Source organism: Lepidochelys olivacea, assembly GCF_965140295.1.
Source record: "Lepidochelys olivacea isolate rLepOli2 genome assembly, chromosome: 8".
In the NCBI taxonomy this organism is placed as follows: domain Eukaryota; kingdom Metazoa; phylum Chordata; order Testudines; family Cheloniidae; genus Lepidochelys; species Lepidochelys olivacea.
The window spans coordinates 64,679,615-64,947,264 of NC_140418.1; the positions used below are offsets into that span (position 1 = coordinate 64,679,615).

Consider the following 267,650-nt stretch of genomic DNA (forward strand, 5'->3'; position numbering starts at 1 on the left):
GGAGCTAGGCTGTTCTCATTGGTGGCAGATGACAGAACAAGAAGCAATGGTCTCAAGTTGCAGTGGGGGAGGTCTAGGTTGGATATTAGGAAAACCTATTTCACTGGGAAGGTGGTAAAGCTCTGGAATGGGTTACCTGGGGAGGTGGTGGAACCTCCTTTCTTAGAGGTTTTTAAGGCCCAGCTTGACAAAGCCTTGGCTGATGATGTTGGTCCTGCTTTCAGCAGGGGATTGGAGTAGATGACCTCCTGAGGTCTCTTCCTACCCTAATCTTCTATGATTCTAGTTACAACACTCTCTCCCTAGGGCTGCCTACAGCTTGCAGAGCAAGCCAAAATGACTGACCGTAGCAGTGTGTTCTATGGCCCCTCCTACCCCAAACACACACCCTCCCACCCCTAGCAGGCCTCCCTATACCTTTGAATAGCGGGTCAGAATCCCATCCCTAGTGTGTAACTCAGAACTCTTCCATACCTTTGACTTGGTCTGTGGTCTCTTTGAGATAACACTGTGTATATTAGGTGAAAGGTCTTCCTACAATAAATTGAATAAATGCAATCTAATGACTTCACTCTGGATTTAATTGTCAGTACACTACCACTGTTCTTCCAAAAATAGCATATGTTGTCTAGTAAATCTCCATTAAAAGAATGAATGAATCAGACAATTTTAAATGGGCTTAACTATTAGATGTGAAGGATGGAAGTTCAGTATCTTAGGGCTAACACTCAGTTCAGAGGACTTGCCTTCATGTTTTATTAACATAATGTTTTGATTTATGGCATATCATAGTTGGGTAGATTAAACTATGAGATCAACATAACACAGCTTAGCTTCCCCCTGCCGCCATCAGCAGTACACTTAAACACTTACAGTACCTAGTTTTAGGATATAATATGAATATAGATATAGCGTGTATGTTGGAAACATTTATCCACAATAAAGAATATTACAGCACCTCTATGAAATAGCTTTCTAAATATACTTATACCAGTAGGCAATAGACACATTCATTTGTACCTTCTACTTTATAATGCCCCAGGAGTTAACTATGAGATAAGTACATTATCTGTCACACCATACTGCTTAATTGTTGTGTTTATTGGATATGAAGTAGACATATAAATTAATAACACAAGCCTATAAAGTGCTCCCAAATCTTGTGTAAATGACAAGTAATGTCACCTGAAATTTTAAGAAAATAGGTATGTAGTAAAATAAATATTTGATACTGATAAAGATAAAAGTATTGTTTGGAGCAACAGATACATTGAGACTTTATTGATCTACAGCAGTGGTTCTCAAACTGTGGGTCGAGACCCCAAAATGGGTTGCGACCCCATTGTAATGGGTTCACTAGGGCTGGTTTAGACTTGCTGGGGCCCGGGGGCCAAAGCCTGAGGGCTTCAGGACTGGGTGAAAGGGCTAAGGGTTCAGGCCCCCTGCCTGCGGCTGAAGCCCTGGAGCTTTAGCCCCCGCAGCCTGGGGCAGTGGAGTTTTGGCTATGGTCCCCCCCATGCCCAGGGGGGTGGGGCTTGGGCAGGCTTGGGTGGGCTTAGGCTTCGGTCCCCGCCTCCTGGGGTCCTGTAGTAATTTTTCTTGTCAGAAGGGTGCAATGAAGTTTTGAGAACCCCTGATCTATAGGCAATTAAGGCCCTGATCTTGATCTGATCAGTCATGCAAAGCTCCATGGACTTCACTGGGGCTCCAGATGGGCAGAATTCTGCCCATGCAGATCATGTTTCAGGACTGAGGCCTAAAACTTTGACTGGATTTTATGTGGTTCATGTACAGTATGGGTAGGTCTTCACTGGAAAGTTAACTTGGGCTCTTATGTCACCTCTAACTTCTCTTCCAACCACACACACAATTTTCTCATCTGAGTTTGGTGCTGTAAACCTGGGCTAGCTGGCTCAACTAGGATCATAGGTTGGAGTTTGCATGCTGCTTTTACCCAGGCTGTTCTCCTCCCTGCAAAATGGGCAGATTGGAGGCTAAATCACGGAAGTATTGATAGTCCTCTAATGCCTTCCCACACTTTCCCCTATGTGCCCAGAAAGACAGACAAGTTATTTTACAATTCACTGGGCAAGACTCGTAGACTGGCTTAGCGTACAGCAGCATAAGAACCATAGGATGTGCCCCCGGAAGTCCTAGCAACACACACAAGTTAGTGAGGACACAGTAACTTGGGTAAGACTTGCAGTGTGGTTGCTCACTCCCAGGCTAGACTAAGCTGCTTGCCAATCACGCAAGTCAACATTGTGGGAAAGAGGGACACTAAAGGTTTTGTAGTGCTGAATGTATAGCTGGAGTGTAGAATTCCTTTGTTGCTTTGGAGGACTTAATTCTGACTTTTTTAATTCTATCTTCATGCAGGTTCTTCTGGAGATGTATTTTAATAAATTGTGTCAGGGTGTACTTTATTTATTTCTTATATTTTATGTATGCACGGCTTGTTGTCCTGAGGGCTCGTTGGAAAAATACAAAATTTTGATTTAACAAATCTGTCTTCCTGAGCAAAATGGTGAATCTTAAAAAGGATTTGTGACCTAAAGCAAACACCATTGTATTATGGCAAAACTAGCATTTACAGATACCATGCTTGCTGATCCAATGTAATCATGAAAAGAAAATTGAATGTTTTATTAGGTCTTTCAAAAAAGTTTCTTGTTTTTGAAAAAGCAAATTAAGTTTGGTAGAAAATATAAGGCTCAAATCCTGATAAAACTTGTCAACACTTTCAATTTTACATCTGTTGCTTATTACGCTGCAGGACTTGATAATATGTTTATGATCGCATCACCACAATGGAAAAGGCAATGTTAAATTGTCATGTTTGGTCAAGTAGGGGGCCTAGTCTTTCATGTATATTTGATGACAGACAATCCCACTGAAACATAGCTGGATTTTTTTTCTGTAGTATCCCTTAAAGAAGGACTTGCATTCAGTTTTGTTGTTTTCTGCCTCAGACATAATTATCTATGTTCTCTCAAGTTACTTTAAGGAAGAAAGTGGAAGAATAATTACTCAGACCATTCAGAAAACAGCAGCTTCATGTGAAATGCTAGTTTGATTTTTTTCATTATTAAAAAAAGTTTGTCATCTTTCATCTGGTTAGCCACTGAACAAGAAGAACAGACTTGTCAATAAGAAATTCTAGATACAGGATAATCATCCTTCAATATTAAAATTGAGGATTTTGTGCATTAATATCATTCAGTAATTAGATTTAGTTATCAACATCTGACCTAAAACGTTTTCAACACAGGTGCAGTTGTGTTTTCATCTTAATGCCCTAGTTCTCTAAATTACAGTTGTCAAAAAATGCACAATTGTAAACTTCCTCCATAATTTGAGTTCCACGTCAGACGTATGTGGAGGTTACTATGCGGTGACACCACAACCCTGAGAAAAAGCTGCCTCGGATCCCAGTGTGTCCCATGAGAGGTCGCAAGACAAAGGTAACTTACAGTTTTTAAAAACATTATTTCTTTCAAAATGTTTCACAGTCTGCAAAAAAAGAAAATCCAACCTGTTGTCAAGATGCCACTGGTGTGGTGCTCTGCTCTGTTCAATGTTGATAACAGTCGGCTGCGTGCGTGTGTTCCCTCTGTGTGCTGCCCCGGCTCTGCATATCGCTGGCACAGCAGACCCCGAGAGAAACCCCAATGACCACAGACTCCGATAAGGTACAGAGGCACCCAGTGAGGTTTATTGTCAAACGAAGCACAGTAATAGTTCCCTGCAGACGCTAGAGGACATATTACGAATACGTGCCCCCTGACAATGGACCAGCTCAGTCAGTGGCGGGACTCTCCACTGCCCCCTAGGCCAGACAAAGACACTGCCCCAGGTATGCATTCTTATACACAGGTACAAACAAGTTACCCATCACTCCTGATGTATTGAGGTGCAACCCCTCTACGTAACAAGGTGCAGCCCCTCTACGTAGCAAGGAGCCACCTCTCACCTTGTACATGTTGGTTCGAACAAAACAACTCTATCCATCATATTACCCTTTTGCCCCTGTCTTTAGGATGGGTCAGCTTGTTCCTTGTTATGTGTGTGGAATGTGCAAATATTGGAGTGTTCTGACATCTAGTGTCCAGTACCTTTTTAGGTATATATCTTTTTGCAGCATCAGCCCTTTTCTTGCCAGTTTCTGTGAGCAGGGCCTGCCTCTGGCTCACAGCTTAACTTTGCTTTATGTTAGCAAAGTCTTGACCATTACTTTAGTTCAGGCATTAGTCCTCATACCGGGCCTCTGATATAAGGGTTTATGTTTCAGGGCTCATCTTACTACACAACCCACACACATACATTTTGGTAGCTAAGAATGGGCCATTGTTTGTTACCCCATCCTGAACAGGGCAGGAATATGCTGCATCTGCTCGGGATTCTTACCAGGGCTACTCAGAGCGGCTGGCCTGATTTCACCCCACTGGGGATGTCCCTTCCAAGGGCAGATGTAGTTTCTGAGAACTCGCTAGCTTTTTTTTTTTTATTTTTAATAAAGTGTGGCTGTTTTTTTAATGTATGGCTGTGAATTGGGGATTTCAAACCTTCTGGATGATGAGGGAGTAATTCAGTGGTGTTTTCTGGTGGCAATTTTTTAAAATTATTTCAGTGGTAAACAGAGCTTTTCGAAAAACCATTTAATTAAGGGGATTTTTTTATTCCTTTAAAAACAGGACCTGATTAGGGCAATTAGTATTTTTACTCAATAGATCAATCAATATAGCCTGGGGATTAATATGGCAAGTGTCATGAGGTGGTGAGCTACACATAGTTTTCCACAAGACAAGGTGGGTGAGGTAATACTTCTTATTAGACAAACTTCTGCTGGTGAGAGAGACAAGCTTATGAACTATACAGCTCTTTTTTCAGGTCTGAGAAAGGTAGTGTCACAACTAAATACAGGGTAGAACAGATTGTTTAACATAAGTAATTAACACATTGTCGGAGACCACTCAGCATGATGCGGCCCATTAACACCTCTGGAGTCAGAGGACAAAAAGGTGGGGTTAGTGGGTTGTAAATTGTTGCAATAAATTATAAATCCAGAACCTTAAATCCATGATTGTATCTAGCTAAGTTATCAATTTAAGGTCCTGGGCTTGTCTTTTGAAGGTGCTGTGCAGGTTTCCGTTGAGGATGAGGTCTGATATGGAGTGATTTAGTTTTATGAAAAGTGTTTTGCCCATATTTGATATGGTGTTTTTGTTGTATCATTTTATTGTGTGAATATATTCGAGATCGTAGTGATGGTCTGTCTGGTTTAACCCACATAGTTATTGGGGCATTTAGTGCCATGGGTGAGGTGCAGAACATGTTGTGATAGGCATCTGTAGGACCCCTGAATCTTGAAAAATGTGTTGGGTAAGGTGGGGTGTTGACCATCCCAGCAGTGAAGATGCATCTGTCCTGGCAGGGTCTGGTGCAGTCTGAGTTGGTGTCTCCTGGTCTGTGGGGACTTTGTTTCTGATGAGCTTGGGGAAATTGGAAGGTTGTTTGAAGGCCAGAAAAGGAGACGTGGGAAAATATTTCTCACTATGTGATTCCCAGGGAGTATGGGTTATAACTGTTTAATGATACTCCATGTGGGTTCCAGGGTGGGGTGGTCAGAGAGGTTTTATTTCTGTACTGAAGCAGGTTCTCTGGGTGTCTTTGGGTGACCTATTCCATGATGTGATCTACTTTTGTGGTGGAATGTCCTTGTTTGGTGAAAGCAGTTTTAGGTGTGTTAAGGTGTATATCCTGGAATTTTTTTTCTTCAGAGCATATTCTGGGGTGTGAGTGCTTGGCTGTAGAGAACAGATTTCTTGGTGTGTTTTTGAGATGGTTACTGAATTTGTGGAGGCAAGTGTGGTGATCTGTGGGTTTCGTGTATATAGATGTCTGTAGAAGTCCATTGCTGAAGTTGATTGTGGTGTCAAGGAAGCAGATCTCATTTAGGATAGTTCTAGAGAGAAATTTGATGGATGGGTGGTGATGGTTGAGGCTATCGTGGAAATCTATGCATCAGTTTAGTTCATCTGTTCAGAGGATGAAAATATCATCAATGTATCTCATGCGTATCACTGATTTCAAGGAGGATTTGTCCAGAAACTCTTCCTCAAGGTGGCCCATGAAGAGGCTGACACATTGAGGAGCCATCCTTGTACCCATGGCTGTTCCCATGGTTTGGACAAGGTGTTTGTTGTTAAATATAAAATTATTGAATGAGGATGAAAGGATGAGTATGGCAAGTGTCGGGGGTGTGGGGTATCTGAGAGTTGTCTGTTTTCTTGTAGATATTTGAGGCAGGCAGTAATGCTGTCAATGAGGGATATTGGTATATAGGGAGGCATGGTGGCAAGGAGGGTGTTTTGAGGGATGCTGTTAATATTGCAGTTTCTGGAGGAAGCTGGCTCTTTGTGTGGTAAGTGGTTTGAGAATGGTTTCTGTTAGTCCCAATATTCCCTCAGTAAGGCTTCTGTGGCCAGATATGATGGGTCTGCCTGGGTGCCCTTGCTTGTGTATCTTGAGAAGCATATAGAAGACCCCTGAGGTGGGTTTTGTGGGGGATGAGATTGCAGAGTTTATTTTAGATTTGTTTGGGGACTGATTTGATGAAATCCTTAAATTGTGGGGTAGTTTGAGGGATTTTTAGAGTACATAGAATCATAGAAGATTATGGTTGGAAGAGATCTCAGGAGGTCATCTAGTCCACCCCCTGGCTCAAAGCAGGACCAACACCAACTAAATCATCCCAGCCAGTGCTTTGTCAAGCTGGGCCTTAAAAACCTCTAAGGATGGAGATTCCACCATCCATTCCAGTGCTTCACCACCCTCCTAGTGAAATAGTTTTTCCTAATATCCAACCTAGACCTCCCCCACTGCAACTTGAGACCATTAGTCCTTGTTCTGTCATCTGCTATCACTGAGAACAGTCTAGATCCATCCTCTTTGGAACCCTCTTTTAAAGAGTTGAAAGTAGCTATCAAATCCCCCCTCATTCTTCTCTTCTGCAGACTAAACACGTCCAATTCCCTCAGCTTCTCATGGTAGCAGTTGTCTGTTGGCCTCATTAACTTAATCACCACAGTTGAGAACTATGATGGCATCCTCTTTGTTTGCTGGTTAGATAACTATCTGGTGGTTGGATTTCAGGTATTGTATAGCTGCATGCTTAGTGGTGGATGTGATGGATATCAGGATTCATAGAATCTATCCTCAAACCACTCACCACACAGAAGGCCAGCTTCCTCCAGGACACAACTGACTTCCTCCAGAAACCCCACAATATTAACAACCTCCCTCAGAATACCATTCTTGCCACCATGATGTCACCTCCCTATATACCAATATCCTCTTACTGCTCTGCCTATTTCATTAGAAGAAGATTTTTAAGTATAGAATTTGTAAACATATTTTTAAAAATAGAAAAAGCTTTTACCTATCAATATGAGGGAAGAAGGATTAAAGGATAGAGTGGTGAACTTTTTTCTTTTTGAATGTAATAATCACAGTTTTTTAAAAATTTTTAAAACAATTTTTCAGAGTCACCAAGTTTTAATATTTCCCAGCATGATCAAGGAAACACATAGAGACAGAGATAAAGATTTCTTAAGGAATAATGTGAAAAAGTTGGGGGGGAAAGCAGTTATTTTTTTCTCAGCCACATTTTGGGTGACATTGGAGGATAAATTACCTATTTTCACTTATAATGAAACTACAGACTTTTTAGATGCATAATAAGTTTTATTGACATCTGTGGAACAAACTAATGAATTAAATAAGGAGTTACTAAAATCTTTGATCTCCCATGTTTGAATAAGCAGGTTTGTGTATGGATTTTGTAAAATCTAGAACTGGAAATCTGTTGCCAAGACTTAATATTGAATTGTTTATATAATACAGTGTCAAAACCTGTTCTTGTAGTCGGATTATGTGTTCTTCTCTTTGATGCTTTGCACCTAACTTTTTATTATAAAAATCTAACCATATCAACACTTACAAATTTCATAAGCTCTCTTAATAGTAAATAGCAATACTAAATAACAAGTTTGATTTTTCTGATTTTAATAATAGAAAATCTGCTAATGTATTAGCAAAAAAAATGGGAAGGTTGTGCTTAAAAATAACTGGAAAACAAGATGGCCCAGTAGTTAAAGCACTGAGCTGGCACTTGGGAAGTCTGAGATCAATTCCTGGCTTAGCTACAATCTTCCTGTGTGGCTGTGGCCAAGTCACTTAAGCTTTCTGTGTACCATTTACCCATCTGTAAAATGGAGAAGTAATACTTCCTTTGTGTGTCTTGTCTATTTAGAATATAAGCTTTTGGGGGTGGGGGAGGAAATGCCTTTTATTATATAAAATTGTACAATACCCAAGACAATAAGACTGATCTTGCCTCGAGTTGCTATTATAACAAAATCTCTTCCTGTCATTTCACTAGGAAAACCTAAGATTTAATGGAGATATAGTCACCTTTCACTTTGAATCCTGTATAACAATAATTCATGGCATTCTATGTTGGTATTCAAATAAGTACACCAGTCCTCCCACTTTACTTCCAGAAACTCCATATCTAACACTATTTTAACAAGTACCTTTCTGCAGTAAATCAAGAGTTTAGGCATGCCAGCACCTATAAACATCTGTTTAAACCTGTTAGGGGTTATTAGCACTACTGTATCTCAGCCTTTTAGGGTTAAGATGCAAGCTAGATTGTAGTCCAAAACAAGCATAGAAATGTGAGGTAAGAAAGGATGGGAGGGGAATCTTTTGGTAGCAGAGCAAAGATTAATTGGACATTAAAAGATTTGCATGCACATACTGTATATGTATCAGAGGGTAGCCGTGTTAGTCTGTATCCACAAAAACAACAAGGAGTCCGGTGGCATTTTAAAGACTAACAGATTTATTTGGGCATAAGCTTTCGTGGGTAAAAAAACCTACTTCTTCAGATGCACACTATACATGTTCATTCAGATCTAATCAGATATAAAAACAAAGGTGTTTAAACCAACAAAGGATTATGGGTCTAGACCTGCACTTCAGCACATTATAATATCAGAAATTAAAACCTGCACTGGTCCAAGTTTCAGGTCAAATTCTGCTCTCAGGTGTGCACACAACTCCCACTGAAGATGATGGGAGGAACAGGTATGTGTCTGTACAGAACTAAACCTTAACGCTCATTATAAACACAGTGCAGAATGCCACAATTAAGTAATACTAGGGGCATATTCACAGATGGTTGCTGTGTTCAGAACTGGTCATCCCAACTCCAACATGATACTGCAGATTAGAGGGAATTCAGAGACAAACAGCTAGAATGATTGGGGCATAGAAAAGCTCTCATGGAGAGAGTGAAAAGATTGTGATTGATTACCTCAGAGATGAGTGAATAAGAGGATACATGCTAAAAGTATAGAAAATAATGGATGGCCTAGTACAGAGAAAGTGGATTGGGAACTTCTATTCTCTTTCTTGTTATACACAAGGGAACGTTCAATTTCATTGAGAAAGGGAAATACTTTTTCATACAATGCATTAGGAATGAAAATGGGTTCCAAAGTCTTATGATAAATTCAAAGAGCTCAATCTATTTAAGTTTAACAAAGAAAAGGTTAAGAGGTGATTTGATTAATCTGTAAGTACCTACAGGGAGAACAAATATTTGATAATGGGCTCTTCACTCTAGCAGAGAAAGGTGTAACACGATCCAGTGGCTCAAAACTGAAGCTAGACAAATTCAGCCTGGAAATAAGGTGTAAATTTTTTAACAGTGAAAGTAATTAATCCTTGGAACAATTTACCAATGGTCCTGATGGATTCACCATCACTTGCAATTTCAACTCAATTGTTTTTTTGTGTTTTTTTTTAAAGATCTACTCTAGGAGTTATTTTTGGGAAGTTCTATGGCCCATGTTATGTAGGAGGTCAGACTAGATCAGTGGTCACCAACCTGTTGATCGCTATCTACTGGTCGATCCTGGAGCCTCTACCAGTCGATCACGATCTCCGGGCTGCTAAAAGTCCAGTGGCACAGTGGTGCTCAGGCAGGCTGCCTGCCTGCCATGGCCCCACAATGCCAGAGCCGTCCCTACCCAAAGTACGCAGCTGAGTAGGGTAACAGGAAATTTAGGGCACCAAATTTCCTGGTGCCCTGCGGACCTATGTGCTGCTCCAGCCCCTGCCCTGTGTCTTCCCCATGGCCCCAGCACCACCTCTTCCCACCCCCGCTCCACCTCAGTCCCACCCCCACTCCGCCCCAGCCCCACCCTCACCCCCACTCTCCTGAGGACTGCAGCTGCGCTGGGCCTGCACTCACCAGCAGCAGGAAGTGCAGCAACCCGGCCCCAGCTGCGCCGCCAGTGAGTGCTGGGGGGCGGTTCCCCCTTGTCCCCCAAGCCAGGTGCAGGCCCTTCCCCCCCGCAGTTGCCTGGGGCTCAACCCCCCCCATGGAGGGGGCTGCATAGGGCCCCAGAATAGCTAGCGATGGCCCTGCATGCCGCTCAAGGAAGTGGCTGGCTGCTGGCATCTCTGTGGCCCTTGGGGGGGGGGGTGAGGCAGCTCCGCATGCTGCCCCTGTCCCCAGCACTGTCCCTGCAGCTCCCATTGGCCTGGAGCTTCAGGGGTGGTGAAAGGAGACCCGCTGCCGCCTCCTCCCCTCCAAGGGCCACAGAGACTGCCAGCAGCCAGTCTCTTCTAGGAGTGTTGTGGGGCCACGGCAGACAGGAAGCCTGCCTGAGTCCCGCTGCACCGCTGGCCGGGAGCTGCCTGTTGTAAGCGCCTCCTGGCCAGAGCCTGCACCTTGCATGCCCTCCTGCACCCCAATCCCCTGCACCAGTCTGGAGCCCACTCCTGCACCCAAACTCCCTCCCAGAGCTTGCACCCCTCACTCCTGCCCCCCAACCCCCTGCCCCAGGCTCAGCCCAGAGTCCCCTCCCATAGTCCGAACCCCTCGGCCCGAGCCCAGAGCCTGCACTCCCTCCACACCCCAAGCCCCTGCCGCAGCATGGTGAAAGTGAGTGAGGGTGGGGGAGAGTGAACATTGGAAGGAGATGGGAATGGAATGAGTGGGGAGGGGCCTCAGGGAAGGGGCAGGGTAGATTCTGGGTTGATCTTAAATTCAAAAAGTGATCTTGTGCACAAAAAGATTGGAGACCACTGGACTAGATGATCACAATGGTCCCTTCTGGTTTTGGAATCTATGAATTTTCCCAATGAGTCTTTGAAGCCAAGAACGTAGCAAGTCTCAAAGTAGGATTTGACATTAATATAACTAGAATTATAATTGTAAATACTAATAAAAAATGCTTTTAGCAAGGATAAAGCCTCATGCTTCAAGGCGTAACCTTATCTCTAATAGGAGAATGGAGGAAACTCTCTTTGGGGGGCAGCTTATCTGACATCTGCCTCCAGTGGGGTTTCTTGCACGCCTTTTAAAGCATATAGCTGTGAGTACTGTTAAAGCCAGGATACTCAACTAGATAAATGCACCGTGGGTCTGATCCAGTATGGCAGATCCTATGTAAATCAGTGTATATCAACTGCATACTTCAGCAGTATCCAGAGGAGGAAAGACTCAAGTTCCAATAGAGTCAATGGAATTTAAGTCATAGGGTTTTTTTTAGGCCAGAAGGGACGATTCCAAACATCTAGTCTGTGCACCTATGTAACACAATAACAGTTTATACCACTTGAGGATCTGTCCCTTATTTTAGAATGTAATAGCTTATCCATTCTTAAAGCTCTTTTAAAAAATTACAGAATTTACAGTTTGAACTTGCCAATTTCCAGTACTCTGTGGGAAAGCAGAGGCTGACTCTTATTGAGTATAATCAATTTGACCTCTTCTTATTAGGAAATTTCCTTTCTTACTTTCTGTCTGAATGCTAAGGATTTGTTGCATGTAAAGTTATTTTACTTTTTAATTAGATGTACGGTATTGATTTGAAGTTGGAGTTTTTTCTTCCTGTCTTATATTCACTGTAGAGAAGTTAGCCAGGGCTCATCTCACTCTGGGGTGGCGGGGAACCACACTGCCTCACGAAATTGGGGAATAGGTCTTGCAGGGAATTAGTCCAGCTGCAGGAGTTGTCCTCTGCGGCCTTTGTGAAGGTAGAAATAACACAGTAAGCCCAGGCCCTAGGTCAGGGCGGGGCACGGGTGAGTCAGGCGCTCAGGCAGTATATAAACAGTCAGCCCAAGCCCTAGGTTCCAAAGGGCCTGGGAGAGGGGGAGACTGCCACCTGCGAGTTGGGAGGCAGGGGGGACACAGAGGCCCTCCCACTCCACTGCGTCCCAGCCCAGGGCCCTAACAGCGGCAGAAGACCCGCTGCTGAGTCAGTGGGGATCCTGGCTGCAACACACTGACATGGGTTCTGGCAGTGCTGCAGCCAGACTAGGGTTGGCTGCCCCTGGGCTGCTTCCAGACTCCCCCTCTTGAGGTACCTGAGTCAGGGTGGTGTCCTCCGGCGGGTCCAGCACCAGGGGTTCCTCAGGATAGCTGGCGTGGGGCAGGCTCGGCAACTCCTCTGGGTAGCTGGCGCAGGGCAGGCTCGGCTAGTCCTCGGGTTACCGCAGGCCGCTGGGGTTTCCCAATCATGAGCTAGGCCAGAGGCGCCTGGCCTCCCCGGCGGCTGCTCTCCAAGTGAGCCCTGAGGTCAGGCCTTTATACTTCTGGGGCAACGCCTGACCCTGTGGGGGCAGGCTCAGAGCTCCCTGGCTCTGTGCACTCTGGTGTCCGGAGGGACTCATCTCTCTCTGGGGCGGTGGGGAACCACACCGCCTCACTACACAACCAAGATCAAAATCCTTGTATAGATGAAAGTGGCATTTTGGGTGGCTAAATGGGGAAATTTGGCACTCTGTGTGGCAAAGTAGGAGCAGGGAAAAAAGGGGTGAGACAGGGGCATGGCTAAGGGCTATGCCACTCGTGTTGATTTTTCAGAAACCCTAGCAAGGTTTCCACATGCCCAGGAAAGTGGTGCTGCTCTAGTCAAGAGATATGCACAATTCATAAGGCAAACTCTTGATTTGATTACAGATTTTGCACTCTCACAGACCCATTATATAGCGATTACAAGACACCAAGCTCACTGGAGAATTGTAATTGAACAAGGAAACAAGGATCCATGGAGAAGCACACTATCCAGGTGTGTATTATGGAGCTCCCAGGAAAGAATTAGGTAGGAGGAAACAGTGAAGATGGACCAGGCCCACCCTGGGTTGTGAGGGTGCATGGTGGGGGATGGGGTCTGAGACAAGGCATTTATTCAAGGGCACAGCAGCACAGCTGGACATCAGCAAGACACCCAACCATAATGACACTGATTTTTAAATACAGAAGAGTGGGGGGTGGGAACTGGGAAAGGGAAGGGACAACAGACATCTGTGGTAGGCAGTGCTGACCCTTGGGTCGTCGGTCACTGGTCCCAACTGCAGAGCCCCAGTGGCTGCTGTGGAACACAATGGGAGGAAAGGTGGAAGAAGGCCTATTTGGCGATAATAGGTACAGAGAGTTGATAAGGCTTACTTCAGTTGTTCCAGCGTCTTCCCTTATACATGCAAACAACAGCCAACTTTGGAACTCAATAAGTAGCAAAGGTACTATGGAAAGCACTGCCATCCTGCCTGTCACTCAGGCCCACTACCTGGGCATCATCTTTGACATGGACGTCTCTCTAGAGCCTCACTTCCGGCTAGATCTCAATCTTGCAGATACTTTCTTCATAACATATCTCAGAGCCTTTTCTATCCATCCACACAGCTAAATTCTAATCCAGGCTATCCTGTCGCATCTTGTTTACTGCCACAGCCTTTTCTCTGGCCATGATAGATGCAGTCTTGCTCTGCTCATATCCATTCAGAATGCTGCTCCAAAGAGCGTTCTCCTAGCCTGTCACTTTGACCACGTCATCCCTCTCTTTGCATCCCTCCACGGGCTCCCTTTTCTACCACACCAAACATAGGCTGTTGTCTTTCAAGGCCCTTCATGGCTTATCCCCACCCTATCAGTCATCTCTCATTCACAACTGAAGTGTCAACTCCCACCTCTAATAGGACCATGATGCCCGCCTCCATTGCACACTTGTTAAATTTTCAAAAAGCACCTTTGTGCTCTCTCCCCATCTGCTTCACATGCTTGGGAAGAACCCACCTTACACCTCTGCAGAATCACCTTATCCTCCCTCAAACCCCTCCTTAAAACTCTCCTCTGCCATGATGCCTACAATAAACTTGTACTAAGACCACCACCTATCATACTGGCCAATCATTAGTTCCTTGTGCCCCTCTGTGTGTGAGTCCTGTATCCATCTGCTGTCTCATGTCTTGTATTTAAATTTAAAGCTTTGAGGAACAGATGATCTGGCACAATGGGGTCCTGATCCAGGTCTAAGGCTCCTAGGTGTTATGGTAATAGTAATAACAAATACTGTAAGCTAAAAATATCGACAAGAGAAATGGTATGCTCTCATTCTCTCTTACAGCATATTGTTCCACTTAAGGCAGTGACAGTGAATTCATCCTTAGGTTCCAAGTTGGATGGCATGTGACTGATGCCTGGGAAGGAGGGACAGTGAAGTGGGTTTGTTGGCATGGAGGGTCGTGCTCAGAGGTGATGTGTGAGGTTAAGTGGTATGTTTCAACAGGCATAGTCCTCATAGTGTCTGGGGAGGGAGGGAGGGAGGAGAGAATTGTGTGGCTTGCTATGTGTTGGTGGCACCCGTCATAAGAGGAACCAAAGCCAAAGTGAGGGTCTTGAAAGAATGAGGAATGATAAATCCCCTTCTGTCAACAAGTGTGTATTCATTCTTTTGCTTTTGTTTTGGAAGGGTGACCCCAAATCTCAGTAGACTGTTTAGATGACATTTTCTCTGGCCCACTTAAGGATGTCAAACTGGAGGGTTGCAACTGAGTCTGAAGTACACTGGTGCGCTTTCATAACTTCTGCCTTCTGCATTGCTAAATTGGCTCCAGAGAATATTTTCATAGGCTACAGACATATATTTCCATATGTTATGGCACTGGGAGGGAGATAGTTCATAGAGAAGTGTTTGAAAATGATTGTAATGAGAGGGAGACAAATTATTATGTGTATTTAAATTGGAATTCTAAGAACAAAGAAAACTGTAAAACAAAACAGAGAAAGCATGTCTGATAATAGTCAGCAATATGTCACCTTAAAGGACATATTTTAGTTGAAATATTAAAAGCGTTGCCAGAAATGCTAACAGCAGATTAAGCCCAACAGCTCAGTTATTCAACAGAATTCTGAACTGTCCATGAAATTTTGCATCTCTCTCTTCCATGGTTCCCCCTCCACCCAAACTCCTCACCTCCTCTGGGTTCCAATATACATGGTGGTGTTCTTCCAATTCGAAGAGCAGCCTAGCCAGGGAAAGCAAAAAACATTTTTATAGCCACCTCTAAATGATTTCTTCTATAATTAGAAGATGACTCCCTGCCCCCTCTATTGAAGGACTTGAGGGTATGGATTGATACCATTTGGATAAACTGATGAATCCTTCTGACTATGACAAGGATGAAATTATTTTGGATTTCTATAGTATCTCTCATAAGTGTTTCTAAAAGCACTTTGCAGATATTATTGTGCTATAGGAGTCCAACGGAGGGCAACAAAAATGATTAGGGGGCTGGAGCACATGACTTATGAGGAGAGGCTGAGGGAACTGGGATTGTTTAGTCTGCAGGAGAGAAGAATGAGGGGGGATTTGATAGCTGCTTTCAACTACCTGAAAGGGGGTTCCAAAGAGGATGGATCTAGACTGTTCTTACTGGTAGCAGATGACAGAACAAGGAGTAATGGTCTCAAGTTGCAGTGCGGGAGGTTTAGGTTGGATGTTAGGAAAAACTTTTTCACTAGGAGAATGGTGAAGCACTGGAATGCGTTACCTAGGGAGGTGGTGGAATCTCCTTCCTTAAAAGTTTTTAAGGTCAGGCTTGACAAAGCCCTGGCTGGGATGATTTAGTTGGGGATTGGTCCTGTTTTGAGCAGGGGGTTGGACTAGATGACCTCCTGAGGTCACTTCCAATCCTGATATTCTATGAGGCCTCCCCAATGCCAAATAGAGGGGAATGATCACGTCCCTCAATCTGCTGGCAATGCTCCTACTTATACAGCCCAAAATGCTGTTAGAGTTCTTGGCAACAAGGGCACACTGTTGACTCATATCCAGCTTCTCATCCACTGTAACCCCTAGGTCCTTTTCTGCAGAACTGCTGCCTAGCCACTAGGTCCCTAGTCTGTAGCAGTGCATGTGATTCTTCCTTCCTAAGTGCAGGACTCTGCACTTGTCCTTGTTGAACCTCATCAGATTTCTTTTGGCCCAATCCTCTAATTTGTCTAGGGCCCTCTGTATCCTATCCCTACCCTCCAGGATATCTACCACTCCTCCCAGTTTAGTGTCATCTGCAGACTTGCTGAGGGTGCAATCCACACCATCCTCCAGATCATTAATGAAGATTTGAACAAAACCGGCCCCAGGACCAACCCTTGGGGCACTCTGCTTGATGCTGGCTGCCAACTAGACATCTAATGCTGGGCCCCTAAGGCTCTCTGTCAGATATCTTAGCTTTTCTGCATCTGGTATGGCCCACTCCTGCAGCATTTCAGTGGTATGCTCTAACCAGGGTTCAGATTCCTCTTCCCCAGGTATTGGGATGGGATCCCCCAGTAAATAACCTTAACTTATGACAGGAGTTTGACATAGCATGGGACAGCACAATGTTTTCCAGTGTTTGCCCCAGTGCTTTTGCCCAATCATCAGCCGAGGCTGCAGCCCCTGAGCTGGAGGTTGCTGAGCCGGGGCCCAACAAACCCGACATATTAGCCATTATACAAACAGTAATTTCCTCTGAAATCACTGAGAGCTGTGTTAAGTGTGTGTGGGTGGGGGCTGAAGATATATTGGTGAGCAGCTGGCGGAGAGGCGCAGCTGGCTGTGGGGACTGGAGCAGAACCCCACAGAGAGGCATGGCAATCAGCTGTTGAGGGCCCAAGCCGCGGAGCGTGTAAGGTGTCTCCATACCTTCCCCCCCAGGCTGGGAGGTGAACACTGAATTCTGGGGCTGCACTGACCAAGGACAACAACTGTGAGTGGTGTGACTTAACTGTGAGTGGGTTGCTGGACTTAAGAACCCAAAGGGAAAGGACATGGCCCAATCTACATGGGGGTGGGTCTTCTGGTTCATGGTTTGTGTTTATGAATCCTATTTGTGGTGTTTCCCCAACATAACGCCACATTGTTTCCCTCCTTTATTAAAAGGCTTTTGCTACACCCAGACTCTGTGCTTGTGAGAGGAGAAGTATTGCCTCTTAGAGGCACCCAGGGGGTGGTGTGTAATTGTCCCAGGTCACTGGGTGGGGGCTCAAGCCGGTTTGGCATTGTGTTATTGAAAAGGGACCCCTAGTTACTGAACCCGGCTCTTGTTGCTGCCAACTCTTACAGACAGAAACAGTGGGAATGAAGCCAAAGATGAAGAGGCCCACAGTCACAAAGCAGATCAGCAGCAGATGGGTAGTGTGTGATTCCTGCATTTGGGGAGGCTGTGTGTGCCTGGACTGTGGCCATACCCCGAGACCATGGCCCTGCCCTAAGGCCCCCCCCCCCAGCCTCCTCCCCCCAAAGCACTGCCTGTGCTCCACCCCGGCCCCAATCCACCCACTCCCTGAGTCCCCCCCCCGCCACCTGCACCTCTTTGCCCCCTTCCCCAGTCCTCCCAATGGCTGGCCAATCAAGTCACCAGCCACTCACCAGTTGCACGCATCTCTTCACCTGCTCCAGCAAGGCCCACATGCAGGCAGAGTGGGGACGGGAAGAGGCGGAGCCTTGGGGGAAGAGGATGTGCTGGAGTGGGGACTTGCGGCGGAGTGCGGGTGGGTCCACGGCCAGGCTTTCAGCAGCGGTGCACTCCAAGGGCAGCAGGCCGGCTGTTTGGGGAGACTTAGCCTCCCCTGGCCTCTTAGATCTGCCGCCTGTGAGAGCAGAGAATAAAAACCATGGGCTTCTGACACCAAGTCCGGTGCCCTGGGCACTAGATCATGTTGTCTTTGCAACATTATTAATTAGTGAATCCTCTTCACCCCAGGCGGGAGGGATGTAAGTAGCATCTATGTTATACAGAAGGAGAAACTGAGTTACAGAGAAGTTAGGTGACTTGCCCAAAGTCACACAACAAATCTGCGGTAGAGCTGTTGACCCCCAGACCGTTTGGTTTTAACTGAGCCCATGCTTCCTACCCCTAAGGGAATAGCCCCTCTTGAGACTTGTCTCTCTTAAAATCTGATTCTTTCAGGAAATCAATCAAATTTGTATTAACCATGAAAACATTTTTAATATTCAATATTTTATTGAATTCTTTAAAATCCAGATTAATCTGAGATTAAGGTAAAACAGTGCCACAGGTAAGCATATTAATATAGCATCATATAAAAAAGCTATTTTATATGAAGAAATGATTTTTTAAAAAAGTTTGGTCTCTTTTATCTAAATAGAAAAGCAGAACAGGAAATAGAAGAAGGAAGCATAGTGTAGAGTTATCACTTCTGTGGTGCTCAACTTTTGCAATGATGAGTGCCATAGAAATTCCTATATATAAATTCTGTAGCACCTTCCATTCAAGAATCTCAACACACAAAGTAGGAGAAAAAAGCAATGAAAGGAAATAGTACAGCACGTAATCTAAAAATAGATTCTAAGTACTGCCAAGCTGTCTTCACTGTTCTGAAATCTATACAAGTTCCCATCTCATAAGAAGCTGCTTCTGGAATTGATATCCATTTCCTTTTCATTAGAGTTCTCAGATTTTTATCATCTTAGACTTATTGCCTTGGCAACCAATAAACATATATTATATGAGATTTTTTCCCTTGAAGTTTTTTACATTTGAAGTGTAATAAAGAGACAAAATTTAAGAGGGAAGTAGTGGCCCAGATTCATTCCTGGTTTACTGTACTAACTTCTATCAGTGCTGAATTAGATTTTTAGACTCTCTAACTGCTTTGGGTGTATCTATAGGCTGTAGAAGATAATTCTATAAAAAGAAAGAAATCTGAGTTATATAAACTTTCAAATGTCTTCTCTTCCTCAGAATAGGTCCAAGAATGACACTTCTGGGGAAGACAGAGCAGGACCATAAATATTTTTCAAATTTTGTTCCTGTTGTAGGAATTTACCAAAATGTTAGGTTTCAGAGTAGCAGCTGTGTTAGTCTGTATCCACAAAAAGAAAAGGAGTACTTGTGGCACCTTAGAGACGAACAAATTTTATTTGAGCATAAGCTTTCGTGAGCTGCAGCTCACTTCTTCGGATGCATGCAGTGGAAAATACAGTGGGGAGATTTTATATACACAGAGAACATGAAACAATGGGTGTTACCATACAGACTGTAACAAGAGTGATCAGGTAAGGTGAGCTATTACCAGCAGGAGAGCGGGGGCGGTGGGGAACCTTTTGTAGTGATAATCAAGGTGGGCCATTTCCAGCAGTTGACAAGAACGTGTGAGGAACAGTGGTGGTGGGGGGAATAAATTTACTTTGTGTGATGACACATCCACTCCCAGTCTTTATTCAAGCCTAAGTTAATTGTATCCAGTTTGCAAATTAATTCCAATTCAGCAGTCTCTCGTTGGAGTCTGTTTTTGAAGTTTTTGTTGTTGAAGAATTGCCACTTTTAGGTCTGTAATCGAGTGACCAAAGAAACTGAAGTGTTCTCTGACTGGTTTTTGAATGTTATAATTCTTGACATCTGATTTGTGTCCATTTATTCTTTTACGTAGAGACTGTCCAGTTTGACCAATGTACATGGCAGAGGGGCATTGCTGACACATGATGGCATATATCACATTGGTAGATGCGCAGATGAACAAGCCTCTTTTAGTGTGGCTGATGTGATTAGGCTCTATGATGGTGTCCCTTGAATAGATATCTGGACACAGTTGGCAATGGACTTTGTTGCAAGGATAGGTTCCTGGGTTAGTGGTTTTGTTGTGTGGTTGCTGGTGAGTATTTGCTTCAGGCTGGGGAGCTGTCTGTAAGCAAGGACTGGCCTATCCCCCAAGATCTACGAGAGTGATGTGTCGTCCTTCAGGATAGGTTGTAGATCCTGGATGATGCATTGGAGAGGTTTTAGTTGGGGGCTGAAGGTGATGGCTAGTGGCATTCATAAAGACTGGGAGTGGATGTGTCATTACACAAAGTAAAACTATTTCCCCATGTTTATTTCCCCCCCTACTGTTCCTCACACATTCTTGTCAACTGCTGGAAATGGCCCACCTTGATTATCACTTCAAAAGGTGACCTCCCTCTCCCCGCTCTCCTGCTGATAATAGCTCACCTTACCTGATCACTCTTGTTACAGTGTGTATGGTAACACCCATTGTTTCATGTTCTCTGTGTATATAAAATCTTCCCACTGTATTTTCCACTGCATGCATCCGATGAAGTGAGCTGTAGCTCATGAAGCTTATGCTCAAATAAATTTGTTAGTCTCTAAGGTGCCACAAGTACTCCCTTTTTCTTTACTAAAATGTTGTTTCTCTGAAAGTTTTTAAAATTCAGGGTCTGTTAAGGAAGTAAATTTACCATCTGCAAAATTAGCAAACTTTTGAAATACTCTTTTATTATAATGCAATGGCAGCTGTGTTGAGGTTGCATTGCAAAATTCAATTTTAACAGGAACTTTAAACTTCCCTCCCATTAAAATCTCATTGAAATAGCAAAAACCAAAACAGATCATAAACTTTGGGTGCTATTTAAATTTTTCATGGTGATTTGATGAAACTTGAACTGAGACAAAGAGAATAATTAATTTAAAAATCAACTTTTAGCAATTTCCCCCCCTCACTGAGTTGTCTCACTTTCTGCAAGAAATTCAAAACACTCTGGGACTGTGTCAGATATATTGGTAGTTTTTGTCTCTAGAGTATTTGATAACTATAATTTAACAACAAATCTGCCATGGTGTAAATGCTGCCCCTCATTTATGGAAGGAAGTTGGGGGGTGTCTGACCAAATACCCCTGCAGGCTTGGGGAAAGTTCATTGAAGTAGGAAAGAGGATATCAGGAGTCATAATTTCACCTTTCTTGAGTGCTGTTTAAATCCCCTTGGAATTCATTACCCTTTGTTATTGACTACAGCCACGAACCCCAACCTAGAAGACAGATAAGGAAGAGCTACTAAACATTTCTCACCATCATTGCATATTTTAAAAATAAGTCAGCAGAGACATGTGCAAGGTTGCTGCAGGCCCAAAACCAAGCTCCCTAATATAACATGCCCCCATCCTAGCCATTGCACCATGCTACCTTTCAGAGCCACTTAACCCAGTTTTGGTTAACCCATCTTTAACTAGTATAAAGAACACTGCTCTCTGAGACCTAGGGATAGAATCTAGGATTCCTGATCACCAGTATTCTATCAATGATGAGTAAATAGTTGTGTAATCCACTATTGCAGTGTGTCAAGTCCTTCTGCAGTGGCTGGCCTATAAAGGGGCTAGAATTTACTCCTGTATCTCAAACATTGTAAGGGGTCTAACCTAGGGATATGAAATCCTTAGTGGGCAAGTGGTTCAAACCCTATTGCTGATGTATGGAGGAATGGTGGTGGTATAGTTGCACCGAAAAACACTGCTTTAAAACAGAATTTGTACTTCAATTCTGCTAGTCTATACATTATTGTGTGAATCATCAAAATTCACACTTCAATCATTTGTCTCACATTTTGCTTTTGTAACCCAGTCAGTGTGTGAGTTGTGTCCCCCTCAGTCTCCAATTCAGAGGATGCAAGTCTGTGTCAACTCCGCTTGAGAGCCTGGCTCATTAGCACAAACTTTTAGTTCTGGAGATGATTGGTTTTATCCCTGGTGTTGGCCAAGATAGCAGCTGTCACACACATGGGTGTGCTACAGAAGCAGGTTTGGCTGAGAGGTAAGCTTTTTACTGGCAGAGGAGAGGGAGAGCAATGGGCAGATCTGCTGGTGTAAGACAGGCACACTGTACCCAATATAATTAACATTTAAAGAATCCAGCTGCCACGCGCACCCTGCTGCTCAGCTACTCTTGGCTGTAAGCCATTTGTGGAAGTCCATGAGAGGTGACAATATTTTTGGAAGTGAGTAATAAGACACTCTTTCAAGGAAAATCCTTCCAGCTAATGGCTTATGTCATCACTGCTAAACATGGAGTACAGTGAGACCCAGGGCCCTCTTGGTGCCAACTAGTATAAGGCACAGAGGTACATAAAAGGTTACAAGGATCCCTTGGGTCTAGCACCTACCTACCAGTTTACCCAAGAGTGCCATGTAAGGTTTGTTTTGAAAGCCTGTGTCACACTGGTCCTCATTAAGTGTGAAATGTAAGTATGGATAATATGTAAGGAGTTATGAATATATGCTGAAAAATGTTCTTAAGGTCTGCAACTTGGGGCTGGTCACCAGAAAAGATGAGAAGCAGATTTTTCAGGCAAGAGATGTTTGTCTGAATGTAAATTGAGTATTGTCTGGTTCACAATAATCAAGTGATTGCAAATTCTCCAGGAGAGACCCTACACAGGAAAACACAAGCAACGGGGATTATCCAGTTTGCAAGTGCAGACAATGGATTTTTGTACCTCAACAGTAGAGCGAGACAAACTCTGGATCTTTCCACTGAGGCAGTAAGAGGACAGCATGCTTGTTTCATGAACGAAAGATCACAGCCAAATCTGGATGGAATACGCTGGAAGGATTTTGGGTGAGCTTTTGTTCTTATGACATGACAATGTCTTATTAATTCTATGTAGGCTTTTGTATGCATGCTATGATTTTATTTTAGATGTAAACAATTATTTCCAATATTTCTGATTGCTATCATTTGAATCTCTGTTAAATAATCTTACACTTGCTTGCTCTATAAACATATCTAAGCACTGTGTGTTAAACATGTGATGGGTTCAGTCACAGAGATCCCCTCAGGACTGTCTCCTAATGTGCTGAAATTACCTCTGAGCCCATTTTCCCTGCCAGCTTGGGACTTCAGAACCCTGCCTTGTTGAGCTGGACATGCTAGTCTGCTGCAACACAGACCCAGGTCTGGTCCATGCCCCCAAAGCTTCAGAATTTAACCAAGAACTGCTCGGCAGGTCTCCTATCTCCAGCACCCAGACACCCAGGTTCCAATGGGATCCAAACCCCAAATAAATCCATTTTACTCTCTATAAAGTTTATAGAGGGTAAATTCGTAAATTGTTCGCCCTCTAAATCACTGATAGAGAGATGTTTGCTCCCCCAGGTATTAATCACTTACTCTGGGTTTATTAATAAACAAAAGTGGTTTTATTAAGTATAAAAAGTAGGATTTAAGTGGCTTCAAGTAATAACAGCCAGAACAAAGTGAGTCACAAAGCAAAATAATACAAAACACACAAGTCTAAGCCTAATACATTAAGAAACTGATTACAGGTAATATTTCACCCTCAAAGATGTTCCAATAAGCTTCTTTCACAGATTAGACTCCTTCCTAGTCTGAACTCAATCCTCTCCCCGGTACAGCCTTTGTTAGATCCAGCAGACATCTCAGTAGGCAGGGGTTTTCTCATGACTGTCCGCCTCTTTTGTCCTGTTCCGCCCCCTCTTATAGCTTTGGCACAAGGCGGGAATCTTTTGTCTGTGCTTGTCCCCATCCCTGCCTCATCAATGGAAAAGTACAAGGATTAAGATGGCTTCCAGTGTCATGTGACATGGTCACATGTCACTGTAAGACCCCTAGTCTCCATTCTTCCTGGGTTGGCCCACATGTACACAGGAAGGCATGCAGGGAAATAAACCATTTACAACCAATTGTCAATGGGAGCCATCAAGTTTCTAAACCACCATTAATGGCCCACACTTCGCAAAATTACAGTAGGACCTCAGAGTTATACTTCATATTTCTAGCTTCAGATACAAGAATGATACATGCATACAAATAGGAGGAATATATTCAGTAGGTTATGCCCTTTGTTATGATAACTTACAAGAGATCTTTTGCGTAAAACATATTCCAGTTACTTCATATTCACACTCATAAGCATATTTCCAAAAAACACATGGAGTGCGATGTCTGTTGTGTAACTGGTAAGATGGGGATGTACTGTTCCTTTGGGAACAGGTCCTGAGAAACTTGGAGGACTGGGAGGGTTGGTGTGTGCCTGTTGCTAACCTGTAAAGAGAGAGAGCAAGGCCTGCAGAGGCCTGGAAGGTGGTGCTTGTGCAGCCAGAGGCTGGAGGTGTTGGGGAACTGACCCTAAGCAGGCACAGAGAAGGCTTCCTCAGGCTAAAGGCTGGTTGTGTTGAGGTGCTTCACAGCCCTCTGTACTCCTGGGAAGCACAACAGGCATCTCTTGCTGTACCTCCTTTTAAATGAGGATAAAGTGCTGTAGACACAAAATATTTACTGAAGCAACTCTCAGCCTCTCAACCTCTTCAGAAGGGTCGATGTAGTTGAGAGCAGCTTCAGAAGCACAGTTTCTCCATCTGGTTCCCAGGCAGTGCAGCTTATAGATTCATAGACGTTAAGGTCAGAAGGGACCATTGTGATCATCTAGTCTGACCTGTACATTGCAGGCCACAGAACCTCACCCAGCTGCCCTTAACCTTATCTCTGGGAAGATATCCGCTATATAAAAACCCTAGGAAATGATGTAAATAGGCAATATGTACCCGCACTTTGTCAAACTTGCTCTTTAATACAAAACCTTAACAGTGACCTCAGGAGTCACTGGATGGAGGTGGAAGTAAAAGCCTTAAGAGGGAACTGAGTGTTACTGACCGTGTTGCAATGTGAAGGTGAAAAGGAATGCATAAGACTAGACTTTCTCTTTACCTTTTAAAAGCATGGAAGTAAGTTTTTTGGGTGGATGCAGTATGTCCTGATGCAATTCCGCCTGTCAATAAACATAGCTTTTGTTTGACAATACACCTATATCTCAATATCAGAAATTCTTTAACTTGAGAATTTCCCCAAATATATTAGAGTGAGATCTAACTTTTTTCTGCTATTGTAAAAGCTGCACAGTACACTTTTAAATACATACTGACGTTTTTAAAATAAGTTTAGTTTTTGAACTATTTAGTTACGAACACAATTTCTTTAAGAGCATAAAAAGAAACCCCAACAACACCCACTCCCCGGAAAAAAAAAAAAAAAAAAAAAAGGACTTAAGAGGTAGAGGGGACAAAATCAGACCGTGAGGTCTATATTCACTTAGTATACACTGTCATATCTCTGCTGGCTTCTGGAAAAACACAGAAAACACATGGAGTCCTTCCGTCAGGGGGAGTTGACAGCAACAAGAGCCAGGTCTTTCTCTAAATGACAATACAAAACTGACCCAGCTCAAGCCCCCACCCAGTAATCTGGGAAAACTAGAAACCACCCCTGGGTTCCCGTAAGAGGTAATACTCCCACACTCACAACACATGCTCGTTACTGGGATCCCATGTGCTCAGGCCTCTGATGATCAGCATGTGTATTTGAACCTCATAACCCTTAGATCTCAAGGCACCAGCCAGAGGGGCATATTTCTCCACTTTTTGAGCTTGGGCATCACGGAAGGCCAGGGTCCTGTTCTCAAAAGGACTGTGACATCCGCTATGAGGATCCTCTTCTGTTCCTTGTTGGTAATGAGGATGTCTGGTCGCAGTCGACTGTCTGTTCCAGGGATAGCAGAGTTCACAGCTACCTTCCTCACAGGTGGCAGAATGGCTTTGACTAGGTGACCTTGGATGGCATTGTGGAACAGTGGCCAGGCTCTGGAATGGGGCTTGCAGCTACACAAGATGTGGGGTAGTGTCTCATTGGCATAGCCGCACTTTCTGCATCGCTTGTCCCGATTCCCGTGGTGGACAGCTCCATTCAGCAGGATGCAATTGAGCCGGGCCCTGTGGATGAATCTTCAGTCAGCAAATCAGGTGAAACTGCCCACAGGGAGGAAATGGTTGCTGATGTCCCACTTGCACATCACCTTGAAGGCCTTGACCTGGTCCCACTTCTCTCTCAGGTTTTCCATGTACTGTCAATGGATGGTATCCTTCAGGGTCCTTTCTAGCATGGTTCTAGCTCTCAGAGTGATGACTGCATGCTCTGTATTCTTGACCTGTGGCAGAACGACTCCCAGTTTCTGACATTCCTCACATCATGTCTATATACGATAGAGTCGTAGAATTGGTTTAAAAACCCCTCAGCTGTCTGATTAAGCTGGCTCCACAGCCCTTGGAACTGCAAACATGCCATGGCAGATCATAGAATCTGACCCAGTAATCTTATTTATCTAGTACTCTCATCCCACCAAAGCACCCAGGGCTCTGTACAACACAGCAAAAATGAACAGAATAATCTAAAATGGCAATTACAGCCATATGCACACTCTGCTTAAGGAAGATGGACGAAAAGCCCTGTGCTACCAGTGAGCACTTTGGGTGAATTAACTCTTGTCACTAAACAAACTAAACTTCTATAGAATGGCTTGATGTTCTACAGTAACTGACTATTGATGAAGACTAGAGTCAGAATTCAATCATACCTGCAGAAATGTATGGATTTGACTGTACTAGGTTCCAGTAGGCCTGAATCATGGAAAACTTCAGATTCTTAAGTACTGCTGCCACCTACAGAAATATTAACTTTTTTCATAACTAGAGTACTATATTACTATCTATTTTACTATAGTACTGACATCATATTGTCAATATAAATAATAGCCAAGATCAATGTGATGGAATACTTAATAGTAAACTCAGTGGCATTCTAAATTACTGGTTGAGGGGCATTTTAAGTAGCCATTAGTCAAACGTCCTCGATGTCAAAGGGTGAAACTAACAGTATGTTGTGCGCATTTTGTATGAAAAGATGGATAGTAAATTGCATAACATGTTGAAGATATTCCTAACTGAATGTATATTAGTGTTTGAAAAAACACAAGGGACAACTTCAATTAGGATATGTGTAAGGAAGCTACATAATAAAGAGCTGAGGAAGAAGACAGAAACCTGCTAAACCTAAGGCCTGATTCTAGAGTTCCTATTCATGTTGAATAGGACAATACACATATGGGTTGTTGAAACTGGTCCTAGTTACTAAAAAAATCTGGTGCAAAGGATAGGCAGTAACTACTTGTACAGTCTCAGGCTCAAGTATTTAATGGCACCAAAAATGGGACAATTACAATAATCTTCAGACATAAAATCTTTGCTTTTTAGTATTCTACTACTTATAAAACCAATAAAGGAACTTGTATAAATAAAACAATTCAATTGCCTACAAACAGTATTGGATCAAATCTTGCTCTCTTATACAGCAGTATGAGCCCCATTAAACATAATGGGTTGTAGCAGTGTAAACGAGCAGGATTTGACTCAATGAATTCTGGAAAGCAGTGTTTATAAAATTACATACTGCATAATTATAAAAAGCCACCATTGGCTGCACAGCTTAAACAATAGCACTGAGAGCTTCTCCAAGAAACAGCACTTTAAAAAAAATTCCCATGTTTGATAGGACATAAGGGAATAATTAAAAAATTAATGGTAAATGTGATGGAACACCAAGCCAATCTGAAGTCCAGTGTCCACTCACTCATCTGCTCTTCCCATAAATATGGAAATCTGACTGAAAAAGACTCAGCAATCCCTTATCTATTGTTGAAATGTTAATTCTCCATAATGTGAAATGATTCTGCATTTACAAGAGACAAGGTGGTTGAGAGATCTTTTATTGGACCAACTTCTGTTGGTGAGAGAGACAAGCTTTTGAGCTCTGTGTGGCTCAAAAGCTTGTCTCTCTCACCAACAGAAGTTAGTCCAATAAAAGATATCTCAACCACCTTATCCCTCTAGTAGCCTGGGACTGGCACAGCTACAACTACTCTGCATTTGCAAAGCAAATGCCATAAAAGGTATTTTTAATACCTCTACCTCCAGGGTTCTAGGAAGCATGTTAGTATCTAGCTCGTGGCATTTTACAACATGGTCTGCTGTTTAAATATGAACAAGTTAGAAGGTGGGGTCAAATTATAATATGTGAAGTTATGAGTCTACAGATAATTGTACCCACAGTGAACTTCATGTTCAACATTACTAGTCAGACATCTAATTATCTGATATGCAGACATAAAAATATAAGTTTAGCCACTAATATTTGCACCCAGAATATGCTGTGCACACACAACCATGAGTATGGTATTGCATACACAGAATCTGTGGCTACCTCAGAAAAGTGTGTGGTGGAACCACTCCTTTCACTTCAGAGATTTTAAGAATAAACCCCTGTATCTACAAGTAAGTAATGGTTCTCCCCAAGTACCTGCTGATCTTCAGTTCAAGCATCGTTGTGCTAGCTAAACACCACAGCATTTTTAGTAGGTCATGCAAATTTAATTTCTTTACCATCTTTGCTCTTTATCAGTGTTCTGTTCAAAAATGCTGCAATTTGTAGAAGTGTAATATTTTTGCAGTTGTAGAGCATCTTTCACCTGAAGAGCTCAGAGCACTTTACAAAGATGGTTATTACTATTGCTTCCTCAACAGATGGCAGCAGGAATGGCCACAGGCCACTACTCCCATGATATGCATCTGCATGGATCACTAGATCCATGCAGCTAAATAGGTCTATTGTTTGTGCCTATGACCTGCCTTCATTATGCTCTTGTGCAAAGGCGTTCTGTAGCACTCAGTGGGCTCTGGAGTCTGCCTGTGTGGCCCTTCTTGAATTACATCCCCACTTGTATGCTAGGACTGTGGAAAGTCATCTACATGACGGACCTTCTCTGACCCACAGGACTTCACACTTATTGGGTAAGCTATACAAATACATACTTAGAATATATGGCTTTTTATGACTGTGGAACTCTCCTGGTTTTCAAGTCTCCAGGGATTTGCTCAGCCCTATGTCTGACCTAATATCCATTTATTCCTCCAGCCATTCCTTTCACCTTTCTAGCTGTAACCTCTCTTTCTAGTGTAGGAAGGAGGATCTAGTCAATAGGGCATGGGAGTCAAGAGAGCTGGGTCCAATTACTGGCTTAGACTACCTTAGTAACAGTGGGCAAGTCATTTAATCAACTATGCCTCAGTTTCCCAAGCTGTAAATGGGGATAATCCTACTTTCCTACCTTATAAGGATACTATGAGGATAAAATACTTGAATGACTGTGAAGCACTGAGATACTATAAGGGCTGTATAAGTATCTAGATTTCTGTTTCTTCACCCTGAGGTTCACTGACATCTTTGCTGTCCCATTTCTCAAAGTCTCTCTCTTAGTAGCAGCCACTTTATTTTTTCCATTCTTTCCTCAAAGGCTTCATGTTGGCACTAACAGTTTAGTCCTTTGGGTGTCAAACAGTATATGTAGCAAGGACTTAGAGTGAAATTCAGTCCTGCACAGAAGGTTGACAGAGGCATGTGATCCTGTGCACCACTTACGTCCCACTTAAGCCTTCATAAATGGTTTAAGTAGAATTTAAATTGTGCTTGGGTCTTGTATGAGCTTTCTGTGCAGGACTGAATTTTACACATTGTGCATGTCCATATGGGACCCACTGTGCTATACATTCATAGGATACCAGTTGTCTAGACCTTAAACAATAATTTAAACAAATTTCTTATTTGTTTTAAAGAAAGCTTTATTGGTAGGATTATATCTTGCTTCATGTTTCTTAACTCTTCTGCATGCCTGAATAAAAATAAGCCACTCTTGAGCTTTGATTTAACAATGACACATTAGAAATTGAAACATGTGAAACATGCCTGTGTTTTGCAAAAATAATTCTGCTGAAATTTGCTCTATGCTTACGCTGTCTTCAGTGCTATAAAATTATTTCTTCTTTGTCTATGTAAATTCTGCAGTGATTTATTTTCTTCTGTGCATTTTGCACTCATTTTCATATGTCTGTCATCAGAGCATTAAAATCATAAAAAAAACCCCTTTGTGCTATAAAAGTCCTGACAGCACAGTTTCAGCTTCCTTTATTTTTTCCTTTCTCATTCAATTCACAGTCAAAGTTTGGAAACATCAAAGTCTGTCGACTATGGTTCTTTTTTTCCCCCTAGATCTTTTATTTAGCATGCGTTTCTAATAACTACTTGATAGCCAAAAACTAAACACACAAAAGGTATCAAGTTCCTTTTTTGAGTTTGCAAAGAACAATAAGATGTTGAATTGTTGTCTTCAAGGTTTCTCATAATGAGAAGTTTGCAAATGACTTACATCATTCTTAGACTTGATCAGTCATAAAACTGCTAGTTAAAATTATATTGTACACACAGAGTAGGTAAGGAATAATACAATGTTGTGTTTTAATTGATTGGTTAGCCAGTTTTGCTGACATCATTCCCATGATTACATTCAGTAGCTCCAGAATGGTCTTGAATTCCCTTTTTCAAAGGTACAATGATTAGGGTACAGTTTCATGAGCCAAGTTAGGAGCGGGTAGTCAGGGTTCCCCAAATAAGTTTGCATAGATGCACTATACAGAAGAATATAGTTTATGGGGAACTAAGTCCCTTCTTTCCCCTTCAAGTGCAATCCTGATCTCCTCAGCACCTTGACGTCATGAACCTTTCCAGTGTTTCCCATGTTTGTATTCATGAATCTCCCTTCTGTGGTCCACCTAGCCTTGTAGAACAAGTGAAAGTAAACTTTTCAGTTCACACATTCACATGCCTCTTTTGGTGGGCAAAGTATTGGAAAATGGGTGCCATCCATAGCGGCTGCACAGTTGAGAAACCTATCCTTTCAAATCCATTATTTCGGGAACTTACAGCAACCACCTGTGGTTACATCAGTGTTAATTGCCCCATAAACCTGCCACCACAACCCTGACTAGACTTTTCCCAAATGAAAGCGGCTTTCAACTGACCTATAGCTGTCTAATGTTGCCAGCTTCCACAGGGCAATAGCAACCCACTTCTGAATGGCTTTGGCTTCTCTGGATCGAGTGTTCTGGTGCTGGAAGTTTGGTGCAAGCTCCTTGTACAGCTCCACGAAGGTGTTTCCTCGCTTTGAAGCCACTGCTAATCATCCAAGGCTTCCAAAATGATGTGATCTCACCACATTGTGCTGGTTTTTCTGCACCAGAAGTGATGGTCTGCCCACAGGTATACCACAGCAACACCAGCATTTACCATGTCTGCACCATGTGATCTGAATTAATTGTCATTGATCTTCAGGATCAGACATGTTTGTTTGTCAGAAAATTCTGTCCAAGTTCCATCGAGCATCTTGCTGATTGCTTACTCCATTGGATAACTATCTGCTTCCACAAACAGGAGCAGGAGCAAAACTAGATAATCATCGCATTGCTCCATGTCTTCAGCCAAGTTTGTGGGGAGCAATGTGATCAGGAACTGCCATCAGCAAACATGTGACAGTGGTGGACAGCACCAATAACACACAGCAAAGAGGCTCTAGAATGTGTCCTTGTCTGCACAGAACACTGAGATGCATCCTGGAACTGGTAGTACTAACATCACGTAATAGCACCAGTGTAAACATGGGTATATGCGTGTACACAACATTATATCCATGTCCAGCACAGCATAATATGGACACTCTGTGCAAGTACGTGGAGAATGCATATGGTCCAGTATTTGAGTATATTTATCAGTGAAGACAGTCTTTTATAGAATATTCTCTTATCAAGGACATAGAATATTAGTTAAACCCTGTTCGCTGGGAAGCGAGTTGTGCTCCTCTGCCCTGTTACAGTACTCTATATTTATAATGGGGCACAGAAAAATACTACATCTGCACACCTCAGAGCTTTGGGGTGTTTGACATCTAGTTCTGAACTTCGTGACTTGAGCCAACCAGGTTTATGACCAAAAAAAAAATAAATGGTACCATGTGTTAGTAAAGTGGCCCTTTTTAGACTCATAATAGATGAGAAATGCATTTACAAAACAAGAGTCCCCCACAACTTCCATTTGTCTTAAGTTTTATTGCTAGACATTACATTCCAGTTATAAGACATTTTGTCATCTGAAATTTATTATGGGCTAGATTTTGGGTTGGACTACATACCCATACAAGAGCATAATCACTAAAGAATTCTCATAGTTCCGCACAGCCTTCTCCTGCCTTGGGTCAGGCAAATGGGGCAGCACCCCCAACCCACCAAGCAGGTGGGTGAGGAGAACATGAAGCCATTGCTTTCCCCCCAAAAATGTGGGGACCAGCAGAGCTATTTTTTTGCCGCTGATGTGAACCAAGAACAATTTACTATCCCTGTTGAGCAAGTGCGGCAGGGAAGGAATTGTGCCCCTCTGCACCTGGTACTAGCACATGTAGAATTTCATGGTGATGCTCACTAACTGTTCACAGTGACACCTAAAAGACAATGGTGACTCCCATGACTTAAAAAAACCCCATTGGTCTTCGAACTCTTCCCCAGGTTCATTATTAGGATCAGGGTAGCATCCTCTGGAGGATACTACTCCACAGACCTATACGTCTTCCTAATTTAATGTTGTTTGCTGTGAATTGTGTGTTAGTAAAGTTAATTATGCAGTATGTTTTGAAGAATGTTTTCATTAACAATCATTATTTCCTGTCGGTAAACAGGAGAAACTTTGAATGAATCCTAATTTTTTCCTCAGATTTGTGCAGATGCATACAAATCTTTCATAAATGTTTTGTTTATTTATATCTGAATCATTAGAATGATCTTTCTTTTCCCTTTCCAAGTTTTCTTATCCTTGATCCAATCCACAAGAGAGAGACTGAAGCTCTAATCTAAGGCCCTGAGTGGGTCAACTGGACTCTCTGCTTTCTACAAGATTGAAGCATGATGAACTCCAGTTTATCTGCTAATTAATCTATATCCCGGAAAAGGAATCTAAGCAGCCTCAAAATGCATGTTAGTCCTCAATTTCACCAGAAATCTGATCCTAAGCTACCTTCTAATTCAAGGATGTGACATTGGACTGAAGACTTGGAAGAAGTCTGAATGCAATTCCTTACTGAAATTTTAGTACTTCATTAAAGGAATGAAACTATGCATATTTTGAATCACCACTGATGTTTCTGATGGAGTTCTGCGAGGATGTGTACTATGCCTGATGCTATTCAATATTTTCATAAACAATCAAATGTACATAAAATAACTGCTGATTTAAAAAAAAATGTGGATGACACAGACTGGTGGACTGAAAAGTAATGGTGAGGGTAGGGCAGTCATACTGACCGATCCTGATTGCTTGGTAAGCTAGGCCCACTCAAACAAATGAGTTTTCACACACAACTTCGCATTTAGCCATATCTAGGATTAAAGAATACAGGCCATACTTACAGAATGATGGACTGTATCCTTCAACATAGGGACTTTGCAAAGCATATAGTGATCATAGTGGACAAGCAACACAATATGAGCTCCTCGCCTGGTACAGTGGCAAAAGGGGCTAATGTGATCCTTGGATTTATAAAAAGGAAATAGTGATAGGAGTAGAGAGGTGATTTTTACCTCTATATATTGCACTGGTTAAACTGATGTTTGATACTTCATTCAGGGGTCCATATTTTAAGAAAGTTGTTGAAAAATTGGAGAAGGTGCAGAGAAGAGCCACAACAATATTTCACAGTAAGACAAGGAGCTCAAGTCTGTTTTGGTTTGTTACACAGATCAGACAACATAATCTAACAGTCCCTTCTGGCCTTAAAACCTATGAATATTTTTGCCTTAAGTATCTTGCTAAGGGCAGTAAACTTCCTGTGAACTGTCACACATAGGACTTTGAAGTTTGCCATATATTGTGCTGACAGTCTGTTCCTATCAGATAGGCAGTGTTATTAATGAATAGGTGACTGGCCTAGGTTCAAGTAGCCTGGAGTCTATTCAAAGCTCTGCCATTGACCTGTTGTATAATGTTGGGCAAGTCACTTCCTATCTCCATGCCTTTTTTTTTTAAGTGCAAAATGGGGATATTTACCTCCTTTGTAGCCATAAATTTCAAATTATGCTGAAAAATGCTAATGTATATAATCAGTGGTGTAAACTAATACAGTCTGCTTTGCAAGACTCAGTCTTTAAGGCAGTATCGGAAGGCAACTCCTAAACAGAAAAATTGGTCATGTCACCCCCTCACAAGCCCATGAGCCCTTACAGCCACCCCATGTTCTTCCCAGGAGCCTTTTCCCTCTGGGAATCCCACTGCTGCTTCTTACTCCTCCCTGCTGGCAATTCTCTTCTATCTCACTCCCTGGAACCTTTGAGGGAGCCCTGGCTCCCCCGCCCTGCTCCTTACTTTACCCTCCCTGCTGGTAAGCCTTGCCCTCTGGTGATGGCTACATCTTGCTTCTTGGCCAGTCCCTGGCACTGACAGAAGCTACTGTGGTTTCTGGAGCCTGCAGGTGAGGCTCAGTATGCTGCACACAGACAGAGCAGGACCCCAGTGCTGGCCAGGCCATGGCATGCTCCCAGCCATAACATGGGTGACCAGTGGTTAAGATTGCTTTGTGTCGCCACACGCACACAGGAAAACCCTCTGATACAATACATCTTTTGACCTTCAAACTGCTGGACTGGTCAAAAACCAGCTGGGTGGCAAGTGTGTGACTTCTTTCACAAACTGTATCCCAAAAATCTTTACACTGTTAAATGATACACTTACAGTTCTCCAGTCATTCTGGTGAAGATAAATTGACATGACCTGTGTTTACAACTGCCAATAGGATGAGTGTTAACAAAATTAAACTAAGAAGTGTTGGCCAGCGAGACAGCTATATCTAGTAATGTCTTTAAAACCTAAACATTCCCAATTAATGCCTGATGGTTATTTTTTAAATCTAAGCCCTTCTAAAATACTAAGGACTTGTAAAACTGTAACAGAAAATTTAAAATGTGTGTTCCTGTGAAAGATTAGCAAGAAATGTGAGTGTAAAGGTGAGGAACACTTGGGGGAGCCAAACGAACTTTCTTTTTCTGTATCCTGATCAAATTTGCAATTCTATAAAAGGCTGGGATTTAATGAGAGCCTCTTGTTGAGGGTCCTTAGCAGCAATAGTCAGAACCTTGCCAAGCCACTAAGATCCCTAATAGAGAAAAATGGTCTTACCTGTTCATTTCTCTCCTGGGTGGTAATCCTCAAAGATGGGTGGTCTGCAAACTGAAAATGAGGCTGATCCTTCTACTCTGTTAATGATGCTTTTGAGTCACCTGTCCAGATTAACTCTGCCAAAGTTTAGTAATGAAAAATGGGGGAATCTTCACTATAACAGCTAAATTAAACATCAAAGAGCATAACTCCTCTTATGAGCAGGAATAAAGACCAACACAATATTGTGTGTGAGCTACTAGAATTCAGTTTGGACATAAATAGAAAGAGATGGGGGGGGTTACATTTTAAAATATTCCCACAAGCAATATTATACACCCCTATGGGTAGGATGAGCCAGCCAGCCAGCAAGCCATGCTTTCATCAGAGAAAAGAAATAAACAACGGAGAGTAATTCTTTTTTTCCTGAATGCATGGCTGGGAGCCCGAAGTGATGGTACAGGTCAGATCCTCAGCTGATGTAAATGATCATAGCTCCACAGACTATTGGAGCTACACCATTCATGTCAGCTGAGGATCCAGCCGCATGTGTTTAGAACCATATAGTTGATATTTTAATGGCATGAGGGAAAATTTGAGAACTTTTAAAAACATTATTTAACTGTGTCAGGCCTCTGTGAAATCAGTTGGAATGATGGGTTAAAGGATAGCAACACACTTGAACAGTGATGTCCTTCGTAAACAGCAGGGGATATTCCATGTACATGGATATATTCATTCTGCATATTGCATGTAATTGAAATAACTTTTTAATCAGACAAAAGGCAAATGTATGGCAAAACACGAATATGAAAGAATCAATATATGCTTGCTTTGATTTGGTTATTTTGGTGCAAGATTCCCATTAATGTAAAAATGTGTTTTCTTAAGGATACCAGTGCAGGAAATCATTAAGTTCACAATCACAACATAGTTTAGTTTCACTGTTTTATGTGAAAAGTTGCTAGTGACAATGCAATAGTTTGTGGGGTAAAACTCACAAAGGGAAATTCAGCATAAGGAATCTTGTGTTTCCATAATCTGAAGGGGAGTCAGAAGGAGATTTTCTCACACTAAAACCTGAAAAAATGAGGATGCTTGGATGAAAGGTAAGTAAAAGTATTTGGGATGATTTTTGAACTTGTTAATTCCTTTCTAATGATGTCAACATAATGTAAGTTAAATTGGAATTTAAATTACACTAATACTGATATTTAGTATCAAAATGTATCGGTTACACATATTTTTGTGCATATGTCTATAAAAATAATAGATCCAAGCACTTAATTTTGACCAGAACTACAATTTAGAAGGCAGTTAGCAACATTACAAATATAGCAGCATTATGCTGCATTCATTCTGTCATTAGAATAGTTTAAAGGCCGGGAAAGGTTATTCTTACACCATCAATTTACCATTTGATGATTTACCACATAAATTATACTATATTATTATTCTCTCTTCTTACTGTTTGCTTGCTTCACAAAGGTAAGTTAAAAGCATATCCACTCTTCCATTATTAAAATATTCTTGAGTTGTTATTCTCTACCTGGCTATAATTATTATTGATATTCTATCCACATCTTAATTTTTTTTTACCATGCTGTTGAATAGAACAATTTAAACTCTGTAAATCAAAGCAAGTTATAAACCAGCCGATTAAAGGTAGAGATCATGCCCCAGATCTTCAAGGATTTTAGGTGCATAACTCCCTTTGAAATCAATGGGAGTGAGGTGCCTGAATACCTTTTGAAGATCTGGACCTATGTGCATACCAGTATACTTAAGATAGCATCTGGGTTCAGTGTTATCTTAGCTTCCCAGTTAACAGTGTGTTCCAAAGTTGTGTATGAACTTTTCCTGATAGGAAAAATAGCTAGCACTTATGTATTGTCACAGGTATTTCATAAAGCATATAGTAACATTCTTTGGAATACCTGAAGTTTTCGATTTACATTTTTTTTATTGGCTTTCTGCATCAGAGTTGATAACAGTATCAGGCACTGGGAGCCCAATTTTCTAAACAAGGTATCCTATTATTCCCAGATCTTGCAATCATATTGGCACTTTGGTGCCGAAAGTAAATAATTAGGTTCCTTGAGTAGCCAAGTTTGAAAATTGAGCCCACAGTATGTAACTATATATCAGAGATGTAATATGTATCAAGCACCATAACATCAAGTAATAAAAACCTATACTCTCACAGTGCATAATGATGATACTAATGTTTACAGATTCTGAGAATTAAATAGTTCTCTCATAAGAAGCCTTCAAATAAAAATTTAAAAAAAAAAAAAGGACTTTCAGGAAACTAGGGTAAGATGTATTCAAAAGAGTTTCTAACGGAGACTCCTCACCTGTGTAAAGCTACTCTTGTATATTAGTGTTTGCAGAATTGGGGCCTGCAGTTCTTGGCAGATCAAGAGATATAATCATTACAGTATCTCAAATGCGAACTGAAAGACGAAGATCTAGAATAACAAGTTGTTTTTAATCAATAAAATACTGCTGTATGTAGATGCTAACATATTTTTCAGTAGTTCAAAATCTCAATAAAATTGTATAAACTTCAAATTTGAAAAATGACTGACTGATGATAGATGTCTGCTAAATGTCAAGTCAACAGAGCGTATGCTGTCTGCCATTAAACAATATCACAGGTAACCACAGGAGAATGAATAATTTGAATAGTTGATGGCACGGTGTTGAAGAAAATTAAACCTTTGGGGTGAAATCCGGCCCTATACAAGTCAGGGGCAACATTTCCCCATTAACTTCAGCTGTTCCAAGGTTGGTGTTGGGGGTTATTTTAGATTAATCCTTGACATAATGTGATCACAGGGATTATATTATGGGACATAAAAATTGAGTAGGGTATCTGTTTGACAAATACCATGTGTGGCCTTTAATATTTGGATAGCTAAGTGATTATGGTTGTATAGTCCCATACTACTCGCATGCTTAAAATTTGGCCCCAGTTCAGGAAGGTACTTGTACCTACATCCTTTTGAAGACAGAACTAGATACGTGTACTGAAATCTGTTCTTATTAAAGTAACTCCAGATTTATAATGAGAGCAGATGTTTGTCCCCCACGATTACTTTCAACTTGCATAGTCTACGATTTTAAGGACTTCATTGTATTTATAAAGGTGCACCATTTTTCACTTTATCTGCTCATTGGAGAGTGTAAGTAAATGCACAAGGTCAAGAAAATTTCACTTGCAGAGCTGAGAGCCTGTCACTGCTTTTTAGTAATTTATCAAAAAGTTCTGCACAACAAAACTTTACAGCTTGTCTCTTGATGTTTTCCCAGATTAAAAAGTGTTGTGAACATATCTTGAAAGAAACCATAAACACTGTCCTTACTTTGGCCTCTACCAGTAATAGGAAGGCTGCTCTGTTTTACAAAGATATAAGTTGGTTCTTGCAGTAGGTTGATTGCCAACTACTATAAGTTATTTTGACAGGCGTACCCCAAAAGGTTGCTGCTGAATGAAACATAGACAAGTCTTTTAAAGTTTGCATCTGGGGAACTTTTTATACACAGAGAAGAAGAAAAAATGCGGGTGGATGAAGAAAACCAAGCAAAATGCAGTGCAGGGATTGAAAATTTAAGGACGAGCTTCACAACTAGAAGAAGTCCATCTCCTATTCTTCTTGATGCACATGCAATGTCTCTGACCAAGATTGTTCTGTATACAAGGTAGATTGTGTCTTTAATGCCACAGCCCTGATTGTGTTTTAGATGTATTGCTGCAGCAGGAACACCCAGAAACATTGTACTTTTGAGAGGCAAAATTTCTGCTGGGGCTTCTTTCTGATCATGGGGGGAGGTACTACACCAGCCAAAGTGTAGGGATTGTTATTGTCAGCACCGACTCAAATGAGAGGGGATGCTTCCTGTTTGCTCTTCCACTCCTGGGCAGTTGTGCAGGGCCTACCACATGCTGGGCCATAATGTGTAAAATATTAAAGACAATCAACCAAGCTGCCACAACCAAAGTGCAAAAGTGTGGGATTTTTTTTGTTTGTTTTTTTATTTTTTACTGAGGAAAAACAGAATTTTAAGGTTCAGTTCCCAGGATATTTTAAGAGCTTAAAGACTCCAAGAGAGGTAAACCTAACATTACAGGGTTGGTAGCATTATGTAAATATGCAAAAAGTTACCTAAGTTAGTGGTCATAGAGGCTGGAAAGCTAATATCAGATTAATTGCAAATCAATAATTTTAAATAAATCTTTGTATTTTCAGTAAACAAATAATGAGGTTCTGTAGGTATTCCTCTCCCAGAGCTATTCTCAAGAGATACCAAAGTTTTGGTAAATTTGACTTCAGAAATATTGCTGCAGGCAATGAAATCTACAAAAGCTAACAAAGCCCGGGAGGTAGGTTGCCTTCTGGTGGACTATTAGAAAACCATTTTTTCCCCAGCAACCTAATCTATTCTTGAAAATAGTCATTATTTTAATTGGAGCTGTTTGTGTTTTTAAAAAAGTCTCAAGCAAACACTTCCACACCAGAGTAACTTCGCTTGTGTGAGTAGTCCCACTGAATTTGAGTAGGACTGCATGTGAGCAAAGCTACTCAGAGATCAGTATTAGTAGAAATGGGCCCTTTACCAGCTTGATTATTCATGAACCTGAGCTTTGCTCAAAGTTGTAAGGAGGAGCTGTCAGGGAGTTGGTCACAGTTACCTTGCTCTTTGCTGCACAGACTCTGTATAAATGTAAGCTGCAAGGAAGTGGTTCTATCTTATGCCATCAATAAAATCCTTTGGGTACCCTCTGGCAGTAGAGAACAGGGTGTAGCAAAACCTCCAGCAGGCCCCCTCCCCTGCTGCACCAACAGAATATGCTTAACACACCCCACCCCTTCCCTCTGAAGCCAAGAGTTCCAGTACAGGAAACAGCATAGCTGATTCAGGAAGTAGTGGAGCTGTCCTTGCCAACTTTGTGCTGTCAAAGATTCTCTCTACAGAGGGGATGCTCCAGTGGCAATCTGGATGATTTAGGATCACTTTGCACACCAGAGAATGCAGGTGCTGGAGGCTGATCCAGCAGAGAACATTTGCAGACAAGGAGTACACTATGTTCAAAAGTGGCTTAGCACTTAAGAGCCTAAGTTCCATTGACATTCAACAAGGCTTAGGATCCTAAGTCATACAGGCACTTTTGAAAAACATATCCAATAGCTGGGAGGCTGCAGATGCCCACTCTATAGCAGGCCAGTTTACTGGATGACCCTGCCATTTAAGTTATTGCCCTGGGGTTCAGGAGATGGTGGTCTATCAAATCCTGGGGTAGATAACAGCCTATTACTGAGGGTGAGAAAGAAGAAACATGGATATAAGTGTGTTGCTTCATCCCAATCCTCTCTCATAGTTTTAACATCTTAACATGAAAGGAAGAGGGAACGTAAACGAATCTCATCAGAAGAGATGAAAAAAATATGGATCAGTGACAACATCTTGAGAAATGAACACTAAATGTACTACCAGGAAAGACCTAGTTGGTGAGTAGGACACTCTATTATCAGCACAGGGCATCTGGGAGAGGAACATGGCATTAGAAAGTGGCTAGCATTAGTATGGTAACTGGGCATTACATTCTGACTGGCTAGCTGCAAGCCTTATGGGAATCTCTACAGATACTTGTAGGTTAAAGGAGGAGTTCCTAGACCTAGAGTCCTGAGTTGTCAGAGCTGTGGGAATAGAATCTTGACTATAGTGGAAGCCCTGCTTGAAAAGTTACTAAAAAGTTTAGAATAATGACTTCAAGTTGAATAGTTCTGTGTGATTTGTACATTTTTTGTTTGTCTTTACTGTATCAGTAAATGATCTTAGTTTGTGAACTGAACATCTGATCTTTAGGACTCTCTATTCTCGTCCACCCTTTCTCCCCAGACCCACACAAGAACTATGAGCCTGCCACTACACAACTGCCTATTTCCAACCTTCAAGAGACAGAACACAGTGAAGAATATGCATTTGACAAGTAGCATAGAAGATCTACAGGCAAAATTAGGATTTGCTCATGTAAATTAAGAAATAGAATATGGCATGGAGTTTAACAGTACTTATTTACAACCATACTAAGAAATTAGTTGGCATACTGTTAACTTCAGCCATTAAAATAATTATCTGAAAAGATAGAAATGTGTAACAATTATATTGAACATTGTGTTCATCATAATCTTTTCACTTATAAATTTCAGACAGTCTGTCTTAATAATAAGATAAAGTTTTGTAACATGGAGTACAGCAGATGACTGCCTAACTTCTATTAAATCGGATATTTTTGTTACCTTTAGAGGATTGATCATTGCAAGTATTTGTTGTATCAGTTGTGAATTTAAAGTATTTTGAAGAAGCTTTTATGCTCTGGTCCTGCATTTCTTGGGTACCTAATCTATTCCATAGAGAATCCAAAAACTTCAGAAGTGGGCTGTGGGTAGGTACCCCTTTTATATGTCTACTTTGTAATAGCTTGTATATACAAAAATCAGTAATTCTTTTAAATAGAATGTCCCGTAAACCCTACTTTCGAGGAAGTTTTGTATTATACAGCCAAAAGACTGCACAGTATTTGAAACTATGGGGAGGTTGGAACCAAATCCTGTAGATTAGATATCTCTATGAAGTAATAATAAAAGAATGTGCTGCAATTATAAATAACATCTCAGTCATGAGACAAGCACTGCATATTTATTTTAGCTGCTGGACAAAGATTACAAATGAACTTTAGCTGATAAATTCTTTTCTAAGCCAAGAAGTTTTCTGCATAGATGAAGTTTTGCTAGTATCTCTCAATTCAGTTTGCATTCATACTTTTTTGCTTTTATGGATTTTTTTTTTTTTTAGGATATATTCTACCAAAAATAAATAATTAAACCACAGATGAACTGTCAAAAGGGAACATTCACATTTTAACGCAACATTAACATTTTGGTAATTAACATGGCAGTTAGTGCTTTTAGCAGATGTAACAACATTAGACTTGTAAATTTTAATTAAAGTTAATGGTTCACGATAGCTGTAGGGATCGGGCATCCTCTCTGGATATGGAATACATGTCTAATGTGATTAGAAATACTAATTGAAGGAAAAAGGTTTGCAATAGTAATGACTATTTCTTTATAATCTTGCTAAATTATTACAAACCTTCACCAATCTGTTCTAAATGTATTTTGTAGGAGGAAAACTGAAGAGTCAAACAGAGGAAATTAAAAGGGGGTCAACAGAACACTCAAGAGGCTTTCGATGAATTGAAAGAAGGAGAAAACATGAATTTGTATAATCCTTTCAATCATTATCAAAATCCCAAGAAATTCTATGGAGCTATTTGGTTACATTTCACATCGCTTTGGGATTTAATTGGGAAGTAATGTGTTAGCTTTAATTCCCTCAGAGGCTCTGAATTCAAATGGCAGGTATGGAAAGAGGACTGGCACTGAGAACTAGGACTCAAGTGGACATTTCTAGGCTTTCATGTAAGTTAAGAGATCAGTGTTGAGTTGTTTGGGAGGTTGCTGGCATGTGAAACATTTTTTAACAAGCATAGGGAAAGGATTGTTTTGACTAAGGGTGACTGCATACTGTTAGCCAGCGATAAAATACACTTCAATTATATTATGAAATGCAAACAGTATTTTTTCACATATTGGTACTGTACAACAACTTCTGTAAGGGTAGGATCCAGAGCCCGTTGAAGTCAATGGAAAGATTGACTTCTTATTCAGGCAATACTGCCACTGAAATTCATGTACTTTCCACTGATTTCAGGCTTGAAAACTTATTTTAGGTTTAGGGGGGCTAACAGTTATTTTTGTAGATGAACATAATTGTATCTTTGTCTCCATTTGTCATCCCCTTCCTAAGATCATCATGACTTATTAATTATTTGTATTACAGGAGAGGCTGGGCCTTCATTCTGGTAGGTACAGTACAAACACACAGAAAGAGACAGGTCTGTCCTGAAGTGTTCATAATCTAACTATACTAAGACAAAGAGTAGGAGAAAGGCAGTTGTAGTATCCCCATTTTATGGGGGGAGGGGACTTGAGGCACAGAGAGATTTGCTGAAGGTAGCACAAGAAGATTGCATAAAATTATAGGTCGAACAATTTCAATTCACAAATTTCCAGAAATCATGATGCATTAAGACACATTCACAAAGGGGGAAATTCACCCTTGTCCAGCAAGTCAACATAAGGTTGATGGAGTCAAAGTAGTATAGAACTGGAAGGGAACTTGAGAGATCATCTAGTCCAGTCTCCTGCACTCATTAACCATTTTAGTCTCATATAAGCCATCAAAATAGGTAAGGATTTAAATAAAACTTAAGTGATGCATGGCCCTTAGGCTGGCCATCTGCAAAGAGGTGAATTTTGCCCACACAGAATAAAAAACTAAATCTGGCAAACTGTTCACTGTGAATAGTTTGCCCAGCTCTAATGCCTAGAACAACATAATGGGTCACACCAGGGATGAATTTATCCTGATATTTTCATAACCTGTCCTTATTACTTATCCCTCTTTCTACTGAAAGAAGGGTTATGGTGGCAGCATATATTGAAATCTTCCCCCAAATATTAAATATATTTAATGAAATATAAAAAGAAGCCATTCTCTGTAAGGGGCTGTTCCAAAGCCCACTGAAGTTAGTGTGTCTTTCCATTGACTTCAGTGACTGTTGGATTGGGCCCTAACTATCATCCAGGATAGGGGGTGTATTAAGGGGAGAAATCCTGACTCCACTGAAGTCAATGGAAAAACTCTCAAAATCTGTTTTTTTGCCTCCGGCCTCAAAACCCACTTGAGGTGTGCAACACTAGCCTAATAATTCAATTATCTTATATACCATTTTCCATTAGACAATGTCAACACATTTTATAGACACTGAACTAAATTCACCTCTGCTAGTGCAGGGGGGTTACAAATAGTTTTCCTGGATTCCCAAGTGGATTCACCCCTGAGGTGTGGCAGTGTGTTTATGTGCCAATGTAATGAAGCAGGCTCTTGGGGGGACACAACTGGGAGTATCAATTCAGGACAAATTGCATGGGGGGAGGGATAGCTCAGTGGTTTGAGCATTGGCCTACTAACCGCAAGGTTGTGAGCTCAATTCTTGAGGGGCCATTTAGGGATCTGGGGAAAAAATTGGGGATTGGTCCTGCTTTGAGCGGGGGGTTGGACTAGATGACCTCCTGAGGTCCCTTCCAACTCTGATATTCTGTGATTCCTTAGAGCAGGGCAGTCACAGCCCAAGGCTGCACGTCCTTTATTATTAAGGCACACCAAACCAGCCAAACAGAAAGGACTTCGGTTTTACCCCACTGGCTAACCCGAAGTCATACAAGCAATTCCCTTGGACACTCCAGTTTCCAGTATCACCACCAGCACCACTCCTTATTGGGATGAATCATTATGAAAACCAGTACCCCCGTAAAAGAAAAAAGGTTCTCCCGATCCCAAAGGGCCAAGCCCCAGACCCAGGTCAATATACAAGTCAGATCTTACCCACAAATCACGCTGTTGCCAATCCTTTTGGATCTAAAATCTAAAGGTTTATTCATAAAAAGAAAGAAATATAGATGAGAGCTACAATTTGTCAAAGTAATCAATTACATACAGCAACGGCAACATTCTTGGTTCAGGCTTGTAGCAGTGGTGGAATAAATTGCAGGCTCAAATCAAGTCTCTGGAGTACATCCACAGCTTGGATGGGTCATTTAGTCCTTTGTTCAGAGCTTCAGTTTGTAGCAAAGTTCCTCCAGAGATAGGAGTGGCAGGTTTGTAGAAATTTTGGTGGTGCCCAGAACCCGCCCCCAAACTCCACCCCCCATCTGCCTAAGGCTCTGGGAGGGAGGTTGGGTGTGGGGAGATCTGGGGTATAGGCCCTAGGCTGGGGCAGGGAATTGGGGTGCAGGACCAGTGACAGGTTGGGCTCTGGGAGGGCGTCTGGGGTGTGGGGTCTGGGGTGCAGGCTCTGGGATGGAGTTTGGGTGCTGGCTCTGGGATTGGGCAAGGGGTGGGGGTGCAGGAGGCAGTGAGGTGTGCAAGCTCTGGGAGGGAGTGCGGAGGGCTGGAGTGCGGGCCCTGGGAGGGAGTTTGGGTGCAGGATGGGGGGTGTGCAGGCAGGGGTTGGGGGTGCGGGCTCTGGGACAGAGTTTTGGTGCTTTATGCAGGCTCTGGGCTGGGACAGGGGCTGGGGATGCAGGAGGGGATGAGGGGTGCAGGCTCTGGGACTGAGTTTAGGTGCAGGCTGGGGGTGGGGGTGCAGGCTCTTGGAGGGAGCTTGGGGATGGGGGGACAAAAGGGGGTGTAGCTCTCGGAGGGAGTTTGGAGATGGGAGGGGACAGAGGGAGGGGGTGAAGGCTCTGGGAAGGAATTGGGGAGCCAAAGGGGTGGGGTGCAGGCTCTTGGAGGGGGTGGCGGGGTGCGGCGCTTACCTGGGGTTCCTAGGCAGGGCAGGCTGGGAATCCATGTGCTGCTACCCCCAGGCACTGCCCCCGCAGCTTACTATTGGCCGCAGGGGCGCTTGGGGTGGGACACAGACCCACCCTGCCCAGAGGCTGCAGGGAGGGGCCAGCAGCCATGTCTAGCAAGCAGGCAGGAAGCTGCTCAGCTCTGCTGAGCTGGCCTGTTTTAAATGGCCCGGGAGATGCATCGGGGGCAGGGTGGGGGCGGGGGGGAAGAGAGGGAGCTCCAGAGGCGGAAGGCAGGGCCAAGGGAGAGACCTGGCCTCAGACATTGCTAGAGCCAGGCCCCAGGCCAGCAATATTCCTGGTGCCCAGGCACCTTGGGCCCATAGGACTCACCACCCATGTCCAGAGGTAAGAAGCAGGATTGAAGACAAAATGGAGATGATGAAGCTGCCTTTTATTGTCTCTTGCCATGCGGCCTGTGCTTCCTTTGTTCCAAAAACAAGTTGCCCAGCACATGGCCTGAAAGCCTTAGATTCCTCTCTGGAGGCATGTCCCTACATGCCTTGCTGAGTCATAAGGTGTATCTGCCTTCTCTCAATGGGTCAGTTGTATAGCTGATGGTCCTTAATGGGCCATCAAGCAGGCTAGGCAGTGCTGATGCCAAACTGTCTGGAGTGTCACCCGGAGGCACAGCAGAAGTTTGAAATACGAACAGTATAGAGCCAATACTTATAACTTTAAATACAAAATGATACATGCATACAGATAGCATAATTATAACCAGCAAATCATAAACTTTTCATAGACACCTTACTTGACCTCCTTTGTACAAGATTTGGTGCCACTATAGGACCTTGGTTGCAACAATAATCTATATGGTCACAGTTCATGTCAATAACATCACAGCCAAATCTCTCAACAGTTCAGCAAGGGAGGGGAGCTGTAAGCTGTGGTTGGGGCATCAGTGCATTCTCCAGGTGTCTTAGCCATTCCCCCCCCGGACAGTCAGATGGAACTCTGCACAGGGGCACACGATAATAGATCCTGATACAGGTTTGTGACTAAAACAATAACAACTCTGTCTTTTCTTTATTAATTTAATGTGGCTTTTACTAGCAGCAATAGCCTAGATGTAAGGCAGTTTCTAGCAGTCATGATTTATTGGAGCAAAGAATCAACTCTGCTGAAATATAATTGAATTTATCTTCTTACACTTTTAGAGGACTAAAGACCAGGTCTTCTGCTGATGTAAATCAGAAGAACTGCTTGGAAGTCAAAGGGCCTTTGCTGATTTACACTAGCTATGGATCTGTGCACCAGTCGTGATATCTGTGATATTGATATTTTTACATTGCAAGTACCATGTGCACTTTCCAATGCTCTGTCATCTCATAAAACACAAATGCACTGGAAAAACAAGCATAACCTTGGATCATAAATTTTGACATTTAAAAATCTTCTCCACCTTCATTACAGTTCCTTTTTCTATGAATAATCCATGTTGTGTTTCCTTTTTCTGAAAAGGAATTGCATGTTTAAATGGCCATTGTCAGGTACAATACATTATACAACTGGTTTTCTGTTGTTGGGGTTGTTTTTTTTTTTAAAAAAGAACCTAATGGATTCTTTTAAAAAATGTCAGTGCAAGCAGTTTTGTTTGGAGACAAACAATCCATTGCACTAGTTGTGCCACAAACATTGCCGCAGTGGACTACAGCATGAACTTGAAAATGAAAGTGACTAGTCTATTTTCATTGTCCAAGTTGAATAAAGTGCAAAAAGGCAGATTTTCAAAGATGGACAAATGGTGAAAATCAGGTTTTTAAAATATTTCCATTTTAACTAGCTAAGGTGTTAAGTGTTTTGTTTTTCTTAGGTATTTTTCATTTGTGAGACAGTAAATGTTATAGCAAGAGTGTGGGAAAGAAGTTAATGAATAACAGAATAAAGTTGACCAGGAAACTGATATAAAATGATCTTATCACTGTTGTATAAAACTCCACCTTGATCAAATAGGTAAATGAGGAGGATTGACTAAGACAATGAACTGGTGCTTTCAATTATATGAGATTTCAATTATTTCTGCTGGTGTGGAGGAAAAAACACTCTGAGCCAGACTGGCAGTTCCAAGAGGCATATTCAATGAAATTACAAGGTGGCAAATTAAAAACTGATAAAATGAAATAGCTTTTTCACACAGTGTAGGCCAGGACCAGTGCAGATTTACCCTGTGAAGCAGGAATCTGAAACAGTTTCCCTGACACTGTCTTCAGCTGGGCTGAGCAGATATGCATCCGATGAAATGAGCTGTAGCTCACGAAAGCTCATGCTCAAATAAATTGGTTAGTCTCTAAGGTGCCACAAGTACTCCTTTTCTTTTTGTGAATACAGACTAACATGGCTGTTACTCTGAAACCAGCTTAGGTTAAAAACTTCAAGGTACAAACTTTGCCTTGTCCTTGAACCCTATGCTGCCACCACCAAGTGTGTTAAACAAAGAACAGGGAAAGAGCCCACTTGGAGACATCGTCCCCCAAAATATCCCCCCAAGCCCTACACCCCCTTTCCTGGGGAAGGCTTGATAAGAATCCTCACCAATTGCATAGGTGAACACAGACCCAAACCCTTGGATCTTAAGAACAATGAAAAAGCAATCAGGTTCTTAAAAGAAGAATTTTAATTAAAGAAAAGGTAAAAGAATCACCTCTGTAAAATCAGGATGGTAAATACCTTACAGGATAATAAGATTCAAAACATAGAGAGTCCCTCTAGGCAAAACCTTAAGTTACAAAAAGACACAAAAACAGGAATATACATTCCATTCAGCACAGCTATTTTACCAGCCATTAAACAAAAGAAAATCTAACACATTTCTAACTAGATTACTTACTAATTTAGGAGTTATGAAGATCATTCCTGATCTGTTCCCGGCAAAAGCATCACACAGACGGACAGAAACTTTGTTCCCCCCCGGCCGCTTTGAAAATATCTTGTCTCCTCATTGGTAATTTTGGTCAGGTGCCAGTGAGGTTATTTTAGCTTCTTAAAACCCTTTACAGGTGAAAGGGTTTTGCCTCTGGCCAGGAGGAATTTTATAGCACTGTGGACAGAAAGGTGGTTACCCTTCCCTTTATATTTATGACAGCCCTGTAGTGTAGATGCAGCCTACATGGATGCAAAGGGTTTTTCTATTGCTGTGGGAACACCACCTCCTCAAACAATGGTAGCTACAACCAAAGCTGCATCTACACTGGGAGTTAGGTCAGCATAGCTATGTCTGTCAGGGTGTGTTTTTTTCACATCTTTGATGTCACTATGCTGACCTAAATTTTAAGTGCAGAGCAAGCCCAAGTCTGTGTCAGAATTCCTTCCCAATGCTCTTGTGGGTGTGACCCAGTTTAGGTTGCTCCTTCTCCCGGGCTGAGCCCAAAAGCCTCAATGAAGATTGGTATTTGTGGGGATAGCCTTTGAGACCTTTTTTACTTTTTTTTTTTTTTTTTAAAGAACTTTGGTTTTGTTATTTAGGCTTTTTTAAATCTGACATACAGCAAAATTATGCTGAGTTGATTAGATTCAAGTGTGGGGTGGGTAAAGGGAGTACTACCCATCCAAAGTTACACATTAACCTCCTTTATATACATTTTACATATTACATTACATTCACTGTACATTGCATTACATATTTTGGAATTGACTTGGTTGCTTTGTCAGAACCAATCCCTGTACAGCATGTTTTGCTCATACACTGTCCATGTATGACCTACTTTTTACCTTATTTTTATATTTCAACTTATTTTATCCATTATCTTGTCCGCTGTAAATGATTCCCTGGCTGTTTCTGTTTATCTGAACTAGTACAGACATTCTGTTTTCATCCTGCTAATTCATTTACCTCCCTAATCCTGTCTCCCAAGAAATAGAATAATGGAATATCAGGGTTGGAAGGGACCTCAGGAGGTCATCTAGTCCAACCCCCTACTCAGGACCAATCCCCAATTTTTGCTCCAGATCCCTAAATGGCCCCCTCAAGGATTGAACTCACAACTCTGGGTTTAGCAGGCCAATGCTCAAACCACTGAGCTATCCGTTCCCCCCGTCCAATTACTCATGTCAAGCCAGAACTACAGGACTGTGACTCAATTTGTAGTAGGAAGAAGCCAGTGTCCCCACATTTCCCATCATATTTTATTGATCAACAAAACTATGGAAACGTTTCATTATGAAAGCTGAAACCATGTGCAGTTCCAACTGGTTTGGAGTTTCAAATTCTAAACTCAGTCCAAGTTCATCAAAAGATTCAAGGTTGGTAAGAATCAGCCAAGTTTCCAGCTAATCTTGGCTGATTTCTGACTTAGTGTCAAACAAGGTGAAAGTTGTGGCTTCAGCTAAATTTCACTGTGAATTGTAGGTGTTTTGATGCCCAGAACTCAATGTGAAATTCCGCAGTGCTAACCACTCCTCAACCCTCATGGTATAGAATTGAAGAAAAGATTTGTACAGAGCCCTGGAGACTCAAGTTGCTGATTTTGCATACCTTTACAGGTCAGCTTGTTCAGGATTCTTCTACCCCCAAAGCTGTGCTGTATTAACTGTAGCAGTTTGCTTAAAGTAGGAGAACGCCTGATGTGGATGCAGTTATACACGTACAAAATTGTAGATACTGATAAACTTAGGCATTGTCTACACTAGGAAGTGGAACTGCATTGGTATTAGTGGAGGTAGTATTCTTGGTGTAAAGATGCTTTCTACTGGGATAGCCATGCCCCGATAGGAAGAGAATAAGCTGGACTGCCACAAGCACTTCTAAACTGATATGTCTGCAGTTGCATTACGGGGATTATATCAATAACTAATCCGCTTAAAAAAATCAGCACCCCTACCTGAAATAGTTATAGCAATACGTTGGGTACACCAGGCCGCAGTGGTGTTAGCACTGGCTTCAGGGACTAGAATTTTCTGTCCACCTCCAAGACAGAAATGAGGAGAGAGAACTGAGTCCCAGATTCACTGAGTACACAGCATATCACATTCACAGCTTGGGGGAAAACAAGTGCACACACTGGCTACTTTTTTTTGTTTAACGATCACAGTGTAACCATGTTATCTACCCTCTTAAGGTTCAGGATGCCTGGGGTCTGCCAACCCTGTTCAATTGTCAGACCCCACTCAGAAAGGGTCAAGTGTTTTCTGTAAAGGGTTGACAGAACTCAGTTGAGGGAGGTAGGTCCTTGCGGTAGGTCCTGCAGGAAAGTTGTATCATCCTTTGGGTACTCAAAGAGGCAAGGAGAAAAGCTTCTGGGGGCTGTAATCCAGGGTGGGCAAAGGAACTGGTATTGTTTTTGATGTTTTTCTTATGTTTTATGTTTGAAGATTAAAACTCTATCTGGAAAGAGACTTGGGTGGGGCAATGAGTCCTGGCTCGGAGCTCCAACCTGAATCAGGGGAAACTGAGGCAGTGGCTAGCCCAAAGCCAGACTGTGTAGGCTGCACTGCTTCACACTTCTTAACAAAAACAACAACCACAAAAGTCTTAAAATGTTGCCTCTATCATCCTGTGTATTGTTCTCCAAACTGAAAGACTCAGGGTTAAAAATAGATCTATGGTTTCAGGCTGCTAATCACATTATGAAAGTTACGTGTCAGCCAAGTGGATGGAATATGTACTGACCACATTGCTCCTGCAGCATACCTGCCATCTAATCAATAGAGCAAAACTGGCATCAGCTCCTTGGGAATTAAACTGTTGTATCCAGGGCTTGAAATGAGATGTCATAATAAGTTCTTCTAGGAAGATCATCAGTTGGGAAAACAAAACTAGATGCTGGTGTATGGAGAAACTCCCCTGCTCTGATGTCATTTAAAGAGTGTTTGCAACAACTCTGAAGTTCCATGTTAGTGTCCATTCAATTTGTGCAACGTCTAAATAATCATTAATTGTAATAATTCCTGATCTGAGTAATGCCTATTTCTTGCCAGGCTTCCTATCAGACAAACCCCCTTGTCAATACTGCAAAATGGAATCCTCTTCTAGCTTTTGCTGTTTGACTTTTCTAATGAATAAGGTATGTTTTATTTTTTAGGCCCTATCAGTGATTGTTCATCTGAAAGAGTGTCATTTATATTTTGTTTGGACTACTGCATTAGAATTCAAACTGAAAATAAAAGGTACTTTTCAATAAGTATAGCCATCCTTTGTGTACATTTTCTGTACTTCACCTTATGAATAGGAAGCCTAATGAACATTACTATATTATGGAGGCACCAGTCACAACTTTATAGTAAAAATCTCAGTACATCCTTAACTGAAAGCAGGACTAAATCCTCTTTCGCATTTATTGACTGAATTTAGTTTAAAAGAATATGTATTTTTGAAAAAGAAACATAAAAATTATCCCTTGGTGAAATTTTGCCATGATATTCTCCTGGGTTTTGGGTTCTTCTGGCTCAGTGATTCTCAGCCTTTTCCATTTTGGAATCCTCTTCCCCTTAGCTATATTGGAAATGGAATAGTGGCCATGCATGGCCCTCTGAAACCTGTTTGTAACTCCCCTGGGAGTTGCAACACTCCAGGCTAAGTAACCTGGTTTAGTTAAATGATTGTTCTCCCAAAGAGAGAATATATATATCTGACACAAGCCATTTTTGAAGTTAAACACAAAAAGATTTCCTTTTTCCTCATAAGCGAATTGGTCTCTGTAAACTGGTTGGCGGATACAAGCCCTGGGGAAGGTAGAGAAAAGCCCCATTCCTCAGGGCTGGCTTTATGAACGCAACACAGAACAAAACAAAATGAAATCAACTCGGAACCCTTGATCATAGTCAGCAGCAGCCTTTCTAAATTTCTGAAAGCTGGGAGGGAAGGGACACAGTCTTCACTCTAGGTACCCACACCTGCAGCTGCTTTCATGGGCTTTTATAACCTAGACCTAGATCATCCATATGCTAGGCCAGGAACTTAGCTTGTAACCCTTCAGGAGAGTCTTTATGCCTTGTCAGTCTCCACTAACAAAAGCTGATAGAGCAGCTTGGATCCATCAGCTTCTTCCTTTTTCCAACATTCCACTGGTCAGCTGCCTTTGTAACAGCTGCAAGCTCCCAGTCTCTTACTTGGGCATCAACACACTCCCTTTTCCTACTCTGTTCTAGCCACTAGTAGTAACAAAGGTCCAAGAGAGAGGAAAACAAGAAGTCCAAGTTTTCAGAAACCTAGGTCTTGCACCTCTGGTCTAGAAGCAGCTGCTCCCTGTAACTTCTTACAGTTCATTCCAAGGGATCCTGAGGCTGATGGAAACTAAGGAGGTATGTTGGACTGTGGCTGACCTGCTGTGTTTAACTACTGTGTGTGGGGAAGGCTGTCAAAAGTGTAGAAGGCAACTTTATAAGAAAGGGCTGGAGTTGCATAGCTGAATAGGGGTGAGCCTGCCTAATTTGCTACCCACTACTCCCATGATTCACTGCCTTTTACCCTTTGACCCCACACCTCTACCCCCACATTAATTAGTGTTTTTTAAATTTTTATTTTCCTTTATTTGTCACTGAGTTTGTTTTATAGATCAATAATGCAGTCTGGATTAAAGAAGGAACCTGGATGAGGGCCCAGGGCATGGATAAGAGAGAAATGAATCATGGGGGAGCAGCACAGAGCTTAGATGGGGAGCCAAGCTGGAAGGTAAGGCTAAGCAGTGGAGCCCCTCACTTATCCTATAACGGTGATGCCTAGCCACCTGAAGCCTTAGTGTGGAGCCCAGTTTCCTAGACTCAATGAGTAACACTGTTTTCTAGTTCCATGCTTAGCCCTCTTCTGCCCACCCCACAATCCTTAGTCCAAATAGAAAAAAAAATTTTTTCTTTATTTTTGTTATCATAGTTATGGCCTTAGGCACCCTTGAGCTCTGACCATAATTATGGGTTATACATTCACATTTTTTAATGATCAATAAAGGACTAATGTAGCTTTCATAATTTTTGCATAGATCTGTATGCTGTTTTATACAGGTGCCTGTGGGTAAGGTAGAGAAGCAGTTGGCTAACGGTGGTAGTAAGATTTTTCTGTAATGTTTAGGAAAATCTATGTGCATGAGTGATCACTATTAGTAACTGTTCTAAATTTGGTATTCACTGTAGAAATTACAGAATTGAAATTGCTAAAAGGCATAAACCTCACAAAGGGGAGAAGAGTTACTTAGGGCAGTATGTGTGGCGGTTATGGGATGAAATTAAGAAAGCGTAAATATAGGCTGAATACCAGGAACAACACCCTAACAATGAAACTTATTAGATAGTGGAATAGTCTCTCAAGGGAAGTGATGAAAGATCTGAGACTTGGGGTATTTTAAAATTAGTGGACAAAGCACTAGGAAATATCCAATAGGGTATATATTTTTTTCATGGCCAGGAAGACGGTTGAGTAGACCTAAGTAGTCTCTTCCATCTCTAGTTTCCATGATGTGCAAACAGCATGTGAGTGATCGTCCTTTAACAGGATGAAGGATGGAATATTGGAGTAGGAAGGTTCCATGGCAGTTGGAAATGACCACTGGGAGCGATAGTTGGATTTGGACAGCTCAGGAGAGAAGCTGAAAACTGATGAAAGTTTAGTGATGTCCACAGAAACCCCTAGACGAGAGAAAAATGGGGAGAGCTGGGGAGGGAGAGTGAATAGAAGTCTGGGTAAAGTGTGTGAGCAGTGCAGTAAGACAGAGAGAGAGAAAGACAAAACCCACAGGGTCAGGGAAAAGGGAGAGCAAAGACAGGCAAAGGGAGAAAAGCAGTGAGAACGCCCCCTGGAACAGGACAAGTGACCTCCTAGGTTATTCTCTTTTGAGTGCACCCAGCCTTGGGAGTATTTGAATTGCTGCCTGATGTGTCTCCGTCTCTCCTAGTGGTTATGAGCAACTGATTTTCTGTCTGGGAAAAGATGGAAAGGATTTTGTATCAGTAGTGTCTGGAAATGATAGCCATTGTTGTTGCTTTTAGCTGCAGACAACTGATGTTTAGCTACTCAATGTCCCACGGTCTCCTGTGGTCCAAATAGAGAGAAATTCCTCCTTTTTCCATCACAATTACTACAGATATATGGTGGCTTGCCTGATTAAATTTCCAGTTGCAGGCTAGGCTTCTGATTGGTAGAGGGGGAAAATCTTCAATAGAGATTATATTTCTTTTAAGTAACTTCTTGAAATTGTCTGTTGGATCTGTAGTGTTTTCATGCTATAATCTGAGGAAAAACTGAGATACTCTGCCCCCTATAGGAAAAATTGGTAATTGAAAATTATTTTAATGAGAGTTTAGGGTCATAGAGGTTGGATGGTACCTTTATTAAAGTTAGCTCTGGAAATAAAAAGGTTAAGGATCTTTCCTCTGAATCCTCACCCTTTGGGGAGTTGTCCCTACTGCTTGCTGGGAAAGATGATCCCTGAAATGAAAAATTCTTCTCTCCCATCTTGATGCCAAGCTATTTTTTGTAGGATATTTAAAAATAATCTTTGACCCTTAGTGGATTTTATGTCTAACTTCCAGTTCCATAGTCAGAATTGTCACCTTGCTGCTATGTTTAAGGCTGTTTCTCTGGCTGACCAAATCAAATGATATGCTATATTGAATAGCAAATTTGTTGAATTATTAATAAATCTGGCAACTTCGGAGAAGTGAGACTGTTACAGCATAGATTTATTAATTTCTTCAGGGCCTTTGTTAGAGCTCTCACTACATATACTGCATAAATAGTAGATCTCAAAGCTTAAGAGCTTGCGTCAGCTGAAGAAGATGGTATATTTTTGTGAGAAGAGGCACATGAACAAACTTTATTTAAATACTGAGAAGCTTATTACCCAAAATTTCCCATTCACCTTGGAACAAACTTGATTCAAGTCACACCTTAACTGATAAAGGAAAAATTTCAGTTTCTACTTCCAGAGCTGAAAAGAGACTTTGTTTTGGAGAAATAAAATTTCTCATTTAAGGTTTTCTTTTTTCCTCCAAGCCACAGTTAAAAAAACCACAACCCTCTAGATGGATGGGAAGACATCTCCTTGGATAAACTACCTGAATCCAACACAGTTCATGGATTGGGAACTCTGATGAACATTCATTAAGAATCATTCTATATAGTCTCAAATTTTATTTATATATTTGTCTTTGATTTGGACAGCCATTTGAAAGTTAGTTTAGAAAGTTTGTGTTTCTTACATGTAAATGAGCATATTTGATACAGAAATGTATACCAGTTGTATAGTCACCTTTCTAAACTCATTTTGTCTTTTCTTTCTGAGTCTTTGGTCCCCAAGAGCAAAATCCTGCTCTATTTTCTGTTTCTTGGGATAGCTGGTTCTCTTCACAGTTAAAGCAGACTCAGTAGTTTTCAGAACCCTCCAGTGCTTTGTGAATTCAGTCTTTCATAGCTTAGTCCTGCAAGTGTTGAGTAGTCTGGTCTCAATCCAGCAAAGCATTTAAACATGTGCTTAACTTGAAGCATGTGAATAGTTCTTATGCTTAGAGCATAATTTGGGGGATTGAGGTCAGACTGCTCAATGCCTTGCAAGATAGTGTCTTTGGAGTACAATCCAATCCATAGCGTGTGAAATTATTTATAGGGAACTGAGAGTGAAACTCTATTTAGAGGTGAAGTAAAATTAAATGATGAAAATAGTAAAAGAGCAGCCTCCTTGGTGCATGTGCCATTTGTGCCCACGTGTACAATCTGTCTGCTTTATGCCTTTCACGACTTCATCAGCTAATTGGAGGACCAAGCAATCTGACTTGTACCAATTCATTTTGTGAGCACAAATTGTGTTTGAGAAAGAAAAAGCCTGACCTTGGACCGTCTAAAAATTCATCCTTAAGTCTTAATTTTTTTAAAATGAGACTTGCAAGAGAATTTAAAAAAACACACAAGACTTCTTTACAGTCTGAAAGGTTTATTTGTGTATTGAAGTTTTTTCTGCTCACTTTGTAGCTTAGAAATATCAAGAATGTAAAATTTAGTGTTTTCTTGGATTACTAGTGATTAAATATTTACTGTGATTTCTTAACACCTTAGTTGAAGGGTGAGGATGTTGAATCTTCAAAAGTCTTCCTTTATTTAAAGTGTTAATTAGTTACTGAAGTTAAATAGGTAATAACAAAAATAAACAGTATAAGGTCCAGGTTCGGCAAAGACTTATACAGATGTTTAACTTTACTCACTGTGAATAGTTCTATTCAAGTCAATGAGACTAGTCACTTGGGTAAATTTAAGCACACGTATTTTGCAGTATTGGGGCCTTAAACAGTCTAATTAAAAAATCCCTTCTCTTCACAGTTCACCTGCACTTAACTTGCAGTGTCACTTTAAGACAAACCCTAAATTACCCTTTCCACACCCTTTATTGTTGGGGAAAAAATGAGTATTCATATATCATTGACAAAATGGAAAAAATCCACACACACGCACCCCTTGGACTTCCCCTTTAAAGCACTAGAACATAAACATGTAAGGATAATCTAAGGCCAGGCAATCCTGTGGGCACTTATGTCTAAGAGGCAAGAACAAGAAACAGTGGAATGGGCAGAAGGAAACCTGAAGTATCTGAAGATGCACCTAAGGTTTCGCGAATATAACTGACCATCAAGTTCTGCTGTCAGCTCTTCTACTGGAGGTAATGAGTAATTATCAAGAAAGACCATTCAGGTCATTGTCCAGTTGATAGACAAACAATATAGCTGAAACCCTCTGGATTTTTTTGTGGGTCACCAGAATAGTCTATATTTATTTGCATATACAATAGGCTCACTTGAAGTTCATTCTCCGTTGGCAGACTCTACTAGTTTGAGCCATATTCTTCATACTTAAAACGGGAAATATCACTGGAACAGTTACCAACTCTACAAATACAATGAGTGTAAAGTATATATACTGTGTATATTTGTGTTTACGTACACAAATGCAGAACTGGTGCTGATATATAACATTTATCATGCACCTTTGACTAAGTCCTCTTCACTCTGCTGCTAATCCATCACAGCCAAGACTACTTTTAACATTCCAAACCTATCAAAAACTTTAAGTGGTTCTTTTTTTTTTTTTTAAACAGCCCACTAGAGAAACACTACTTTGCTTTCTACAAAACAGGAACTTCACCAAAATTATACAGGATGTTGTCAAACTAAAGTATCAGTAGTGTCAAAATAGGAGTGCTCGCCAATTTGGTTTGCATCTACACAAAGGTTGATGGTATAACAAATCCTACTGAAAGGCTGCCTATTGGATCAGCCCCTCTAGCAAGTTCACACAAAACTGGTGGATGTGTGTGTGGACCTCCCTCATAACTTTTAGCCAAGTGATAGGGTACTCAGCCAAGAACTTTAAGTCCCCCACCCCCTTTCTGAAGGGATTTGAAGAGGCACCTGCTACCTTTCAGGTGCATAACCTAGCCACTGGGCTATGTAATATGCTGGTTTAGGGCTTCCTCAAGCTTGCCTAATGAATTTGTTCCAGATTAAATACTTTAATAATTAAATATTTGGCCAGTGAAAGTTAGAATGACTGCATAGCTTAGTGGTTAGGACACTCCTTTGAAATGTGGCCAACCCCTGTTCAAATCCCTTCTACAGTTCAGGAGAGGGGACGTGAACTAGGAGTCTCTCACATCCTGTGAGCTCACACTAGGCAAACAATTATAAAGGAGGTCCTTCTTCCCCAACTTCATAGCTATTTTGTGTGAGCTATTATAGACTGCTTCTGATCAGGTCCCTGCAATACTTTCCCAGGTATCTGGTTGGCTGGTGGGTCTCCTCCACATGCTCAGGGTCTAACTGACTACCATCTTCTTCCAGCTCAGACTGGAAGCAATCTTGAGGTTTGTTTTGCCTTCCTCTGCAGTGCGGGGCATGGATTCCTTGCTGGTTTGAATTACAGTAAACAGTGGATTCTCTGTAATTTGCAATTTTTAAATCAAGATTTAAAGATTTCAATAACTCAGCCTACTACAGAAGTGAGTGGATGAGGTTCTGTGGCCTGCAATGTGCAGGAGGTCAGACTAGGTGACCATGAATGCCCTTTCTGGACATAAAAATCTATGTGACTCAGGCAGCAGACTTTGTTGGTTTGTGATTTGCTGAGGCTTAGGCAGGAGATAAGTGCCTGGACACCTACAGTGAGGTAGCAATGCACATGCCTAGAGACAAAAACTTAGGTGCCCTGTGAGTATAATCACCTACAGGGTTAGATGGCAGCTGAGTGGGAGCTTTGTGAATCACAGTGGTTCCTAAAAATGGGACTCAGGCACCTAAGCACCTTTGTGGATTGCACCCTCATGCCATTTCTTGAATTTTAGATTAAGAAGTGATTTTTAAGGATGATATAGTCCCTAATTCTTCTTCTGGAAGGGAGGGAGACAGAAAATTCCCACATATAACTCTCTCTTCTTTCCCTGTCAGGTGCTGCTGCTGCTTCATCTACTGGGGGAGAACACTGGGTACGTCTACACTGCAGTTAGACACCTGCGGCTGGCCCAGCTGACTCGGGCTTGTAGGACTTAAGCTAAACATCTACACAATTAAACAGTCCCTAAGCCCAAGTTAGCTGGCATGTTTTTAATTGAATTGTAGACATACCCACTGAGAACCTCAAACTCTTTAGACTAGCACCATCTCCTCCTATTGCTTCCACTCCAGTGTTTTGTGCCTCTTGAGTCCTCATTTCAGCATTCAGAGAGGATCAGGATCTCGAGGGAGAGCTTCTCCATCTCTCCAGAAAGAGAAGAGCCTACTCTCTCTTCTGTACTTTTTAGGGAAGCTGTTCTTATTTTTAATTCCTAAACAAAGGTTTAACTTCAGTTCTCTCCCACTAGGAGAGAACAGCTAGAAACAGGAAACATGCCATTAGAAAGCCAGGAATATTCTGTTTGCTGGTTGGTAGGAGGCTTTCATTTTTCTCTAATGGATTATGGTTAGTCCTCAAGGGAACTATGACCAGCTAACATTTGTAAACACCACTGTCTAACCTAGGTGCTTAGTTGTGTTTAAAAACATGTTAAATATCATGTGCTAGCTGACATGTTTGCTAAACATACCTCCTTTTCCTACACTAAACAGGGACAAAGTCAGGTAGATGGCTGATCTAATAAAAGGTTCTCTCTAGGGACCCATTGTTTGCTTTTCAGAAATCCTGGGCTCTTATTGCTCTGATTTACTTCAATAAGAGCTCAAACTGCTGAGCCCCTTTCAATCCTGTCAGGGGAGCTGCTGTATATTTTGTAGTGCCTAGGAGTTCTTGGCACGAGTTAGGATACTTCTGTGGTAGGCAATGTACCACCACATAAAAAATAAGTTCCAGCCTGAGAGAGTTTACAATCTCTGGTCGCAAACTCCACTGCATAAAGGAAGAAGGTAGCTGGTTGAGAATACATTTGCTTGTGCATGGATGAACTCTCCACTTCTTTTTAGGAGCTGGTCCTGGACCAGTTCATTTTTAAGCGCATTGCAATTCCAAGGACGAGCTAGGCTGTTACGAATTGCTAAAGCCCTGCAGCAGAGTTTGCTAACACAACCGGAACTGGAATTGCCGCAGCACCCAACATCTGATCTGGATTCAAAAACATGGCTGCAGGTTTGCCTTAGGTTCTTCACAGCGTAACAGCCAGTCTCTTGCCCCTTCCAAAGCAGCGCAGCACCCAGGCACGTTGTTTCTGACAGACAGCGGCTTGGCCACAGCACCAGGCGCTCCCCAGTCCAGAACCCCCCCCTCCCATCCTAGCCTGGAGGCACGCGCTGGGCGCTGCAGGGCTCTGCGAGCCAGACCAAACTCCTGCCGCAACAGCAGTTGCGGGGATAGAGCAGCTCCGATGCGCGCGGCGCAGCTACCTCCCCAGGGCGAGCTTGGCCTCCTGGCGGCACACCCCGCTGTCCGAGCACACGACGCGCCCGGGCCGCTCAGCGCAAGGAGGACGGGTGGGGGCCCGCGCTGAGGAGGAGCCCGGAGCCGGCCCCGCCTCTCTCCCGTCGGGGATGCCGGGATGTTTACAGTCCTGGCAGCAGCAGCAGGAGGCTGGGCTGCTACCGTCGCGGCCGCTCGGTTCGCGCACGGGGAGCCCCGCAGCGAGCGTCCCTCCGGCGCGGCCCGGCCTGACCCTGACTCGGCAGGATCTCTCCGCGGAGGCAGCGAGGCCGGCTCCGGAGCCCCGGCGCGCGGAGGAGGCGGGAGACCGAAAACTGTCTGGTGAGGCATGGGGGAAGGAAGGGGCCGCGGCGCCGGGAGCTTGGGGTGCGGAGCCCAGACCGCCCCTGTCGGCAGCTGCGGCCGCAACCAAGAATCTCCCTTCCTTGCAGGCAGCTACCTCACACAGGGCAGCCGCGGCGCGAGGACGATTCCACCTCCCGCCGGGCCCCATTGGCCACCATCACTAGTGGTCAGGTCCCCATTGGCTGCAGCTGCTGCCGCTCCGGCCGGGGGTGGGGAGAGCGTGTGCGTGCGTGTGTCCTAAGCCTGACTCCTGTGCAGAGTGAAACTCTGAGGAGGGGGCGGCGGCGGCGGCGGCGGTTGCATCGGCACGTGCTTAGTGCCGGGGGGTCGCTGAGACCTGGTCTCCTTCCCGGTCTGGGCCGTGGGGCTCTGGAGCCCCTGTCCCATGCTCGGCAACACCTGCCCCGTGCCCTTAGCAGCAGCAGCAGCAGCGTGGAGGCGGCAGCCCAGGCCGGTGCTCGTTCTGGTGGGGGCTGTTTGTATGTAGGGTCGCTGCGCTTCGGACTGGGCGTCATTTTAAGGGGTCTCTTTTCCTGGAGCTACAGGTTCTAAAAGGCGGATTTGCTCGGTCTTTGGCTGAGAGGGTTGCAGAAAACAGTCCGTAGGGAACAGAGGCGGCTCAGGCCTCCAAAAGCTTTAACGTCAAGGAATTTCATTGCTTAAGTTGGGGCTAAAACTATCTTTCGAGGCTAGCTTATTCATGGTAGGACTTGTTTGAATACCTTTCTCTTTTGCTGCGGATGGTGGGGGAGTTCTGTCCCTCAGCCGGAGAAAATGTGGTATAGGTTTTTTTTGTTGTTGTTGTTTTTTTTTAAGGTAATCCTGTTGATGGGGTCTGTTCCACCTCATTTTACATCTTGTGTTTTAGTCATTCTTTGGCTCTGAACATGCAAACGCTTTTTACACATGCATATCTTTACAGGGCTTTTGTAGGTTATTCTCATCCTCCTTTCTCTCTTAATCTCACCTTTTCATGTCATTCTTAAAGTTAAAATTAAAACGGAAACTTCTTTCCTTTCAAAAATGATATATTTTCGTTTTTCTTTGTTGTGATACTTTTTATGGCATATCTGGTGTTTTTTTTTAATATTGAATGGATGTTCCAGTCTTGCAGGTGGGCTGGAGCTCAAATAGTGCTAGGAAGTTTTTTGGTCAATATAGGCTCAATTCTGTAAGTAACATTACCCACATGAGTAGTCCCACTGAAAAGTTAGTTGTGTAGGGTCATCCTCATGGTGATATGAGGTACCTATTGTTTTAGTATTAATGTTGAAACTTATAGTATGTTGTATCTAACTATGGATTTTGCCAGTACCTCTAGCTTGTGTTGAAGTTTTCCCCATTTATACTTGTCAATGCTACTTCATAAAGCATAGTAGAATAATCTCTTATATTTTGACCATATCTACTATCCTGTTAAACCAAAGTAATTTTGAATATGTGAGATATGAGTCGTTGTTTTGTGTTTTGTTGCAATAAATGTAATTTTCATCAAGTTTAATTATATGGGAAGAATTCAAATTGTAGAACTAAATTTTAAAAGAAAAACAAGGGCCCAATAGAAAAACAAGGGCCCAGGACTATAATACTGATCTTAGGTTCTAAAATTCTTAAAATGCTGAATCTCTGATCATTTACATTTGCAGGGGTGGTGTAGTTGTGTTGGTCCCTGGATATGAGAGACAAAAGGTGCCTGAGGTAATATCTTTTATTGGATCAACTTCTGTTAGTGAAAGAGACAAGCTTTGGCCCTCCATAGAGCTCTTCTTCAGAAGTGAAAGAGACAAGCTTTGGAGCTCCACAGAGTTGCAGTAGAAACTTTTTTTTACTTCAAATTTATTTGTGGTGCTTTGGAGAAAGGAAAAAAAAAACATTCAAATTAGTGCCCATTAATCAGTTTCTTAAATCAGTCCAACACTTATTTCCTCTGCATAGACTGAAAGTCTTTTCACTTCTCATGCCAGTTGAGTGCTGAGTTCACTTCTTGAGGTGATAGCTATTTTCTAACACGTTAATGATGGTACTACTGTTCAAGCAAGATAAAAATTGGTTTTAGATAACTTTTCTTTATATAAGAAATGTATTTGAATAGGGTTTGCAATAAATAATTATTTATTTGATAAGCTCCGAGATGTAGAATTTACAGTGAATGGCACATTAACCCATACATTCACAAGCTTTGTTGACTCAGTGTCAACTGGCTTTGTGCAACTAACACTAGATAGTGTTACAGTATAGAAGGGTATATAACACTTAGGACAGTGCATAGGAGTAAAATAACTATTGTGATTCCGAGATCTGTAAATCAAGACAAATAACTCCATTCAAATATTGATTTTGCTTGAGACTACCTAGAATGCAATTCAATATTATTGCAGTGTAAGAAGGACTGAAGTATCCATATTTGAAATATTGTACTCACTTCTGCTGCATTAGAAATGGAAAAAGAGTAGAAAGCAATAAGACTAGAATATAGATGAAGAAATTCAATAGTTTCTCCACCTCCTTGATATGTTATCCTTAAAAAAGGAAGAATCTCAGTTTTGACCTGCAAAGCATTTAAAAAAATGCTTGTTTTTTTCTTTGATATATAAAAGAGGCCTGATTTCCCCCCCCCCCTTTTTTTATGTATTTAGTTTTTACATTCCCAATATGTCTAAAATAAAAGTTTAGGTTTTCACTGGTTTGCTTGAAGGATCTTTTGTTGGCGCTTGGAGTACGTTTTTTACGAGATCTTACAACTTAGCTGAAGGGGTAGAGGTGTTGAATCTTTATCACAGATCTCCTTTAATCAACAATTTGGATGGTCATTGAAGCCAAATTGCCAATACAAAAATAAGCAGGTCTGACTAAAAATCCTTTCCCCCTCTCGATTGTTCAGTTTTCATTCTTATGATTTTGTTACTTCACTAGGTTTCCCAGTCATCAAAGTGTCTTCCTAGGCCCGATGAGATCTACACAGCTAGAACCCCATTGCTACCAAAGAAATGATTTCAGGAAAGCAAAAACAGGTCCTTTTTAAAAAGTAGATCACCTTTAAGAGTGAGGCATACGTAGAAGCATACAACAATCTGTAAGAAATTAAATGAAGGGATGATGCGTAACTACTTTGACTAATGTTTTCAAATACAAAAGTTAGGGAGCTCAAACTATTGTTCAGAGCACTTGGCTCAGAAAAGTGAATCTTGTGGTATTGTGTGGTGTAACTGCTGAGTTTTTCCTATATGAGGCAGTAGCTGTAGATGGGCTGTTCTGCTCTTTTCTGTATCTCTAGCTTTCTGGGGGCTTATCGAACTAGAATTGTGTTTGTTGTACTTAACTCAATGCAGTTATTTCACTTTTAGCTAGTGAGACCGTGTGCCCTCAGGTGGCATACAACCTTAGGCTGTAGCATAGACATGGCCTACGTCAACATAATTTATGTCGCTCCGGGTTGTGAATAACCACGCCTCTGTCCTGAATGGCATAAGTTACACCAACATAAGGTCTTCCACTGACATACGCTCTCCTGCTAACATAGCTTCTGCCATTGCTGGAGGTGGTTTTATTATGCCGATGGGAGAGCTCTCTTCCATCGGCATAGAGCGTTTTCACTAGAGATGTTGCAGCGGTGCAGCTGCATTGATACAGCTATGCTGCTGTCTGTGTAGACTGCCCTTAGTGGAGTTCCTGTGACATCCTGCATCTATGCTCGTGCTATACTCAGGCGTGCTTTGTGAGTATGTATTCCAGAGTTTGATACTGCTTCAAGCAGCTGTGCATTATGGATGATTTTGCAGAGCTTTCAGGGATCTTGCGGTGATTCAGCCAAGTGTGGGAAGAAACTATTATAACTTCTGTAGTCCCCCCAGGGAAAATCCTGTGATTATTTGCAGTTTATCCCCAATGGTGGACCTACAGCTATTTAGAAACTGTTTCTTGAGTATGGAATTATCTAATATAGATCAATGATCTGGAAATATATGGATCAGTAATAACTTTATGGATCAGTTGCCAAAAGAAGTTGGTTGCTGCGGAAGCAGCATGTAGTCACAGGCTACGTATGTGTGCTGGGAAGTGTATACAAGTAAGTTGCTTCTGGACGGGTTGACCCTAGGCCAGTGGAAATTAGATGGCCAAAGAGGCCACTCTTGCAGTCCCTGGGGCATTGTGGGCAGCCTTTGGAGGACTGATTTGCCACTTCCGTTGTAACATGACACTGACCACATATGGGCAGCAGAATGATTCAGCTGACATGATTCCGGCTCAGTTGAGCTTAACTTTAGGGGTAAGTGTAAAGATAGTCAATATGAGTCATAACACAGCTAAGATACTGTTGAAGGACTTCTTTTGTTTGGATTACAGGATGTTTTAGAATCATGAGAGAGAGATCTGTGGTTAGACAAATTATTTCTCTAGTGAAGATAAGCTTTCTTTGATGCATGTTAAATGTGAGACAACTGTGATTCCAGTATTATAATCATGATTTTGTAGTTAAAAAGTTAATCATTTTAAGTGCCATTATCTAGTACTGTTTAAACAGTACACTTTTCCATGGAGTTATGTAAGGGAAAGTAACAATATGTTTATAATTCAAAAGATAATACTACGATAACCTCTGTTGCTATGCTAAGGAACTGAATTAATTTTGTTAGACCAGCAGCTTTTGCTTGTTATTGAACGTAGGAGGCAGTTCACTGACTGTTAACTTTATTTGACATTCAGGAGCTTGCACTTAAATGTGTTGACCTTATTTGTAGTTAAAAAAAAATGATCCAAGTCTTATAATTTAATAATTTGATTTACTTTAGATCCATTGGATTAATTTATATTTGTATCCTGTTCATGGTCTAAGGTGCATACATTTGACTGTCATTGAGATGCTAGTGATAAGATCTAAATTTCTTTCCCTGAGGGATATTTGCTCTTGCATCTTTTTTGGTGTTTGGCAGATGTTTCAGTTGGACGCTTCAGAAAATTTTGATTCTTGTTAGGAAAAAAGATAAACCTGTTTTTAAGCTCAAGTAATGAGTTTTAGAACTTTATTTAGTTCCCAGTTTTTCCAAAATAGTTTATTCCTCATAAAATATCTGGCATTAATGAGGAACACGAGGGTTATTTTTCTTTTAAATACTTTGTTTTATTGGTTCCTGTACAAATGACCGCAGTGGATAGTTATAATAGAAAGTTGAAATTCATACAGAAATGAGAGGGGAAAAAAAAAGTAGTAGTAGAAAAATGCATTGGATTCTGTTGTGTTCAGATTCCCAGTCTGCAGATTTTGCTGTGGGATCTGAACATCTTCCAGAAATTCACTAAAAGATCTAGCAGTTGTCACCTGTGGTTCCTTTTTCTTCTTCCTTTCATCTCCCAAGGAAGAATTTGTTCTTTTTGTTTTTTTTTTGTTTTGTTTTTGCTATGTGCTTTATTTATTGATGGCAAGATTGTGAGTGTGCACCCCATTTAGAAAAAGGCATAAGGTTTGAGGTGGTAAGCTGCAGGAATGGGTGAAAGCATAGGTTAAAGTACATTGTTTTCACATAACATAGACAAATTTTGTGGGACTTGTTTCTTTGGAGTCTCTTTTCTATATATATGCTCTGGTCAGTGTATCTGGAAAAGATCCTAGCAGTCAAGATTATGCTATAGAGTTGTAATTAGATGTTTCAATTCGTTAGTGTAGTGTCACCAAATTTTAAAATTAGAGGTTGGCTTTTGTGTATCGAACAATAATATGGTATGTCTAAGGGTAGTTCCTGCCTTTTGAATTATCATTTGCCTCCTCTTAACTCATTTGTAAAATCTAGTTGATTGAGTAAAATGTATGCATCTCTTTTTGAGGGCTTGTCTTCACTACTGGCTTAATTGGTGCTGCTGCAATCGATGCAGTGGGCATCAATTTAGCGGGTCTGGTGCAGATGCGATAAGTCAATGGGAGAGCACACTCCTGTCGACTTCAGTACTACATGACTCTGAGAGGTGGAAGCTATGTCAATGGGAGAGGGTCTCCTGACAACATAGCATGGTATGGACACTGCTGTAAGTTGTCTAAGCTATGTTGAATTAAGTTACATAACTTAATTAGTGTAAAATATGTAACTTCAGATCGACCTACCCCCTTGATTTAGTCTAGGCTTGAGTAACTTATTTTATTGTACATATTTAAAACCTGAATCAAGCTTAATTTGTCCTTTGTTTCTTTCACCCAGTGGCTCTACTGAATATGGCAAGCTGGAGTGTCTGTTCCTCTTTAGACCTCTGAGGAACTGAAGAGAAGGTATAATGGAAATGCGGGAAAATGTCCCGCTCCTTAGCAAATGCACAGAATTTTTTATGCCAGTGGGGCTCTCAAGAATTGCAGGGACAAGGGTTTGTGGGTTGTTTTTTTTTTTTTTTTAAGTGAGATCCCCATGACTCTCCTTATTATAAAGCTCTCTGAAGAAATGGTACAAGTTTCTGTTATGCATGTATTCAGAATAGGTGCGTGTATCGATTGGATTGGAACACCTTTTTAAAATAGTTACCATTTTTAATGCCTGTAAATATTCATAAGCCAACACTCGACTAGGCAAGTCAGTACATGTATAACCATCGAGGAGTACTTCTTTGAAGAATAAACAGGACATACTTGAAGGACGTTTGTCTAAACTTGAGTGTGAGACCCAAATAAAAAGATACAATAGAAACTATGCAGGTCACAGGGAAGTAAATAAAAGAACCTGACTTGTCTTACTGATGAGCTGGAGAGGAGAAGTCATGAGTGGGCTGGCTGAATTTTCAGTTGCAGGCCACCAAATAGCTAAGGGAGAAAGATCCAGCGTTGTGACTGGAAAGTGACAGTACTTTTTGCTGGGTAACTGATCTGATCACCCTAGTCTGAACAGTGGGGAGTTGGGTGAGTATCTTGGCTGGAAATTGCTCTGTCCACTGGTGGGCAACTGTTGTAGTGTGCTGGACTGATAGTCACTGTTTGAGAAACATTTGCCTTCATCTGCATGTAGCTCCTGTGTTGGCCTAATGGCCTAAAACCACCACCAGAAAAAATGTGGTAGCGGCCATTTGAAGCCTTATTCCTCAAACACAAAAATTGTGCTCGGCCAACTCAAGCTCTATGAAATTTGATGTGCCAAGTGTTCAGTTTTTGTGTATCAGCCTTATGTTGACAGACTCCTCAGGACTAGAAGTTCGTTCAAGATTTATAAGGGAGCAAATAATGAAACATTTTCATTTTTGAAAATGTCACTAATTTTTGGCTAATAGGAAGCAAAACTTTCAATTTGGCCTTATTAGCTACTTTGTATTTTCTGTATAGTAAAAGGGTTTCTCAGTTTGTTGGGTGAATGACAGAGTTTAGTATAATAGTTTGCCTGAGATTTCCAGTTCTTAATGAAATGAATAAACATGTGCGTGGTGTGTTCAGTTTGCAGGTGAATATGTAGCAGAACGGCCCACGGGGCTGGGGGAGAGGGCTTATAAACCCTCTAATTAAATGCGTGGGAACCAGTAGACTTGCCAAACCCTTGTGTACCACCATGCACTGCAGTGCTCTCCTTTTCAGGGCCACAAGGAGGCTGAATGCCCACAAAGAGGGCGGAGGGGTGTACTCTTTAAAAAAGGACCAAGAGGTTGTCTTTCCCCTGCTGGCTCAGACAAATCCTCCCTTCCCCGCTGCCTCCTCTCCCTCCACCACCCCTCGCTTCTGAGGCTGTGGGAGTTGGAGGGGAAATGGCAGTCTCTAGTATGTTGGCTGGGTTGGAGGTCAGTGTGGTACCAAGATACTTGTAGTTTGCTTTGTTGATCAGCTAACTCGTCCATTCAGGGAATGACAACAATAAATGACTTCAGTAACTAACCAACACACTTGTTAAATAGTACTGTTTCTGATCCTTGGATGAGTTGCATAACTAAACAGCAACAAAGTGCAAATTTTACAGTGGACTGTACAACTTGAAATTTGTGCTCTTAAGTTACATTGCAATTTTTTTTTAATAGAAGTTTGAAATCTGAATTGTAAATAGCAGCAGACCAATTCAAATAACTCAAAGTAAAATAATGCGATATGCTTGTGGACAAAAATGGGAAAAGTGCAAATCATTAAATGTAATGTTAATTATTTGGTTGATTCTATATAGGTCCCAGAAGCCACCTTGAGTAGGCTTTTCATGCAACGTATGTGGTTTTGTTTTGAAAACTGTTTTCTAATGCTATTGGAGTAAATAATCTTATTTTTATTTATTATTTTTAACAACACAGGTGTTCTAAATATGTCCTAAAACAGATACAGATGTGAGCCTTGCCCAGAGCAACTTGCAAACTGATTTCAGAGATCACTCAACAAGAGGGTAATAAAATGTTAGCAAGAAGAAGGGGGGAGGGAGGACAGGGATAATATCAACCTTGGTTACTTAGTGAAAACTAAGCATGATAGAAAAATGTCTTTAAATGAGATAACGTTATCAGATCAATAAGTAGAGAAGACTTTTTCAGATATGGATTGTCTGGAGACTTAATCGGTTTAATTCAGCTATCCAGCCCAAATTTGTATACCAGCTGTTGGCCTGCTTGGGCTTTGCAAGCCCTCTTGCGTTAAAGTGATGCTGTCTTGAATGCACGTTATTTTGAAGAAGGGTTGCTACTTTCTTTTAAACAACTGCTCAGTCATGCGTACTTCTGCCACATATGGTAATATGGCTTTGGAAACAGTATTGAGAGATAGAGGTGTAGTGACTTTCCTCCCCTCATTGACAGATGTTAGTCAACCAGGGAAGAAATGTAAAGGGCCAGTAGCACTTCTTTTCTGGCTGACAGTTAAGTTACAAAGCTAAACTAAATTGATTAGGTATGTCCCAAAGTTTATCCTCTTCTTACTGTGTGTACACTGAAAACAATGGTCTGGTTGAAGGGAACTATCCTATTCCTAGCAGGACAAATTGGAAAGATGAAAGAACCCTCTAGCAGGCTATTTTCAGTTTTCTGAGCTTGCACACTGGAGTAACTTAGATGGACTATGTGGCCCTGTGCAAAAGCGAGAAGGCCAGATCCAGGTCTGGAAACTGAAGTCTATGCAAGGTGTTGAGTTCTTAACCCGTGCTTTTCTCGTCTTGAACTGCTCTGTACTTTGTTCATCTCTTAGTTCTCCCTGCCTGTTTTAGTCCCTGTGCAGCTGGATGTCCAGCTGACCTGGATAATTTGGTCTGTTGCACACTCAGGGTTAATCTGTGCTGGAAACGTACATCGACATAGTTGCGTCTCTCAGGGGTGTGAAAAATCCACACCACTGGGAGACTTAGTTACGCTGACCTGACCCCTGGTGTAGAAAGTGCTAGATCGACAGAGGAATTCTTCTGTTGACCTAGCTACCACCTCTTGGGGAGGTGGATTAACTACAGTGACAGGAGAACCTTGTGTCCCATTCTTCCACTTACTCGAACCCTGAGCATGGCCAGCTACAGTCTCCTCCTTCATATTTAATGGAATAACAATAATTGCTTGGCTATTATAAATACTTGAAGAATGTCACTCTATTTCGTCATCAGTTCTAATCCTGTTATAAACTATTATCTGAACATGTAATTTTATAGAATGATTGATTGACTTGACAGTATGCACGTCTAAGTGTGTGTGTGTTTAAACAGACTTAACTCAGTTTGATCCATTAAAAAACCCCTGTGTAGGCAAACCCTTAATTTTAATAATCTAGGTTAGTCAAAAGAAGAGGTGCTTTATAATAAATTACTGAAAAAATACTTTATATGATCTTTGCTGCTATTCCGATTAGTTGGAAAGTTATTTTTTCAGTCAGGTTTTCTTGCCACTAATGTAAAATGCACCCCTGTTAAGCATCAGGAAATCCTGAATTCTAGTGGTGTAAAGGTGAATGAGTGATTTTGTTGAAATGTATCTTGGCAATTACAACCCAGATGAGTATCATCCATCCAGCTAAACTTGGAAAAACAACTGAAAGTACAGTAGAAGAGCTGCTAAGTAAACTGCAGTAGTGAGGATACCCTTCTTGCAAAGTGCTTTGATGTATATAGGAACAAAGTGTTGGCGTTAAATAGAATTTCAAGATTGTGTGATTTTTGTCTTAAAGTATCATTTTATACAAACAGCTGTAGTTGTCATTTCTGAAGTCTTCTAGACAAAATTTACCTTTAGATATGCACTGAAAATCTCAGTCAGCCACTGAACTGAAGTTTTTATTTAGTTTATGTGCAATACCTGTGTAATAGTCTCTTAAAATATTTTACTATACATATTTACCTGCTCAACATTATTTTATGGGGCACATCAGAAAAATATAAATTAATTTAAATGAACTATGTAATTACAATTTGGTTAGCTTTTGCTACATTAGTTACAGCTTTAACCTGCTTTATTGGACACTGTTTTTGGCTTGCCACTTTAAAAAAAAAAAATCAAACTGTGTAATTTAACATACCTGCATAGTTTGAATTTTAACAAGACATAATGCTGAAGGGTTAACCATTTACAGCTATCTTATTCCCTTCTCCCTCCCAAATGTATCTCTTTTGAGCATCTGTACTCCTCCATTTGTTCATATGTGTAGGGGGAAATAGTGTTGGATGAAATTCACAGGATCAAGTCTAGGGAGAATAGAGTGGGAGCAAAGCTGGATTCTCATCAGTACTGTAGAACCTTGCTCACATACTCCCCATAATTCGCACATTAAATCCACACCCTTTCTGTACCTCTTCCCACATGCTCAGCAAAGGTTTCATATTACTTAAACAGTATTTTCTAAAATCAATTATATTAAAGAACATTTGTTAATATACAATGAAGTTTTAGAATTTTTATTTTTAAACTGAGCATATTGGGTATGGAAATTGGGAAACAAATTGGGAAAAATCCATATTTCACAGTTTTCTTTCTTGTTTTCTCATGCATGTGATGAGCATTCTGGAAACTCTTCTGATTTTCAGAAGTTGACAAATACTAGATTTTGAGTGCATGTAAAAACATTTAACAGAGTAGACTTAAAGAAAATGTTTTTTAGGACTATAGTAGGGTAGACAACCTTTGACACACATACTCTAGGCTGAAATTGGATGTGACACTTGAATACTTGTATTTGTAAGATTCTGCACTAGTTAAATTTGGTTGTACATAGCAGGATGTGTGTGAAGGAGAAATATAAAGTAAATCACCTTTTTTATGTTGCCATATAAGACTCTGCAGAGCTAATTCTATCACTAAAATACATAGGTAATATTTGCCTTGAGAGGACAGTATTTTTAAATATCTTGGATAAGAGATCTGAATTGAGATAAATTATTATATATGTATTGTACTTTACCTTGCTGTGTTACAAAACACCTGGAAGATTCTGACAGTATATATTTTTTTTTAATGGAACTCTTTAAAAATAAATACAAAGCTGCTGTTTCCTGTGTACTGTCTACGTGAGGTAAATCTCACGTGGTAAATATAACACTGAAGGTGTAGAGTAGTGACATTACTTCCACTGCTCTGGTTGATGTTGCTCAACTGTGTTCATTATCAAGAGCAGTTCTAGAAAGTAGAAGAAAGTAAAATGGACAAAACATTTTAATCTCGCTTTTCTGAAACAACTCAATCTATTCGGCTATTAAAGTAGTGGCCTTTGTCACCATTTAATTTTTTAAAATATGTGGTTTCAGCTGAATTGTGTTTAAATATTTAATAGGTAAGATTGCAAAATAGAACTTTCCAGGTGCTTTTTTAAAAAAAAAAAAAATACTGTGTGTCAGTGTGCTTGGGTTTTTTGGGGGAAGTGGATGGAAATTTTTTTAGAAAGGCCAATAACCCTTTTAAAAATAAAAATCCATAGAGTTATAGCATGCAAGCATATTGCACATGCTTGTTAGCTACTAGACAGGATAGACTATATGGACATTCACAAAAAGAAAAGGAGTACTAGTGGCACCTTAGAGACTAACCAATTTATTTGAGCATAAGCTTTTGTGAGCTACAGCTCACTTCATCGGATGCATGTGATCATCATCACACTATCAGAGGCTCGTTCACCTGCACATCTACCAATGTGATATATGCCATCATGTGCCAGCAATGCCCCTCTGCCACGTACATTGGTCAAACTGGACAGTCTCTACGTAAAAGAATAAGTGGACACAAATCAGACGTCAAGAATTATAACATTCATAAACCAGTCGGAGAACACTTCAATCTCTTTGGTCACTCGATGTCAGACCTAAAGGTCGCAGTATTACAACAAAAAGACTTCAAAAACAGACTCCAATGAGAGATTGCTAAATTGGAATTAATTTGCAAATTGGATACAATTAACTTAGGCTTGAATAGAGACTGGGAGTGGATGTGTCATTACACAAAGTAAAACTATTTCCTCATGTTTATTTCCCACCCCCCACTGTTCCTCAGACGTTCCTGTCAACTGCTGGAAATGGCCCACCTTAATTATCACTACAAAAGGTTACCCTCACCCCCTCCCGGCTGGTAATAGGTCATCTTAAGTGATCACTCTCCTTACAGTGTGTATGATAACACCCATTGTTTCATGTTCTGTGTATATATCATTCTCCTCACTGTATTTTCCACTGAATGCATCCAATGAAGTGAGCTGTAGCTCACGAAAGCTTATGCTCAAATTGGTTAGTCTCTAAGGTGCCACTAGTACTCCTTTTCTTTTTGCGCATACAGACTAACACGGCTGCTCCTCTGAAACCTATATGGACATTGAGAACCGTTACTGTCTAGGGGTAAAATAATTAACATTTTAAAAAACTCTGTTGGTAGGTATTTGCATAATAGACTCCAGGTGGCTTCTTCAGGTTATAGATCCAACAGATAATGATAAAAAGTCACTTTGAACTATTTTCTGTCTTGGCAGGACACTTGAATAAGGCATTTAATGGTAAAAATGTTGGGTTCCAGAAAACCGTTTTTTAGTTTTGTTCAGGTCAAGATACGAGTATTTCTTTTGTCAGGGTTTAAATTTGGGCCCTGAGGCAAAGCCTTCTGAATGTGAACTCTGTGGCTTAAACAAATGCAAATGAAATATTTCCATACTTGTATACCTAAACAAAGAATATAATCTTGTATTTTCATTTTCTCATTTGAAGAGGTTGTCCTTGAGATAGGAATGCTTTATCTATGAACACGGTTAATATAAACGTGTAAAACTAATTGTAAAGTTTAGGTATCATAATCAGCAAAACACTGTTTTTAAATACTAGATTTGGTATTAGAGAGGGGGACCATTTGATGGAAATAAATGAGGAGTGTGAAAGCTTTTAGGCATTTTAAGTTGATCATTGCTTTTCAGCTGTTTCTTAACTGACAAATGATAACTACAGTTGAAACTGGCAAAAACCCAGCCCAAACAACAATATATATGAAGGTAAACATCCTACATTAATCCCTTACTATAAAGAGAATTTTCAGTTCTGCCTGTGATTCATCCAGCACATTATGAACAGCATAACTTTACATTCCTGTAGCCTGATGTGTGCAGTAGCAATATGGTGACTTAACCCTTTGCATGTACATATGCTCAATCAGGACTTTTTAAGGCTTTTTATGTATATCCATGTGGTTAGTGTATAAATTCCCTTGAGAAGATGTCTAAAGTTGGTCCATTGGCACCAGCAGTTAAAGATCCTCACTTGAAGTTCAAAAATGGAAATCAGTAGTATAATGCTGTATGGTTGATGTTAACTTTATACTGATGAGATTACTAGTAATGACACCTTTTTACAGAGAATCATTGGCATTTGACATATTTCCAACACTGCTTTCAAAACAACAAAATTCCTATTTAGGTATTTTCTATGAAAAGACACTCCTTCTCCGTGTGTGTGGCTTATAACTTTGGCACTCCACCATATTGTAAAAGCACCTTTGTGTGTTTAGAGTAGCAGCCGTGTTAGTCTGTATTCGCAAAAAGAAAAGGAGTACTTGTGGCACCTTAGAGACTAACCAGTTTATTTGAGCATACGCTTTCATGAGTGATGAAGTGAGCTGTAGCTCACGGAAGCTTATGCTCAAATAAATTTGTTAGTCTCTGGTGCCACAAGTACTCCTTTTTTCTTTTGAGATATACTTGATTGGGAATGGGAGAACTAGGAATAATTTTTGAAAGTGTAGCACTTTAAGTATATTTTGTAGAGACATTTAGAAACAAGTCTTTCTAAGCAAACTCAAGCCCTACTCAGTTATGCCTTATGTTACATACTATGTAAATTGTTAACTTTTTTTAATTAATTTCCTTAGCATCTAAGTTACCGCACATCTCCCCTACAACCGCCATCTCCGCCCCCCAAGAAAAAACAGCATGTGCCATCTGACAGTAGTAGTATAAATAACATTAAAACTATCAGTACTGCAGCTTTTACTACCAAGCAATGGTTGACTAGTTATTATGAGAAAGATAATACAATCTATAATGAAAAATTGGGCATCTGAAAGCTAACCAAAATTATTTCATTTGTGCAATCTATATCATGTAAAACTTACTCTCATGCAAGTCTTGTTTTTATTTTAATCTTTACGCTAGATTTGCAATCAGGAAAACAATATGCTATAGAAAATGGGATAGTTGGTGACTGACTATGTTTCAGTGAATGAAGGCAGAATTTTTGACTGTACTCTCCAGTGAAGAACAGCAGTCATTCTGTGGGCTTTTCCTATTTTACTTATTCCTTGTGTGACAGGTTCCCCTCAGGGTGCCACCTGGAACTGGGGTACCACTGAGCCCTCCCGACCCATCATCCTTGGCTTCCTCTCACACTGTACTGCTGTGACAAGCTGCAAATCCCTCCAGCCTGTACTTTCGAAAACCAGCATACATACAGGTAGGGGCGTACCCAGCTGCAGTTACAAGCAGTTTCTCTGACCATCCCCTGCATGGGAAGGCTACTCCCTGCTCCTTAAGTTTTACCCCCTCTAGAGTATAAACCCAAAATTATACGTCTTGTGCTGCACAGAGAACTGTACAGCGTAAGCCCATAATTCACCCCCTCCCTCAATGTGGAGAGGAATATGCAAAACAGCCTTTTGTCCCTGAGTTATGATTCCCATGCACTTCACTCCAACTCACTGGTTTAGATAAAGTAAAAACAAGTTTATTAACTACAAGAGAGAGATTTTAAGTGATAGCACACAGCTCAAAGCAGTTTATCTATCAAATAAACAAAACACACAAACTAAGTATGCTATATTAAATAGATTAGATATGAATAGCAGATTGTCACCGTAAGAGATGATACAAGCAGGCTGCAGATTCTTAAGGGGCAAGCTGCACTTGCTTTACAGCTTGGAATTCCCAGGTGTTTCATGCACAGGCTAGAAATCCCTTTAGCCTGGGTCCAGCACTTCCCCCAGGTCAGTCTTTGTTCCTCAGATGTTTCCAGGAGTCGTCTTGTGTGGGGAGTGAAGAAACCCAGATGATGTCAATCCCTGCCTTATATCGCTTTCGCATATGGCGGGAACACTTTGTTACCAAAGCTTGATTCCCAGACTAGCTTGTGGAAGAATACTGACGTTCCAAGATGGAGCATAGAGATGTGGTCTCATCACATGTCCTTGTAGAGTTATAGCTGCCATTACTCATAGGCTGTCTGTAGCATTCTCAGGAAGGCTCCCCAGGTGAAATAGAAGCTTCCCCTAAGGCCTATTGTTTTTTCCTAATGGGACATTGCCCTGAATAGGCCCTTCCCCATCCACTATCTAGACGGAAAACATCTTGTCTAGTGGGCATTACCCAGGTGTAACTACATTTGAAATACAGATACATAGTCAATATTCATAACTTCAGATACAAAAATGATACATGCATACAGATAGGATAATCATATTCAGGAAATGATAACTTCTCCAATGATGCCTCATACGGCTTGCATAAAATACATTATGATTGTTGTAATTATATCATCATAATATCACTGCAAAGAATATGGGGTGCAGTTTCACACCTTGTTCTAATAATTTCTTCTCTAACATTTTTTAGAACATATTCTAGTAAGATGCTGTGTATAGATTTTTCTCCATTGATTTTCCACTCAGATCAAGAAACAAGATCTTAGGTGATTTGATTTCATCAACATGGACTGGTGGATGGTCCCTCCTCCACTTGTCAGCCTGGCAGGTATTAGTAGAAACATAGAGTTTTGGCACTTTCCAGAGGACAAATTCCTCTTCAGAGATAGGAAACAAACTGAATCTGTGAAGAGAAAGTTAGAAAGAGTGTGGTACTTTGTTCTTTCTGCTTCTAGAATTGTTTCTTTGCTGAATTCCTTCAGGACTTTTCCAGTACCTATTCTGGTAACTTTCCCATTTTGGAGTGTTAGATATTGCATGGTGTTGAAAAGAATGTCTTCGCTCTTCAGTTTACTGCAGCGCCCTTGAGATCATTCTCCCTTGGTTTTTAGGTTCCGTAAAGCTGCTGACTGGCTTTGCCTCTTACCATGTCTCCATTTCTGTTCCTAATCTGGTATTTAAGTTCCCAGAGACATTTCTCTTTTTTTGTCTTACATCTCTGCTTTCCTTCTCTTACTGTTCTGAAAGTGGTGTTCCTAGTTGCCATCATCTTGTATCATTGTGTACAGAAACTGAGTTTCTTCGTTTTTCTCTCTGGATCATGTTCTCTTCTGATTAATTAGTTTTTAAATCTTGCCCAGTTTTTCCTTCAAGTAGTCACTGGCTTTCATAATGACAGGCTTCAGAGTAACAGCTGTTTTAGTCTGTATTCGCAAAAAGAAAAGGAGTACTTGTGGCACCTTAGAGACTAACCAATTTATTTGAGCATAAGCTTTGCTCAAATAAATTGGTTAGTCTTTAAGGTGCCACAAGTACTCCTTTTCTTTTTGGCTTTCATAATCATTCAGGATGTTTCCTTGCCCTGGTCTTTTCTACCCTGAGTTGAAAAAGCTATGATAGATGTTCCCTAAATGTATTGAAGAAACTTAAGGATTTATCGCGATTGTTTTTTTTTTTTATGAATTCAGAAAATCCTCAAATCTGTTATCCTGTTTGGAGTTTCTGAGAGGATTAGCAGACTTCTGTGGTTTATACCCAGTGGATTAGATTTCTCATTGCCTTCAGTATTCTAGATTGAAAATGGAATGTGGTCTAAAACTGGTTCTGGAAGATGGCTGTTTGGTGCTGTTTGCATACATTCAGCAAATGATGCAGGTTACTTTTTTGGTTCTTTGTGGTTGCTGCATTGCATTTTGAGGATCGTGGTTTAGTATTGTTTCTTTCTGACCCTGTGTAGGCTATATTAATTGGCATGTCCTAGTTGTGTCTTATATCCTGTTAGGCAATGGCCTTACTGGGGCCTGAATAGAATTTTTTCAAATTTACTGCCTCAACGGAGGCCTAGTGCCTAGAGTTTTTTTTTCTCTCTTAGTCTGAAATAGCTCTTTTGAAGTCAATGGAAACATTCCCATTGACTTCAGTGGGCTTTTAAAAGACTCCCCTGTATGTGTACCTTTTGTTGGAAGAGGCAAGCAATTATTCACAGTCCCTCAGTATGCTCTGGTGGCAACTTATTTAGAAGTGAATTAGGTATCCGGTGATTCTTTACTGTGACATAATCCCACATGTGCAGATGCTTGCCCTTAGCAATGCCTGTATGAGGGCTGGTAGGTTCATTTGCTGTAAAGTTACAGCTCTGAAAAATCTTAACTGAGGGCTTGTCTTCACTACTGGGGAGATCTGCACTGCTTCAGTCAATGCAGCGGGTGTTGCTTTAGCAGGTCTAGTGAAGACCTGCTAAATCGATGGTAGAGCACTCTCCAGTCATCCCCAGTAGTCCAGATCTTTGAGAAGAGTAAGGAAAGTTGACTTAGGCTACGTCGACTCCAGCTACGTTATTCACGTAACTGGAGTAGCATAACTTAGATCGACTTACCCTGGTAGTGAAAACAAGCCCTAAATGTATGGGGGTAAGCAGACCCTTTGGAAGAGACCAAAATACTCTGCTCTTGTTGATTGCTGCCTGCCTAACTGACAAGTAGAAAAGAGACTATGGATCAGTCTGTACTGGTGGGAGCCAGTCACAGGAAAGAAATATAGAATAAGAGAGGTTTTGTTTCTTTTACATATATTTCTAAAAGACTGAAATCAGAGCACATTATGGACATAAAAAAGGTATCCTTACACATTCAGCCTGAAAACTGAGAAATTTACAAATTAAAAATGAATTGCTTTTGAAAAGAGCTGTATTATTGTGCCAGCCCAGTCTAGGTGCTAAACATATTAAAACTGTCCTTTGGTTTGACAAACAGTGTTCGTAAGGAAGAAAGTCCTAATCTAAGATTGCTAGAGAGGATATTTTGAGTTTGAAATAAGAAAAGGAGAATTTGTGGCACCTTAAAGACTAACACATTTATTTGAGCATACGTTTTTGTGAGCTACAGCTCACTTCATCGGATGCTTTCAGTTTGAAATGTTGCTTTCAGTGTACCAGAATGCCTAAAAAATGATTAGCCCAATATTTAATCTAGTTTACCCTATTAGTATAGTCTTTTAGTAGAACTTTGATATCCATAATTTATAGTTTATAGGAGGTCATCTGCGTGTCTCCTTTAGTAATTTTTAAGTGTAAGTAAGCTATTGGGTGATAAAAGGGCCATGAAATGTGACTGAGCAACCCTTTGTTTTGCCTAAAAACAATGAAAACACTTTCTAGAATAAGACACTTCCCATATGCATATATAAAGTCCTGACATAGCACATGTGGAATTGAAATTTTATTTTTGTGAACAGGCAAGAGAAAAAAACAAGGTATGTTAGTGCCACTCCCTCCCACCCCGAGTATTCCTTCGTAAAAGAGCGTCCCAAGTACTTATGCTGTATGCTTCTTTCAGAGACTCTGCAGATGACACCCCTCACAATAATTATCAAGGAAGCTCTACTTTCTGAGAAAACATGTAGGACTGCCAGTTTAGCACTTTCTGCCAGTCACAACTCCAGCAATATCCCACAGGGAGAGAGGCAGTTTCTGAGGTAGGCAGGTCCTGGGCCATTTAGAGCTTTATATAGGACAAGATCAACATTTTAAACTCCACCCATAAAAAGAATACACTACCGATGTGGATTGTGGAATCTTGTTGTAACATACTTCCCAATGAGATACTCCTTTAGCAAGTGGGCATTTTGGGCTAGCCTACATTTCTGAATAATCTTTAGGTGTAGCCCCTTTCAGAGCACATTACAGTAGCCTAATTTGAAAGTGATAAAGGAATGGGTAATCATAACATGTGAAAGAAAAATTCTCAGCCTGTCCTGGTCGCTGCTGCCATCTGATAATCTAAAAGTAGGTGAGGATGGAAAATCACTTCTGTATTGGGAGCTCAGTAAGTGGAGAATAAATACCTTCAATCAAGGGAGCAGCTGTCTTTGCCATTTCTTTTGGTTGCTTCACCCAATCTACTAGTATCTATTTTTTTTCCCATCTGAAGTGAGTCTCGGGGCTTGTCTACATTACAAGTTTAGGTCAACTTAGTTTAAGTCGACCTGCAGCCACTACAGTAATTCAATTGGCTGTTGGTGTCCACACTACTGTCCTTCTGTTGCATCTGTGAGCCCTGAGCCAGGCTCAATTTCACAGCAGGGAGCTTATCAGCAGTGAAATTGACATTCTTGTGGGTTTCACAGCTTTAGCTGCTTTAAGCTGGAGGCAGCCCTGACACTGACACAATAGCAGTTGGCTGTCATTCTTAAGTCACACAGTGTCTGCATGGACAGTGTGTCACCCTAACTACACCAACATAAGTGCTGCGCCTGTTGTGGAGGTGGAGTTATTATGTGGGAGTAGCAGGCCACTTACTTTGGCAGAAGCAGCATTGTAGTGTAGACACTGACATAATTCAGTTGATGTAAATTGCTTTACCTCGACCTAACTCTGTAGTGTAGACTAAGCCTCAGACAGTTCTCTTCATATGCTATTCTCAAGTGTACACTGGTTAGGGTGCTCAGATGCAGCACTCATTCAGTTGGAGATAGAACTTTGTTTTGTCAGCAGAGTAAAGCCATGGTCCATATTTTCTCACTAACCTATTTAATGACCATTTACACATGTCAAAGTGGGGACAAGATGTTACCTTGACGTACCCATATGAGTGCCCTTGAGGCCGAAGAGCAGTTGCTCAGTACTGCAGTCTGACATCTCCTCTTCTTTCCTTACAGTCACTTGTCTCTCAGGGTGAATCTGCTCCTACTGATGTCCACAGGAGAATCTAACAGTCTTTGATCAATGGCAGTTAATTTCATTATGACATCATGATCATCCATCATCAGCAGGGATCCTAGTTTTCTGTGATAAAAAGAATCAAAATTCTCTGATTAAAACAACATCCCCTGCCCCCCTGTTTTTCTGAGAGTAAACTGAAACATAGCACTTTAGTTTTCTTAGCCACAACATATATAGGTATAAGTTGAACTGCTCCTGAGGGCATTCTGTGCCAAAAAAATAAAAATTCTGGGCACAGTATTTTAAAATTCTGTGAGTTTTATTTGTGAATAAATAAATGCAGAAGCTCCAGTATGGCAATGGGGAGCACAGCCACTGGCTGCATGAAGGTGGGAAATCACCCTGCAGCCTGCCTGGGACACAGTCAGTGGTGAGGCTGCACCTGACCCTGATACAGCACAAGGCCTGGGCTTGCTCCATAAACACTCTGGGGCCCTGCCCCTTTGTGCTAGGTGCACCAGGTGTGGGGTGGGCAGGCTCAACCAGGCAGGATCCAAGCGTGGAGGGGCTCAGTATGGGGGGATCCAGGTGAGAGGATTCTGTGTGGGACAGTCTGGGTGCAAGCCGCTCAGTAGGGGCAGGGGGTCTAGGTGTGGGGGTAGTGGGCTTCTGCAGAGGCTTCCAGGTGAAGGTGGTTAGGGCTCAGCAGAGAGGTCTGGGTGTGGGGGTTTCAGCAGGGAGGGCTGGGGGCATGAGGCTTGGTGGGGTGGGGGTCTGGGTGCAGCTAGTTGGGGGTCAGTGACATGGGGGTCTGAATGTGGGGGCTCAGGGTGGTGCAGGGGGGTAGGGCTCATCTGGGTGGGAGTTTGAGTGCAGGGAGCTCAGTGGGAGGTGGTCCAAGTGTATGGGTGGGGGTCCTGAGGAAGGGGCTGTGGGGGTAGGGGGCTCCAGATGCAGGGGTTAAGGTTCAGTGGCGTGGGATTCAGATATGGAAATCTAGGGGGGTTCTGGGTGTACGGGGTGAGGCTTGCCGGGGTGTCTGGGTATGGGAGGTCTGGGTGCACGGGGTTGGGCGGATGGGGGAGTGGCTCCCCTTACAGTGACCCTTTCCCCGGAGCTGAGGAGCAATGGGGGCGAAAAGCAGGAAAGCATGCTGAGCTTCCTGCAGCTGGGGGAGGTTTCTGGGGGTGGGTCTGGCACAGCCCCAGCCACTCCTGATCCAGGCTCAGGGTAAGAGCCACTTGCTGGGGTGTCCCCAGGCCTGCAGTGATTTACCTTTCTGCTGGCTGCTTTGGGTGCCTGAAACAATGTACCTGCACAACTAGGGAGTAGCGTGTGACTGCTCTTGCAGTTTCCCTTTGCTTCCCTATCAGAGAGTCGTTTTTTTTGCATGGAAGCAAAGAAATCTGCAGCGGATATGAATTCTGCGCATGTGCAGTGGCACAGAATTCCCCCAGTGTTTTATTGATATACTGTAGAGCCCATTGATCTGAGTCTCCATTATATGGGTCTCCATACTAACCAAACCACCAGCCTCCTGGGGCTGACAGAGTCTGGGTTTGGGCTGTCAGACTCTGGTGGCAGGGGCTCATGCTGTCAGCCCTGGGCAGCTGGTGTTTCTGTTAATTCAGAGAGCAGGATAATGGAGGCTTGGATAAATGGGGTTCTACTGTATATGTTTTTATTTTTTCACAAAATGTAAAAACTAAAGATTCTCTTTTAAAACACAAATTCTGTGCTTTTCCTTAGCAAACAGATTTCTAGGATTTCTGATCATCAGGAAGATCAGTCAGTAAAACAAGTGCAGTTGCTGTACCATACCTAGGTTGCTGATCAAGGAAGTCCCAGGAATCTAGAGATTGAGAGTTATTTTACTGCAAATTTCTCAGTAATCTTATTTCAGAATGGAAGATCTGGAATGGACCAATAATTGACCAAAAAGTCAGTATCTACAGATGGTTTCCTGGATGGAGGGGACACTTCCTTCTCACTCTTTTCCTTAGCAGGAGGCGTTTACTCTCTTCATCGGCAATGGACCCATTACTTTGCCAGCCAGGAAAGACCTGGTCCAAAGTGTAGGAAGCGAACCAACGTTCTTCCAAAACTTCTGGGATACTAGTGACCACAGATCAAATAGAAGACTTAACATTTGTTCCTTTTCCCTTTTTCTCAGGCATCATTGAGTCATATAGCTTGTCTGAATTCAAGCAATTTTATCTGCACAATAACAAGAAATGATTGCAAGAGAAGAGACCCAAGTCAACTGTTGAGTGGAGATAGCCTAATTAGTGTGGGCCAAACACCACATGAAAGAGGCCCCTCATTTGTTTGATTTTTTGCAGATCCTACTGTAGAGGCAAGGAAACTTTTTTTTCTTTGCCTTTTGCATGATCAGAGTATAAGAATTTTTAATTGGTCACCTTTGGTACATGTGAAGCTTGTGTTGCTGGTGGTCTAGCTGTCTTCCCCCTTGCTTCATCCAGTGCCTATTTTCCATAAAACCAATGTGTCCTGTGATGGTAAAGCATGGGAGGAAGACTACCATATTGATGGTTGAAGATATATGCATACGTTTGTCTTGTATTACTTTTTTTCCTTTGATAAATTACATTGCAGTTTATAAACTAAAGTAGCTAATTAATGTTTTTATTTTATCATGTTTTTTTTTTGTTTTTTGCTCCCGTTCACCTTTAAATTAAAGCTTGAAAGCTTATTTCAGGAATAGTATTAATTATCATTCTTGAATCTAAATAAATCAATATTAAATCAATATTAAATATTCTATCAGTCATGTATTGCACTGTCTCTATATATAAAACAAGCTTACTATTGTAAAGGTCAAGGACTTGAATTGTCCCAGGTGCCAAGTCTCATTGATGCTTCTGTTTTGGTATGCCAAGCAAAACCATAATTTTGACACAAATATTGGACCACATGAGGAGTGCTATGAGATTGAACTCTTTCAGTAGCAAGGACCAATTCCTTCATATCCTCACAATCAGTACAAAACTCATCTTTTGGGCACTTGGCATTTTTTCTGACCGAGATGCAGCATTACTCTAAAATAGTAATTTAGCATATCCCCTTCCAAATCAGATAGAGGTGGGGTAGAGAAAATGAGGGGAAAAGAGCAGCATTTTGTGAGAGAATACAGCCAAGCAGCCCTCACCACCTTCTCTGCAAAAGCAATACTGTACTCTCTTAAAAAAAAAAAAAAAAAAAAAGTGTTGCACTCTTCCTGGGGTGTAGTGTATTTTAGTCTTATAACAGAATAAAGCAAACCCAAGAGAAAACCCTCCCATCCACCAAACAGCAATTATAAGAAAAGAAATTATACAAAAAACATTCTTCCTCTTGACTCTGAGTAGCCAGGTAAGGTCAGTAGGTTGTATAGTTCTTTAGCTGATGGGGAAACTAGCTAAACAAACCAATTTGCGTGCATAGCCCTTATTAGTCCTGGCCAATCCCCTGCAATAGAGGTAGGTCCCAAGGCATAAGCTCCTGGTTAGGTTCTGTTGGCCTAGAAAGATTCTCCCCTGGAACTTCAGAGGACTAGTATACCCTGTTCCCTAGTTTTTTATTGATGCTTATGGAATACAATTTCCATAAATCATCATTTTAAACATACATATCGGTGGTTTACAGGATGCCATCAATTGAAAAGAATCTCATTCTTTTTAATTTACTTTAAAAAAAATACTGGTTTTTAGGTCTGGCAATTAATCACAGTTAACTCTTGATTAACTGAAAAAAATTAACTGCGATTGAAAAAATCGCGATTAATCGCACTGCTAAAGGATAGAATACTAATTAAAATTTATTAAATATTTTTGGATGTTTTTCTACATTTTCAAATATATTGATTTCTGTTACAACACAGAATAAAATGTGTACAGTGCTCACTTTATATTTTGATTGCAAATATTTTCACTATAAAAATAAAAGAAATACTATTTTTCAATTCACCTCATACAAGTACTTTGGTGTAATCTCTTTATCATGAAAGTGTAACTTAAAGATGTAGATTTTTGTTGTTGTTACATCACTGCACTCAAAAACAAAACAGTGTAAAACTTTAGAGCCTACAAGTCCACTCAGTCCTACTTGTTGTTCAGCGAATTGCTAAGACAGGCAAGTTTGTTTATATTTATGGGAGATACTGCTGACTGCTTCTTATTTACAATGTCACCTGAAAGTGAGAACAGGCTTTTTGCATGGCACTTTTGTAGCCAGCTTTGCAAGGTATTTACGTGCCCGATATGCTAAATATTCATATACCCCTTCATGCTTCAGCCACCATTCCAGAGGATATGCTTCCATATTGATGATGCTCGTTAGAAAGATAATGGGCTAATTACATTTGTGACACAATTCTCCCCCAAGGAGTTCAATGTCTCCTGTTCTGTTTTACCCACGTTCTGCCATGTATTTCATGTTATAGCAGTCTTGGATAATGACCCAGTACATGTTCGTTTTATGAACACTTTCAGAGCAGATTTGAGAAAATGCAAAGAAGGTACCAATGTGAAATTTCTAAAGACAGCTACAGCACTTGACCCAAGGTTTAAGAATCTGAAGTGCCTTCCAAAATCTGAGAGGCACGTGATGTAGAGAATGCTTTCAGATGTCTTAAGAGAGCCAACACTCCAGCGCGGAAACTACAGAACCCGAACCACCAAAAAAGAAAATCAGCCTTCTGCTGGTGGCATCTGACTCAGACGATTAAAATGAACATGCTTCAGTCCACTCTGCTTTGGATTGTTATCGAGCAGAACCCATCATGAGCATGGACACATGTCCCCTGGAGTGGTGGCTGAAGCATGAAGAGACATATGAATCTTTAGCGCATCTGGTACGTAAATACCTTGTGATGCCGTCTACAACAGTGCAGTGCGAAAGCCTGTTCTCACTTTCAGATGACATTGTAAACAAGATGTGGGCAGCATTATCGCCTGCAAATTGTAACCAAACTTGTTTGTCTGAGCGATTGGCTGAAGTAGCACTGAGTGGACTTGTAGGTTCTAAAGTTTTACATTGTTTTATTTTTGAATGCAGTTATTTTTTGTACATAATTCTACATTTGTAAGTTCAACTTTCATTATAAAGAGATTGCACTGCAGTATTTGTATTAAGTTGTAATAAAAATAAATATAAAATGAGCACTGTACACTTTGTATTCTGTGTTGTAATTGAAATCAATATATTTGAAAATGTAGAAAACAGAATACCATTTATTTAATTTTTTTTATTATTGTTTAACAGTGCGATTAATTGTGATTAATTTTTTTAATCACTTGACAGCCCTACTATTTTTATGAAGAAACAAACAGGTAGTTATTGTAGTTACAAAAATTAGACTAAAATTTGTTCTCCCATCTTTATTCGATTCCCCTGTAGTCTGAGAATTTCCACTGTTTGTATGGGTCTTTCTCACAGCAATGGAGTTGGGAAAATAATTTTTAGAAAAAAGGGCATATGTTATGATAAAACCACATGGGTAGATGCAGTAACCGAAACTACTTTTTTAATTCACTTATGCAATTGATTTCATTTTGATAGCGTTGTTTTAGCTGGGTTTGTTTCTGTAACTCACTTATTAAAATCAGAATACTAAAACTGATTTGGGATAAAATATGAAAATTCTGCATGTATTACTGTAATTTTTGACATGTTTCAATCTGTTTGGTTTTCTGACCCCTAATACTCTGTATCTGTAATTGTTTCTGCTACATTATCTTCACTATGCAGTGTATTTTCTATTGAATTATTGAAAAAATTTGAAAATTAATATTAAAAATGTATATTTTTTACACTTGTAAAAGATAATGTTTATCAGATAGTAAAATAAGAACATATGAGACACTGTACTCTTGAGTTTTTTCCTACAATATTCATTCAGTAATCATTTGTAATATACAACAAGGGATTTCTTCTCTTTGTTGTCACATTTAAAATTTTTGCCATCTGTGCTTAACTTTTGTAGTGTTCCATTTGAGTAAGTGAAACCATCTAAGGTCGAGGGAAGGTATTCTAGAACCACTTAACAAGCCTGGAATACGAGTCCCAAGGGTAGAGAGAGGTTTTAATGACCAATTTGTATGCCAATGTTTTGTGCTGTACTCATGTCTCTATCATGTTATCCACCCTGGTGTATCTGCACATGATTGCTTTTGCTACAGCCTTGATTTACAGCTGGTAACTCCAAATAGTACATATACTCAGAGTAAATATTATCTATGTGGATTAACTACATCTGATGGTACAGTAGTCTGTACTGAAAAGATGATTTTTGGTCTTAGTTGTTGTTGGCTAAACAATGGAAGGGAATTGGCTGTGGGAATGAATCGTCACCTTCCTACCTCCTTAAAATCCAGGGCAGAGTAGATGAGTAGCTGCCTTGTTGCCTCTTCTACAGCCTGCGCATTTTAAGTAACAGCAGGTAAAGTAGCAGGTAGAGTGTTGCTGGACACCTCCTGTGTGAGGAGATTTAAGCCTATGGGTTTTCATTACCCTTGCCATGCCCCTAACTCTCTTCCTCACTGTACTGCCAAGGAGAAAGGCATCATGGAACAGAACTGTGCTTCACAGGTGTGTGGGTTTCTTCCTTATAGATGGAGAAACTGAGGCACAGATAGGTTAAATTACTTGCCCAAGATCATGCATGTCAGTGGTGTACTCCACAAAGGTTGCAGAAGGGCCTTCCTCACATCTTCCTTGTTTTTTGTCTCCCCCCCCCCCCCCCCCAGACTGTAATAAGGTTAAGCAGGATTTGTGGTGTTTGCATATTACAGAGGGTAAAAAACAAACAAAACAAAAATAATATAAACAATGTATTGATGGCAAAGTCTGCAAAACTGTACTAATATTTATGTGGGCAAAATAGTTGAAAATAATAAAGAAACTTGTTTGGTTTTTTTGTGAGGAGGCCTTAAGAATACACATTAATGTTCATTTTGCATTGTTGCACAACATGTTAGTTACCCAGAACATTTCAGGAAAATAGAATCTGAGTTCCTACTCTCTGGGTTTTATAATACATAGCATGTTCTCTCTGTGATTAAAGGGAGAAGGAGTTAGTCTCTGAACCACAACACGAACAGAATGCTACTGATGTGTGCAGGAGACTGTCTGTGAAAGCAGCTGTCTGTTCACAGGCAAAGCCTGTCAGAAAAAAGGAAAGTACATTGATTACTTGCATACAAGATAGTCTTTGTTGATGGTTTACTGCATTTCGGTCATAATACTGGATTTTTAGTTTTGGTGTGACTGTTCTTAGTCTGCATGTCCTGTATACTCGGTGGTCAGACCAGATGATCATAATGATCCCTGCTGGCCTTAAAAAGTTATGAATACCAAACATACGCTGTTTTCATGCTATCTTCTAGTCTATCCTTGCTTGGCTGTGCCATAAAAGACAAGTCTTTGAAAAGGGCAGGAAGATTTATAAGCATTCTCATATGGTGGTTTGAGTCAGTAATATTAATAAGGATTCTTCACATACTATTTAATTCTTTCTCAGAGGCTTCTTGCATACTAGAATGTGAAATATAGTGAAATACAGTGTTTAGATATTGTAAATGTCAGGTTATCACATTAAGTAGAATATATGCCATACTACTATGGTCTGTAGTGTGGTAACCTGAAATCAAGGGACAGGTGTAGGGGAGAAGAAGTAGTGATACTCTCCAAACTCTGCCCACGAATGGCACCAAAATGAGATGCTGTAAATAGTAGGTTCTGCAGAGTTTATATGATCATATGATCAGTATTTTTTTATGCTCTGTAAAAGTAAAGTAGTTAGCAACGTTGACCTTTTACATCACCATCATTAGGTTTCAGAAATACCGCCACATTGAGATGGATGGAGTCAGCTCATACGTTTCAGGTTGTTGCAGACATCACAATGACTGTCACATCTGTTTCAAATTTTGAATGATTTCTTAGTAATCACAAGGGCTAGAGGCAAGTTCTTTTAAATTGAAGCTTGGATTCAGGAACATGATACAGATCCAGGAGAAAGTACTGTCTTACTGAGCCCCCGAGAACCATCCCATTTCAACCTCTGCCAAAAATATTGTTTTCCAAAGGGAAACCAAGACAGTGGAGAATGGTAACCTGCCAGAGCTGGATCAGATATCCAGATAATATGTAAGGTGTACAGACATAAAAAGCAATAGAAGGAGGCCTTTACCTATAACAAAAACAAGCTCAGGAAATATTATCCTCAGGGGGGGAAATATAAAATCAAACTACTGTAGTTCAGCCAGAGCCATACAAATATTAAGTTTGATGGTCAAACTTAGGAAAGAGGTAAAACGCCATCCAGGTAAGAGCCTGAGCTAACTCGTCAGTGAGGACATACCTGTATTTGTCACTCCCATGCAATGCTTCAGTATAAAGCAACCTTGAAGTCTGTGCTTTCTATGGCTGCTCTTCATTCTGATTCGCAATTTTTGCAACATGACTTTTATAAAGAGATAAGATCAGATATTTTGGAAAAAATGTTTGAAGTATTCTAAGCAGCTCGAAAGAAGTATGGTGCCATGTGTTACAAACCCTTTCTGCTCTGCACGCCATCTCTTAGTCTCTTAATTTTTTAAGAGTGAGATGAATGAACTGAAGTATTTTTTGAGTCATAAGATCACTTAGTATGTAAGTATTGTAGCTTTGTATATGTAAAAAGAATTTCAGTATCTACAGTGGTTGTTTTTCGGTTTATAAAATAAATTGAGGCCCTAGTACAGGGAAATTCAGGCATGGAGAAGTTGAATAACTTACCTAAGATCACAAAGGTAATCCGTGACAGACTCAGAAATAAAATTCTTGATTATTTTGCATCCGAGAAGGAAAACTGCAGTAGTTCTGTTTCTTCAACATTTCCAAATAGTCTTGTTTCAGAGTCAGTGGAACTGGCTGCAAAATATAATTGTATTTAATCAAATAAGTACCCACCATGTATTAATGCTTTGTTCCATGGAAACAACAGAGTTTATGAATCAAGGCAGGAGTTTTGAGCCTGCACTTCAGTAAAATTCTTAAGAGCATAACTATGTGGTTATATTCCTCTACATTTATCTGTTTAAAGTTCTATTATAGTAGTAAGAGTGGTGATTGTAAAAGATATTTTCTGAATGTAATGAGATTTTGAGATGTGCCTTGTAACGTTGAGCTATGAGCTCTATAGGAACGGTGTGCTAACAAAGGGCAGCCCAGTTTTAGTGCCTATTGTTTAAAGCAGATCTGGAAAATAAAATCCTAATTTATTCTTTGATTTATATAATAATCAAATCCAGTCACTAAAGCCAAATTGGTAAAGAAAACTAAACAGAAAGGTAGCTAGAGCAAAGTGAGGGAAAGTTTTGATGTCACTGTTAGAGAAAATGATTGGAATAGTACCAATAACAGGTTATTAAAGGTTCTGTTTTTGTAAATGATGTTGTAATTGCCATCTGTCACGTTTTTAAAGAAATTCCAGGATCTATTACAGTGGTTAAAGGACTGTTAAAATAAAGAACTAACTGAAAATATAGATTCTTAAAACACAATCTGTGACTTGGGTTATCTCTGGGATTTGTCTGATTGCAAGACAACTATGGTGTTAAAGACGTTGATGGACTTAATCAGGGTATTTCAGTGTTCTTTAGTGATTAAACATACAAAAATCTAATTTTTCAATGGAAGCTACCACTGTACTGTGACTCGTCGAACCCACTGCAAAATACAAATGAAAGATGTTACATATCCTGCAAAGAATTGCCAGTATTGGCCTTGTCAGGCTTTTTAAATAACAGGGTCTGACTGCCAAGTGTTTTGGAACAAACAGCAGCTGCCAGCAATTTTCCAGTTTTATCACCATATTCATTCTAATATTTTTAGAAATCTTAATAATTTTTCAGTGTCTTCTCCTGGCAGGGGGCCAAGGCTATCATGAAATTTTGCAGATGATTAGTAAAGACTCTCATTAACAGATTGAGCAATTCCTCTAGCTGTTTTTCCCCCTGCGTCGTCTTTACTCTACATCTTTGTTTGGTTCTTCTTGTTTTAAGGATTAGTTTCACCCCCCTGAAAGTACTGTTTAGAACTACCTTCAGATCTCATTAATCTCTGCATTAAGTGCAGCCAGCATTCCAAAACTGTGCACTAGTTGCACAGAAATGCTGAGGATAAAGAGAAAAGAGATTGAGTCCCAACAGTCCGTTTGGTTTGGAACAGCCACAGGGCAATAGTATGGTTTGATACCACTGTTGGTAAGATATTGGCTGACTTCTTCAAATAAAGGAGTGAAGATGAGATCAGGAATGTGTCATTCCTGATAAATGATTACAGTTGGGCCAAAACCAACCTTTAATTGTGCTCTTGGCATTTTAGGCTTTGACTGTTACCAGTAACCCTAGTGTTTCTGTTTTCCTGCAATTATCATAGTATCTATCCATCCACTCACTCACTCCTGTTCATTTAATTGCTGATGTTGCTACCAGGTTAAAGTTGTACTCTCCATTTTATTTCTCAACCCTCTGCCCAGTGGTAACTTCTTTCAGACATAGAAGCTATACTTCTCTAGTTCAAGGTAATGTCCCCCTCCATAGTGTTTAACTAACTGTTACTGAAATTCAATACAAAGAACGTCAAGAAGAGTGTCTATCCTGAGAGTTTAAAAAGGATTTACCTCTGCTTTTAGAATTAATAGGTGGAAATTGTATTCCTACCTAATCTCTCTGTTCATGGTCTGGACAGGAAGGATTACTGAAAATTTAAAAATTTCCAGAAGAGAGCTATGGTATAAAACTGGTACTTAGAGTGGCATAAAGAACTTTTCTGATTAATCTGAAGGAAAACCAAACTTTACATAGGGAAATTGTTTTGAAAATATATGATCATTTAATGAGAAATACATACCTTTTGGTAGTTCCCACTTTTTTTAAATGGGAGAATGTTTTTAAGTTACACTTGTACATTTGTGATCTGATTTTTATAATAATTTGTAGAAAAGTCTTTTATTCCCTCCAACTAAAATGTTTGAGGTAAGTACTTCCTCATCTGTATGTCAAAGCTACATGAATTAAGCCTTTAAAATGGTAACAGAGAAAATTATAACTAGCTAACTATAATCCATTATTGGTTACTTTTACATGGATCCTGATCTTTATGTTTGTTCATGCATGTTTCTTCTTGATACAGATTTTCAAGCTTGTTGATAAATTGTATAGTCAGTTTCTTGATCACACTTTGGTTCGTTATGAAATATAGTCAAGAGGCCAAATAACAAGTGTCTGGTTTATTGCTCGAAGCCAATAATAATATAGTACAGGAAAATGGTTCTATATGATATCAGACTCCAATAAACCATCTCATACAGCAATGTTACATCCACCTTGTGTGGAAGGTGTGCTCCCAAAGTTGCACATTTCAGCTGATATTATTTATATGATGATTTTACAAGTTCTACATCTCTTTACACATCACTAAAATCGCACACATCTGTTTGTTTGGGTGGTTCTGTTCTTATCTTTGCTTTGGATTCTAGCATTCCAGGTACTGGTCCATGAAGGTACTTCCCTTGCTTGTATTAAGGGCAAGTCTACACTTAATATGCTGCAAGGGGTTTAGGTCGTGTGGATTTTTCACACTCCCGAGCGACGTAATTATATTGACATAGGTCTGTAATGTAGACCAGACCGAACACATAGGGAACTTGTCAAAATCAGGATGCATTTGTTCTGTCTTCTTATGCCAGATGCTTGCTTCAGCAACTTCAAGGTGTTATGGTATACTTAACATAAATGAACAGGATTATGGTGTAGGCCAGTTTCTGTTATATCATTGTTACAATATTTGTGCTTAATGCATACATATATATAAAAAATGTTGTGGATAATGCATATATTATTATATATATTATGCTATCATGCATATATTAGTGAACAAGCTTGACTTTATGGTTTATTTTTTAATGTATTAATATGTACAAGGTTAATAAATATATATATATATAATTACTTCTAGAAGAGCAGTGTATTGGGATATTTTTACATCCTGTAAAGCGACTGTTGTATTATCATTGTGACAATTTTTTAAAAAAATTTCTTGGTAACCTTATCATCATGATGTGCAGTCCTTTAAGGAAGATTACGCAGCTGTGAATATTAGCTATTTGTTAGACCTTTTCTGTAATATTTGAGATTGAAAGAGGTGTGTTTTTTTTTAAATGCACTATCTCTATGCTAGTAAGTGAGGAATTAATCCTAATACGCTATTTTTTTTTCAAATTGTCTAAAAAATTCCTGGCAAGTTTTCTTTAATGCATTTTTTAGTTTGGAGGCAATACATCTTATAATCTGTGTTTCAAAGGTTGTTTTAGTCAGTAGGTGGGTTGGGTGAAGAAAACTGTTTTTGCTTAGCAAGATTTTCTTGGTATTTATTAAGCTTAATTCAAGGATAAATAACTTAAAGTTATTTATTATTGTGTTCCTATTTATATTGTACTGTGCCTGGAGGTTATCCTTTCTAGACAAAGAGCTCTTTCTTCTGGCCGAGTCAAATTTATTAAAACATCCAGATAATAAAAGGACCAACATACAATGTAAAACTTGTTCATGGGGGGAAAAAAACCTTGAAACACACAATTAGCTTGTGTGTCTAAAGATAAAGTTACAACATTAAAGTGTATAGTGTTTTCAAATCTTCGAGGCGTATGCTTACATAAATAACACTTCACTGCAACTGTCTCATCTTACAGAAAACTGATATATGCAGTATATTATAAGTGATACCTTTTTGGTTAAGACTGCCTACCTCTTTCCATTGTAAGCCTCTGTTTTCTGTTGCATTAGCTTAAGCTATTTGTACTGAAATTTTCCATGCTTGTTCTCTCTTGGTTGGCATTTTTTTTAAAGGTTTGAGCAAAAACGATAGAGTTGTTTTCCGGAATGAGGTTAGTGGGGGGACAAACAGGTAGATTTCCCAATTTTAAAACACTCTCTAGATGGGTTTTTACAAAACAACTTTAGTGCTTCGTGGTTTGTAGTAGGAACTTGAAATTTGGGAAAGGAACGGTTCTGAAGTGAAAGAGAAGTGACTTTTGCTGTTCCTATGAAAAACCTTCCAGATTTGGCCAAGTTACAAGCTTCTGAAAATCCCTTTCTATTCATGTGCATTAGAACACGTTCACCTCCTGTCTCTTAATTATATGAATGTTCCAACTGCATTGTATATACTTCCAGGTGCTAATGAGCCTTCTATATCATACCCAGACAATATGGACTGAGAGAGAGCTCCACAAGGCATATAGACAAAACAGATGCTTCAGGTGCATTCCCTAAATGAAATACCATTTTGCCTTGGTAAGAGTTCATTTGGCTGTGAACCAGGACACAATGAGTTTTAAAATCTACTCCTTCCTATCCTTCATTGTTAACAATTGTGCGCTGTTTGGACTCTTCATATTAATCGAGATCTCATACCCCTGTCTTAGGATGCAGGCAAGCATTCTTCTTTGCATTTTACAGATGTGGTAAAATGGCTCAACTTCCATGAAATTCAGAAATGAGTGAATGTTACGTAAACAACAAATACCACCCAGAAGTCTTAACTCTATCCCGTTTTAGACGCTCTCACACTCCTGTCCCAGAACCAAGATATTTTGTCTAGCAAGTACTTGTGCAACCACCTGTCTACTTCTAGTGGCTGGTGCACACAGAGAATGATGGGGTATTATTGCTTTTGTCTAATGAAGTCACTTGTTTAGTTCAAGTCGTAGATGTTTGTGGTATGGATCTGACAGTCCCAAATTCAAACTCTCTGCTGATGACTTATGCGGTTGGGGTGATGGAATTTCTTCTTCTTCTTCTTCTTCCTTTTTTTTTTTTTTGTGTGGTCCTTTAAAACAAAAACTAGAGAATCCCCTCTCAGAAAAAGGGCTAAAATGTTTTAATGCTTGCAAAGTCAAGCATACAAATTAAAAAAATTTTCTAACCGTGAATTCATTGTGTACTGAAGCACAGTAAAATAATTTAATTGCATTATTATAATTGAAGCACAGTAGAAAGTGGTACAGTGAATATAAACATTAACTAAATTGCAATTTAATGAATATACATGTATTGTTTTTGTAGAACATAAAAAGCCCCGTTTGATACAATGGATGAACAGTCACAAGGCGTGCAAGGGACTCCTGTTCCACAGTTTCAACCACAGGTACTTAATTTTAATAGTCTTCAAGAACAGAAATAAATGGATTTAGTAAATGGAAGAACATGTTAAAATTAACAAACAGAACAAATTCCAAAAGGTTATTGTTGGTATTTGAATACTTTTTCTTTTCCATTATACAATGCCATTCTAAGAGGGTAGGTTTTTACTGCATTTAGTGTGTTCAGCATGGTATTCAAGGTAATAATTGATTATTTTAATCAAGTTACTTTTGGGGAATCACATAATTAGTCATCAGTAGTTAATAAATCAGATGCAATGTTATGAGATCAAGTGTCTTTGGATATTGGATTGTTTAATTTGGATTTTTCTGTCTCAAGGCATTCATGGAGAAAAAGAAGCCATAAAGAAATGTAATATCTCATTAGTTATCTTGAAATTCAATGACCATCTGCCCTCTAGTTCACAGAAAAAAGCTGCTTTCTTTTTTGCCTCCTGCTGCATCACCAACTGGGAAAAGTTGGAGTGGAGGTGAGAGGCAAAAATGAAAGTAATTGTTTTCCTATGAGGTATCAAGCTGCTAAACACTATATATTTCCACATTATAGCAGAGTTACCAGATTTATTTCAGATTGCTCCTTTTAACCTTCTGTTCTTACACTTCCCATTGGTGATCCTATGTGGGTTAGTGCCTTCCCTTGTTGAAAGTGGACAAGGGAGATACACAGTTACAGGTTTCAGAGTAGGAGCCGTGTTAGTCTGTATTTGCAAAAAGAAAAGGAGTACTTGTGGCACCTTAGAGACTAACAAATTTATTTGAGCATGAGCTTTCGTGAGCTACAGCTCACTTCATCACTCATGAAAGCTCATGCTCAAATAAATTTGTTAGTCTCTAAGGTGCCACAAGTACTCCTTTTCTTTTCACAGTTACAGTAGTTCTATGACCAGGGGATGTGAGGGAAATATAACCATCCTTGCGGTTGGATTGATGGTATGACTCAAAACAAAGGTAAGATTATCAGGCAATAGATAAGTTGGCATACTGCTTATTAACATTCTTCTAAAAATGTTGCTTCTGTTAATAACATTATTTAAAAACCTTTGGAAAACAACGCTCTAAGCTCCGATCTTGCAAAAACTTATAAAGGTGCTTTGCTTTATGCACTATGAGGAGTTACATGTCAGTCAATAGAAATCCTCATAGTAAAGTTAAACAATTGGGTAATTCTTTGCAGGACCAGGACCATAACTGGTAAGTTTGTTTGTTTGTTTGTTTGTTTGAAGCATTAGCCTGAATAATAAAGGTGATATGGCAACATGTGGTTGTTCTTACTTATATTGTCAAAAACTTCAGTTGTTTTTTGTTTTTGGCCAGGTCTTCATGTCTGTGCTCAGTATTGTATTTTAGTAGTACTTTCCTTGTTGCAGTGCCTGCATTGGAGCAGCTTTGAGGCTAAAATAAAAACAAAGCATTCTTGTAGTTCTGTATCCCTATCCATCAGACCCTAGAGTACCAAACAGTTATACGTGTAAGATATAATTTGAATTTATGCATATTCCTTACAGCTATCTTGGTGAAACAAGTGCACAAACTTATTTTTTTTTAAATTAAGATTTTTTTAATTAAGGCAGTGCAGACTACTACTGCATTCTGTATATTCTAAATCTCATAATGACTCATGTTCCAATGATGGATTCTCCTCCTTGACTGAATAGGAGGCCGAATCAGATCTGTCAGTTGGGATGAGAGGATGAGCTCCTATATCTCTGGGAAAACCCCATTGTGTCTGCCTTCTTTGGTAACAGGCAGTTCTTGTATCTTCCACATTCCCCTCAAAAACACAATAATTCAAATTCTGATTTACTATAAACTATGCGAACTGATATTTTCAGCAGTGGGTGAGTCCCCAGTCCTAAATTTAATCATTATATATGCTTCTCTCCTCATAGTTGTTGGCAACCCTGCCTGTCTCAGTAATCCCTCCAACTGCATCATTAATAAGGAGCTAAATAAGATCAGGCCTAATACTAATTCTTGCAGCACCCCACTAGACATCTTCCCCAATAGAAGAAACTGACATTTGTTCTTAACTTTGGTTCATCTTATGCCAGTTTTAATGCTATGCCTGCACATTCAAAACACAGTTTGCAGCCTGACAGAGACATAGGGTTCATAATTTCATACAGCTTCATAAATTGTAGAGACATATATTCCCAGTACAGTACAGCCAATATTTTGTTCCAAGCCAGGTTCTGCATAGGCAATTGTTCTTCTTGTCCTCTTTAAAGGAGGAGTATTATAGGGCTATAGTTGAGTTGACACACAAAATAAAGCACAGATTTTTACAGTGAAGGCAGTTAACTATTGGAACAGTTTACGAAGGGTCGTGGTAGATTCTCCACCATTCTCCAAGCAATTTTTAAATCAAGACTGGATGGGACTTTCTAAAAGATGCTTTAGTTCAAGCAGGAGTTTAATTCAGAGAAGTCCTATGGCCTGTTATATCGGAGGTCAGACTAGCTGATTAGGGTGGTCCCTTCTAGCTTTATTAATTCTGGGACTGATGAGATTGAGATTTAAGACAATCGGAAGACTTGATGATCAAGCCTATCTGTGAAGCTGTCTCATCTGGGTTTGAGGTTCTGAGGTAGTCTTATTCTTTGCTGATTATGAATCTTAAACACTTCACCAGAAGCAATATTTAGAGAAAATCATGTAACGACATTATTTTCACCTTGTTAACTCCAGTTATTTTTTCTGTGAGCTGGATACACACTTTAAATCTGAAATTCAGCACATTACTGTAACATAGTAGTGATGCTAATTAACAAATTAAAACAAACTGTAAAATAAATGTATTTGAAGTTAAAAATATAAACCATGTATGCCAACTATGCTGCCTTGGGAAATGCATTGAATCTGAACATCTCCTGGGAGCCAGGGCCAACATCACTCACTTCTGGACACTATTGTCTGGCTTCAGGCACCCTCCCCCCCCTCCCCCGGGGAGTATCACTATGAGTGCCTTGTTTTGCTTTAGACTTTCCTTTCTTGGTATCAAGTCTACGCTACTGCTGTTACAGTGGCACAACTATGGTGCTGCAGCTGTGCCAATTAGTGTAGACACTACCTATATTGATGGAAGGGTTTTTCCATTGATGTAGTTAATTCATCTCTCTGAGATGCAATAACTGGGTTGATGGAAGAATAGCCACAGAATTCTTCCATTGACCTAGCTGCATCGACACTACAGTGCTCAGGGCGTGAAATTTTTAATAGTTTGAGTGATATAGTGAGGTCAATCTAATTTTTAAGTGTAGACCAGGCCTGGGAGCCCTCTGCTACAGTATGTACTAATAAGATACCAGTCCTGGTCTTAGGATGAAACAGTCCTGAAAGTTAGTATTGTTTTTCTGTTTAATATGGTACCTGCACTTAATTGTCAAAAATGAATTAACTGCTAATGTCTGGTTGATTAGTGAGCATTTTGCTTGGTGAAGTTAAGTTAGTGTATGTATTACAGAACTTACTTATGTGTTTTTAACCAGCTATTTAATAAGCTTCTCAAATTTTTCATATTCATGGTTAAATTAGAATGTGGTACAAAAAGTGAAATTGTCATACAAATTGAAGTTCACCATAGAACAACAAAGGAAATTCTTTTGATTACATCCTTTTAATACAGTTGCCCCCCCATTCCAAAAATCTTAAATTGGGAAAAGAAGGGGAAGACGTTGATTATCTCATTGTTCATTATTTAGATAACTGTTCTAAGGAAATGGCGAATACTCAAAATGAAGAGGACAACTCTCTGATTTACTTAGTGTATAAAAATGTAATGTGATCATTAGTGAAGTGTATGTAATATGTTCTTTTATGGGCTCAGATGAAAGGAAACCTTTATCCTGCACAGGCTTATTTCTGTACAAATTGCATTGTGCCTAGGAGAGTGGTAGTTGGAGATGTGCAGCTATGTTGCTTCTCATGTCAGCTCTCCACATCTAAATTGTATGACAGGACAAGGGAGCAGATGAGACAAGCTGTCACTCAGCCACGCTGCCCTTTGAAGAAAGGCCATGGGGGGGAAAAGGTGCCGCAAATGGGCTGTGAAGTTTACATACACTGCCCACTGTTAAACAGATTACCTCTAATGAAGTGTCTAATGCTCAGACCATATCAACCTAATCCTTGGTGGCAGTTCATCCCTCAACTGCCAAAAAACACCGCCCTCTGGCCGTCTCTCGCCACTCTGGCCGCCAAGCACAGGGAGGTGCCTGGTCTTAATAAAGCAAAACAGTGTGTGATCTGACATGCAAATGTAGGTCATTGCATATGTAAATGTGTGATTACAAACCTGCATGCCAAAACACATTAGTGAGACTTTGCTCTCAGCATGCGGTTGTCACACTGCCTTAGTAGTTCACGCTAATATTTGTCAAGTTACTGTGCAGACCAGTGCTGCAAGTCCCAATTCAAATGTGAAATACATGGTACTTCAAATATAGCTTATTTAATATAGCTGTATTCTACAGCTCCATCTATTGAATGCTGAGTCTTTAATAATAAAAAAAATATATAATTTTTTCATCTCCGTATACTGCAAATATCTCAATAAAACCAGATGCTTTATTTTAGTATGCATTCTTACATTGGAGCTGTACTGTTTCTATCAGTGATGTATGTATATAGAGACACAATATTTTTTTTAATTGCATAACTGTAGACCCCAACAGAATATATATAAATCTTTTAATCACCAGTATCCACTTCAAAGATCAGCTGTATAACTAAATATTTTAATCACCTCTATTTATATTTTGCCTCTGAACATGAAAACAAGAAATTGCAAAGTACTGTGTTTCTGTGGTGTTGAGGCACTCAACTCCCTCAGCTTGTGAAGCGCATTTTAATGCATTTTAACATTTACTTATGTAATCTATGAAGCCCATAGCTCCAAGAACAACACTATAGAAGCTTGTCTTTATAGTATTTTGTGACTGGCCCAGAAAGTATTGGCAACTGGTTTGAATAGGAAATGATCCTGCAAATATGTACACACTTAGCTGTAAGCAGTGAGTAGTCTTACTGACTTCAGTGAAGTTACTCAAATGCTTAAAGTTAAACATGTGTGTAAGTGTTCACAGGATTGGGACCTTAGTTCAGAAACTGGTGAGCAGCTGATGTGTGTGCTTTCTCTGAAATGTAAACTTGTATGGTACAAGTTGTTTTCTAATGTCTTAACTGCAGAAAGCCTTACGACCTGATATGGGCTACAATACGCTAGCTAACTTCCGAATAGAAAAGAAGATCGGCCGTGGACAGTTCAGTGAAGTTTACAGAGCAACTTGCCTGTTGGATGGGGTACCAGTAGCTCTGAAAAAGGTGCAGGTAAGGATGTTTGTTTTAAAAGCAATAACTAAATGGAAATGTAGTAGTAATTTTACAAACATCAAAGAGAAGAGTTTACCTGAACTAACAAGGGGAAAGCTCCCATTAGGATATTGATTTTTTAATGAGTTCCTAAATATCTAGAGAGACGAACTCAAAGCTTTTTTTAAATTCACTAAATGACTTCTATTGTATAATGTCATACAAACCAGGCTTCTGAAGCCTCTTTAAAAATGGGTACCGGTGAATTTTTTGGAAAATTATTATTAATACAAATAAACTGTGGAGTGGTGTCAGAATTCAGACTTCAAAACAAAGCTTGGAATCTGTACTTAAAAAGAAAAAAACGTGATTTAATCATGCGTTATTTATAAAAGTCACTAAAATAGAAATGTTACCCTTTTGTTTAGCTTTTAAGTACAATAAAAGCTTTCTTATTGGGCATGTTGGGGGATTGGCGTGTGCCGGTTAGTCAAAAATTCTGGTTTACTAAGAGTTATACTTACCAATGGAATACCAATTTTCAAAGAGTTAGATACAATAAAATGAATCAAGTATAAAATAGTATACAGGGACTCACCAATCCAGTAGCAGTACTGCACCGCAGAGTGGTTGGTTTCTTGAAGCACTTAGTTGTATACAGGTAAAGTTTTCTATACAGTGAGTTATCTTATGACACTGTATATCACTATGTACAATGCACGGCATGCACCCAGATTACTAAAAATATACTTAGCACTAAAACTATATTGAACATAATTTAATCTTTGATTCAGAAGGCACTTCAGGATCTTGCAGTACCTCAGGGTCATCACTATCAACCTCAGTTATCATTGTAGATGTAGGTTTCAGAGTAGCAGCCGTGTTAGTCTGTATTCGCAAAAAGAAAAGGAGTACTTGTGGCACCTTAGAGACTAACCAATTTATTGGAGCATAAGCTTTCGTGAGCTAAAGCTCACTTCATCAGATGCATGGTGCCACAAGTACTCCTTTTCTTATTGTAGATGTAGAAGGTGTAGGAGATTGGGCTGAATCTGCAATGACCCTATGACACACCCTGGAAGCTGCTTTTTTGAATAAATCCCCGCTATCAGCTTGCTTACTTGTCTTCTGCCTTTTTTGCATAGAAGTAGAGTGCAGAATGTGCAATTGCATAACCTCCTGGGCAGTATACGAGTCCTGGTGACTAGATTGAAGATTCGTATTGGGAGATATCAGAAATGTTGGTTAATGGAGCTTTCTGGTTGATAAAGTGTTGGATAACACAGCTTTTACTGGTTTCAGAGTAACAGCCGTGTTAGTCTGTATTCACAAAAGGAAAAGGAGTACTTGTGGCACCTTAGAGACTAACCAGTTTATTTGCGCATAAGCTTTCGTGAGCTACAGCTCACTTCTTCGGATGCATACAGCTTTTACTGTAGTTTGAAAGTTACTTGTAGCATGCCTAGGGCAGAGAATATACCCCAAAAGTAAATACATTAGAGGCATCTGTAATTGAGTTATTAGAACTGAAGTGATCGTTACATTTTGAAGGTGGCACACTTCAGCTATGTTGATATTTGTTTGAGATCTGTTTCCAAATTTGTATACATAATAGTTTGTTAATGGTTCATTAAGAACAGTGGAGTGGGGAAACCTGTGACAGTGATTGTATGTAAGAGATGGAATGGAGCCTTTGCTTGTGAATTACCTTGAAAACTTTCAGATAAAAGGGCTGAGAATGACCTGGTTTTAAATGAATATAAAACAAAGGAGAGCTCAAAACCATAGCAATGGTTAGCCCAAAGGATAATAATGTATTTCTAACCTTTTTCTTGTACATATGAATTCTCATTACCAAGTTCAGTAATTATAACTATTGAGGGGAGAAAATGACTAAACATATGTCTAAGGCTATGTCTACACTGCACTTTTGTCATTTAAAACTTTTGTCGGAGAAAAAATACACCTCGATGGACACAAGTTTTAACGACAAAAAGTGCAAAAAGTGCTGGTGTGGACAGCGCTTTGTTGCCAGGAGGCGTTTTCCCACCAACAAAGCTACTGCCCCTCGGGGGTGGTTTTATTTTGTCAGCAGGAGAGAGCGCTCTCTCCTGCTGACTTAGGGTATGTCTACACTACGAAATTAGGTCGAATTTATAGAAGTCGGTTTTTTTGAAATCGGTTTTATATATTCGAGTGTGTGTGTGTCCACAGAAAATGCTGTAAGTGCATTAAGTGCATTAACTCGGCGGAGCGCTTCCACAGTACCGAGGCAAGCGTCGACTTCCGGAGCGTTGCACTGTGGGTAGCTATCCCACAGTTCCCGCAGTCTCCGCTGCCCATTGGAATTCTGGGTTGATATCCCAATGCCTGATGGGGCTAAAACATTGTCGCGGGTGGTTCTGGGTACATATCATCAGGACCCCGTTCCCACCCTCCCTCCCCCCGTGAAAGCAAGGGCAGACAATCATTTCGCGCCTTTTTTCCTGAGTTACCTGTGCAGACGCCATACCACGGCAAGCATGGAGCCCGCTCAGGTAACCGTCACCCTATGTCTCCTGGGTGCTGGCAGACGCGGTACGGCTTTGCTGCACAGTAGCAGCAACCCATTGCCTTCTGGCAGCAGACGGTGCAATACGACTGGTAGTCGTCCTCGTCGTGTCCGAGGTGCTCCTGGCCACGTCGGCTGGGAGCGCCTGGGCAGACATGGGCGCAGGGACTAAATTTGGAGTGACTTGACCAGGTCATTCTCTTTAGTCCTGCAGTCCTATTGAACCGTCTTATGGTGAGCGGGCAGGCGATACGGACTGCTAGCAGTCGTACTGTACCATCTTCTGCCAGGCAGGCAAGAGATGAGGATTGCTAGCAGTCATATTGTACCATCTTATGCCAGGCAGGCAAGAGATGAAGATGGCTAGCAGTCGTACTGTACTATCTTCTGCCAAGCAGCCATGAGATGTGGATGGCATGCAGTCCTTCTGCACCGTCTGCTGCCAGCCAAAGATGTAAAGGATAGATGGAGTGGGTCAGAACAAGAAATAGACCAGATTTGTTTTGTACTCATTTTCCTCCTCCCCTGTCTAGATCACACTGCAGTCAGTCACAGAGAAGGCGCAGCGAGGTTAATCTAGCCATGTATCAATCAGAGGCCAGGCTAACCTCCTTGTTCCAATAACAACGATAACTTTGGTGCACCATTTCTTATTGGAACCCTCCGTGCAGTCCTGCCTGAAATACTCCTTGATGTACAGGCACACCCTTTGTTGATTTTAGCTCCCTGAAGCCAACCCTGTAAGCCGTGTCGTCAGTCGCCCCTCCCTCCGTCAGAGCAACGGCAGACAATCGTTCCGCGCCTTTTTTCTGTGCGGACGCCATACCAAGGCAAGCATGGAGGCCGCTGAGCTCATTTTGGCAATTAGGAGCACATCAACCACCACACGCATTATCCAGCAGTATATGCAGCACCAGAACATGGCGACGCGATACCGGGCGAGGAGGCGACGTCAGCGCGGTCCCGTGAGTGATCAGGACATGAACACAGATTTCTCTGAAAGCATGGGCCCTGCCATTGCATGCATCATGGTGCTAATGGGGCAGGTTCATGCTGTGGAACGCCGATTGTGGGCTCGGGAAACAAGCACAGACTGGTGGGACCGCATAGTGTTGCAGGTCTGGGACGATTCCCAGTGGCTGCGAAACTTTCGCATGCGTAAGGGCACTTTCATGGAACTTTGTGACTTGCTTTCCCCTGCCCTGAAGCGCATGAATACCAGGATGAGAGCAGCCCTCACAGTTGAGAAGCGAGTGGCGATAGCCCTGTGGAAGCTTGCAACGCCAGACAGCTACCGGTCAGTTAGGAATCAATTTGGAGTGGGCAAATCTACTGTGGGGGCTGCTGTGATGCAAGTAGCTCACGCAATCAAAGATCTGCTGATATCAAGGGTAGTGACCCTGGGAAATGTGCAGGTCATAGTGGATGGCTTTGCTGCAATGGGATTCCCTAACTGTGGTGGGGCTATAGACGGAACCCATATCCCTATCTTGGCACCAGAGCACCAAGCCGGCGAGTACATAAACCGCAAGGGGTACTTTTTGATAGTGCTGCAAGCTCTGGTGGATCACAAGGGACTTTTCACCAACATCAACGTGGGATGGCCGGGAAAGGTGCATGATGCTCGCATCTTCAGGAACTCTGGTCTGTTTCAGAAGCTGCAGGAAGGGACTTTCTTCCCAGACCAGAAAATAACTGTTGGGGATGTTGAAATGCCTATATGTATCCTTGGGGACCCAGCCTACCCCTTAATGCCATGGCTCATGAAGCCGTACACAGGCAGCCTGGACAGTAGTCAGGAGCTGTTCAACTACAGGCTGAGCAAGTGCAGAATGGTGGTAGAATGTGCATTTGGACGTTTAAAGGCGCGCTGGCGCAGTTTACTGACTCGCTTAGACCTCAGCGAAACCAATATTCCCACTGTTATTACTGCTTGCTGTGTGCTCCACAATATCTGTGAGAGTAAGGGGGAGACGTTTATGGCGGGGTGGGAGGCTGAGGCAAATCGCCTAGCTGCTGGTTACGCGCAGCCAGACACCAGGGCGGTTAGAAGAGCACAGGAGAGCGCGGTACGCATCAGAGAAGCTTTGAAAACCAGTTTCATGACTGGCCAGGCTACAGTGTGAAAGTTCTGTTTGTTTCTCCTTGATGAAACCCCCCGCCCCTTGGTTCACTCTACTTCCCTGTAAGCTAACCACCCTCCCCTCCTCCCTTTAATCACCGCTTGCAGAGGCAATAAAGTCATTGCTGCTTCACAGTCATGCATTCGTTATTCATTCATCACACAAATAGGGAGATGACTACCAAGGTATCCCAGGAGGGGTGGTGGAGGAGGGAAGGAAAATGCCACACAGCACTTTAAGCACAGCACTTTAAAAGTTTACAACTTTAAAATTTATTGAATGACAGCCTTCTTTTTTTTGGGCAATCCTCTGTGGTGGAGTGGCTGGTTGGCCGGAGGCCCCCCCACCGCGTTCTTGGGCGTCTGGGTGTGGAGGCTATGGAACTTGGGGAGGAGGGCGGTTGGTTACAGAGGGGCAGTAGTGGCAGTCTGTGCTCCAGCTGCCTTTGCTGCAGCTCAACCATACACTGGAGCATTCTGGTTTGGTCCTGCAGCAGCCTCAGCATTGAATCCTGCCTCCTCTCATCACGCTGCCGCCACATTTGAGCTTCAGCCCTCTCTTCAGCCCGCCACTTACTCTCTTCAGCCCTCCACCTCTCCTCCCGGTCATTTTGTGCTTTCCTGCACTCTGACATTATTTGCCTCCACGCATTCGTCTGTGCTCTGTCAGTGTGGGAGGACAGCATGAGCTCGGAGAACATTTCATCGCGAGTGCGTTTTTTTTTCTTTCTAAGCTTCACTAGCCTCTGGGAAGGAGAAGATCCTGTGATCATTGAAACACATGCAGCTGGTGGAGAAAAAAAAAGGGACAGCGGTATTTAAAAAGACACATTTTATAAAACAGTCGCTACACTCTTTCAGGGTAAACCTTGCTGTTAACATTACATACATAGCACATGTGCTTTCGTTACAAGGTCGCATTTTGCCTCCTCCCACCGCGTGACTACCCCCTCAACCTTCCCCCCTCCCTGTGGCTAACAGCGGGGAACATTTCTGTTCAGCCACAGGCAAACAGCCCAGCAGGAATGGGCTATACTGAGTGTCCCTGAAGAAAAGCACCCTATTTCAACCAGGTGACCATGAATTATATCTCACTCTCCTGAGGATAACACAGAGAGAGAAAGAACGGATTTTGGTTGAATGCCAGCAAACATACACTGCAATGCTTTGTTCTACAGTGATTCCTGAGTACGTGTTACTGGCCTGGAGTGATAAAAGTGTCCTACCATGAAGGACGAAATAAGGCTGCCCTCCCCAGAAACCTTTTGCAAAGGCTTTAGGACTACATCTAGGAGAACCGCAAATGCCAGGGCAAAGTAATCCTTTCACATGCTTGCTTTTAAACCATGTATAGCATTTTAAAAGGTACACTCACCAGAGGTCCCTTCTCCGCCTGCTGGGTCCAGGAGGCAGCCTTGGGTGGGTTCGGGGGGTACTGGCTCCAGGTCTAGGGTGAGAAACAGTTCCTGGCTGTCGGGAAAACCGGTTTCTCCGCTTGCTTGCTGTGAGCTATCTACAACCTCCTCCTCCTCCTCATCTTCTTCGTCCCCAAAACCTGCTTCCGTATTGCCTCCATCTCCATTGAAGGAGTCAAACAACACGGCTGGGGTAGTGGTGGCTGAACCCCCTAAAATGGCATGCAGCTCATCATAGAAGCGGCATGTTTGGGGCTCTGACCCAGAGCGGCTGTTCGCCTCTCTGGTTTTCTGGTAGGCTTGCCTCAGCTCCTTCAGTTTCACGCGGCACTGCTTCGGGTCCCTGTTATGGCCTCTGTCCATCATGCCCTGGGAGATTTTCACAAAGGTTTTGGCATTTCGAAAACTGGAACGGAGTTCTGATAGCACGGATTCCTCTCCCCAAACAGCGATCAGATCCCGTACCTCCCGTTCGGTCCATGCTGGAGCTCTTTTGCGATTCTGGGACTCCATCATGGTCACCTGTGCTGATGAGCTCTGCATGGTCACCTGCAGCTTGCCACGCTGGCCAAACAGGAAATGAGATTCAAAAGTTTGCGGTTCTTTTCCTGTCTACCTGGCCAGTGCATCTGAGTTGAGAGTGCTGTCCAGAGCGGTCACAATGGAGCACTCTGGGATAGCTCCCGGAGGCCAATACCATCGAATTGTGTCGACAGTACCCCAAATTCGAGCTGGGAACGTCGATTTAAGCGCTAATCCACTTGTCAGGGGTGGAGTAAGGAAATCGATTTTAAGAGCCCTTTAAGTCGAAATAAAGGGCTTCACTGTGTGGACGGGTGCAGGTTTAAATCGATTTAACGTTGCTAAATTCGACCTAAAGTCCTAGTGTAGACCAGGGCAAAGAGTGGCTACACTGCATGCCTTACAGTGGCAAGGCTTTAGTTGTACAGCTGTGTCACTGTAAGCTGCATAGGGTAGACATAGCCTAAAATGCACTTTGAAATTGACTGAATTGTATGGTGTTTGTGTATGTTTGAAGACCCACAACTAGTGCCTCCATAATATGTATGGCTATGCAGAGAGGACCTGTAGTAGAGGCTACATTTACAATGAGCTGATTGGACCACTGAAATAGGACAGAAAAAAGGTGTCAACAAAGTTCACTCTAAAACTTAACATAGCGAACAATTGAGGTAGCAAGTTTAGAGGATATTATATAAGAAACAGTGACTGGGTGTGAGTATGAGGGAGCATCATAAAATACTTTTTGTGATGTAAAGTTGAAGGTTAATTGAGATATCATGAGGCCTTTCATTGGATCTGTTGACTTTCATTATTTTTAACCACAACTGTGACTTTTTAATTGGAAAACCCTTGCTTTTCTTCTAAACTGTATAATCTCAAAACAGCCCAATTGAAGAGCCTTTATTCTGTATTTGGTAAGGTGTGTTATGTTTTTTCAAGTGAAGATACCTGAATTCATTAAATTCTTATTGTGTGTGTTGGTTGTGAACTAATTATATCATTTATTTTATTCTTCAGCATACCGTACTTGTTATTTTGTTAGCTTGGTGACAGTTTGTGTACATATGTTGGATGTGCAAGTGCAAGGCTTGCATATTTGTAGGCACATTGAGATTAAATCTTTGATTTTCTGTTCCCTAATTATTTTTTTATATTGCAAGTTCATCTCTGTTTAGATTTCATGGGCCTCTTCTAGCATTTCTGGGTGTTAATACGTTTTGTAGTTGTGCTAACGCATGCCTTGTTTGTTTCTCCATCATATCGATGCTTGTTATTCCAGCTATGGGATTTTCTCTGCTCTACAGCACCAGAAGTCAGGATTAGAGATGGCAGTTATCAAAAGATTTGGTTCCCTCTTCTGGGAAAACTGCCAGATACACTGCTTCAAAAGCTGAAACACATTTTAGGAACTTTGATCAACAGTCTTAAAACATTACATTAACTCTTCCTGAAAGTTCCATTTACAGTGCATAAGAAATCAAAAGGTCAACTATAACTTGAAATGCAGGTCAGTTGAGGCAGATGTGGAAGGATAAGTCTTGGTGCTTGGATAAAAATCATTTGATAATAAATTTCTGTCTCCATCATAACCAGGCTTATTGCCATTCCCACAATAGGATTTTTGTGGTATACAGAGGCGCCATCATAAGTGGCATTCTTCTGCCAAAGGTGGTGTCTTACATGGTTTGCACATCTTATTGCAGGTTTTGAAGAATATTTGTGTAGATGGAGCATGAAACCAATCTTGCAGGCTTCCTCATTGCTGGGGTGACCAGAAGTCCTGATTTTTGTAGGGACAGTACCGATTTTTGGGTCGTTCTCTTTTGGGTCTTCTCCTATTACCCCCCACACCCTGTCCCGATTTTTCACACTTGTTGTCTGGTCACCCTACTCATTGGCCAAAAGAAGCCTTTTAATCCCATGAAGAAAACACTTTTTAGTCCATGTACAGTTACTGATATTGTAGCACTAAAGCCTTTTTTGTAGACGTATTTGATGAACTTTTGATGGTTTGTCTGATTGTTAGTAACAATAATGGGTAAAGAGCTGTAGATCTCCTGAATGGCTTTATTCTGATACCTTGTTTTGATTACCTTGTGGGTATCTAGAATATGCCATTTTTTCGTTCGGGTGTTATTGACTTAATGTATGTCAGGAAGGACTATCTCTTGTGATTTGTGAAAAGGGGAAATAACTTTCATATGAAGGCTGGATCTAGGCAAGGCACTTGTCCAAGTGGAATGTGCAATACTGAGACTCTATTGACATAGAAAAGGAGTCTGAATTCCAGCAGGATTATGAAATGTGAACTGGAACTCTATGGGCCGCTGCAGTATACGCCTTGCTTTATAAGAGCCCTTTTGACTTGGATAGATAACATCCAAAACTACTATGTGTTACTATAACAAAGACCATGGAGATGTCCGGCCATCAACTTAAACTCAATGTGGCCAAAATAGACCTCTTATCTTCCCCCCAAGTGCTTCCCCCTTCCATCTTTCTCAGTCATTGTGGACCACTCTCGTCCTTGTCACTCAGGCCCATAACCAGAGTATCATCTTTGATTTGGACCTCTCTCTACATCCCTGTATCCACACAGTATCTGAATCATGCATCTTTCATCCCACATACAATCTCTAAGATCCAGCCTTTCCTCTCTATTGGCACAGCTAAATTTCTCTTTTTCAGGTCCTCCTCTTGTCATGTCAGATACTGCAACACCATCTTCTCAGAATTTGACAAATACTGTTGTGCTCCAAACTTATATTCCTGGCTTGTTGCTTCCACAGTATCATTCTTCCACTGGCTCACCCATCTTCCCCATATCAAACACAATTTGTTTGTCTTCATTTTTAAGTTCCTTCATGGCCTATCACTGCCTGTGAAGGTGTTGTTTCACCACTAGAGCACATCCCTGTCTGATGTAGCAGCTCTCTCCCTGTCTAGTGCCACCCGTCAATGGTCACTATGGCACTGCGGTGGTCTGCCTCTTCCTGCAACTTGGTCCTCCTGCAGGTTGCTTTAAAGTCTCTCCTCTTTTGGGGTACTCAGTGAACAGAAACAAGGGCAGTTAATACAAATGAATCATCCCAAATCTTCCTTCAGAGGGTGCTTGTCAGTTTGTAGCCCTAAACTGAGTTCATAAGTAATAAAGAGGAGTGATCCCCTCTCCAACTGAGTCAGCATCTGGCCGCCTTCTCCCTCAGAGAGGGGCTGTCAGGCAGCTGTCATCTGGGGAGTTCCTGCCTTAAGTCAGCCCACTCTCCAGGAGCTGAACACTGAGTTCTGCTCTCCTCTCTGGTCTGCCATCAACTGATTCAGGTTTCTCCCTCTGAAGCTCTTCCTTCCAATGTTGACATCTGTCACAGGTGCATGGGGATGGAGCCACATGAGTCCACATTAACTTGTTAACTCCGTGTTACCCAGTGTGGAGTTAGTATACCCATATCACACTGCTCACCTATCATATTTTTACAATATGGAGATGTTGACTCCCACTTCATTCTGCAAATGCCAGTTTTGATCATCTTAATTTTTTTCGAAAAGCACCTTTCTCCTATTTAAAATGTTAATTGGTTGAAGAAGTTCAAATATTGACAAACATTATATTATATGTGCACAAAACAGTGTGTTGTAGAACTCAACTTTGGAAGTATCCAAGGGTGAATAAGATGAAATTGAAAGAGGCACCAGCAGGTTGCGACAGAAATCACTGTTTCTGAATTCGTTACCTATAGGCAACAGGAACTAAGAAGAATCATCTTTAAAATTTTTGCTTTGTTTTGTTATAGATTTTTCTTGGCTGTAATTTCACAAACATAAATGCAACATGGTGAGCTTGAATCCTTCTTTTAGGTTAACGTTTGTGTACCTCATCAACACTCTACACCTCCAGTAGTTAGTGAACCAGTATTATACAGTAGATCCCCTGTTTTATGAACTGGTTGAGGATTGAGTTCATAAAATCAACCAGTTCATAAAACTGAACATCTTGAAATTGCAGTAGCTGTGGTGCATAAGTTGCACTATGGTGTGCTGCATTGCTTGCTTGCTTGTCTTTCAAACCACTGCAAAGCCATGTCCAATGTGTTGAAGATACCAGAATGTGGAGGGATATCAACTAGTTTTTCATTGACATTGCTTTTATTTGATATTCTCCCCCACCCTCCCCACACCTTCCAGTCAGGAAAAATTGTACATGTAACTGGTCATTTGTAACATTGATGTTCATAAAATTGTGGCTGTACTGTAATGTTCATAAATCTGTGTCCTGCATGATTACATGGCCAAGATTCTGTTTTAGATGTTGCCTTCTTTTAATTGGGGGAGGATATTGTTCAGCCATGCTAGGGGAATGTCTACACTAAAGATGTACTTTGGTTAATTGATTGCCATTGAGATAGTACATTTGTAAAGTCTAGTTTGGACAGTCCTCAAATGCTTGTTTCAGGACACAAACGTTAGCCTGGAGTACAAAAACAGCTATGTCATCACTGCCCCGAAAGGTGTATTTTTTCAGAGAGATAACTAATACACATTAGTAATATTGCTATAAAGTTTTAGTGGAAACAGGTAATAGATAGCTTTTGTCCCAGTGTAGTTAGAGGTCAACACTATGTATTCCACACCCATAGTTGACTTTTCCTACTTACATCATGGTAAAATTTACCCAACCTAGTTTCCTCTGGGGTTTTACAGCAAGATAACTAAACATGCATTGGCGCTTTTGATAAAAACACACCCCTTTTTGGGGGCGGGAGCATGAGGACATAACCCTACAGATCAGCTTGGGATAAACTACAAACTTTGTAGCTTGAAACAAATGCTTGAGGAATTTCTAGAATAGTCTTTACAAATGTGTTACTACCTTGAATCAATTGGCTATCAACTTCGACTAAAAAAAACTCGGGAAGATATTTCCTAATAAGAAATACATTTCTTTTGCATTATGTTATTGTGACATTATGAAATGTCAAACTGGTTCTTACTAAATAAAGCCCATCTTTTCTTTCTTGGCTGTTTTTATCTTAAGAATGTAACATGAAGGATTCATAACTGCCTAGCAACAGTAACTTCTTGTTTAAAGATCTATGAGTTGCTCATACAGTATGGTATTTATAGTCAACTCAAGGCTGCTCAGGAGTCAGTACAGTATATAGGGTTGCATACTTCCTCAAAATTCCTTCTAGAGAATGCATCACAGTTGTGCCTTGTATTGTTCTGTGCTTTCCCCCTTTCATTCCAACACTTGAGACCCTGTGTTAGAGGATCAAAAAAGAAATCCTTTTATCTAGTACTCATATTAATTATTCATTGTGCATTGTCAGTGGATTGCCACTTGAGGCTTGAATTAGAGCTAATTAATCTTGTAGTTTCACATTTTATAGAACATTGTTACCACAGCATCGCAGTGGTCTGGTTACAAAAACACTGTGTTGCCCGTTTTCACCGTTGTTTGTCATATCTTATAATAACTTTTCATTTAACTTATTATTTTGTTTACTGCATGTGGTTATCATAGGTTTATCTTGCCATAGTTATATTGGTGGTCCATTGTATAATGAAATATCCTTATCAAGCCATTTTTATTTTAAACCTTTTTATTAAAAAATGTATTTGTTTATGGGTTGCATACTTATTTAAACATCACCTTTTATCTTTCTAACATCAGAGAAGAGATCTGGGAAAAATAATGGACTGTTGAGAAAGAAACACCGAGTAACTCCTACTTCGTGTGTCCTGAAAGTACTATCGTTCAAAGCTAACACACTCGTTCCTTTTACCTCAAAAGTTGAATTTAGAATGCTAATTAGTTGGTAACTGATTAAATAAGTTCTGGCTTTGGAAACAATGGTTTTGTGTATACCATCTGGTTGTTAAATGTATGTAAAAGTCTTCTGATGTATTTGTATGAGAGTTTCTAAAGACTCTGTGAACACAAGCCTACGTACAAGGGATTTAAGCAGAATGGTGGTTTTGTGTTTTCTTTAGTGTATATTCAAATTATGCAACTATACAGTGGGCAATTCTTGATCTTTACTTTACAGTAACTTATTACAGTAACCCATTCTAATGATCTTCAGTCTCATCAATTAGTCCTTATTGATATCACTTGAAACATCTTTCTGTTTAAGCTTTTCAGAATTTTGAAATAATTGTAGTTATGATCTATCTACCCCATAAAGGTTATGAGGAACAGAAAGCTAATTTAATGCGTTTATATGCGTTTACTTAGTGTCGTGGCAAGGGCTTCTGTTAAAACTTTTTTTAAAGGCCTTCTTGACTCTTCGTATTGACTAATTGTAGAGTGAGAATTCATTTTAAGGAGACTTTTAGTTATGATCCTCTTTGTGAAAATAATAGATATTAGGCAACCTGTCATGCAAGCTTAAAACTGTTTAATATCAATTCCACTTGTGTTTTCCACAGCAGACATAATGACTCTGTGTAAATCTTGTGAATATCATAGACCTCGAAATCAGCAACTGGGAACAACATAATTAAAGTATTTCATATATGTGCAATGTGATCTAACCTTTCAGACTTATTCGCTGATTAATATTAGCTGAAGATGGAGTTGATTGATTTGTCATAAAGCTACTAAGCTGTAATATTTATAATTATAATCAAAATAGTGACACAACCTTATTCATAGTGGTGTATTAATGGGCATTTTATAGTAAGGCAATCATTAATAATTACAAAGTGGCATATGCAGTTTGGACAGCCATCCAAAAGGATGTTCTTAAGGGTTTAAAATCTCCCTTTGTGTAGTTTTGTTTTTTTCTGTGTAGGCTGTCCTATAGTGCTGTGTCTTCTTCCATTGGTGAAATAATTTCTTTTTTGTTCAGGTTTGTAATATTAATAGTCTCCTTCAGATCTGACAAAAAGAATACAAACTTTTCTTGAGCAGGCTCTGGACTTTCTGAAGAGGCTTATTACAGTATGAGGTGACTGTTCAGTGTCAGATCAGAAATCTCATTTACTGGTTCTAAAACAGAATCTAACCAACCAGTTTTGAATCTGATAGGACAAAATCCCTAGAGTGACTTCAAATCTCGAGATGGCTTGCAAACCTCATATTTTGGAATGTTTGTTTTGCTAAACCAAAAATCCCAGATTGCTGAGCTGTTACTTGCACCTTCTTAAGAAAGGAAAATGATTAGGTATAGTCCTGAGATCTGTCTAATTTGAAAAATAATATAACCTCAGACTATGTCTACACTAGAGACCTTACAGTGGTACAGCTGTACTGATGCAGCTGCGCTGTTGTAAGATCTCTCGTGTAGCCGATCTATGCTTATGGGAGAGAGCTCTCCTGTCGACATAATAAAACCACCCCCAAGGAGCAGCAGTAGCTATGTCTGCTACAATGCCCTGAGTATCCATCATTTTCATCCAGCAGGTCTGATGCAGTGACCCTTCAGGAATTTGTGACCTGACAGCCTTCTTAAAAACCCAAGTATTGTTTATTTTAACAGTAGAAGCAAAGCATTTAGAGAAAGATTTGCATAAATCTACATGCATGCCTGTCTTACCTAAAGGCATGTGATCCCCTGATGGTGAGCTAGGTAGGCCTTAATATCTTCAGATACCACAGCAGGTGCTGGGTATCTGTCTGCTCTCCCTGAACAACTACTCATGTACAGCTCTTCTTTTTCTCTCCCCTCCCCTCCCCAGGGAATCTTTTAAAACTGCTTATAGTGCCTTTGAACTTTGGTTTCCCAATCCTTTTTCTTTCTTTAATCATATTGTATCTTAACCATCCTTAAAGCTCCTCTATTAAGGTACACCAATATGGTATTACAGTAACCATCTCAGTAACCAGTTCAATATAGACTATTAATAAATAGTTATAGAGCAGCTCCATTGTCATAACAACTGCATCTGCACTAGGGCTTTTGCCATATAGAAATGTCATAATAAATAGAAGAAATTACACCCCTAACCAATATTACTGTACTGGCACATGTTTCTAGTGTAGACCTGGCCTGAGCTATGGTCTCGTCGGGACGTTTTGAAATGTCTGCCCAGATGCTTTGAAGAATTCTATCTTGTATTGATAGAATACAGTTGTAGTGACTGACCCTTTATTGTCAACAGGGAGAAAGTGTTGGAACAGTTCTTGAGGTTATTGAATCTAAGCATGATCCTATATGACTCTAAACTGCGTGCTTTATATTAATTGTATATTGTGGAGGAGAATGAACGTTTGGGAGGGTGCTACATGAATTGAATGTTGTGACGGCTGAAATAAGGAACCTTCACTCTCCTGGGCATTTGCTTCTGGGGCCCCAAAAGATGATCCGGTAGGGACCCTCTCAAACTCCCCAGTATTCTGGGTAGAAACCCTACTCCGCCCTAAACTGTTGCCTGTCGTACCATAAGCAACAGTTTGTACTTGTCTGAAAGTATAAAAACTTTTTTTAAGAAAGTTTTCTTTTTATTGTGTGAATCAAAGAATTTTTGTAATCTGCAATAAATTGCTCTGCTTCAATTAACCGACTGTGTATGCTGCTGTTTTGTCTTCTGTTTCATGTTCCTCTCTTCCTATATACATCCTTGGTTTTTCTGCATCTTTTGATAGCTTCTCTAGTTCTGTTATGTTTTTAGCCTGTCAAATGATTGAGAGAAAGGAGATGGAATCTGGCTACGTGTACCATTTGTGACTGACAGTCTTTTTTCCTCTGGCTTTTGGAAGTTGGAGAAGACTTTCTGAATCTTGCTTTGTATGGGAGAAGAACAAGGACTATGCCAAATACAATTACCAATGCTGCAATTTCCTCCTTAGTGTACAGTGATCAGTTTTGTCTTTTGAATATTTTTGTAAAACGTTACCAGTGTCTTATAAGCCAGTGTATATGTTATACATATAGCATGCTATATTCTGTATTGCACATCTCTTTAACATTATATTTTTTTCTGACTATTAGCACAAAATTATGGTAAATTGTATTAGGTTCACTCCTGCCAACTTATGGCAAGAGGGTATGTATCCCACAATACCTTGCAAAGCTAAATGTAGTGTTTGGCCTCAATGAATATAAACCCTGTCAAAATAAAGATAAATGAGTGTTCTGCTATGGTACAGGGTAGGATGTGCCTTCATGGCCCAGCTGGTTTGGAATGCTGTATTCAAAAGCAAGAGATAAGGGGTAGAAAGTGGTACCAGAAAAACAAGGTAAAAAGCTGATTGGTGGATTCCAGGCTTGGGTGATATATAGAGTGCTTTAATTTGTAAGCAAGTCTGCTATATTGGGGGTATATTTTGGGAGTGCATCTTCTGTGTAAAGTGACCTGACATACTGTGAGAAACAGTTTCCTAGAAGGATCAGTGACGAAGTAACTCTTTTCTGTACTGTACTATTACTGACTTTTAGCAATAAATTGGCTAATTGGTTATTTGGTCTCTGGAATGCTCTTCATAAAGAGTCACGTGTAGTGAGTCAATTGTCTATGGATTTTAATCAATAGTCTTCAAATATTTAACATGTTTGTGGCACAAAAAGTGACAGCAAAATGTAATTTGCCTGGCTGGTTGGTGTAGCTCATATACAACATGGATCAGTTTGCTGTACATTTTTTGGCTGAGATCAAATTTTGTAGTCTTTTCCCATATCACAGAATAAAAATACAAGCTGTACAAATCCTTTATATAACTTAAATAACTCTATCATCATTTTGTAAAATAAATTGCTGTTCTCCATTAAGAGAGTTGTTCTCCTTTGGTATCAAGAAAGTGGTTGTATATAGCTCCATCTGGTGATAGTTAATGCTGAACCCACATCAGCTGTGTGTGTATGTTGGGGAAGTGGTGGGGAGTCTGTACAGATTGTATTAGTGACATAATGCAATCAGCCCCATCAACCAGGGGAGCCAAGTGACATAATGGTAAAAGAAACATTTTGATGAATTTGGTAAATTATCCTGCTTCTTAATCAAACTGCTGTCAGTCATTTAAAGCACAGAGGGTTCTATGGATGATTTCTCAAGAATTCCTGTTTCATTAGTGGGTCTCCCATGAGAAGATAATTCCAGTTTTTAAATTCTAGTTTTTACATCTGTAGATTTGGGTGCAGATTTGATTGAAATTTTCAAAATGAGTTTGGTGGTGTATATAAACGACTGTTAATGGATTTATAGGTTTTGCATGGAAGAGTTTTGAAGGCGTTTTTGAATTGTATTTTAATCATGACATGGAAACTTAGCTGAACATTTTAAAATTCGCCAGTCAGCAATGCATAGCACATAAAAACAACAGAAACAGCAAGGTAGCCAGAGCGGGGAAAAAAGTAAATATCAAGTTGAGTAAATCCTGGTTGGCTTTTATACAATCGAGGGGTGGGTGGGGAGGGTAGCCCTTATGGAATAAAAGTAGTTTGTGTAACAAAGGATATTTGAAAATTGCTGACTGAGCCATAGCACAACAAATGGGCTCTAACTGGGAGACTAAAGTGATTTGCCACTAATTCTGGGTGCATTGTGAAGATTTATGACCTCTGGTCTCCTTCGCTGCCACAATTTTACCTGCTTATTTTTCTCCACTACCACTAAATTTTTCTCTGATCATTTTTTGTTCCCTTTATCAAAGTTTTTCCCATTTACCCATCTCCAGGTTTGTCAGTCTTTCCCCAATAGTATCCTGCCTGCTCCAAAGCTCTCTCATTTTTATAAACTACACATTAACAAATTTCAGTAATTCCCTTTCTGAATTTAACATTTTGTGTTTCCCGGAAGATTATGATATCTGAAAAATTGAAGTCCCCCAGGACTTATCTCTGAGGCTTAACACTTTAGACCAGTGTCAAGGTGTGAGGGAGTAGAAATATGGCCGTCCAGCACAGCGGGGGTTAAAGAAAATGTTTGGATTCAGCTAGCCCTGCCCCGCTCTACCTGCAGCCAATGCCAGTCCTGGAGTGGAGAGAAAAGAAGGGAGCCTGGCTCAGTAAGGGGCTGACTGGTGGGGAGGCAGGAGCTCTCTGTCTGCCCAAAGGGATGGATCACCGACCTGTCAGCCAGCGTAGCCCTTTAGGCAAGTAAGGGCTCCCCTGCCAAGAGGGGGCTGTAGATAAGCCCCAGCACTCAGGGCAACTGGACTAGCAGGGCCATGACCCAAACTGAAGAGACTTGTTGGGAGTAGCCCAGGGAAGTAGATCTTGACTCCCTGCTGGGAAGGAGATCCATCTCCCCTGTTTAGGTGTTGATCTGCAAAGGGTCCCAGGCTGGGACCCAGTAGAGAGGATCCCCCTACCACCTCTTCTTCTCCCACCCCAGTCATACAGACTAAAAAGATAAGTGATCTAGTCACTAGGCTGCCCAGCCCCAGAACACCCTATCACACAAGGTGATTAAGTAGCAATGGTTTCTTCGTTTTGGTTTGGAGATCTATAGCAGATGCTGAATACGACTTCTCCTTTTCCAGTTATGTCCCTAACCTTAACTCGTAAACTTTCACTTCTGTTTTTTCCATTAGTATTGGTTTGACTTTATATCAATAATTTCATGTATGATACTAGCCCCCCCTTTCTCTGTTACATCTGACATGACTTTATTTCTTAGTGTTAACATTCCATTCATATGACTTATCTTGCCGTGTTTCTATTTTTTGACTGTCTCCTTCCTGATTCATTACTTCTAGCTCAGTCTATTTCTTATTATTGTAGTATTAAGATACAAAGAGTTCAAGGATTTTTTCCTATTTCCTGTTAAGTAGTTTTTTTCTTTATGGTTTGACTTTTTAATAATGAACCAGGTATTACCTTTTTTCATAAGGCGAACCCCAGATCCACCCTAATCGAAATTTTTTTAAATTTTTTTATTTTTTGGCAGCCTTGAGATCAGAAGACTCCAAATGCTCAAGTGGAGGCTAGTCAGTACACACTGTACCCTACCTTATGAGGATCAGAGCTCCATAAATGAAAAAATCTTAAGGATTCTCAGGATTTCTTCTGTTTAGTTTAAAGATTGGCATTAGATAGTGGCATCTCAAATGACGGAACACACTGTGGCTTAGGAGCTCATATGATGTTGGCTGTAGGATTACATCAGTGCTCCAAAGAGAATGCACTGGCTTTTGATTATTGACTTGATTTTTTTGACTTGGGGCAGACTGCCTGTCTCCTAATGGTTAAGTCCATTAATGGCTATTAGCCAGGATGAGTAAGGAATGGTGTCCCTAGCCTTTGTTTGTCGGAGGGTGGAGATGGATGGCAGGAGAGAGATCTCTTGATCATTACCTGTTAGGTTCACTCCCTCTGGGGCACCTGGCATTGGCTACTGTTGGTAGACAGGATACTGGGCTGGATACTTTCCACCTGTCCTGGGTGGGGGGCTCAAGCAGCCCCCCGCCCAGTGACCCTGCCCCCCAGGCCTCCTGCCCAGGGCAGATGGGGAATCCATGCCGCGGTTCCTCACAGCTGCCTGCCCGCCCCTTATGGTCAGAGCCCTGCGTGGATACAAAATTTGTATCCGCATCTACGCTGCTATCCGCAGAAATGGTCCACAGATATAAAGCAGATACCCCTGGATTTGCAGGGCTCTAAAAATAGGGTAGTTGTCAGTTAGGATCAAGAAGGGAGCTTAGTTCAGTACCTGAGACAATGAACTTGAGATGGCAGGACAATAAGAGGAAGTTGGAGTGTCAGAGTGGACTTCAAGTGAAGAGGTTGGGAATAGGTGTGCAGATGTCAATAAATAAATAGAAGTGGTAATGAAATTCTTGGGAGTGATGCTGCTGTCAAGTGTAAGAGTACAGATGGGAGAGAGAAAGGTACCAAATTTGGAACCTGAAGGGATACCAACAGAAGAGTATGGGAGGTTGAGGAGCCATTAGGTGATGCTGATGGTCAGCAACCTACAGGGAAAATGAAGAGAGCAGAGGTAAGATAGAAAGGAGAGTTGATTGAGAGGGCATAAGGTATTTAGGAGCTAATTACACTGAAGCTTTTTGTGGTGGACTATCATTCAGTGGCTCTCATTTGTTTAGGTCATGTGCTGTTTGGCAGTTGGGTTGTTTTATGCTCTTAAATACTAATTCGGGACTGTGGAAATGTGCTTTTGAAAATATTATTAATAAATATTTCAAATACTATTTCATATTTGCTACCAGAAGAACATGACTCAGTATAGAATACTCAGTTTGTATTTTTTTAAGAAAGCTTGAAAAATACTGAAAAAATATACTAATGATAGTTGCTTTTCTTTTGTAAGAAGTAGTATCTGAAAGAATAGTACATCTGTTTCAGTACTAAAACTTGTACTAAGGATAATAGTTAGTTCTTATTGCAATGCTATGTTTTCCCATCAAGTGCTTAGCATGCTTTTGGTGACACTATAAAATAATAATTGATGATTATGACAGTGTTTGCTGCTGTTAGAAAAAATGTTTTGTGGTTTTTTGTGCAGATATTTGATTTAATGGATGCCAAAGCCCGGGCTGACTGCATCAAAGAAATAGATCTTCTTAAGGTAAAGACTTGTTAAAGAATTTCATAGGTTTAGTTATAATTTATTGATTTTTCTTTCACTCTGACAGTAGATGGTGATGAAGTGTCTTCTGTCTTGTACGTGAGGCTTTTAAATGTAATACTTAAAGATTTCCACTTAATTTCATTTTTGATTTCTTGAAAAAATAAACTTTAAGAACATAAGAATGGCCATACTGGGTCAAACCAAAAGTCCATCCAGACTAGTATCCTGTCTACCGACAGTGGTCAATGCCAGGTGCCCCAGAGGGAGTGAACCTAACAAACAGGTAACGATCAAGTGATCTCTCTCCTGCCATCCATCTCCACCCTGTGACAAACAGAGACTAGGGACACCATTCCTTACTCATCCTGGCTAATAGCCATTAAAGGACTTAACCTCCATGAATTTATCCAGTTCTCTTTTAAACCCTGTAATAGTCCTAGCCTTCATAACCTCCTCAGGCAAGGAGTTCCACAGTCTGACTGTGCGCTGCATGAAGAAGAATTTCCTTTTATTCGTTTTAAACCTGCTGCACATTAACTTCATTTGGTGGCCCCTAGTTCTTATATTATGGGAACAAGTAAGTAACTTTTCCTTATTCACTTTCTCCACACCACTCATGATTTTATATACCTCTATCATATCCCCCCTTAGTCTCCTCTTTTCCAAGCTGAAAAGTCCTAGCCTCTTTAATCTCTCCTCATATGGAAACCGTTCCAAACCCCTAATCATTTTAGTTGCCCTTCTCTGAACCTTTTCTAATGCCAGTATATCTTTTTTGAGATGTGGGGACCACATCTGTACGCAGTATTCAAGATGCGTACACCATAGATTTATATAAGGGCAATAAGATATTGTCCGTCTTATTCTCTATCCCCTTTTTAATGATTCCGAACATCCTATTTGCTTTTTTGACTGCCGCTGCACACTGCGTGGATGTCTTCGGAGAACTATCCACGATGACTCCAAGATCTCTTTCCTGATTAGTTGTTGCTAAATTAGCCCCCATCATATTGTATGTATAATTGGGGTTATTCTTTCCAATGTGCATTACTTTACATTTATCCACATTAAATTTCATTTTCCATTTTGTTGCCCAATCACTTAGTTTTGTGAGATCTTTTTGAAGTTCTTCAGTCTGCTTTGGTCTTAACTGTCTTGAGCAGTTTAGTATCATCTGCAAACTTTGCCACCTCACTGTTTACCCGTTTCTCCAGATCATTTATGTATAAGTTGAATAGGATTCGCCTAGGACTGACCCTTGGGGAACACCCCTCTCCATTCTGAAAATTTAGCATTTTTTCCTACCCTTTGTTCCCTGTCTTGTAACCAGTTCTCAGTCCATGAAAGGATCTTCCCTCTTATCCCATGACAACTTAATTTACATAAGAGCCTTTGGTGAGGGACCTTGTCAAAGGCTTTCTGGAAATCTAAGTACACTATGTCCACTGTATCCCTCTTGTCCACATGTTTGTTGACCCCTTTCCTTACAAGAAGGCAAGTATTCAGAGGCAGAAGGCCTTAAACTGCAAGCTTTTATGTTCAAACATTTGAAGGAAACACCGTACTAAGATACTGAATAAACATTTTATATCCTGTTCAATAATGCACTGATTTTTTTTTAACGTGGCTTGAATTTAAATTACTCTTTCAAGTAACTAAAATATAGTTCTTCTTCGAGTAGGGTCCCTATGGGTGCTCCACCATAGGTGCACTTGTGTCCCTGCACTGCTGGTCAGAGAACTTTGGTAGCAGTGTTTGTTTAGCCCACACATGTGCTGTCCCCGCCTCATGGTCTGGCTCGAGACTAACTAGTGTTGCGCAGGCGAACCTCCCTCCGTTCCTTGTCAACTGCCCCGGGTAGAGACGGTGCTATTAGCTGTCCCTTCATCGGATCGTTAACCTGTTGTTTGAACTTAAGTAGTTACTGATCTTTCTTTTATCTGTTAGTTTAGAGTTTCCTTTGGTTTTTCTTCTCTTAAAAAAACAAACAAAAAAATGAACCCCCCCAAAACCCAACAACTTTAGTTACTACTTTCACTTTATCTGGGGACTACCCTGATGCAGGGTATACATGCATGCTATGTATATAAGCTGATAGACTTTGCATGTCATGTCTCCAGTCATGGTTCAGCTCTGTTCACAGGCTGAAGAGAAACAACCTAGACAAACCCCTGTCATTACCCACCAAGGTCAAACAATCCTTGAACTGGTGGAAGGAACCAGCAAATGTTTGCACGGGGATCCCGTTCACACATCTTCTCCCCTTCTCCCATCACTACTCCTCACCTCCCATGCATCCGTCATAGGGTGGGGAGCACATCTCAACAACCTCACTACACAAGGCAAGTGGTCACCCACAGAGGTGTGTCTTCATATCAATCTCCTCAGATTCAGAACACTCAGGAATGAATGTGCTAACTTCCTTCCACTGATCAGAGGTACACACACAAGGATCATGACAAGCAGCATAGCATGCATGCACTACATAAATCCTCTGGGAGGGGGGCGCCAAAATGCCCTCCCTTTGTGCAGAAGCACTTAAGCTACGGAACTGGTGCATTTCCCACAATGTTACAATATCAGCGGCCTACCTACCAGGAGTGCAAACACGAGAGTGGACAGTCTCAGCTGCAAGTTCCCACACAACCACGAATAGGAGATGAACTCAGTAATACTCCAGGACATATTCAGACAGTTGGGGACACTGACTATAGACTTGTTTGCCATTTATCTGGCCTTGGACAGAACTCCTGAAGGGATGCTCTCCTCCTTTCATGGGATAAGAGCCTTCTATATGCTTTTCCTCCATTTCCTCTGTTGGTGAAAGTCCTGTTAAAAATAAAAAGAGAGCGCAAATATCATACTGATTGCTCCCACCTGGCCACAACAGATGTGGTACCCTTACCTGCCATAGCTGGTGACATATCTGCCAATCCCTCTTCAACTCATTCCTTACCTCCTCTCACAGAACAAAGGACGTGCTCTCCATCCCAACCTGTGGATTCTTCAGCTCAAGGCCTAGTTCCTTCATGGTTCCAACATATAGAGAAATCCTGCTCTCGGGAGGTACAAGAAGTGTTACTACACAGTAGGAAATTGGCTACCCATTGAACTTATCAGGTTTGAACACGAACCAGGTTTCAGGTTTGGTGTCATTCCAGACAAATTACTGCGATATCTGCTACTCTACCAGTAGTCTTAGACTACCTACTGAAGTCTGGACTGTCCCATAGTTCGCTCAAGGTATGCTTGCTGGCCATAGTAACTTTTCATCAGTGAACAGGGGGGTACTCAGTTTTCTCGCACCCAGCTACAAAGAGGTTCGTCAAGGGTGTAGCAAATCTTTTTTCCAAACCCAGACATCCTACCCCACCGTGAGACCTGAATTTAATATTAAAGGGCCTGACCAGACTGCCCTTCCAACCTATGGGCAATTGTTCACTTACCCTCCTGTCAACGAAGACAGCGTTTCTGGTTGCCATTACCTCTGTGAGGAGGATAGGGGAGATAGTGGCTCTTATGGCACAACCTCCTTTTACAGTATTTTTTCCTGACAAGATCATGCTCAGGACACACCGAAAGTTCATCCCCAAGGTGACTTCAGCCTTTCACAAGAACCACCTCATTCACCTCCCAACTTTTAGCCCAAGCCTCTCTGTGATGATAGGGAAGCTATTCTACATGCACTGGACGTTAGGAGAACCTCGGCCTGCTATTTGGCTTTTAAGAAATCTAGGCTTTTCCTTTCCATTGTGGATAGGTCTAAAGGTGCAGCACTATGGGCCCAGACACTAAGTGGGTCTCAAACTCCATCAAACACTATCATGTTCACAATATAGTACCTCCATCTGGAATCCACACACACTCCATGAGATCGGTTTCCTCCTCGGTCTCCTTCTTCAAGGATTTCCCTAACCCGGAAAACTGTAGAGCCAACTACCTGGGCGTCTGCGCATTCCTTTGCAGAACACTATGCCATCACTAGAGATTCTGCTTCCGATGCTCGATTTGGCTCCTTAGTCTTGTCATTGGAAAAGGGTCCTGCACTTAGGACGGAAGAACCCAATGCACAGCTACAGAGTAGGGACCGAATGGCTAGGCAGCAGTTCTGCGGAAAAGGACCTGGGGTGACAGTGGACGAGAAGCTGGATATGAGTCAGCAGTGTGCCCTTGTTGCCAAGAAGGCCAATGGCATTTTGGGATGTATAAGTAGGGGCATAGCGAGCAGATCGAGGGACGTGATCGTTCCCCTCTATTCGACATTGGTGAGGCCTCATCTGGAGTACTGTGTCCAGTTTTGGGCCCCACACTTCAAGAAGGATGTGGATAAATTGGAGAGAGTCCAGCGAAGGGCAACAAAAATGATTAGGGGACTGGAACACATGAGTTATGAGGAGAGGCTGAGGGAGCTGGGATTGTTTAGCCTGCAGAAGAGAAGAATGAGGGGGGATTTGATAGCTGCTTTCAACTACCTGAAAGGGGGTTCCAAAGAGGATGGCTCTAGACTGTTCTCAATGGTAGCAGATGACAGAACGAGGAGTAATGGTCTCAAGTTGCAGTGGGGGAGGTTTAGATTGGATATTAGGAAAAACTTTTTCACTAAGAGGGTGGTGAAACACTGGAATGCGTTACCTAGGGAGGTGGTAGAATCTCCTTCCTTAGAGGTTTTTAAGGTCAGGCTTGACAAAGCCCTGGCTGGGATGATTTAACTGGGAATTGGTCCTGCTTTGAGCAGGGGGTTGGACTAGATGACCTTCTGGGGTCCCTTCCAACCCTGATATTCTATGATTCATCTATGACAGAATCGACTCTGAAATCCCAGCTTCCCATTGGGTCACCTGCTCAGGAGTCACCTACAGTGGAGCACACGTAGGGACACTACTCGAAGAAGAAGAAGAGAAAGTGACTCGCCTTGTTCAGTAACAATGGTTCTTCGAGATGTGTCCCCCTATGGGTGCTCCCTCCCCTCTACTTCAGAGTTCTCCATAAGGGGCTCTGCAGTAGAGAAGGAACTGAGGGGGGTTTCCCCTGTGCAAGGCTAGTTAGCCTTGAGCCAGATGAGGAGGGGGGAACAGCGCATGTGTGGGCCCAATGGATACTGCTACCAAAGTTCTCTGATCAGCGGTGCAGGGATGCAAGGGTATGTACAGTGAAGCACTCACAGGGGGACACATCTTAAAGAACCATTGTATTGCACAAAGTGAGTAACTTTCTAATCTGGCATGATGGCAGACGTTTAGCACATTGTCATATAAGAGAGATTCACCAGAATAAATTTATCACTATAACTTCCAGGGTTACTGGAGGCTGATCATGTTGTGAAATAGATTTGCTTAGGGCTCGTCTACATTTGAAACACTACAGTGGCATCGCTGCAGTGCTTTACTCCTGGGGGGATTCTGCAGGACTGCACGTCCACAGAAAATGCTGCCCCCCCACCCCCCAGGGCACAGAAAACAGCAGGGAAGCCGCATGGAGGGGGAAATGCACACGACCATGGGCGCATTTTTGGGGGAGGGGGGGTTGCCCCCTCCAAACAATGCCCGAAGGAGGCTGTATCTCTGCTCAGCTGACTCTGCAGCTGGACATTGCCTCCTGGATCCTAGTGCCAGTTGTGCTCCGCTTCTCTGCACTGGAAGCCTTCCTGTTTTCTACTCTGTGCAACAGTGAGTGCCGCGGTGGGGCTGGGTAAGGGGGGCGGCGAAGGGGTGGGAGGAAGAGGCAGTGGGGAAGGAAGGGGGAGGGGAATGTGGGAGTTTGGGGTGGGGGATGGAGAAGAAAAGGGGATATGGGAATCGCAGGGGGAAGCAGGAGCCTGGTATGTAGCTGGAGCTCCCCTGTTAAGCAGGCCTATTAAACCCTCATCCTGAAAAGCCCTACCCAACTACATCTGCACACCTCCGATGACCTCACCCACCCCACTGATCCCCAACCAGCTGCACCCGGATCCCCCCACTGAGCCCCACACACCCAGATCCCCCTGCTGAGCCCCATCTCCCCACACCTAGACCCTGCCTCCTGAGCCCCAACCTCCTTAACCTGGATCCTTTGTAGAGTCTCATTGCTCCTGCACCTGGAACCCCACAACAAGCCCCTGTGCATTCAGATCTCCCACTGAGCTGCCCGCATCCAGATTGCCCCACACAGAAACCTCACCCCACACCTGGTCCCCCCACACTTGGATCCTGCTGGGCTGATCCTGCCCACGGACACCTAGCGAAGAGGGGCAGGGCCCTGGGGTGTTTCTGGGGCAGGCCCAGCTCTTGCACTGTGTCAGGGTCAGATGCAACCTAATTGCCGAGTCTCTGTACTGGGGGAGGTGGGGGCTTCAGGGTGATCTCCCACCTCAATGCTGACACTGGCCTGTGCTCCCCACTGCCATGCTGGAGCCACATTTATTTATTGACAAATAAAATTTGCAGAATTTTAAAATATTGTATGCATAATTTTTTGGCGCGGAATTTCCTCAGAAGTAAGTGCTTCAGATGTAGACATTATATACGCTGATGGGAGGGGTTCTCCCCTCAGCATAGGTAATCCACCTCCCTGAGAGGCGAGGCAGTAGCTAGATTGATTGAAGAATTCTTCTGCCAATCTAGTGCTGTCTACACTGGGGGTTAGATCATCTTAACTCAGTTGCTTAGGGATGTGGATTTTTCACAACACTGAGCGACATAGCAGGGTCAACCTAATTTTTTAGTGTAGGCCTTAGTTCCTTGCAAGGAAATGAGTTGTCCCTACAGTGTGTTTTGCCATCCAGCTCATAGAGGGGCACTGATGTAGGTTTAAAGCCAGTTGTACCCTTCCATTCAGAGGTAGAATGATTGAGAGTAGTCACCAGATGAAAGTGTGATGGAGGGGGAAAAGTGACAGATGGGCTAGGAAAAAACTCACATGCCACAGTCTACATTTTGATGTCCCTGCCTTGAAATGAGGTTCTGTATTCTGCGTTCTGGGCAGTAGCAGAATTCACTCAGGTTAATGGAGAACTTTCTGGTCATCAAAAGAACATTGGAGTTAAAGGTATGCTTGGTAAATTACCTCAAATTGTACATTTTGTAGAGTGTCTAATTTGCTCCAGCTGAGCAGCCACTTCCCCATAATATAGATGGAGCTAGTAGCAATGCCTGGTTAAGTTTGTACACCTTCCAGTACAAGTCCTTACTTTCAGTTTCCTATAAACTGGCCAGACTTCAACCATGCAGGCTGAAATTTGCTCTCTGCCTCTGATTTTCTTCAGTATCCTGTCTCTCCTTCTCTTCTTCCTGCGCAGTCCAAGGGTTTCAGCAAAAAGGCTTCAGCTGTTTCCAGGAATGAAGTTGGGGGAAATACGTATGCTTTGCCTATGTTAATTTTTTTTCCAGTTGCTTCTTTGAAGATCTCTAATGTATCCATACTTTGGTGGAGGGACTTGAAATTTGGAAAGGAGATAGCACTTCTCTGTCCCTAGGACTATATGCTGTCCTCATTAAAATTTACACATATTCGGGCAAGTTGTAAGCTTCTGCAAATAGTCACGTGCACATGCTCAGTAGAGCTTGTTTAGAGGTTATCTGCCTAAAATCTAAAAACATTCCATCTGCACTGAGCATGCTTCATCCCCACTAAGATCTCAAACATGACAACTGCACCAAATGTACTACAAGGAACAGAGTTAGAGCCCTAGATGGTGGAGTTGATGCAGTAGCAATGTCAGGTGCCAGGAAGGAGTTCTGAGTGCCGTGAATTCTGGTCACTGCTGTTTCACTGCATTCCATGCACTTCACATGCTTTATTATTGATCAAAGCCTAATACTCCTATCTTAGTAGGCAGGAAAGTATATTTTTTCATTGTTTTTATAGTTGCAGTAACTGAAAGATGTATAAGGTTTCCTCTGTCAGCTGGCAATGGAATTTGAGTCAGATTCTGCACTGCACCTCCTGAAGGTCACAGATCAGGATGGAGTAGGGGGAGCAAATATTAATTTTTCAGCTTCCAGAATGTGGACTCCTTTGGGGGCCAAAGTAAATTCTCATTCACTTTGGCACATTCATTCTGAAAGTAGTGGGGCAATCTTATATATGTGACTGTGTCGTCTTCAACCACTAGGCTATCTGTCTAGGTGTATTATTCCGATCAGTGTAATATCTGAGTGCCTCACAGTCTTCAGTGTTTTTATCCTCACAGGACTTCCATGTCTCAAAGGAGTGTTAACATCCACATCGTACAGATAGGGAGCAGAGGCATAAAGAGGTGGATTTACCAAGGTCAGACAGGAAATCTGTGGCAGAGCAGGAAATGGAACCCAGATCCATCTAACCATTGAACCATCCTTCATCTCTAGAAGGAATTCTAGAGATGATCCACATAGGAGAGAGGAGCTTACTACTGTTCCTAGTTATGTAGTGGTTTGGGCTGTACATAAAAGGTCCTGGATTCCAGCCCTACTGATAATCCATAATGGATGTTTTTATTTTAGTTTGCTTTCAAAAAATAAAAGGAAATTTACTTACAAAACACTATTAAAATAACATTAGACTGTAGGAACATATAAGAACTAAGTTTGCAAAATCCAAGCACTTAAAAATCAGAAAATGTCAGAATTGAGGTTCCCAGAATGTTGCCCCTTGTGCCTGTGTGTTTTGATAGTTATTAACTACACAATCACAAACTCTTTGTTCTACAAGTCTCCTTCATTTAGTAAAGTGGGTGGACAGTGAATGAGGCAGAGGAATGTAAGATGTGAAAATTTTGGTTTGACCCAGCATGGCCATTCTTATGTTCTCTTGTGTTCAAGGTACTAGACTTGGACCCGGAGAAGCTGGGTTCTGTTCCGAGCTCTGCCACAGACTTCTGTGATGTTGGGCAAGACTATTGTAATGCTTACACACAAGGGGATAGAATTAAGGGTGCATGAGACAAACACCTAGTTCTGTGCCCTTAAAGAACATACCTACTTTAAAAACAAACAAACCTTACCTTATACTTCACCACACTAGCAGCAAGGACATGCTATTTTCAGTCATTACAAAACCAGAATTGACTAAGTTTGTGTGAAGACTGTGGGAGATCTCTATTTTTTATGAATATAGTGTGTATCTCTCTTTACATACTTCTTGTTTTGCTGTTTATTATGTGAGTTCTAAGGCCTTGTCTACACTACCACATTACAGCGCTGAAAATTTTTCCCTCAGGGATATGAAAAAACACACTCCTGAGCAATGCAAGTTTCAGCACTGTAAAGTGGCATTGTAGACAGTGCGCCAGCACTGGGAGCTACTCCCCTCGTGGGGGTGGGTTTTTTTAAATAGCACTAGGAGAGCTCTCTCTCAGCGGTGGTGCCATGACTATACAGCCATGTTAAAGTGTTGCTTTGTTGGTAGTGAAGACATAACCCTTAGTGTTAATTCCTGCCAAAGTTCCTTGACCATTCATAGAAAGGCAGACAATGACTTTAGATAACCCAATCACTGGCAATACATGTGTCAATGCCTTTGAATCCAGTCTCTGACCAAGATGAACGCACCACCCCAGACTTATTTTGAGGGGAAGGATGGTGGCTTTCAGATGGGGAACATGGAATAAAATACTCTTGAGTAGATAAAGTCTTTGAGCTGAAGGGGGAGGCAGTGTCTGCCGGGAGGCAGATGGGACTCCGGGCCCAAGAAGCAGGGATGCCTAAACTTTAGGTAAGATACATGTGTAGGCCCTTTGTTATTTTAACCCTTTTCTCTGGATGCTGTGTTCCTATGAATAAATAAAGATCTTGACTAAGCTGTTTTTAGTCACTGCATTTACCTGCTGGTAACAGCTCATGAAGGGACACCTATTGCAAGTGCCAAATCCAGTTGGATCTGCTGTGGAAATGCTATTGGTAAAAAGGGGATTTTTCAGTCTAGAACTGGGTCTGTGAGTGAGAAAATCTTGGGATTCCACTCTGAGAGGCGGGAAGGCACAGGGCCTGTCATTTGAAAGAGTGCACTTGAGATAGACCTAACAGAAGTGCAAACTAACCATGTGACAGTGACAGCTGGGCTAGTGACTTCCAAGAAACACAACAGTTTGGATTAATTTTAGTTTTTGGAATACATTGAGTTTGGCCATGACCGGCATGTTCTTGCAAGATAGGAAATCATATATAGGCATCTATAAATACCATATATTTTTAACTTCTTATATACAGATCTGAATTATCCTAGTTGAACATCAACAAGTTAAACTGTGTGTTCCACTCAACTATTAACCTGCTTCAACATATTTCTCACACTTACCTGCCTGCTTCTGCAGGCACCTGAAGCCTGCTGATATTTTTTGCTTCATTTTGATATTTAAATAAGCATAGTTTCCTGAAAGATGCAATTAGCTTTAAGGTTGTTAAGTTAGCTCTGACTTTAAAAAAAAGAGAGCGGGAGTGAGCAAATGTTTGTTGCAAAACATAAACATGCACTCTGTTATCAATTCATATATGTATTAACTTACAGCTGAACATGTATATTTATTTACTTATAGAAGACTAACTTTAAAAAATAAATCGTACCTAATTCTTGGAGACCTTTTTAGTCATTTTATGGTATTTTATCTTATTAGTTGTCACTTGAATTCAATTCGATGCTTAACAGCCTCCAGAATTATCATGGGGTTTTATATTATTCTAAATAAACTTATATTTATTTACATTTCTTTTATTACTTCAAAATTATAATAGTTTGAGACTTGATGGATTTTAAATGGGTTCAGAAATTCTTAAACTGGAAACGTTTACATTATGTACATAATTAATGTTAGCACATACTTTTCATAACATGCTAAAGTATTCTGTAGCGTATTAGTTTTTCCTTGTTAAGAAAGGATACTTCATTTGTCAGTGATTTAAGATGAGGACATGCTGTAGAATGAAACATCTATTTATCTTTTCTTAGCAACTGAATCATCCAAATGTAATTAAATACTATGCCTCCTTCATTGAAGACAATGAGCTAAACATAGTGTTGGAATTAGCAGATGCTGGAGACCTCTCTAGAATGATAAAGGTATGAATTTTATTTTAATAGCCTCTAATAATCTATTTGGAGCAATGTACTATGTTTTTATTTGCTTTTCATTCTAATGGCTCAGCTTTTGTTTCAGAAACTGGGTCTTTGGTTCTTAAATTACAAATATTGTGTTTGCTTTATTTGAAATGCAAGCCTTAATTGTTTAAGAGCAGGTGCTCAGAGACTCAAACAAGAAACTTGCAAAGTCATTCTCCCCCACCGCCCCTCCACTTAATGAAGCAAATTTGTTTGGAAATGCTTTTATTATGCTGCAGTAGCTAACTGGTATATTTGAGGTTAGGTCAGTTGCTTCAGCTCTTCTTGTGTACATTGTGTTAAACAAGTAATTAGGGCCCATGGAAGAGTCCGTGAGATTTTAGAAATCTGCTTATAGTTGCTGATTTTATAGTTGGCTCTTGGGACTGGAACATTTATCAGTAAGACTACATTTTAGTCATGGGTATTTTTAGTAAAAGTCATGGACAGATCACAGGGCAGTAAACAAAAATTCAGGGGCTGTGACCTGTCCATGACTTTTACTAAAAATATCCCTGACTAAAACTGAGGCTGGGGAGGGGGGCGAGTCATAGGCCCGGGGAAGCACCGCGGGTACTGGGGAGGGGGCGCAGGTGCTGGGCGGGGGGAGCGGTGGCCTGGGGGGAGCATGGGTGCTGGGTGAGTGGTGGGTTTAGTGGGGTTGGGCCAGGCTCCTTACCAGGCTCCTGGGAAGTGGTGGCCCCAGCAACCTAGCTGCACATGCTGACTTTGTTCCGCCCCAGCCCAAGTTCTGCAACTCCCATTGGCTGGGAACTGCAGCCAATGGGAGCTTTGGGGGTGGTGCCTGGCTGCCAGCAGAGGCAGCATGTGGAGGTAGGGGAGCTGAGGGACAGGAGCCCCCTCTCTTCCCCCCCTCCCCCCAGCAGGTAAGCAGCGGCCCCAACCCAAGCCCTGAGCTCCCCCCACCCAAATACCTGCTGGTGGGGGGCTGGGTGGGGGCCCCCAAGACTGCCTCATCAGCCACCATTGTGACTGATCCAGGGGCTGCCCGAGCTGCTCAGGCAGCTCCTGGGCCAGCCGTACGGGCTGCTGCAGAAGTCATGGAGATCACGGAAAGTTGTGGAATCTGTGACCTCCATGACACACACACAGCCTTATTTATCAGTTCTGCAATTTTTATAATCAATGATTTTGTCTTCAAAAAAAGTGTCTATATCTGTCTGCCTGTATCTGTCTCTGTCTCTGTCTGCGTATTATGGCTTTCCAATCTATAACTAGGTTTTTCCAGTGAAGCAGTAAAGCTAAAACTGCTTGTGTCATTTGAGAGGATGCTGTTCAAATAATCTGGGGACAGATTTTAGTTTAGCAGTTCCTTCAAATTGGCTAAGTGAGTAGCATGTATGACATTTCTTCAAATAGTGGTCCTGTGGATGCTCCATGTCAGAATGTATATGCCACCATGCACTGTTTTTATCAGCAGTGTCTGTGGGCACAAGCTTGCGCATTAGGCACTCTTGTGTTCTGATACAAGGGCATTTAAGGAGGGACCGGCCGACACTCCAGTACCTTCTGAACCTCCTGCAGCTTGAGATGGAGTTTTCCAGTGTCTGGTAGCTAGCCTCATGGCTTGCTACATCTCTTAGTCAAAATTTTCTTTATTTTCTTAGTATTTTTATTTATATCTTGTTTTTAGCACAGTTTGTGCTTTTAAAAGGGGAGGGAGGGGCTCCCTTTCCCTTCTGTTTTTCTGCACTGTTTGGACCTTTGTTTTTCACAGTCCATGATTCACAGCCTCAAGTGCAGGTCTCGGGTATATCGAAGACTCCAGGCTTCAAACCCTGCCAAACCTGCCATAGGTCTTTCTCATGCAGCAAAGAACTTTCAAACTGCCTTTGGTGCCTCAGGGGGGTCTCACATTCCCTCCAAATGTAAGATCTACTTAGATTTTAAGAGCATATCTAAGAAATTGAGGAGGAAAGGCTCAAACTCTTATCAATGGAGCGCTAGCTGAGACCCACAGTATCGGGGTCTCCCCCCGCCCACCATACGTATGATCCACAGAGCGCTCCAGCAACCATCTCTACAGTGACAGTAAGAAAAGACCCTGGGGGCCCTTTGGAACCATCTAAACCTGCAGTCCCATCCCTTGCAATACCAAGACAGCAGCAGCTAAGAAATCCATGCTGTGTACCAAGAAACTGTCTGGCAAGCTATCTAAAGCAGACCTGCATTGGCACTGGGCTCTGTTCCTCTGAGACACAAGAACTCGAGAGTCAAACTGAAATAGTCATCAGTACTGCCTTCAGCAAACAGACATAAGATGCATTGATCCTACTTCAGTGTTCTCTCCAGTGTCACTGGACATTCTGACTCCTGATGTTTCCTACCCAGATTTGCTGGTACTGTGCAGTCTTTTAACTCATGAAGATCTTTGGATCCTGGAGAAGCCTGAATCACTGTAGCAGAGAGGTACCAAGACACATTACTCGCTGGTACTGTCTCACCTCCAGGTGCCTGCTTCCTGTTGAAAATGATAGCAAAGGGTGTCTCACCATCCATTACTGCCACAGCCTCCAGTCCCTCTCAAACTCTGAGGGTACATAGATGCATTTCTAAATGCTACCGATTCACCATCCTTTTTGACCTCTGGTACTTCTGCAATTACAGGACCCGTTCCAGATCCCAGTGCTAACTTGACCACCAGTACTGACACTGTTTGCCACTCTAGTAGACACAGATGACACTGCATCTGGTTTGGAAGTGTCTCTACAGGGTTGCCCTTTTGACCTCCATTACTAGAGGTTACACCCTGGTGGTGAAACTCCTAATAGGTGATGTATTTGACATCCCTGGTAAGGACAAATGTGGAGTCTTGCCCCTTTCCCTTATGCTCCACAACAGTGGGCTTTTTGGAAACCCGAGTCCCTTATGGTGTCCAGTTATACAGGGTCCCAGCTTGCGAGAACAACTGATGGCCTTGGGTCCTTCCACACAGCAATATCTTACACAGCAGCAAGAGCCACCTGCAGAAGAAGAAACATCACTTTTCCATAGTCGCCTCCTCACCAGACAAGGCTGTCATGTCTCCCCCACCATCTTACAATGATTTCAAGGCCTTTCAGGATCTTATGAAACATACATAGTTGAAACCCTGCATATTCTGTTGGAAGAGATACAGGAGAGGGGCCACAAGGCGGGTTTGAAACCGGCTTAACTAAAAGCAGTTCAAATGTGTGTGTAGACAAGACCTACATTGACTTTAAATTAATTGAGTTACACCAGTGCAAGGTTTCATATACAGACAAGCCCGCCAATTGTACAACGAGCTCATGCTTGCAAAGAGATCCAACCGCACAGAGCTCAACCCAGAATCAGGGTGTAATTCATAGAGTTTTCATTATTGGCTGGCGTATTTTCAGGAAGGAGATTTCCTCACACAAGCAGCATGAGGCTATCTAAACTCCTCTCTCTTCCATCTGGCTATCATTGCATCTCTAAAGCAGTGATCCCCTTAGCATGTAAATTGACAAAGGCAAAGCAAAGGTGATTTAGTTGGGGAATGGTCCTGCTTTGAGCAGGGGATTGGACTAGATGACCTCCTGAGGTCCCTTCCAACCCTGATTTTCTATGATTCTATGGTTCTATGAAAGGAGCCCCAGCGCTCCTTGTTGAACATTGTTCACATATTTTTTCAGGGCAAATCACCTTGCCTGTCAGTGGTGATCTGATGGCCCCTGTATGTTCTGGCAAACCCCTATTTCTATACCACCTACAAGTAAATGGGTGGATTAAAAGTACTGCATCCCATCCAAAGAACTTTTCCCAAAGAGCGAACAATTTCAAGCTCTGCTAAGGCAGGCAAAGCCAGATAATCACGAAGGCATCTCTCCAGGCCTCACTAGATGCTGCTGACACAGCTGCTGTCTCCATGGCTATCACAGCCAGGCTTCTTGGCTACAGTCCTCTGGTCTGCTTCTGGAGGTATAAAACACCATAGAAGACCTTCTTTTTGAGGGACCCAAGTTATTCAGGAGTGTCATGGACAAGTCCCTTTACCCTCTTAAGGACTACAGGGCAACGTTACCATCTCTTGCCATCTATACACCTATGGCAAAGAGAAAGTACAGTATATCACAGATGGCTCAGCAATCTTGCCTGGTACAATATCAGCTCACAGAAACAACTGAACCCCCAGGAAGAAACCTAGGTTCACAAGGAAAGGACCATCTTCTACTGCAACCTCCTAGTAAGTGACACTTTGGAAATGACCATTTTGACCCTCTGGATGAGAGTCATGATATCTCTCCTGCTCCTGATGCTATGATGCATGTATCCCCCCCATAATCCTTATGGGGACATCTGTCCTATTTTCTATCTTCATGAGAGCTCATTACCTTGCACAAATGGATCCTGGAAGTGATATCTACAGGTTACTTGATCCAGTTCCATTCTCTTCCACCTCCCCGAACAACATAGAGACGTGGTTGACCTACTGAGCTTGACACAGTGTGGGTGTAGATGCTGCATGACCTGTGTCAATCATAACAGTCCTCTGGCAGATGTTTCATAATGCCCCATTCTCTCTCTCAATTCTAAAATCCACTGCTGAGGGGTCAGAGAGACCGAAAGTCACCCCCTCCTTTAAAATCCTCTGCATGTTTTTAGCGTGCCTTTTCCTGATTGCCCACATTCGCGAGCACACCTATCAGCTCAGCTCATCCTTGTTGTGTTCAACTCCCCAGGCGGCTATGCTGAATCCACGTACTAGCTGTGCTCCTGCCTGGACTAGACAGGAAGTATTGGATCTCCTGGGCCTGTGTGGAGAAGAGACTACAGACCAGCTGTAGAAAGTTGACCTCAACGAGCAGATTGCACTGGGCATGCAGGCAAAGGGATAGAAGAGGGATCTGCAGCAGTGCTGTATCAAAGGAAGGGAACTTCACCCAGAGATACCGCAAGGTTAGGGAGTACAACAATAGATCTGGTGCTTCACCACAGATCTGCTGCTTTTACAAGGAATTGCATGCTATATTTGTTGGAGAATCCACTAGTACTTGCAGACCACTGTGGATACCTTGGAGGAGACAGAGACCCTTGCTGTGAACAGCAAGAAGGAAGAGGAAAGAGTGAGAGAAATGCGGTAGAGAACTGTCACAGTGTAGCCAGTCCTACCAGCTGAGTGAAGAGGAACCTGGTGAAGGCTTGGATGTATCTGTGCATGCATTTTTCCTTACAATCTTTAAATTTGAAGATGGTGCCCATCTCACCCCAAGTTAACAATATAAAGGTATTGACTTTTCATTGTTTCACTCGTACAAAAAGTGGTAGAGGTATAATGAACTGGTAGAATTGGCACCTGCTTTTCATTCCCCCATTAGGTTAGGCAGGGGAAGGGGGGACATGTGGAATACTATATGTGCATAGGGATGTCCCTTTTATTCTTTTGAGAGGTCTTGATTAAACTTTCCTGGAGATACTCTGCAGTCTTTCTCCCAAACAACACTCCAGCACAGACCACTGCTGTGGCTAAATATTAAAATGCTCTTTCAAAGCTTCCCTCAACCATGTAGCTCCACGCTGGGATCTTGTAATAGTCTTTGTGTTTGGCTGTTCAAAGTCAGCTGCACCTCTGCCTTCCGCCCTGGTGGCAGCTTCTCCTCTTTTGCCTCAAAGATATTATGCAGGGCACAATAGGTAGCTACAACCATTGGGATATTTTTCTCATGGAGATCCAATCTAATGAGTAAACACTGCCAGCATCCCTTCCGTTTCCCCAAAAGCATATTCAACAGTCATTCTGCACCTGCTGAGGCAGTAGTTGAATCTTTCCTTGGTGTTGTCGAAGTGGCCAGTGTATGACTACATGAGCCAGGCAAGCAAAGGGTAGGCTGGGTCCTCGAAATCATTACTGGTGAAGTCTTCCTTGTGATGCACCATAGAAAAGTAATCTTTTCTGTGGATGTCCTCTATGGCAAGGTGCACTGGTGTCAAAATAAAGATATGCATGCCGTCTGTCATCCCATAGCAGTTGGTACTGCTGCAAAACCATCCGCTGTGTCCTTCACGGGACCTAAAGTCAAAGTCCTGTGTAGCAGCAGACGATTAATTGCCCTACACACTTGCATGGCAACTGCTCCCATTGTGGATTTTCCAACTTCAAAATTATTTCCTACTGACCAGTAGGAATCCAGTGTTGCAGGCTTCCAACATGCAGTCGCTAGTAGCTTCTCCATGTTCAGTTTGGTGCTCATTTTTTTTGTTCGTGTTCTGGAGGGCTGGGTGAGCTTGGCATGCTGGTCCAGGAATGTGGCTTTTTCAATCTAAAAATTCTGCAGCTTGTCATCCCAGACCTGCATTACAATATAATCCCACCAATCAGTGCTCATTTCTAAAGTCCAGGAGCAACATTCCACCATCTGTAGTTGCACCATGAATGCCACCAACAACCTAGAATTGTTTTTTGCTGTGTTCCTCGGCAAATGGTCCTCAAAGAAATCCTCATGTCCCCCATTGGTGTGCTGCTTGCTGCAGATTTGCAAATACAAGGAGAATCATGTGTTCCATATTTGCAACATTCAGGAGAATAGTGAAGACCTCTGCAGGCTCCATGCTTCTGTCCAAGATGGCAGATACAGAAAAGTGGTGTGCAGGTTTGTGTCATTTAATTTTTTTTTTTAAAGCATGAAAATTATAGGATATGGATGATATTATGGGATGGGGCAAGTTGCATGCTGGAACTTGACTCCTAGCAACCAGACATCCCTGGGCAAATCATTTTGGTTCCACAACACACTGAAATTTCCCAAAAGACATTGCACCAGGAGGGTGGTTCACTGGGATACCTACCCATGGTGTACCACACTTTGCATCAACATAAGCACTCCCACTGTGTGTACACGCCCAAGTGATACACAAATGTTGGTGGCTGCATGCCCATGTAATTGACATTGACTACAGTTTGTATTGTATACATGATCTAAAATGTGTAATTTTCAGAAGTATCATGTACCAACAAATACCAAGTACCAACAAATTTTGTTGAAGTAAATGGGAGTGGTAGATAGTGCGCACATCTGAAAATGAGGTCACTTTTATTTAAGTTTCGGTCATTTTTGATTATCATGATGTTGTATCAACGGATAATCAGTGAAAGAAAGTGTCATTTTATTCCAACACTATTTTCAAGTCTTCTGCATACATTTCATCAAAATCATTTAGAAAAAGTTAGTGGTTAGGAAAAGAAACACCTATTTCAACCAATTCAGCAAAGCACCTAAGCAGGTAAATAGGCGCTTAAGCATTTTGCTGAACCGGGGCTCAAAAAGAAGTGAGGCTATTGGATGACTTTGAATATCAAAATGAATGGAGGGTGAGAGCAAGGTATTGCCATTGCACTGCCTGTCTACTATTTGCCAACATAATAGATGTTCATTGTTTTCTCTGTAAAATTCTGTTTTCACGCATTTCATGTTTCCAGTTCATCTGTAAATACATGCTTTAAATTAAAATTGTGCATATTTTGACAATTTTCTTGGTGGTTTGGCACAATGACTGTTGCAGGTTGTCTTCAAATGTTTTATTTAATAAGATAAGAAGCAGAGAAGCTGGACACGAGTCAGAAAAGTATATTTTTATAACCTTTGGGTCTCCAACTGCTTATTTAAAATAATTGCTATCATTTGCCAAAGATGGTTAAACACTGCTTTAGGTACTCAAAATGATTTGATTTAAACTAGTCAAATTGTATTAAACAAATGTAGTACTTGATGAATTTTATGGTTTATGGGTTGAAAAAATATGTAATGTACCTTTTTTGTGCAATATTTGACCAGTTATATACCTAGTTGTATAGTATTTGTTCAATACTTTATTTTATAAATTGTGTTTTATAGTTCTGCAGCTAGCCCTAGTCTAGATTTTTTCCCCCAAGAGTAATTCTGCAATTTACACAAATCACTCCATGGCAACGTGACATTTTTACCTTTCAATTTGTCAAATGTTGATTATTCTTACATTCCTATCCTGTTACCCCCACCTCTGGATCTTGGATTTAACATGTCATTTTGGTTTGCTTTCTTATGTGTACTCCAATATGATTGCTGTCAACACAGCACAACTCTAGGAATCAAATATGCTAGTTAATTAGCGCTCGCTCTGCTCCAGCAGAACACAAAGCAGAAAAGCATTGTTTTGTGTAGGTCCTACAAGAACAGAGAATTTTAATTTTTTCACATTAATGTTTTTTTTAATTGACTTCTGTGCTTTGAAGACTGTTCCTTACTAGACTGACATTTTTAAGATTGGACAGTCAAAATTGTAGTCTAAACAAGTTGACAGTGTCCTGTTAATATTTATATCACAATCTGATATATTTTTTTCTGTCCCATGAATTATTAATTCTGAACGTTTACACTTCATACAACATAAAGGAACGTTTGTCTTTTCTTTTGAATGTTCCGATTTGACACACTTCTTAATATGAGTATTCTATGACAGATTGCCTTATGGCATGTCTGGTCTTATGACCCATTGAAGCTTTTTTTTAACCCAATATGTGTCTGTCTCCCTCAGTGCAATTGGCCTCATTACACCTTGTCCAAGTTGGTGGGCATTTCTTAGTATCTAGATCTTGGAGGCAGTTTGTGATGTCCTCTTAACACAGGAATCATGTTTAATGTAGCAAACCTAGATTGCTGTTTGATGTTAATGACAGCCTATCAGGCAATCATTAAATATTTATGAGGTGTCACGATTCACTCAGACTTCATACTGCTTGTGGGAGAAATTACTTGATAGTCTGCTGTTCAGCTGGTATTAGTTTGTTTTCAGGAATGTGTTTTGGGGTGAGTTCTGTAGTATTTTGAAGGAAATACTTCTAAAATAGTCTGAAAAATAAGTGATATGTAACAGAAGGGAAAAACTGACAAAGCTTCTGTGTGAGTGTGTTTATCTTCTCACTTCTGGGGGGTGGGGGTGGGGAGGAGGGAATGTAGTAATGCGTTCTGGGAAGGAGAAATCGTACCATGGCCTCCAATATGAATGGTATCATGCTACTGTCAGTTTTATTCAAAGGCAAAGAAGAGCCCTTAATAGGGCACCATAATAGGGGATGCCATTTTAGATTTGGTTTTGGTGAGTAGTGAGGACCTCATAGAAGAAATGGTTGTAGGGGATAGTCTTGGCTCAAGTGATCATGAGCTAATTCACTTCAAACTGAACGGAAGGATTAACAAAAATAAATCTGCAACTAGGGTTTTTGATTTTAAAAGGACTGACTTTCAAAAATTAAGGAAATTAGTTAGGGAAGTGGATTGGACTGAAGAATTTATAGATCTAAAGGTAGAGGAGGCCTGGGATTATTTTAAATCAAAGCTGCAGAAGCTGTCGGAAGCCTGCATCCCAATAAAGGGGAAAAAATTCACAGGCAGGAGTTGTAGACCAAGCTGGATGAGTCTGTAATCGAGTGACCAAAGAGATTGAAGTGTTCTCCAACTGGTTTTTGAATGTTATAATTCTTGATGTCTGATTTGTGTCCATTTATTCTTTTACGTAGAGACTGTCCAGTTTGACCAATGTACATGGCAGAGGGGCATTGCTGGCACATGATGGCATATATCACATTGGCAGATGTGCAGGTGAACGAGCCTCTGATAGTGTGGCTGATGTGATTAGGCCCTATGATGGTGTCCCCTGAATAGATATGTGGACACAGTTGGCAACGGGCTTTGTTGCAAGGATAGGTTCCTGGGTTAGTGGTTCTGTTGTGTGGTTGCTGGTGAGTATTTGCTGCAGGTTGGGGGGCTGTCTGTAAGCAAGGACTGGCCTGTGTCCCAAGATCTGTGAGAGTGATGGGTCATCCTTCAGGATAGTTTGTAGATCCCTGATGATGCGTTGGAGAGGTTTTAGTTGGGGGCTGAAGGTGACGGCTAGTGACGTTCTGTTATTTTCTTGGACCTGTCCTGTAGTAGGTGACTTCTGGGTACTCTTCTGGCTCTGTCAGTCTGTTTCTTCACTTCATCAGGTGGGTATTGTAGTTGTAAGAATGCTTGATAGAGATGTTGTAGGTGTTTGTCTCTGTCTGAGGGGTTGGAGCAAATGCGGTTGTATCGTAGAGCTTCGCTGTAGACAATGGATCGTGTGATGTGATCTGGGTGAAAGCTGGAGGCATGTAGGTAGGAATAGCAGTCAGTAGGTTTCTGGTATAGGGTGGTATTTATGTTACCATTGCTTATTAGCACCGTAGTGTCCAGGAAGTGGATCTCTTGTGTGGACTGGTCCACGCTGAGGTTGATGGTGGAATGGAAATAGTTGAAATCATTGTGGAATTCCTCAAGGGCTTCTTTACCATGGGTCCAGATGATGAAGATGTCATCAATGTAGCGCAAGTAGAGTAGGGGCATTAGGGGATGAGAGCTGAGGAAGCGTTGTTCTAAGTAAGACAGCTATATTTCTACTGTGCAAGATAAATTAAATATCTGTTGTGAAAAAATTGCTGTAAGAAAAAAATTAAAATCATTAAGATACTTACTAAGCCAATACTCACTTTAAAGCTATTTCATTTAAATTGTTGTAACACATTAAAAATGCAAACTTCAAATACATGTGTCAAACAGGCCATAAAAAAGTAAATCACCATACATCATAAATAAACATCAAAGCATCCATTCTCAGTATAAAGCACAGATATGTTAGCAAATCTCTTAAAATAGGAAAAATAATCCTGACTATATAAAAATATCACATATGCACTTTCTTACTTTAAAAAAAGACTTGTGTGTATGTTTTTCCAATTTTAAAATGCAATATCAGTTTTATAGATACTATTGAAAACCAGTATATCATCCATGTAAAATGAGGCAAATGTTTTAAAAGCTTATATAAGATGAACAAAATTAGGTTCCAGGTGAACTTGGAAGTCTCTCTCAGTGGGCTTTCTGCATTTGGAAAGAAATGAATTCTTTGCCCTTGAAAATTGAATTTTTCTGCAGAATAACTGAAATAATTCTAGTGACATATGTTTCCTCTCAGAAAATGTGCCCAAGTCCAAGTTATCATCTGGACATTTGGTGGTATTTCCAGAGTTCCAGTTGTAATCCTATTCTGACCTTTTTTTCCAGTTCAAAATAATCAGTATAATATTGGGGTTTTAAATCTTAATTATAGTAGCTAATTAAGGATATTTATTTTTCTGTAGAAGTATTCTTGAATAAATTTGTAAGAGATTAGGGTATGAATAATTTCCTTTAGTCATAATATTTACATTTCTTTGTTTAGCATCATTAGACGTCAAAGATCCTTAGAATATAGTTCAACTTCATATTCTCAATTTATAATTTTCTCCAAGACTTCAGATTTTCTCCATTTTTAAATTTGAAGGTCTACTGTAAATAAAAGCCTTGAAAATTACTGTGAATTTTGCTGGTCTCTACCTGACCTGATAAAACAATAAACGTACAAGCCATGCCAACAGTCCTAAGAGTTGTGAGTCTTTGGATTATGGTATACTATGCTGCCCATGTTTTCTAGTTCAAAGTGATTGGGCACCAACCTCAAGTGATGTCTCGAAGAAATGTTAAAGACTTCAAAAAGTAGCATGCTTTTGTACAGTCTGTCTTAATATAGGGAGGGTTTTTTTATGAATAACGTATGTCCCCTTTTACTCTGAGCTTTTTGTGTCTAGTTATTTTTTTAAACAGTATTTGCCTCTTGAAAATATTATTAGGAGACTGTACCATAGGAGATATTAATTATAGAACAAAACTTAATATATTTTATTAAGTTTTTTTATGAATGGAAAACATGGGGCTATGAACCACACAAGCCAATTTTTGACATAAAGATTCTTTAAGCTACTGGTAATATCCTTTTATGTGTTACTTTTTCCTTTTATAATAGAAAAATAATGCTCTCTGTCTTTAATTTTCATAGAAAGTATTTTTCTGAAATAGATATTTTTCATATTTCCGCTTGTATACTGAGTTGGCTTGTTTCCAAGTTCTCTTGGGTCTCAGCTGGCTTTTGAGTTCCTTATGCTCTGCTGACTTTCTTTGCACACTCTTATAGAAGCATTAAAGAAGTGTCTCTGCAAAACCTAGGCTGCCTTGTGCTTGTACTAGTTTGGAAGTTTCTCTCCGATTGGGGAAGGTGACTGGCTGGGACACCCGCTACCATTGCAGCCCAAGGAAGTAAACCTTTGTCTTAGGAAAGAGGTCTTAATGTGCTGGCCATTTATCCCCTTGCCCTCATGCACCATTATTGGACAGAGAAATCTAGTGGCAGTTCACTCCTCTTTGCTGCTACCACTCTTTCTGGGTGTCTTTCCACTGCAATATAAGCCCAGAGTCAGTAAAACTCAAGTTAGCAAGACCCTGGGTTTGTTAACCTAGGGCTTGAGCGTCTACACTCCTTTATAACCCCAGGTTAAGAACTGTTGAATCCTGGATCTCATCTTGGGACTCCAGAGTCTACACTGCAATATGTGGGCCCAAGTCTGACCACCCATATCCCAGACTTCCTAGTGCCTTCCCAAAATGTAATCACTCTAGCCCTTTGTGGTGCGGTGTGGGAAAACTTGACTGTCCAGAGGACAAAGGAAGTTATCTCATGGGTTTGTGGAATACTTTCGATCAACTCTTAAGAGCATAAGTCCAGTGGGGCTGCATCTACACTGCAAAGCAATAGGGATTGAACTGTGGGTCCCGGCTTGACTCAGGCTCAGACCTGCACTCGTGGTTTCTGGGACCCTGGGTTGGCACGGTTTGTGTGTAGATGGAAGGGGAGTTAGGCTTGAGCCTGAGTTCAAACTCTAGGCTTACCCAGAATGTCTATACTGCAGTGTATGTAAACCTGTAACCCAGTAAGTCCAGGATTCAAACTCAGGTTCAAGGCTTATCTTCTTTGTGTCTACAATATAATTGGGCTAACTCAGAGCTCAAACCCAGGGTCCCAGAACGCTGCAGGATTGTGGGGTCCAAGCTCGAGTCCAGCACCTATTGCTTTGCCTTGTAGCCACAGTCCCACTTGACTCAGGTCATGGGAGTCACCCAGAAGTATTGCACAGTTTCATTGGGCATCTTCTTTAGTCCTCTGTATCCCAACAATCTGCAATCCACTCTGTTGAAAACAAAAGCTGCCCCTCCCTTGGCAAACAGCACCAGCTCAGGTCAGCGTTAACCCATTCTGTTCTGATCACTGATCTGCAAGCACACTATCAGAAAGCCTCCTGGGTTTTCAATGAAGAGTGAACTGAGCAAGCCTTTTGCAAAGCGAGCTTCCTGATAATGTGCAGGGTGGGCCGTAATTTTTTCCCACAGTGCACCATGGGCTAGAGTGGCCACATTTTGGCGGATGGGGCACTAGGGACTCTGGAATATGGTTACTTTGACTTGGTTCTATGCACTTATTTTCAGTTCATGGTGTGTTTGGTTTTTAAGATAGAATCATAGACTTGACGGTCAGAAGGGACCATTATGATCGTCTAGTCTGATCTCCTGCACATTGCAGGCCACAGAATCTCACCCAACCACTCCTGTAACAAACCTCTAACCTATGTCTGAGCTATTGAAGTCCTCAAATCGTGGTTTAAAATTCCTTCCTGACCCCAAATGTGGTGATCAGCTGAACCCTGAGCATGTGGGCAAGACTCACCAGCCAGATTTGTGAAGTTTTGTCCCATAGCATGGACAATTTTTTTTAACTCTCCAGTGCTCACAGTGCTTTACGTTGTTTTCCACCTTGTATTTAGCTGTGACTCCCTGAGTACTTTTCCTGCACCTGAAGAAGAGCACCGCATAAATTCAAAACCTTGTCTCTCTTGCCAGTAAAGTTGGTTCAGCAAAATATATTACCTCATCTACCTTGTCACTCTAAAATCCTGAGACCCACACATGTACATCAAAACTGCAAACCTTAACTTGCTACATTTGCCTTGCTTCAGTTCTTCACGCAGCATTTGTTTCCTTTTACAATATAACTCACTTTTTTCCCTCCATCTTTTACATCATCTTCTCTTAGTGTAGTTTTTCCTATACTATTTATTAGTTCCCTCTTTATCCCCTATTGGTTTTTAATAATGTTTGTCCTTCCTTTCCTATATTCTGTCACTTGCCCTCCTTATTAATTCTCCATAGTATCTCTGTCTCCTCCAGTGTTCTCTCATTCGTCTTCACTTCAATTTCTTGCTCCTCTCTCCTATTCTCCCATCAGTCCTTCACTCCATGTATCCTCCGCCTATAGAGTCACATTTGAACTATTCCCCTTGCATGCCCACATGCTGCATGTCCCCTTATTCAGATGGTGATATATCTATATATATAGAGAGAGAGACACACACACACACAGTATAAGTTTTAAACAAACAGTTTAATACTGTACACAGCAATGATGATTGTGAAGCTCTGGTGAGGTGGTGAAGTCAGAGGGTGGAAGAGGATGGGATATTTCCCAGGGAATGCCTTACTGCTAAATGATGAACTAGCACTTGGCTGAGCCCTCAAGTGTTAACACGTTGTTAATGTAGCCCTATTCTCTACAAGGCAGCACAAATGGAGGAAGAGGAGACAGCGAGACACACCCTGTGTGTGTGAGAGAGATGCACATTGCCCCTTTAAGCACGCTGACCGCACTCTAAGTACATTGCCTTTTTAAGTAGATCAATATGTTGAGACAGCAGCTGCTGCCATCAAGCTCCCTCTGTCTTGAGCCCTGTCGTATCCCCCCCCACTCTATGGAGATGGGGTAAGCGAGGGGCAGGAGGAGCAGGGGGGAGGGGGACACCCTGACATTAGCCCCCCCATTTCCCTCTTCCCCCAGCACAACAAGCAGGAGGCTCCTGGGAGCAGCTCCAAGGCAGAGGGCAGGAGAAGCACATGGCAGTGGGGGGAGGGACAACTGAACTGCAGGCAGGTGATAGCCTGCTAGGTGGCTGCCTCACAGGAAACTTAGGGGAGTGGGGAGCTGATGGGGGGCTGCCGGTCCACCCTGGTTCCAAGCCGCCGCCAGCTAGCTCCAACAGGCTCCTCTTTTTGCAAGCTGTGGACAAAGCAGGTGGCTGCCAAACAATGTTATAAGGTAGCATTGCGCAACTTTAAACGAGCATGTTCTCTAATTGATCGGCAGTGTAACAACAAAACAACATTAACCGGGATGACTTTAAGTGAGGAGGTACTGTAGGCCAAAACTAGTAAAACTGCCCGATGAAACAAGCTCATATTGTTTTACCCTCTTAATTTGAGTGAGTCCCAGGGAATGTCTATACTGCAGGGTTCAAACTCAGACTCGAGCCTAACCACCCTTCTATCTATACACAAATCACGCCAACCCAGTGCTTGGATGCAGGATCCTACAGAGTGGAGGGTCTGTGCCTGAGTCAAACCAGGACCTATGGTTAGGGTTACCACCTTTGAAATGCAAGCCCTGCTCCACACACACACACACACACACACACACACGAGGCAAGCCTGCTCCAACCCCCCAACCTCAAAGCAATTCCACAGCCCACAACCTTCAACAGCCACTTATAGTACCTAGAGAGGTAATACATATAGATAAGATTAGTTACATAATTTTCTTTCTTTGGTTGTGTTTCTCCAAGCTGCTTTTTTTATGTCTGTCTTCATTGAGATTATTTTCCCCCAAATTGCAGTGATTCTGTATTTTAACTATACACTTGAATGTGAACATTTTGGAATTTTATCATAGAGAAAATCAATTGCGTCTATTTCTTGTGATGATAAAGCAGATCTTTAGATCCCTGTTAACCCCCCCCACCCCCGCATATTAAATTATTTTTCTGGCAAATGGCAGATCCATAAAAAAAAAAAACTGGCGAGGCTAGTCAAATACCAGCCAGGTGGTAACCCTACCCACAGTTCAAGTCCTGTTGCATTGCAGTGTAGATTCATTCCCACTGGACTTGTGCACTGGGAGTCCACCAAAAGTATTCCACAGTCCCACAAGCCAACTTCCTTTGTCCTCTGGACAGTCAAGTTTGGTGGACAGTCAAGTTTTCCCACACTACACCACAAAGGGCTAGATAGGTCACATTTTGGGAGGGCTCTTGTAGCGGGGCAAGTACCATGCTCTGGAGAGAAAGGGGTTAAAACCAGCTCTGGGAAAGGGCTGCCCCAAGGAGCCAATCAGGGGAAGGCAGGTAGCAGCCAGTCCAAGCCCAGTAGGGCTGATATACAGAGGGCTGTGAGCTAGGAGGTAGGTAGTCTCACTCTAGTCTTGGGGTGGGAAGGACTGGGCTTCCTGGGAACACAAGGTACCTTCAACAGAGCAGTGCTGGGGAAGGGGCAGGCTGAGCTGGGGAGCTCAAGCCTGGTGACCTCCCAGGCTGAGGCCTGACAGGAAGACCTAAGGAGGTACTGGGTCTGCAGGGAAAGGCAGCAGGTCCAATCCTCTAGCCAATGATGAGTGGCCTTTGCAGACTGCAGTTTGCCCCTGAGTAAAGGGCCTAGATGAGGACTGGCAGTGGGTCACTGAGGTGAGGTGGGCTCAGGGGAGTGGGTTCCCTGGGTGAGGGGCAGCCCCCCAAGGTAAAGGGCACTGTGGTCCAGGAGGGACTGCAGGGGGGCAGGTAAGGGCAGGGAGAAACTGGCCAGAAGAAGGCATTCCAGGGCTGAGAGAACTAATTCCCAGATTACCAGCAGGAGGCACCAGGCCGGTGAGTCAGCACCTTACTACAGTGTTAGAAAGTCAGGATATGGGTGGTTGGACTTGGGTCCACATAATGCACTGTAGACTCTGGAGTCCCAGGTTGAAACCCAGGGTTCAACAATTCCTAAACTGGGGTTATAAATGAATGTGCTCGCTCGCTCAAGCCCTAGGTTAATAAACCTGGGGTCTGCTAACTTGAGTTCTACTAATGCTGGTCTTGTATTGCAGTGGATAGCTATCAGGCAGTGAAAATGGGGGGTAGTAGGTGGGAGGCCATGGGCCAACTGTAGCTGGATAATGCAGCTGCAGCAGGCTGTGTTCCCGTTAGCCCTCCACCTCCCACCCTTGTGTTACCTGGAAGCATGACAGGCTTCTGAATGCTTCTCCATTCTCAGGGCTGTTAACTAGAGCAAGGTCAGGAGTATCCGCTTACCCTGTTAAAGGTAAAAAGAAAAGGAGTACTTGTGGCACCTTAGAGACTAACCAATTTATTTGAGCATAAGCTGTAGCTCAAGAAAGCTTATGCTCAAATAAATTGGTTAGTCTCTAAGGTGCCACAAGTACTCCTTTTCTTTTTGCGAATACAGATTAATACGGCTGCTACTCTGAAACCTATTAAAGGTGTGTATGCATGCTGAGGAGAAGGGAGTAGATTTTCCCTGCAGCCTTGGCTGTGTCTTTGTGGGGGAGAGAAGGAATCTGCCATCATCTATGTCCACCACTGCATCCAGTAACCATGAATAATCGTACTAGCACTTTGCTAAAATAATCAGTAGTTAAATAGTTTAGTGTCAATAGCCCAGATGTGTGGGTGTGGCAAAGCATAACTCTTAAAATTATTGTTTAAACTTGCTTGCTTTTAGACTCAAAAAGGACAGCTGCTTCATTCCTCTTTAGGAGGTCATCTTTATATCTAGAAATGTTAGAAACTGTTTGGAATGAAACTTAATTTTGTCCAAACCTGTTGGGGGCATCTGTCCCCATCGCTGCCCCCAGATCCTAGAACTTTAATTCGCTTCCTGAATATCACCTTTAAGGAGTAGAAAAATAGTTCTTAATAGTTCAAAATGCTCTATGCAAAATAATTTGAGCAGAGAACTATTGCTTGCTCTTCTATAATGTTTATCACTTAGTGAAGTGAAAAAACTTCACTTTCAGTAGTAATTCTGTGCTGTATAACTAAACACTTTGAGAACGGGGAAGGAAGGTTTCTTGGATTTTTTATTAAGCTAAATATGATAGGGTTAGTGTGGGAGCCTGCTGTATTTACTGTACTTTGCCACTGGTTTTATTAAGGATCATCTATAATTTGTAACAAAACTTTCCCTCCACTTGATGATGTACCAATTTCCTCAAGGGGGTTTATTGGAAAGAAAAGTTGTATGTAAACAAGAACTGTTGAACTTGGACATACTGCTATATATTTTAAGGAGCCTTGGCTCAGCTGAGTCTTTCTGCAGAGAGAACTAAAATGATGCAATGCTTTGAAATTTCGCCTCCTTGGCTCTAAGATGAAACTTTCTATTTTCAATGGACGATATCCATCTCTAACATAAAAAGTTTTTGCTTTCAAGAGTGATTTAAAGCATCAGTGGAGCTGAGTGATTATGGACGGACTGATCTGCAGGGAAAGATAGTAAATGAGCCTGATACTGGAAAAGTGATTAGTCCAGTTGGAAAATCTACGGTAACTAAAATGAGGTTCAGTCAGAAACTTCCAGGAATCCTAGTTAAATTCAGAAAACTAAAGTGTGGCTGTCTCAAGGCTTTGAGAAGAAGAAAATGGAGTGGCCCTCATAGATTATATAGACTTTTGAAAGTAATGAAGAACCATGAGTCATTAGCAAGAGAAGTAGTGAGAGAAGAGTTAGTGCCAAATAGAAGGAAAAAAGGGGCATAAACTTTTTCCTTTTACTGAAGTATTTTTATACAGTATGCATATAGAAGAATCTGTATATGTTAAAAAGTGGAAAACATCAAAGCATTTTAAATAATTCTCTCTTATAATGGCAGGTTTCAGAGTAGCAGCTGTGTTAATCTGTATTCACAAAAAGAAAAGGAGTACTTGTGGCACCTTAGAGACTAACCAATTTATTTGAGCATAAGCTTTCGTGAGCTACAGATCACTTCATCCGATGTGGCTTGAGTACTCCTTTTCTTGTAGGACCGAAGTATTTCATATCAGAGGCACTCTCTCCTGACGTGGGGGAAAAACGTACTGTATTTCAGTAACTGAGTATACAAACAACTTTTACCGATGTTTCATAAAGTACAAAGAAATATATAATGTAATGATTTTTTTTGTTATGGAAATACCTCTATAAAAGTTAGTTTTAGATGCTGGAAAAATTACTAAAATGTAAGTAATTGAAAGAAAATTAATAGATACTTTGTCAAATCATGTATAATAAAGTAGCTGTTTCTCTTGTATATGTTCAGTTTATTAGCAACAGCAGATATTCTCAGGTGTCCAGTATATGCAGAAGAGTCTCTTTTGTTGTGTTAGTTGTAGCATTAGGTCAGTTGAGACTCTTTAAATGTTGAACTACAGTATGAGCAACCTTTGTTTTGTTTTGTTTAGCAAATACTGCTGAGATCCGTGCTGCTAGGAGAAGTGACTTTAGGTTTGGATGAAAATTCTGGTTTTTGTTTTGGATAGGAAATCCAGGGATGTTGGTCGGAAAAACTGATTCCAATGCCAACGGTAGGCAATTTGAATTCCAGAACTGATGAGACCCAGGCAAATCTGTTAGAATGCCATCTCTCTGATAAAATATCAAAATTAGAATGTGGTACATGGTAATACAATAATATAATTTTTAAAAATACAGAAAACCTACAGTGGAGCATCTGCAGACAACGTGGGACTCTGATCTTAACACCCAGGTCTATAATACAAGGATTAATTTCTGATGACTCCCTCTCCCATGCCCTGCACACTAAAAATAGTGCCCAAATCGTGCCAGTTCTTCTTCCAAAACACTTCTAAAATCTTATTTTTCCTTTTTGGCCACACAGCCTTCTATCTCCTGTCTTGACTACTGCAATCTCTTCTTTTCCTCCCTGTTGCCCACATCATATTTATTCTCTTCTTTAGAAAACACATGTTGCTAAGATTTCCTTAGCTCATCAGTATTTCATCCCACTCTTTTTTTTAAAATCCTTCCTTTGGTTCTCCCTAGGTCTGCTCCCTTCCACTCTCTGTAGGAAAATGGAGAATGGTGGTACCAGGGTCCTTATCCCAGAATCACCTGTAGCTCTGCCTGGTGTTTTTCCAGTAGCAAGGCGGAACAGTCAAGTCTGGCAACTCTTCAGCAGGGGGAGCCTGCTGCCACAGCTAGTTTTTTGGTGCTGAAAAGGGCCCTATGACTGTTTCAGAAATTTGTGAAGCTGGGGTTGCGGCTACCGGAAAAAGGAAGTTGGATCATGAAGTCAGTTACTCAGAAGTTTATGTTCTGGCCAGGAGTTTTTGCCTAGAGCAATTTGCATCTTTCAGTCCTGCAAAAAGTCCACTCTATCCCTTCAGGAATAAAGTCTAGGGAGATAAGGGGTTCAAGGGCAGAGCCCAGAGGCGCTCTCCCAAAGTGGGAACAGGTCGAGGTGAACTAGGGGGGACTAAGGGTCAAGAAAACCCAAGGAGGAGATAATGGAACAGGAGGGGAGTGAGAAGCTGGGAATGACCATGTCAAAAGTGGTAGGTAGATCAAGAAAGGTGAGTATAGAGAATAGGTCCTTAGACTTAGCCAGGAGAAGGCCAAGCCGAGTGCAGTTTCAGTGGAAACCTTATTGCAGGGACTCTAGAGATAATGGGGGGGGAGGCAGCAGGAACACAGTGTCACAAATCTCATTTTCCTTTTTTATAGATTCATAAATATTAAGACTAGAAGTGACAGTCTTACATAAGACAGGTCAGAAAATTTCATCTAGTGACTCCTTCACTGAGCCCAATAAATTGTGGTTAAACTAAGTCATGTTTTGTTCAGAAAGATATCCGTCTCATTTTAAAGACTTCCGGTAATGCATAGTCTGCCACATTCCTTAAAACTTAACAACTGGCTAACTAACATCACAAAACTTAATTGTTAATGGGAATCTTCAGTGAGTGCAAGGTTTCTAATGGAACCTTGCAAGGGTCAGTTCTTGGTCTAGTGATATTTAATATTTTTATCAATGGCCTTAAAAGAAATAGAAATCCATTAATAAAGCTTGCAGACGACACAACTGATGGCAGTCAGGGTTTCTGTGAGGTGGGCATGTTTATTTCCAGCATTCATGGAATTGCTGTCAGACTGGAATGGCTGAATGCCACTTATCACTTGATCTGAAGGGCTTTGTAAGCCACTTCAAAACCCACCAGTCAATATTATTCACTGCCCTAGAACTTAATTAACACCAAGTTGGGATGATCAGTGATGTCTCCAACCCTTACAGAATATCAAATGCACTTACTTAAACATCTGAAAACCAGGAGATTGTTAGGGTACGCATCAGGTCTGCACAACAACCTTAACTCTGCACCTGGGGGTGGCTAGATCCACAGGAGCTATACTGTAAGTGTGTTTCAGCTAGGCTGTCCTTTAATAAGCAGACATGAGGAATGACTAAATGATGCCACTTCATGTGGTGTGTTGTCCCACAGTATTCTCATTCATCTGCTTATACTCCAACTGTGCCTGATACAAGGATTACTTGCAGCCGATTGCCATAACTCACACTGTGATATGAAGAGAGTTACGTCTGCAGCCAAACGGGTCCTGAATCCCCCATTTCTGTGCTGAGTTATGTCATTTGTACAAGTAGAAGAGCATGATCTATTATTGCTGTGGGGATTTGAAACCGTCGTCGGATGTCCCAATCAAGTGTTCCCTCTTGGGCCCTCACTTGCCTAGACGCTTTGAGGGAACCCAGCCCATGGGTCCCCAGGTGCTTAAGTCTCCTGAGTGGAGCACAGCCATTATCCCAGTTTTTAGGGCCTGCCACACAGTCACTGGGCACAGACCCTCTGTCTGGCATCCCCTCCTGAGGCCTAGCCTGTATTCAGCGTTGACCTCTCAGACTTCCCTGTTTGCTTAAACATGCCCTCACCGAGAGCTCCAGTTGTGAGCCTGATGGTTTCCTGTTCCAACTCTCTCGGGAGACCTGTAGCAAGTTGTGAAGCATATAACACACATACATACTTTGCACCGACATCATTGCTCTTACTTACTCACATGCCACACGAGAGAGTAAAGGTCATTTAGAATACCACAAACATCCTGAACACAATGCTTTAGCCCCTCACTAGCTCACCATTCCCTTGGGGAACCATCTGTGTTCAGGAAGGTAGGCAGGGTACCCTGTCTCATCAGGCCCCCTACATGCTGGGTTGCTTTGCCTTCTTCTTGACCTGAAGAAAAATGATCCCAAAGAACAGAGCCAATAAAGTAGCTTTTGCCATTTTTATAACCTTCCAGTCCCTCAGTCAGATCATCACAGACAACCAGCATGAGACTTTGTAGCCCAGGCAACTTCTCCTGTGATCAATCAGTTCTGGTTGGGAGCCAATCTATTGTTAGCCGCTATTACATTATAGTAGTCTTGCATTTAAGTTAAATTACTCGCTGGTGTTAGACTTTGCTTTGTCCCTACCCCTGTTAGAATTTAATTCCAGCCTGGAGTTGGAAGGACAACTAGCCTCACGTGCAAAATGGATTTTTCACCTTGGTAAAGATACATACAGAGAGTTCATAACCTCGTACAGAATTCATAAATTATGCTGGCAGATTCCCCAAAAGGTAGCAACAGTCCAATAGCATGTATGACCATACATTACAGGGTACAGGTAATATTCCAGAGGAAATCCTTAGGACAGAGGTCAAGGGATGGTAACATCTAACAACTTTGGAGTGATTTGTGCAGAATAGGTGCAGTGGTTGAGGATAGGCCAGGTATAGCAACCTGGTGTTCAAATTTGCCTTAATGAGGACATGCTCTGACAGTTTCTCCTGTTGTACTATTGTTCCATATCATCTGGAAGGAGACAGTGCTACAATGTCTGTCAGGGATGGGTTGAAAAGGGCAGAATTAAGGTTGTGAAACAGGGCTGGTTTTGTACCTTGACTAGGTATTTCATGCCTTTTGGAGATTTAAGTATAAGTGCATTTGTTTGCTTGTTTTTGTTTTTTCAAGCTAACATTCTGTAGGGGTACAAGGCATTCCCAGTCAACCTCAACTCTTATTTGTTGATGTTTTGGGGCAGTAAATTCCCTTTGATTTTTGAGGAGGAAGTGGTGGTGGTATGGAATGATTGGGAAAAAAAACTGGAAGTGGGCACAAGAAGACATCCTGAGAACACATTACTGCCACTTGGCTACCAGTTGTGCCCTCCATGTGGCCTCCATGCCCCTAATAAGTGCTGCTTGGATTCAATGGCTATACAGCATGTCACTTTGAGCTACCCAGTTACTTTGATATCAGGCTATCTGAAAACTCTCTGGTTTGCAACAAAGTCCAGTCCTGCAGTAAAAGCAAAAATTATTTTTTCTGTCTCAATCAATCCACACTGGGGTCCAACTTCTACACAGAATAACTTTTAAAATACTGCTTTCCCAAAGGGGCAGTGGGTGCGGACACAACCTGAAATCAATTCTGAGGTATTTTTCTTGTCCATGTCCTTTGTACCTTGGCATTTCCTTAGGAGATGGCCAACAGTGCCACCATCAGAACAATTGCATTTTCACATTATAGAGTGTTCAAAAAAAAAAAAGGAAGAAGGACTAGAGGGAACACCAAACATTAAAACAGGGCTATTGTGCCTCTTCTTTTTCCTTAAATATGCTTAAAAAGATGCCATACAGTGTAAGATACACATAAGAAACTGGATAGTGTTTCATCAACACAGAATAGATGTGTGAAAAGGTAAAGCTGTGAGCAAAAGTTTTTCATTTTTGTTTTGTTTTTTTTCTCTCAGCAGAAAGCAAAGCTCTTAATAAAACTGTTCCCTAAAAGCAGGCTATTTTTTGGAAATTGGTGTCTGTGAAATCAGTTTGCTTTAATATCGCAAGCTTTCATTCATTGTTTGTTTCTTGGTTCATGGCAGACCAAGGAAACATTAAAAATATGCCAGAAATTAAAAAAACAAGGTGATAACCCCTCAAAATATTATGAAGATTTATTTTAAAAGACTTGAAGTATTTTTAAGTGTAAGCAAGTGAAAATAACGTTTTGTTCCTTTATTAAATAAAATGCTTGCTTAAAGAACGGATAGATTTGTTTATGCCATCCTTTTCACATGAGTAATAAATCAAAGTTCACATTTATAACAACTTAATATTAGTGATGACCTCAGAAAGGAGTATGTTAATGTCATGCAAAAGTAACATACTTTAGTTAGGTCAGAATACCCCAAAAGCAATTCACTTTCACATATTTATATGAATGTGGAATGCTTGAATCATTGGAATTCTTAAGCTATTTCTTTAGAATTTTGTGTACAGTGTGCTACAACAGTGTAGCTGGCAAATGAATGAAATGTTAAAAGAAAATTATTTTTTTACAAACGTGCATTATACTTTTAAAGGGTTTTTTATGGATAAGATGCAAAAAAACTGCATACTTTGTTTTGTGAATTTTTCATGCTTGCTTGTACTTAAAGTTCAGTTTATTTAAGAACATTTTGAAGATTTTTTTTATTGTACATAGTTATAATTATGATAATTTTCAGAATTCATTTTGAATCAAGGAAGTATGCTTTCATGTACATATACTTACATAGTATTGTGTATTTGTTTATAAATGAAAAGAAACCTGGTCTCCATCTTCCCGTTGACATCAAACAATCCTCTGATATGCAAATTCAGCTCTGGGGAGAACAGATACACAGTGTTTGTTTGGATTGAATCCAAATCTGAATGAAAGTTATAGTTAAAGAACTGATTTTAAAGCATTGGCTCGTTCGAATAAAAACTTATATTGACATAGTCTTGAACTAAACTTACTATTTTTGGTGAAATTTTATGATTTCCTTTATTTCCAGTATATTTTGCTATTGCTCTTTTAATAATACCGGTCTCTCTGACATTATGTTGTTGCGTTAGGATGCAGCCTATCTACAGAGTCAGTTTTTCTGCCTTTTTTTTTAAAGACACTGAACAAAATATCGCTGCTTCCTTACAGCACTGATAACTGATCTGTACATGACCTTTCTGTCAAGTGTAATGCTGATACTATATGTATTTTATTGACATAATTTGTAAGGTTTTGTTTTTAATAGTAGAGGATCTGATTACTGTATGATTGTTAGGATCCCTTAAAAGATTTTTCTAATTTGCTTGCCCTTCTTATCAAACTAAGTATGTAATATATGTCTCAAGTATAGATAGACAAACAGCAGACTTCTGGGGAAGTTTTCATTTAAGCGTACCCACCTCTGGCAGCAAAGTTTTTAAAATTGTCAAACTTTCATGTTCTAGAATTGGCTATTATGGGTTCTCAATATGCAGTTATGGAGAACTCGGCAGCTATTTGCCATCCTTGAATACAGTATTTGAAAGAGATGAACATTGTTGAATTTTACCTGGTGTAGCCATTTAACTGGAAAAAAGTTGAACAGGAGAGGCAAATTGACTGACTGAAGTATTTTAAATTCTTAGACCTACACAGTTCCTGTGTTCCCAATTTTACATACTCTATGGCTTCTAAAATTGAGTTACATAATTTTGACAGCTTATGAATGTGTATCGTTGGTATTTGTTTTCTTCGTTCTAGGCTCATGAGAATAAAAGCCTATAGAAATTAATTTTGGTGGTGAAAACTTCTTTATTTTGAGAATTCCTTTAGTAACTTTTCCTTACTGCTGTCTTTTATCCATTATATGGCAGATTGATTCTGCACTACAACATTCCACCCCCATTTCCCTCCACTGAGGCTTTTTTTCCTCTGAAAAATGTAACTTTGTTAAATAAACATTATATGAACTTTCCTTAGGACTGTGGATTTATTTTAAACAGCTTAACGTTCAGTATAGTGTTGTATTTGTTGATTAATGTCAGCACATCCTGTGCTGGTGTATTATATGTTACTATTTCAGGGAGAAGTTGAACTTCCATATCTGGAAATAGCCCTAGAAACTTTTGCTCAAATTAAGTGAGCTCTGTCTTAATAGCTTTTAATTAAGAGTTTACCTGTTTTCTCAGTTAATTCTGTAATAGGTTTTCAGTACTTCTCTGTTTTCTTTTATAAAGCATTTTAAGAAACAGAAGAGGTTGATTCCTGAAAGGACAGTTTGGAAGTACTTTGTTCAGCTGTGCAGTGCATTGGAACATATGCATTCTCGTCGTGTCATGCATAGAGGTAACATAGGATCATAGATATTGCATCTTTAACAAGTATTAAATATATGAGAGAACTTGGGAGGTTCAATGCAAATGATACCAAATAACATATTAAAAGAGTCAATTTCGACAAGTAGCTAACACAATGTGTGTGTTGTTGCAGTATTTTATAAGTAACTTTAAAAATAGAAAGGATTTCTTTTTAAAAGATATATGATACTCCGGGGGAATTCTGCACCAAAAAATTAAAAATTCTGCCCACAATATTTTAAAATTCTGCATATTTTATTTGTCAAAACAACACAATATAATCACTCCAGTTTCAATTATTTTGGTAATTTATTTCAAAATACCTGTCAGCAAGTATGTCTATAGCAATAGAGACAACAAAAAAGATTCAGGAAATGTTTTTTGACAAATAGATTCCTTACTAGGCATACTAATACCAAACTTTGAGTAATAATTCATTTAAACTACAATCCAGAAATGTATTTCACACACCCCTCAGAAGCAGTGCAAAGTCTTTGGGGAGTCAGGGGTAACAGAGGAGCTGAGAGGGAAGTAATTGATGGGAAGGAGCCTGGGAGTGAAGCTGGAGGGCTGTTGGGTATGGGTGGGAGAAGTATGGAACAGGGGTTTTGTTGGTTGGGGGAGGAATTGTTAGGGAGTTGGGAAGCCTTCCGCATGCTGACCCCTAGCCTCTCCCATTCAGTCAGGAACATCTGCACCTGTCCCCATGTGTCCCTGCACTCCTGTCCTTTCCATGTCCTGCACCCCCACTCAGCCACCCCTCCTTCCCTGTCCCTGCACCCTACTCCCCCCTGAATCCATGTGGCCCTGCACCCCCACTCAGCCACCCACCTACCCTTGTCCACATGTGGCCCTGCATCCCCCTCCTATTCAGCCCCTGGCTCAATGCCGTCACATCACTAGCTCCCACCCCAGTCTGTCCTCCCACCACTAGCCCTTCTGAACTTCACCTCTGTCTAAGTCCTCCCATGCACCGTTCAATAGATAAACCACACTTGGACCCATCAGTCCCTAGTTACCAGCCACCCCTGCAAATTGCTGTTCTTGTGATCCTATTAAACACACATGCATGGATGAAAGGCCAAAAGCCTGAAAAAGTAAGTGTGTGGAAAGGAGGAGGTGAAAGTTCCCACATGGTAAGCATGCCTTATAGGGAACCTTAAGTAAGTTAAATGGTAGTGTATTGAATAGTAGCATTTTCCATGTTTCCAACAAAAGTTAAAATCATGCAGATCAGGGTTTTTTTTAAGAAGGGTGCCTATTGTTATGTTCATACATAAACTTGACCTGATTTTCAAAAGTTCTGCTTTTGAACTGTTGAGCTGTTGTTCTTGATCTCAGTGACAGCTGAGGGTACTTGACAATTAAAAAAAAAAAAGCAGGTCAAACTTATTTAGGAGACTAGTGTCAGGTACCTTTTTAAAATGCTGCTGTTGTCTCCAAAGGGCAGGGTTAAGACTTAAATAGTTTATATAACAATAGGTATTATCAGCATGTGCATATTTTGTAGTTTTAGAGCTAAAACTGTTTTATGTGTTGCTTTTTTTATTTGTTGTTTTTCATTGCTCCGTTTTTGTTTCTATAGTGAAATCAGCCCAACCAGTAAAAGTAACTTGAGTTATAGCCACAAAAGTTAATTAGAATTTTTAAAATCCCGAATTCACATTTTATTAAATGCTTAAAAGATTTTCTAAACAGTACTGTCATTTGATTTGATTAACATTATACAAAATTACAAGACTCATTACATGTATTATTGATGGTGCAGTAGGGTTTATTGATAACACTGCAAAATGTTTTTCTCTTCATAGATATAAAGCCAGCTAATGTGTTCATTACAGCTACAGGAGTAGTAAAGCTTGGAGACCTTGGACTTGGACGATTTTTCAGCTCCAAAACTACAGCTGCACATTCTTTAGGTAAGAATATCATGCAAAATGATTTTGTTGCAAGATAAGATAAAATTTTATTCATGTAGACGTAATTTCTTTATATTGTGTTAACCCAACTGGTTTTGTTTTGTTAGTCCCCTGGTCAAACCGTATTAAGCTGTAATGATACCTGTTTCACACTCAGTTTCCTGTTGCTTTGCCCTCGGACTACTTAATAAAAGATGTCTGTTTAGAACAAATCCGTACCTATTGTAAACAGAGCATTTTATCGAGGTGTAATAAAAAGTAAGACTAAAGAATGAATTTCAACAGAGTTAAAGACTGCGCTGACCCTTTAATCAGCTGAGGAAAAAATACTATAATCGGGTATGCAAAATGAATTTATAAATGGAATGTGGAACATTTGTTGGTGACATGCACTTTGAGGAGATATGAAATGTAAAAGGTTCGATATTGCTAAATTAGATTTTGCTCATATTCTAACAGAACAAAAACAAATATCATGACATTTTAAAGCCAGATAAGTACATCTTCCTGTTTAAAAAGATTAGATACCAAAATTAGACTGATACATTGTCACTTGACAAAATATGGTTACATAGTATTTAGCCAATTTGGGAGAGCTGCATATGGAGCACAGATATTTTATTACCTAATCTGGTTCCTGTAAACACAATGCAAAATAGCAAAAAAAAAATTACCTTTCTTAAATATATAATTTACAAATTAAAGTATATCATGTTTTGATACTTATTCCCTGTGAAGACATAATAGGATTTTTATTTAGCATGATGACCTGCACCCCAGCCTCCAATTTGTAGTGTCCAGGGAGAATGGGATGGGCAGATCAGGATTTAGAATTTTGAATAGCAAACATTCTTTAAAAAAAAAAAAAAAAAAAAAAAAGAATGTGGGAGAATATTTTTTGAGTTATAAGAGTACAAAAGAACATCTAAAAACACCCAATTCTTTTTTGTATGGGAATTGGATCAGTCATAAAGAGTAGCATTATATTCACCATACCAAAAGCATTTGCAGAAAATTCACATCTTTTGGGTGTCATTTGAGGAGATTATTTAAAATCTAAAGAAATGGAATAGACTTCTTGAGAAAATGATACCAAGGGAGACACAGAGATTCTCTGTTTTTAAAGTGTTGAGGGATAGTCTACAAATGGTTAAATCTAAATATAAGTACGGTAAAGAGGAATAGTTCTCAGTAGGTAATCTATATTTAGAAAGGGAAGTTGTTGTGGGAACAGATAACTAATTGATAGATTGTATTAGGGGATGGTTCTGTTTACTCTGGGGGGGAAAAGGAAGTTAAATATATTGGTTAAATTATATATATGTGCTTGAAGCTGTGTGTGGAGGGGTGCATGTTACAAATCCAAAATCTTAAATAAATTAGGGGTTCAAAATCCTTCAGAATCTCAGTTAATCAAATCTTAAACAACATTATACAAAATGAATGGGAATCTCCACTTAGATGTTGTTGGCCATCTAAACTGAGAATTGCTTTAAAACTTTTTAAACCTATACTGTAAACATATCTGTCTGCTCATGACTGCCTAATCCCAAGAAAGCAGATTATTTCTCATTGACTGTGAAGGTAGAGGTTGTTCTAGGATACCCAATGGAATTTTGCAGGATTGCTTAGTAGGATATCTAGTTGTAGTTCATGTTCTGGAGCAAGTCAGAAAAAGAACTTGTGTTTATCTCATTAATGGCCTAATGCACTATTCACTGAATTCAATAGACCCCTTGCCATTGACTTCAAAGGGCATTGCAGCAGCCTTAAAACCACTCAAGAGAACGGCCAAGGCTATAAGACCCATGACAAAAATTTTATTCATATTAATAGTATCCAAGAGCTCAGGGAGCTTTAGGTAATTGCTGGATTTTAAAGAGCCAAAACAAGTGTATTATAAACTCTCATTTCAGAAAGCAGACTTTACACTCTATAATTTTGGCAGTATAATCAGCCAAGTCCCTGTCATCCAGGAAACCTTTGGGACACTCATCTACACATTCCAGTTTTTCCTTTTTATTATAGATTCCTGCTATAAGCAGAAACTGCCACATATTAACACCAACAATAATTACAGGGGAAAAACTGAGATTAAGTGAGATTAAGTGTCACCCCATATAAAAAACAAAAATAGTGGGGCATCTTCTTTTTACCTGGCTTCCTCTCTCTTGACTTTGGATATAATTTAAAAAACTCCAAGTCAAGATTAGGTAATATACTATTTTATTTAAAAATATTGTTGTTTGCCTGCTATAATATGCCAGTGGCCAGTTGAGGCAATATTGCAGCATTCTTCCATGTTACTTGTCCTGGCTTAGGCCCTGCTAATGTTTGTAAATAAAATACAGTACATAAAACAGCAATGTGAACAGGCTGTAGTGGGAACCAACATTCTTGTACTCTATTTGTGGGAGCCAAAAAGTCCTGATCTACAATGTTCAGTAAAAAGGGAGCATGCAGAGGAGGCAAAAGTCAGTGATGGAGGGAGAAGAGCTGGCCTATTCCTTTGAGTTATAAATCAAAAAGGTAGGAAAGACAAACAGTTGTTTCAACTCTTTTTTTTTTTTAGGTTCACCATGGGGGAGTGGTTGCAAGGTGCTTGGAAACTGAGCTAGGTGGTTAAAAAAAAAACAAAACTTCAAGTCCTCTTTTACAAACCTAAGAATCAGCAGGAAAGGGAGAAGAGAGCAAAAAAGGTGTTTTTTCAACTGGGGTGCTGGGTTTTGTTGCAGGGTAGGGAGTTGCTTCTTTTTTCTTTCCATAATTTAAACTCAGCGTGGGGGAGAAAATTTTGTGGCTGATGTATAAACTCATAAAAGTAAGACCATACATTGTAAACACTGATATCAACTTTATAACATCTACTAAGCACTGATTTATCATAATCACTTTCCTAATATCCTTAATACAATCCTCTTTTGTTATTTCTGAATTTCATTTCTCTTGGTACTTCTGTTACTAGTTTCCCCAAACTACCCTTTCTTGAAAGTGGCCTTTCTTTTGGCTATTTCCCGCTCCAACCCTCCTACACACAAAAAAATTAGTGAACTAAAAACTTTGTCCAATCACCAATCTATGTCTTCATCTAGAGATTTTTTTTTTTAACTACACCAGCAGAGTATATTCAGGTTTTGACATATATAAAGAAATATACTAAAATTCTCCTTAACTATATATAACTTCTAAATTTAAATGGTATTGCTTTTAATTGCAACTTAAAAAAAACCCTATTCAAACTTCAAAATAAATGTAAGGATTTTAAAGCAAATTTCAATAGTTAAAGTGGTCTGGCTAGGCTTAGATAATGGCATTATTAATTGTATAGCCTTATCAAACAAATAGGGGTTTCTGTTGTGTGTGTATTTAACTTTTGAGATTCTTCCTTTTTAAAACAAACAAACCCACTGAGTCAATCTCCCTTTTGGTAGAAGGCTGGTCATAATACCCACTGAAGTTAGAATGCACTGCACCTGGGTTGGTTAGAAGGGTATTTCAGAACAATATAAGATACACTTCCCTCATTTTTTTCTTTCCACCAACCTTTCCAGAGCTGAATGCCTTTCCTCCATAGCACATCTTATGGCCTTTATTAGAAGCAAGGATCAGCCTGAGTTTTCATTCTCAGCATGCCAGTACATGGCTCTACGGGTGCCAGCCTGTAGTCATGTTGTAGTTCCAAATCAGATTTATATATGTGACTATTCCCTTTGCCTACACTTCTAAGTTAAATCTACTAATGGTGTTAGTGGTAGCCGTAGAGTTCAGGAATGTAGATTAGAATTCAATAGAAAAGCAATAGAGCACTTCACTTCTTCAGTGAAACTTTGCTAGGTTGCTGCTTTGTTCCTGCTAGGCAGCGGAATATCTCTCAACCTCCACATACATGGCCAGAGAGCGCTTTCTGGGGGCGGGGAGGAAGGTCAGAAAGGCCCCCAAACCCTGCAAAACCCCCTAGATGCACTGAAAGCACAGGGCCATCTGCATTTTTTAGTGATGCCACATTGGCTTGAGCACCCCCTGACTTTCATCCCCATGGCATCATAGTGCCAATGGAGCTATGCTGTCAGGGTTCCAACCTACATCTGGATGGTTATACAAAATGAACATGGGCCATAGACAAGATAATGCAGCTACCCTTGACCCTGCTCCTCCTCCTTACACATTGCTCTCTGGCCCTGTGATGGATCCTCTGTGGGTCCAGGAGTTGGGAAGACAATGCTGCAGTGAAGGCATGCACACATCCCTTTCTGATGTGGGCAGGGCCAGATGGCATGCATGCATATGATACTTCAAACTAGCCCATAATTTGGCAGAACTAACTATCTCAGTTTATGGATGAGGCTAGTGACTGGCAGTGCTTTGAATTCACCTCATTCTGAGGAGGAGCAATTTTGAACTACTTTAAATGTTTAGCAAAATAAAATAAAAAATGAGATGCTATTCTTTGATCTACAGAGTACACATGTTCAACTAAGGCAAAAGACTCAATGCTATTTTGAGAGCACAAATGCCAACCAATCCAAAAGATTCATAAAGTCCAGGAGGGATCATGGGGTTCTAGTATACCTAGTCTATGCCATTTTGTTCTCCGTAGATTCTTATACCACACTCATCACTGTAGCATCTGACCATCTTCTAGTAGTGTATTTATTAAGGAAAGTGACTAACACCTGTCACATGTTTTGTTCTCTCATCCTCTTCGTAGCCAAATCTTAGAACCACCACTCCATCCTTATTTTCCTTGACCTGTCAGCCACCTTTGACTCTTTCACTTGTGCTCTTCTCTTGAAATATTGGCCTCTCTTGGCTTCTCTGACTCTGTCGTTTCCTGGTGTTTCTCCTACTTCTCTAATTGCTCCTTCAGCATATCCTTTGCAGGATCCTTCTCCTTCTCCTCTCCCCCAACTTTCTGTCAGGGCTCTATAGGGCTCTATTCTTGGTCTTCTCTTCTCCCTCTACATCTTATCTCTGGGTAATCTCATCTGCAAATACAAATTCAACTACCGTCTCTACCCAGACCTCTCTCCTTCTGTCCAAACTAAAATCTCAGCCTGTCTCTCACGTCTTGTGGAAGTCTAGCTGTCAGCTCAAGCTATATATGACTAAAAGAAAGCTTTTAATCTCGCCTACCTCCCAACCAACCCTCCCTACTACCTCTTTTCTTGATCACTTTGGACAGTACCACCTTCCCACCTGTCACTCAGGCCTATAACTTTAGGTGTCACCTTCAACACCTCTCTGTACATTCTCACATCCAAGCTATGTCTAAACTTACAGATTTTGTCTGAATCTCTAAGATAAACAGTCTTTCCTACCATCCACGCAGCTAAAATTCTTTCATCCAGGATCTCATTATCTTGCATCTCGATTACTGCAGTATCCTTCTCTTTGGCCTTGACAAAACAATCTTGCCCTGCTTATATCCATACAGAATACAACTGCAAAGATCCCTTTTCTAACCTGTAACTTTGTCACCCCTCTTTTTGCATTCCTTCATTAGCTCCACCTTCTGTATCACATGAAACATAAGCTAATTATCTTCTCTTTCAGAGCCCTCCTGGCTTGTCCTCACCTGACCTACCATCTCTTACTTGTTACTGAGATATCAACTCCTGCCTCCAACTGGCCCATGATGCAGCCTCCATCACTGTCTTGTTAAATTTTCAAACAAGATTCATTATGCTTTCTCCCTTACTGCCCTGATACTTGGGAGGATCTCCTAGTTAACATCCTCAAAGCTACCTTGTTATCCTCCTACAAATCCTTCCTTAAGTGCTCCTTTGCCATGATGCCTACAAAAGTCTTGATAATGATTAAGCCTCTGGTGTGCTGAGAGCTCTGTCTATCATGGTGACTAACATTATATCATTGTTTCCTGGTACTCCTCCATCTGTCTGTCTCTAGCCATCTGCTGCCTCTTGTCTTACACTTAGATTGTAAGCTCCTTGTGGGAGGGACCATCTTTTTGTTCTGTTTGTACAGTGCTTAGCACAGTGGGGTACTGGTCCATGGCTAGGGCTCATAAGTGCTGTGATAATATACAGATAATAATAACTGCAACCTTGAACTTGATTTGAAATACTTTGGGAAGCCATTGTATGGAGTGAAGGACGCATTTGACGTGCGTATGGTTGCCTTTGTTGCTGAGGAGAAACACTGCTGCTTTCTGTTCTAGTTAGTTTTGTAAGTTGCACAGGCATATCATGTTGCTGTAGTCCAATTGAGAGGTGGAGTGAATAACTGAGGCAAGGTCATCATCTGGTGGGATGGAGTCTTACAGCCAACTAGAGATGATGGAAAGTGTTAATTACAGATGCTGCTGTGTGAGAGCTCAGTGCCCGCGAGGAATCTGAGCTCTCACACAGAAAAAAAAAAAAAGTCCTAAACCATGGTCTGAATTGACCAGTTGTGGGTGTGTCTCTTCAACCAAAGGAGACGGAACCGTGGCTGCAAAATTTTAAAATACTATCCTCTTCCCTCCAGCATTATCTCTGTCTTACTCAGGTTCAGGTTCAGCCAGCTGAATAGAGTATATAGAAATTGTTCCATTTGTTAATTTCCCTCATTTTTTAAAAATGGTGCTTTTTTCCCAGTCTGAATTTGTCTAGCTTCAACTTCCAGTCATTAGATCGTGTTATACTTCTGTCTGCTAAATTGAAGTGCCCTCTTACCAGATTTCTGTTCCCCATGTATGTATTTACAGACTTTAATTGTCACTCCTTAATCTTCTCTTTTAATAAGCTAAATAGATTGAGTTCCCTGAGTCTGTTGTTATAATACATGTTTTCCAATCCTCTAATTATTCTCATGGCTCTTCTCTGAAGCCTTTTCGGTTTTACAACATCCTTTATGAGTTGTGCACAGCAGAACTGGACACACTATTCAGTAGCGATTGCACCAGAATCAAATACAGAGGTAAAATAACCTGTCTACTCCTACTCAAAATTCCCATTTATGCATCCAAGAATTTCTTTAGCCCTTTTGGACAGAGGTTTGGAGCTCAAGCTCAGCTGATTAGCCACCATAACCCTCAAATTGTTTTCAGGTACTGCTTCCCAGGATAGAATCCCTCATCCTAAGCATGACCTATAGTCTTTGTTCCTAGATGTATGACTTTACATTTGGCTGTGTTTAAATCTATATTGTTTAGTTGAGCCCAGCTTTGCAAGTGATCCAGATTGCTCTGTGCCAGTGACCTGTCGTCGTCACTATTTACCACTACCCCAGTCTTTATGTCCTCTACAAACATTATCAGTAATAATTTTGTTAGCTTCTAGTTCATTGACAAAAATGTTAAATAGCATAGGGTCAAGATCTGATATTGTGGGATGCCAGAAGAAACACACCCACTTAATGATGATTCTCTGTTTATAGTTATGTTTTGAGACCTTTCAATTATTGAGATTTTAATCTTTTGTGTGTGTCAGAATGTAGTGTGGAATGAAGTCAAATTCCTTATAGAAATCTATTACTTTTATCAGCCAAACTGACGATCTTATCAAAAATAAAAATCGAGTTAGTTTGACAAATCTGTTACCCAGAAATCCATGTTCATGGGCATTATATTACCCTCTTAATTCTTCATTAATTCAGTCCAATATCAGCCATTCCATTATTATTTAATAGTAATAGACCTTACTAAAAAGAATTTCCCAACTTTAAAGCTGCGTTAACTAAATAGAGCAGTAAACTTACGGATTTTATAATTTTTCAAATATTGATCTACTTTATGTATTAGATCTTTCTTTTCTAGCATCCCACTCCCTCTTTCTGTTGGTGAAGAAAGTAATGTTTCTTCGTAGTGTTATTCATGATGAAAACATCTTTTAAATACAAAAACAATGATTTAGGAAAATAACATGTTTTAATTAAATCTGTTATTTGTTTACTAGCAGTACATTAGAAGAATCTCAATATTCTTATGTTTTAGAATATGCTGTAATGCCTTTAGTGTTTAAAGTATCAAAATAATGTATCTGTTTTCTGTTTGTATCATGCTACAAGCTGATTTTAAAGGGATATAACTATTTTCGACATCTTTAGGTGGTTTCTGAGAATTCAGTGAGGAAGAATTTATACTATAATAATATCTTGGCTTTGTTTCACTTCTTGGTCATTGGAGGCTTCAGTTTGTATTGCAGTTAAAGTGTTATACTAGGCTAAACTCTGTAAAATGCTAGCATTTGTTCTTCTTTTTCCCTATCATCAATCTTTCACACTCATATCAAACCACTAATGTATCAGCAGATTTCCCAGAGCTACTGGTTAAAATTACCTTTGCTTTTGGTAAACTATGAACCTTCAAACCTCAGTGTTTTCAGCTGCCCCCTGCGGATTCTGTGAAGCCTCTTTCTGGCACATTTCTCACTGCCAGTTACTTGTTTTATGTTTTAGAGCAACAAAAGCTGTAGATCTGTAACCTGTTAAGAGCCAGATTACTATTAAACTTGTTTTTCAATGTTAAATGAATTGTGCCAACAGAAAGTGCATCAGAACACTAAATCATGATATTTATTAATAGGTGCAAAGAGTGAAAGTTTTGAAGGCATTGTTTTCTCTGGAAATCTTGAGTTCAGATACAATTTAACAGTTGTACAAAAAGGATAATAAAAGTATGAAATGTGCTGTGGTATATCAAGCCAAATTGTTGTGTAATTACAATTTTTAGTTTCCTTTTCTCACCGCTTTTTTTAAATTGGCAAATTTACATGGTATGTTGGAATAAAAAACAATGTCAAACGCATAAGCCATCTGTAAGTATAGATGGCATTATGTCATATGCAGTACTTAGGTTGTCAGAATACCATCATTAAACTTACGTACTGTAAAAATATTGTTCTTGGGAAGTTAGGGTGGAATAACAGTCTAAAAGTTTAAATAAACCATTCTTTTCCCTTCTACTTATTCTTCTGGCTGTGTTATTGAATTTGGTGTTTGTAAAACTTCCCCCCACCATCAACCCTCCCATTCATAGGAAAGAGACCATCCCTTCTTGACCGTCCTTGGTTGTGAGTAAATATAAACATCCTGAGAGGATGGACGGTTTTCTCTCAGTAATCTGTCATTTTGAGATGCTCTTTTCTACCCCAACCCACCTTTCTTTAAACTCTTGATTCACAATTGTGATGATTCTGCACTCAGGCCAATGCTGAGAGATAATTTGTGGAGTTTGAGCTGATGCCCTCCTTTTCCGGAAAGTGAGGATGTCTCTTTTTAAACATTTGCAGGACCAAATCCTCCTTGTGATACAATATAGGACCCACATGTCTCTGCATATCCAAGAAAAGATTTTGTTCTGAGCCTCCATTGATCTAGAGTGTAGTTATCAGTGCTGTTCCCGTTCCCAAAGTTAAATTTCCATCCTAGACAAAACTATAAATTACCAGCAGGCATGGGCTGACTGTGATGGTATGGTACCAATATCTCTAATTTTGAGAATTAGAATTTTCACCCTTGGAAATCCTAGAAATATCTTACTCTGTTACTGAAAAAGTGTGATAATACATTGGTGAGTCCTCAGCCCTTACAAAAAACGTAGTACATTATGATGAGAACAACAAAACAAAAAAGCACACTTTTGGGAATAATTAAACAAAAATATGGATCAACTGGCTTTTTCTATAGAAGCGAAACATCTTGCCTTTTAAATATAAAGGCAAATCTTGGTTATCCAAACTTGTGATATCTGCTCTGCTGCCAAAATTCATATAGAGAATTTATCTCAACCTCTAGTTCTGAAAGGCAAAAGTAAATGAGAATTATTTTTTTAAGGATTTAGACTCAATAAAATGGAATGGGGTTGTAATCTTTTAGTTTTTAAAAAACTAATGTTGCCATTTATTAGTTAATGTACTGATCTAAATATTCTTCTAATTTATAAGATATTTAGCTTAAAGTAAATTCAATATTTATTAGATTCAGCTCATTCCTATTCAGTACACATTGCTTACCAAGAATAACTACTTGGCCATTCCCAACAAAATTCAAATAAAAAATGAGTGAATGTCTTTGTCTTCAGTTGTCAAAATTTGAATTTATTAATTTACTGTTGTTCCAAAAAAAAAATTGCAGCGGAGTTGAGAATAAAGTTGGGAATAAGTTGATAAACCAAAAATTTCCACTGGCTTTATTTTTTTGCAACTTTGTTTTTGGTTAATACCCATCAGTCAACACTGAACTTTAAAATATTTTTAAAAAGAAGAAATAATTTATTGAAGATTTAAAGTTTTAGAGAATTCTTCTAAATCTCTTTTCAGAGAGTTCAGTTTGGAATTTTTTTGATTGCTTCAAACAAAAAGCAAAAACCACTTTAAAAGTGTTTTACTGTTTTTTTTCGATTACAGAAAAATTAGTGATAATTCAAAATAAAACATCTTCATTAAAATAGTAACATTTTCAGAGCTAATATGTTTATACATGTATGTTTGTATGTGTGATTTCAACTGCTACATATGCATCTTCACATTAAAAAAATTGTATTTTATTGTTATGCATGACTTTATATTTATTATCATGCATGATCTATATATAAGATAAGAATACTTTTGCACCCTAAATATTACAGTATTTACAATGGTATAGATTTCAGGATAGCAATATTTTTCATTTAAAAATACTTCTGTGGTTATTGCAGTGGGTACGCCTTATTACATGTCTCCGGAGAGAATACATGAAAATGGATACAACTTCAAATCTGACATCTGGTCTCTAGGCTGTCTGCTATATGAGGTAACATTGATAAATCCAGTAAGCTTAATACATTGATGTGCTTTTGGATTATTAGATGTATCAGTATCTGTTCTAGGATTCATCTCTATATTTTGCTTCTTAACGAGATAGCCATTTAGTGAGAAGCTGCTTTTAAGCCAAATATAAGTATAGATGGCATTATTTTTATATTTAGCTATGTGAGCTTTTCAGTAATTTCAAAATGTTATGATTGACCTGATCAAGACTTGCTTTTCAGTGAATTTTCTAAAAAGACATTGATAGTAATTTGTTGAAGATTTTAGGCTTAGTTCGGTAAGGATCATAGTCTTGAATGTCTAATGTGAAGCGCATTTTTTTTCTAAATTTCTCTAAATGTTTTAACTGGCTTTAACAAAATATAACTATGAAAACAATGCATATATGCATTCAGCATATGTAATAGAACTGATTGAAAGTATGTGGTTAATGAAAAACAATTGAAGTATATTTTTTAACTCAAGTTTCATTTGTTTGCGGTTATCTGAAATCTGACTTAACAATAAAAAAAATGAGACTACAGCGCACACATATTCATCACTTCTTGGTTTAATTTTTATGAGCATAGCTTTTGAAGCAGCAGTTTAAAAAAAGATTGGCTTATCTTCAGTTTTCTTTGCTTGCAATTACGGAACTCTGATACATTTGTTAATCTCTACAATATAGACATAAATTAGTTTTATGTATACATACCTGTATCTAACATTAAGCAATGAAAAAGTAGACGTATAGCAAACTTCCTACAAAATTAATGAGTTTTGCCTTAAGAAAGGCATGCAAGATTGGCCCCTAAATTACACTACAAAATATGAGGATGTAGCTATCTTTTTACAGATCTACAGAATATAAACTTGTGTTAAATAATATTTTGAACAGGTACCTTTCCCGCTATGTAACACAGTGATATCTATTTGAAGTCCAAAGTCACCTCCTTCTTGGAGTTCAGCTTTATTGATAAAGAAATGAACAATAAAAGAACAAAGTTCAGCTGAATACTTCTTTCTAGGCATAGTGGCATCTAGGGTTTCTCCCTTTGGATTCCTTTACCTACACTTAAATTCTCTATATATATCCAGGTGAGGTAATAAGTCATCTGCTCCATTGAGGGTATGTCTGCACTTCAATTAAAAACCCGCGGCTGGCCCATGCCAGCTGACTCGGGTTTGCAGGGCTTGGGCTGCACACTGTTTATTTGCAGAGTTGATGTTTGGGCTTGAGCTGGAGCCTGGGCTTTATGACCCTGTGAGGTGGGAGGGTCCCAGAGTTCAGGCTGCTACCTCAGCCGGAACATCTACACTGCAGTTAAGCAGCCCCTCTTGAGTCAGCTGGCATGAGCCACCTGCGGATGTCTAACTATCGTGTACGCATACCCTGAGTCAGCAAAACTCACTTAACATTTTCCAGGAAGATCAGCACCAGCTAATAAGGTGAGTGGTTTCAGGCAGCCCTAACAGCCAATACCACATAAGGGTGAATTGCCTTCAGTTTTTTTATATTAAGTATCTTACTTACACACTCTCTCTCTCACACTCACACACACACTAAAACAGTGCCATAAATGTGGATATCTTTATATATGCAAATTATATTTCTGCCCCAAAGAACTTGCAGTTCTGCACGCAGTTGTTACTGTCAGTGATGGGGACTATTCACAGTAGTAAGTACTACATCTAGTAGCAAATGTTTGCAGGATTGGCCCTAATCTGGGACTTGATTTTGCACGGGGATCCCCTAGCACCGATATCTGTGCTCTTACATTGTTCCATTTTTGAAATGGATGGGATTCACACAAGAACAAATAAAAACATTAATCTCATTTCAGGATGAGGGCCTTGAGGAGAATGGCTTGATTTTGATGTCATTAATTGTTGGTTTGGTTTTTTTAAACTTGGGACTATGTTTACATGGAAACAATAAATGAAACATTCAGTAAGCAGTTAGTGCATAAAATATTTCATGTGTTTTTACAGTTAATTTATAATCTAGAAAAAAATCTAAAATTATCAGATAGGAAGAAGCATGACTTGCAGTTCACAAAAAATTATTTTCTGAGCTTGTCATTTTGGTCTTGTGTACAGTACATTAAATACAGTGTGTGAATTTGGAGTATTTATTTTTTGGGGGGCTACTTTGAAGTAATTATTTCGAAGTAATTTTAGAAGAACTTAATAGAATAGACAGCAGGGCATGTCTTACAGAAACAGCATCTGTATCGCCATCTTTTATGACCAAATAAATACCTACTTGAATATTTTTCCTCAGATTATTTTTAGAATTTCCATATGGCAATAAATTATTTTCAGTAGCTTGAAAAGTTTTACCTGGATGGTACTTAAATATGACCTTTAGAGAACAGAACAGTTATATTATTTCCTATATTCAAATGTATTATATAATTGCACTATATCAAAAAATCTTCAAAATATATTTCTAATTGTTAGGCTTTTGAGGCTTTATTTACTTTATTGTTAATTCTGCAACATGATAGACATTGCTTTTTTGCTGGTCCTTTGCATGTATCATTGAAATATTAGGCATTGTAAACGCATGTTAGAACATGTAAATAATTCTTATTTTTGTTCATTGTTTTCGAAGGGGTGTGTATGGTGTGGGGAGGGGAGGAGAATGGCGGAAGGTCTTGAGATTCTTTCAAGTTATGGACTAATAATTGGCTTTCTCGAATTTGAGTATCAATGCAGTTTTCCCTCTAAGCAGATTTCCCCAAATCAAATCCATTTAGTTGTTGGTTTTACAAGATAAAACAGGAGACTCAGAGACCTAAAAAGAGTTTAATAACTGTTGCATGCTATCTTTTCAGTTCTGCAGTTTTCCTTCTTTTATAAGGGGTGCTGACCCACTTTTAGGCTTGTTGCATGTGCTAATTAAATCACTCATCAAAATAAAGCCATACAGTCTTAAAGGTAACTAAATCTCGTTCCCTCTGTCTCTGTGATAGATGTTTTGTGTATCATTTGCATTTTAAAGTGTTTATTGTATTAATTTCATGGTTAATGCTAACACAGTTTTTGAAATTTCTCCAATTTAGTTGCGTGAAAATTCTGGCATTCATGACCTCTCAATAAAGGTCTAATTGACATTCTATTAAACCTCCTTTCAGTTATGTTTTGATTTGATTTTAATATTTAAATTGTAGGAAATTAGTTAGATTCTAGTTAATATTGCATTATATTATTTTGTATCCTATCCTACTAATAGGTTTACTGTTTAATTATAAATATTAATACTGCATAGCTACTAAGGTTTTTTAGACTCTGAAAATTAGACTTTAAAATATTCCTGAAACCTCAAAAACACTACCACTGCAGTTTTAATTGATATGCAACAAAGTAGACTTTACTAATTAAAATCAAGATGCTGTGCTTTTGCTACATGGACCTTTACATGGAAAAGTAGGTTTTACACATTTCCTTTTATTGTTCAGCGCAGCAATTGCATCCTTACAGGGTTGTAGGTTGGTGGCTTACAGTTCAAAAAAAAAGAGAGCTGCCACCAGCCCTGAAGACAGACAGTGGGCTTTCGTCCCTCAGCCACCCCCAGAATACTAATCAGGAAAGTCAGACCCTGGAGGTCAGGGAGCAAGTCAATCATTCTAGCGATCGTCTCAGTGTGGAGGATCAAATTAGCCTGAAAAATTCAGCTGCTGGGAGGAGAGGGCGAGCAGCTGTCAGGGGCAGCAGCGAGATGCACTAATGAACCAGATGAATAGTGCAAAAGCTTGAAAATAAAAACAGGACAGTTGACATTTTTCATCTGTCAAAGCAGGAGATGCATGAAAATATAGTATTCCTTGTTTTAACTCCTTAGGGGACATTTGGATTTTTTTTAACACTGCAGCATTCAAACAAAAGTACTTTTTAATGAACAGCTAGTATACAAAAATGAGTATCTGTGCATTTATTTAGAATTTCTGTATGTGTATGGATTCTATGGTTGATTTTTGTTCTTTAAGCCTGCATTTTAACATTATTTTAAAGATAAAATATGTTGTCATGTAAATCCAGGAATTACCATTATAAGAGTAGTACATTTCTAGAATTATTTTTCTTGGGTGCAGTCTTACATTTGTCTTGGAAGTGTTAAAATCAGTATTTTTATTTCAGGTTTATATGAAATTAATATACAAAACTAGATTAGCTTTTATATAAAATATAATGAAAGTATATCAGATTAATTTTTTCTCATGTTTTTCATGTTCGTTCCCCATAATATCAGTAATCAACAGTGCTTAGGCCATGAAAGAGTTAAAGTTATATCTGGAGGACCATAAGACGGATGAGAGCCATTTTCAGCTTGTCCTGTCCCTGCTGAAGCTCACTGAGTAGCACAGCATGGACTAGCGTGTTTCACACACACTCTGCACGTCTGGGGAATGTACACATTGTCCTTCCAAAATCAAACTTATTAGCACATGTAGAAAAGGGTGACTGACTTTGGGGCAGCATTGTGCTCAGAACAGCATTCGTGCTGCTACGGTTCAAAGATTTAGAAGATTTTGAACAGAATGCAAAGATTTTAAATGAATTTTTAAGTTAGTAAACCCGCAAACCACAGTATTTGTCTGCGCTTTAAATGTCAAGTTACAGTACTGTCTTGAAATAAATGTTAGGTTCACTAATGACATTTTTAAGTTGCTCATTTCTTTAACAGTGTTCTCCCCAAAAGGTGCTTATGTTTCTTGGTTGCACTTGAAAATTGCACTGATGCCCGCAGCTTGAGGATTTTTAAAATCTTTGAGCTACTGCTAAAGGATATATCTCTAATACATTGCAAGCTGCTTTTTGACTAGAATATGGCATTATGCATGGAATTTAGACTACTTTTTGTTTTCAAGATTGCTGTCTTTTTTCAATGTGTTGTATATGAAATAATATTCTATAGCATCTTCTTAATTTTTAACTGTAATAAGGTATCTAAGTGGTGTTCCAAAGCTGCTACTGCTATCCACTATTTAATTGTTGCTTTAGCCCATATATTTTTTCCAATTAAATAGGATGTGTAATTGTTTGTTTTCAACGGGTCTTGTGAAAGAAATGTAATTGTTTTATTTTGTCTTTTACATTGGGGACATGGGAGACCTTATATCTTAACAGCATAAACTGTGGCAAATAACTCAATATTACTTACACTAGATTATGGAGTATAAATCAATTATTACAGTATTGCACCATAAATTGGTCCGTTAAGTAAGCACACCGGTTTATATTAACAGTTTTAGAAGTATTGCATTAGTGCTGTAAGCAGAGTAGTCAATCAGAAGTTGGTATGAAATCTTACCATTAAAATAGATTTTCGAGCAAAATGTTCCTTTTAAAAAAATCAGTGTACATTTAACTATGTACTTTTTTTATACAGATGGCTGCACTGCAGAGTCCCTTTTATGGTGACAAAATGAACTTGTACTCTCTGTGCAAGAAGATAGAACAGTGTGACTATCCACCTCTTCCTTCAGATCACTATTCAGAAGAAGTAAGTAATTTTCCTTTCCATGAGCCAGATCTTCAGCTTATGCAAACTGTCATAATTCTAGTAGAATCAATGGAGATTTGCTGGTTTATCCCATCTAAGGATCTGTCCCATGTATTTACCCGTGTTAGACCTGCCTAAATGTTAACATCTATGATGACGTTTCTGGCATTCTTTTAAAAATGATTGGGTTTAATGGTTCAAAGGACCACATTATTTCCTCCTTAATTTCTTTGACCTGTTCACAAAGGGTCAGTCATTCTCTATATTATGTAATGAATTAAAAAAAAAAAATTACTCACAAGTACCATCGAGACAGTTGACTTTTCCAGAATACATGATACGTGCTGCATGCTGTAATGGGATTGAACCTTATATCTATATTATATGTTTCTAAAAGCACAGTTATGGGGGTTATGTGGCACAATAAATTGGTGAACTAGCAGATTTAGATGACAATAAACATGGATTAAGTTGCTAGTAAAAATGAGTTTTGGTCCCCACCTGATCCCAAATTATCCCTATTACAAATTTTACCGCACAAGTTGACACTCTTCAAAAGAGAGTGGCCAATGCCTATAGTAACCGGGGGTTTTCAAGTTAGGGTTGGAGAAGCATACCAAGAATATTCCCCCACAATGGCTGGCTCAAACCAATGCTAATAGCTTTTCACTAGCATCAGTGCACCAGATTTTGTTTTGTTTTGTTTTTTTTAAAAGGTCGTAAAATAAAAGGAAAGCAAAAGGAGAGGGCAAAATAAATTCAAATATTTTTTCTAAACCATCATGATCTCACATGAGAAAAATGTGTATTTGTTAACGTACTGAAATTCAGTATTGAAATACTTTCCCACTTCGAAACAAATGGAGCAAAGTGATAAAAGCTGCAAACCAGAGAAGAGGTATTAGCAACTTGTTCTAATTTTATTCAGTCTCCATGAATTAAAATTGTGTTGAAAATGCATATAAACACTACATCTGAAATATTTTTAATAAACATAAAGCTTTGTGCTACTTTGCTTAAGGAATGGAAGTTGTAATTCTGCACCTTGAATCTATTGTTTTCAAAGACAGGGACTATTAATAAAAGATTGCTGTCCGGTTTCTTTTTGTTTTGTCTTATTTATGGGGACAATTTTTTTCCTCTGTGAATAAAATTGGACTTAAAAAAGATAATTAGAATGCCTTTATGAAGGATGTAATGGTGATCTATCTGTTATGTAGTTTATGCAGTACGTCTCTGGCTTTCCAATTAATTGTTTTACATTGGCTGTTTTTAATTATTATTTTTTTTAGGACACAAATATGGCAGTTCATATAACCAACTTCAGAACTGGAGATCTAGAAATACAGTAGGGTGTGAACAGTAATGCAAAATGATAGCAAAAATGTCAGGGGCCGTTCTTTGTTGTGTCATTCATGCTGTCTTCCTTTTTCTATGAAGCATATGAATATTTCACATATCGGCATCCTCATCCTCTATTCTTCTTGACTAATTTTCAGACTGTCTGAATTTGCATTTCACATGGTAGCTGATTAGGAGATGCCGAGTGCAGCAGTGAAGCCTCAGCAGGCGGTTACCATGGTGACCTTCAGCAGGATTTTAATGATGATACCACTAGTGGTTCGTTGAAGTTGGCCTGCCTGCAGGGCTACTTCACTGCAGCTAAGTGTGAAGTTGGATATGCGGATTCTCAGCCAAGGGGCAAATATCAAAGTCTGGCCCAGATAGAAGGTCTTAGAGTGGGAAAGGGAAATAGATTCCACCTTTTACTTACTCTGTATAGTTTCCAGTTTGAAAAGCGATACAAAGCAAAACATGTTATGTTTTCCTCATTACAAAATAGATGTGCTCACGCACACGGGATAAATCAGTTGTTTTTAAAATCATTTGGAGTACTAGTGTTTTGTGACAAACTAAAAGAGCAAGAGCTACAATACCCTTTATAAATATAGGAAATAATTACTTAACAAAAGGAGTGAAATACATATAAAGTATTAAGAGACTGTAATAATGTTACTTTGATCTATTGTGACATAAAGAATCTTGTCTAGTATAAAAACCTTTGAAAAATTGCCATGTTAGTAAATTATTTTTTTCTTAAAAATGTAGCTTTTATCATGAATGAAAATACTGTGCAGACTTGGAACTGCTGAAGAAGAAACAAACGGACTAAGTATTATATGTCAGATTATAGTGATGTCCTTTTCTTCTGCACTAGAAAATTTAGACCTCAGACCTTTATCCAGGTTGGAAGTGCACTCAGCTGAGCAGTAAAGTTTAGAGATTACTGAACTTCTGAAGCCCACTTGAATGCCTGATGTTCTGTAAAAATTAATTTGATAAAGGAATAAATTCTTTATGCCCCTGTTTGTGCATACTCTCAAACAGGAGTATAAACACTAGTTACAAAATGTAAGAAATGTTAAAATACATTTTCTGTATACTAATTTTAATTAGTTCTGAGATAAAATTCGCATTTAAAATTGAAGTAATTTATTGCAGGGCTGATTTTTATTTTAATGAACAGCATCTGTATTCTGAGACCATAGCTTCATAGAAAGTTATCCAAAGATACACATGTTGGTAGATTTTCAATTTTGTATCTTTGTCCACATTTCTCATAGCTGTAAAGTGCTGACCAATAAAACTGCAGTAGAAGTTGTGACATAGTTCCCCAGAAGTAGAATCACAAACCAAGATTTTCAAGTGGCTAGTAACTTTGGGTATCACAATTTTGGGGTTTCCAACTGTTGGAATACCTTAAAAATGTCTGATTTTTCAGACAGTGGGGTCTATTGTGAAAGTGAGTTTCCTTCATGGTGCCTCCAGTTGGACAACCAGAATCACTAACCATTGTTAAAATCATGGCCACAGCATCTAGCACAAAGCCTTGCTTTGTGTGTTGGGGAGTGGCAAAGAACTTTATATCCTGGTTTAGGTCCCTCTGTGATTTGTCAAGAGTACATGACCAGCAATCCTAACTGATAGGGATTCCATCCACTCCTCAGTGATGCCCAAACAGTATTTAAGCTGAAAAAAAGCCAGCAGATCCAGAGTTGCAGTATTCTCTGCTAGTTTGCCTGCCTGCACTGACAGAGTAGGCAGCAAGAATTTCTCCTGCTCTGAACGAGAACAATTTTTTCCAATTTAAAACTGGAGTCTTTACCAAAATTTCAGGTTTTCAGTGCAAAGGTCTTCCCTGTCATAGGTTTTAGTCGTTTTTTTTTCTGACTTGAGGGACATTTATTTATTTGGTGGCTGACAAACCTGTTAAAGCTTAAGAAAATATTTGCTACTGCTCCCTGTCAGGCTAAGCTCCAGGCTAAAGGCAGTCACTGTGCTAAGTGCACAGAGGAAGCTAAGCAGCATAATCAGCCAAAGAAGGATGCAGGGGGGAGATGCAACAGGAGGTCCCTTCAGCTCAGTCACAACCATGAACTGCCTTCAGCACAGAGCCTGATGGCCATCCAGTGCCTGACAGGACAACATTGCTATCCCTTCAGTATAGCCTTCTGACATTAAAATCCTAGGGTTTAGTCAATATCTGCTGTTCATCCTTAGTTTTATGAGAACCAGAGGGCTTGACAGAGGCTTCCCTTAATTATTGAAATAGATACTCCTGGCAGTGGGAAAAGAAGCCAGAATCCTGCGTTAGGCAGTCTAGCGACAACTCTGTCTCCTTTCCTTTCACAAAAGATTGGTATAACAATTCTTATGTTCCTGTGTTTACAAAATGCTTCATGGTCATAGCATTTTTCCTGTGTAGGATGAGAATAAATATTTTACTTTTTCCACATGATTGGTTATTCAAGGATGACACTGAGCAAGAACTCCAAGAATCAGTGTGTGCCACCATCATGATGTTGGGCACTTGTCATGAACCCTGGTGACTCCACAGTCCCAGTTTGTTCTTAAAGTACCGATGAACCCTAGTAGACACAGCTCAACTCTGAGCTTTTCTGGCCCAGGACAGGTTCTTGCATGTTCTTGATCTGTCAGAAAAGATTTGTCAGATCCGGCAATTATGAGCAAGGATCGAGCTGTAGATACAGATTCTTGACCCAAAGTGTGTTTTTTTTGTGGTATCTATAATATGGCTTCATATAAGGCAGTCTCAGTGGGCCCACAGTTTATCACTGATCTCAAGGCACCTGGACACGTGCACTATATTGAATGGACAGATAACTCCTACATGTACTGACTTGTTGGTGGCCCAGGGCTACCATCACATTTCTGAAGGTTTGCATTTCTCCGAACCAAACTGCAGTAGCACAGGTGTATTCTGGCTAGGATGTGGGGAATACATACAAAGGAGCTTTGCACAAAAGGGACATGGTCTTTTCAGGAAGCCTCCTTACAAACACTGTCTAGAAACAAGGCAATTCTTTTATAAACTAAAAATGTATATATGAATATATATGTATATGTATGAATGTGTGTGTGTGTATATATATATATATATATATATATATATATATATCCAGAGATATGAAATTGCAAAAGGTGGACAATCAGGACACCACATTCCGCATATATTTGAAAATACTTATAAACAATTGTGGCTATAAAGGATGGTTAGGGCTAAAAACATAGCTGATCAGTGCTGCCATATTGGTCCTCCTTAGGAGTGAATCTCCATGTCCACTTCTGAAGCTTTGTACTATTACATAATATGTGGTGTATTAACAGTAGTAATTTCACAGGAAGATGTCATTATAACTGTACCAAAATTCTGGGGCTAAAATACGCACTTTCAGGTAGATAGAAGTTCAGCTTGCTTAAGAAATTAATAAAAATATCACATAGTCAAGCAGGGGTTGTGAATCTGAGGGGGCACAATTTACCATCCTTTTGTCAGCTTCTGAGATAAACACCTCCATGCATAGTCAGCAGTTTGAAAGAAGGATAGAGTGACCTTCCTGAGCAAGGCTCCCTACACTTTCATATTTAAATCTCCCTTGAAGACAAACTTCTGATATGTTGCCTATAGTGAGTCTACTTGACATATATTAAATGAAAAAGAATAAAAGAACATGATGTTTTTCATTCCCCTACTCATAGCTATATATGCCCCAATCCTTCAAGGACTTAGACATGACTTGATGCACTATGAGCAGTCCTATTGATGTCTCACAGGGTGAATTAAGCATATTTGTAAGTTTTTGCAGGATCAGGGCCATATTTTGTAAGAGATTACATTTGATACCCTTATATTTTTCTTACAAATGGGGTTTACTTACAGGGTTCTTTTTGCAGGGCCCGGGGCTCAATTCCTCTGCAGTTTTCTTCCGGTTGGTCTTGTATGTTGGCTGAGCTGCTCTGCATTTGGTCTGGCTAATTTCCTGATCTGCCTGCCCTGTTGCTCATGATCTGTCCCTCCTATTTATTCCATGTAGGATGTTAGACTCTCTTCTTGTATCTTTTGCATTGCAGAAAGGCAATTTTTTATGATTAAAAAATAAATTTATATTTTATGAACCTCAGCATTCCTGATGATTTAGCCCAATTGTTCATGGAACAGAGCTCTGAATATTGTCTGTGAGAAGCGGTACAATTTCTTTTAAGTTCCCATGATTAGTATAGTTGAAGTGTCTGTATATTTAAAAGAGTCTATTACCAAATTTACTGCAATACATTTTTGTTAAAAAAAAAAAAAAAATCAATCCTCTCTAATCTTTAAATGGACCACTACATTTTCAACACTAACTTTAAATGTATCACCCCAAAGTATTTTGCATTTAACAAAATATTGAAATTCTCCTTGTCAAAGTGAAATTAACTTTCTGTATACTGTATAGGTGTCATCAAATGAAAAAAAAATTACCGTACATAGATGTGACATTAAGTTTGAAAATTTAAGTGTCCAGAACTCAGAAAATGTAAACATTAAGTGCAATATTGTTAAGTTATTGCTTGAATTTTCTGACTCCTGTGCATTTAGTTCATATAATTTAACATCCTCTTTGGGTTTTTAAAAAGATTTGTGGCCAATGCATTTATTGTGCCACTGCTGTATGAAAGCATATTTGAATATGCGGTTTATTATTCCTTTGAATAATCATGAGGGTAAAGGAACCACTGTTCTTGGTGCCTGGCAGAGGTTCCAGAAGGCTGTATTTGGTGCAGTAATCACAACTATAGTTTTACAGTAACTGTACCTGTATATATTATATAGAAGTACTTTTGATGATAAGGATGCCTTGGAGGATTTGACAAAATGTCAGGGAGGATCAAAAATTTGTGACCGTGGAGATTCAGGAGGGTTTGACACAGTTGTTAGGAGAAAAGTATAGCAGGAATTTTGTATCTGGTAATTGCTGGTAAGGGCTAGTATTCTAATAAGCAATCTCTAGGGAAACCGGTTCCAGAGTGCACACTGCCTTGGAGAATATGCAAAATTTGAAATAGATGACAAATTTGCTCTATCTGAAAGGTCACTAGACTGACTGGATACCATCTAATGTCACTGAAAGGAATTGTGGAGGGGAGAAGAATCCTAACCATTTTCCACCTTCCAAATAGCAACAGGGAGTACCTTGAAGTTCCAGTAGCCTTTCTCTTGTATCCCAGGCCATCTGTTTCTAAATTTATGGACTCTGAGGGGCTCAGTGGACTCTGGGGCTTGTCATGAACGTAACGTGTAGTCTAATAATAGAGATGTATGTGCTCCCAGATAGAGGCATTCTTGTGTATGTTTCTGTCTGGAAGTTGTGCACTTAATTCTCTAAGAAAAAAAAATAGAGCCTAATGTAAAGGCCTTTGAAGTGTTCATTTCATGACAAACTTTCTGAATAGATCTAGTCAATACCGTGATTCAATTTCAGCATTTTAGAATATAAGGCCTCAGACAACACACACAAGTCACACTATTTAATTCATACAAGTCGTTCAAAATAGGACTACATATATGTATAAAGTTACTCATGTGTGCACAGGATAGGGGCCTAAAATCTGGTATTCACTTACCCTGAGGAAGTACAATAAAATGTCATAAAAGTGAAATGATTACCTGGTGTATATAGTAAATCTGAATGCAGTCCTGCCACACTTCCACAGTTTCAGCCACTCTTACTTAATTTAGGAACTTGAGAATGCACTACTAACACTTGTCAACTGGTATTATTTATTGGCTTTTTTATACATTATTGTTTTCCTTTTTTTCTAGCTGCGACAATTAGTTAACATATGCATCAACCCGGATCCAGAGAGGCGACCAGACATAGCCTATGTCTATGATGTAGCGAAACGTATGCATGCGCACACTGCAAGCAGCTAAATAGACAAAAGATCATGAAGAAAAGAACCAGAAATTTTCAAGTATTTTTGTGCAAATCTTCCCACCCCTTTTTCATCTGTTACATAAATGTAGTTATTCGGAACAGACTGATGTGCTTTAAATTGTGAACCAGTTTACACACAAGCTTCCTGGGGTGTGTTTTTTTTTTTTTTTTTTTTTACCAATTTGTAGTTAAAAATATATGTTTAATGGTAAATAAAAAAACAGATTTAAAATGTAAAGTATACTATGGAAAATAGTGGGTCCTGACAGCTTTAAAAATAGTGATTTCAGATGTATTTTCCTGTTAATAACAAAATTGCATTCAATTGGGAGTTCAATTCTAAAACATCATAGCACTGCAGTTTTGCACAATATGGATATTAGGCTTATTACCATGAAACAAAATGTTTGAATCTTTCTCACTTTTTATAACTTATGGAAGTTATGAATCAACACAAGTAATGAGTTTATTTTAATTTTTGTTCTACTGGGGAAATAATTGTAAGAGAATTTTTTGTATTTTGTACTGAGTTGTTCGTAGTTCGCAGTTTATCTTCTCAAGATAAATGAAGATGGAAACCATCTGATTAGCTGTTTTGCTGAAATGGCAACTGTTAAATGTGAAAAAAAGTTTTTTGGCAAAATTGTCAGACACTGAAAAATCTCTGTAACTTGTCCCTTTTGTTTGTGTTGTTGTGGCTTAAATGAACCCTGAAAATTGGCTTTAAGGGTTTGGTTTGGCCAGGTTAAACCTCATACCTGCAATTTGATTTGTATGGCTTGACCAACATACCTGTGCAGCACTTTGTTGACTTCAGTGCGTCTGTGCACAGTCAGATCCTAAAACCCTTGCAGCTTCCTGTTGTGGTAAATCGGGTTTTTCTGCACAGGCACATGACTGTCTGAACAGGCCTGTTTGAAGGATGAGGGCCTTAAGTTACAACTCCCTAGGGATTTCTGTGTGTGGTGGTGTTTCTAGATTTTGTTTTTAAATCCTTTGGATGACCTTATACTACTATATTTTTAATTCCTTTTAAAAATACTTTTTTAATCCAATGCCTATTGCACAAAATACAGTTGTGCACTATTATACAAACATATGTTTCATAAAATACCTGATTTTGTTATCTACCTTATCTTTTATTTTATTGGCCCTGAAAACATGGTTTTATATGCTATAAAAATAACTTTAACTTTTGTATTTAAAGAAAAAAAATCAGTGCTACTTTATTTGTGCAGTCAGTATATTTGTTGATTATACGTTTAAAATGGTATCATTTCACCAATATTTTATCTGCGTTCAAAAGTAAGTTCAAAATATGTTGGTTACACTTTATATTGGCCACTGTGTATGCATGAATGATTTATTTTATTCGGAAGTGAAAGTAAGTACACACCAATACATTGTACCTATAAATGCTGATGAAAATTGAGCTCTAATTTGTCAGAATTTCAAGACCATATTTTTAAACAAACACATAAAGCTGTCAAAGTGGTTCATTGCTACGAGGTTGACAATGAGAATTGTATTGATACCAGCTTTATTGTTGAGATGTAGTTAGTTTAAATCTTTTTTGATAGAAAAAGTCAGGAAAAAGTAAAAATTCAGTACTTACATGTAAATATTGGATCTGTATACATTAAGTTCACTATGCATTCAACATTTATATCTGTTGTTTTTCCACATTTCCTTTATTAAACAAGTTTGCATAGACAGTGAAATTAACACTGTGCAGCAATAGTTCTGTTTCTTTGGTCGGACACTTCATTTCATTTGACATAATTCATAAATAATAAGAACCCAGCTGTGGATTTATAGACAAGTTTCAACACATAGAAAAGTTTTTAAATGTTAAGAAATGACATTCTATTGAAAACTATTTTTTAAAAATGCAGGGTTTTTTTTTATATATCTGGGTCAGATCCTCAGCTGCTTGAAATTGGTGTAGCTGTATTGATATAAATCAGCTGAGAATCTGGGCTATGATTTAGTGACAAAACTGCTTTGTTGTAGGATGAATCCTTGGTTTTTCATCTAGCTGTTGTGTGTGTATTGAATGTAATCTTCTGGGGCTGCATTGAGACTACTATGATGAGTAAAAATAGCCATCTGTAAATGTTGGCGGGATTGGGCCCACGTCTTGCCTATCTCTGTCTGGCAACCTTTACGCTGATCTTCCATTGAATATATCAATTAATTTACTAGTTCTTGGTGACTATTATGTTCCATAAGATTTGAAGTTAAATGAAATCGTTTGTACTAGAACAGGGAACCGAGTAGTATTTGCTCGACCATCAGCAATAGCTGTTACTGTGCAAAATTATTCAAGTCATTATTTTAATCTGTTCTGTTTCTGATAAACAACATTTACAAGGATTGAAAAAATTGTACACAGTGAAGTTATTTCTATAAGATAGTCTATTTATTTTAACCTCTACTTAGGTCAAATATGCACATCACTTTTCCTAAAGAAACTAATATTTTAGGCAAAAAATATTTCTGGAAGGCTGTATGGTAAGAAAATTATGAGAATAGTTGAGTTAGAAAATACACCTAAAAAATGCTAAGGCTTTTTTTAAAAAAAAATTGATGATTTAACTTTACGTTGAGTAAAATAAGTAATTCTTATTTCAAAAGCATTAAAATAATGGGATAGAGATGATGCAGTTAAATCTTAGGTGTTGCAAACAATTACCCAATGAAGATGAAAATGCTGGACAGCCTAGTGTCATATATTAAAGTTTACAAAGGGTAAATGAAGTTTACCTCTGTTTAAGGGTCAGGTTCTACAACTTACTCACCTTAAATAGTACTTAATGTATATACATAGAACTACCATGTAAGTAAAGACTGTAGAATCTATCCCTTAATAAAGTGCCTGACAGCTTATGAGAATTATAAATATGGTAAAATTATTACAATCATTTCTTGAATGCCTTACCATTTAAATAGCTTCTATTACAAAACACCCTTCTAGTTGCCACATACTGTAGGTATTGTTAACATTTACCATGATATTTATTTTACCGGTTGCATTAAATGCTTTTCCTTTTAAATGAGTATTACATTATAACCAAAAATGTGTAATTATTTTCTGCCTTATATTTCAATAATACTGTAATATTATTGTCTTCCTTTGTGAAATATGGTATTTTGTTGTTCTTTGAACACCCTTGCTGAGAAGTCTGCTCTTGGTCTTTAAACTACTTTGCTGTACAATATTCTAATATAAATAAAACATACAAAAATCAAATATAATGTAAAAATCATAGCACTTCCATGATAGTTTTTGGAGCCTTTCCTGTTATAGATAGGTAACATCTAGTAATATACATATCTTGTGAATAATCTATTACTGCCAGTAATTGATTATAGATGAGTTATTTAATGGTGCAAGAGAAAGTTTTAAAAATCTTTATAACATATATCAGAAGTGCAGAAAATATTACAGCAGGCATGTTCATGATTGCACAAATGTAATGCTTTTAGGTAATACTTTTTAAAGAGTATTTTTAAATTAAAACGAGGGTGTATCTGAAAATCATAAAAATAAGTACATGTATCATAAAAAGGCATTAAAGCCCCTATCCTGCAAACTACTGCATGTGGGTGGATCCTTCTGCCTTCATGGAGTTCCACTGATTTCAATGGGCTGCTTGTGCACACAGGTTGAATAAATGGTAACTGCTGTACAGTGTATGCAAATGACATCTGTTTATTCAACATACCAATTAGACCTTTATATTTCACTCTTCTGTATTGCAAATTAGTGTGCTTTATTTCTTTTCTGTACAGTTCAGTTGTTCAGATATTAATAAGATTGGTAGTCTGATCATTTAAGTGTTTCTTTTTAATGGATAGGAATTTTACAAAATATGGCAGATGTATTAAAAAAAAAAGTAAGTGTCTGAGAAGGCTTGTGTTTCATTAATGTACATAATACAGATAGCCCTAAAAGGTAAAAGTCTTGGTAGCTGCTTGAAAGTGGGGGAGGTCGTGGTACTGCCTGTACCCAGTGTGGTTTTCTGCAGCAACCCTCCATTCCCCCAATCTCCACTTTAGTTGCTACAAAGTATTGTTGGATTACGGACAAGGCGAAAAAAAGCAAGGGGACTGAGTTTGGTGCTGAGTGGAAAGCGCTGTGATTTACAGAACTGGGTTAGCAGGCTCTGGAAGTGAATTCAGGAAGGTTCTAGAGTGTATCTGTCAGAAAAGCATCCAATCTTGATTTAAAAATGGCCAGTGATGGAGTATCCACCAGGATCCTTGATAAATTGTTCAAATGGTTAATTACTCGCTCAGTTAAAACTTTACACCTTATTTCTAGTCTGAATTTGTCTAGTTTCAACTTCCACCCACTGGATTTTGTTAAACCTTTGTCTGCTAGATTAAAGAGCCCTCTATCATCAGATTCTGTTCCCCATATAGGTACTTATACACTGTGATTAAATGGCCCCTTAATGTTCTCTGTGATAAATTAAATAGATGGAACTCCTTGAGAGTGAGGGGACTGTACATTCTTGAAATGTGGGGACTGGTGCTAGTTTGGGAGATAGGCTTCTGGGTGGTGGATTTTAGATCACTGATCTCTCCATTAGTTGTAAATTTCATATAACAATCAGTATCCTAGGCCAATCCTAGGATCCACTTGTAATCCCTGTATCTAATCAGTAAGGAAGTTTCATATTCCTAAACTCCTTTGTCAATGACCACAAATGTGTGGCTGCCCAAACCTTTCTTCCAGAATCACCTTGCAAAGCTGAGATCCTGTATTTAAAAAACAAAACAAAACAAAAAAAGGTGGGGGTGGGGAACATAACGGCACACTGGCTGTTCACAGTGGTTTACTTTTTATTTATTATAGCTTTTGAACATGCAATAAGTATGGATCTCCCAAGCCTCAATCTGGGCCATTCCCTGAGCCATGTCCTTTCCTTTTGCCTGTTCCCTTACTTTTCTGCTCACCCCTGAGGTACCATTGCAAATATTATTCTACTACCTGCCCCCACACACACACACACACTCCCTGCATTCCCCTTGGCTTCATATCTCCGGCTTCCTCTTGAAGTCTGGCACAATCTCCGAAAATATCACTGTGATCATTATGTGCCACTCTTTCCATCTCCTTGGTCTCAGTGAGACATGGCTTTCTGCTGACGACTTTGCTTCTCCTCTCACCCTTCTCCAAACACAGACATGGGTGGCCCCAGACTCCATCTTTCATCCTGTTGTCTCTTCTAACCCCTGCTTGTTTTGAAGTCTACTACATCTAGTTCTTCTTTCCCATATCCTTCCAAGTGGCCAATATCTATTGCATCCCTGGCTAATCCTGGTTTCTCCATGATTTTGCTAAGCTCTCTTCCTTCCTGACTCCTCAGTCTCTACTCTCATCCTGGGAAATTTCTATTTTCATATTGATAACCAGTCTCACTCCACTCTGTTACTTCCTTTGTCTAACCACTTTCTTTGATTTTTAGCTTTGGACAGACTTTCTCACTGTCTCAATCACTCCTGTGACCTTGTCTTTACTAAATTCTGTTCTCTTTATGATCTCATTTCTGAATTCCTTCTCTGATCACTACCTGCTCTCTTTCAGCATCTCTGTCTTCGTGTCTCCTCTACTTTGTCACTCACCCCTTTTGTAATCACCAGTCTATTAACCTTTCTGACATCTCTACTGCTCTCAGCCACCTCCTTCACTCCTTGACTTCCCTCCTGTCGACCTAGTGGTCTGTTTTCATCTGTAACTTCTCTTCTAAATGTGGATACTTGCGTGCTTTCTTGCACCACTCTGTCTGCCCATATGCTCCCCAGACTTTCTCTTCCCCACATTCACTACCTCCATTCCTGGTTCTGCACTTCTGAGCACCTGTGGAGAACGTGTCAGGACTTTACTAACTTTGTCCACTGCAAGTTCATTCATTCTTCACTTAGCTCTGCCTTATTCTTTTCTGGACACTTTTATTTCTCCTCCCATAGAGACTTATACCACCAATGCTCTCCCACTCTTTTCTATATTCAGTTTCTTCCTTAAATCTTTTTTTGGGGGGGGGGCATCTTATATTTGTCTCTAGCTCCCCCACACACACCCCGCGTTTATCCATTTTCATGATTTTGACTTGCCATTTCAATGTGGGAGACCGAAAAATCTACCACTCTCCCCGATCTCTCTCCAGTTCTGCATCTCAAGCAGACTCCCTGACATCTCTATGGTGTCCAGCCACTATCTCAAACTTGTTCATTCCAAAATTGAATTTCTTTCCTCCTAACCGTGTCATATTACATAACATTATTGAAAACTGCACTACTCTTTCTGTCTCCAAGGGCCACAACCTTGCTATCATCTTTGATTCTTCTCTTGTCCCACTGCCCAATAGTCTATTATCTTGTCCTCTTCAGTAACATCATGCTCCATTCTCCCGTCACTATCCAAACTTGAAGATCCTGTCCAGGCCTTCATCATCTCTTGTCTGGATTATTGTAATGTCTTTATATGTGATTTGGTTCCTTTCTCCTACCGCCCATCTATCCAAAATGCCGTAGCTGAAGTACAGTCCTGGAACCATAATGTTTTCTCCAGCTCTGAAGGGGGAATTCCACTGTGTTCCTGTAAAAACCTCCCTTTCTGCAGGATTGGTGGCATTTTAAGAGTAAAAGGCTATAACTCCCCAAATCCTCCTTGCATCTTTTTGTCTTACTGTTCTTTCTGCTTCCAATTCAGGCTTTTTGTTCTAAATATCTTTACCCTATGTAGCCTTATGATTTTGTTCCACCTTATTTTCTCCTACACACCCTCTTGCTTGCTATATTATTCTTGTTTTAGGGTCTTGATTTCAGTGGGACTACCCATGTGCTTAAAATGAGAATGTGCATCTGTGCTTTGTTCGATCAGGGCAGAATTTTCAGCATCTCGCAGGATGGGCCTGTTAGTGCTTCAGTTTTCTTTTTCCCACTGTTATCCCTGCTCCTTCTACTATGCAATTCCCTGTGCCTAGAATCATTTCTCCAATGATCTCTTTCCTTCAAGTTCCTTTTTAAAGCCTGCCCTTTCCTCTTCTGTTTCCCTGAGTATTCACTGCCCTCTCACTTACCTGAACTGTTGTCCCTTCTTTTCTCTTGTATTTATCTTGTCTAACTTAGAGTGAAAGCTCTTCAGGGCAGAGAGTGTAAAACACTCTGTAAACTTGTGGTGCTGTATGTCACTTCTAATAATTATAATATCTATCTTTTGACTATTCAATAGTAGTTACATCTTTTCCTGCATTCTGCAGTGCCTGAGAGCAACGGGCACAGAATGTGTTTTGCTCTTCACCAAAACCGAGAGGTTGTTTTTTGAGGGCATAATATGGAGCTGAGTTTCATATTTTGTTTATTTTGGTACGTGTATATACAATGAATAAATTTCCCCCTTCCCTCAGTAGTATGCGTTTGTACCAGAAAATTTACTTACAGCAGATTAGTTAACTATTAGACCAGAGAATGTTTTCATATACCTTCATATACCTACCTTTTACTTGTCTGCAACCAGGAAGAGCTTTTATAAGATTACCTGCCAATACTGAATCAATTTTTCTAAAACTGTCTCACTGGTTTGTAGAGGCCTTCCATCTATATGCCTATTAGCAATCCTGTTTCAAATCAGGAAATGAAAGGCTGAGGCAAATTCTGTCTGCCACTCTGGAGGCATAAAGGGGCCTCAGAGAGAACAGAAACACCCCCCAGATAATGGCCCAAGTCCAGTGGCATGAGTGTCCCTGCAGCATTCTCTCTCACGCCCTCCACCCTCTTCCCCTCCCCTTCCCCCCCCTCCCCGGCCGCAACACAGTGTAGGGCAGCTGTTCCCAAACTTTCTGCTGGCACAACCCCATTTTTATGAATTACTTCCTTCCGGGACCCCAGACAGCATCAAGGCTGCCATTTTGAAGAGCAAAATGGAATCCTCACTGCATGACCTCATGTCACTGCATGGAGGATGTGACTTTGTAGGGAAAAATGGTGTTCTCTGCACAGCATGACTTGCATGCACAGTATGTATGAGGTCACACCACATGGAGCAAGCCATTTTGCTCTACAAAATGGTGTCCTCCACAAAGTCGTGCTGCTAAAATGCACACTAAGGATTGGTGCAATCCCATCTACTGATGGCATGATCCCATTTGGGGTTGCAACCCACAGTTTGGGAACCACTGTAGGAGCATCCCAGGGGAGGTTGCCAGAGGACAGTGATCTCCTGGCCTGTGTCTTCTGCGCTGCATATCCGGTGAGCACAGCACAGAACCTGTTTCTCAGCATTTTTAGAGCTACTAGCAAAGCCCAAAATTAGTTGAATCTTGAGGTTATTGTATTAAATGCTTTTCCTACTTGTGTTGTGGCAAGACACCACTGGGATCTAATCTAAATTTAATTATTGGCTGATTAAAATGATGATATACGGTCTTGGTGTAGCTAATCTATCAAAAATCAGTGATTATTTTGCAGGTGGGAATTTTAAAACAATGGGAAAAATCCCTATTTGCCTGAAATAAACTGTATGGACACTCTTCTGTACATGTTTTCACTGATAATCTAACATTGCAGTTGTACTTTTGGTCCATTGGAACTACAGGTATCATAAAAATGATATTGGCAACAGCACTGCATTTCCCTGTTTTAGGGAGGTGGTTTTTGTTTTGTTGCTGCTTATTTTGACTTCTGATTTATTTATATGTTCTTAATATTGTAAAAAGATGTGAGACAAGCACCAATATTCATGAAGTGTCCCAGATATTTTATTATTTTCTGAAACAATTGTTGGTCAAACCTAATTGTAAACTGTATGAGTTTTACATATGCCATGTAGAGTGTGTTCATGTACCACCTGAGTGTAAAATTGAATGTTACCAATAAATTTACCAAAAAGGTAAAAATGACAGTCCTCTGATGTTACAGCTGTGAACACATGCTATGGCCTGTCGTTACTTGCTGAATCTACGTGGTTTGAATGGAAAAACCTGCCAGTGAGAGCTGGGAACCTAGCAAACTGAAGTTCACCTTACATAGTTGCCTTCTAAAGCCCTCAAGGAGCTCTACTTTCAAACCCATGGATATGACAGCAGAGCTGGCTGAAATGTTTTCATCAACATTTTATTTTTTTTAAAAAAATGGCTTTTTTGTTGATGAGGAAAAATGTCATAGAAAAACTTCATTTTTGGTGAAATTTTGCTTTTTCAATGGTAACCCTAAAATTTTCACTTAAAACTTTTTAAAAAGAACCTGAAAATATTAGTGTTGTTTTTTTCATTAAAAAAACCAAACAAACAAACTCAGCTTAATGGGGAAAAAAAATTCCTACAAAAAATAAATGGCATTTTTTGACCAGCTCTATACTAGAGACTCCACTGGGTGTATACGTCTTTTCCAGAGGGGTCTACAGGCACCGCATTGCAGCAACATGGCTCTTCTTAGCAGCCTCACCCCATGTCTGTGCAGCCGAAGCAGAGGCCCCTGGGAGAGTCGATACTTGGAGCAGCATTAACTCCCACACAGGTATCCGCCTGGTGTGGAAAGGAGCATGCTGCATATGGCTGTTGCTTCCAAGCTCCAACTCAAGAGCAGTGTAGCTATGACCTGGTGAAGCTGATGCAGAGGAAGTCTGGGGGTATTCCACAGAGCAGCTGTCTCCTGTTCTATATCAATCTGCCTGATCCTTTTAAGGTAATTTTAATGTCAAAGGTATTCATTATTTATTCTTCGCAATAGTGCTTTGTTTACTTTTGTTTTTAACACAACTGTGTTATCTATTTCAACATTGTAATTCCTCCCTGCCATGGTCTGACACAACAGCTGAAACTGCTCCTTTTGAAACTCTTCCTCACCAGGAAGGAGGAAACTTCAAGGTGTGTTTTCAGAACTATGGGAAGAGGTTGATAAATTGGCACTTATTTAGGTGCCTGACTATGGATTTCTCATCCTTGCTCCAGCTGGAGCAGCATGAAGGGGCTCTAATGGCCCTGAATCTGTCCAGGGGACAGTTCCCGCGATGCAGGAACTGTGATAGACAGCCTTAAAGCAAACTTATGAGATTCCCTTGCAAGTCTTCAAGTAGTGGGCTTATGCAGGGCATGGCCACAGAATGCAGCACCGTAGAGAGAGCACTGCTGCAGACTGTAAGACATACCTCCATAGCATAGAAAGGCCTTTTGGCTGTACTAATTTCAACGGCGGCTATAGAACAGCTCAAAATTTGGAGGATGCAAAAGTGGTTTAGTGTTACTGTAGCTTCCCCTGCCCTGGACTACAATTTTTTTGCTTCCCCTTTAAGAGATGCCGCACAGAATTTCATCCCTAGTTTTAAAAACCTTGGCCAAGATGTTCTGAAGTGAAGCAAAAAATGTAATAATTTCAATAGATACTTACAGTAATCTTGTTTTGCTAACTTTAATTTAGCTGAAAAAGCTACTTCTGCCCTCCAGGAAATCTGAAACAAAAGCGTAAGTAAGTGTTTTCACGCTAATGGTTAAACGGATATGCAGACTGAGATGGCATAAAAAAACAGGTGGTTTCAGAAATAGTGATGGAGTAATCTTAGCTTTGTGTTCTCCTACCTTTATAGAGGATCTTGAGTCTGAGATGGAAAAACACTACTGGCTGGATCCTTGGTTGGTGTTAATCAGCTGACATCAGTGACTTCGTTGGGCTCAGTAGAACTATGCTGAATCACACCAATTGAGCATCTTGCCCTTATTTTCTTGGAGAGCTTGGCTGCCCCCTTATTATATCTGTGTACAAGAAATTACATGAATATAAAGGAAAAAAAATAAATTTTTGCAGATAATTTAAAAAACAGCATTGAATCTCAGTCCAATAAAAGTAAGGAAATGCAGTTAATTCTGTCACTTCTTAACTCATGCCTAGACATCTAGATGAATTAAATTAGAACTTTAACAGTGATTTTTTCTCTCCTGTCAGTTTGACAAAGCTGTTTTACCTTTAGAAAAATAATAAAAATGTATTTCATATATGTATTGTAGCACTAAGCTTACAAAATACTGCTTGTTTATACAGAGAAAGCTACATCTATAAATTGATCTGCAGTTATCCAGATATACTTGTTACTGTCTATCACTGTATCTCACTATCCCATGTGCTCGTGTGTTTTATGAATGTGAACATGTCTTCCATGTTAAAAACCTAAAGACTGGCCTTATGTACATAAAACGTTAGGTTTATATCTTTATAAATCTCTTGTGCCACAAAGTGAAGCAATTATTTGGCCTTGCCAATAGATTATATTGGCATCAGTAATAACTATGGCTGTTAGCAAGCCTGTGAAACTGCTGTAAGCTTCATTAACAGAGCCCTGCTGATACTGGCCATTGATCCAACAGCTAACACAGGTGTACTTGGCCACTATATTTCCTCCCACTACCATTTACTTCTCCCTGGGGATAACCAATCAGAAGAAATGACCCATTTGCCTGGAGTTTTGAGAAGCAGTGTGCAGTTTGATTACAATTGTCAGCTCAGCCACTATCACTGTAAATCAAATTCCAACCTGATGAGGGCTAAAAGATCATGTAACTAGTCCATCTCTTTGTTATGGCATTCATCTGCTACAATATTTGGTCCTTCAGTATGATACAATAAACCTCAAGAACATGTGGCAGCACAAGAATGTGCTACTTGAAAGGTATTTGTCTTTTAAAACTGGATTGTGCTACAAAAAGATTAGTTTGAGCTATAACATTAATTCCCTATTGAAAGGTTAAAAAAAAAACTGCAAAGATTTTTAAACAATATCCTTTAAGATCCTAAATATTTTATTATAAACTGTGATTTCATTTTCTTGCCAATCACAGGCCCATATGGATAGAAACATGCAACATTAGCTTCATCTCCTTGAGGGCTCTTTGGTACCTAATGTACCACTCTTCATACAGACCACAGTCTTCTCGTCTTTTTACTGTCTTCAGCCCTAGATGAGTGAACCCATCTTTAGTTCCAGCACTGACAACATCTGCCTCAGAGCTGCCCCAGGAGTGCACAAAGAATAATAATAATAATCTTCTGTGTTGAGGAGCATCTCAGAGTATTTCTAATGCTATCAGCTACAGGGACTCGGCAGATTTTCTGTAGGGACTCGGCAGATTTTCTGCCACTAACAGTAATGTTGCTCTTTTGTATGTGTTTTTAGAGGAGACATGATATAATTACTTAATTATATTACAGTACCCAAAGGCCCCACTCTGAATTGAGGCCCCATTGTTCTAGGTGCTGTACAAGCACAGATGAAGGTAAGTTCTCTACCCAGTCGCATTCATAATCTAGTAAACAAACTTCACTGTATTGTTTTACATGTTGGACTTGGTCTTTTTGCCTCTTGATACCCACAGCCATCAGTGTACATGGAACGCCCTGACAGTGACTTGCCTTCAGGAAAGCACCTTACAGGTGTAAAATCCACATTCTATATAACCCAGTTAAAGTCAGAATTTGGCCCTTCATTTTCTCCCTTATTTTTATCTATCTTCTTGGGGCTGAAAGAAGACTCTTACCAGAGTAAGAACTAGACATTAATAACCACAAATGATTGTTGATCTAATTCCCACTGCAGTCTAATGTTAAATACAAGAAGTCTCCATACGATAGTCCTAAAATGCACTGAACTGCCTCCTTTAAACTCAGAATTTGTAATTCAATTAGTGGTCCCATAAATTTTAAGTGATAGCATATTGTTACAATTTTACATAATATTTTAGATGATTATGATGTAACAACACTTCTTTTTATTAAACAGTTAGTGTAAAATGTCTAGGCTGTGGGACTGCAGTAAAATTAATTGCATTTTTCAGAACTCTTAGTTATTGTCTTTACATTCACTCTTTCAGGTCTAACCAAGGTTGAAATTCAATATTTCATTCTTGACATTTAATCCATGAAAGTGTCCTTGGAGATGAATTATTCCTTTAAAATAATTTGTGTGTACTTTAGAATGATTGCACCTGCAAAAGGCATATCACAATCATATATGTGTGTGTCATTTGAAAACACATTTAAAATAATTATTTTATAAGAAACAGCATATTAATGGTCTCTGTGGTATTGTATTTTATTTAAAAAATATATAGGCCATAGTATCAGATTATGGGTGTTTATAAAAGTAATCCCTGACATGTCACTGCTCTTATCTCAGGTTATTCTGTTTCATGTATATTACTTAGAGATGGCATAGCCAGTTTGTAAATGCAAGTACCTCTGAGCACAATACTACTTACCTTCTTGTATTCTAGGGTGGTGGTCGTGCTACAGGATCTGCAGGCCATTGCTATCTAGATCTGTCCGCATTATGGCTTGTAACTATGTACGGCCAAGGGGTCTGTCTTACTGCGTAAGGTTGTCTAGCTATGAAGACACCCTCTGGAAAAGGTCCATTTGGTACAAAATGGAGCAATCCATCTGCTTAGTAGCCCACGTCATCACCAGACATCATTCTGTTGGTCTGTTCCCTGCACTGTCTCCAGCTCAGTGTCTTTGTCCTGGTATTCCAAGTCCCGCATAGGACTGGCCTTAGGTATCCGTGAGATTGCCTCTTGTTCTCCAACTGTAAGCTCCCATGACAGCTGCATTCCACTGTAACAATGATGTTATTGACCAACAGTGAGAGGCTTCTTTGGATGAGAGAGAGAACTTTCACAGGAGCTGGCTCTTGACTGTGGAGCTAACCTCTGCACGAGCTAAGAATGCCCATGGAGCTCACTGCATTCAGAACTAACTGCAACAGTCATGTCTTTGACTGAGCTTTTCCTCAGTGTTTTCTTCTGTTCCCCCCACATCCATTTACTTACATATGTAAACATTAAAATAACCTATGAAGCAATAAAGCTATTTCCCCTAATGGCTGGGAAGGAAAAAAGGAGAGAGAGTTGTTATTCATATAATGGCAGTGCCTTATTGATATTTATATTGTGGTAGTACCTAGGAGCCTCAGTTATAATAGTAGGAACCAAAGTTACCCACAGTGTTATATAGGGGAAATTATTATGTGGTGAGCCTTAGCAGAACCACGTTGATTTGTTACTTGGAGCCAGGCAAGCAAGCCAGCAACACTGATCTGTACTGTCCTCAGCAATTAGTAAAGTGGTTCCTGTAACTTAAAAAGTCTCCAATATCTTTTCTTACTTTACAATAGCAACTTGACAACAACTACGACACCAGCCATAGACCAGAACTCTGTTCTGCTAGGTGCCGTACAAACACATACAAAAAGACAGCTCCTATCCCAAAGTGCTCACAGTCTAAACCTACAAGGCAGACAAAGGAAGGGGAAAAGGTTTACTTTCCCCATTTTAAAGTTGGAATACTGAGCATAGAGATAGCAGTGATGACATTGGGTCAATCTATTGTTCGCTTCTCTGTTTAAATACTTGGGGAAGGCTCAGATACTACTGTGATGAGGCACATATCGGTGTATAGTGTTTTCACTAAGGGCTCCTGATGTGAATAAGAGTGTGCACAACCAAGCTGTACCATAGTTCAGTGCTGTGATGTCATTATTTAACTGAGAAGAGATGGCATCCTTCTGTTTTCTGAAAGTGGTCCATTCAAATACAGAGGAGACTCCATGCCTGCTAAGGGACAGCTGCAGCCATTGAGGTCATATTCCACATGCACCATGGTGCTCCCCCTGTCAGAGACTTTATTTTTGTGCTTTAGTCATATGTTTTCCTTCATCTGAAATAAAGCATTTGGACTGAAAAATATATTCTGCTGTTGCTATATGGGGAAAACAAAGCACATGTCTACCGTGGATTCCAAAAGGAGTTTTAAAAGAGTTCTATAGGTTACTTAGGTTTCCAACATGGTTGTTATTAGGATATAGATATTCAGGCCTGTCTGTAAAGGCCTATACTCTAAGAATTTAGGTGTATTCTTATCACTTGGCTAGTTACAGAGGTATAAAAGAATCAAAATCACTGTCTGCTGGTGTAAGGGCCTTCTCGTACTGTGACAGTCTGAGGCCCTGTTCTTAGGCTAAGGCCTTTGGCTAAGCAGCAGAGGCAGCCATAAGCTGGGAAGCGACCGGTCCCCTCCTCACATTCCAAACTAGTCACATTGAAATAAGGTGCTATTGGGCTGTTAGGAACACAATCCTGTCCTGATAATGCCTATCACCTCCAGAGAAAGGGAAGTGCCTAGAAGATGTAAAAGGAAATTTAGTTTGATAGCATCCTGTCTAGCAAGAACTCACTTATCACTAGCTGAGATGTGAAATCCTCACTTCTGTATTGTTTTGTCATTATAGTTCCTACTTCGCTATTGTTTGTCTGTATAATCTCTGTCTGGTTCTGTGATTGTTCCTGTCTGCTGTATAATTAATTTTGCTGGCTGTAAACTAATTAAGGTGGTGGGATATAATTGGTTACATAATCATGTTACAATATGTTAGGATTGGTTAGTTAAATTTCAGGAACATGATTGGTTAAGGTATAGCAAAGCAGAACTCAAGTTTTACTATATAGTCTGCAGTCAATCAGGAAGTGGGAGGGAGGGAGTGGGTGTGTGAGTGGGTGGCGGAGATGGGAACAGGGAATGGGGGTAAGGAAATTGGAATCATGTTTTGCTAAGGGCGGGAATGGGAACAGGGACACAGGTATAAGGCTCTGTGGTGTCAGAGCTGGGAAGGAGGATACTAAGGAAGGAAACTGGAATCATGCTTGCTGGAAGTTCACCCCAATAAACATCGAATTGTTTGCACCTTTGGACTTCAGGTATTGTTGCTCTCTGTTTATGCGAGAAGGACCAGGGAAATAAGTGGGTGGAGGAATAAGCCCCCTAACAGTTGTTGCTACAATGAGTTAAGATGGAGAGTAGACAGAGCATTAGTTGGTAGATTGGGGATTTTGTAACTACTTACAGTAACTAGCCTTGAAGACATATATCATAGTTTCCCGTGACTGAATCCCATTTCCCTTTTGTGATGTAATTTCTGCATGACTTCTTCAGAATGATTTAGTTTTTTCTTTGACTGTGTAGGGTCTAGACAGGAGGTTCTTAAGTGTAAATCACATTAAAAGTTCTTCAAAATTAAATGCTACAAAAGTCTCTCCTCCCCCTGTCTCCCTCCCCGTCCTCCCAATATCTGAAATATTTTGGAGTGGATCTTTGTCTTCTGTGGAGAGGAAGTTGTTTCCCTACTCTGCCACACCCACCACTACCAAACGTAATCATTGCCCCACAGTTTCAGCCCCAGGTCTGCGTTAAGGGCAGTGTGGAGTTTCACTGCCCTGCGGAAGATCTGAGAGGCATTCTGCTTTAGCCAGGCACACAGTTCCAAGAGGTACAGCTTCTTCTCTACCCTTGTATGCAGGGTATGACATGCACTATCCCCATACCTAGGGGCCATGGATCCATCCCTGCCCACCTCCTTTGAAGAGGACAGTGCTACTGTGGACACCAGGACCAAGATTTTCAGAAGTGACTCCTTATTTTGGATGCCCAAGTTCAGACACCTTAAAGGGTCCTGATTGTTCAGGAGTGCTGTACATCTCCCCTCTGAAAATCAAGCTCATTTAAGGTGTCTCAATTTGAACATCCAGAAATCGCAAATCACTTTTGGAAAGCCCGGTCTAGAATCACAATCTTTGTGCTCAGTTTGAGTAGGAAAGTAGGGTGGCAGAGGGAAGGAGGAATCCTTCAACCCTTCTCCCCCATCTACATCCTCATTGCAGTGACCATACTCTAGCCCTAAAGTGTCAAATCCCATCTCAGTTTCCCATATAGTATTGTGAGCATGTCAGGAATTTCATAGCAGACATTCTTCTCAGTCAAGACATTTGATTGCAGAAACTATGAATGTACAGAATTCCATGAAGCTAAGCACCTTCACAGCTGCATGCAGAGCCTACTTCTAGACTTCCAAACAGCAGTACAATGATGAGCAAACTTTATAGGCAGGCCTGGCAGCAAGTTTGCCTGGCACTTCCTGTTATAAGGCCCTATTGCTCATAACTTTGCCATAATTGAAAAGTGCGGGCTGAAATTTTCCATACCAAGGCTCTGCCTCAGGCTGAATTATTTTGGAAGATAGCAGCCAAAACCATTCAGATGTTTCCAAAAACAAGTGTAGGGAAAATTACATTGTTTTACCCATGATTAAAAAAAATAGTCTGATCACATTTTCTTTGAAAACCTCTAGAGCCCTAAAACTTTGGAGTAGGGACTTGAAATTTCAGGGGTGGGGGAGATGGCTTTTGTGTCAGGGATGTGCCTTTTGCCATCCCCATGAAAATCTGCCCAATTTTAGCCAAGTTGTAAACCTTTGGGGGGAAATGGCAGTTTGCACATGTTTAGTAACAACATCCTAGATTTTAGCAGTTACATTTCCTGATGATTCCATCTGCATTAAGTCTGCTCCAACCTAGGGCTGAACAGGACTTTCCCTGATATTTCAGTTCTGGGCTGTTGTGGGCCAGGCTGGGTCTAAACGTCTAAATGGCAGCAGAAAAACTCTGTCTCTTGTGTTCTCAGTGAGCCTGCTTCTGGGCCCAGGCAGCTTGGAGGAGAAAGCTACCTGGTTCAAATGCAGAAGAAACAAGAGTGGCACCAGTGAGGAAGGTGGCAGGAGTAGATTGGGACATGGAGCGAGGGGAGGGACACTGGGAATAGGAGTTGGGTTGTGGGAGACTGGGACTGGCTGGGCAAGGAGACTGCAATTGGGGGGTGAGGGAGGGAGACTTGGTCTGGAAGCCAGGCGTGGAGACTGGGTGTGGGTTGGAAACTAAGGCAGGAGACTTGGCTGGGCAAAGAAATTGGGACAACAAGCTAGGGCAGGGGCGGCCAACCTGAGCCTGAGAAGGAGCCAGAATTTACCAGTGTACATTGCCAAAGAGAGACAGTAATACATTAGCTGCCCCCCATTAGCTCCTCCCCCAGCTCCCAGTGCCTCCTGCCCACCAGCAGCCCCGCTGATCAGCGCCTTCCCCTCCCTCCCCACACCTCCTAATCAGCTGTTTCATGGCGTGCAGCAGGCTCTGAGGGGAAGGGGGAGGAGTGAGGGCATGGCAGGCTCAGGGGAGGGGGCGGGGCCTGTGGCAGAGCCAGGAGTTGAGCAGTGAGCACCCCCCGGCCCATTGGAAAGTTGGCACCTGTAGCTCCAGCCCCGGAGTTGGTCCCTATACAAGGAGCCGCGTATTAACTTCTGAAGAGCCGCAGTTTGGCCACCCCTGAGTTAGGGTGTATACTCAGGTTTGATGAGGAGCCTGGAAGGGAGATTGCAATTGGGAGGCCAGGGGAGATGGGCAATGTCAGGTGACTGGAAGCCATGGTTGAGGAAAAATGGATCAGATGAGAAAGCAATAGGGGGAACTGGAACTTGGAAGAGATCTAGGTGAGCGGTGACTGGGACTGGCTATGTGAGAACAGGACTGGGACAGGGAGCCGGGGTGGGGAAGAGACTGTATTGGGCCAGAGACAGGTTGAAGGGGATGGGGCAGGAGAAGTTGTGCTTGGTGGGAATGGTAGTAGATGAGTTTGTGTCCACTTAACTCCAGAGCCTGTAATGGAGCCTAAGATTCCTGAGTATCACTGTTCCTCTGCTGTTAGCACATATCTTTCAAACCCACTGACAGTGTCCTCCATCCCCTGGTAGTGCTGGTCTACACAGAGGATGACAATCTACCGCTACTATGGGTTACTCCATTAGTCCAAGTGGCAGAGGGCTGTGCAGTGGTTCTAAAAGTTCGAAGCCTGCTGATTATCCACGGAGTGTCAATATGATGCCACCTGATTCTGTGTTGTGAGTTTGCTTTTTATAAAAACCCAGGAAACTACATACACAAAACTCTGTTAAAAGAACATTAAGATCACAAGGTCAAGCACTCAAAAGTTACAAAATACCAGAATTAAGGTTACCTGTACAACTTTCATTTGGTCCCATTTGTATGTTCATACTAGTGGGCATAGAGGGGTGTGCGTATGAGAAGGGAATAGAGAAAGAAGCAGGTAGGACCAGCTCTAGGCACCCGCAAAGCAAGCATGTGCTTGGAGTAGCACATTTCCAGGGCGGCATTCCGGCCATCCTTTTTTGGGGGCAGTTGCGCTCTTGGAACTGCACCACTTAGACAGGGTGAGGGGGCCGTGCCCCCGACCGCAGCAGGAAGGGGAAGCCCCAGCCCCAGGATGCTGAGCTGCCAGGGCCCAACTGCTACCTGGGGAGGAGAGGGCTAGTCCTGCAGGGGAGCCGGGACTGTGCCGCCTCATCTGCGCACTGGCTGCTGCGCTGCCTTGTGCCACCCCTTCTCTCGGGGCTTCTCTGCGTGGCTGGGCGGGGGAGGGGGTAAAGCCCCTGCAGGCGCTGGGAGAAGGTGACATCACTCCCTCCCCTTCAGCACCCCCTGCAAGCCCCAGCCCCACCTGAGCTTGGGCCAGCAAAAAACCTAGAGCCAGCCCTGGAAGCAAGGTAGTACCAGACAGACCCAGAAGCACTGGTGGCATGACTGGAAAAAAAAACCTGATAGCGCTTTTGGGTATAGGGTGGGCTGAAAAAGGCTTGATACTGTGAACAAAGAAACTGTCTCGTGTTGTTTGAGTCCTCCTGTGGTCAAGGAAACAGGATTTTGTACATTCTTTGTAAACAAACAGGATTGCATCAAAGAAGTAATTGATTCTGTCATCAATTTCTCCTCCAAATAGAATCAACCGAGCCACAGGACCCTGAATTTTGGCTAGCCACTTGGGTCAAAAAAGGGGTAACAATATTTACTCTCCTTGTACTGTTTATATCAAAGATGAGTAAAGCAAAGCAGGCATACTGCAATCACCAATTTAAAGAGACAGTTTGGCTGATTGAGAGTTACGGATTGTATAAAAGCAAAGGATTGTATGACTATGTAATCCTTTAACCTATACAATTCTCTTTGATATGCCACTTAAACTTAAAGAACACATGCTGATCCAAGTAGTGATTTTTTTCATGGCATTTCTTTATACTGTTGCCAACAAAGATAATTGCATGTTTAGGTATTCTCCAGTGACATTTTTTGTATTAAAACTTCCAGTCTCCTCTTCTGCTTCTCTTTCATCCCAAGCTCACTGACCTATAAAGGAAGGTAGTCAGAAGAACAGCTTTAAATAGATTCATGTTTGTTTTGAAATAGATATCCCTGTCTTTTCAGGTAGCTGTGGTTGATAATATCATGCAAGCATTAAAATGTTTGCATTTTGAATCTACCCACAGGTAGCATGCTAGGTACCTGCATAATCCATGTTCACGTACCTTTTTGGACTAATGTCTCTTGGACATTTTTCTGACACAAAATAAGCTGTTTGACTTTCTGCTACAACCCTTGTTTCTTTAGCTATGGTTTATAGTAAACCACATCTTTTTGATTTCTCAAACTGGATGGGCCATAGGCACTGGCAGGCAGACTTACTCGATGTAATGGGACATGCCAAAGTAACTGGGCATGGCTTGTCATCCTAAATTCATGTAAAGCCTAGAAAATGAGAGAATACATGAGTTACTGAAAAACTGAGCCAAAATTACTTTTTCTCAGGGCAGGCTTTTGTTCATTTAAATTCCATCTCCAACTACAGAGTTTTTGAGCTATAAAATATATTGCTTTTTATGCACGTTAGTTATTGTGTTGTACTATATCTTTTGACATATCATTGCTTTTGTTGTTCCTCCTCTACTCATCTTCCTTTACTGGTTCCCTTTACTATACGTAGCAACCTGTTACAGGTAATCTGTGACGATTAAACCAGGATCTTCTTCATCAAGCCTACAATTCAGCAAAGCACTTCAGCTTGTGCCTGTCTTTAAGCACCTGTTTAGACCCCTGGTCTTCATATAGGACTCCAAGACTCCATATAGACATCTCATATTTGACCACAACAGGACTACTTGTGTTTAAAGTTAAGCCCATGCTTGCTGAAATGGGGCTCAAAGCAGAATGTCTATCACTGACCTAACCGAGCTATTTGTGAACAAGGACTGGTCTACACTGCCGTGGTAAATCGATCTAATTTACGCTAAGTTACGCTAAGTTACTTCAACTATGTGAATAACGTAACTGAAGTCAACGTAGTTGGAGTTACTTACCGCCGTGGCTACACCGTGCTGTGTTGACGTGACAGCGTCTCCCATCCATTTCCCTTATGGTTCACAGGGAGGTGGAGTACACAAATTGATGGGAGAGTACTCTCCCATCGATTTAGCGTGTCTTCACCAGACCTGCTAAATTGACACTCGCTGCACTTACCATATTATTTATTTCAAACTATCTGTCCCAAGTCCCCACAGGACTTACTGCTTTGTAGTAAACCCACCACATGATACCAGTGGGTATAGAACATGTGAATTTGAGCACTAAAAGCACAACATTTTACCACTGAAGCTAAAAAAATTATCCACCTTTGAATATGCAACATGCTCCCCCCTATACATGGGCCAGCCCCTACAGGTAGACGCCCTCACACAAAGTAGCACAGCTAAGTTGGCTGGTTAGGCTCCAAAGGAGCTCTTCTCTCAGCCTCTGCTTATCATATCAGCTGGGCAATTGAGTAGTTCCTCTTCTGTGTACCTCCTAAGTCTGCAGGAGATGACCAGAATTGAGACTTTAATAAGTGTGGGTAATACACATACACACCCCCTCTCCCCTTTATATGTGTATTTATCTGTCATTAATAAGGCTATGATTATGTCACAAGGTCATGGAAGTCATGGAATCCGTGACTTCCATTGACCTCCGTGACATTTTCTGCCCTGGGGCTGGAGCTCCCAGTCAGCCTTGCCCTCACAGCTCCCAACCCCCAACCTGGTGGGTGGGACCATGTAGCTGCCCAGCCATGGCAGGTGGCTGGCAGATCCTGCAGCTTCCCAGCCATGGTGGGCAGGCGGACCCCGTGCAGCTGCCCAGCCATAGCTGCTGCCATGGCCAGAGGCTGGGGGCCCCTCAGCAGCCCAGGGGCAGGGGCACTCTGGAGCTCCCACGCACTGCATTGGTGGGGGACACAGGAGCCCCATTAGCAGCGGGTGCTGAACCCACCTACCATTTTTGTCAGGGATATTTTTGGTGAAAGTCAGGGACAGGTCACAGGCTGCCATGAATTTTTGTTTATTTCCTGTGACCTGTTCCTGACTTTTACTAAAAATATCCTTGACAAAAACGTAGCCTTAGTCATTACGCCTGCTGAAAGTTAATGCCCAAATATACTGTTTCTTTAAAAAGTTGTTGGCAGGTAGCGCACTCCCCGCAAACTGTGTTATGCTGCAATGTAAGGAGCAGAAAATCCTTTGGCCCAGTAAGAAGCTGATTTTGTAGTCTCTTCCTACTGATAAAATTTCCCACTGTCAAAAACACAATAACCTTTTACAAGTTAGCAAAAAATGAAAATGTTACCAGATGTTAAATTCAAGAAATCAGTTAACAGCTACTGTTTTCAGATAGGTAGGTTCCCACTATTTGGCATTTCTCACCCCCCCCCCCCCCCAAGCCCTCAGCTCCACCACCCAAACAAAAAGATTCAGCTCAGTAATAAATACTGTAGTGCTCTCAGATTCTGTGGATTTGGTAGTATGAGTCTCCCAGGTTAGGATTTTGTTCATAGTTCATGCCTACCAGAGCTTAAATTCTTATAGAGCATTTCCCAGAACCCCCCATACTCTCCCTCCCCCCTCTCCCCTCCGCCACGTGCTATAAAAACTCCAGGGGGGTTGAAAATATTTACTGGAGCTCTGCTCTGAACAGCTCTGGTGGAATTTAAGCCCTGATGTTAACTAAACAAATGTCTGGTGGGTTCACAAAAATGCTTCACCAAAAAAGCCTTTACTTATCTGTATTTTGAAATACATGTACAATACTCAGAAGTGAAAACTCCATTAACTGACGTTGACAATGAAATTCTGTTAATAGTGAACCTTTCCATGTGCCCTTATCAGGCAGTCTTCCCTTGGTCAGTGCTATTACAGTTCTGTTATTTTGCTGTGACACTTGTCAGCTCTGGCACAACTCCATTATATAAAAGGTTTATGGATTTGAAGCCCATCAGTGGTCATTTCCTCCTGTGACTCTAATCAGCTCTGTTGCTTTTACACATACCAAGAACTTTCAGACATTAGTAAGATTAGTAGCTCAGCAGACAAACAGAAAATGAAAGAGAAGAATAGTAGTAGTGAATACATGTATCAAGTAAGTCTGGCCCGATATTTTTATGGCCCTTTTGATTGATTGGATTGGGCAACATACATGCAATGTTTTTCATCTCTATCCCAGAAGGATTGTTCCAGTGGTTCACCTTAGATTCTGCACAGAATATTACTTTGATACTGTAATAGCTTTAGAAAAGCTCTCCTTTGATGTCAAGGGCTGTATAGAATTGTTCTTTTGATTGAGGAACACTTAAATAGTTGAAAAACCTAACAATAGATAAAAAAGCAAAAAATGATAGCCAATTGTGCTTTATTAAACTAGATCTATAGGAGAGATGCTCTGTGTGCGTGTGTCTATATCTCCAATCTTTATCTGTCTGTGTATCAGAAACTTACACCGTACATTTACCCTTGACTTCTATACTTCGTTCTTTTCTCCCCTCCCTTCCAGGAGCTCCTGTATCTTTCTCTTCCATTAAGTATTTTCAGATTGAACACTCTGGCCAGCAGTTACCATGTACTGTAAAAAGTGGAGGCAGCAGCCTCTCCCTAGTGAAGTCTAGGTCTAGGCTTACATTCCCAACCCGATCAGGGATTGTTGATTGGATCAATTTGTTTGAAAACTGCAATTCTTGAAACAGGGAGTGCAAAGAATTTTTTTTTCTGAGAATTTGGATTAACGATGTTTTACCTCCCACATAGTTAAAAAAAAAAAAATTCCAAGTAATTTGAATTTCCTTACAGTGCCTTATACTATTTCAGCCTGAATGGTCCTCAGCAGCAGGATGGAAACTACTGGGGGAGGAGGGGAAGGATGAGGGCTGGGAAGGCAAACCCCAGGGAGAGAGCTGAGAAGGAAGGGTCTGGAGAGGGGAACTTTCAGATGTTTGGGTTGCTTTTAAATTTAATCTTAACCTAGAATTTCCTGGAGGTTTTTATGCTTGTTTTATTCATAATCAAAACATTCTTGTAGGACTTTTTCCTCAAAATATTGATATATGATCTTAACTTTATCTTAATTTTTTTTCTGTATTGTGTCAATGTGTTTTTGATGTGTAAAGTATTTTGAGCACACAGGCAACTTTGTATTCTTTGGTGTATAGCTGTGGTGATTATAGCTGTTGTTAAAAGGTAAACTGTAGCATGGAAGGTCAGCATTGAAGTTACATGATTTTTCCGTTCTCTGATGTGTGCATTGTTGAGCAGAAGGTGGGCTTATGAGAAAAGATCTGAGCGTGATAGTGAGTGTTGTGATACTGGTGGGCTGTTCTTTTCAGATGGTATTATGTTGCCTTTGCTTATGTTTTTTCATTCTGTATAGTCTTTTGTTGTTGGGTGGAAAACACCCAAGCCACCTTATCTCTAAGGTGTTAGACATTTCTGTGTGAGCATGGAACTGAGAACGGGGCATGGCATCTTTCATCACTAGAACATCAACTTGAATCCAGGCCTGGTTGGAGTAACTGAATGTTGTTAACTAGGTCGGGTTTTTCAATTTTTTTTCAATATTTCCCATGGGGAAAAAAAAGGTTTTAATTTTTATCGTTGTTTTCTCCCCCTTTTCTTCCTGTACACTCCTTCCCCCCATTTTTTACTACTCAAAAAAGGGGGGAGCAGACTGGAGGGGAGGGGAAAGCAAGAGGAATAAGAGGGTGGATCATTTAAAAAAATCAGCTTTTAGTTTTCATTGACAAACCAAAACATTTCAAGTGAATTTGGTGAAAAAATGTTCATTTAATTTGAAAAGCCATTTCTCATCAACAAATGTTTGATTGAAATGTTTTGACCAACTCTATGAATGGCTGCTTGGCAGATTTTATTCCGAACCAAGGTGTAACCAACAACAGTTTTGGAGTTTGTGGGGCTTATCTCTCCTCTCTCTGTTAGTAGTTCCCATTTTCCTCCCTCCTCTCTGCACTGTGGGTCCTTGGCCTCTATTTACTTCCTGATTAATCTTTTATCTTGCTAGGTAGCTGAGTAGCTCTTGGATCCTTCAGTGGTTCAGTCAGCCTCTCTTCTGTGGACATTCATTCAGATGAGCTCCCTGAAGGCTGTGGTCTCTGTGCTCTGGGCCTGCATCACAAAGAGTGTGAGTTAAGGATTATGGTCCAGCCTACTGATGGGGCACCACAGGTCATAGTGCAGGGCAGAGCAGAACAGAGTGAGCAGTGGGAAGCGGTGTGTGATTTTCTGTGGAAACAGATATTGCCCTGAGTCCTCTCTGGGCCCCTTGACTTGAAGAGCTTGAGGAGGTAAATATTTCACTAGAACTTTGACTGATGCAATAGCTCCCTCATCAGGGAGGAGGCTGGTCTACTGCACTACAGCAGCTTGTTCTGCAAATGAGCATACATCAGAATGCCTATTAGCAGCAACAGCCAGCTCTGTGTGATGCCACAGGCTGATTTCTAGTTGACATGTGCCAGTGTTATAGCAACTAAGAATATATTTGATGCTTGTTGACACCATATTTATCTGTTTTAGCAAAGAGGCCAGGGCTTAAATGGGAGATTTATATCCTCCTACCTCTTGAACTGGACCTCTAGAGCAGCATGGGGGTATATTGGTGGTGTGTGGAAAGCGTGTACTGATACTGTGTCTTCTCTACAGGTTCTGTGAGTAACCAGAAGGCTTTAGTCCCCTGTACTGTCAATCTGGTCCACTCCACAAATACTGAAGTTTACTTTCAAACATACTCAGCTCAGACACTGAATACCATGCAGCAAGACAGATTTACACAGGGTGAGGATCTGGCCCTGAATTTGGAAAGTGAGTTATTGTAATCTCATAACATGAAGTATATTCTGAGAGACACCTCCCTTGTCCATATATTTTTCGTGATATACTTTGCAAAGACCTGCCTTACATTATTATCCAGAAAAGAGCAAAATATAGGGCACCTAGTGAAAGGATCCTTTAAATTTAAAGGTTTCAGAGTAACAGCCTTGTTAGTCTGTATTCGCAAAAAGAAAAGGAGTACTTGTGGCACCTTAGAGACTAACCAATTTATTTGAGCATAAGCTTTTGTGAGCTACAGCTCACTTCATCGGATGCATACTGTGGAAACTGCAGAAGACATTATATACACAGAGACCATGAAACAATACCTCCTCCCACCCCACTCTCCTGCTGGTAATAGCTTATCTAAAGTGATCACTTTCCTTACAATGTGTATGATAATCAAGTTGGGCCATTACCAACACAAATCCAGGTTTTCTCAACCTCCTCCCCACCCCCCCTCACACACACAAACTCACTCTCCTGCTGGTAATAGCTCATCCAAAGTGACCACTCTCCCTACAATGTGCATGATAATCAAGGTGGGCCATTTCCAGCACAAATCCAAGTTTAACCAGAACGTCTGAGGGGGAGGGCGGGGGTAGGAAAAAACAAGGGGAAATAGGCTACCTTGCATAATGACTTAGCCACTCCCAGTCTCTATTTAAGCCTAAATTAATAGTATCCAATTTGCAAATGAATTCCAATTCAGCAGTTTCTCGCTGGAGTCTGGATTTGAAGTTTTTTTGTTGTAAGATAGCGACCTTCATGTCTGTGATTGCGTGACCAGAGAGACTGAAGTGTTCTCCGACTGGTTTATGAATGTTATAATTCTTGACATCTGATTTGTGTCCATTTATTCTTTTACGTAGAGACTGTCCAGTTTGACCAATGTACATGGCAGAGGGGCATTGCTGGCACATGATGGCATATATCACATTGGTGGATGTGCAGGTGAACGAGCCTCTGATAGTGTGGCTGATGTTATTAGGCCCTGTGATGGTGTCCCCTGAATAGATATGTGGGCACAGTTGGCATCGGGCTTTGTTGCAAGGATAGGTTCCTGGGTTAGTGGTTCTGTTGTGTGGTATGTGGTTGCTGGTGAGTATTTGCTTCAGTTTGGGGGGCTGTCTGTAGGCAAGGACTGGCCAGCAGGAGAGTGAGTTTGTGTGTGTGGTTTTTGGAAAAAAGGGGGTGTGTGAGAAAACCTGGATTTGTGCTGGAAATGGTCCATCTTGATTATCATACACATTGTAAGGAGAGTGATCACTTTAGATAAGCTATTACCAGCAGGAGAGTGGGGTGGGAGGAGGTATTGTTTCATGGTCTCTATGTATATAATGTCTTCTGCAGTTTCCACAGTATGCATCCGATGAAGTGAGCTGTAGCTCACGAAAGCTTATGCTCAAATAAATTGGTTAGTCTCTAAGGTGCCACAAGTACTCCTTTTAAATTTAAAGATCAGCAAAATTGCACTGGAAACTACATGGCATTATTTCATGGTAGTCACTTAAAGAAAATGATTCTTAGTGCAGATTTCACTCTGTGATCTGTTTTATAAAGAGGAATAATACAATATAATACAGTACAAACAGAAATGTCGAGAAGGGGTTTCCTTAGTCTATTGATAATTTTGTTTTTGAAGTATTTGTTGTTGCTTTCAGTGTTTAGAGTTTCTTCTATGTCTTCAGAGGGGAATTGACTCCCTTCAGAAAGAGTAAAAAAGAAAAGAGAAAAAAATCAAAGTAAAATTGGAAAAATTAGAAAGAAATCAGCATGTGGAAGCTTCAGACACTGTTCCTAGGGTAAAAATATGTGGTATCATGAACTGTGAGTATGAAGTGAAGAAAATTCAGGCTAGACGCAGTGCCTTTGAAAGACCAACTTGTATTATGGAACAATAAGCTTCTCAGGCTAAGGAGAAGGGCTTTGGCACCAGTGTATTGACACCAGTGGCATATGATTTCAAAACATGGACACCTGCCAAGAAGATGGAACAAAAATTGAAGGTTTGACATCCAAGATGAGAGAGGGTTTGGGAGACACTTGGGAGACATGAAGCCAATAGCTTGAAGACCATGAAGAAAATAAAGTAACAACTGGCTGGCTACTTCGCAACTCTTACTTCTTCCTTGGCTCCATAAACCCTGGAAGTCTTTGCTGCTCACCTTTTTCTCACAAGGGAATATTTTTCCCATTGATGGTAATTAATGTTAAGAGCTCTTAGGCCTTGCTCAGTAGTATCCCTCCATCTTGTCCTAGTTGGCCACCATGAGGCTGTCCTTCTTAGACCTGCTTACCTGATCTACCTTCCATCATCCTAACTACATGCACTGCTCACTGAAGTCATTGGGATTTTACTAAACTTGCTATATTTTGGAGGGATTTTACTAAATTTGGTTCTCCATAGATCTCCTGCAGATCTTGTTTATTACTTATAATTTGTGCTTACAAGAGAATAGAGACCTATGGATTGTAGAGGCTACACAAGCTGCCAACTACACCAGCCTTTGCAATACTTAACCAATCATGTTTAGATGAAGACAAGGATAGTAACTTCTTATTGGTGCCTTCATCCTTCAGAGAATGGAAATGTCATTTTTCTTAGTCCATCTGTGTGGATTCAGTCAGCTGGGGATGGGAGGGTGTCTTAGCTGTATTTTTTGTCTTGACAGCTGAGAAATTGAGAAGCATCATCAAAAAATGTTCACTTCTCTGGGCTAATATGTAGATATAGAATGTCACATTTTCATTTGTGGTATGGATTTTTTCTTTATGCATAAAAGCTGAATCTGAATTTCTGCCATTTAAGAAACACTTGATATCTAAAAATCTAGAAGAAGGCTTATTAAGCAGCTTTTCTTCAGCTATATATTTACTCTCCACCTCTATTGCTTTGGCTAGCCTTGAGTTTTCAGTCTTTCTGTTGCAGTGCATGGCAAAGTTTATCAGGGGGCTGGATGTTAAAATGTACTGTCGCATCGACATTTATTAACGCAGCATGTCAGAGACTTGTGTTTAAATGTTTTCTTTATTTTTTTTTAAACTTCCGAAGTGCTTTCTTCCTACCAAAAGCTCACATATTGCTAGTCAGCACCCTACATTTCCAACTTGCTAGAGATGAGTGAAGCAGAAGTAGATCACTGTCCAGAGAGATTAGAATTAATGAGGACAGAACCCTGCCAGGAACCTTGTGCCCTGGTTGGAACAAAAGACTTCTCCTGAATGCCTGCTGAAATTGGAAAATAAAGTTCTATATTTTATGATGACTTGACTGCAGTCTTTTTCAGGAGTAATTTGTAAACCTTTCCCGCAAGAAAAGCATAATTAGTGAATCACCACCACCACCCAACATTGGCTCTGGTGTTGTATCTAGCTTTTTCTATTTTCTCTGTGCGTTCAACGTAACTCTTTTGTTCCATTTTCAGCCCACACGCTGACACAGCTCTCTCCCTCTCTCTCTTTCCCCTTACATTGTTGTTTAAGCATGCTGTAAACTTATTCATTCCCTAAAGGCAAAAGCAGCTATCTGAGCAACACTTTGTCAGCATAATACATTTACAGAATGCATATTTATGAACCTTTGAGCTTTTATTGTTCCAGAGGGCAAATAAAAAACATGAAAAGTAGCAATATAGTGTTTCAAAAGTCTCTCAAGAAAAATAAAAGTAGCTGGAAATAAATTTAGAGTTTAAAAAAAAAATTATCTAGAACACAACCCTGAATTAGTACATATGAAATATTGGCGGGTTAGGACGTTTTCTCCTCTATCTATCTCAGCCACCCCATGCCATGTTTTAGGAAATTTAAAACTATTTAAATGGTTATCAACTTTGAAAAAATATAATTTAAAGGGAGGATTAGATATATATGTTAACAATCCAGAGACTGTTAAAATAGCATGTTGCACTGGATTATAATAAAGTGAATAAAGGTTTTAAATGGAAACAATCGTCTTACTTACAAGTTGCAAGACCAGCATTTAGCATGAAATCTTCAGCTAAATTACCACAGATAAAAGGCTTTGGAGAAAGTTGAAACATCCACAAAATGTCTTTCAGTTATGATTATTATTTTAATTGACTATGGGATCCCAGTTAACTTTACATTGCATGCATTGACTCTTAAAATAAATGGATCATTAATCCATTATTGCTTCTTCTTCAGTTGTCATCTTCTTATGGCTTCTGTAAATATAGAACTACTACTATAATTTTACGTTTAGATGGTTAAGCCAGATAATTGTGTCTGATGTAGCAGAATGTATTGCTGTGGTGTCTCCTTCATATTTATGAATTGGCTATTGAGTTATATGTTCTGTGGTCCGTTCTGAGTGACCACAGTTGCCCACTGGAGAGTTTTTAACTTTCCATTTGTGCAGCAAGTATCTGCATCTGCCATGGTTTGTGCGGATATAGTTTAGAGTTGCCCATAAGCTTTTTGGGCGATGGAAGCCAGGGATCTTCTGTGTCAGGTCTTTCACGAGTATGTTTATTTGTGACTTCTTGTGAACTCAGTTTGGCTTTCCAAGCTTCATCAGGATTGAAGTTGCATTGTTGACAGTTAATGCTTGGGTCCAAATTGGCTTACGTGACTTCAAGTGGTGGTGAGGGACATTGTTAAAGTCCTGGTGGATGGGAAGACATTTATTTTACATGATTCTCTGGAATTCCCAGAGGGTTGCAGCGTCACAGTGAATGGATGGGGGAGAAATGTGCCACTGCACCGTCAGCCAAGGTGTTGTGGTTGACTTGACAGTTCCAGAGAGACACCGCATTGCAGTGTTCAACTGGACATCGACAGGTCGAGTATGGCTACTTCTGGTCCATACAGGTGCACAGTACTCTGCTATGGAGTTCATGAAGGCCATCACTGATGTGCGCTGTGTTGATACTCCTTTGCTTGTGCCTGCCAGTTTCTGGAGACCAGATTGACCCTTGTCTTTATCTTGGCAGCTACCTTCTTCAGCTGGTCATGGAAGGTTAGCATGCAACTGAGCTTCACTCCAAGATAGGTCAGAGTGGGGTCATGTTGCACAGTGTTGCGGCAGAAGATCACTTTCAGGGTGCGCTAAGCATTCCTGTTATCAAGATGGAATGCAGTGACTGTAGTTCTGTGAGGATTTGGCTTGAGCCTCTATTTCCAGAAATATTCCTCCATGTTGTTTAGGTCCCTGTTCAAGGTAGAATTATTGTCACTGAAAGTGGCTGCTTGTGTTGCCGGGGTTAGATCATCCCCATATGCAAATTTGCATGACTTTGTTGGAGGAATGTTGCTCATGTAAACATTGAAATGCTTCGGCGTGAGAACTGAGCCTTGTAGAAGTCCTCTGTTGAAGAACATAGCCTCCTATTGCTCAGCATCATCCATCGCAGGCGTAGTGTTTTGCAGCAGGGGATGATTCTTGCAAGATTCAGCATCAGGCCTTTAATCCAGACTGTATTGTAGGTTGATGACAGGTCCACAAATGCTGCACCAGTCTTCAATTTCCTTTGGATTCTGGACTCGATGTATGTTACAAGGGCCCAAACTTGGTTGCAACAACTGTTTTTAGGCCTGAATCCCATCTGTTCTTTGGGGATCACTGACTCGATGAGAGGGCTGATTCTCTGGAGAATGATATGTTCCAGGAGTTTGTAGGTAGTGAACGGGAATGATATCGGCTTGGGTCATTGGTCGGCTTTCCTGGCCCTCCAGGCTTTTAGGATGGTATCCAGATTCCATGGTTTTGGTGTACAGTTTCGCCAGCGATTGGAGTCCCCTGGGGTCTTGTTGATGAAGAAGTTCTGGGGGGATACCATCTCTGCCAGCTGCTTTCCCTTTCTTTGTTGCGGCTAAACCCTCTTTCACTTCATCTGTACTGATGGCAGTGGGGTCTTTTGGAGGGATTGAGGTAATTTTCTGATGTAGTTGACAATGGGTCTCTTGCTTGGTGTTTTTGTCTAGCAGTCCTTTTGTGCTCTCCATCTATTTGGAAGTTATGAAGTTGGGATGGACTTTTAAGGTTTGGTATTCCATCCGATTAGTGACTCCGAGACATTGTAGTAAGGCACTGCAACTAGAAGCTGAGTCTAGAGACTCTAACAGGCCTTCGCAACCTGTGGACTGCCCAACTGGTTGTACTGCCGGAGCAGGGTCCTGGATCTCTTTTGTCCAGTAGTGAGTGTATTCTTCCTGGAAGCCCCGGGGTATACTTTTCTTGGCAGCAGCAGTAAGGAAGCCAACAAACTGGTGATAACATTCTGATGTTGTGGGGATTCAGATTATCACTTTTTTGACAGCTTCCCTATAGCAACCTGTCAGCTCTAGCCAGGTTACACTGTGGGATTTGTTTTGACAGAATCACGGGGACTTTTATGGACCAGTGTTGGCAGTTGGGAAGTATTTTGCAGAATGCATGAAGCATACTCCTGCTTTGATCTTTGGAAACAATGGTGAGGTCTGAGTTTTAATCATGTTGCCAGTGAGCAGAGTGGAAAATTTCTCGCTATTTGGGATCAAAGACCAGTTACAGATCTTCTGCGGATGTCCGGTCTGTGAGGTATTCACCACTGACTTCATTTACTTCATAGCCCCACATAGTGTGATGGCTGTTAAGATCACCAATGAATAGGGCTGGGATTGATGCACTTGGAAGCACTGGCTTTGGCCATTTTGAATTAGGGGCGCTATATGTGTTGGCAATGTGCAGCACCCCTATCCTGATGGTAGTGGTGTAGGTGGCTTCTTTTTTAGCTGGGGAGAAAACATCAAAATCAGTGATGATGATGTTCAAGTATATGGTCAGACCGTATTTCGGATGGTAATGGCTAGCCATAAGGTTGTAACTATGGATAGGGTAGCGGCTAGCCTAATGGTCATTGGAGACGTGGGTTTCTTAGAGCATAAGGATGCCAATGTTATGCATTGCGATACTTGCACTTCACCAGGGAAAGTTCCTCAATGTTAAGCTGGAGGATCCTTGTTCCAGATGTGTGACTTGGCCCTAAAGAGGGCCATTATGATGACTTGAGTTGTTGCTCTGAAGACTAGGAGATGTTGATCAATGTTTGGTCGCTGGGTTGATGGCATTAGTCATGATTTCTCACTTAACAGAACTGCATCAAGGCTACCATCTTCTTCCCCATTGCTAGCTGGGTTTGTATGCTTAGCTGAGTTCATTAGCCCAGCTATAGTTAAAAGTACATTCACCCAATGTTGCTCAGATACACAGCCTGAAAGTTCAAAAGTTAAGTATTGTCCCCCTGAATGAACTGTGAAACGTATTTTGAAATGAGGGATGGCGTATGACCAGCTGGAGCCTTCACCCAAAGTTCTAACTGAACTGAGCCCAATGATAGAATTAGCACAATTCTGCACGTCCTTAAGTATTGGCAGAAACAGAACCCAAAAATACCAGGATGAGATGCTGTTTCCAGCCTAATCAAAACTTAGAAATACTAGAAATTAAGAATAGAACTGGGGGAAAAACACTGAATAGGCTCCAGCTGGTCAAAATAGAACCACTTCAAATTTTCAGCCTTCCCTAGAACTGGAGCCAAAATGTGCTGAAATGGCCTCTTTCCCTTAGGATCAGATTGCTCCTCATTATACATTCTGCAGCAGAAGTTTCAAATACATTTTAAATGGGAAGTTCAGTTGGTGCTTATGACTCCTTTTGCCCCAAGTGCTTATGACTCCTTTTGCCCCAAGCCAGAGAAGTAGATCAGAAAAGCTCACCTCTGGGGGAAGAAGCTGCTTAGTCTCTCACTGAAAAGGAGAATGCATTGCTGGAGGAAGTAGTAAACTGCCTGTTCTCCATTCCAGAAAGACCTGTCACCGGGTACTATTGTTGGAAGCTGGGGGAGAAGACTCTATTGGGTGTGTCACAGGGTCTATCATGGAAACCATTTTCTTCGTTTTTGGAACTGGGTGGTGGGACATACAGCCAATTTCACCCATCATCCTCCCACATTGCCATTCCAAAGGTCAGAGTGGTTCTGATAATTTTTGGATGAACATCTACTTTTGAAATGCCCGGTTTGTTGTGAACTTAAACTCTGCTCGTTTTGAGGTGTTTCCATCACAATGTGAGTTTTTTCAAAGGTGCTGATCCCACGAGAGTGTCACGCCAAAGAGGTTAAGACTGTTCACTATGGGAGAAATTCAGCATGTGCAGAGAATCTGCCCAATGCCTTTCTGCTACTTGAGCCTTCAAAACAAGACTTAAGTGGGACTTGGGTTGGCACTCTGCACAAGAGTGAATTTTACCCTGTCTTTGTAGCCCAATGGAACACTTTCTGGTTCATTCATTGCCACTGAAAAAGTTTTAAACCACAGTGGACATTTCTTAGCTGACACTGACAGTGTAGAAATTGTGCGCCCGCAAGATGTTAACATTTTACACAATTTTCTGATGGATTGTAATGTTGGTTTCTATTTCACAAAGCAATGTGTGCTTTGAATGTGCTGGAATCATTGCATGGTCAAATCCTCAGATTACAAAGCAGTGATTCAAAATAAAGCAGAATGCAGTTCAGCTTTATTAAAACAGGATGGATGCTTTTAAACATTTTTCACTGGTTTCTCACACTGTAAATGTCAAAAATGATGTTCCTTTCCAGCAAGATGGATGCCTCCAGCAGGTGGATCTGAAATGTCAGATGTTAGAAAAAACAATAACCACTTTTTTTCCTGATCCACATAAGTTTGCTCATAGTCAGCATTACTTATTACATTGTGAGCCTTCAGCTTGCCAGTACTGGGTAGATTTCTCTCAGATTTCTTTTGTCACTGTGTAAAGAATGATGTTTTTCAGGAATGTGTGACTTGGTCATATAAATATGCTGTAGGCAGAACCTTGGCATCCAAAGTGCCACTTTTATTCTTGTCTTTTAACAAGCTCAGAAATACAGAGAATGACCTTGGTGCCCTCGCCAACACATTTCCTCACAGTGAAGCAGGTTAACATCTAACCCTGTGCGGGAGCTATTGCTGAGTACAGTGGTTTATTTTTTAGGGAATAAAGGGCGCAGTCCTATGCGTGCCTTCAACTCCTGTTGGCTTAAAAAGATGTTCAGCATGCTCAACAGTTTGCGGGAACGAGCCCTTAGAAAGTACGTTGTAGTGGGAACAATTATACCCTAATCAGATTAATCACAGATTAGAAGTGAGAGAAGGAGGAAGAAAAGAAGTCTAGCATGTGTGGGTTTGTCTGAAGAGCTCTGTTCTAGACTTGCTCAAGTCATTTGGATAGTATGAGTTAATATGCCATAGCTGCCATCTGTTTGACTCTTTGCAGCAGGAGGCTGATATTGTGCCTATCAGGGCCATCCCTATGTTGGGGCAGTGTGGTAGTGCATTATCCCAGTGGAAGAATCTCCAGAGCTCATTGTGACTGAAATAGGTCCCATGGCTCCCAGAGCTCTGGGGTGCACAAGGGCAAGCTCTGTCAGGGATAGCAACGGTGGGAGCGCTACTCAGTGTTTTAAACACGGCTTTGGGCAGGCCTGCTCAGAGCAGAGCTGGATGACCTGGTCTGTGATTTTCAAAGGAGCCTAAAATAATTAGTTACCCAATTCCTGTTGAAATTCATACTCCCTTAGGGTCCTTTGAAAATCCCAGACATCCTACTTAAATCGCCGTTGGCCGCCTGGAGCCCTGTCTATTCTAGTATCCTCCCTGCTGCTACTTCTGATGGAGCTGTATCATTGTTACAAACAGAGGGAAATCTTGGGCCATGTTTAGCTGAGCAGCCTTTTTTCTCTAAAACTTCTCATCATTGCTAATACAAGTATTAACAAACAAACAAAATAGGATGCAAAATGTGAGGAATTCTCAGTCAAAGGGTAGAAATACAAAGGTTTAAATATCTCAGATAAATTACAGAGGAGATCCACATTTTACACCTTGTCCCAATTCTGTTAAGGTCTATGGAAAGACTTCCAGTGATTTCAGCAGAAGCTGGATGGGGTTGATAGTGCCTCAGATTCCACAGAGTGCCACCATGGTTACAGAACCTCAGTCAACATTGCGCAAATGAAAGAAGCAGAAAATATTTTTTTATTACTAAAAGGGTACTAAAGAAATTTGAAAGAAGGAAGCAACAAAGTGACAAAGATGATGACAAGAAAAGGAAAACAAAATGGAAACCAGAGCTATGCCTGTTCTACAGCTAAAAGGAGATTGTATTTTTTTCCTTCATCTGCAATAAAACCTGCTCTCCACAGTTTGAGAGTAGTTACTGAGCCTGAGTGCAAGCCTTGATGTCTTTCTGTGGTCTATTTTGGTGATTTTGACTAAACTCTCCCTGGAACCAGGTTAATCTTGGTCTCTTTTGCAAAGAGATGTTTTAATATAGCTCAGTCAGTAGCTTTGAGCTTTGCATGGTCATACTGTGTATGTATCCAATGGACTCTGTAATTTGATAATCATAGCCATCATTAGTGTTTTTAATATTTACATATTACGATGAGACCAGGGATTGCATGTGTTTGCTTGCTTGCTTGCTTGACATATTCAAAGATTTAACAGGAGTTCCTATAGCATACATGTAAAGAAAGTGCAATGCATAATATGCCCTGTGTTTACACCCATTTCTTTTAAAAGCTAAAGTATCATTCTGTCTTATCTGTATGTGTTCTTATACTGCCTCATCAGTGTAGTGTCTGAGCTTCCAATCATGAATTAAGTAAAGTGACTAACACCTGCTGCACATGGCTCATTATTTCTCTCATCCTCTCCTCAGGAGTAGTAGTGTATGTTCAGTGTAGTGTTTTGTGTTTTTATGTACATGCTGCTGTTTGTTTGTTAGAGAAGGCAAGGTCAAGGAATTGCACCTTGCACTTGAAGCAGAAGGAGGTGTGGTTTGTGATAGTCCTGTGGGAGTCAGTTGCATCGTCTCAGATTAGCTCTCTACAAAAGCTCTGTCTCCTGTGAAGATGAGCTTTATACTAGAAAGTTCTATTGTACCTGAGGAGTGGTTCTCAGCTGCAGTCCTCATCTTAGTGCTTTAGATGATCTTTCAGATATAGCGGTCCTAGGCCATTGAGCACTTTGAATATAAGGACATAGCTAAAGTGTTTCTAAGATGTCTATTGCTATAATGTGCAGGCACCAAATAACGTATTGATTTACCAGATAAACAATATAGATATTTATTTTACTTTTTAGAAAACTTTGAGAAAAGTGTAAGCACATTAGGTCTGTTCGGTCTATAGGCAGGACCTAATTTATGTAATTACTCAGTCTCATGCATTCATTCTCCATACTTTACTGTTATGATTATTGTTTGGTAAAAATATACCATGCTTATATTTATTTTTGTATACAGTATGTACTCATGACAACCTGTTTTGCCTTTTTTCATATTGCACTTATTTATTTACAGCCTTTCATGCAGAGATCATATATTATAAATCACAGGAATAGTGATATGCATGACAGACCCTCTAATTCAGTGCTGAATGGTCTCTCATGCATTACTTTCCTTTGAACAATTTAGACCAAGCAAGGTTAGCATGGCAGGAACATGAAGAAAATTAATAACAACGAGGACAACAATTTGAAATGTAGCTTATAATAAATCTATAGATGCACCAACCTTTGGAGGACATCTGTTTTGTTTTTGAACAGACAATACAGATGTAGTCACCTCTATACTGTCTCTGCTACCTGTAGGACCTTTTGTTTACTGATAATCTTAGAATTTAGCTGCCAGAGGCCAACTGAGCATTCACATAGTTCTATGCAGACATAAACATTGCATGGAAAACCAAACTTAAAAACCATCTTTAGTTAAGGATGAGTTTTGATAGCTCAAGGGGTTTAAAATACTTATATACAGAGAAATAAAGTTACTGAAAGTGGAGCGCACTGGTGCAGGCACTGTGTTCAGTTCTGGTGGAACATGTGAAAGAGACCAAAGGAGGACTGGGAGATGACTGTTCTATCAGAGGATTGTTGAGGCACGATCCCCAAGGTAATGCAGGATTGAGATTTCAGAAGAAGCCAAGTGAAGTCCTTCATGTGGTGAATCTGGGGTCATGCTGCTTTCCAACTAGAAAGTTCTTTCTCTCACATGCAAGGTTTACTCTTGGGTCAACAGATCCATAGTAAACAAAAAGGGAGCTCTTAAAGGAGATTCAGAATCCTTGAGAATGAGGTGGTCTCTTCGGTAGGTTAGGTCCAACTCTCTGATCTATGTGAAATATGGACTGAAATCTTAAATTTGAGTAAAAAGTCAGTAGGGAGGCAGTGAAGTGAGTGGAAGGTCAGCATGATGAAAATGTAAGGAAGGAGATATACTGTGAATTTTAGGAACACATTAATCTGTAAACAGGAATAGATCAGTGGCTCCCGATTTCCCTGACTCTTATATCCAATGCTCTTATATATCATGACTAAATTTAATTTTTTCTCCAGTTTAATCAAGTGGTATCCTATTAGTTTTGTTGTTGTTGTTTTGGAACTTATTATTAAGGCAAAGTTACAATATAACTTTAACATACATTGTATATTAGTTATTACTAAGACTAAGTTTTAGTCACAGGTATTTTTAGTAAAAGTTATAGACAGGTCATGGGCAGTAAACAAAAATTCACGGCTCATGACCTGTTCATGATTTTTACTATATACCCCTAACTAAAACTTGGGCCGGGGGTCCATGGGTACTCTCGGTTAGGGGCGGTTCAGGGGTGCCGCAGTTGCTGGGGGTGGTGGCCTGGGACCCCCACTGATGCTGGGGAGAGGGGGAGCCCTGCAGCAGCATGGGACCCCCACTGGTGCTGGTGGGGGAGGATTGATGGGGCTCGCAGGCTCCCTACTCAGCTCTGCATGTCCCTGCAGCTCTTAGGGGAGGAATGGCCAGGGGGGCTCCACGTACGGCTCCTGCCACAAGCGCCGGCTCTGCAGCTCCCGTTGGCCGGGAACCCAGCCAGGCAGTCCCTGAGCCAGCACCAGCCTCTGCAGAGGTCACGGAAAGTCACGGAATCCATGACCTCTGTGACAGACACATAGCCTTACTTTTTACTTATCCTATTAGTTTTGATAATGTTAATATTTGTGACTAATAATGGAAATGCTGGAAATCTGGATTGTGTGTACCAATGGCTCCCTTTGAAGTTAACGGGATTCTCTCCATAGTCTTCAACAGCATTTGGATCAGGCACCAAACAGATTAGAGTGGCACATATTTTCAAGTCTACCAAGAACATTCCAGCCAGTCCAGTAGCTGCCTTTATATTCCCCACCATCTGACCAATGGGACACATGCAGACATTTTACAAGCCGTTCTTTTGTTGTTCTGGGGGCTGGCTGGAAGCACATCTCTGGTCTCCTTTCTGAGTAGACACAAAGACGGTGAAAATCTCCCTGCTTCTGCACCATAGACAAGTTATAAAATGGTCAGCACTGTGGAAGCAGGGAAAGAAAGAGAGGGTTTAGGTGCAGCCACTTAAGTGTCAGAGACAGAACAACTGTTGAGCTAAGTCTTGGCCTAATATCGCAAGACCTGTAGAAGCAGGGCTCACGTCAGAAGCGAGTGGGAAACAGCAGAATAGTCAGTGTGACCTAGCCTTGAGATAACGATGTTTTGAGAAGAGCAAGTGAGAAAATACTGGAATAGATAGTAAATAGCCTAAATAAAATGTAGATGTTTTTAATTAATGCACGTCACAAAGAGGTATAAATGCTTGTGTGGTCTTGCTTGTACTTTGGAGAAACTGAGGCAGAGATGCTCTCTGCCAGCTTTATTCTTCCCTTGCATAAAGCTCTCTCTGATTTTGTTGCTTCCAACCTGAGAGTGGAGTTCATTTTCTTCCACAATATTTGGTGCCGTGACACGGATGGCTATGCCCGGCTGAGGCAGCAACAGCTACTATGGACCATTCCCCTTCGAACCCCAGGTGCCAACTCAGAGGTAAGGCTCTATTGGGGTATCGGAGGAGGACTGACTGTGGGGCCGTCTGTCCCTCTGGGCTCATGCCATGCAAACTTTTGCTTATGCAACAAGATCAGACGCAGAATGGTGTTGGGGGAATTGGTTGCCCCATATAAGGTTAGCTGTATGTGTACACGGGGCTGGGAAATGTGTTGTTGCCCCAGGATAGGCCAATGTGTGGCTTAGGTCAGATCTACTGAGGGCTTGTGGTAACGCCCTCAGAGAAGAACACAGGTGTGTTCAGTCCAGACAGAGGGGTTGTGGTGATGTCCTCAGGTTAAAAAAAAAAAAAAAAAAGGCTGCACGTGCTCAGATGATGTCTTGGAGAGACCCACCTCCAATATCACAACTCTTGGATCTTCACATGCTAAGAACAGGAAATCCAGTTTCAGTCCACAAAGGTGCTGAGTAAATATTATGGGCTACATTGTGGTAAGTCCTTGCAGGACTGTAAAGGGGAATAGGAGAGAGTAAGAATCTTCCCTTCCTCCCGCTGCCCTTCCGCCCCCATTGAAGGACTACCCAAGTTGCTGCTCCAGTCCTTAGGGAGGCAAGGGGGTTGTGCAGCAACTGCTTTACCTTAAGTGCAGCTGAATGGGGGAGTGGGCATGAGTGTAGGTAAAACTGTTCTTCCACCCTGCCATACTCCACCCAGTGGGGATGGGCTGGAGTATTATGTACCATGCAAACGGGTGTCATGAATTACTCTCTTCCCCTCAGAGCAACTGGGGAACCCCAGGACGAACTGTTTCTGAGACACAATGCCTCCAGTTCCTCCCAGTGATGCCGATTGTCTGTGCACCATCCCTTACTACGGGCCATAGCAGATAATATGATCGAGCCCTACATTAGCTCTCTAGGAAGTATTACAAGGATTGTGTCAAATTAACATAAGAAAATAAGAACAGCCATACTGGGTCAGACCAAAAGTCCATCAAGCCCAGCATCCTGTCCTCTGAAAGTGGCCAATGGTAGGTCCCCCAAAGGGAAGGAACAGACAGGTTATCATCAAGTGATCCATGTCCTGTCACCCAATCTCAGCTTCTGGCAAAGAGAGTCTAGGGACACCATTCCTGCCCATCCTGGCTAATAGCCATTGATGGACCTATCTTCCATAAATCTATCTAGCTCCCTTTTGAACCCCTTTATAGTACTGGCCTTCATAAAACCCTCTGGCAAGAAGTTCCAGAGGTTGACAGTGCATTGCATGAAAAAAATACTTTCTTGTGTTTATTATAAACCTGCTACCTATTAATTTCATTTGGTGGCCCCTTGTTATTGTATTATGAGAAGGAGTAAATAACACTTCCTTATTTACTTTCTCTATACCACTCATGATTTTATAGACCTCTCTCATATCCCCCCTTAGTCGCCTCTTTTCCAATCTGAAAAGTCCCAGTTTTATTAATCTTTCCTCATACGGAAGCTGTTCCATACCCCTAATCATTTTTATTGCCCTTTTCTGAACCTTTTCCAATTCCAATATATCTTTCTGGAGATGGGGCGACCACATCTGCACTCAGTATTCAAGGTGTGGGTGTACCATGGATTTATATAAGGGCAATAAGATATTCTCCGTCTTATTCTCTATCCCTTTTTAAATGATTCCTAACATCCTATTCGCTTTTTTGACTGCCACTGCACATTGAGTGTATGATTTCAGAGAACTATCCACGATGATTCCAAGATCTCTTTCTTGAGTGGTGACAGCTAATTTAGACCCCTTCACTGTAAATTAAATAAAAAGAAGAAAAGTTATTTGGAGGAAGAAGCCCGAGATAGAAGGGAAATCAATCAAAAGTGGAGAGAACACAAAGCATTTTTTGGTTTGTTTCTGCATGGGGCCTAATAAATCTATTTCTATATGGAAGGTTGAAAAAGGCAGTAGATGTGGGGGAGACTAGAAAAATGGGGCCATTCCTCCAAAAACACTCTCTTAGTAATGCTGGTACCAAGGTGAGTGAGAGTTTTGAGTATCTGTCAGTCTTGCAACCAGGGTGACCAGACAGCAAATGTGAAAAATCGGGACAGGAGGTGGGGGGTAATAGGAGCATATATAAGAAAAAGACCCAAAAATTGGGACTGTCCCTATAAAATCAGGACATCTGGTCACCCTACATGCAACTTAGGCCCTTGAGAGAGAGAGCTGTAACCTGTACACCAGGGTTTTCTGGAAACTTTTTCTGTTATGCATCTACATTGTCTCCGTACTTGGGTCAATGGTGCCCCGCTTTGTTACCCCTGTCCTTCTCCCTTTTTCAGCTTGCACTCCACTGGGATGCATACTGAATGAGGTTCAAAAACTAAGGAAGAAAACCAGTGTAAGCAGTGTCAGGATGAGCTCCACCCTGACATCTGGTGGTGAGGTGTGGCAAGTTGTGGAAAAGAACTTCAGGGGCCAATCTCATTTGCATAGGCACACCCACCACGCCTAGAATGAGACCATAGCTGCCCAAATGGTCACTTTGGCTGCTGTGGGATCCCCAGTGTCTCTGTTATTGGGGCAGGAAGAATAAATTGTTATTACCCTGATTATGGGAACTGTGCTTGGAACTGTACGTGGCCTTTTGTTATGATGGAGGGATTCACCATCAACTAAGTAGCACTCGCTAGGCAAGGGTCATGGGTTCCAAAACTGTGTGAATGGAGAGAGGCTGGGGACAAGTAGTAGTACTTGGTGGCATGGGCCCCTTGGTGAGGGCCTTACATGCTGATTGCACTTCCTCCTCTCTCCACTGTGGAATATCAGAGCTAATTTTGATTTCATTAGAAGTCTAGTTATAGGCTGCTGAGCTCACTTTGGGCTGACAGTGCACCAGCACTGGGGCTCCCTACTATAAGCTGAATTCACCTAAGAGCTGAAATCACTGAGTGTTGTGTTAAGTAGTGGGGGAGCCTGAAGATATATTGTGGAGCAGTTTGCGGGACGGCTGGTGAAGCAGTTCGACGCGGAGCAGTGTGTGGATGGCAGGAGCTGCTTGTGGGCCGTGGAGCTGAGCGAAGGAGTTCGTGGGGCAGCTGGCGGAGCGGAGCGCAGCTGAGCGAAGGAGTTCGTGGGGCAGCTGGCGGAGCGGAGCGCAGCTGAGCGAAGGAGTTCGTGGGGCGGCTGGCGGAGCGGAGCGCAGCTGAGCGAAGGAGTTCGTGGGGCGGCTGGCGGAGCGGAGCGCCGCTATGGAGCTATGGGGCAGTCAGCTTCAGATCACGTAAGGTGCCTCTTACCCCCGTTCCATTTCCACCCAGGTTGGGAGGTAAAGCTCCGCCGATAAACTTTCGAACTCTGGGGCTGCCCTGACCAGGGACAGAGACTTTTGGGGCATTGGACTTTTGGGACTTTGGGTGATTTGGGGTTGCTGGACTCAAGAACCAAAGGGAAAAAGGGCATGCCCCAATTTGCCTGGGGTGGGGTTGTTTTTGCTCATGGGTTGTGTTATGAATCCTGTTGGTGGTGTTTCCCCAACATAATGCCACATTGTTTCTCTCTGTTATTAAAAGACTTTTGCTACACTCAGACTATGTGCTTGCGAGAGGGGAAGTATTGCCTCTTGGAGGCGCCCAGCGGGGGTGGTATATATTTTTCCAAGGTCACTGGGTGGGGGCTCGAGCCGGTTTGCATTGTGTTATTGGAATGGAACCCCTAGATATTGAACCCGGCCCTTGTTGCTGCCAACTCTGATGGGCAGAAGGGTTACACCAGCAATGCTAACTAATCTATCTACCATGTCAACAACTGATTAGACATAGTTTTTTTGATTTATATTTTGAAGGTTGAACTGCAAGCTAGTTCCTTTTCTTTTTTAAAGTGAGATTAAAAAACAAACAAGAAGCTTAACATTTACAAGCATTTTATATTTTTTGCTCCTTATTCAGCTCTTTAAAAGTTTTTTAAAAAAAAGAATAAGAGTTTTCAGTTGAATTAATTTGGTTTAAGGGTATAAATCCTTTAGCTGAAAGCCCTTGCGTCAGTAGTTCAGTAATACCACCCATAGGCTGAACTAAAAACACTGCAGCCTTACTTAATAATTAAATGAGGACCTCATTTTAGTCACTGTGTCTAGCACTGAATCTAGTGAGCCCACCAGCTGTGTATTTGCTAATCCAGAAAGTTCCAGCCATCAGGTTGTACTGAATTTCTCCCAGTCATCCCAGTCTTATTAATGCCTCAGTGTGGCATACAGTTTCATTCATTATTCATAATAATCCAGTCAGAGGGCACTCTGAGACCTGATAAATTCTCACCTAAATGACAACGGCTGACAGGGCTTAGGGTTTTATAGCCCTTCTTCTGCCATAGCAAGGTGCTGTGGGCAAAGGTCCAGAATGATCCTCCACTAATGACCAATGTGATATACGAGCAGCTGCTGATTTTCTGACATGAAGTCTACTCTGCTGAGTATCCAACCTGCTAACAGTGAGCAGTGGATGAATATCTGACAGATGAAATACTTCAGGAACAGGCCACAAAAAATTCTGTCTCGGATGAGAGCTAAAGGGTTAATCCTGTGCTGGAACACTACCAACACCAAAAAATATCCTGGAAAACAAGCAATCAGTAGAAGTCTGTAAATTCTGACTGTGCTCATGGGTGAATGAGCATGCAGCTCTCACTCCTGAAAACTCTCTTCCTTTTTGGCACACAGAGGGTTGAATAATCATGACTTTAGGAGCCTGTACATTGCTTTATAAAAATCAATAATCATCCATTGAAGGTTATTAATTGCACTTTTTCACAAAGCGAAAAAGCTTCATAATATTTTATTGGTTTTTAATGGCTTCTTTGATACCACAGGAGGTAAGTAAAAGCCTCCTTTTTCCCCTCCCAGACACAGGGCTATTCTTTCAAAGAAACATATATACCTTTCCGAGTTTTAACATTTCCCTTGTGTTGGGGGTTCAAATTAGAAGCAGGTGGAGTCCTTTTAATTCTGCCCTTTTCGTTTCCTTTCATCAACGATGACTAATGTTCCATTTTGTTGCCTTAACTTTGCAAAGTTACACAGATAAAACTTGTGTATAAATAATTATATGCTCACACATCTATGTAAAATGTGTGTTTCTTCTTCAGTCACGTTTAGGGCCTGATTTTAGAGGTACATTGATTCATGTCAATGGGAGCTGTGTGTGCTTAGCACCTCTGAACATCAGGCCTTGAGTGCTTGTAACAACACCAGATTGACAGCGCTGACATCTGAAGTTTTCTGTTTGTTTACAGAATAGGTACAGCACAAGCAGCAGCAATGCTAGATTCCCTGTGTTTCTTTTCTGCTGTGCTTCAACCCTGCCCTTGACACATGAACTCTAAGAGGGTAAGATTAGTCAATTCTCCAATGTTTGGCCTCTAGGCTGAGAGTGCCAACAACTATGACATGTAGTGTCCGAGGTTTGTGTGCTATGAATGCACTGAGCACTGGATTAGCTCCATTTAACTCATTTCATACGGCCCAACAAACAGCCCTCAGATAGTGACAACGTTGGGTCATTACCGATTTGGGCGGAACTTGAAATGATGAGCTAGAGGTGAAATGCCAGTCCTCATTTCCAGCCCATTACTTGAGCCATCCATTCTGTCAGCAAGGCCAAATAAAGCCTGAGCCCTAAAGAGTGGCTTCCAGCACAAATGACCAAGCAGCTAATGGAGATGCAAATCCAGCCTGATTCCCCAAACTCACTCATGGAAATCAGCATTAAGTTGGAAAAAAATGTCGTCACAATGGAATTAGGCCCAGTGCTTTATTCCTGAATTTCAAATACATCCAGTTTATTGTTGCTGCCAGAATGACTTGAGTCTGACTTGCCCAGTGGCTGCATGGGTGTGCTACAAATATTCTGCAAGGTACCTCTAAAATAAGCAAAAATTGAAGACGTGCTAACAGAATATACTCTTCTTCCTCTTTAACTCCTAAAAAACCCGGGTCACCAGCAAGCCCTTCTTAGCAGAGTTTCTTGGTATTGTGTGGGCCAAGTGCACAAATTCAGGATCAACGAGGAGTCCAGTGGCACCTTAAAGACTAACAGATTTATTTGGGCATAAGCTTTTGTGGGTAAAAACCCCCACTTCTTCAGGATGTGATTCATTCTCTCCAAGCATATCAAGAGGACAATTTGACAATCTGGCAAGCTAGCCATCCTGAAGGGGCAGCCAAGAGACTTTCTGGGCCAAGGAACTATTTGAAAGTCCTAGTCTTGCTTTCCCCAGCTGTGTCTTGATTCATCTGTGATAACAATGGAACCCATCCATCTCTGGAATGTGCTTTCTGGAAAGACACCCTAATGGCTTAAATCCAGGAGATTGCAGACAATCCCATGGAATTCAGGGAGCACCTTATTTTCTTGATCAAAGTTATACGTATTAAGGGTGTGTCTACACTGCAGCTGGGAGTGTACTTCATATGCTAGCTCTGCTTGAACTAGTGCACTAGAAATAGCAGTGTAGCCCAGGGGTGGTGCAACAGTGACTTAGGCTACTCACCAGTGCCAGGCAAGCTGCTGCCCATGCTACCCCTGGTTACACTGCTATTTTTAGCACTCTAGCTCGAGCAGAGCCAACATGTGTCTGTCTACTCGAGCTGGGAAGAACACTACCAGCTGCAGTGTAGACATATCTAGGTGATCCTTGCTTGACCTTGTTCTGAGAACTAGTGCTTTTATTAATAGGTGCACTGGCTGTGCACAGATAAGGTGTGCCTAAACTCTGTACAAAGCAAATGTTTTCCTGACAAGTTGTGGCCTTGAAGTTTGTGAGAATTTGGGGTGAAAGTGCTTCTGGAATCTTCCATGGTTGCCATAACGACTTAAAATATAACTGCATTATTCATTCTTACTATGTCCTTCTATCCTGCTTCCCCATATGTCTTTTCTTTCTCTCTCATTCTATTCATTCCCTTTAAAAAGTAAACAAAGCTTAACATTTCTCTTGGGTCATGCACCAGGTAGGTTATTCCCTTGCTGCCTCTGGCCTGAGTGGTAAACCTGGGCAGTTTGCTAGTGCTCCTCTGCTACCTTGATCAATAACTGTGCCTCCTATCTCCTGTTCTACTTCTGCTGTGCATTCTTCTCTACTGGGTAATACATATGCTGAACTTAGACCAGAGCCATAACAGCAGAACATGTGCAGTGTCATTGAGGGAACAGAATCAATGAGCTCTTTGCCTTAGGCTTTAGGCATGGAGGGAAATGGCAGAACACTCTAATTATGTGCAAGATACCCATACAGATTTGTTGTTTTAATGATTTTCATCACTGTGGGGGACAGTGGGATACGTTACTAATATGGCTGGGCCTGGTGAATTTTCTCTGTCTAACAATCCCAAGTTCAGTGACTATGCAGCCTGGACCTCATCTATGAGAGGAGCACATCAGTCAAAAATAGGCCAGCCAGTGTCTCCTCCAAAGCTTTTGAGGAACTTACTGTACCCTCCCTGTTTCTTTTAAGGTGACATGACTTTGTTTCAAATTCCTTCATATCTAAGTAGATAGAATTGCTGAGTTTCTTTTTGTGTATTTGTACTATTTGAAAGTTATTCTCACTTATTGTAGCCTAATAATAAAAGGTGGACTTTAAAATATACTTAAAATATACATGACACAGCTCTAAAAATTAGCTGTAAAATGCTGTAAAGAAGAAAATATTTTTAAAAATAAAAGCCCAAAGTTATGTTCCTAAATCCATATTTAGGCATCTTAATAATTGGCCTGATTTTCAGACATGCTGAGCATCCAAAATCCTACTGACTTCAGATGGAGATATTTGGTACTCGACATTTCTGAAAATCAGGCTACTTATTTAGATGCCTAAATGTGGGCTCCTATTTTTGAAAATCTTGGTGTAAATGTATTAAGCTTTCTTACTAGTATTTATTAAATATCTGTCTTTCACAGAAGGGTAGATGAACAGGTTAGGAACCTAACCAAAGAAAAAGCTTCCATATAAAATAATCTCTCTACAGCGCAAAGCTTTCTGCCAAATACTGCAGGCACTCCATATACCTAAGTGCAGGAACTAATGGATTGTAACGCATGTGTTCCCTAATTCCCCCCAGGATTTTACTTACCTTCAGAGTCCCTTCAGGGCTTTAATGGTAAACATTTAACAAGAGGAACTCCCCTTCCTGTCTCACATACTGTTCACTGATTAATTTACTTTAATAAGGGGAGCTACATTTCCTTTCGGTTGGGGGCCTGACTCCATTACAGCTGGGAATTCTACAGTTCAACTGTTTACACTCCAAGGTTTTGCTACTAGACACTTCACTTTGTCTCTGACTAGGAGTGGAAGAAACTCAACATCTTGTTCAGTGGAAAACAACCTGGCTCCTCCCAAAAGTGAAAGGAATTTCTGCCTAAATTTCCAAGATGAGTTTTTAATAATTTATGGATAACATTTGTACTTCTGGTCAAATTTAGGGCCACCACATGACAACTCAGCCAGTTAATTTTGTTCCCTAATTTTTCCATTGATTGTAGCTAACATGTTTCCAATATGCCAGTCATCAAGCTTATCCTAAGCATAGTGGCTAGGAGTTGGGAGCCCCAATCCCATAGAGATTCCATGGCAGTTTGTTGCCTTTCTCTCTTAGGCCTCTTTGAAAGGCTCAGTATGCATGTTTTTCTCTATCTCTAGGAAGCCAATGCAAAATTTCTTCCCTTTATCCAGTGATTAAATTAGATTGAAACAGGAGGGGGAACACACCTTCCATAGGAGAACAATTGCAAAGAGCAGTCGGCAAATAGTTGTCTCGGTCCCAGCTCAGCCTGGGCATGATCATACGAGGGGTTCAGAAATATTTCCTCTTGAGGATGAGAGTGACCTTATGGAAATACTGTCCAATACACAAGGGCAGATCTGGCAATTACAACTTGGCAAATAACTGATTTTTTGGTTCAGTGGCAGTTAAAAAAAGAAAAGATTAATTTGGGTTGAACTGAATCTAAAATTTCAGAATTTTTGGTTAATGAAAAATTTTGTCTGTTCCAGAGTAGGGATTCAAACTTGGGTTTCCCACATCCCAGGTCAATGTACTACTGCCCCACCCCGGTCTTATGAAAAGCTGAAATTATTTTTGTCAAATTCATTATTAGTTTTGAGTCAACCAAAGCTGCATTTTCAGTGAGTAAATTATGTATCAAAAAATTTTGTCCAGCTCTAATGGCAATCAGAGGGCCAGATCCTCAGCTGCTATGTCTCCATTGGAGCCCAGTGCATTGAAAACAATAGATATCCATCAGTTCACAGCAGCTGAGCTTCTAGCTTCGTAATATCTGAACAAATTGGCTGATCCCATAATCGCTCAAAGGTAGGCCACACTTTGTACATCACTTTATACTGAATGCTGAATTCTGTTCTTTTACACTGGTGTAAGTCTGGAGTAACTTGATTTCAGTGGCAAAATTTACACCAGTGATTAGGTGGTGCTGGAGGGATTCCTAGATATTGCCATAAATATAGTTATTGCTTGAAGGCAGGTCTAGTGAGAGCAATTCCGGTTGCCAGGGCTGTCCCTGGGGGGTGCGGTGCCCAGAGCAGAAGTGATGATTCATCACTTCCAGGATGCCGTTACTTCTGGGACCAACTGCGCCGTCCCACAGGGCCCCCCAAAGCGCATGGCCCGGAATGGTCATGTGCCCCCGTAGGAGCCCTGTGGCCTGCCTGGATGACTTAAAAAGGCCCGCGGCTCCCGGCTGCCACCACCACCACCACTGTAGTGTTGGTGGCCGGGGCCCCTGGGCCCTTTTAAATCTCCCGGGTCCCTGGGCAATTGCCCCCTTTGCCCCCCCCCGGGGAGGGGGGACCTGCTTGAAGGCATGTTTTCTAATGTAGTGATGTGCATGATGTCTGCCAGATCACATTCAAGCAATTGGATTTGTTGCAGAGTTCTCTAACCTTGGTGGGCTTTTCTGGCAGTGCCTTGTCTGTGAGGAAAAATACCAAAGCACAGTACAGCACTTATTGAAAAGCTCTTTTGTGTGTGTGTGTGCACGCACGTGCGTGTTTAGTGGGTGGATGCGGACTTTTCATTTCAAACACAAGTTTCTGGAAGATAAAAATAATTTTTTTTTTGGACAGTTCTATGGTTTGTCTCTAGGCATATTGGGTGCTGATTTTCATTTTACTACATCAAGACAACTGTCTGAACTGCAATCCAAACTGAAATTCCTTCAGCAACAAAACACTAATATCACTTGTAGTGCCAATTGCTCACACTTCTTTTGTGTTCACTCTCTGTGAAGTCTCACTTCCCCAGCCCACTGCCTTGGGCTAATAGTTTGAAACAAAGCTCAGTCTCTAAAATGTCATCTATAAATAGAGAAAGGAAAATCATAAAGAAGAAGGATGAAAACATTTACCAGTCTCGTTCCCACACACTCAGTTCCTCTTGGGTCTCTTGATTCATCATCCAGTTAGCAGGGCATGTAGCCACCTATGCTGCTCCAGTTACCATTGGTGGGGTACCATTCATCAAAGGAGGCTCATTGAAGAATGATGTAGTGTCAATGCTGGCAATCGATTCAGGAAAACAACTCACATCCTTGAACGCCACCAAGGGCCCACTCCCCTTTTCCTCAATAACTTAAAAAAAGTTAACAGGCCAGCGGTTTTTTTGTTGAGATAGCAAGAGCTAAAATAACTTGCCAGGTTACAAGGTATGCCCATCTTCATGGAGGGGATGAGAATTAGCAGAAAAAGAAAGTAAATTATCTGCCAGCATATCCAGTTAGAAAGAGGTAATTCTTTCTGGGACATCAGATAATAATACTACGTATCCATGTGGTGGACTTCTGTAGGCTGAGAGAGACAGAGACCACATGTTTGAAACATGGCATCTATATTTTCTGCTTATACAATCATGTGGTTCACATGCCAATCCCACACACATACTATTTGATGTGTGGTTATTCCGCTATTTCTATGCACAAAAAATATGGAGCCAGATTGTGAGTCCCTTGTGCACAATAAATATCTTACTCAAAAAGTAAGCCTATTGATGTCACTGAGGCTATTCATGAAGAAAGGTATTACCAAATGAGAGGAAGGGGTTCACAATCTGGCCCACTGTGAGTGAAGTTGCATTTGCAAGCGATTGAGTCCCTGGCCATCTTGGCTAATAGCCATTGATGGACCTATCCTCCAGGAAATTATCTAATTCTTTTTTGAACCCAGTTATACTTTTAGCCTTTGCAACCTCCCCTGGCGGTGAGTTCCACAGGTTGACTCAGTGTTGTGTAAGAAGTACTTCCTTATGTTTGTTTTAAACCTGCTGCCTAGTATTTTCATTGGGTGACCCCTGGTTCTTGTGTAATGTGAAGGAGTAACGAATACTTCGCTGTTCACTTTTCCACACCATTCATGGTTTTATAGACCTGTGTCATAACTCCCCTTAGTCCTTTTTCCAAGCTGAACAGTCCCAGTCTTTTTAATCACTCCTCATCTGGAAGCTGTTCCATATCCCTAATTAATTTTTGTTGCCCTTCTCCGTACATTTTCCAATTCATTCATATATAGTGACTACACACAGTATTCAAGGTGTGGGAGTACCATGGATTTATATTGTGGCATCATGATATTTTCTGTCTTATCTGTCCCTTTCCTAATGGTTCCTAAGATTCTGTTAGCTTTTTTGATTGCTGCTGCACATTGAGCAGATGTTTTCAGAGAACTATCCACAGTGACGCCAAGATCACATTCTTGAGTGGTAAAAGCTAATATAAACCCAATAATTTTGTATGTATAGTTAGTATCATGTTTTCCAAAGTGCATTACTTTGCATTTATTAACATTGAAATTCATCTACCATTGTGTTACCTAGTCACCCAGTTTTGTGAGATCCCTCTGTAACTCTTCACAGTCAACTTTGGGCTTACCTATCTTAAGTAATCTTGCATCACCTTCAAACTTTGCCACCTCTCTGTTTAACCCTTTTCCAGATCATTTATGAATATGTCGAACAGCACAGATCCCAGAACAGCTCCTTGGGGGTCCTCCACTGTGAAAACTGACCCTTTATTCCTACTCCTTCTTTCCAATCTTTTAATTAATTATTGATCCATGAGAGGATCTTCCCTCTTATCCCATGACTGTTTACTTTACTTAAGGTGTGGGACCTTGTCAAAGGCTCTCTGAAAGTCCAAGTACAATATATTTACTGGATCACTCTTGTTGACCCCTCAAATAATTCTAATAGATTGGTGAGGTGTGGCTCTCTTTTACAAAAAGCCAGGTTGAATCTTCCCCAACGTATTGTGTTCATCTATGTGTCTGATGATTCTGTTCTTTCCTAAATTTTCAACCAGTTTGCCTGGTACTGAAGTTGGGCTTACTGGCCTGTAGTTGCCAGGATCACCTCTGAAGCCTTTTATAAAAATCAGTGTCACATTAGCTATCTGCCAGTCATCTGATACAGAGGCTGATTTCAGTGGTAGGTTATATACTACAGTTAATAGTTATGCAGTTTCATATTTGAGTTCCCTCAGGACTCTTGGGTGAATAGCATCTGGTTCTGGTGACTTATTATAGTTTTATTTATCATTTTTTCCCAAAACTACCTCTATTGACACCTCAGTCTCGGACAGTTCATCAGATTTGTCACCTAAAAGGTATGGCTCAAGTGTGGAATCTCCCTCACATCCTCTGCAGTGAAGGTGGATGCAAGGAATTCACTTAGGTTCTCCACCGTGGCCTTGTCTTCCATGAGTGCTCCTTTATCACCTTGATCATCCATTGGCCTGACTAAATGGCAAGCTTCCTACTTCAGATGTACTTAAAAATTTTTTGGTGTTAGTTTTTGTGTCTACTATGTCTCTTCAAATTCTTTTTTGGTGTGTCTACACTGCAAAAAAGTGTGTTCTGAACTCAGGTTAGCTAACCTGCATTAGTTAACTTGGGTTAAAGTAGCAGTCGAGACACAGAAACTGGCTTTTAACTGGGGTAGCAGCTCAAGTTCCATCACTGGCTGCCCTGTGAGTTTGAACTTGAGCTGCAAACCTGAGTTAATAGCTGAGTCACCATGTACTCTGCTGATTTAACCTGAGTTAGCTAACCTGGGTTGACTTGGGACCCACCTTTTTTGCAGTGTAGACATACCCAATGCGTAACTAGGAAAGGCTGAGAATGGAAGGACAGCAAGGTTCTGCTCCAACCTTTACTAACATTTCATTTGAACAGTTGTAGGATTTTTTCCTGTTGAGTCTGGCCCAGCAGTGAGCAGACACCTGAGCATATGTAATACTAATCAATTAACAGAGCCGCTCCCCTCCCCCCCCCCCCAGTGACTGCACTGGACTTTCTGTTTGTGTCTGTGCAGCAAATTACTCAAACTAATACTATAACTGGGATCCTTATATTCCATAGACAGCAGCTTTCCTGTGTCAGCCAAAAGGGAAACTATTCCTAGTTAAGCTCATAGTCGCTGCGTTAAGCCTGTTTCAGATGGAATTTACTTTTGGCATAATTTTCATTTAGCTCATCTAACTAGCCCACCTGTCATCATTGGTATGGTTCCCTGTGAAACACTCTGCCTGTCCATCACCAAGCTAAATTGGCATCTCCAGAAACACCACTTACTTCCAGGAGTGCCAGCTGAGTGCCAAAATTTTTGTTTCACTTTGCCTTTGAAGTGCTTCCAGAAAGGCTTATTTACCACGTCAGAGGGATGTAATGGATGTAAAAAGCTTTCCCAGAGGACAAGCGGTATAAGGTTCTTACAATTACTCAAACTGTAGCTTTATGTCACAGTTCAGGAAGTTGCTTTTGCTCCAGTCTTAGCATTCTTGTTGCAATTAATTTTGGCATTGTGAAATTATACAGTATGTTGTATTGGTTCAGATAAGTGCGTTAGAAAGGCAGCTACCTTTTAGCCTATGATAGAGGGTGGGTGGAGAGACTGGTTGCAGCCTCCTGTCCATTAGTGACATTTCCAAGTGGCTAAAAAATGCTAGTGCAAGTTAGAGAGAGTCCTGAGTGACAAGGATCTGAACTGGATCCAGATCCTAACTTCTGTAATGTTCAGGAGTGTTTAGATGCAGGGTTTTGATTTGCTCTCATCTATAGAGCAAATGCAATGGGAATGAAAGAGAGAGTGAACTGTGTGTGTTGAAAGGAATGAAATAATAATAGCATATATTTATATAATGCCTTGCATTCTGAAGCTTTCCAAAGCACTTTTCAACCAAGTACATCAGCATCACTGATTAATGCAACAAACAATAGGCTGTTGTCACCAGCAAACCAAAACCAAAAAACCCCATCTCCACGATGGGGTGGAAGTAGTGTTTTTGTCTGTGTTTTTGGTCAAGGAAAGCAGGGCAAACACTGACTCTTATGAAAAGTGCCAGGGGCTATTCAATGTCTATGAAGTTCCATCAAGTCCTCTGATTTGAAGGTCTCTTTTGAAAAATTCACATGCCGGTAAAGTCATGGAACTCCATGTGGTCACAATTAAGAAAAGAATACTAAATAAAAGAAAAGAAAAAGTGAGCAAGTGAAAAATGCGAACATCACATGAAGATAAATGTGGTATCTTGACTTCCTGCATAATGAATGGGTGTTTCAGTGGGAGGCGTTCTTTCTTCTGAGTCAGTATCAAGCCAATGCTCCAGTACTGTGGTAGAGGGTACATGTTTTGTTTTGTTTTGTTTTTTAGATAAGCTTATGTTGTGACAGTCAGAGATCTTATTCTGCTCTTAAGTGTAAAGGGTATTATCACCCTTAAGGTTCTGGCCAGATTTGAATTTGGAAATGATAGTTTGCCTCACTAAAATTCCCCTCTTAATTTAATTGGGTATGCTGTTGTTGACTTGCTGCCTTACTGTGGTGTAAGATACTGAGTTGTTAAAATACTGCTGTGTTCCTCTCCAGAGCTAGCTGCAGTGTAGTAGTGGGTGAAGCAATCCCCCTTCACCTAAATTACAGGACTTCTGTGAGGCTTGATTAGCTAATATTGGTCAAGCACAATGACATCCTCATTAAAAGCTGCTATTGAAGTTAAAGATGGTTCACGTGGTGGTAGTATTTCTCTGCTCCTAGATATATACCTTTAGTTAGTGTTGTGTGGACAGGGCAGAGCCCAGGACTGAATGACCCTACCTGCTGCTGAAATTATGCTGTAAATGTTTTCTCTTTCTTGCATCTTCATGAGATAAGGTGGTGAAGTAGTATTTTTTATTGCACCAACTTCTGTTGGTGAGATAGAGACAAGCTTTTGAGCCACACAGAGTTCTTCTTCAGGTCTGGGAAAGGTATTCTGAGCAAAACGCAAGGTGGAGTAGATTGTAGCTTGTCTCTCACTGACAGAAGTTAGGCCAATGAAAGATATTAGGTCACTCACCTTATCTCTCTAATATCCTGGGACCAACGCTGCTACAGCTACATTGGCTCTTCATGGACAGCTTAGGGGTTCAAGTGACCATTAAAGCCATGACCTTTTCAGGATTTGGATCTGCGGGTAGGGAGAAAAATATTTCATTGCCAACACAACTCTTTAAGTTCACTAATGTGGCAGTTAAGCATAAGAAAGGGATGTTTTCAGGACTGAAACTGAAATTCTCAGCCTTGAGATGCCTCCAAAGTCACCTAAGGCATCTGGACACTTAGCCAGAATTGGCTGTCCAAGTTCCCTCAGTGGCTTTGGAAATATCAGTCTAAAGTTTCTTCCCTGGAGTGGGGCTTTGGCTATATATTTCACACAGATTATCAAGCAGTATTAGAGGGTCTAAAAGGAGGGGGATGAAGGCTACATAAGGTGAAAAGTGACATGGAAAATGATAGTTGGCAAATTCTAAGAAAGCAAAGTGAGAGACACAGTCTAATTACCCAGGACATAATAACCACTGCATAGACAGTAAGTACCTTGGTTCTGAGGTCCCTGGCATGAATCCTTGGTTACATCAACACTTACTACTACTGGTATACTTTTGTGTTCAGAGTTTATTTTCCATTATTGCTAGAGGCCTTCAAATCCCAGATAGTCAAAATATCTTTTCAGTGCTGCCTGCTGGGTATTTAACAAGGGCTCTTGTAATAGGACCCAGTACAAGTACTCTCATGAATGAGAAATGCAGGGGCCAACATAGCACCACAGGCTGCAAGGAAGCCAAGTGGAGGCAGCTGGAGAAAAACAGAAAAAAGTAGACAATGAGCCTCAGTGCCTCAAGGCATTGCTTCAAAAGGTATCAACACCAATTAAATTGTAAAGGCTCTGTCAGCTTCTGAAAAGTTATCCAGACAGGGAGAGACAGAATATAATCAAAGGGTCTGAAATGTGGTTTTGTATATTTCACATTAGACCTGGTGTACACACACTCCTGACAACTTGTGATCCATACGAGATTCTTCAAAAGAAATGTGGTCATGCTTGGAGAGTGGAAAAGAGCCTACATCTAGAGGACATATCCCTATTCTAGGATTTTCCAAGTGTTCATCTTTAACTATTGTTGGTGGATGCGGTTCCTAAATTAAAAATGGAAAATACCAGGCTGATCAAAAAATGGTGGCAATGTTTTTGTGGGGGAGAAAATCATCTAAAGGTTAAAAAGAATTGAAAAAAAATTCAAATTTTACTCCTGTAAAATAGTTGTCTGCATCATTCATGCATTTACCTCATGTTGGATTTCCTTGAAGTAAATGACAGACCAGTCTCTCAGCATGTTTGTTACTACGTGAAGTATCTGTTGTGGGCAAAAAAGCACAGTTGCACTGCTTCTTTCGTTCTTTTGCTGGTAAATGCAAACAAATATAAAATTGTTAAAGCTCCCATCCCCTACCCATTATTGGGTTGTGACAGGATCATAACATTTTGGGTTCCCTGTTTACTGCCTTGGAGGAGATTAAAATAGCTAGTGGTTCTGGGCTAAGGTACCCTATTCATGATCTATTAGATGATGTTTAATACTTTAGCCAAGGGATCATTGTGATATATATGAACACCGTTTTCAAAATGACAGCAGAATGGTGTGTTCTCATACTGAATAAAACCGGGAGAAACTGTCAGTAGGGTGCTGACATTATAGTCTGTGGTACATAGATGGTCACAGGAGAAACTAAAGTGCCTCAGGTTGCAAGTAGATTAAATGATTCATGCTAAAAAAGACTAATTATGATAGTCTCCTCTATGCTGCTCATTAAAAATAAGGAAAAAAGACTTTGCTGATTTTTTTTTCTTTCCCCATTAGTTAAAACGAGGAGTTCAAAATGTGCTTGGTGTTCTTGGAATTTGCTTGCAGAGCATCCTGGTGGCAATTCAAGTGACTGCATCATGTTAAGTCACCTTTGTAGGTATGCACGGTAGGTAACAGGGATAGCACATGCTTTGCGTCTAAGTAGTACTAAATAATGCATCATGTCAACCCCGAGCTGGTCTAGTAACAAATTATATAATGATTTCATTGTTTAGACACTAAATGACTTTGCTCCTTCCAATCTGAGTTAAGAGGCGATAAAACTATGAACTGGCAATCAGCACAATTGAAAACAGTAGTGAATTTTCTTTGAGTTTTTGCATTCTGACAAGTAGGGCCTGATTTTGCCTTCTGGGGCAACCATGCAACTCCGTCAATTTCACTAGGAATGCACAACTGTGAGGGCAGAATTTGGCCAACAAACTCTAGTTGAAGACTTATGGAGAATGGTTAAAAGAATAAATAGAAAGGCAGTATTATCTATTACATTCTAAAAGACTTTTCCAGAAGGGTAGGTGAGTTAGTTCTGTAATACAAGGATCATCTTGAAAATTCTCAGAATGCTGTCATCTAACTAGAGCTGAACTTTTTTCTAGACTCCGATAAATTGGGACAACTGTAGTTTCCCATTACAACTTTGTCATCATGCATCTTTGAACTTCTTTATTCTGATTGGGACTGGAAACATAAAAGCCACGATACCATGAGAAACTCTAAGAACAATTTCTGGCTGAATAGAAGGAACTATCAGAAATCTTATCAGTCTGTTTCTTCTGGAGCTTCAGCTCAGTTTTGTAGACTCAAGATGTTCTCATAAGCTTCCAGAATGCCTGGAGTACTTAACTGAAGTAAACCATCAGACTTTATAGGGATCACTATTTGGTACGGAGAGAGATCCAATGTCTGCTCCTGTTTCTGTAAGGAACTTGGCAATGTCTTTACAAGATGCTTTCAAGGCATCCATGAGAAGTCTAGTCAAGCTTTCAGAATCCACATCAAAGTGTAGCTGAGATGATGACTGTTCTAGGAACAAGTGAAACTGCGATCCAACCCATGATTTATTTGTGTGTGTGTGTGCATATCCTGGATTTTGTATGTGTTTATATAGATACTGTACACACAGAGGAGGAAGTTTGCTGTACCCTTAAAACGACTACTGCAGATTGGCCTGTGGTAAGGGGCACATGGGAGGCAAAGGACTGTATGAACCATGAGTAGCCCTGCTTCAATTTGGAAGTAGTTGTATTACAGTCAGTTATTTGTTTGGGAAACCTTCTAGGCACTAGAACTGATAACTTAGAGTGGCCATAAGCAGCTCACAGCAGACATTATCAGTTTCAAGTAAGGAGAGATTCTGTGTCTAAGGCCTGTATAAGGCAAGTGAGAAGAACATGGCCAAATGTTTTGTTGTGTCTGCGGGTTACCTGGTTCCTTATGCCTTCCTGCTTATTAGTAGTTTGCTGTTCACATGCAGAGAAGAGGATTCTAAACTAATTCCAATTCCTGTCTGGAATTAGAATAAAGTAAGGACTCTCATATTTTTAAAAATACATTAGAGAAAGAGAAAAGATGATTTGCTGTTGGCTTTCTCCAGCTCAGGACAAAGCTCTTTTCTTCAATCCACAGTGTGGATCTCCATTGCAGTTCTTGCACTTGTACTGTGCATTAACTACATTCACATACATAGGAATTACATATGTACAGGGAGAGAGGAGTTTCTCGGTTTCTGTAGCAGAGGAACAGAATTCTGATTCTCTGAGGAACCAGCAAGACATGGGCATTCCCCCAAATCTAGCATCAATTCTTTCATCCATGCTATAGAAAGCAGAAACCTTGGTTTACTTAATTCTACTGATTATAAATGGGTATGCACTAATGCATTTCCAAGGCTCTGCCAGAGTACAATGCAATGTGATTTTGACATGGCTGAATGGATTGTAAACTTTGTCAGATCAGGATATTGTCCACTTAAACAACATCCTAAACGGAGGCATTCTTGAAGAAAGATGTTGAATGATCTTCAGGTAGGAGACTGAAAGCTCAAGGACTGAATTCTGCTTGAAGTCAAGGGGATTACTTATGTGAGAAAAAGCAAGCAGGATTTGCCCCCTGCTGTGATATAATTGTAAACAGCATGGCAAAGCTGTAGATGTCTTTGCATTTAATTTAATTAATTAAAAACAATCCATTATTAAGAGGTTTAATTCTTTGGAAGAATTATTTGACTGTTGTCTTTACAAGAAGATGCTGATGGGACTATGCAGACATTCTGTCTCTGGTTGTCCTTTGTATGAACTTGATTTGATTCAGGTAGGGACAGGAGTATTTGTGGTTCCATGTTCTCTTAGGTCCAAAGCCATTTTCTATCTGAGTGGGTGCTGGGGAGATCCACGGGCAAGGAAATTTCTTTCCCAGAGGAGATGGAGTGGGAGTGGAGCTGCTCCATAGAGGTTACTCCAGCCTAATGGCGAGTGTTAACAGCCTTAATACTTTCTCCATAGTTGGGAGGGAAAGACTTGAGGATCAGCACAGTCTAGAATTTCTGTACCCATCCCTTCCTAAGCCATCTCTTGCTTCTAAAACAATTCTGTATATTGCTGTCCAGGGAGCCTGCAGGGCACTGGGCTTCCCACACTTTTAGGGGGTGGCCAAAACCAATTGTGTTCCCTCTTGTATAGGGCAGCTGCACCAGTTCCATTGCCCAGAAGATCTTCCTCTGGGGGTGCAGTTAGGATCTGTGGCATACTGTGTGCCTTGTTTCACCAGTACAGCCCAAGCCACAGCTAGTGGAGATTTTTTGCTTGAGTAGTAAAAGCAGGGATTTTTATACCAGAAACCAGAAACATTAGATATTACCTATAGTCTGCTTTAAAACTGGTACACTGTGTCCTGTGGTCTCAAAACCTGTTTGTTCTGTGTCAATCTACATGGAGTTTAATTCCAGACATCCCTTATTTTAGCATTTGCTTTCCTGTTTGAGAAAAAATTCACAGCATTTGCAGTACATGAGTGAATACTCGTATAGATTATATTTGTCCAGAGTCATGGATTCATGGGGAGAAAAGCCAAGACTTTTGACATTTGGGTCATTTGTGTGTGGGAGAGTGACAAAGAATCAAACCTGTTTTTTCAAGAACCTTGAATGTAGTCAAATTCGAACTTGATCCAGCAAACCCTCACTAAAGGATGAGGGTCATTAACTTCACTGGGACTTTTAAACACCTCACATTGATAAAGACTTGCAGGATTGGGCATTCCTTAAATCCTGAGCTGCATGAGAGGCTAATGGAAAGCAGGAGCTCAGCCACAACATTGCAGTGATACAAGACCTGTTCTTGATTCTTGTGAAGTTATGAAATTTCTCACTCTTGGAAGGTAAAATATCTGGGGCATTAAGTTGGATTTAAAATGTCTGCCCGTAGTGTGGGAACTGCTGTGTTTGGATCTGTTCAATGTAACCATAGCACAAACTCAGATCTAGTCCTTTAAACTAACATGGAAAAAACAAAAGTAATTTGGGATACCAAGCAGTGTCACTTCATGTCTTAAAACTATTCTGCCATTAATTTGGGTCTTTTGATCATGGCACTTCATTAAAGTGCTTGTGATAAAACAATGCTAGCTATTGCTCATCTTACGAACTCTAGCTACCCATTTTGATTTCTTTATTAATGCTTCAAAATCCCGTTAATAAATGGAATAGTCACCATTAAGAAATCGAGTTACTTTGCTAGCTGACCTGTTAGAGCAGTATTCCTGATATTCAACAGCGTAAGCAAGTCCATACAGTTCTTATACAGATACAACTATTTTACTGAAATAGATATACCAGTACAGCCCCTAGTGTGGAGGCCTAGTGTGCTAAAGGTATTTTATACCAGTATAGCTTATTTCCCTTTCTGTATGGGAATAATTTATACCAGGATAAGCACTTTCATACTGGTATGGTTGTATTCACATTAGGGAGGACTATATTGCTTGAGGATGCTGATATTGTTCTTGTGGTATAAAGCACTATGTATAGGAATTCTTTGAAAATGCTGGAGAAGTGAATTTTTGGTGTTTAGCACACTAATTTTACCTGCCAATAACTTTTTTTCAATGCTGTCCCCTATTAACAGGAAATTCCTGACCCTCTCTAACATACCAGGGTACAATCCAGACTAATGAGCAGCTATCATCTCTGCCCTGCAACCTTGAGTGCCTTACAATGCCTCACTGAAGTAGCTCCCACCTGGACTGCTCACAGCCTTCCAGCATGCAAGCTACACCCTGAGTGTCTGTGTGTAACTGCAGCCTGCCAGCCACACCTGCATTACATTTTGGCTCTCACCAGCCTGGTTATGGTGCAGGGTTAACCCCAGCACATGCTCACTACCACAATTCCCCCCAGAAATGTATGTCCACCCCTCTCCTGGACAATACAAAATATTTTAAGTCTATTATTCCTTAAAGAGAACAATATGCCAGTTTATTATCTCAAATAGTTATTCAGACACTTCCATTTAAACACATGGCATTAGATAAAACAGTAAAACAAGTTTATTAACTACAAAGAGAGATTTTTAGTGAGTACAAATAATGAGGCATAAAGGTCAGAAATGGTGGCAAGAAAAATAAAGATAAGACATTTACTATTACTTAACTTAACAATCTATCAGACTCAAGAAAAATTTCTCATCGCATGCTTTCAGCAGTCTTATTGACCAAATCCTGTGGTTCAGGACCTCTCCCCCAGAGTCCAACAAGTGCTTCCTTTGTTGCATCAGGTGTGGTGAAGGAGATGGGCAGAAGGAGAGAGAGGGGTGTTTGTCCTTCCTTTTTATACTTTCAGTCCCCCTCTGGAAAAACGGTTCCAGCTGAGCACGAGGAGAAAAAGTGTCTATGTGGAAGGATATTCCCTGCTGTTTTTTTCTCACCTGTTTCAGCTTTCTTTGTTTCCCTTCCCACCTGTTTACTGCTTAGATGCAAACGAAGCAGAGTACCCATATCTTTGTTAGGAGAGACCTGCTTGCAAATTCTGTTTGGGCAGGGCTGTGGGGTTTGGAACATGTGATAATAACAATAATATCTTATAACTTTACATACAATGACAGGTTTCAGAGTAGCAGCTGTATTAGTCTGTATTCACAAAAAGAAAAGGAGTACTTGTGGCACCTTAGAGATTAACAAATTTATTTGAGCATAAGCTTTCGTGAGCTACAGCTCACTTCATCGGATGCATTCAGTGGAAAATACAGTGGGGAGATTTTATATACACAGAGAACATGAAACAATGGGCATTACCATACACACTGTAACGAGAGTGATCAGGTAAGGTGAGCTATTACCAGCAGGAGAGCGGGGGCTGGGGGGAACCTTTTGTAGTGATAATCAAGGTGAGCCATTTCCAGCAGTTGACAAGAACGTCTGAGGAACAGTGGGGGTTAGGGGGAAATAAATATGGGGAAATAGTTTTACTTTGTGTAATGACACATCCACTCCCAGTCTTTATTCAAGCCTATGTTAATTGTATCCAGTCTGCAAATTAATTCCAATTCAGCAGTCTCTCATTGGAGTCTGTTTTCTTGTTGAAGAATTGCCACTTTTAGGTCTGTAATTGAGTGACCAAAGAGATTGAAGTGTTCTCCGACTGGTTTTTGAATGTTATAATTCTTGACGTCTGATTTGTGTCCATTTATTCTTTTACATAGAGACTGTCCAGTTTGACCAATGTACATCACTACAAAAGGTTCCCCCCAGCCCCCGCTCTCCTGCTGGTAATAGCTCACTTTACCTGATCACTCTCGTTACAGTGTGTATGGTAATGCCCATTGTTTCATGTTCTCTGTGTATATAAAATCTCCCCACTGTATTTTCCACTGAATGCATCCGATGAAGTGAGCTGTAGCTCACGAAAGCTTATGCTCAAAAAAAAAATTTGTTAATCTCTAAGGTGCCACAAGTACTCCTTTTCTTTTTACATACAATGTTGTCACATATTTCACCAGGACAATAATGACCAGCAAATTACGAGTTTTTAAATGATTCCTGACAAGACATACTTTGTACAAAGATTATTACAATAGTGTGTAGGGTGTGAATATAAGGGGAGTAGTCTGTCACTGCCTCATTAGAATAATTCTTGCCTTGTGATCCAGTGCCATTATTGTGTGACACACAATCTTCATAACATGATTCAACCGGAGTTTGTAAATATTTTCCAAGACTATATATAATGTTCTTTGGTCAGCTCTTGCCAAGAACAAGCTCACCACTTATGTGCTGATGGAATGGATACCAAGCTGGGCAAGCACCAAAACCCTAGTTAGCATACCCTGAGTTCAACATTTGGATCTGAATTTTGCTGCCTGAGCCCATCCCTGCAAACAGAGCCAGATTATCAGATGGTGTAAATTGTCTTCAATTGATATACATCATTCACACCAGTTGATAGTGTGGCTCTGTTTTCAGGGATGGGCTCAAGCAGCAATATTAAGATCCAAATGTTGATCTGGCCCATTACATTTCTTGTCCTTGAATCACATACCAGCTAAAATCAGATGGGATATTATATCCCAATATAATTATTTTTATTCTAGCACGATGACTGGTCTAGTGGATTTCTAGTTGAATAACATCCTTTGTAATCTTTTTTAAAAAGCTTTATTAAAAAACTAAAATAAATTGGAGTGGTCCATTCACATATCAAGGAAAAAGCCCTGTTTTTGTCTCCATACCAACGCCCTGGAGAAATATATACCATTTAGTCTTTTTGTACCATCATTATAGATATATTCTCTCACTACAGACAATAAACCTGCTCTCCCTCATATCACCCTAGTGTAGTCTATTCATTTAGAAATTGTTTCATTTTTTAAATGCTAATGTTATTCTTACCAGCTTAGCAACCCTGGGATAATAGCATATATCAGTGAATTAGGTTATCTTTGTTTAAGGCAGTTCTAATTTTTAATTAAAAAGAAAAGTCAGACTCTTGGTGATCACCTACAGGATTGTGACTCTCCATGGTTACCTGTCACTCAAAGAGATCTAGCTCTGAGGAATGCTAATTAGCACTGCTAAAGCAATGGTAATTGAGCTGTGGAGAGAGGCTGCAGAAGGAGGCTGTTTGCCTGCCTTGCCATTTAAATGGACTAGTACAGTCATGAAGGTACACTGGATAAAAGAGAAAAAAAGCACTCAGACTGAAATTTTTAGTGTTGACTTCAAAGTTGTTTACCAAAATATATCCTAGAAACAAGTGCCCACACCGAAAAGCTTGGCGCTTAGCAACTTCCCTAACAGCCTATTCCTCAAAGATGCACAGTGAACTCCTCTTCTATTCATTTCCATGGTACTCATGACAGTACTTTGCAGAAATGGGCCCTAAAATATATTCCCTGATTCTCAGTGCATGCCACCATTGCTAGATCACTGCTTGTGTTCTGATATATTGTATTTGGCCAAGAAAGTAAAATAAATAAAAAAGGAGCATGAATTTCTCAGATGATCTGTCTTAGGTACTCATTTGGCTCCCATTATCTGGGCCTCTCACAATCTTTTGGATGCATTTAGCTTCACAACATCCCTGTGAGTTAGGGAAGTACTATTATCCCCATCTTACAGATGGAAAACTGAGGCACATAACTTATTGACGGTCACATGCAATGTCTGGTGCAGCTAGAATTGAACTTGGGACTTTCAAGGCCCAGGCTAGTGTTTAACCACTAGATATTCCTTCCTTTCTGGAGTTACTTTAAAATGGCCTGATTTTCACATAGTGGGAGCTCAGAACTTTTTGAAAATCAAGTCCCTTTTAAAAGAAGTCTCAAGTTGGGTGCTCCAGAAGTGAAGCACCCAAAGTCACAAATGTCTTTTGATACTCTTAGCTATGTCTGTTCTTTTTTATCTGAGTCATCTCAGGAGTCTTTACCTTGACTCATTGTTTCGGGTCTCAAATTAATACCCAGTCCCACAGAGAGTTACACACATATTTAACTTTATACATGCAAGTAGTCTTATTGATTTTGAGACAACTTGCATTTGTAAAGTTAAACGTGTGTAAACCTTTGCAGGATCTGGCAATTAAATTGTAAGATCCTTAGGGTCAAAGATACAATACATCCCAGAATCATGCTTAAAATCCTGCTGTAAAAATAAAGACTACTAATATGAAATTATATTAGATGAACAGGTAGGGAATAGTTGAGCTCACTGATTGTATTGCAGGTATTACACAAGTAATCAGTGGTAATAAGAGTTTTGTACTTGCAAAAGTGTGGAAGGGTTATTCAGTTAGCTCAATTGAATGCCTGCAGCAATTCTTAACCATCCACAATGAGCTATTAATATACTGTGAAAGAGAGAGAGAGAGAGAGAACCGCTAAGTTAGCGTCTCCGTTTACGGAGAGCTTCTTAGGTTAAAACGCTAAGGGTACCCTACATTTGAACTGGAGGTACAAATTCCAGCTCGAGAAGATGTACCTGCTCTAGCTACAGTCGAGCTAGTGCTCTAAAAGCACAGTGTAGTTGCAGCAATGCAAGCAGAGAGAGGGGCTAGCCAGCCCAAGTATGCGCCTACTGTCTGGGACTGGTATGTATTCGGGGCAGCTAGCCCCTCCTGCTGTTTGTGTTTGCCACAGCTACACTCTCCTTTTAGAGTACTAGCTCAATCACAGCTAATGCAGGTGTCTCCTTGAACTGGAATGTACATCTCCAGCTCAAAGTGTGAACATGCAGTATTTTGATCATCATGTCTAAGGGTAACTTCACTACCTAGCATGGGAATCTTACCCAGTACAAACCAAGAACTAGCATCTTGGTTTGCTTGTTTGGGGGCGGGGGAGGGATAGCTCAGTGGTTTGAGCTTTGGCCTGCTAAACCCAGGGTTGTGAGTTCAATCCTTGAGGGGGCCATTTGGGATCTGGGGCAAAAATTGGGGATTCATCCTGCTTTGAGCAGGGGGTTGGACTAGATGACGTCCTGAGGTCCCTTCCAACAGTGGTATTCTATGATCTATACGCCCTTACTCCTGCACATAGTGCTAACTTGCTCACACATTATCAGTGGGTGAAGTTCTGGCTCCTTCTGAAGTCAATAAAGTAAATGGGAATTTTGCCAATGAGGTTAGGATTTCACCCAGTGACATCAGTGTTCAGGAATAAGGATTTGCAGCCTAGCATCCCAAAGTCCTGTCACTGCTCATGCTGAGTCCAGTGTTAAAAGCTGGGATGCATTCTCTGGAGACGTTTCCTGTTTTGGTTGTTACTGAGTTCTTGTCAGAGATGTGGAGAGTTTTCCCAGGTCAATGCGCTGCCTTCACTCATCTCAAGGTGCTCCAGCTCACTTCTTTGTGTATTTCAGTAATCTTTACAAATTGTGCATATAGAGATATTAAAAAAGTGACCTGTCATCTAAAGTACCTGAAAGACCATGATGCAGGTGAAAACTTAATAAGTGGCAATGCTATGCCACAAGAATAGCAAAGAACATTTCAAGAATTGCCTGTTATCACCTTACCAAGGTGTTTTATCTTTCTCTTTAAACACCCACCCACATAGTAGATGGCCCTGTTTCAGTAGTTGTTTTTTGGGTACCTCAGTTATCTGACCATAAGGTGGTGGACAGATACGAGTGTGTGTCCATTAGATGGATAAACCCACTTTCAGAGAGACCTACGTTTTTCTTTTTAAACTGCCTACCTTTTCTGTTGTCTCAAGCTATCAGCAAAGAGAAAAGGCAGCATAGCCCAAGCAGTATTTAGTAATATTGCCTGATACTCCAGCATATAATCTCAAATTGTCTCTGAAATGAAATCCCTGAATCTGTGATTATGGTTTATGGCACTGACTCATTTTTCTTCTGTTTGCTCTCTGGGTACTAAGGTGCCTTGTTTAGAAACCACACTGGCCTAATTAGCTGTCCTTGTGTATTTAGACTCTCTATGTATGTATGCTCTCTATGGCATAGTACCTAGTATGTTCTGTGTACATTGTAAAATACCTAGTATGTTCTGTGTGTGTGTGATAAATTTATTGTGTGTAACCAATTACGCATTGTGTCTAATTCAAATAGCCTTTAAAATTGAAGTAGACAAGTAGCATCCTATCTGAGCAACCACCTTTCCTGTATGGCCCAGTGCAGTCATGGCTTGATACTTCCTTTTCCTTATCATTGCTCCATTGTTGTTATGGAGACTTATTTCTGGCATAATGCAATTCTGTCCCTTCATGGCTCAATTTCCTGGCATGCACTGCTGTTACCATGGAGATACTTGGCCATTCATTTTGCTGCTCCTTTCAGCAGCAGAGTACCTTCTGGTGCCTCAGGCAGATGCGTGTGATGTCAATATGTGGCTATGGGCACTTTAAAAAAAAATTGTAACCAACTCCAGCCTGTTGGCTAATCAATCAAACAAACAAAACCTATGTTAAAGTGATGATGATGGTGTGGGTCTGACTTAACCATCACCCCAAAAGTAAGGAAGCTTGGCACTAAGGCTGGTGTCCAGGAATAGTCAAATCCATGAACCCCCATATTTGGAAGTCCATTACCCTCTCAGGGTACAGTGGAGGAGTGAAAGCAGAATGCATGACTGGATTTTCAACTTCACAGTGGAACTGTCTTGCTTTTGTAATGAAACTCCTATAATAGTTTCAGTAGATCTTTTGAGTTGCTTACTTTCTTTTAGCCTATCACAGTGTTAAATGTAGAGATTATTTTTAATCTAATACATCAGACTGAAAAGTACATACACTGTTTGTCTTTGAGGTCAGATCAATAATGATCTGTCTGTAAATGTACTTTAAGGGCTTTTAAAATTGACCTGTTGTATTCCATTAATATATCAGGGTGTAATTTTGCTCCCAGCTCTATTTTAGGGATGTGGAAGGTATCAGTCACCATGGAATTTATGCACCCTCTACAAAATTAAGAGTTGTATCTAAATTGTCCATGAAGCATTCTTGTCTCCTCTATGCTCGGATTCAGATGCTAATATTTAAACACTTTTCTTCTTCCTTCCTCATCTGTCCATGGGAAATGATATTGATTAGATCCACACAATGGATCTCAACTCTGATATTCTGCTGTTCCTATGTATGTAGAACTGCTGTAACTACTGGCAACAGATAAATGGTGCAGTGGGAGTTCTACACATTTAGGGCGGTGGTGGGGGAAGGGAGGAGAGCTAGAATATTGGGGTTGGGAATGCGTGAACTTATTTTATCTAACTTCAAACAAAGTGAAAGATGGATCAGAGGTGGAAGAAAAACTAATGAAACTGATCAAACTAGTATTTAATGATAAAATCCATAATACTTTGCTTCTATTGATCTCAAAGAAAAGTTGCTTTCCAAAGGTGGGTATTATCACCATTTTATGGGTGGGGAAACTGAGGCATAAGGCAGTTTAGTGACTTGCTCAATTTCACACAGCAAGTCAAAGCAATGGACAGGAAGGGAAGCTAGTTCTTTTGGACAAGTGCCCTATCCACTGGACAGTGCTGCTTCCCAAACATGTAGAATGTAAACAGAGAAACAGATGTGGTGAAAGAAAAACGCTAATGAAATACCATATATAGCCCATTCACTTGTGCTAGCCTTTTTCTTTTCAGGAGAAGGAGGTTTCTCTGTTTTCAGGGACATTTATCAGCATAGCTAAACTGGAATAATTATACTACTTGCAAAGCCGTATAAATTAAACCAAAAAAAGGCATTCTTATTCTGGAACAAGAGCATCCATGCAGGGAGTTGCACCAGTGTGACTCCAGTCGTATAGTTATGCCAGTAAATTTCCCCTTGTAGATGAGCACTTTAGACATATGTTGTTAGCACAGGTTTCCCTTTAACTGGTTAAATGTATTTCAAAGCACTGAATCAACATGGGTGAAGCAAGGGGGAATGGATTTAAATTACAAGGAAAAATTTGCAAAATCAGATAGATTGGCAATTAAAAAAGCAACAGTTGGAGAGGTTTTCAGAACCTTGAACTCTAAAAGCTTTCCCCATTGCTAACTGAACTCACGATCTGACAGCAGACATTTGCCCATAATATTTAAATGTGGATTTTTGATGAGATTAAGTGACCCATGGTACCTGTATGTGTATTCAAAACAATGTGTGACTATGCTTTATAGCATGCATTATTGTATGTGTATTGTATTTTTGCTTTTTAAATCCATCATACAAAATGCATGACCTATTTTAAAATAAAAAATATTTACTATGAATGCACACTAAGTGCTTTTTAAACCTCACTACTTTGCAATGTCCAATATTCTTACACCTAAATAGTCTGATTCATAATGTGCTGGTCTGAAAATCTCAATTTGAAACCAGAAGCTGTTTAAGGCCCAGATTCTCAGCTGGGGTAAATCAGCATAGCTGCACTTGCTTCAGTGTAGCTGTGCTGTTTGACACCTGCTGTGGGTGTGGCAAGAGCCTTAAAATCCAGTTTGCCTTCCACCCCAAAGTGAACAATAAACTCTTTTAAATTTTAAAAATTTCTGTTTAATAGAAATGCTGAGAATCTTTTCTCTATTATTGACAAACAAATCAGTAAAAAGTTACGATTTCCTGCACAGCGGATGCTGTCTTTGTTGTAGGACGCTTTTTGGGATGGAGTGGATGTGAACATGTCAGGCAGACGCCTGATCACTGCTAACAACTGAATTAGATCCCCATCCTGCAAGTTGTCCTGCATGGTGCAGGCCGCAGTGCCTGTGCAGAGTCATGGACTTCAGTGGGGCTCCATGCAGGGGCAGGACACTGACCATGCAGGGCAGCTGGAGGACTGGGCTCTTTAAAGTTAAGCCTGGTGTAGTTCATTATCCACTGAATCAGGCCCTCGGTTCTTGCACTTGCGTCCAAGCCCAGCAGGGGGAAGTTTGCATCCACTTCTCAATACTAGTGCAGGCCAGATACAGTCTGGCCTTTAATATTTAAATGTTAGCTATTTGATTTAAATATTGGAATTTCTTTTCCGATTGTTAAACTTTTCTTAAAGCAGGCTTGGAAACCAATTCACAGACTGTTCCCCTGAGCTCTCACATTGCTAGTGGCACAAGGAGCTTTCTGTCAGAGAAAGATGGCTACCTCCAGTACCAGACTGAGAAATTCCAGTGGTAATAGAACACTTTTTAAAAAATGCATTTCACAGTTTATTCTTAGTGTGAATTGCTTCGTACATTGTGAACTTTCATACCGAAAGGCTAAGCTGTATGGAGGTAGTTTTCCTTTAGGGCCTTCTTCCTCTGTGGAATGAATAAGGGTCTCACAGCAGACCTAGGCAGACTTTTTATCTGAACTCCGGAGAATGTGAAAATGGAGTTCTAATCAGGATGCCTGTCCTGTGACAGCTTTCTAAACAGAATAACAAACTGGTCATACTCTTGTTGATCATATACCCTTAGTTTATGCTAATGTGGTATGCTTTGCACTGCCTCTTTAAAACGCACCTGGTGAAAAGGCTCATTTGCTTTTGTGGGGGATAGGCCCAGTGTTAGACTTGCTTATGGCAGCAGGCCAGCCGCTGTGCCACATATCTGTTTGGAGGCGGATTCTTTTTCACACACATCTCCAACTCAGCTAATGAGTACCGATAAATTAGGTCCTCAGCTAAGAGGACCATGGGTTTAGTAAGCCTGTGAAGTACTATATGGAGTTTGATGGGTTATGTAAATCCCACACTAGGTAACATGGGATTAATGAACTAATATGGGTTGGGTGATTGCCCTGATACTCTTGTGAGAGATGTCAGAATTGGAGAGAGACACTTAGAAGGGAGAAACACAGCTCAGTTGAAGGCAGAACAGGCAAGAGAGCTAACCTTCGGTCCTCCTCTCCTGGAGAGAGGGCTGATTAAAGGCAGGAGCTCCTGGAATGGCTGCTGCCTGATGGCCCATCCCATTTGGAAGGGAGAGCCAGATGTTGACACACATTGAGATGGGTCTGTTCCTTTCTATTTACTTGTGAACTCAGTTTAGGGCCACAGTCTGATGAGCATCCTCTGAAGAAAGAGAGCCTCAACCCAGCCTTGTGTTATTTCCCCTTCTTCCTGTTAATTGACAACCTGGAAAGGGTAGATGCTCTGGGGCCCAGCCAGAGGGCTGAGCCTTCTAAGTCTGGAACTGGAGCAGAAAAACCACCTGGATATTGCAGAGCACTGGCCTTGGTGAGTGTGAAGGCCACACCTAGAGCCCTGAGGGTACCCTGGGGAAGGAACTTCTGGTGACAGGGAGAAAGTGTTAACATCCCAGTCTTAGAGTGGGAAACTGAGACATATATTCACAGTGAGCTCCTGGGAAACAATCTAAAGACCAAAAATTAGTTGCTGAAGAATCATTTAGAAAAGCAAATGAATCAGAGAGAGGCATGAGCTGCTTGTGAAAAATTCACACACAGAAGAGTAACTATGTCAAATAAAATTGTTCTTTGCAAATTACTCACTCAGCAGTAGTTATAAACAACGGGACTCTCTCTCTCTCTCTCTCTCTCTCTCTCTATGTGTGTTATAGTGAAAGTAGCATATCAACCTTAGCTACATCAGTTGCTGCAGATCATAGAGGATCTGTCTAAATGCTATCTAATGACGTATGTCAACTGAACACCAGAAATATCACATATGTTTATTCTCTTATTGAGGGCTGAATCTAGGCCTTTTACTTCTCTTGCCACATCTCACTGGCTGGACAGCCTTAATAGATAGATTCATAGATACTAAGGTCAGAAGGGACCATTATGATCATCTAGTCCGACCTCCTGCACAACGCAGGCCACAGAATTTCACCCACCCACTCCTGCGAAAAACCTCTCACCTATGTCTGAGCTATTGAAGTCCTCAAATCGTGGTTTAAAGACTTCAAGGAGCAGAGAATCCTCCAGCAAGTGACCCGTGCGCCATGCTACAGAGGAAGGCGAGAAACCTCCAGGGCCTCTTCCAATCTGCCCTGGAGGAAAATTCCTTCCCCCAATATGGCAATCAGCTAAACCCTGAGCATATGGGCAAGATTCACCAGCCAGATACTGCAGAAAATTCTTTCCTGGGTAACTCAGATCCCACACCATCTAATATCCCATCACAGGCGATGATATGCTGTTCTTCCCCTCTATGTGCCTAAGTAATAGGAGGGGGAGAAGGTTGGAGTGGGGGGGAATGCTTCTCCCTCTCTTCTTTAACAAATAATTTTGTCTTTAAAAAAAAAAAAACTTAACTCCAGGTACATGGGAAAAATACATGAGAACTTGTCTCGCAAGGAAGAATCCACACTGAATAGGAGTAGAAAAAATATATCAGTAACAGATGGTACAAATGTAAATAAAATAAGTAAACTAACTGATGTTGTTGCTTGCCACTTTCACCTCTCCACAGTGGTGAGTAGTGGTGAGCCTTTATGTTTTGTTTTGTTTTGTTTTTTGTTTCATTTGGGCAGGAATAACAGGCTGTTAGATTTTTAGACTGATTATCAAGCAGGTGGCTATTCCTCATTTACGTAGTAGACTTCAGTGTTTACTAAGGGTTGGAGACTAGCTGGGTGAGAGAATGGGTAATGGATTATGAACATTTTCACATCAATTATTTATTTGTATTACAGTCGGCCTCAGAGGCAACAGCCAGGATCAGGGCCCCATTGTGTTAGGCACTGCACAAACATTGGCCTAGATTCTGTATATGTATGTACAAACCCTGTCTGCCTGTCCCCCATGTGACACACAAGACAGCAAAAGGATGAGAAAATGTGACAGAGCTGAGAATTGAACCCACGTGTCCACAGTCCTAGTTCAATGCCTTAATCATCAAAACATCCTTCTTCTATGGCAGTGGATTGAATCTAGCCCAGCCCATTTGGAAGTTGTTACCACCTAAGGCTGTTGGTCTTGAAGGCAAGGTCCAATAAGCTAATATTTGGATTCATCAGGTACTTATGTTTTGGAGGCTTCTTATTAAGGAATATATGGTCTTTGATTACAGACATTTCTGACTCCAGTTATGGGGACCCATTACTGTCGTAACAATGCACCTCATATACACTAATGCACTTACCCTCATAACAACTATGAGGGTTAGGGAACTGTTATTACCACTCCCATTTTACAGAAAGGAACCTGAAGTCTTGTGGGTTAATACAATATTAAGAAGCTCTGGGTTCAGTTCCCAGCTTTGCCAGAGACTCTGTGTAACCTTGGTTTTGAAATTGTCACTTAGTTTCTCTGAGCCAGGAGTCTGGCTTCTGAGCCAAAAGGTAGAGGATCTGATGAATAAGGCTGGATGGCTTCAGCAAAGTGCATGTGGGCTGTGATTGCATCTCAGCGGCTGCCAGCAGTACTAGGAGGGCCAGGGAGCTATGGCCCCCCACTTTTAAAAGTGGGAGGGACATGCCCTCCACCTTTTAACAAAAGAAATATAAGCACAGAATTCATGTGCCCCACAGATTTTTTTTTTTTTTCCCTGCAGAATAATAGATTCTGCCAGGGAGGTGCTGCAATTACACCTTTTACCCACCAGGGGCTGCTGTGGCACGAGAAGAGAGGGCAGCGGGCTCACTGCCAGAGCCAGCTGTGGAGAAGGAGGGGGCACTTTGCCCTTAGCCCATCCACTTCTACAAAGGTTCTGGTGCCCTTGTCTCAGTCTTTTTTTTTTGTTTATCTAGGAAGGGGCAGCTGATCTACCCAGTACCTGGTAGTGCCATGCTTACAGCACCAGACTTTTGCTGTCTTTATTAGATTTCATTGTGCTCCTATCAATGCCCAGCTATGCTGCCAAAGTTGCACTAGTCTCTTCCACCATTGCTGTAGCCTCCTGGTGGCTCACTCAGCACATCCCTTGCATACTTTCCTATGTTTTGATGCATAGTTGGTGCTGGAATTCATAGCATCATAGAAGATTAGGGTTGGAAGAGACTTCATGAGGTCATCGAGTCCAACTCCTCTCCACACAAAGAAGCAGGTCCTCAAACTTGGGTAGTATAGAAAACCGTAAGAGAGAAAGCGAGCATGCAGCCTTGTCACAAAGCTGTGTAATTTGTGCTCTTTAAAAGAGCTTTGCCACAAGGTTTTACAGGTTTGCCCTCTGTTTATCTGTAAAAGAAGCAGCCTCCCCAGGGCCTGGCTCTGGCTCCTTTAGCAAGTGTGACATAGAAGTCTGGAGTACATGAGCCACCACACAGTGCTGATTTGACTCCTTGCTTCTGCACTGTCACTTACCTCAAGTGTTCTGCCTCCAAAGGGCTATAGTATCCTAATGAAGCACCCTGGTGTCCTGCTCTGTGGAGAAGTGATACAGAATGCTTTTCTCTCAAGCAAGCATGAGATCCCTTCTGCCTCCTTGTAAATGAGTCCCATGGAACTCCTGATGGAGTGAAAAAACAAAACCGGTATTGTTCATACTTACCTGGTGGTCATGCCTCAATCAGCGGGTTTGGTGATGGTTCTATTGAGTCTACTGTGCAGTCTCAGAAACCTGGGAGGGAAATGGGCAGGGAATAAAGTCACAACCAGCCACGTGAACCTGACTTAGGGCAGTGACTAGATGGCACTGTGTGCTGCACAGTTGGCTGGTCTGTTTCCTGTTTCATTTATGTTTCCTGGCCAAACGTTTTAAAGTCAGAGTTCTCATTTCTGCATGTAGATTGGACCACGCGTGGAGGTCTTGGTGATTGTAGCTAGCAAACGTTCAGTTAATAGTGATTGAAACTTTAATGAAGCCTCTGTTACATGGGAAAATATAAGCAATTCTACAATGTGAACCATATTTTATCTCAGAGCTTACTGCTACTGTAGGTTTTAAAAGCCACTGAGAGGAACTTAAATCCAGCTAGAAGTCCATAGGGTTAAAACTATAACTAGATAACATGTTATAATAATTATATGATATGAGAATACTGGAAAAGTAAAGGGGTTTAGTTAGCCTATAAAGGTCACTGATGTGATTTGTGCCGCTGATGAAGACTCAAGGAAAAATTCTAGCAGTAAGCAGAGGCAGAAACCTTCAGATAACAGATGGACAGACAAGATTCACACACCTACTATGCGTATGTAAAAGCATTACTATCCCATTTCAAAGGCGGCACTTTTTTTTTTGTTGTTGTGGGTGAGCACATCTTGCTTACTGTTTGGCACATTTATGGAAACGTGAATTCTGTTTGCACTAAGCACTGACTGGACAGCATCCTGCTGAGGCTTGTGTGAATTGAGGAGGAGCAGAGTGGGTGCCAGTTATATGTTCAGCAAAAAAGCTATCCTGCCAGCATGGGCTGGCATCGCTCTGGTTGGGCCAGGGGATGAAGGAGCAGCCAGATGTGCTGAACTGCTCCTTAGAAAGAACAGTGTATGTCTCACAGCAAGTACATGCTGCAGATTGTAATCTATGCACGAACCAGCACTAACTTCTATTCCAGCAGGCACAACGTGCTCCTTTAGGGACACCGAGCACTGGCAAGTGAGGAAGGCAGGTCAGTTTCCTAGTGTGCTCCTGGACATAAGGCAGAGATTCTGCTTTGCTGCATGCACAGGGGAAGAACCCCTCCATACCCTCTTATTGTGGCCAGGCAGCACAAGATTTAGCCCTAAATGTGGCCACCAAGGAACAGATTGAAGTTGAGTACCCATAACTGGATGGGTGCGTAGACCCTGCTGATGTTACATAAGTGCTGAAGTATCAGGATTGGACTCAGTTCATTTGTGGAACAAATGTCAGAGGGCATGCCAGGCTACATCACTGTCACTTAATCATCACTGTGCTGCCACAGTTCCAGCCCTGTTTTGGTCCACCCGCCAACTTTCCATGCTGAGCTCCTGGAGGGATATCCCCCGGATATTCTAACTCCAGTCGAAGGGGATGAAATCTTCTCTAATAAATTTATTATTCTGGAGCAATGAGACAGAGAGAAATAGGATTTTATTTGAAACCTCACAGGTCAGGAGACAATACAGGTCACCTGGGGCAGAGGCAGGGGCAAGGTCAAGCACACTTTAGCATAGCTGCTGTTTTGTGCTTCAGTGTGCAACACAGTTTATTCCAGAGTTGACTTTTTTCTTCGTGTAAAATGAATGTTTCATGATATAAATTCATCTCCTGATTTATAGATGCCAAATTAGTGTATAATTTCTTTTTTATTCTCCCTTTTTTCTTTCTTTGGTTAGAAACCAGCAAGTGGTGTAAATTTATATGATTTGATGAGTTCATGGTGCCATCTAGTGTTTAACAACAGAATTATTGTTCCTGGTCTAGAATAAAATCTTTCTCTGAAGGCATTGGGGGAGCAGGCAAGAGGAGAATGCAGAGACTCATTATGTGATTAAATAATAGCTCATAATCTCCTAAATACCAATTACCGTGATTTCAAAACAGCTCAGCACCCAGCACTCACACTGAGCACTTTTGAATATCTGGCCACGTCTTTAGGTGCCTAAATGAGTGCTGAGTTCTTTTGAAACCTGGCCCCAAATTTATAGTAGAGAGCTCCAGAGAGTAAAAGTCAGACCACAGCAAGTCATTATTCTAAAAATCATCTTTTCTTTTCTTTTTTCTTTTTAAAATCAATATCCTTTTTAAAAATTTCTAAATTTGGGTGTTGGGGAAGCCTTTTACTCTGACTAAATGGTGATACAAAAATAGTTTCCATTGATGATGTCTAAAAATGGATAAGTTTGAGAAAATGCTTTTGTGAATTTCCACTTTTGAAAAACAGTCATATTGAATCACACACACACACACCTCTATCTAATCTATCTGGAAAATGTTGTCAGAAAGGAATCCTGCATTACTATTCTCTTCCCAACCACAGTTGCTCAGGTCTTCAGATCCTGGCCTCCTCCTTCCTCCAAACATCGTGGCATACTCTAAAACACCTCCTTGTTTCTAACAAATCTGTTCTCCTTCTCCTTCCTGGGCAGATGGGCAGCAGCTCCAGTCTGAGAACCAGGAAGCCCCTCTAGAAGACAGAAGAATGTGTTTTGGTATGGCTTTCATTTGAATCTTGACTCCCTAATGACTCTGTGTGAGGAAGGAACCAGACATTCCCATGAATGTTAGGCCACAGAAAATGTGGAGTAAACAGGAGTGGGGAGGGGGATAGCAGAGTAACTTAAATAAAATTCAGTGTGCTAAAGCAGAGTGGTTGAGAGGTCCGGCTGGAATGAATTAGCTCTCCACCAGAAACAGTTCATAAAAGAATATGCAGAATGTAATTTAACTGGTTATTCTATCAATATTGGCAACCTGAAATAACCTCTGCAGATGTGTTTTAAACACAGCCTCTTCCTTGCCCTCTTTAAGTAAAGTGGTTGCTCATAATAGCAGATCAACTTTTCCCTAAATTAATAATGCTACCTTAATAGTTGCAGTGTTCCATGTATTGGTGTTTATGCTATGGAATACTGCAAGTATGGAGATAAGTGGGAAATTTGTAAGAGTGGCCACTGAATAAAAGACAAGGAAAGATTAGAATAGCAGAGCTGCAGAATTCAGGAATATCTGATGAAGGTTACAACTGGAGGTCAGTTGGATCATTTGTCCTTGAAATAGTGGGTCCAATAAAGAAATGTGAGGTCAAAAATAGAGGCTTAGCCATAATTGTCACTGCCTAATTACTCTTGATGTTGTTATAGTAATGGGATTAGCCAGCAATGGCAGTAGCCTGTGGAAATAGGTTCCTCTTTTTCTGTAGATCTACTAAAAGAATCTGCCCAACAGCAGTGAAGTGACTTGTTTAGAAATAGACGTGCTAGAATTATGCAAGGTAGATTATAGCTTTATTGGGAAATGACTTTGTGGTACCCTCTCCTCATGATCCAGTTTTCAATTTTGTACAACCCCTTAATGATAGGTGACTGAGAAACCTGTCTAAAAGCCAGCTATTCTGTGAGAACTTATTTGAGGTGCACTGTGAGTTAGCAACCAGAAATTACTTGTTTATGTAGAGAAGGTTCAGGAGTTTGGGGTCAGTAGTCTTAATTGAAGATGGAAGGTACATGACACTTCTTCAGTTAATGACTCTAGACACAATCCTGATGGGATTTTTTTCTCAACTATTGTGTACCTTTTTAACTCAGTAGGGGGGCAGCATTCTCATTTAATAAGACATACTCTTGCCTTCTGCCAGAAAGATGGATTATAGGGTGTATACTCATGTTTACTTATCTACCCACCACAGGTTAAAGTATAGCTCTTACTGGAGAAGAAGCAAAAATAAGATGAAAAGTTAGGCACAGGGGAGTATCTAGAATTCATTAGGGTTCCCTCTGAGAGCTTTATCTGTAAGAGGAACAGATAAGAAATGTCCACTAATGGATTATTCAAAAAGTTTACTTGATGGAGTAGTCCAGAATATGACTTAACCTTACCTCAGGTTTAGTGAACATTTTATTCAAATATGCAAACAAATTTACTTCAGTGTGTTCACAGAAATGGCAGATTTTGAGCAAATATTGCAAAATATTTGAAGAAAATGAATTTCAGATTTGTAATTAGAAAAGGAGTACCTGTGGCACCTTAGAGACTAACCAATTTATTTGAGCATGAGCTTTCGTGAGCTACAGCTCACTTCATCGGAGCTCACGAAAGCTCATGCTCAAATAAATTGGTTAGTCTCTAAGGTGCCACAGGTACTCCTTTTCTTTTTGCGAATACAGACTAACACGGCTGTTACTCTGAGATTTGTAATTGTGCGTATTTGCTCTGGAAAACTAATTCTAAATGCTACACTCAGCTACAAACAGACCATGTGATCTACATGGGAAAACCAGAGTGGTGGAGGGATCACTTTGCCATTGCATGTATGCACAGTGCCTAATCCAATGGGGTGGCTTGATCACAGGTTATAAATACTGTACCTACATGGGGAACAAGTATTTGATAATAGGCTCTTCAATCTAGCAGACAAAGATGCAACAAAATCCCATTGTTGGCAATTGAAGCTAGGCAAACACAGACTGGAAATAAGGTGTAAATGTTTCACAGTGAGAGTAATTAACCACTAGAACAACTTTCCAAGGTTTGTGTTGGACTCTCCATCACTGGCAATGTTTAAAATTAGATGTTTTGTGTAAAAAATATGCTGTAGTTCAACCAGGAATTATTTTGGGGAAAGCTCTACGGCATGTTATGCAGGATATCAGGCTCAGTGAGCACAGTTGTCCCTTCTAGCCTATGAATAGGGCCCTGACCCCTCTATGGAACATAAGTGCTATATCAATACACATGTAATAATAACTTCAGATGTGAATACTTGACATAACAAAACACTGACAGGCAAAGAAGCTACTAACTGAGAAAGTTTTGCAAAATTATTCTGTGAATGATTTCAAATGATGAGTAAACTGAGATTTTTGTAGCCTATTTTAGACAGATTTGCAAATTGAAGAGTAAAAGCAAACTTAATCAAATAACTTATTAGTTTTAAAGCATTCATCCAAATTGATCTTTAGTAGAGATGTCAATTAATCGCAGTTAACTCACGCGATTAACTCAAAAAAATTAATCACGATTAATCGTCGTTTTAATCCCACTGTTAAACAATAGAATACCAATTGAAATGTATTAAATATTTTGGATGTTTTTCTACGTTTCCATATATATTGTATTCTGTGTTGTAACTGAAATAAAAGTGTACAAAAACAAAACAATGTCAAACTTCAGAGCCTACAAGTCCACTCAGTCCTCCTTCTTGTTCAGCCAATTGCTAAGACAAACAAGTTTGTTTACATTTACAGGAGATAATGCTGCCCTCTTCTTAGAATCATAGAAGATTAGGGTTGGAAGAGACCTCAGGAGGTCATCTAGTCCAACCCCCTGCTCAAAGCAGGACCAACCCCAACTAAATCATCCTGGCCAGAGCTTTGTCAAGCTAGGCCTTAAAAACCTCTAAGGATGGAGATTCCACCACCTCCCTAGGTAACTCATTCCAGTGCTTCACCACCCTTCTAGTGAAATAGTTTTCCTAATATCCAACCTAGACCTCCCCCACTGCAACTTGAGACTGCAACCATGGAGAACAGCCTAGCTCCATCCTCTTTGGAACCCCCCATCAGGTAGTTGAAGGCTGCTATCAAATCCCGCCTCACTCTTCTCTTCCGCAGGCTAAATAATCCCAGTTCCTTCAGCCTCTCCTCATAAATCATGTGCCCTAGCCCCCTAATCATTTTCGTTGCCCTCCGCTGGACTCGCTCCAATTTGTCCACATCCTTTCTGTAGTGGGGGGCCCAAAACTGGATGCAGTACTCCAGATGTGGCCTCACCAGTGCAAAATAGAGGGGAATAATCACTTCCCTCTATCAGCTGGCATTGCAAGGTATTTACATGCCAGATATGCTAAACATTCGTTTGCCCCTTTGTTCTTCGGCCACCATTCCAGAGGACATGCTTCCATGCTGATGATCATTGTTAAAAAAATAATGCATTAATTAAATTTGTGACTCTATTCCGTGGGGGAGAATTGTATGTCCCCTGCTCTGTTTTACCCTCATTCTGCCATTTATTTCAAGTTACAGCAGTCTCAGATGATGACCCAGCACATGTGCTTCATTTTAAGAACACTTTTTCACTGCAGATTTGACAAAACACAAAGAAGGTACCAATGTGAGATTTCTAAAGATAGCTACTGCACTCGATCCAAGATTTAAGAATCTGAAGTGCTTTCCAAAATCTGATTGGGACGGGGTCTGGAGCATGCTTTCAGAAGTCTTAAAAGAGCAACACTCTGATGCAGAAACTACAGAACCTGAACCACCAAAAAAGAAAATCAACCTTCTGCTGGTGGCATCTGACTCAGATAATAAAAATGAACATGCGTCGGTCCACACTGCTTTGGATTGTTATCGAGTAGAACCCGTCATCAGCATGGACGCATGTCTCCAGGAATGGTGTCTGAAGCATGAAGGGGCATATGAATCTTTAGCACATCTGGCATGTAAATATCTTGCAACGCTGGCTACGACAGTGCCATGAGAACGCCTGTTCTCACTTTCAGGTGCATTGTAAACAAGAAGCAGGCAGCATTATCTCCTGCAAATGTAAACAAACTTGTTTGTCGGAGCGACTGGCTGAACAAGAAGTAGGACTGAGTGGACTTGCAGGCTCTAAAATCTTACATCATTTTATTTTTGAATGCAGTTTATTTTGTACATAATTCTACATTTGTAAGTTCAACTTTCATGATAAAGAGATTGCAGTACAGTACTTGTATTAGGTGAATTGCAAAATACTATTTCTTTTGTTTTTATACAGTGCAAATACTTGCAATAAAAATAAATATAAAGTGAGCTCTGCACACTTTGTATTCTGTGTTGTAATTGAAATCAATATATTTGAAAATGTAGAAAACATCCAAAAATATTTAAATAAATAGTATTCTATTATTGTTTAACGGTGCGATTAATCACGTGATTAATCACGCTTGACAGCCATAATCTTTACTAAAGTTTTCTGGCTTGTGTAAATGGATTCTTCAGTAGAACCTCAGAGTTACGAACACCTCAGGAATGGAGGTTGTTTGTAATGCTGAACAAAACGTTATCTTTGTTCTTTCAAAAGTTTACAACTGAACATTGACTTAATACAGCTTTGAAACTTTACTATGCAGAAGAAACGTGCTGCTTTTAAGTCTCTTAATTTAAATGAAACAAGCACGGAAACAGTTTCCTGACCTTGTCAAATCCTTTTTTAAACTTTCCCTTTTTTTTTTTTTTTTTTTTCAGTTTATGTTTAACACAGTACTGTACTGTATTTGCTTCCCGCCCCCACCCCCCCTCTTCTTTTGTGTGTGTCTCTGCTGCTGCCTGATTGTGCACTTCCAGTTCCAAATGTGGTATGGTTGACCGGTCAGTTTGTAACTTGGTGTCCGGTACTCTGAGGTTCTACCGTACTTCCTCTGACTAGCGAATTATAAATGAATCAAATAAGGCTTCCAGTCTTTCAAAATGGAACTTGTTCAAATATTAGAATTATGTTTTTAATATTAATGGTAGATACCTGACTAGCATCCACATTTTTATGGTTGCCACTTAAAATATAGGCTGGGATTTTGGTGAGGAAGAGATGGTCTAGTGGTTAGGCTCAGGAATTGGGAGATAAGTGCCTTCTCTACCACAGACTTCTTGTCTGACCTTGGGCAAGTCATTTAGCTCTCAGTGCCTCAGTTCCCCATCTGTAAAATGGCACTGCCCTGCCTCGCAGAAGTGTTGTGAGAATAAATACATTAAATATTACAAGGTGTTCAGATACTGTACTAATGAGGGTCATACACATATCTTTGATAGGTTTTTCACAAAAGCCCACATTCTATGGGCTTTCAATAGTATTTGGGTGTCTAATGACATTAAACATAATTTTTCTTGCTTTTTGAAAGTAGCTCCAGGTCAGAGGTCTGCACACTGTCCCCTGCATTACTTACTTAAGTCATTTGTCTAATGGTGTGTAGAGCTATGCATGAGCTTCTGCACTGGAGGAAATTTCCCCATTGTGTTCCTTTGCACGTCATACTCAGAATACTCTTCCAGTTCCCAGGTATGCCAAACTCAGGCTCAGGTCTGAACTTCAGTAGCTGTCTAAAAAAGTGAGTGAATGCTTGTGCATACACAGAGATCTTCTCTGCACAAGCTGTCATAACAACCTACTTCAGTGCCAGATTGGTTGACTTTTGAACTTTATTGCTCTTAGAACTCTGCAAGACTCCACTCTCATGCCAGCAAAACGGAAGGGAGGCAATATAACATAAACGCAGACATGCTTGTTTATATTGCACACACCATCAAACTGATCTTCACCTTCCATGGACCTGAAGTTTACAAGGCAGAAAGAAAAAGGGCTAGAACAGGTCATAGGGCCCAGAGAGAACAAAGAGACTCATTAAACTTGATACTTGCATGTTCAAATTTAAACCAACCTACTGCTTGTTTTCAGTGCTTTGACTTTTAATGACACATTACTGTAACTAGCATGCATCTAACCTTGCTTTTTGCCATTTTAAATGCAACAGAGAAATTTTGCAAGATTTCCTGGAATACTGAGTTGTCTCTCAATGTTTGGGTGAGACAAACTACCTCAAGATTAATAAATGATGAAGAAACATATATCTCCTTTTCTAAAGCAGCACAAAGAGTATATTTTCTAGTCATAAAGAAAACTAACCATGTAGTGCTCTAAAGTGACTGACTATAGTGTTTGGCAGTGGGTTTTTCACACGGCTTCATACAAGACCACATTTCCTTGTGAATATAACACCTTTATTAGCCACTGAGGAGTATGTCTAAAGATACAAATGAATGCTGTTCTCATGCAGTAAAAGATAAAGGTTATACTAGTCCAGTCTCAAACAAGTGTACTACGTTTTGCAAAGCATTGTACTATAGTGATATTAAAATGCTAGATTAATTAAAGGTGTGACAAATATCAACACCTCTCAACATGACCATCTCTATTTGTTATATCCACACCTTTATCTCCCTGGGGAGTTGCTCCCATACATTTTAAAATCATTCCTAGTTCCAACAGATGCTAGAGCATCAAATCTTAATGCTAAAATCTATATGGAACATGCAATCTGCACTTTCATACTGAGACCTTGAATGTCTTAGCTTGTGTCTTTTGAGGCTCCAAGTACCTTGGTGATGGGCACCAAATAAATGCTACTAATAATGAATGGAGTTACTGATCATAGGAAGTACCAGACAGTCCCCTGTGATTTTGCAATGTGCTGCACAATGCATAGGTACTGATAGGCTGGGTTGGGAGTAGTACAAGTTTTAAATTATGAGATCTAAAATGTATTCATTGAAACCTGAAAAAACATGACCACACTTTTTTCAGGTGCAATGCTAAACATCTAAAAACAAAAGTTTAGAAAATATTTGCAAGTAACTAAAAAGGGAGCAGTTTGCTGATTTATTATTCAGTTTGTAGCGTGTTTATTTTTGGGGTATGTCAAGTAAAGTCCCTTTGAAATTCTCCAATTTGAAATATCCCACTCAGTTCCATAGCTGGCATTGTGTGTTAGAGGAAAATATAACTGTTCACAGATTGCAGCCCAAGGAAGTCTTGAAACTTACAAACAGCTTTTCATGCAGCATGCATGATCTCCAAAAAACCCACCAAACCCCCCCCCCCCAAACTGTGATTATTCTCAGTTTTTGTAATCTGGTTCCCTGTTCCTTATTCCTCTACCTGCTCCTCCCTCCATGTCAATTGTATCTGATACCAAATGCTGGATACAACAGACTAACTAGCTCAGCATAGTGACTAACAGAGGGATAGTAGGGTGCAAGGTTAAAATGCGAACAGAAGAGGGGCCAAATTCTCAGCAGGTGTAAATGGTGTAGCTCCATTGACTTCAGTTGAGACACTAATTTAAACATTTTAGAATCTGGCCCAAGAAGTTTTGTCTCTTAATGACTCTCCCACATAACCAGAAAAAAAATTTAAGGGCTATTCCCAAGAAACCCATAGGAGTTGTGTAGGGAATTCCCTTACAGCAAATTTACATTGGGACAGATTCACCACCTTATCAGTGGGACCACTCAGGGTGCCACGTATTACACTTACACTGGGTATCAGAATCAGGCCAACTGTCCGAAAAGGAAATCCTTGAGGAAGTGGGTTGCACTAGCAGAAGCAGACACTCAGGATTATCATGTAATTGCTCTTTTGTGGACATTAGCATATGTCCATTCTCTAATAAGAAACAAGCTTGGGTGCAGTTCTGAGCCTCCCAGCTGCACAAAGCCTGTCTCCATTCACACAGATCTCTGTCTGTTCTGGCAAAACAGC

At 40.8% G+C, this 267,650-nt stretch overlaps 1 protein-coding gene across 6 annotated transcripts; it reads left to right on the forward strand.

Annotated features, from left to right (window-relative positions):
• The first annotated feature begins 60,234 nt into the window (after positions 1-60,234).
• Positions 60,235-191,826, forward strand: NEK7 (NIMA related kinase 7). 6 transcript variants are annotated; one of them, XM_084638029.1, is made up of 11 exons: positions 60,962-61,183; positions 94,093-94,212; positions 94,984-95,065; positions 100,269-100,409; positions 120,409-120,471; positions 131,374-131,484; positions 157,365-157,473; positions 159,296-159,403; positions 170,040-170,134; positions 175,526-175,639; positions 182,805-186,812. In XM_084638029.1, exons 3-11 carry the CDS (start codon positions 95,009-95,011, stop codon positions 182,913-182,915), a joined length of 909 nt encoding a protein of 302 aa, XP_084494155.1. In that variant the 5' UTR covers positions 60,962-61,183; positions 94,093-94,212; positions 94,984-95,008; the 3' UTR covers positions 182,916-186,812. The 6 variants fall into 6 exon arrangements, with proteins under 6 accessions (XP_084494157.1, XP_084494158.1, XP_084494153.1 ...); XM_084638027.1 differs by lacking the exons at positions 60,962-61,183; positions 94,093-94,212 and adding an exon at positions 60,239-60,693; XM_084638028.1 differs by lacking the exon at positions 94,093-94,212.
• Positions 191,827-267,650: the final 75,824 nt, after the last annotated feature.

Bases quoted from the DNA above. Each gene is read 5' to 3' on its own strand.
- NEK7 (XM_084638027.1), top strand. From the start codon at position 95,009: ATGGATGAACAGTCACAAGGCGTGCAAGGGACTCCTGTTCCACAGTTT. The intron at 95,066-100,268 runs GTACTTAATTTT...TCTTAACTGCAG, and splicing joins TTCCACAGTTTCAACCACAG to AAAGCCTTACGACCTGATAT. The intron at 170,135-175,525 runs GTAACATTGATA...TTTTTTATACAG, and splicing joins TAGGCTGTCTGCTATATGAG to ATGGCTGCACTGCAGAGTCC.